General features: G+C 42.3%; 5 protein-coding genes, 1 non-coding gene and 2 pseudogenes across 13 annotated transcripts; 2 read left to right on the top strand and 6 right to left on the bottom strand.

Moving 5' to 3' along the window:
• The first annotated feature begins 49998 nt into the window (after positions 1 to 49998).
• Positions 49999 to 50695, top strand: LOC134381863 (THAP domain-containing protein 2-like; annotated as a pseudogene).
• A 32932-nt stretch (positions 50696 to 83627) lies between these two features.
• On the top strand, positions 83628 to 141110 carry LOC134381979 (core histone macro-H2A.2). Its single transcript, XM_063101965.1, has 9 exons — positions 83628 to 83749; positions 104735 to 104964; positions 115887 to 115993; positions 117234 to 117431; positions 118689 to 118799; positions 120273 to 120372; positions 125603 to 125692; positions 138989 to 139163; positions 140806 to 141110. Exons 2-9 carry the CDS (start codon positions 104793 to 104795, stop codon positions 140969 to 140971), a joined length of 1119 nt encoding a protein of 372 aa, XP_062958035.1. The 5' UTR covers positions 83628 to 83749; positions 104735 to 104792; the 3' UTR covers positions 140972 to 141110.
• AIFM2 (apoptosis inducing factor mitochondria associated 2) lies at positions 138251 to 159530 on the bottom strand. 7 transcript variants are annotated; one of them, XR_010024038.1, is made up of 10 exons: positions 159244 to 159530; positions 152434 to 152627; positions 151933 to 152048; positions 149876 to 149995; positions 149303 to 149395; positions 146305 to 146413; positions 145145 to 145297; positions 143779 to 143982; positions 143242 to 143467; positions 138251 to 141224 (listed from the first exon to the last, which is right to left on the bottom strand). XR_010024038.1 is itself a non-coding variant. In XM_063101958.1 (9 exons), exons 2-9 carry the CDS (start codon positions 152609 to 152611, stop codon positions 143316 to 143318), a joined length of 1125 nt encoding a protein of 374 aa, XP_062958028.1. In that variant the 5' UTR covers positions 152612 to 152627; positions 159244 to 159530; the 3' UTR covers positions 143124 to 143315. The 7 variants fall into 7 exon arrangements, 6 of the variants coding, with proteins under 6 accessions (XP_062958028.1, XP_062958031.1, XP_062958033.1 ...); XM_063101958.1 differs by lacking the exon at positions 138251 to 141224 and having other exon boundaries at positions 143124 to 143467; XM_063101961.1 differs by lacking the exon at positions 138251 to 141224 and having other exon boundaries at positions 143124 to 143467; positions 152434 to 152624.
• Positions 159531 to 166706: 7176 nt separating this feature from the next.
• On the bottom strand, positions 166707 to 175092 carry TYSND1 (trypsin like peroxisomal matrix peptidase 1). Of its 2 annotated transcripts, XM_063102795.1 has the most exons (4): positions 173863 to 175092; positions 171642 to 171772; positions 170390 to 170575; positions 166707 to 167609 (listed from the first exon to the last, which is right to left on the bottom strand). In XM_063102795.1, the coding sequence occupies exons 1-4, from the start codon at positions 175026 to 175028 to the stop codon at positions 167392 to 167394; spliced, it is 1701 nt and encodes a 566-aa protein (XP_062958865.1). In that variant the 5' UTR covers positions 175029 to 175092; the 3' UTR covers positions 166707 to 167391. The 2 variants fall into 2 exon arrangements, 1 of the variants encoding a protein (XP_062958865.1); XR_010024070.1 differs by lacking the exon at positions 166707 to 167609 and having other exon boundaries at positions 170487 to 170575; positions 171642 to 171732.
• Positions 175093 to 177510: 2418 nt separating this feature from the next.
• Positions 177511 to 191715, bottom strand: SAR1A (secretion associated Ras related GTPase 1A). Its single transcript, XM_063103221.1, has 7 exons — positions 191621 to 191715; positions 188138 to 188211; positions 187892 to 188011; positions 187398 to 187463; positions 184384 to 184487; positions 181401 to 181532; positions 177511 to 179961 (listed from the first exon to the last, which is right to left on the bottom strand). Exons 2-7 carry the CDS (start codon positions 188193 to 188195, stop codon positions 179845 to 179847), a joined length of 597 nt encoding a protein of 198 aa, XP_062959291.1. The 5' UTR covers positions 188196 to 188211; positions 191621 to 191715; the 3' UTR covers positions 177511 to 179844.
• Positions 191716 to 191896: 181 nt separating this feature from the next.
• Positions 191897 to 202790, bottom strand: LOC134381697 (non-histone chromosomal protein HMG-17-like; annotated as a pseudogene).
• Positions 199141 to 199214, bottom strand: TRNAI-GAU (transfer RNA isoleucine (anticodon GAU)). Its single transcript has one exon. It is a non-coding gene; the product is annotated as a tRNA-Ile (tRNA).
• Positions 202791 to 219211: 16421 nt separating the features above from the next.
• Positions 219212 to 220157, bottom strand: LOC134382628 (histone-lysine N-methyltransferase SUV39H2-like). Its single transcript, XM_063103339.1, is given in 2 exon segments — positions 219212 to 219593; positions 219595 to 220157. Coding segments are annotated over 2 exon segments (942 nt in total). The 5' UTR covers positions 220155 to 220157.
• Between the last annotated feature and the right edge of the window lie 9370 nt (positions 220158 to 229527).

The raw sequence follows: 229527 nt of genomic DNA, 5'->3' as shown, positions 1-229527 counted from the left end.
TGTCAAATGCAGGGCAGGGAGAGTAGAAGTAAGGAGGCAAGTGGTCAGGAAGTTTGCAGAGTAGCTGGGCATCAGTGCTAACTCCCAACAGACCAGGGGAACAAGGTGAGATGGCCTGATCAGTGCTGGAACGGGAGATGCAGGTGTGTTGCAGGGGGGACCAGGGAAAGGCCTCGCTGAGGGGTGGGGGCTGCAGAGGGCTTGTGGGGTTGACGATGCTCACTCCGTTCTTGGGGACTTACAGCTCCTGGTAGGAACAGCTTGCCCAGGTGGGAGCCAGCAGTGCACCCAGCCCTTCCCCACTGGGCATACCACTGTCATGTTGTTGAAGATTTTTTGTAAACTGCAAGACTCTGGGTCTTGAGGCCCAGGGCCTGTTGCTCTGTGCTCTCGCCCCAGAGAAATGCATGCTGCCCATGGAGACATGCAGATATCTAGCTCAATAAAGACTGACCCAATGCCCCCCAGGAGACATGTGATAGGCTCATCTGGGCCCGAGCAGTGACTCTCCCCAGCGTTGGTGACTTTCACAGCTGTAGTCCTGTAGGCCATAGGAAGCCAGCCTTGCTAAAGGAAGAGCTGGCCCCTCCACACATGCCCACACACTCCTCTCAGCCCCACCATGTGCTTGCATCCCTGCAGCCCTTGCTGGCCTCCCTTCCTGGTGCCCCAACCTCACCTGGCAGGCGTGATGCCATAGGGGTGAGGTTAGGGTTATCACATAAGAGGAGTAGGACATGGAGTAGTAGCAAGTACAAAGAATCTACCGTTAACTAGCTGTCTGGCCTTGTGCAACTTACTCCACGTCTCAGTTTCTCCAAATGTCAAATGAGGAATTTATATTTTGGGGACTGCCATGGGTCCCTGAAATCCTCTGATTCCACTGACAAGTCAGCTCCTGGGAGGACAGTGGAGTCCAGAGCATTCCATGCCACCACCAGCTGGCGTTACTTGGCTGTGATAGCATTGTGCATGAGGTTGACAATGCAAACCTGTGTGTGGCATGTGTGTGCTCTATAACCCTAAATAAAAAAACTCCAAGTGGGCCTGTGCATGGGGGGTCAGGGTGAGTGGGCTCAGCTTTCCTTAGGGCAGGGAGGGCTGTAGAGGTTGCTTCTCACCTGGGTCTCTATGCTGAGAATTTATCAGACAGTAAACAACACAGCTGTAACCACCTGACACGCAGGGGGTCCCCAAAGCCCCCACAAGCATTCAGGAACACAGCTGATGTGGCAAGATCTGCCCACCTCCCTCCTCTCAGGCCCTCTGTGCCCTCCCACCCTCACCCTCCTGCACCACCTCACACACTCCCGCAGCCTAGTCTCTCGCCCTAGACTTTGACACATTTTCAAGCAACTTGAGATGTCAAGCAGCCAAGACCCCACAACATTTAAAGAGAAGGGCAAGCTACTGGGGAGTGATTCAGAAAAGAGGAGACCCACTCCAGGACGGAGGGAAGGAAGGAAAGCTGGGGAGGTACTGGGGATCACCTGCCAGGGGAGCAGAATTCTCCAGGAGCAGCTCCTCACAACGTGGAGGAAGGAGCAAGAGGGCACAGGCAGGGCAGCTATATCTTAGACACTCAGGCAAAGTGAACCTCGGGTTCCTAGGAAAGCCCTATCCCTGAGACACAGCCAAGCACCTGTGGAGGAAGGCTCAGCTGGAGGGAAAGCTGAGCTGGCGACAAAGCCCTCAGCACCCAGGGGACTTTTCCCAATGGGCCCAACCTTCCATTGCAGGGTCTACTCACCAGGCCCTTCCACGCCTGCTGCCCCCCACCGCCTCCCAGCATACCTGCCCATGCTGGGTCCTTTGCTGAGAAGGCCATTCTTTCTCATCTGTAAACAGTCTACCCTCCTGTCAAGACCCAGCCCAGATACCATGGCCTTAAGAGGATGTTTCTCGGTTCTTCAGTTGGATGAGTCTCTCCCTCCTTGCAACTACCTGGCATGCAGGGTTCTTTTATTCCTTCACCTTCTATTAGAGGGGGGAAGGGGTCTTCCATATCAGATGGTGAACTCTTAGAAGGCAAGGACTTTCTTATTCATTAAGCTCCCGAGGGACCTAGCTCAGTGTCTCCCCCTTGGTGGGGTCTCACACATATCTATGACCTCCCACCTCCCGAGTCATCAACCAGCTTTACTAAGCACCTGCCATGTGCAGGCACCGTGCTTCCCGCCAGACGGTGGGAAGGGGTGCAGAAGGCCCACTACAGATGGTAAGGCACAACCCCGGCCTCCAGGAGCTAACAATGCAAGGACGTGCATGCTGATGCTAAATGAGGGACACGGCCAGCCGGGGCAGGGGTTCTGAGGACAGACGATGCTGTGGTGGTCAGCATGGCCAGAGTGAACGGAGGAGTGAGTGGACTGGAAGGGATTACAAAGCAGAGAGGGAGGAGCTGGCTGCTGCACGGGGCAGCCCCTCCCTCGGCTCGTACTCCTTTCCCTGATAGAATCTTCCAGTGAGCAGGGACCTGGGTCATGCTCGCTTCTCAGATCGGGGAAGGACAAATGAGATTGTGTGGAAGAAAGGGGTAGAGAGGGCAGGTCCAAACTGTAAGGGAGCTGGGAGTCTGGCAAGGTGGCGGCGAGGTCTGTGGGGTCTCCTGGCCCTGGGAGGTGCCCGTCATATGTCAATCACCATGAGACCCCTTCTCAAATGCCCCCTTCTCTGTACCTCCTCAAGGGCCAGAGTCCTTGGTTAATCGCCAAGAAGTGAAGCCAGCCAGCCCAGAGCCTTAGGGAAAGTGCCTCACCTTGGAGGAGGAAGAAGTGGAGGAGCTGGCCCTGGACAGAGGGTCGTGGGCTGAACCCTTCCCAGGGCCGGTTTGAGGGACAATCAGAGTGTGACCACGGGACAGCGTGGGCCTCTGCCCTTTCCAAGGGCTCGAGCTCAGCTAGAAGAGTGTGGCCCGCCCACACCTGCTCTCCTCCTGCTCCGGGCCTGCTGAGATCTCTGCTGCTGCCTGCAGCCAGGGCCCTGTGCTGTGGCTGCAATTCGAGGGCTCTCAGACTCATCTTTCTCCTGGAGAATTGTGGTTCTTTGAGCAACCTCTCTGCAGAAGGGGCTGTCAGCATTGTCCTGCTCTGATCTGGGAACACCTCCCCAGGAGGCTGTGGCCAGAGTCTGTCACCATTCCCAGCGCCTTCTCAAAAGGATTACTTTAACTTCTTTTGGTGCTGCCACCATTAACCCTTTTCCTTCCTGGGTTCTTTCAAATGTCACAAGCTGACGAACGTACCAAGCTGGAAACACAGAGAGCATTTGTCTTACAAAGGAGAGAAGCCAGCAAGCAAGACTGGGCTGGCCCTCAGAGCCACGAGCCTCAGTCTGGTGCCATGATGTACCAGTGCCCCAGCTGGCACTGAACCAATGTGGATGGATAGGGCAGCAATCTATGGAATCTCAAGAGGGTCTGGAAAAAGCCCTCTTCCTTTATCAAAACTGTTGAAGGGACAGTGCCTGGAAATGAGCCACCTAACTGTCCCATGATACTCAATCACCTTGCTGCTACTGCTTCTTGAATGAGTAGAGAGACCATACTCTAGTGCTCAATCCAGGACACTTGCAAGTGAAGGAGGGCACTGGCCGTAATTATGCTGTGACAACAGACATCAACCTGGCAAACCAGAGTGGAGGTCACACTAACAATGACCCAACCCCCGAGTCATCCTCCAGCTCTTCCAGCACACGCTCTGGCAACAACTCAACACCTCCCGTGACCTTAGAGCTGCAGCCATTTCCTGGTGGCCCCAGGCGTCCATGGAGCCAGGTGGGCGCTGTGTGGAGAACAAAGGTGAGCAGTCCCTGATCTCACCTCTACTCACCTCTGCAGGGAGATGAGATCAGAACGCAAAGGACAACTGCTTAGAAGGGAGGCAGAAGCACAGGGCAGTGGGTGTTCACATTGAAGAAAGATCTTCTTGAATAAACTGTCATCTTGAAGGAGCTTCTCCCCAAGACTATGTCAGGATGGAGAGGCTGGGTCACCAAGGCACTCTGGTGATTTGACTTTAAATTCTGGGATTCCAACGTTAAATCCATAACAACACCATTTCTCAGATTCTGGCTTTAAATCTACAACATTTCTCAGCCCTGGCAGTTCATGTATTAGAACAAGTTTAGTTTCTCCCCCGTTCATAGTGTCTGACCCACAAAGCTCGTCAAAGTACAAGCTGATCTTCATTTGATAACATCATCTCTCTCCTTCCTCTGGATGCTTCTCGTATGGTAGGAACAGCGGCCTCTTTACGTGAGCAGTCGTATGTCCAGGGCTGCAGACAAATTGTGTGGGTCCATCTCAGCCCCCTTTGGAGTCAAGAGCACATGTCACAAATGGATGAGGCAAAAGTCATAGCTAATGGACCCAGAAAGCCATCCAGACGTGGTGTGGGGCTCAGTGGGTCCTGCGGGGGTTTTCGCAGCCAGGTTAACACGAAGCCCAACCCTCCTGCCACCCCCGGGGAATGGGAGAATTTAAAAGCATCCCTATAAAACAACACACAAGAGAATGGGTTTGAGGACTTTGGGTGACTCACAGTATCCTGGACATTTGCATGTGGTCAAATGGTCTTTTATCACCTTCCAGCAAACCATCCCGCTCTAAACCAATAAAAGCCAAGGAAGACAACCCATCGCAGCCACCTTTTGAGACAGAAACAGCCAGTCCCAGGGCTCACTGCAGGAAACTGCTAAGAGACATTTTTCTTGCACTCCACTCATTCCAAAGACAAAGTTATTTTATTACAAAGTCTGCCAAAATAAATGTGCCTGCAGCTCCCCCGGCCAGTGGGCAAGCGCTCTGGCCTGGGAGTAAGGAAGTCTGCGTGGCTTGCCCTGACTGCAGCTTGTAGCCAGGTGACCTTGGGCAAGTGCCCCCACCCTCTGAGCCTCCATTTCCTCATTTGTACCACGGCGTGGGTACTGACTACCTCCCAGGTGATGTGAGGACTATCTCTGTTAAAGCACTCAGAACACAGTAAAGAGATGTACAAAGGCTAGACAATATAATCGTTAGTGTTCACTGTTCAGAAAAAAAATCTTGCTTTTCATAGACAAACCTCAATTAACAGGAATCACGTGAGAAATGGTTCATTAAAATTCTGGCAAAATTAAGTTCAAACAGGCCCTCCTGGTACTCATGCAGAGGGCCTGATTGATAAACATCATGCAGGCTGAACAACAGAGATGCAGAAATGGTGGCCAGCTTAGGGTGGGACATGAGGCCAGATCTGGGCCGACCCTGGGAAGTTGCTTTTTAAAACTAAATTCCATAAATGTTTACAGGGTTTTTTTGGTTTTGTTTTTCCTAAATGAAAAGTTAGCAACTTAAAAAAAAAATCCTCTTGCTTTAAATTCCAGTTACCCATATTCCCAGTTAAATGAGGTTTTTCCCTTTTTTTTGGCTCCAGCCTAAAATATTTGATGGATACGGGCCCTGCCTCCGCCTCCCCAGCAGCCTCCTTGCCTCTTCCTGCTGCCCACCCGGGTCCCCATAGACACTTTGGGCAGACTTCCCACATGGTCAGCCTGACGTCTTAAGTTTAAAAATCATTACCCCAGGATTTCAGTAGACATAGGACTATTCTCTATAGAACACAATTTCATTGTGTCTTGCAGTAAACCTGTGTGGTCAATTGAGGGTTGAATGTATTTTTTAAAGTCAGCTGGAACCTAATTTTCAGAATTGCATAATGAAGATCAACAGCTTATCTGGCTGACTGCGTAGACGAGGTAGTGAGGAAAACAGGTTTCCAGAGTAATCCCGAGATGACGGAAGTGGTAATTAATTACACTTCCTTGTGGTAATTGTTTTTGGTAAGGACCCATCCATACTGCAGGCAGTGAGTCTTTTATATGGAAGAAGAAAACATTTACTTCCATATATTTGCTGATGGTTTACGTTTTTCCATAATTTCTGATTTGAGGTTAAGGCAAGATGTCTTCTTTTCACTAAGTGTTGTATTTTTCCTATGACTTTTAAAAAGCTGTCTCCCCTGGACTCTCCTTTGAGCCAAAAGTGCCTCCTCTGAGGCCATCTGGTGCTAAGGCCCCTAGCATGAGGCATCCCCTTCCTCGCCTAAGGCTTCCCAGCCACACCCACGGCTGTCCTGGCCCACCCCTGCCAGGACTCCTAGCACACTCTGGTGCCTTTTACCAGAAGAGGTCGCTTGCCAACACCCAGGACCTCTCCTGGGCTGACTGGTTAGTCGTTAGTCCCACAGTGCACCATTTTTACATCGCTGTGGCCTGCACGTTTTTTGGTTTTGGTGGCTGGCCTGTGCGGGGAACTGAACCCTTGATCTTGGTGTTGCAAGGCTGCACTGTAACTTAGCATCCCTGCTGCTCACTTCCCCTCGTGGATCAAGCAGATGGCGAGAGAAGTTGGAGGGTTTCTGTCTTCCTGCTGCCTTTTGGCACTTGACCAAATGGTTTCCAGAGCCCCTTAGCAGTCTCCCACCCCTCCCTCCGAGAAGCATGGCCCCCAGCCCATCGCGGCAGAGGGTGCTTTCGCCACCGCTCTGCCTAGCCCTGCCCCGTCTCATTCTGGCATCCCCTCCCGATTTCTCACCTCTGCTCCTCCATACGCCCCTGTTCTCTGTTCCCTTTCTTGCCCAATTCTCTCTTCATTAGCTTCTCCCCCCCTCCCCCCCCCGCTCCCTCCTGTCCCCTGTCCCCATCTCTTTTCGTCTCCATCCCACCCTCTTGCTCATCCCTCTGTCCCCACCAGCTCCCAACACTTCAGTCTGCTGAGCACCCTTACCACTCACCTCTGCAAAACGATTCCCCTGGCAAGAAAAAACCTACAGCCTTGTCGATATGTGTGACAATTCCGTTTTCCTGCCAAACACTCCCCATGCCTATCACTTAAATATCCTTTAATGCATATAATTTAAATACTCTTTAATGACAGATGTATTTTAACTATATTCCGAATAAGAGAAAAAAAATGTGCACTTTTATTTTATTTTTAGTTTCCATTCTAAGTCGGACAAAACGTTGTTATTAGGTTCTACTGGTAAAGAAATGCTTTGTTTTCTTCATTTTTTGGCTTCATGGTCATAAGCAAAGTCTCTAGGGTCTCCTACTGGTTTTAAGTTTAATATGTCACAGCAAACGTCTTAGCATAGGCCTGCGACATGCTACATCTCAGTAGAAGGCAGCAGGCTATAGGGCAGAGGGTTTCTTCGTTAAAACAAAAGGGTGAAATTAGATGTAATATTTTGTGATTCTGTAATTCAGTAACTTTTCTGCTGATTTCAGTAAGTTAAACGTACCCTTCCTGTGCCTATCAGGTTTTGTTGTTTTTAACTACATAAGCATCTGTTTTCTAATTTTAAGAGGTATTCTGGCTCAGGCCTGGGTTGATACCTGGCCCCTTCCCACCAAACCTGGATAAAAGGCCGGACGAAACAATGAAGGGCTAAAACTAAAACTTCCTGTGCTGGAAAAGAGCAGCAAAATGCTTCAAGAAGTGTTTTGTTCTGTTCTGTTCTGTTCTGTTTTGTTTTGTTTTGTTTTGTTTTCCTTTTCCTTTTCCTTTGGGAATCTACTTGGTTTCCCTTTGGTGCGTGGGTTGTTGAAATCTGGGGTTAGGTCCCTAATGCATGATGAGACATTCAGAGAAACAAAGTGCCTGGTATTTGCGGCAGAAAATAGAACAAATCTTTTCCTCAAAACCAACTCCTTGGTTTACGGCTTAGCCAAAAGTAAGCAAGCCAGTTCCACAGCCCTCCAAGACCCTCATGAAAGACCCCCAGTATTGCTCATGAATGATCAGGGGTCTGCAGTGGTCCCGTCACCATAGCCATTAAAGTTCAGTGTGCATGCTCTAGGGTGATCCGTGTGAAAATGTAAATCTCTAAGTGGTTCTGTCGCCAAAGGGTTTATAAAAACTGTGTTAGAGAAAATTAGCACCTGTGTTTTATGTGGTCCTGGAAGGTGTTCGCACAGTTCATGCAGGACGGACCGATGTCTCTGGGAATGTGACTATGCAGGAACCATGTGGAAACCTGTGCCCTGTGAGCCCTCGCCCAGCAGGGGCGACATTCTGCTACACTCATTGGCCCAGAACTATGCTGTCACCTGGCACACAAACTCGGAAGAACTGGCTGGCTCTGTGCTGAGGCACAGCATCCAGTCCCCCTGCCCAAACATCAACTTAATCATAAAACCAAAGATGTCGCCTCTTGGAAAGGGGCCCTGGAGGAAGCCTGGTTTCTCCAGTTGTTTTTTCTCCGAAATAGCCACGTGTGTGGGTGGGAGGCACTCACGTGGTGTTCTCCAGAGTGCATGTGGTGCCCAAGGTCAGTGTTCACAGCTCTCAGCCTGCTGGCCGTGGAGGAAGATGCCCTCTGGGGAGCCCGGTGGCCTCAGAGAGGCTTTTCACCAGATGGTGGCAACCCCAGAGCACGAAGGCCTCTGTGGGGCCCCCATGGCCCTGCCTCACATTCAGCTACTCAGTACCGGCCAAGGGGACCCCTTCTGGGCAGAATCGCTGTGCCTCAGACCATGGTTTTCTCCAGCAACCCACAGCTCCTTTAGTCTGTTAGGCCAGACTGCACCGAACACAAAGCCGGCCCATGGCCTCTTTGGTTATGATCTTTAAAAGGGCTCCAAAGAATTTCAGTTATTCTATAAGTTTGAAAGCTTTCATTACAAGATAAATTAGAGAATTTCCTATCATATTTCAGTGATTTAGTAAAAATACCATTTTACCGGGAAAAAACACTAAGGGAAGGTGCCTGGTTCCCGTAATCCCAGCACATCCTTTCTGCCCAGCTGGACACTGCAGGTTTCCAGAGCGCCCTGGGCTGATCCTACCAGCCTGTTTACTCGGGCAATTGGATTTTATGCATTTGTTACCTTAACTTTTCCACTTAAAGGTTTTTCCTTGTTATTTGGTGCATTTGGTGTACAGTACTTAAAGGTACAGTATTTTATTTCCATGATGAGCTTCATTATGGAACAAAGTTTCTCTTGCTTCTCGCAGCCTTCAGATAATTTCAGAAACGTTTAAACTTTCACACCCATTTTATCTATGTAGTGCTGTTGCTAAGTTTATATATGTAAATAACTTTTGACATATCTTGATGTTTTAAGTTCTGTCTCTTTTTTTATTGTGACCATTATCACGATGATTCTATTATTCTTAATTTTCTATATTTTTTCTGGTGCACTCTATTTTTTTAATTACCTTGGATGTTTTGAAAGTATGATGGTTATTTCTGTAAGCAGACATACGAAAGTGCTTTGCTTAAGCCGTAAGCTCTTTGATAGATAGATATTGACCTTAAAAGATTGGTCCTATTAAATGCTACCTATGTGGTTTTCTTCCTGTTATCAGGTGCTATTTCAACAAAACTTGTTTCTTTGCTGGATTATTCTGTCCTTTCCATTTCTGAATTTGATTTTTAATTGCCGGCGATTCAGTTTGCCAATGCCTGAATATACCAGATCAAAGGTAGATATTTCCCTTGACCATAGCATCTTTTCTCCGTTTCAATGACTTCCAGGCTAAAAGTAAATGGCAAGAAAAACACCCCAAGTGGCTAGGGGTTGCTTAAGAACCTCCTGACCAGATGGCTTCACAAGTGACTCCTCAAGTGTTATGGGAGTAGGGGACAGATCCCCCAGTTAACTCATAACCTCACCATTTGAAACTTCTTGATTCCCACTTCCCCACCTCTAGATAGGCTTCAACTAGAACTCTATAAATATGTGGTGACACCAGGCCCTGTCACCAATGAGGCAGCACACACAGAGAGGGGCAATGAGGTCTCGGTTCAGAAAAGACCTTCCTCCATGACCTGAGCAACTCCATCCCAGGCAGTGTGACACCAGGGGAAAGACCCTACATGGAGAGACAGAAGAGCCAGGATCTACTTCCAATTCTGCCACTAGTACACTAAATGACAGCTTTTCTGAGCCTCAGTTCTATAAAGTGTAGGGCCGGACATTCATTGCAGCTCGAATATTCTGTATGGAAAGACTCGGCTGAGCAAACCAGTCTGTTCCTTAAAATGTAGCTTTGCTACTGCCCAGGTGTGGAGGATTTTAGCAAACGAGTACAACTGCTCTTTTAACTAAGAGGTCCTACCTCTGGAAACCCATAGGGCCAATGACTTGAACCACAATGATGTAACAGGTATCCTAAAGATCAAAGGTGAACCTAAGAAAGCGATGTGGGAAGATCAATTACTAACTACACTAAACAAAGACTCTTCTGGGGAGGCCGTCAAACTAAAAAGATGAAACATGAAACAGTAACTGGCTAAATTAGCAAAATGGTTAGACAACAATTAGCCTTATGCACTTCAACTTATAAGGAAAAAAAAATAGCCAGAAAATTCCCTGCTGAAATTGTGTCCTTGCTGCCTGTGTTGTCCTAGATTTTATATGTGATTTTGTACCTAATCTCTATGATGTAAATACTTTCCATTGTAAAAAATGTAAATATTAATTATATATTTTGTTTCATCTTTTCTAAAAAGGAAGTTGATCCAAGCAATAAATTACAAATTATTTACATCTTGTTCTTTTCTTTTTTCTTTTTCTTTTCTTTTCTTTTTATTTTTTTTTTTTACTAATTATATACCTTGGGCTGGCCAGTTAGTTCAGTTGGTTAGAGCGTGGCCAGGGTTCAATACCTGTACCAGCCACCAGCTGCCAAAAACAAAAAAAAAGTAGAAATTATATACCTTTACTTTAATATCCTTCATCAGGGAAAGAGTTCCATGATTAAAGAGAGACTTTATTCCTAACTAATGAAAGTAAGATGGGGACATATAAAGAGGAAAAGATTAGGGGTCAGGAGAGCAGGTTATAGTTCTGACTCTGTCATTAACAGATGTGGGACCCTGACTAAGTCCCTTAACCTTTGGAGCTTCATCTAAAAGTGAAAACAGCTGCCAGTTGTTTTAAAACTCAATAAGGTAATAGATGCAAAATACTTTGAAAGTAAAAAGTTGTACTCAAAGGCATGGAATTACCAAGTCTTAACAGTCAATGTGTCCATTGGTTGGGGGATGGACATTTTATATATAGGATATTTCCATTTAGGATTTTATTTTATTTGAATTCTATTTGGGTACAAAACCAAAAAGAAATTGAGTGTAAAGTTAACTTCTGTTAGTACGTATAAAGATCCATGATTAATCACCATAATTACTTTATGAGCTTTAAAAACATTTGCAGAAGAAATAAGTTTCAACAATTTTTATCAAAACACCGAAGGGTGAATATGATCTTCGTTTGACCAAAATTTCTTCAGCGGTGTCTAACATCCTGTATTGAAGGCTTTTTTCAAGGCAGAAATATAATCAAATGACCGGGAATTGACTATCCAGTGGGCAGGAATCCCAAGGAAAGTAGGCAAGCTCTACTTTAGGGCCAAGGAAATCCTGAATATAACTACACGAAACTGACATGTGCCTTTTATCCTTTGTGAATGACCAAAGAGAAGCAATACAATTCTAAAGGAAGCCATGATGATTGGCAGGTTGCTTCCCACTTTAACAGACCAAAAGACATGACCTTGTATTCTTGCCTTGTCAAAGTAGAGAGAAGAAATTGAGAACTTATGTGACTCACCCAAGGTCATTCAACATTATGTCCCTTCCAGCTCATGAGAAAAACAACTAGGGATAATGGGACTGTCCAGGCTCTTCCCTGGAGCTGTGTCCAGGGGGTCCCACCCCCCCTGGCTGCAGCTCAAGCTGAGGGACATGAGGGGCAGGTGGCAGGAAACTTGCTGCATTTGTCTTTCAGTCACCTACAGGTACTCCATCTTCTTCTTAGACCACCAGAAATACAGTCACTGCATTGTACAATTTGGGGGTCGGTGGGGGAGGGGGCAGGGGTCCCCTGAAAGTAAAGGCCTCCACCTCTCCTCTTTTTCCAGAAAGTAGGGTGGAGCTGGGACCCTGGAGATGTGTGTTCCAGGTCTGGCTCTGCCATTAAATGTGACCATAGGCCCTTCCCGCTCTGAAATGCTAGTACTGGGGTGAAGAATATACAAGGGTACTTCAAAAAGTGTGTGGAAAAATAGAATTAAAGCATAATACTAATTTTTCCATGAACTTTTTGACATACCCTTGTAAATGCACCTTCTCCATTTTCTCTTTCCTGACTTTTCCTTTCCCACTGCTGGCTCTGAACTTCTATCAGATCCTAAATGCAAAATTGGTAAAACAGGTAGGTACTTTAGATACACAGCCTTGTGATTTCCAATCAATGAACCCAACAATTCAGAAAATAGTATTTAAAGAAAAAGATTTAAGCTGTGTTTTGTTTAAAATGACTGATGTTTAAAAGTTCTAGTTAAAAAGTCTCCAGAACGTTGATCTGTGTAACCAAATCTCAGAAAGACGAGGGAAGAAAGAGTGGCTGAATATTCCACAAGCAATCAGGCAACAGAAGGATTTTGTGTTAAAACATAATGTTCAGAAAAAGGTAAAATCATATTTTCATACAGATATAAAAACAGACACGTTAAAGATTTTATTTGTCTTATATGATTAGGGAACCAGACAGATGTTTTTACCAGTTCAGAAGAAAAGTAAAAAAAACACAAATTCATATGGAGTAAAGGAACGTTGAGATGAATTGCAAATGGAAACAAGAGTCAATTATCTCTATAAGATGGAACAGAATTTACATACCTGTCAGTTACCTATAAGTCACAAAGGGCTGCAAAATAGCTGAAAGACAATTAACAGGTCTAGAACCTGATAACCCAGAGGATATTCTATAATCAAGGCACAATCTTCCATTGAAACACAAAATATTTTTCCTACAATTGTAAAGCAATGCTCTACTTTATTAATTACCCAGACGTATTTCACAGACATTAAAACATACCATCATTTCCAACTCATACATTATGCTGGTAAATGTGCAATCAGAAAAACCCTTGTGCAGATATTGATGGAGCCCTGTATTTGAGTGTTAACCTTCTGACCTCTGAATTCTCTGAGCTCTTGCCCTCTTTCTAGTCATTGTCTGCAGCCCACTCCCCATCCCCATTTGGCTTGGGGCTAAGAACTCTTGACATAAATAACCAACTCTGTGGAGCTGATCAAAAGCAGATGTAGTAAAGGATGCCGACCCTGGATCTCATAGCACTCATCACTGGGTGAGCAATAAATCTCTAAGTTTACATGGCTAGAGTCCTTCCTCTGAATTAAAAGCCCCTAACCCTTCACATCTGTGGCTGTTAACTGAGAAGAAACTCTCTGCTCCTGGCCCCTTTATTCAATGTGCTGACAGTCAAGATGCTCTTAGAATAATGAATTGCAGTCTCTCTTTTTTGACATCATGTCCCATTCAATGATACCTCATGCATATCATCCACCTTGTCTTTTTAATTGGGCTGGCAGAATCTCAGCATCTTAGTCCTGGAGACATGAACTATATCTCCCACATCCCTTTTTCCAGGATTAATTTAACTAATGTGGCCACTGTATTCTTGCCATTGCCAAACAGTGGCTTCCTTAGCATTGCTAAGGAATGATCCTTAGCATTGGATCATTTCATGTTTAAATAATAAATCAGAATATTCATTCAAGATGTGGCTATGGCACTAACAAGTTATGTGGCCTTCACCAACCCTTTATCTCCCAGGGCTTCTACTTCATAAAGGTGAAGACACTGAACTCCAAATCTCTTCAGATACTGTTGTGGTATATGGTGATAGCTTGTGATAGCTTGTGCTATCTTGTGGCCATTGACATTTTTAGTATGATGTGACCACGTTGCTGTTGACAGCTGTAAGTGTAGCTAAAAAAAGGCAGTGTACAACCTCTCAGAGATAAGATTTGTGAGGTGGGGATGGGGGAGAGATTGGTTTGGATAGCCGCAACCGCGTAGAGAGCTCTTTCCTAGTTCATGCATCATTTGAGAAAGCAGTGAATTCCTCAAAATGAGTTGTTCCATGGCATTGCCAGGGACTTGAGTTTAAACAGGCCTTGAGGAGTTTGGGTGTTGGATATTCCAAAAGCATATTTTTTTTTTATTGAAACATAATTGATTATACATATTTGTGGGGTACAGGGTTGAATATCAATACCTGTGTACAATATGTGATCATCAAATCAGGATAATTAATATATTCATCATTACAAAATGTAATCATTTTTGTGATCCTTTACCAATTTCTCACTAACCCCCTCTCCTCTTGCCCTTTTCCCACCTCTAATAACCATAGCTCTGTTCTCTCCTTTTGAAATTTCAACATATTATTATGATCATTGTATCTTTCTTACTTTTATTTATTTTTTAGCTCCCACTTATAAGTGAGGACATGGGGTATTTCTCTTTCTGTGCCTGGCTTACTTCACTTAACATAATTTTCTCCAAGCTCATCCATGTTGCAAATGGAAGAATTTCATTATTTTTTATGACTGAGTAGTATTCCATTGTGTATACATACCACATTTCTTTATCCAGTCATCCATCTATGGAAATTTATATCGGTTCCATCCCTTGGCTACTGTAAATAGAATGGCAATAAACATGGGAGTACACGTATCCCTTCAACACGATGATTTCCATTCCTTTGGGTATAGATCCAGCAGTGAGATTGCTGGATTGTATGGCAGTTCTATCTGTAGTTGTTTGAGAAATTTCCATACTGTTTTCCATAATGGCTGCACTAATTTACAGTCCCATCAACAGTGTAGGAAGATTCCCCTTTCCCCACATCCTCATCAGCATCTATTATTCTGTTTTTTTTTTTTTATAATAGCCAGTCTAACTGGGGTGAGATAATATATCGATATGGTTTTGATTTCCCTGATCCTTAGTGATGTTGAGCATTTTTCCACATCACTGTCTCTTGGCCATTTGTATGTCTTCCTTTGATAAATATCTATTCAGCTCCTTTGCCCATTTTTTTAATCAGGTTACTTGTTTTTTCATCATTAAGTTGTTTGAGTTCCATGTGTATTCTGGGTATTAATCCCTTGTTGGATGCATAGTTTGCAAATATTTTCTCCCACTCTGTAGCTTGTCTTTTCACTCTGTCGATCGTTTCCTCCAAAAGTAGATTATTTATTTCCTTGGCTTTTGAAGAGTGAGGGTGGGTTATGCTGAGTTAAATACACTCTTGTTCCGTCCCTCTTCCCCCAAATTCTTAATCCAACAAGAATTTGGCAACACTAAATTTAAGAATACAATGTACTGGAGAAAGTACATTCAACAAAAACACTGGCGTATACTCTTCAAAACTATCAGTGTCATGAAAGACAAAGAAAGGCTGAGGAACTGATCCAGACTAACAAAGAGTAAAAATTAAAAAGACATGAAAACTAAATGTATTTTGTGCCAGAAAAAATGCCATAAAGTCTATTATAGGGTAGTTGGCAACATTTAAATATTGTCTAAGGTTACATAAGTGAATATTCTTGCCCTTGGTAAATACACACAGAAGTATTTAGATATAAAGGGAAAGGATGTCTACAGCTTGCTCTCAAATACTTCACGAAAAAAATAGAAATAAAGAGAAAAATAAAATAATAAAACAAATGTGGGAAATAAAACAAATGTGGGTAAATCTGGATAAAGGGTATCAGGAGTTCTTTATACTGTTGTAATTTTCCCTTGTATTGAAATTATCTCAAAAAATATATTAATGTAGAAATAATTTCAAAGTTCTCAGACAAAACAATTTTGAGCCTAAATTCTACATACAATCAAACTATTATTCAAGTGTTAGAACAAAATAAAGACATCCTGTTTGGACTGCAGGACTCTGAGTATTTCTTAGACCGTAAACTCTCACTGAAATTAATACTACAAAAATGTACTACAGCATAAACAAGAAATGGGATACAAGAAACTATTATTTATGAGCATAGACATTAGTAATACATAGATTTAAGCTTAAATAACTGTCATTGTTTTATTGATAGACTCTAGAGCAACAGCAGCAAAAAAAATCCCAAATGGCCTCAGCAGAGAAAGTGGTAGAGATCTGGGAAAGGAGAAAATAAAATCATGCCCAGTTTATTCCTTAATCTGAAAAAAGAGGAAGATAAAAATACTGATTAACTGAGGGTATACATAGTAAATGCTGTGTGCGAAAAATTGAAAGGTATCCAGGGTAACATCAACATGAATGGTGACATAGGGAGCTCTGAACATTCTCTCCCCATAAAATCAGCTAGAACAATGGCAAAAATAGGATTGACATATTCAGAACTCTGGAAATTAATGAAAGGCCTACAGCAATCCAAGGAGGATTTATTCAAGAATACTGGCTGAAACTTGGTAAGAACAGAGAGCTTGCGGAGGCTTTAACTTGCCCTATTTCCATCCCCCTCAGCTCAGCAGTAACCTTGAAAATGAGAAAACCAGCAGCTGACAGCCTCTGTGCATGGGAATGGGGGTGAGAATGTGAGAGGCAGAACCATGTTGGAGCTTGTTCAAGGCCACGTATCCAGAGAATTGTGATTACTTAACTTGTCTGGTCATTCCCAGAAAGACCCTATTCATAAGGCTATTTTTATTTGACCTGTCTCAGAGTTAGGCCAGTGCAAATAGCCTCTTTTCCAGGAGAATTTGTCAGAAACAATCAGCAGTGGCTGTTTGATATTGTGGCTGCCTGGATGGTGGGTAACAGTTGAGACAAATGATAGCCTAACCAAAAACTTAAAAGGGAAAGATCTAGGGAATGAGATATCCTGGTATTCTGGAAGGCAACATGCATGCACAAGGCTGTACACATGCTCAGGAAAGACCTGAGAAGGCCCTACACTAGGCAGCCTGGTCTTCCTGTCAACTGCCTGACTGAGTGTTAAAGCCATGTCCCAACAGGCACACAGAGACCCTTAGCAAAGAATGGAAGGCTTATGGGTTGTAGCCATTTGAAAATTTCTGTCTAATCATTAGCTGATATCTAAGTTAACTGAGCAGATACTTCAGTGGCTCACATGAAAAAGAATACAGACTTTATAGAATTATTCCAGAAAATCACTTAAAAAAAAAAAAAAAACAGTAACAACAGCAACAACAAATCAGGAGGAGAGGGGGGATTTGATTTCCAGAGAAGACACTTAATATTATTTAATGTTGTTTCAATAAAAATATAAAGATATGCAAAAATAAAAAAAGAAAGATCACCAACAGGAAAAAAGCAGGCAATAGAAACTATCCCTGCAGAAGCCCAGATGTTGGACTTACTAGACAAAGGCATTAAAACCCCTATTTTAGGTATGTTCAAAGAGCTAAAGCAAACCATTGCTAAACAACTAAAGGAAAATATAAAAACAATATCTCATCATACAGAGAATATGAATAAAATGATAAAAAAAGTATAAAATAACAATAGTAATTCTGGCGTTAAAAAAACGCAACTGAAATGAGAAATTCACTAACAGAGTTCAATGGCAGATATGTGCATACAAAAGAAATAATCAGCAAACTAGAAGATAGGTCAATTGAGAATATCCATTCTGAGGAACAAAAAGAAAGAAAACGATGAGTAAAAGTAAATAAGCCTCAGGGACATGTGGGAAACCATCACATTTACCAACATATGCAAAATGAGAATCCAAGAGGAGAAAGAGAAAGGATATATAAAGAAATAACACCAAAAGGGAGATGTAAATAGTGTCTTATCAATCATTTCATTAAGTGAAAATGAATTAAACATGCCAATTAAAACACAGAGATTGTCAAAATGGAAAAAAAAAAACTAAATATATGTTGTCTCCAAGGGATGCATTTTCAATTCAAAGACATAAATAGATTGAAAGTAAAAGGATGGGGAAAGATATACCATCCAAACAGTAATCAAAAGGGAACTGGAGTGGGTATACTAATATTAGACAAAAAAACCTTTAAGACACAAATTGTTACTAAAGACAAAGAAGGGCATTTAAAAATGATAAAAGAGTTAATCCATCAAGAAGATATGACAAGTAAAAACATATATATCCCTAAAAACAGATCTCCAAATACATAAGTTAAAATCTGACAGATTGAAGAAAAAAACAGACTATTAAAAAATAATGGTCGGAAACTTCAATATCTCACTTTTGATAATGCGTAAAAAAACAAAGCAGAAGTTCAACAAGGTAATAGAATATTTGAGCAACATGATAAACAAAGTAGACCTTACAGTCATCTATGAAACACTCCATCTAACAATAACAGAATACACACTTTTCTCAAGTACACATGGAACATTCTCAAGGATAGACCATATGATAGGCCACAAAATAAATATCAATAAATTTTAAAAGATCAAAATGATACAGAATATGTTCTCTCACTACAATTAAATTTAATTAGAAATCAATAACAAAAGGAAATTTGGAAAATTCACAAATATTTGGAAATTAAACAGCATGCTTCTAAATAATCAATGGGTCAAAGAGAAGTTACAAGAAAAATAGAAAATACTTTGAGATGAATGAAAACTAAAACACAACATACCAAAACTTATGGGATGCAGCTAAAGCAGTGCTTAGAGGGAAATTTATAGACGCAAATGTTTAGACTAAAAACGGAGAAAAATCTCAATTCAAAAACTTAAATTCTTACCTTAAGAAAATATAAAAAGGACTAACTAAATCCAAAGAAAACAGAAAGAGATAAATAATAAAGAGAAGGTAAGAAATTAATAAAACAGAGGGTAGAAAAATAAGAGAAAAGCATTGAAAACAAACATTGGTTGTTTTAAAATATCAACAAAATTGATAAACCTTTAGCTAGACTGACAAAGAAAAAAGAGAAAATACTCAGTTACTAAAATCAGAGAGAAAGAGGGACATTATCACCAATCTTACAGAAATAAAAAGGAGCATAAGGGAATACGAGTTATTTATGCCAAGAAATTAGATAACCTAAATTAAATGGACAAATCTAGAAACACAAACTATCAAAACTGACTCAAGAAGAAATACAATAAGGACATTAAATTAGCAATTTTAAAACTTCTCACAAGGAAAAACCCAGAAACAGATGGCTTTATTGGTGAATTCATTTAAAGAAATATGAATATTAATACCAATCCTTCACAGACTCTTCCAAAAAAAAAAAAGAAAGAACACTTTCCAGCTCATTTTATGAGGTCAGTATTACCCTGATACCAAAACCAAAGACATTACTGAAGAAGAAAACTATAGACCATATCCTTATGAATATGGATGCAAAAATCATGAACATGATACTAGCAAATTGAATCCAGCAACATATAAAAAGGACTATACAATCTGACCAAGTGGGATTTATCCCAGAAATGTAAGGTTGATTCAATATATAAAAATCAATTACATTTACAATAGCCTCAAAAAGAATGAAATACTTAGGAATAAATTTAACAGAAGAAGGGCAAGACTTGTACATGACAACTAAAAAACATCACTGAAAGAAACTAATGAAGACCTAAATAAACAGAAAGGTACCCCATGTCCATAGATTAGATTTAATATTGTTATGATAACAATACTCCCCAAACTTGATTTGTATATTCAGTGCAATCCTTGTCAACATTCCAGCTGCTTCTTTTTGAGAAAATGGACAAGGTGACCCTAAAATTCAAATGGAAATACATGGGACACGCAACACTCAAAACAATCTTGAAAAAGAATTAAAGAACTCGTCTAAAAAGATGAAAAATTGAATTTAAAAATTGGTAAATAATTTTAATAGATACTTCTCTAAAGACAATATACAAATGGCCAGTAAGCACATGAAAAGATGACCAACATCATTAACCATTATGCAAACGCAAATTAAAACCACAATGCAATACCACTCCACACTCACTGGATGGCTATAATAAAAAAAGATGAAAAAATAGGATAGAAAAAAAAAGATGGAAAAACTAGGATGTGGAAAATCTGGAACCCTAATAACCTACCGATGGAAATGTATAATGGGCCGTTACTTTGGAAAACAGTTTAACAGCTCCTTAAAAAGGTAAGCATATAGTTACCATATGACCCGGAAATCCCACTCCTATATATATACTGCACAGAATTGAAAACACATGTTACACAAAAACTTGTACACTAATGTTCACAGCAACATAATTCATAATAGTCAAAAAGTATAAACAACCCAAATGTCTATCAACTAACGAATGGATAAACAAAATATGGTATATCCATACAACAGAATATTAGTCACCCCCCCCAAAAAATATAATTATAATAATAAAGTCCCGATCCATGCTACAGCATGGATGAATCTTGAAAACATAATGTTCAATGAAAGAAGCCAGATGCAAAAGGTCACTGATGGAGTTTGGATGTGTTGTCCCCTCCAAAACTCATGTGGAAATTTGATTTCCAATGTGGCAGTGTTGGAAACTGATTGAGTCATGGGGGCAGATCCCTCGTGAATGGATTAATGCTCTCCCTGGGGGAGGAGGGGTAGTGAGTGAGTTCTCGCTCTATTAGTTCCCGTGAGACCTGATTGTTTAAAGGACCCTGGCACCTCCTCTCTCTCTGTCTTGCTTCCTCTTGTCATGTGATCTGCTTGTACCCGCTGGCTGCCTGCCACTTTCCACCATGAGTACAAGCAGCCTGAGGCCGGTGCCAGATGCAGCTGTCCCAGAATCGTAAGCCAAATAAACCTCTCTTCTTTATAAATCTCCCAGTCCAGTGTACTTTGGTATAAGCAACACAAAACAGACTAAAACAGTCACATATTGTACAACTTAATTTATATGAAATATCTAGAATAGGAAAAGCCATAGAGACAGAAGGTAGATCAATGGTTGCTAGGAGCTGAGTGTCTTGGAGGGGGAGCTGGGGAGTGACTGCTAATCGGTACAGGGTTCCTTTTGGGGTAGATAAAAATATTCTGGAATTACTGGTAATGGTTGCACAGCTTTGTTGATATATTTTAAAACCCATCAATTTTAAACTTTAAAGGGGCAAGTTTTACATGTGAATTATATATCAATAAAAGTGATAAATAAATAATTGAAAGGTAGCCTCCTGAAAAAAAAGAAATCATTCAAAACTTGCAAATAATTAGAAGAAAAAAGTAAAACAAGAAAACTAATTAATCAAGAAAAATCAGGAAAGAATAAAGGAAACTTCAAAATATAAAATTAAAAGGTAAAAATATGTTCAAATATCTAGGTAATCACTATAAAAAGTGAATGTGTTAAATATTCCTGGCTAGATACTGTTAAAACGAAACAAAACAGACCCCCGAAATGAAAGGATATGGAAAGATTAAGAATAAATGCTGAAAAAAGATATACCAGAGGGAAAGTAACAGAAAGAAACCCAGTGAAACAAAATTAATATAGGATGAAATAAAAATCAAAATAAAATGTATTAAAAAGAATATAGAAACATTTCTTATTAATAAAAAGTAAAATTCAACCAAGAAGATATAATTGTCATAAATCTTTTTGCCCAAGCATGAATTCATACATGTAAAAGAAGAAATTTTTAAAATCCAAAATAACAATTAGATATTTTTAATCTACTTCTTTCAGACTAAGTAAGCAAATAAAAAGAGATATGAATATAGATTAAAATTTCATCAACAAGTTTTCTCAATTAGTTATAGGCATCATTCTGCCAAAACGGAATATGACTTTCTCTTAAAATCTTATGGAAGATGTGGCGGCAGAGCGGGCTGTCACGTAGCAGCGGGAACATTTGGCCTGTGGAAATGATCGCCAAGACCACAAAGTGCACCTGGGCCTTGGGCTCCCAGAGAAAAAGGTGGTGGTCAAAGAGCCAGAGGCTCAGTGCTCAAGTTTAAACAGCGACGATTATTTCACTGATGCTTGTCCTAGAACCACCACGTCCCCCTCTAAGACTGTAGTCCAAGTGGAGGCACGTGACTCTGAGAGACCACGCCGTGTGTCAGACGGACACGGAAGTCGCCCAGCCCCGGGAAGCAAGTCCTCGGTCACTCAGAGTACCTGGTTATCTCCAGCCACGTCCCATGGCTCGGCTGAAGACCTCCCCAGACTCCAGACAGGGGGAGGAAGTGGCCAGAGTAGGCAAGAAGCTCAAAAACCCAAGAAGAAGAAAGGGCCCCGGGACACCGCAGCCTTCCCAGTCCGGACCCTGATGCTCAGTACCTGCTGAGTGGGGAAGGAGGGCGACGAGCAGGCAGCCCCGGGGGACGCCGTGTGGAGACGGAGAAGAAAAACCCACAGGAGGGAGACGTCCTCCCGGGCCCCTCCAAGCTGTCCAGTCCGTGGACGGCAGCCCGAGGGAAGGAAGTGAACAGAAGCCCGTCAGAGCCGAGGCGCCGGGTTCATCCCAACTGAAGATGGCCCTAAGGCCCCAGGAAGAAAGGGAAGCCCAGGGTTGAGAGCCGGCTCTAAGAAGGAAGAGCAGGAAGGACGAACGGGGTGGCGGGAGACACTCGGAAGGAGGAGCCACACACAGACTTGGAGGCGGCTCTGGCAACGGGAGGCAACATGGCCGCGGCCGCACAGCCCGGGTGAGGCCTTCGCCAGGCGGACACACCGGAGGCTGCTGCGGGCGGGGCGAGGACGGGAACCCGGTTCGGCCGGTGGGATACGGCTGGCTTTCAAAACTGAAATTGAAATTTCTCACACTTAGAGACTGCCTTAAAAGTCTCTCCTCTCCGTTCAGCCTCTCCCCGCGCTCGTCTGGACGCCCAGGGCCCTCAGCAAGGAGGGGGCCGCCACCCTGCGCACGGCCTGCCCCGGCTTCTCCACCGCCCCGGACAAACTCTACGTATCGACAGGAACGCATGCAAGTCAGTCAGGTTAGAGGATGAAACTAGTGTCCTGTCCCCACACCAGCCCTAATTGCTTTTAGCGTTCAGTTTTGTCAGTGACAGCCCTCTGACAGTTGTCGCGAATCAAACACCTATGAAGATGAAAATTATAGAGAAGGCAACTGTGGTTCAGGGACAAAGTAATAAAATCGCCTGGGGTCACCCAAATGAACAAATCGGATGAAAGATGAGCAAAATTTTACCCTATTTTAGACCAAAAGAAAATTCAACCGATTATCAAACACACATAATTGCTATGTTACATCAACTACAAAAGAATATAGAAACAAATGGAAAGTTTTTGAACTTATACTATGAAGTTAACATAACCCTATACCACAACTAAACAAGAACAGCCCAAAAATTAGGCTGTAGATTCATCTTATTTATGAATATAGAATCAAAAATTCTTAATATTGTTAAATCAAATTCAACAAAGCATTTTATGGTTAATACATGAAGATCAAGTACAGTTTATGCCAGGAATACAAGGACTATATTAATAGATTAAAGAGAAAAAAAAATGAAAATTGAAATAGATGGAGGAAAAGAATTTGATACATTTCAGTATCCACTAATGTTTCAAAAGAAATATAACCTCTTTTTTATTTTAAAATTTAATTAAAATTTAATATTTATGGGGAACAGAGTGTGGTTTCAATACATGCATATATACATATATATATATGTACAATGATTCACTTAAGGTAAGTAGCATATCCATCCCTTAAACATTTATCTTTTCTTTGTGGTAATTACAGTCAAGATCCTCTTTCAAAAGAAATATAATCTTAACAATAACAAGAAGAAAAAAATTTAACTCAAAAACAACTATCTAAAAGAATTCTACACAAACATTTTTCTTAATGGTAAAGTATTGGAGGCAACATTGCATTAGAAGTCCTGGCCAATGGAATAACAAAAAATTGCAGGTACAAATTCTGGAAAGAACAAGGCAAACATCATTAGTTGTAAATGTTATGAAAGTCTGTCTAGAAAAATTGTAAGAGTGTAGATTGATGAATCATTAGAATTAATAAGAGTTTAATCAATACAGTGGCCAGGTAGAATATTATGAACAAAAATAATACTTTTTACATACCAGCGAAAACCATTGGAGAAACACTGTATGGGAAAAATCCCCTTCAGGAGATCACCAAACCTAGAAAAGGCCTAGCAATTAACCAAATAAGAAATATGGAATAGCCTCTGCTTCTGATAATGACCAAGTAAGCTCCTAATGGACCAACCCGTCCAGAGGTAACAGCAATGAACTTTGGACAAAATACAAAAAAATGAATACCAAAAGCAGGTCAGTTTCACAGAGAAATTGACACTTGAAATATGTGAATGAACCTGGGTGAGTTGCACATTTTTGTGGCTTCTATCCTAAGGGCAAGTCTCAGCCTGTGCCATTGAGTGTGACTAAAACTGATGTAAAACTTGCAGCCTTTCTGACTTCAAAAACCAGAAGACAGAGTTCAGGGCAACTATAGCCACTGTAAAGTGATAAAGTAATTCCAGAAAATAGAGAGTCATAGAGGTGGATCCCTAACTTCTGTAAATAATCTCTAAATCTCTGGCTAGGCTGGCCAGTTAGCTCAGTTGGTTACAGTGCAGTGTTATAACACCAAGGTCAAGCGTTCAAGATCCCCTACTGGCCAGCCACCAAAAAAAATCTCTGGTTAACCCCTGGACCACATATATGTTGGCAGACTTCAAGCAGCTAGCTAAGGCTAAAAGAACCAAACTGAAATATAAACTGATACCAAAGATACAAGGACACAGCATTTGCAGTTTGAGTCAAGCCAAATGTGTTGCATACTGAAACAATAACATCAACATTCTTCATAGTATTATAACAAAATCCAGACTCTAACATAGCATTCATAATGTCCAGTAGATCTTAGAAAATTACTCATTACTGAAATAAACAGAAAAATGTGGTTCATTCTTTAAAAAGTCAACAAATGCAAAGCAACCCTAAGATAACCCAGATGTTGAAATTAGCAGACATGGACTTTAAAGAATCTATTATAACTATGCTCAGGGTGTAAAGGAAAGTATGCTCATAATGAATTAAAAGATATGAAATCTCAGCAGAGAAATAAAAACTACAAAATAGAACCAAATGGAAATACTAACTCTAAAAAATACAACATCTGAAAAAAAATCACAGCAATGGAAAATGATTTTAAAAAAGAGCAATAAGTTTAAAAATAGATCAATAGAAATTATGCAATCTGAATAGCATAGAGAAAAACACTTTTTCGCAGAGACAGTGATATGTAGAATGATATCCAAAGGTTTAAAATTCATGTAATTAGAGCTCTGCAAGAGGAAGGGAGAATGGAGCAGAAAAATATTTGAGGAAATTATGACCAAATATTCTCGAATATGATAAAAGAAGTAAATCTATACATTCAAGCTCAGTGCCTCTCAAGCAGAATATATACGAAGAAACCCACAACTAGGAAAGTCACAGGCAACCTTCTGCAACTTAAAAATAAAGAGAAAATCTTTAAAGTGGCCAGATAAAAATGACATATATCCAAGAAACAATTATTTGAATGACTGCTGATTTCTTATTGTGAATAATGAAGGCCAAAGACAATGCAACAACATAAAGTGTTGCAGAAAAACCTGTCAACCAAGAATTCTGTATTCAGCATGTCAAGAATGAAAGTGAAGAAACAGGTATTTTCAGATAGAAGAAAACTAGGACCCAACAGAATTGCATCACAAGAAATACTAAAGGAAGGGAATTATTCCAATGAAAATTCAGATCTTCACGAATGAGTGATGAGCATTGGAAATAGCAAATATCTGGGTAAGTATAAAATAATATTTTTTATTTTATTTTCTCCAAATACAAAGGACTACTTAAAGCAAAAATTATAATGTGATATTCATAACAGATGCAATATATATGACAACTATATAGCTTAATGGATGGGAAGGCATAATTGGATCTATATGATTGCAGGATTTCTAGAGTTTACATAAAGTAAACATTAACTCCAATTGAACCATGAAGGTCTGAGGGTATTGTAAGTGCTACAGGAATTAATAAAAAAGTAAAACAAAGATTAATATAAAAAGTAATATAAAAATGTACAGCTAAAAAACTAATAGATAAAATAGAAGACTAAACAGTTATAATATAATCCAAAAGAAGACAGGAAAAGAAAAACAGAAGAACACAGAGGGGACAAACAGAAGGGAATGTAAGCTGTCTATGAAAAAGAACTCTAACTCCACTGAAGGACATAAAAGAAGACCTAAATAAATGGAATGACATTGTGTTTCTGAATGGAAGGAGTCAATACTGTAAAGCTGTCAAAACTCCCACAAATTAATTTATAAATTTAATATAATCCAAAGCAAATTTCCAGCAGAAATTTTTTTTTATGAAATTTGACAAGCTAATTTGGAATAATTTCCCGGCAGAGAAAATATGTAAGACAAATAAATATTTTTAAAGAAATAGTGCCCTGCAAGGTATAAAGGAATACTATAGAGATATAGAATTTAAAATAGTGTGTTATACCAGAGAAATCTGAATATAGATAGGACCTTAAATAACATTAAGGAGCTGCTGTTCATTTTTTAGAGGTAATAATGATAATGTAGTCATATAGGCAAATGCCATTATTTTTTATTTTAGAGATGATGATGGAAGTATTCAGGGGTGAAATGGCTCTCTTTTATTTTAAAGCACATCTCAGATATTATTATATTTTCAGCAACTAGAAAGAGAGAGAAGGGGTAGAGTAAGCAATTGTGGGGAAAAGTTAATAGTTGCCAAAACTGAGGGAGAGTTTATTTATTATACTACTTTCTCTACTTTTGTGTATGTTTAAAATCTTTTGTAACAAAAAAATGTAAATAACAGGCTATTAATAGTTCAATATAAGATAATAGAGGAATAGACTAGGAGAGATATTTCAGAAACTGATCCATGCATAAATAGGGTCTTTACTATATAAAATGTTGGCATTTCAAATCAGCAAAGAAATGATGAACTATTCAATAAGTAGTGCAATGTGATGTTTGGCTACATTTATACAGTGTGGAATGGTCATATCAAGGTATTTAGCACATTCATAACCTCAAACATTATTACTTTTTTGTGTTGGGAATATTCAAAATCCTTTCAACTAGCTTCTTGAAGTTATATAGCAATTTTTATTGACTGTAGTCTTCCTGTAAGATTAGTGTACAGGTTTTTGTGTGAACATAATTTTCATTTCTCTAGGGTAAATACCAAGGAATGGGATTGCTCTAATTTATTTTTGTTTTGTTTTGGTTTTTTGCGGCTGGCTGGTGGGAGGATCCAAACCCTTGACCTTGATGTTAGAACACTGTGCTCTGACCAGCTAAGCTAACTGTCCAGCCCTACTTTATTTTATAAGAACCTGCCAGGCTATTTTCCAGACTGGTTGAATGTACCATTTTGCAGCCCTGCCAGCAACGTGTGAGGGTTCCAGTTGCTCCACATCTCTTCCAGTACTTGGTATTGTCAATTTCTTAATTTTAGCCATGTTAATAGTTGTGTAGTGGTATCTCATCATGGTTTTAATTTGCATTTCCCTAATGGCTAACAATGTTGAATGACATTTCATATGCTTATTAAGCATCCATATATCTTTTTTGTTCAAGTCATTTATCCACTTTTAAATTGGGTTGTTTGTTTTCTTAGTGCTAACTTCTGAGAGTTCTTTGTGCATTCTGTATACACATCCTTTTGTCAGATTTGTGATATGCAAATACTGTCTCCCAATCTGTAGCTTGTCTTTTCATTTCTTTAACAGTGTCTTTTGCAGAGCAAAGCATTAAATTTTCAAGAAGCCCCCCCCCCAAAAAAAGGGAGTGCAATAGATAAATAAATACCCATTTGGAAAAGTAAAAAAAAATTAATCCCTATCTCATATTTTCACCAAAATGAACTCCAAAGAGATGAGGAACATTTTCTGAATAAAAGTACTGGGAGAGTGGGAAAGAGACGATAATCCTACAGTAGAATAGTTTTCTCAAAGAACATATAAAACCTAGATGCCATAAAGTAAAAGATTTACAGAACTGGCTTCACTAAAATTTAAAATTTCATTTTCCATAGGCCTCCAAGGGCATTTCTTTTACTGTTGGACAACATACCATGAAGATCAAACATTCATTGTGGTTAACTAATAATGCCTAGATTTGATAAGTTAATATCACTAACTAATTAAGAAGTACCAGTCTTTCTTCCAACACTATATTTGGAAAAATTGGGAAAGACAAAAACAATAAGACACAGTTCTTGCCCCCAGAGAAGCTCAATACCTACCTACAGGAGAAAAAGCACAATATACACAAAACATTCAGAGACATAATGTGTAAGGAAGTCTGGAATAAGCAAAAAGGATTAGTTGGTGTCTCCAGTGGAAGACTACGCATTTTTAGTGCATGCTCTTCCAGGTAATCTGAATCTTGCCCCATCATTGGCTTTGAGCTATTTTATAGCTCTTTAAGTTGTAGATAACTTATATTAACGCAAAATAATGCTTATATAAACATGAAAAGAAATTCTGTCCAGTGAAGGCTCAATCGACTTCCCTCTTCCATTGTGGCAAGAAGCCAATTTTTCCCTCCATTTGCACATTCATTTCAATATTTCTGATCTATAAACGTGTCTGGATAATCTTTCCAGCTGCTTGTAGTATCCCACCATTTCCCTCATTAAAAATGAGTCAACTACAACCTTTAACACATGATCACTTAAAAATCTTTTAAATTGTTGTTTCTTAAGAGCCAGTAAAGTTAAAAACAAAAAATATTTGCAATATTTTTAACAATGAAGAAATTTCCAGAATATATGAAGAATATCCATTGGAATAATTAAAAAAAGATTAATAAGCAAATGGTTTAAACAAGTAAATCATAAAAGAAAAGTATAAATGTCCAATACATTTGAAAAGATGCATGTATTATTAAGTATACATGGTAAGCTGCTATAAGAAAGATATCCCAAGACAAAAAGACTCAATAAAAATAGGTATTTAATTCTTTCTCATATAAAAGATGGATTCTGATCCACAAAATAGTCAGTTGGGCTGGTGGAAAAGCTCTTCCTTTCTTACTATATGGCTATATGGCCTTCAAAAGTGCTCTGGTCAGCACCTCTTCCAGCTGTTGGAAACAGAAAAAGAGGAATACCAACACAAAGCCATAGATCACTTTTGCTTACATTTCATTGCCGTGAGCTAAGTCACATGACCACGCCAAGCTGCAAAGGTGGCTGGAAAATGTAGTCTTTAACTATTTATAGGGTGAAGGTGGATACCATGAAGCAAAGAAATATAAATTGAAACAATAAAAAATCATTCCCAATGAGATTGTCAAAAATTTTTGCTTTATAGTATGAAAATTGGCAAGAATAAAAGGAAACAGATACTTCAATATACTACACGAGAGGGGATTAACTCAAGAAAACTTGACCATATCTCTCAAACTTAACATATCTACTATGTGAACTTGAAATTCTACTTAAAGGAACTTACCATATAGTAATTCTTACACTTACTTTAAAAATGAATGCACATGAGTATTCACTATAGCATTGTGTATTCTAAGGGGAAAAAATAAGCAAACTTAAATGTACACCAATAGGAGAAATATTTCTAAATTCTGACATAATCCATTTTACAGAATACTAAATGGCTGTGAAAGAGAATAATGTAGTACTAACATGAAACTAGCTCTAAGATATACTGTAAATTGCAAAAGCAAGATGCAGGATATAGAAATGATCCTATTTGTAAAAAGACATGAAGTACCTGTATATGCACTTATATGTATGCAGCCACATGGAAATAAAATTGCTATCATGGTCACCAAAGAGTTAACAGTAATTTATCTCTAGAGGGGGAGATGAGTGTGCTAGAAGGAAGGAGAACTTTATTTTTTACTCTCCACCTAATCATTATTTTATTTTTTTATGTTAAGAATGTATTCATGCATCCTTCAGTATTTTTTAAAACAAAACACAAGGAAAGAAAAGAAACCAAATTAGGGGAAGGGGTGTACTAATACAAAAAACAAAAGTGGAAGGAAATAATCCAGTGGTAGTTCAAAGATGGAATGAAGGCTGATTTTTCTTTTTCTTTTTTCTCTCCAAATTTTCTGTAACATGATTGATTTGCTTTTGATATAAAAAACTTTTTTTTTTTAATTTGGCTCTGAATTGGATGGTAAACTCACTGAGCACCTGGTGTTTCTCTAAATTATAAACTGAAAAGTAGCCTTGCTCTTCTTTCTTTTTTCTTTTTTTTTTTTTAAGTTTTATTTTGTCGATATACATTGTGGCTGATTATTGCTCCCCATCACCAAAACCTCCCTCCCAGCCTTGCTCTTCTTAATAGAGACCAAAAGACCTGTGCATCTTTGGGGAAAAGGGGTTAGGACATTTCTATTGTATTTTAGGATGGTTTCCACAAAGCAGTTAAGTAAATTTGCACTGCATCTTTTCAGAGTATCATTTATACATAAAACCATATGGTGAAGGTAAAGATGACAATGATAAACTTTGTAGCTACAGGGTAAATATTCTTGACAGTTTTAAGGAGAATTATTTTTAAAAGCAGAAAACAAGTTTGCAGACTCTACATATGGACAAAATTAGCAAATGTAACTAAAAAAAAGTAACTCACAAATGTTTCTGAAGTAGAATGATGGGATTATGAATGATTTTTTCGTCAATGCTTCTTTTAAGATTATTCTAAGAATAGATAAAACTCAAAAGGTAGAGGAGAAAACAGGCAGAAAAAAAAGGAAACAACTTCCCAAAAATATAGAGATATTGTCTATTACAACAAAAACAGAAAAATTCTGATCTATGGTTCCAGAAATTGCCTTTTGCACAACTTTAAAATATTTTTTGACCTAATTATATGCACACACACATCGTGACATCTCTTTTCTATTAAAAATGTGGAATTGGGGAAGCACTTTCTTGTAATTAAATTCGAAGGCATGAGATCTAAAAGGGCTCTGTAGGTTACCAAGATAGTGAAATTGGCAATCCTGGCATCACTCCCCCTTCATAACCAATCAACTTGCAACTATTAAAACACAAAAACTGCCATTCTGTAATCACTGGAACTTGGGGGAAGAGGAAGAGAGACCCGGTGAGTCCTGGAAGTCATGGAAAGCCATGGTGAGTGAAAGGAGGAATTACCTTGATCAGACCAGCTCCAGCCACTCACAGAGCAGCTACCAGCACATGGAACAGGTACCTAAAGAAAGCAAAGCTGCACCAGCACCTTTTGCATGAAGCTACTTGGAGACTGCAGGGGAGAAGGGTGCAATGACCACTGGCAAAAGAAAAAAATCACTTTTGAGTGTACCATCCCATTTCCCAGGCCAGCAAAGCTGCTCCCAAGCTTCTCCTATCCCCAAATAGGAGGGTGGGGTGTGACTGATGGAGGAAGGAATCACCCAGAGAGTGGTGAGTCTTTGCAGGGTACTCATGCAGGGCCTGCCCCACAAGAAACATTCACAGTACCAGGGCGGGGAGGCTGATCCACCAGGAGTGCATCAGGGAGCAGTGTAGGCAGCTGATCTATGTTCCAATTGGAAAAGGCTCCACATAGTGGAGACCAGCCAGTTCACCAGAACTGCAGGAGACACAGTTTGTGGGAAAGACTCAGACCCAGCCAGAATTTCCACACAGCCCAGTGGTGCTTGTTGTGACCCCACGTGACCCAGAAGTGACTAAAAGGCTGACAACTAAAATACAGTTTGGATAAAAATTTTTCCCAGTCTGAAAAACAACAGTAAAGCCACAATTTCGCTCAGACTCAGAGTTCAAGTTCCAGTCCCCAAAAGAATAGTCCCTTAATCCAGGAATTTACCACAGGACATCAAATTAATTCCAGTGCAGTTTTTAAGAGGTGGTGGTTGCTATTGATCCACCACAGGATGGAAAAAAACAAAAACAAAAAACACAGACCAGAGACAAAGTTCTAACATTGAGCTGTAAGGGTCTAACATCATCAGAGAGCACCTGTAAAACCTGGAAGATGTAGCCATCTCCTAAAATGCCCAGGCAGCAACATAAAGACACAATGACTGAGGAACAATAGAGAAATACAACACCACCAAAGGAAACCAACAAAGCACCAGAAATGGATGCAAAAGAACAGCTAATTTATGAAATGTCTGCCAAACAATTCGGAATAATCTTAAAGATATTCAGGGAGTCAGAAGAAGATATAGATAGAAAATTAAATGATATTTAGAAAACAATCCATGAGCAGAACAAGAAACTTGACACAGAAATAGAAACCATTTTTAAAAAAATAGAAATTCTGGGCCTAGCCCGTGGCGCACTCGGGAGAGTGCGGCACTGGGAGCACTGCAACGCTCCTGCCCGCGGGTTCGGATCCTATATAGGAATGGCCGGTGCACTCACTGGCTGAGTGCCAGTCACGAAAAAGACAAAAAAAAAAAATAGAAATTCTGGAAGTAAGGAATATGTTACATGAACTGAAAAATTTGAAATTTCCAACAGCAAACTTGATCAAACAGAGGAAAGAATCAATGAGCTTGAAGACAGAACATACAAAAGTATCCAATCAGAGTATCAAAAAGAAAAAAAAGAAAAAAGAACAAGAAAAAATGTAATGGAATTGCAGCAATTATGGGATTCCTTCAAGCAAATAACCTCTGCATAATTGGCATACTCATGGAGAAAGAAAAAAGAAGAGACCTATGAAGCATATTCAAGGAAATAATGGCTGAAATTCTCCCAAGTATGGAGAAAGATGGCAGCAACCAGGTACAGGAAGCTCAGAGGTCACCAAGCAAATTCAGTCAGAAGAGGAACACCCCAAGGCACATTGTAATCAAATTATCAAAAACCAAAGACAAAGAAAGAACACTGAAAGCAGCAGGAGAACAAAAACACATAACAGGGAACAGAGTCCCAACAAGGCTCTCAGCAGATTTCTCAGTAGAAACCCTACAGGCCAAAGAGAGTGGTAGGGTATATCAAAGTGCTGAAGGAAAAAGACTGTCAGCCAATAATCTAGCAAAACTAATCTTCAAATGTAATGGAGAAATAAAGTCTTTCCCCAACAAACAAAAGCTATGGGAATTCATCAAAACTAGGCCTGCCTAATGAGAAATGATAAAAGGAACTCATCAAGCTGAAAGAAAATGATGCTAAAGTGTAACAAGAAAACATCTGAAGGTATAAAACTCACTAATAAAGTAAGTATACATACAATCTCAGAAGACTCCAATGTTGTAAGGGTTGTGAATAAACCACTTGCATCCTTACTATGAAGATTAAAGGACAAACCCAACAAGATAATAGCAAACTCAACAACTATATGAGAGATAGGCAATATTAAAAGATGTAACTTGAAAGAACAAAAAGGTGTGGGGGGGCAGGGAATGACATCAAAGCATAGAGTTGGCTTTGGTTTTTTTTTTTTTCTTAGTGATCAAATTTAAGTTATTATTAATTTAAAATAATCTGTTATAACTATAACATGTTGTTTGTAAGCCTGTGTAACCATAACATGAAAACCCACAATAGACAAACAAAAAAATAAATAGCAAGATATCAAAATATACTACAAGAGAAAACCACTTAATCACAAACAAAGCCAGTAACTAGGAAAAAAAAGAAAAAGTACGTACAAATCAATTGGAAAAAAAAAGTAACAAAATGGCAGTAATATGTCCCTATATATCAATAAGAGCTCCAAATGCTAATGGATTAAATTCCCCAATTAAAAGACAAACAGCAGCTGAACATATTATAAAACAAGAACCAATATGCTGCCTATAAGAAACTCACTTCACCTATAAGGACACATATCAACTGAAAGTGAAGAGATGGAAAAAGATATTTCATGAAAATGGAAATCAAAAAACAGCAGAAATAGCCATACTTATATCAGATAAAATAGACTTTAAGCCAAGGAAAGTAAAAACAGACAAGGAAGGTCAGTATATAAAGATAAAGGGATCAATTCAACAAGAGGATATAACAACTCTAAATACATACACACCCAACATCAGAGCACCCAGATACGTAAAGCAAATACTACCAGACCTAATGGGAGAAATAGACTCCAACACAATAATATTTGGGGACTTTAACACCCCACTTTTAGCAAAGGACATATCTTCCTGACAGAAAATTAATCAAGAAACATCAGAGTTAATCTCCACTCTGGACCAATTAGACATTTATAGAAATTTCATCCAGCAGCTGCAGAATAAATTTTTCTCAGCAGCACATAAAATATTCTATAGAATAAACCATATGTTAGGTCACAAAACAAGTCTTAAATTTTAAAACACTTAAATCATACCAACTATCCTGTCTGATCACAATGGAACAAAACTAGAAACAAATAACAAAAAGGATTTTGGAAACTGTATGAAAACATGGAAATTAAACACATGCTCCTCAAAAACAAAGGATCAGAGAAGAAATTAAAAATTCCTGAAGATGAACAAAAAATGAAAACACAACATACCAGAACCTATGGGATACAGCAAAAGCAGTTCTAAGAGGAAAGTTTACAGTAATAAATACCTACATCAAAAAAGTAGAAAGACTTTAAATAAGCAGCTTAACATTATACCTCAAGGAACTAGAAAATCAAGAATAAACCAAACCAAAAATAAACAGGAGAGAAACAAGAAAGGTCAGAACAGAAATAAATGACTTAGAGATTTTAAAACAGTAGAAGATCAATGAAACAAAGTTGTTCAAAAAGATAAAGAAAATCAGAAATGGAAAAGGAGATATTATAGGTGATACCACAGAAATGCAAAGGATCATAGTGACTGTTATGAACAACTATACAGTAACAATTAGAAAACCTGGAAGAAATGGATAAATTCCTGGACACATATAACTCATCAAGGTTGAATCATGAAAAATTAGAAAACCTAAACAAACCAATAACAAGAAATGATATTGAAGCAGTAATAAAAAGTTTCCCAAAAAAGAAAATGCCAGGACCAGATGGCTTCACTGCTGAATTCTACCTAACACTTAAAGAAGAACTAATACCAATTCTTCTCAAACTCTTCCAAAAAATTGAAAACAAAGGAATATATTAAAATTAATTCTATGAGGATGCATTACCCTCATACCAAAAAATGGAAGAAGATACCACAAAAAAAGAGAACTACAGACTAATATCCCTAATGAACATAGATGTGAAAATCCTCAACAAAATACTAACAAACAGAATCCAACAACACATTTAAATGATCATTCATCATGATGAAGTAGGATTCATCCCAGGGATGCAAGGATGTAGGATCTTCAAGAGTGATGGTTGGCTGCTTTCTCGTGTTATCTATGATGCCAAAGTCTTGTCTGGTTTCTGTTCCCTGATGCAATCTTTGAGTTCCAGATGGCTCCATCTTATTTTCCGCTGAGTGGGATGGACATGATTCTGATTGCAATATAATCTTCCTTAATCATTAAAGGATTAACTACAAAGGAAAAATAAATTTGTTCTATAGTGTATACATGGGGGGGGGTTCTACATTTACAAGTATGTATCCAAAGGAAATGAAACAAATATTTCAAATAGATACCTTTACTCCCATGTTCATTGCAACACTATTCACAATGGCCAAGAGATGGATTTAAGCTAAATACCTATTAATGAATGAATGGATTAAAAAATTGTGGTATATATATGTAATGGAATACTATTCAGCTTACAAAAAATGAAATATTGTCATTTGCAGCAACATAGATGAAACTGCAGATCATCACGTTAAGTGAAGTAATACAGAAAGGACGAATACCACATGATCTCACTCACATGTGGGATCAAAAAAAAGAAAGCAGTTCTCATATAAGTAGAGAGTAGAGTAATGGTTATCAGAGACTGGGGGGAGGGGGGATAGAGAGAAGGGAAGTGGTGGATTAATGGGTACAAAGCTATGCTGTTTACCCTAAGTGAATCAATGTATACTATATGCATTGAAACAACGCACCATATCCCACAAATATGTACAAATAAACATCAAAAAAGTCAAAAATAAAATAAAACAAAAAGGCTTTGCAATCTCTCTCCTATAATATACTCAGAATAACTGGATAATTGCATTCCCAAAGGAAGTCTGTCAAACATTTCCATTTTGGGGGGAAATTAAAAACAGAATGCAGTCCATTCCTGAATAACAAAATTGAGTTGTTTTAAACCATTGAAGAAAAATCAATACAACAGATGACCAATGTCAGAAGATATTCAAAAAAACAGATGGAATAATTTACATAAAATAAACCACAAGGATTTGGAATGCAGACAATCCTATTTTATAGGAAAAACTTTCTGAATCTCTGTAACACTTAAAGTAGGAAAACATCAACTACCACAGAGAGAATTAATTCTTATGGAGCAACTCTTCGGTCCATGCTGGTTGCCACAGCTAAACATAAAACATCCATTTCCATAAAGCACTGTCCATTCCTACCACTTTGTTGAGAAGTCAGCTCTCTCAGCACCTCAAGATTTTCAAGGACAGAATTTCTTTTTCTACAAATACACTGCTCAGAAACTCCTGAAATCCTAAGACAGTTTCCTTAAGAACTATAAATTCCGGCCATTATTTTCAGACTCTACAACCTCTGTTAAACTTCTCAGCCAACTACTAAATAATAGCATTTGCAACTTAGTCTTTTAAGCAGATTGAAAATCATGTGACTGTTTCTAATTTCAAACCATCTTCAGTTTTACTAGTAAATTTTCAAAACAGTTTGAAATGTGTTGCTAACATTTAAACATATAACATCTACTGCCTCTCCTCTAATTTAAAGAACTATAAAAATAAGCTGCAAAATGTTGCCCAATATAACTTTTTTCCTGATAAACCCTCTCTGCTTAAAACTTACAGCTTCATTATTTTACTGGTCTTTAGCCAGTTCTCTCCATTTCCTTAACATTCATTCAAAAACATCATTGTTAGTTTTACATATCAGGTTTCAATGGCTACTCTGTTCCCACATCAAACCAATCACAAGTGGGCCAGGAGTAGAACTTGGGGGTGGCCCCAAGAGTGTGTAATGCAAGAATCACATCCCAAGACAGATAAAAGCTGGGAAAGAAGAATAAACCGGCATACATAAGGTGGAAAGCCTTGAGCCTAAGCCAGGGAGAACAGTTGCAAAGCCAATCCCTTTGGGAATAAAAATTGAGAGGTTGATCCAAAGAGTAAGGCCAACTAAAACTAAATTATTAAAGCTCCAACAATTCCAGAAATAGTGAACAGACACTAGAACCACCTTAATAGGTGCCTTGGAATTACATTTATGGGCCAACTGGTGTGTGGTGTATGACTTAAAAGCACACAATTTAAGAGAGGAACAGGTCTGATCTTTAGTACGAATTATATCTTCTACAATTGATAAGGCGTGCTTCTCAAATTGTCTCTCTCTCCCTTTTCAAAATTCATTATGCAAACAACCACCTGTCCAATTAGAATTAGTCCAAGATATCCCGCTTGAGATATTCTCTCTCTACCCCCTCCACCTCCACTACCTATTGGAGCCCTGAAAGCTTACTCAAGTGCTTCAGTCCTCTTTCTCATGGCAAGCTGAGAAAAGGCTGATGCAGCTCCTGTAGCACTCGCAAGGCCACAGGGAAATGGACAGTCTCATACATTGATATGGAAAGTTTGGAATTCTACAACATTTTTCACAAGTTATCCAGCAACAGCTACTGACATTCAAAATACACATACATTTGACACAACAGTCCTACTTACAGGACTCTACCTTACAAAAACTAAAATAATCAGCCCCTGAGAACATATGTACAAGAATATTTCTTCCAGTGTTATTTGTAATGGCAAAGATAGGGAGAGTGTTAAATAAATGTACTATAGCAACACTATCGTATATTATACAACTTTAAAAAATTATTAGCTGACCTAGAGAAACAGATCTAAAGCATGAAAAAAAAATCCCCTGAGCCAAAAATGAAAAGGAATGCAAATTAGAAGGGTAAGAAGGAAGACAAATTATGAGCACTGTTTTAGCCCATTTTCTGTTGCTTATAACAGAATACCTAAAACTGGGTAATTCATAAAGAAATGAAAGTTATTTCTTACAGTTTCAGGGGCTGGGAAGTCCGGAGTTCAGGCAACACATCTGGTGGGGGCCTTCTTCTTGGTGGTGACTCTCCATAGCCGTGCAGGGTGTCACATGGTGAGGATGGGCTGAGCAAGAGAGCTGATCTTCTCACTTGCTCTCCTCACAAAGCCATCAGAACCATGCTCATTGCTCCATGAATGGATCAATCCATTCACTATGGCAGGATCCTCACCATCTAATCACCTCTCAAAGGCCCCAACTTTCAAATAATATAGTTGGATTTCCCACCCTTCTAACACTGTTACAATGGAAACTAAGTTTCCAATATGTGAACTTTTGGGGGACACATTTAACCCACAGCACAGTTAACACATTTAATGCTTAAGGGAATATTTGATTTAAGACATAAGAGCTTGAAGTTGAAGTTTTAATACCTACCAAAGGCAGGAATAGTAAATCAGAGGCACTTCAGCCATGACCCACTCCCTGTTTCCCCCCAACATCTCCACATAATGGAAGTTCCACTCTGGATAAGTGTGGCCTTGAAGACTGGGCTCCCTCTCTCCCCAGCTCCCAGTTGAGGGCTACAGTATATGCAGAGAAGAGGCAGGTTCACAATGTTTCTCATCTCCCCAGCTCCATGTAGCAAGGGCTAAATTCCAGGCAAATGCAGCTGAGAGGCTGGAGGTTCCGTTCCTCCACCCAGACCCTGTATAGAGAGCAGAGGTTCTACACCAGGAACACAGGCCAAGAATACTGGGCCCCTTATCACTCACATTCCAGATCATCCATAGGGCAGGGGTTCTATGCCAGGAAAGGCAAGCCAAGAAAACCAGAAGCTACCACCGCCCTGGCTTAGTGCCCTACTCTTAATCTAAGGTGTCACTTCAAGAGAAATGGGCTACTGTCCCTGCCTCCAGCTGCAAAATAGTGGTCCAGAGATTTTTTCCCAGGGAAAAGGCAAATCATAAGAACAGAGAGCTCCAAAACACTCCCCAGAGGAACTAAATTTTGGGAGGGGGAAATGTAGGGAAATTCAGCCTAAGGGCACTCTCAGAAACAGTGGAGATTCTGTTATTAAGCAATTAAGAAAAGACTGGAAGCTCCATGAGAGCAACAACCTAGGTCATAGGCCAGCTAGCTAACCAGAGAGCACCATGAAAAGAGACAGCTAAAAGTCATCCTGGGATCAGGACAAATCTCAAAGATTGGCCTCAAAAACTACTCCTGCAAAGGGGTTTGAATTTAATTGGATAGAATTGTGGAATAATTTATGGCTCAGGGCATTGTCAACCCCTAAATAGAGGAATCTGCTGACAATTAGTGAAGTCCAACCAACAGAGGCAGACAGCTTAACAGAGATCAGTGAAATAGATAGAGATGACCTTGCTAAAACTACTCTTATTTCAAGGTGACTATGTGTATGACTAAGCCTGTGCCCTCTGAGTAGCAACATTAGAGGCTTTATACTGTGGAGGAAACAGACTTCATTAAAGTAGTTCAGCCAAACTGGTAATAAATAAACAAGAAAAATACAAGAATGAACCTAAGGAGGGAGGATCTGTGTGCAGAGTTGCTATAATATAGTATCTAAAATATCCAGCTTTCAAAAAGAAATTATAATATAGACAAAGAAACTAGAAAGTATAACCCATACATGGCGGGGGTGGCGAGAGAGGAATCAAGCAATAGAAACTGACTGTGAGAGGGCCCAGATGTCATACTTAACACACAAAGATTTCAATGCAGCTGTTATAAATAGGTTCAAAGAACTAAAGGAAACCTTACAGAAGTAAAGAAAGATATGACAATGCCTTCTCAAATAGAGAATATCAATGAAGAGATATAAAGTATGAAAAATACAATAGCTGAAATCAAAAATTACAAGAGAGGAATAACAGTAAATTTAAGCTGGCAAAATAAATAATCAAAGAACATTAAGCAGATTGACAGGGCTTCTGCAATCTCAAGAAAAGAGAAAAATAATTAAGAAAAATGAACAAAGCCCCAGAGAGTATGAGACACCATTAATTGCATCAACATATGAGAAATGGGATTACTGAGAGAGGAGCGAGAAAATGACACCAAAAATCTTCTAAAAAAAACTTCCCAAATTCAGTGAAAAACATTATTAATACATATATCCAAGAAGTTCAAAGAACTCCAAGTAGGATAAACACAAAGAGACCAGCACCCAGACAAACCATAGAAAGCATGTTGAAAGACAAACACAAAGATTAAATCCTTAAAGCAGCAACAGAAAAACAACTCATCACATACAAAAGAACTCCAATAAGATTAACAGCTAACTTCTCATCGGAAGTAATAGAGGCCAGAGAGAGGCCCGAGAGCTGCTGGGCCCATGTGCTCTGAGGCACCTGTGCTGGAGTGGAGCAGGTAGGAGCCACCGCAAGACTCCCAGCCCAGGCCAGTGCACACTGCCCAGAGAGGCCCTAAAGCCACCAGGCCCACAGGGCCCCAAGCCACCCACATCAGAACAAGTAGGCACCACTGCTGGTCTCCCAGCCCAGTCCACTGCCTGCAGCCCAGAGAGGCCCAAGCCTCCCACCCACAGGCACCAAGGCAACCATGCCAAATTGGCAGTCCCTACAGGATCCTAGCCAGATATTAGGGTTGAACAAGTGAACCATGAAATCCCCTCCCACAATGACTAAACTGACTAAATACCAAAAGAAAGATACCAGAAATATGAAAAATGAAGGAAGTACACCACCACCAAAGGGTAATAATAACTCTCAAGCTCTAGAGCCTATAGAACAGGAAGTCCTTGAAATGACTGACAAGGAATTTTTTTTTTTTTTTTGTCTTTTTTTCGTGACCGGCACTCAGCCAGTGAGTGCACCAGCCATTCCTATATAGGATCCGAACCCGCGGCAGGAGCGTCGCCACGCTCCCAGCGCCACACTCTCCTGAGTGCGCCATGGGCTCGGCCAGTGACAAGGAATTTTGAGCAACAATTCTAAGGAAACTAAATGAGATACAAGAAACTCAGTTAGACAACACAATCAATTGAGAAAAAGTATACAGGACCTGAAAGAAGAAACATACAAAAAAATAGTGCCTAGAAAAAGAATATAGCAGAGCTTGTGGAGCTGAAGAATTCATTCAATGAAATAAAAACACAACAGAGAGTCTAACCAGCAGGCTAGAACAAGCAGAAGAGAGAATTTCTGACCCAGAAGATGGGCTGTTTGAAATAACACAGGCAGACAAAAAAAAAGAAAAAAGAATCAAAAACATTGAAGAAAATCTAAGAGAGGTAACAGACAACCTTAAGCGCTCAAATATCTGAATCATGGCTATTCGAGAAGGGGGAAAAAAGGGAAATGGCATTGAAAATATATTCAACGAAATAATAGCAGAAAACTTCCCAGGTATAGGGGAAAGACACAGATCTTCAGATTCAGGAGGCACAAAGATCCCCAACATATTCAACCCAAAAAGGTCTTCTCCAAGACATGTGATAGTCAAACTGGCAAAACTCAAAGACAAAGAGAGAATCTTAAAAGCTGCAAGAGAGAAGCATCAAATCACCTATAAGGGAGCCCAAATCAGACTAGCATCAGACTTTTCATCAGAAACCCTAAAAGCCAGAAAAGAATGGGATGATATATTAAAAATACTAAAAGACAAAGATTGCCAGCCAAGAATACTTTACCCAGAAAGGCTATCCTTCTGAAATGGAGGACAAATAGTGTATTTGAAAGACAAACAAAAACTGCAGGAGTTCACTACCACACGACCAGCCTTACAGGAAATTCTCAAGGAAGTACTGGGTTTGGTACCCGAAAAACAACCACCACTGCCATAAATACTCAAGAAAAAACAAAACCCACTAGTAAATAATTAAAATGCTAATGATAAAGAGAAAAAAAGTTTATCTACCACCCCAAGAAAACAACAAATACAGAAGACAAACAGTAAATCAGAAAGAAAGGAACAAAAGATACTTAAGACTTCCAAACAAAAATCAATAAAATGCTAGCAGTAAATCAACACCTTTCAATAACAACTCTTAATGTAAAAGGATTAAATCCCCCACTCAAAGAACACAGACTGATTGACTAGATATAAAAGGTGGACCCAACTATATGCTGCCTTCAAGAGACTCACCTCACCTGTAAAGACACACATAGACTAAGAGTGAAAGGATGGAAAAAGATTTACCATGCAAATAGAGATGAAAAACAAGCTGGAGTAGCTATTCTTATATCTGATAAAATCGACTTTAAACCAAAAGCCATAAAAAGAGATAAAGAAGGCCACTATATAATGATAAAAGGATTTATCCATCAAGAAGACATAACAATCATAAATATATATGCACCCAATGTCATAGCAGCCAGATTTATAAAGCAAACACTATCAGACCTAAAGAATGAGATAGACACTAATACCATAATAACAGGGGACATGACCATCCCACTGTCAATACTGGAAAGATCATCTAGGCAAAGAATCAGCAGAGAAACACAAGATCTAAACAACACTTTGGACCAATTGGACTTGGCAGATATCTACAGAACATTTCATCCAACAACCTCAGAATATTCATTCTTCTCATCAGCACATGGAACATTTTCCAGGATAGATCACATGTTAGGTCACAAATCAAGTCTCAACAAATTCAAAAAAACTGGAATTATCCCATGTACTTTTTCAGACCACAATGGACTAAAATTAGAAATCAATAACAAACAAAACTCTGGAAACTATACAAACACATGGAAATTAAACAGCATTCTACTTAATGACATGTGGGTCCAAGAAGAAATTAAACAGGAAATCAAAAAATTTATTGAAACTAATGAAAATAATGACACATCATACCAAAATCTGTGGGATACTACAAAAGCAGTGCTAAGGGGGAAATTTATCTCATTAAATGCTTACTTCAGAAGAATGGAAAGATGGCAAGTAAACAACCTAACACTTCACCTTAAAGAAATAGAAAAACAAGAACAACTCAAACTCAAAGTTAGCAGACAGAAAGAAATGATTAAGATAAGAGCAGAACTTAATGAAATAGAAACCCAAAAAACAATAGAAAACCTCAATGAATCAAAAAGTTGGTTTTTTGAAAAGATAAATAAAATTGACAAACCATTAGCAAGACTAACTTAGAAAATAAAAGAGAAGACCCAAATAACAAAAATTAGAAATGAAAAAGAACTGACAGCTCAGAAATACAAGAAATCATGAGAGACTACTATAAACAACTATATGCCAACAAATTTGAACATCTGGAGGAAATGGATAAATTTCTGGACACACACAAACTACCAAAACTAAGCCAAGAAGATGTAGAAAATCTGAACAGACCAATAACAATAAAAGAGATTGAAGCTGTCATCAGAAGGTTCCCAACAAAGAAAAGCCCAGGACCGGATGGGTTCACTGCAGAATTCTACCAAACCTTCAAAGAGGAATTGATACCAATTCTCTACAAACTATTCCAAAAGATTGAAACAGAGGCCATTCTCCCAAACTCTTTCTATGAAGCAAACATCACCCTGATACCAAAACCAGACAAAGATACAACAAAAAAAGAAAACTACAGGCCAATATCCTTGATGAATATAGACACAAAAATCCTCTCTAAAATACTAGCTAATAGAATACAGCAACACATACACAAAAGTGTACACCATGATCAAGTGCAATTCATCCCAGGGATGCAAGGTTGGTTCAACATATGCAAATCAATAAATGTGATACACCACATCAATAAAATCAAAGACAAAGACCATGTGATCATCTCTATAGATGCTGAAAAAGCATTTGACAAAATTCAACATTCATTCATAATAAAAACTCTCTACAAGTTAGGTACAGATGGTAAGTATCTCAACATAATTAAAGCCATATATGATTAGCCCACTGCCAATATCATCCTGAATGGGAAAGTTTGTAGTGTATGCATAAAGCAACTGTACTTCACAGGGCCTGCTTTTCCAAAGCCCTGCTGTTTCAAATATTGACCTTACAAAAAACAGGAAATTTTCCCCAGGCTATTTAGTTTCTGTTGTAAGTTAAGAATTGTAACACAACAAGGCTGCTCGTTCAAAGATAGACAAGCTACTGATTGATATGTAAAGTTACTAGGAAGCTGCTGGAGAGAGAAGGAATATTTGCTAGAATCAAGCTTTTATTAATGGATAGACTTAATTGCATGTTACCAGTTCTATTGTTAAACTTGTTAAACTGTACTTAGCAAAAACCCCACCTATGTCTCTTCCTGTAACTTTCTGGTCTGGAAAATAAATGCAGGAAGAGAACCCCAATTTGTTGTTAATTTCCCAAATGGAAGGATGCCTTGCTCTTGAGGGTGCTGGGGCATTAACTCCTTTTTGAGGCTTCTCACTGCTCAGAAGAGTTGGGCTTTGAATAATCTTTGGTGGCTCCATCCCCCAGGGGAAAAGGGGTGACAAATCTGTGGGAGGCAAAGCAATAAAAGTTGAAAGCTTTTCCCTTAAGAACAGGAACTAGACAAGGATGCCCACTCTCACCACTCCTATTCAACATAGTATTGGAAGTACTAGCCAGAGCAATCAGAGAAGAGAAGAAAATAAAGGGCATCCAGATTGGAAAAGATGAAGTCAAACTGTCCCTGTTTGCAGATGACATGATCCTAGATATCAAACAGCCTAAAGCCTCTACAAAAAAAAATTTAGAGTTGATAAATGATTTGAGCGAAGTTGCAGGATACAAAATCAACACAAAAAGATCAGTAGCATTTCTATATTCCAACAGTGAACATTCAGAAAAAGAAATCACGAAAGCTAGCCCATGTACAATAGCCACCAAAAAATTTTTAAAAGTTAACCAAGGATGTGAAAAATCTCTACAATGAGAACTACAAAACACTGTTGAGAGAAATTAAAGAGGACATAAGAAGATATAAAGATATCCCATGCTCTTGGATTGGAAGAATTAACATTGGGAAAATGTCCATACTACCCAAAGTGATAGACAAATTCAATGCAATCCCCATCAAAATTCCAATGACATTTTTCTCTGAAATGGAAAAAACTATCCAGACATTTATATGGAATAACAAAAGGCCATGAATAGCCAAAGCAATTCTGAGCAAAAAATAAAAAATAAAGCTGGAGGCATAACACTACCTGACTTTAAACTATACTGCAAAGCTATAATAATCAAAACAGCATGGTACTGGCATAAAAACACACACACTGATCAATGGAATAGAATAAAGAATCCAGAAATCAACCCACACACCTACAGCCATCCGATCTTTGACAAAGACACCAAGCCTATACACTGGGAAAGAGACTGCCTCTTCAGCAAATAGCACTGGGAAAACTGGATATCCATATGCAGGAGAATGAAACTACACCCATACCTCTCACCATACACCAAAATCAACTCAAAATGGATTAAAGAATTAAATATACACCCTGAAACAATAAAACTCCTTAAAGAAAACATAGTTGAAACACTCCAGGAAGTGGGAGTGGGTACGGACTTCATGAATACAACCCCAAAAGCACAGGCAACCAAAGGAAAAATAAACAAATGGGATTATATCAAACTAAAAAGCTTCTTTTTAAAAAAATTTTTTTAAAAGATGGCTGGTAAGGGGATCTCAGTCCTTGGCTTGGTGTTGTCAGCACCACGCTCACCCAGTGAGCCAACCAGCCATTCCTGTATAGGATCCAAACCCATGGCCTTGGTTTTATCAGCACTGCACTTTTCCAAGTGAACCACGGGCCAGCCCAAAACTAAAAAGCTTCTGCACAGCAAAAGAAACAATTAACAGAGTGAAAAGACAACCAACAGAGCGGGAGAAAATATTTGCAAAATATACATCTGAAAAAGGATTAATATCCAGAATATACAAGGAACCCAAACAACTTTACAGCAAAAAAAACAAGTAACCCAATTAAAAAATGGGCAAGGGAGCTGAATAGGCATTTCTCAAAGGAAGATGTACAAATGGCCAACAGACACGTGAAAAAATGCTCAACATCACTCAGCATTTGGGAAATGCAAATCAAAACCACACTAAGATATCATCTCACTCCAGTTAGACTGAGAATGATAAATGCTGGTGAGGTTGAGGAGAAAAAGGAACCCTCCTACGCTGTTGGCAGGACTGCAAAATGGTGCAGCCTTTATGGAAAATGGTTTGAAGGTTCCTCAACCAATACAGGTAGATCTACCATATGACCCAGCTATTCCACTGCTGGGAATATACCCACAGAAATGGAAATCATCATGTCGAAGGGATACCTATACTCCAGTGTTTATTGCCATACTATTCACAATAGCCAAGAGTTGGAACCAGCCCAAATGTCCATCATCAGATGAGTGGATATGGAAAATGTGGTATATCTACACAATGGAATACTAGCGCAATTCTACTATAAAAAAAGAATGAAATACCACCATTTGCAGCAACATGGGTGGACTTAGAAAAAAATCATATTCAGTGAAATAAGTCAGACACAGAAAGAGAAATACCACATGTTCTCACTTATTTGTGGGAGCTAAAATAAATTAATAAATACCCAAACAAATGGCAGGGTGGGGAAGAAGACACAACAATAACAATTACTTGAACTTGTTAAGACAAGTGAACAGATATGATGTTGATGGGTGGGAGGGGGGAGAGAGAGGGGGGTGGGAGGAATCAGTAAAGGGACATGAAAACCAACTACATTCTATATTGATAAAATAAAATAAAATAAATAATAGAGGCCAGAAGGCAATGGGATGACATATTCACTGTGCTGAAAGAAAAGAGTGTCAAGCAAGAATCTAATATCCAGGAAAATTATCTTTCAAAAATTAAAGCAACTTAAAATTTACTTTTTTGTGACCCCAGACACAAAAAAGTACACAGATAAAGATAATTATATAATTATAAAAGACAGTATTCATGTATATTCTTTCTTCTTTTAACTGATCTAAAAATCAGTTGTATAAAATAAAATGTATGTAATTGTACTGTCAGACCTGTAACATGTAAAAATGTAATATATTTGACAACACTACAACGTAGGTGAGTGGAGCCAAAACTATACTGAATAAGAAAATAACATCATTGTGATTAAGATTAATATTCAAAATATATAGAAACTCAAACAACTCAATAGCAAGAAAACAAATAACCTGATTTAAAAATAAGCAAAGAACATGAACAGACATTTCTCAAAAGAAGACATACAATTGGCCAACAGGTGCATAAAAGAGTGCTCCGCATCACTAATCATTAGGGAAATGCAAATTAAAACTACAATGAGATATCACATCACACCAGTTAGAATAACTTTTATCAAAAAGATGAAAGATAACAAATGTTGATGAGGATGCAGAGAAAAGGGAACTCTTGTACATTGTTGGTGGGAATGTAAATTAGTACAGCCATTATGGAAAATGGCATGGAGGTTCTTCAAAAAACTAAAAATAAAATTATCATATGATCCAGCAATCCCACCTCTGGGCATACATCTAAAGGAAATGAAATCAGTGCATCAAAGGGATATCTGCAGTCCCATGTTCACTGAAGTATTATTCATAGTAGCCAAGATAAAAAATCAACCTAAGTGTCCATCAATGGATGAATGGATAAAGAAAATGTATTGTATAATATACACAACGGAATACTATTTGGCCTTTAAAAAGAAGGAAATCTGGTCCTCTGTGACAATAAAGATGAACCTGGAGAACATTATGCTAAGTGAAATAAGCCAGGCACAGACAGGCAAACACTACATGATCTCACTTCTATGCAGAATCCAAAAAAGTTGAACTCACAAAAGTAGAGTAGAATTATGGTTATCAGAGGCTGGGAAGGTGATAAGAGAGAGAATGGGAAGTTGTTGATGAAAGGGTACAAAGTGTCAGATAGGAGAAATGAGTTTTGAGATCTATTGCAGAGCAGGATCTATAGACTATAGTCAATAATAATGTACATATCAAAATAACTAAAAAGAGTAAATTTTAAATGTCTCACCATAAAAAATGACAGGTAAGCAAGGCTATAGATATATTAATTAGCATTATTTTATCATCCATTGTGTACATATATCAAAACCTCACACTGTACCCCATAAACATATACAATTACGATTTGTCAATTTAAAATAATATTTAAAAATAAATAAATAAATATCGCACAATTAAACCAAAAATAAATACATAAATATCCCTCTGTGAGAAATGTCCTCACCCATATAATGCCAAAGGATGGATACGCAGACATGCGGTATGGCAAAGCAAGACTTTAATGGTTGTCTTGCAAGATCAGGTGTCCGATGAACCAAGCAGGCACACCAGAAATGGTTACATTGAGCAATTCATTCCCTAGTGCGCAAGTCCCTCCCCCAGTTCCTCACTGGCTGAGTACTATGGTTGCACAATCTTCCTGAACATCACCTAAGTTTTATTACTTCCTTATAAGGCATTTATTGTCCCCTTCCTTCATGTGGAAAGGGGAGGACTCAGGACAAGCCTGCAAAGAAGGCCTGCCAGAAGTCCTGAGGAGGAAGAAGAACCAGGCAGTAAAAAGAACAAGGTGACCAGCCACCATCTTACAAAGTCACCCTAGGGAAAGTGTACTGTCAGGGGTTATCACACTACAAGTTAATCAAGCAACCCTTGTTAAGCTATTCTTGAAAATGAATCACTTAGGCTATTTTCCCACACCTCTCTATATATCTATTTTTAAAAAATGACGTGAGATGGTGACTTGAATCCACAAAGAAAAAAAATAAAAACTGGTAAAGTTAATAATACAACTTCTATAAATATAGAATGTTCACCTCTCAGCTTAATGAAGTAAAATCATATAAGGTGATAACTATAACAATGTGTTGTATCATTGGAAACATATAGAGATGTAATATGTATAACAATAATATCACAAAAAGAGGAAAGGTGGAATAGAGCTTTATAAAAGTAACATTTCTATATCCTACTGGAATTAAATTAGTATAAATGTGAAGTCAATTCTGATAAGTTAAAATATTTATGTTAAGCCCTAGAGCACTTGGTAATAAAATGACTCAAAAAATAGTGGAAAAGTTTTTAAAGAAATTAAAAATTCACATTAGAAAATATGCATTTGATGCAAAAGGAAAGCAGAAAGAGAGGAGCAAAGCAGCAATTGAAATAGGGTGACCCCCACTTTCATAACATACGAAATTCATTTCTGTAAAACTGCTTGCTGTGTAACAAGGCAGATTAAGTGTAAATAGTGTTTGAATAGCTTTAAAAATGTTGTTGTTTGAAAATCCTCCTCAGCTCTTCAGCCCCCTTAATAGAGGTTAAAAGCTAAATATTAGCCTACACTTAGAAAAGTCTAAATTTTGCCTGCTGTTCCCCACCCAAGCTGCCCCTGAGCGATTAACTAGCTTGTTTCAGCTTCTGTTATCAGCTTGTGCTAGACCTCCCCAAACCCCCTCCCCATGCCAGGAGGGTATGTGTGTATGTGTGTGACTATATGATAACTATAAGTGTATGACTATTTGATAATTTTAACTGTGTGACTAATGTAAAAATGTGCCTTTTAAAAAACCTTCTAAACTTCAAGTCAGGGCTGCTCTCTTCTGAGACTTTCTTGGAAAGACAGTCGCCAGCAGGCCAATGAAGACCCCCTTTTATATTCTCAATTGGGTATTCTGGTTCCTTTTCCGTGTGGCAGCCTCACAACACAATGTGCAGGGACAGCCAGGTGTGGAGGGGGGTGGGCAGACCTGCTCTTAGCTGTAGCCTGGAGAGAGCTTCATAGTAGAGCATCTCCGGAGGGGGAACACCTCTGCCTTTTAACTGCTCCAGGGACTGCTGCCGAAGAGATGCAGTAGACTTACACTCTTTTGAAGGTGGGGGAAAGGATGGCTTGTGTCCACCATGTTGGAGTCCCAGGACGGTGGGACTGGCTCAAGTCCGCTATATTAATAAAGAGGATGGGAAGGTTGACCCTCCCTCATCTTCCCCCAGCCCTCCACGTACGCACCCCCTTTTCACCACACAGTTTTCAGGACTAAGCTCGGTGGGCCTCTCGCCTGCCTCGATTGTCCAGCCTTTGCCCAAGGGAAGCTTAGCAGCCAGCGCCTCAGAAAAGACTTATGATAGCACTGAATGGTGAAGGCAGAATGCCAACCTACTGTGCCAGGGTGGGCTGTGGTGGCACCTACAACCAGCACATTAGTTTCAGCTGCCACAGGTTTCCTTTGGATCCTAAAAGAAGAAAATTGTGGGTTCACCTGGTTAAGTGAAAAAGCTTTTTGCCAGGAAAACATACTTTTCTTTGTCCAAAGCGCTTTAAAGACTTCTGTTTTGATCTAACAGGACACACTCAATGACTTAAAATAGATGCTTTTCCAACCATTTTTTACTTTTGTGCCCATATAAAGTCTATGAAACTCAAGTCAGGGAATCTTTTGAAGAAAAACAATGGTTGTACTCCAGGTGGACCATCTAATTTTAAATCAAACATTAGTAGTAAGCAAGTACCACTTGAACATAGTTATGCCTTTAGGAGCCCTATGGAGGCCAAAAAGAAAATAGTTAAACTAGAAAAAGAAATAGCAAGCTTAAGAAGAAAGATGAAAACTTGCCTACGAAAAGAACACAGAGCAACTTGAAGAGGGATTAAAGCCACGTGCTGAGTGAAGAATTTAGAAGCAAATGATGCATTACCTAAGGGCACATCAGAACATATTTTACCACCTGCCTTAAGTAAGTAATCTTCCTGTGGAAGATTTCAGGATTCTTGAACAAGATCAACAAGGTAAAATATTACCAATTCTCTAACTAAAGCAGACGAAGACTACCTTTACTGAAATTTAGCTTGCACAGAACTTGATGTTCATCCTTCACTCTTTTCAGAGATAAAGATATATACGGCAATTATGCTAAAATTGAGTATTTAATAAAGTTTGACTTAAAGTAACATTATTACTGTGTAACTTAGGAAGACTTGATTACAAAAAAATTAGAAAACTTCTTATGAAACTTTTATTTGAAAATGAATGGAAGTGCCTTACATGAGAATTCAGTACTTAAAATTTTGCTAGGAAATTGTATGTTTGCAAGGTGTTTTTGTTTTTGTCTTAATAGTAAGCTACTATTAAGAATAGCCTATGACAAGTAATATATTTAATTTATATTAGAAAAAAATTTTTTACTGCACCAAAGTGAGGATATTACATTCTAAACAAGATGGTAATAAGTAGGAGTTAACCAACATTAAATGTGACTTTAAAACTGCTGGGTTTTGTATTAATTATAATTGACACTGTGATATGAAAACTTTATAGGAAAAAACCTGAGGTCCAGGGCATGTTCTTTTGTTTAAACTTTCTGTATTTTTCTTTTACCAGTAAAAGTGAGCTTATCATGGCCTCCCTCATAAGAATATTGGATTTTAAAATAGGTTGTAAAATGTTCTGAAAATAATATTCTTGAATGTGAAGTACCCTTGAGTTATCCAAACTAGGTAAGGCCTCAAGTACCTCAGACTAGTAAAAACTGATGATATTCACCTTCTAAAAAAAAAAGTGCTGTGAAATAATGCAAAGTTCTAGCCTTGGTTCTCATAACAAAAATATTAAATTTTCAACTTCAAAAAAAAAAAATCTTCAACAAAATACCAGAAAATCAAATCAAGGAACATATAAAAAGGATTATACACCATGACCAAGTGGGATTTCTCCCAGAAGTGCAAGGTTGGCTCAACATATGAAAATCAATTAATGTAATTCACCATGTAAATAGAATAAAAAACAAAAACACATGATCACTTTAAGAGATGCAGAAAGAATTTGATAGAACCTAACACTCCTTCATAATTAAAAAATATATATTGTCTTAATCCATTTGTGCTGCTACAACAAATTACCATAGACCAAGTAATTTATAAAGAGCAGAGGTTTATTTTCACAGTTCTGGAGGCTGGGAAGTTCAAGATGAAGGCACTGGCAGGTTCAGTGTCTGGTGAAAGTCCATTCCTCATAGATGGCACTTTCCAGATGACCACACATGGCAGAGGAGAGGAAGAGCCAAAGAACAAAAGGGCCTATGTTAGTTCCCTCCAAGCCTTTTCCTTTCAAGGCACTAATCCATTCAAGAGGGTTCTGCCCTCATGGCTTATTCACTTCCCAATAGGCCCCACCTTTTAATATAACCTCAATGGAAATTAAGTTTTGACATGAATTTTGAAAGGGACACATTCAAACCATAGCATATATACTCAGCAAACCAGGAATACGGAGAACATCCTCAGTCTGAAAGGAACATCAATAAAAAACCTTAATGGTTTACTTAATGGTGAAAATTGAATGCTTTCTCTCCAAGAACAGAGAAAAGACAAGGATGTCCATTCTCATCACTTTTTTTAATATTGTACCGGTGGTTCTAGCCAGGGTAATGGAGGTGGAGGGAGGAGAAATAAACATTCAGATTGGAAAAGGAAAAGTAAAACTGTCTCTGTTCAAAGATGGAACTATCTTATATAGAGAAAATCCTAAATAATCCACTAGAAACTATTAAAACTAACATACAAGTTCAGCAAGGTTACAGGATACAAGATCAAGATACAAAAATACAAAAATACAGAAATTGTATTTGTATTCACTAGCAATTAACAATGTGAATATGAAATTAAGAAAACAATTCCATTTATAACAGCATCAAAAAATAAAACACTTAGGAATAAGTTTAACAAAATAAATGCAAAACTTAAACTGGTAAATCTATGAGACATTACTGGAAGAAATTAAAGAAGATCTAAATAAATGAAAGACATCCCATGTTCATGGATCAGAAGACTCAATATTGTTAGGATGACAATATTTCTTAAATTGTTCTACAGATTCAATGCAATTCCTGTCAAAATTCCAACTTATTTTTCAGAAATTGACAGCTCATGCTAAAATTCAAATGCACACTCAAAGGAGCCAGAACAGCCAACGTAATCAAGAAGGAGAAAAACAAAGTTGGAACACTTGCACTTCCCAATTTCAAAACCTGCTACAGTAGTCAAGATAGTGTAGTACTGGCATAAGAATAGCACAGAGATCAATGGAATAGAATCAGGAGTTCAGCAATAAAACCTCACATCGCTTGATTTTCAGCAAAGATGCCAAGACAGTACAATGGGGAGGGAATAGTCCTCAACAAATGATGCTGCGACAACTGCATATCCACGTACAAAAGAATGAATTTGGAATCCCACATGCCATACACACACACACACACAAAAACATGCAAGGCAGATCATGAAACTAAATCATAAGATTTTAAGGCTATAAAATCTTATAAAAAAAAAAGAGAAAAGTGTTCATTTAGGCAATGCCTTCTTAGGTAAAACATCAAAAGCACAAGCAACAGAAGAAAAATAAATTGGACTTTATCAAAATTTAAAACATTTGTGCTTCAAAGGATACCAGACTTTATGTCAAAGATAAGTCAAAGCCCCAAGACCATCAAGAAAGTGGAAAAGACAAACCAGAGAGTGGGAGAAAATATTTGTAAATTGTATAGCTAGTAAGAGACTTTTTCTAGAATATATGAAGAACTCTTACAACTCAATAATAAAGAGAACAAATAACCCAATTATAAAGTGGGCAAAGGATCTCAATAGACATTTTTCCAAAAAAGATATACAATGTCAATAGACACATGAAAAGATGCTCAACATTATTAGTAAAATGCAAATTAAAACCACAATGAAATTCTACTTCATACCACAAAATGACTATAATCACAAAGAAGTTTTAGTTACAAGAAATTAGAACCCTCATACATTGCTGATTGGAATGTAAAATGGTGCAACCACTTTGGAAAACAGTCTCACGGTTCCTCAAAAGGATAAACATAAAGTTACCCAGCAATTCCACACCTAGATATATACCCAAGAGAAATGAAAACATACATCCACAAAACAAATTTCTACATGAATGTTCATAGCAGCATTATTTAGAATAGCCAAAAAGTGGAGAGAAGGGAACAGGAAACAAATGTCCTACAACTGATGAATGGAAAACTGAAATACAGTACACGCATACAATGAAATTTTATTTAGCCAGATAAAGGAATAGAGAACTGATTCATGCTACAACATGGATGAGCTTTGAAAACATTATGTTATTGAAAGAAGCTAGACACAGAAGGCCACATATTATGTGATTCCATTTACATGAAATGTCCAGCATAGGCAAATCCATGGAGACAGAAAGCAAATCAGTGGTTGCCAGGGGCTAGGGAGTAATACTGACTTGTAATGGGTATGGAATTTCTTTTGCGGATTATAGAAATGTTCTGGAATTAAATAGCTGTGATGATTGCACTAATTTACAAATATACTAAAAATCCACTGAATTGTACATTTTTGAACGGTTAAGATAGTGAATTTTGTTAAGTAAATTTATGCCTATTTTTTAAAAAACTATGAACAATATTTACCTCAAAACTAGATGACGGTGAATGCATACATTGTCAACATGCACTCAATATAACACTTAAGAACCATGTACTTTATTGCTCGTAAATTATACTTCAATTGGAAAAAAAACTGGGTACTAAGTTACCCCCACAAACATCAAAATACACTTGAGGACAAAATCCTAATGGCCCCAAGACCTGCATCAGCATCGGTACAAGAGAAAGCAGATGAAAGCAATGGGATATATGATAAGCCTGAGAAAGAGACCCCAAATACACAATAGGTATCAGCTGGAAAGCATAATGGGGACAATTTTAATTTAGTAGCTGAAAGACAGTGCTTTCAGCATTCCAATAGCTAGTGAGTACAAAGGAGTCTTAGTGAGGTATGAAGGACCAGGAGGAGTACACCCCTTATGAAGTCTCAAACTTGACCTGTCTGGCCTCCCTTTAAGGGCAGGGCCCCATCTTGCAGGGCAAGAGAGATGAAGAAAAGAGAATGTCCAGTAAGATCGGGGAGATGAACGGAGCTATTCTCAGCCAGCTCTCCACCATATTTTTCAGTATTTCATGAAACAACAGAAGAGGGAGCTCTAGCAAGCCAGGAAAACTACTCTGAATCACGCCTCCTTCCAAGAGTTCAGAAAAACTAATTTCACATGAAAATAAATCAAAGTATGTGTGTCAAAGACCATACAAAGTTATTGTAAGAAAAAAGAAAATAAGGATCAAAATAACATCCTTATAGGCAATGAAAATACACAATAAAATAGGCTCCAGAATTAATCAAAATTGTAACCTTCTATTTCAAAATGAGCTCAATGGAATTTTTAAATGGTACAAGACATGAAATAACAATATAAGATCTAGAACAACTCAGAAATTAGGTGACAAGCAGCTCATCGTTAAAAACCACACAGCAGCAAGCGCTTGGACCGTTGTTTGGCTGAGTCTGCAGCAAAGGCGTGTGGTCTGAAAGGCAGCGGGGAGTTTATCCACGCTTTCCTTTTCTTCATTCCCGAGCCAATCCGGGTTGCTGGGACAGAGGGACCTGAGCTAAGCAGCAAGTATCAGTCTTGACACACTGCTGGGGCAGGGTTCAAGGTGAGGGTGGGTTACAGGGCTGATCATAGTCCCAAAGCAACCTGGGAAGCCTCCAAAAAAGGATACGATGTATGGCTTTTTGTTGCTGTTGTTTTTAAAAAAAGGAAACAAAAGGAAATCTTCCTAGATTCCATTATGCCAAGGAAAGAGAAGGGGACATTTCAAGTTTCTCAAGTGCTCTTTAGGGTCACTAACCAGTCGTCTACCTGTAGGAGTTGCCTGCCATTGGGTTGGTTCCAAAGAAGACCCGGCTCAGAGAATGTGCTTTAAGCAGGAGGGCCAAGATATGCCCCATGCAGCGTGTCACTGTGGGTGTGTCACAGCTGCTTGGGCTCTGGGTTCTAAGCCGTGTGTCTAGTGTAGAGCATAGGGAAAGGAGTGTCTGGGGAGCTGCTGAAATAACTTCTCGTTGCTCTTTACTATTTCACGGAAGTGAGAGAATAGCTTCCTAGCAAACAGTGCCATGTTTGTGCCTAACAAGGAGTTCACAGGTGTCACCTGGGAAGGGGCAGTTTTATTGAAAGATACTTTACTGCTTAATCTACAGCTTTCAAGTATAGCTTTCTTGCCTCCATCCTCAGACCTTCTTACCAGCCTTTTTTCTACGTCTTCATCCCCCATCTCTAACCTTCAGCCCCTTCTCAAAGGGCTGATGGAGTTCCCCAGCACTCACCTGCCCCTCGTCACTCATTCGCTTTCCCTTCCCTTCCCCCTGCAAGTGTCTGGCCACGGTTCCTGTGATGACTTTTCTCTGCTCCCCACCCAGCCTCCATTGCCAAGCTGTCCCTGGACGAGTCTGGGTCTGCTGAAGCCACACACATTCATCTCTGTCTGTACACTTAAAAAATACAGACAGGGCCGAGCCCGTGGCGCACTCGGGAGGGTGCGGCGCTGGGAGCGCGGCGACGCTCCCGCCGCGGGTTCGGATCCTATATAGGAATGGCTGGTGTACTCACTGGCTGAGTGCCGGTCACGAAAACGACAAAAAAAAAAAAAAAAAAAAAAAAAAGAAATACAGACAGATCCACTCACACTTAATTCCAGGGCACATTATTTGTCAAAAGAAAAAAAAAAGTTTCTTATTTTGAGAATCAACAGAACAGTCCTGGACGCTGTTACAAACTCAAGACATAACCTTCAGGGGAACCTGCCATCAAAATGACAGTACTTCCTGTTTGATAAAAAATAGAAACAAAAAAGTGAAAAAGAAAAGAAAAGAAAAGAGATGAGAGAATTCAGTAAGGAATTAAAAATAAAAGAAAAATTATTTCAGGAATAAACCTTAAACTAGAAGGATCACAAGAGCAAGTAAACACAATACATAATGCCTTAAGAGAAAATGAGGGAAGTTTTTGAAATAAAAAGAAATTTGTCCAGTCTGGCATGTAAGGAGTTTGGAAATCATCACTCTGTCCTTTCAAGTAAAAAGCTGAACAACTGAAAACCAACAACTCTTCTTAGATCTGTCAGAGAATTAAAGTCACAGGGCAAGCGAGTGCCCGCACAGACAGGAGGATACAGCGAATCAGAACACGGGGGCAGAAGCCCATCAACAGAAATCTCTGTGGGAGCGATGATCGGCGTAGAAAAACCCGAACTGTGGGTGATGAACTGCTGGAGCCTCCGTGTGAACAAGCCTGAGAGTTAAAAACTCCAGAAGGACCCACTTTTGGGGTGGGGGAGTGCTCACATTTTTGTGAGTTTTCCCTCCAGGAGCTCTACCAAGGGGCAGTGTTAGTTGCATAGTGTTGAGCAAAGCTGCCTTCCAGGAGCTCTCCCAAGTTCTCACAGGGAAAATCAAAGAAAAGACCCCTTGACTTCCAGCAGGGGAAGGGAAAAAGTAATGAGAAGAGGGAAGAGAAAGATAAAGTAATGGTGTAATTTTGAAATACATCAGGACATTCTGCTCTTCTTAACAAGGCCTGCCTTCAAAAGAAGCTGTTTTACCAGATCCTAACCTACTGTGGTTTTATCAGAGCCTAACAAACCTGGGGAAGGTAGATGCCCAACTTCAGCCACCTGTAGCCATCCTTTCCTAACTAAAGGGGTTTAAAAAAAAATAACTGAGATGTACTTGTGACGGAAGGCAGATGAATGCCAGGGAACTCCATCAGCCCTTTGAGAAGGGGCTGAAGGTTAAGGACTTGGGGGGCGAAAAAGAAGAAGAAAAAAAGACAAGCTAGCAAAAAGTAAGGTGGAAGCAAAGGCACAGGATCACTAAAAGACTGAGACCTAATCACAGGACAATACAATACTTCTCGTCCCTCCAGGCCTTACCATCACATCGCTAAAGGCTTATTTACCACAGGTCCTTTTATCTAGTACATTATATCTGGCCATCAACAAAAATGTTACAAAGTATACTAAAAGACAAAAACACACTTTGAAGAGAAAGAGTAAGCAACCAGAACCAGATGCAGGTATGTCCAGTATGTTGGAATTATCAGACCATGTATTTAAAATAACTATTATTAATATGCTAAAGGAACTAATGGCAAAAGCAGACAACATGCAAGAACAGATGGGTAATGTAAAAGGAGAAATAGAAATTATAAAAAATAATAAAAAAGAAATGCTAGAGATAAAAAAACACTGTAACAGAAATGAAGAACACCTTTGATGGGTTCATTCACTGAGTGAACACAGCTGAGGAAAGAATCTCTGAGCTTATGGATATATTAATAGAAACTTCCAAAACTGAAGAGCAAAGAGATAAAAGATTGAGGGGGAAAATGGAAGAGAATCTGCAAGAACTGTTACAACTACAAAAGATGTAACTTGTGGAATTGGAATACCAGGAGGAGAAGAAAATGAGAAAGTAACAGAAGAAATATTTGAAGCAATAATGACTGAGAACTTCACTAAATTGATGTCAGACACCAAATCACAGATCCAGAAAATTCAGAGAACGCCAAGCAGAATAAATGCCCAAAATAATTACACCTAGACATATTATATTCAAACTGTAGAAAGAAGCCCTAAGGAGGAGGGAAAACACCTTACCTATAAGGGAGTGAGCAAAGATAAGAATTACATCCATTCACTCCTCAAAAATCATGCAAACGAAAAGAGAGTGGAGAGAAAAAGAGGTTGAGAGAAAAAGCCCAACAACCTATAATTCTGTATTCTGTGAAATTATCTTTCAAAAGTGAGGGAGAAATAAATACTTTCTCAGACAAACCAAAATTGGGGGAATATGTTGCCAGTAGACCTGCCTTGCAAGAAATGGTAAAAGAAGCTCTTCAGAGAGAAGGAAAATGTTATAGGTGAGAAGCTTGGATATATACAAAGAAAGGAAGAGTATTAGAGAATGGATCCATGAAGCTAAATTAAAAACTCATATTTCTTATTCTTACTTGATCTAACAGTTTGTTTAATGTAAGAGTGACAATGCATTAAATAATTATAGTTTATGTATAAGTGAAATGAGTGAACTGTCCCAGCTTCAGATTGTCAAAGTGACAGGCAACACGGTGTCCAAGCTCACCCAGATACGAGATGTCTACAAATTCATCACCCATTTTTCTATAGTTATTAGCCAGACTTAGAAAGAAAACCTCAGCAATTTCTACAAGAGCAAAAAGTACAAGCCCCTGGATCTGCAGCCCAAGAAAATGCATGCCATGCATCACCAGCTCAACAAGCACAAGGAGAACCTAACAACAAATAGGCAAAGTGGCTTACCCACTGAAGAGTACACAGTCAAGGCCTGAGCATCACAGCATCAATAAAACACAAAAGTGGCTGGGAAAAAAAAAAGTAAAGACAGAATTCTAAAAGCTGCAAGAGAAAAGTGTCAAGTCACATATAAGGGAATTTCCATTAGACAATGAGCAGATTTCTCATCAGAAACCTGGCAGGCCAGGAGAGAATGGGATGATATATATTCGATATACTGGGGGGAAAAACTGTCAGCCAAGAATACTTTATCCAGCAAAGCTGTACTTCAGAAATGAGGGAGAAATAACGACCTTCCCAGACAAGCAAAACCTGAGGGAATTCATCACTACTAGGCCAGCTTTACAAGAAATGCTTAAGGGAGTGCTACAACTGGAAATGAAAGATGATAATTACTATTATGAAAACATAAAAAAGTACAAAACTCATCAGTAGAGGTAAATTCATAATTCAAACTCAGAATACCCCAGTGAAGTAATGGTGCCACGTAAACCTTCAATCCTGTAGTATGAAAGTTTAAAGTCAAAATGGCCAAAAAACAACAAGAGCTACAATTAATGGCTAAGGAACATACAATAGGTACAAAGGTAAATTAAGGCCACTAAAATATAAACTGTGTGTGTGTTGGGGTGGGGGTGGGGGGAGTCTAGAGTATTTTCATGCAACCAAAGTTCCTATCAGCTTAAAATAACTTAACTCTTTATGTTAACCCCATGTTAACCCCCCCCAAAAAAAAAGAAAGAAAGAAATTATACCAGGTACACAAATGAGAAAGAGAAAGAAAACAAAGCTTAACCCCACAGAAAACCACCAATCCATAGAGGTAAGTAACAAGAGAACAAGAAACTAAGGATCTACAAAAAAAACAGAAAATGAGCAAGATGGCAGGAATAAGTTATCACATATTCGTAAAAACCTTGAACATATCTGATTAAACTCTCCAATTAAAAGACATACAGGGGCTAAATGGATTTCTTTTAAAAAAAGACCCAATGATATGCTGCCTAACTAATAAAAGACTCACCTAACTATTAAAGACAAACATAGACTGATAGTAAAAGGATAGGAAAAGATACTCCATGCAAGTAGAAACCAAAAGCATTGTAGTAGCAATAATTATATCAGATAAATAGACTTTAAACCAAAAATAGTAAAAAAGAGACAAAGAAGGTTATTATAAGGAGTCAATTCAACAATAGGATATAACAATTGTCAGTGCATATGCAGCCAACTCTGGAGCACCCAGATATATAAAGCAAACATCATTAGGAGAGAGAGAGCTTGCAATTCAACAGTAGTAGAGGACTTCAACACCAGCTTTCAACAATGGACAGATAATCTAGGCAGAAAATAAACAAAAAAAAATCTGACTTAAACTCCATCTGACTTAAGCCCAAAAGGACCTTACAGACATTAATAGAACATTCCATCCAATGGCTGCTGAATACACATTTTTCTCAACTGTACATGAAACATTCTCCAGGATAGATCATATATTAGGCCACAAAAGAAGTCTACACAAATTTAAAAAGATAGAGCTCATATCAACTATCTTTTCCGACCACGAAGGTATAAAACTAGAAATTAACAAGAAAAACTTTGGAAGCTTACAAATATGTGGAAATTAAGCAACATGCTCCTACACAATCAATGAGTTAATGAAGAAATTACAGGGGAAGTTTTTAAATTCCTTGAGACAAATGAGAATGGAAACACATCATACAAAAACCTACGGGACATGGCAAAAGCAGCTCTCAGAGGAAAGTGTACAGTGATAAATGCCTATATTAAAAAAGAAGAATGTTTTTAATAAACAACCTAAAAATGCACCTAAAGCAACTAGAAAACAATAAACTAAACCCAAAATTGGCAGAAGGAAAGAAATAATAAATCTCAGAGCAGAAATAAATGAAATAGAAGCTATAAAAAAAAAACCCAATTGACAAGATTCGTGAAGTGAAGAGTTGTTTTTTTTTTTAAAGATAAACAAAATTGACAAAATTTAGATGGACTAACCAAGAAAACAGAGAGAAGACTCAAATACAATCAGAAATGAAAAAGGAGATATGACAACTGAAATGAGAGAAATACAAAGGATCATAAGAAACTATTATGAACAACTATATACCAACAAATTTGATAACATAGAAGAAATGGATAAATTCCTGGACAAATACAACCTACCAAGATTAAATTATGAAGAAATAGAAAACCTGAACAGACCAATAACAAGTGAGGAAATTGAATCAGTAATACAAAGTCTTCCTTTAAAGAAAAGCCCAGGACCTGACAGCTTCACTGCTGAATTCGACCAAATATTTAAATAAAAACTAATACCAATTTTCTTTAGAAAATTTCCAACAAAAAAAAAAAAAAAATGAGGAGGAAGGAATACTTCCAAACTCATTTTTGAGGCCAGCATTACTCTGATTCCAAAACCAGACAAGGACACAACAACAACAACAAAAAGGAAATTACAGGCCAATATCCCTAATGAACATAGACGCAAAAATTCTCAAGATGCTAGCAAACCAAATTGAACTGCACATTAATAAGATCATTCACTATGATCAAGCGGGATCTATCCCAGGGAGGCAAGGATGGCTTAATATACATAAATCTCCCACTGCTGGGAATATACCCAGAGGAATGGAAATCATCAAGTCGAAGGTATACCTGTTCCCCAATGTTCATTGCAGCACTCTTTACAATAGCCAGGAGTTGAAACCAGCCCAAATGTCCATCATCGGATGAGTGGATATGGAAAATGTGGTACATCTACACAATGGAATACTACTCAGCTATAAAAACGAATGAAATACTGCCATTTGCAACAACATGGATGGACCTTGAGAGAATTGTATTAAGTGAAACGAGTCAGGCACAGAAAGAAAAATACATGTTCTCACTTATTGATGGGAGCTAAAAATAAATAAATAAATTCACACACACACACACACACACACACACACACACAAAAAAAAAAAAAAAAAAAAAACCAGGGGGGGGAAGAAGATATAACAACCACAATTACTTGAAGTTGATACGACAAGCAAACAGAAAAGACATTGTTGGGGGGGAGGGAGGAGAGGGAGGAGGGAGGGAGGTTTTGGTAAGGGGCAAGAATAATCAACCACAATGTATATCGACAAAATAAAAGTTTAAAAAAATATTTTAAAAAAATAGATAGGTAGACAGAATAAATAAATAAATAAATAAAGTCTGTCACTGAAAAAAAAATATATATATATACATAAATCAATAAATATGATACACCACATTAACAGGAAGACAAAAACCATATGATCATTTCATTTGATGCAGAGAAAGCATTTGACAAAATTCAACATTCTTTCATGATAAAAACTCTTAACAAACTAGGTATAGAAGATATGCACCTCAAAACAATAAAGGCCATATATGATAAACCTACAGCTAACATTATGCTGAATGGGAAAAAGCTGAACACTTTCATTCTTAGAGCAGGAACAAGACAAGGATGACCACATTCTCCACTTCTATTCAACATAGTACTGAAGTCCTAGCCAGAGCAAATAGACAAGAGAAAAAAATAAAACATATCCACATTGGAAAGGAAGAAGTCAAACTGTCCCTGTATGCAGACAACATGATCATATATGTAGAAAACCCTAAAGACTCCACCAAAAAACTGTTAGAACTAATAAATGAATTCAGTAAAGTTGCAGGATACAAAATCAACATACAAAAGTCAGCAGTATTTCTATATACCAATAGCTAATTACCTGAAAAAGAAATCAAGAAAACAATTCATTTTACAATAACTACAAAAAATAAGATAACTCAGAATAAATTTAACCAAGGAGATGAAAGACCTCTACAATGAAAACTATCCAACTTTGAAAAAATTAAAGAGGTCATAAATAAATGAATGATACCTCTTGTTCAAGGACTAGAAGAATTAATATTTTTAAAATGGTCATTCTATCCAAAGAAATCTACAGATTTAATGCAATCCCTATCAAAATACCAATGACATTCTTCACTGAAATAGACAAAATAATCCAAAAATTCACATGAAACTAAAAAAGACCCTGAATAGTCAAAGCAATCCTGAGAAAAGTGAACAAAGCTGGAGGCATCACACCACCTGGCTTCAAATTATACTATGAAGCTATAGTAACCAAAACTGCATGGTGCTGGCATAAAAACAGACACATAGATCAATTAAACAGAATAGAGAGCAGAAATAAATTACACACCTATAGCCAACTAATCTTTGATAAAGGTGCCAAGAATACATATTAGGGAAAAGACAGTCTGTTCAATAAACTGTAGTGGGGAGGCTTCCAGTGAAGATGGTGGAATAGATGGTCCCCAGCATCACTCTTTCCCACAAATCAACCAATTTACAACTATAAAAAAGCAACGACAACCAAGCTGGGGCTGCTACAGCTCAGGGGAAGAGGAGAAGAGACCTATGGTATGCATGAAGGTGGAAGAGGCCATGATGAGAGAAAGAAAAAATCACTCTGACCACTTCAAGCCCCGGCCATGTCCAGGCTGGAGCTGCTGAGCACACAGAGCAGGAGCTGGCAAAAGCCACAGCTGTGCCCTTCAGATGCAGTTGCTTGGAGGCTGCAAGGGAGAAGAAGGCCATGGGGCCTCCAGGCCAGTAGGACCACACATAGGAGGGAGGAGCCACAACTGAAAAAAAGGAGCCACTCAGAGGCTGGTGAATCATCACAAGGGACCAGTGTATGGCCCGTGCATGGGAAGTGTTTGCAACATGGGTGGTGGGGGAGGGGAGCCCACTGGGAAAACACTGGGGCACAGCAAGGACAGCTGACCTGCCCCCCAATCAGCATAGGACCACTCAGAGGAGACTGGTCAGGAATATAGAATTGCATGGGGTGCAGTTTGATGGAAAGACTTAGGCCCAGACCAGAGTTTCTACACAACCCAGGTGCACTGGATCTCTCAAGACCCAGAAGTACCTATAAAGTCAACCATTAAAATCTGAGCTGCACAAAAAGCCTTCCCTAGGGAATCAGCAGCAAAGCAGCAATTTAGTTCAACCACAGAGTTCAAGTACTGGTCCCCACACAAAGTCCCCCTATTTTAGAAGTAAGCAAGGACAACAAATTAGTTCCAGTGCAGAGTTTAAATGGTGGGAACAGCAAATAATCCAACAGAGAAATGAAAGAAAAAACAAAATACCCACAGACCAGAGACAAAGTTTCATATTAACTAGTAAAGGTCTCATTTTACCAAAGAACACCTATAACACCTAGAAGGACTGGAAATTCCCTGGACTACCAAGCCAGAATGGGGGCGAGGCCGGGGTCCTCAACCATGCTCCCTGACACCCACAACCAGCCCAATGATGACCCCCAAGCCACCGCAAGAAGGACCCCCAAGAAAGGCTCCTGAGCTAGGGTGGGGGGGGGGCAAGGGCTTCAGCCACACCCCCCTGACATCTGCATCCATCCCAGCAATGACCAAGACACCACTGGAAGCCCCCTGGTCTCCCCTGCAGGAATGAGGGGGGTGCCATGGCCTCAACCCTGCCCCTTCTCCTTCCTCCTTCTCCCACCCTATTTCCTCCCCCTACCCCTCTCCCCCTCCCACCCAACTGCTCTGCAGCAATGTCATAGAATGTGAAAAAATATATATTAAAAAATAAACTTTAAAAATAAATAAATAAATAAAAAGAGAAGAAAATAACAAGTGTTGGTGAGGATGTGAGAAATTGGAACCTGTGTGGACTGTTGGTGGAAATGTAAATGTAAAAGGTGAACCTGTTGAAGAAAACAGTGTGGACGTTTCTCAGAAAATTAAAAATAGAATTACCATATGATCCGGCAATTCCATTTCTGGGTATATACACAAAAGAACTAACAGCAGAGTCTCAAAGAGTTATTTGTACACCTGTATTCATAGCAGTATTATTCACAATAGCTAAAATATAGGGCCGACCGTGTGGCGCACTCGGGAGAGTGCGGCGCTGGGAGCGCAGTGGCGCTCCAGCTGTGCAGGTTCGGATCCTACATAGGGATGGCTGATGGGCTCACTGGCTGAGCGCGGTCACAAAAAGGACAAAAACAAACAAACAAAAAAAAACACAATAGCTAAAATGTAGAAGCAGCCCAAGTGTTCACAATGTATGAATAAATGAGAAAAACACTGTATATACATACAATGGAACATTATTTAGCCTTAAAAAAAGGGGGAAATTGTAACATAGGCCACGAAATGAATGAACCTTGAGGACATTAGGCTAAGTTAAACAAACCAGTAACAAAAAGACAAATACTGTGTAACACCACTTATACCGGGTACCTAGAGTAGTCAAATTCACAAAAACAGAAAGTAGAATGATGGTTGCCAGGGGATGGGGGGAGGAGAAATCGACAATTATTGTTTAATGGATGTAGAGTTTCAGTTTTACAATACGGATAAGTTCTCAAGACGGGTGGTGCTGACGGCTGCACAACAATATGAATGTAGTTAATACCACTGAACTGTACACTTAAAAATGGCTGAGATGGTAAATTTCATGTTATGTGTATTTTAACACAATTTAAAAACTGGAAAAAAACCTCAACAATAAGAAATCAAACAACCTGATTAAAAAGTGAGCAAAAGATCGGAACAGGCACCTCACCAAAGAAGATATATGGATGTCAGATAAGCACGTGAAAACATGTTCCACATCTGTTATTAGAGAATTGCAAGTTAAAACAACAAGGAGATACCATTACATACATACTAGAATGACAAAAACCCACAACACTGATAACACCAAAGGTTTGCGAGAATGCAGAGCTGCAGGAGCGCTTATTCATTGCTGTTTAGATGTGAAATAGTACAGCCGCTTTGGAAGACAGCTTGGCAGTTTCTTACAAAACAGAACATATTCTTACCATGCAATACAGTAATCACACTCCTTGATATTTACCCAAGTAAGTTTAAAATGTATGTGTTACTGAAACCCCCAAGGTCCGCTTGCTCGCCGCTCAATAGCCAATAACTGAGAGACAAGCGTTGGTGTAAGGAAAGGGAGCCTTTAATCAGGAAGCCGGCAGCCTGGGGAAATGGTGGACTCATGTCTCAAAGACCATCTCCACTTTTCCCAGACTTCACAAAGGGTTTTATAGGGACAGGGGAGAGGGGGCTGGTTCATGGTGGCCTAAGCAGGGATGTGCAGGTAAGATCATAAAATTGCAGATAAACATCAAAGAACTTCTCGGGTGGGAGCTGACTCATGGTGACCGTCCTCCATGAAGTCAAGTCACCGATTCAGTTCCTGTTAACCTCAAAAAGGTCTAGTTAGTAAGCGAGTGAAGAATGGCCACCTGGGTTAATAATTTCTTCTGTAATTATTCTGTGTACAGTGTGAGTGAAAGTCATTATGCTCTAGCAAACGTGAACAAGAATCATTGTATTCTAATGTCCAGCTGCAAGCTATGCAGTTTGGGTTATGACAAAGCTTTTTAACTTAGAAGTTTAACAAAATGGAGTCACTTCTGTTCAGCCTGTTACATATGTCCACACAAAAACCTGCACACAGATGTTGATAACAGTTTTATTCATAATTGCTAAAACTGGGAAGCAACCAATGGAAAATTATTCAGTGCTAAAAATAAATAACTATCAAGCTATGAAAACACATGAAGGAAATTTAAATGCATATTATTAAGTGAAAGAAGCCAATTCAAGAAGGCTACATACTATATAACTCCAACTATACGACATTCTGGAAGAGGCAAAAGTACAGATACAGTAAAATGACAAGTGGTTACCAGGAATCAGGAGGCAGGGAGGACCGAATAGGCATAGCACAGAGGATTTTTAGGGCAGTGAAACTATTCTATATGATTGTGGATACATGTCCCTTATACATTGATCAAAACCCATAGGATGGAAAATACCAGGAGTGAACCCTAATATAAACTATGGACTATGAGTGATAAAGTGTCAATATAGCTTCATTGATTGTAACAAATGTACCACTCTGGTGCTGGATTTCTATAGTGAGGGAAGCTTCCTGTGGCAGAGGGGAGGCGGGCATGCGGGAACTCTGTATTTTCCCCTCAATTTTTCTGTGAACCTAAAACTGAACTAAAAAAAAAAAAGGTCTATTAAAAAATTTAAAGTGATGAAAATTATTATTCAGAAATTAATAAACACTGAAGATAGACAGAGAAGATTTGATATATGGGTAACTAGAGTCTCCAAAGAAGAAAACTAAAACAAGGAAACAGAACAAATGCCCAAAACTGTACTTTAAGGAAGTTTCCTTGAAATTAACAAAAAGGTTCTGAAACTACATTTTAAAAGAACACACCACGTACCTGAGAATTCTGACCTAGTTTGACCCATATCACAAAATATTCTCATAAAATTATTAGACTTTAGAGAAAAAAAGGAAAAATCCTTTGGGCATCTAGTCAAAAGTAAATGAGTTATAAAAGAAAGAAAATTAGATTATCATGAAACATTTCTACACCAATATTTTTCCAGAAGCAAATGGAGAACATATGTAAGATACTTAAAGAAAGAAAATCTGAGCCAAAGTTTTCAGCAGCAGCAAAACTGACATTCAAGAGGGCATGAACTATTATCAACATGCAAAAAATGTAGGGAATATTGGTCCCAACAGCTTTTTTTGAGAAATATACTAAAGAATGAGCTTCAGCAAAAAGACTAAAGACATTTAACATAAGGACTGGTGATAAATAATAAACATGTAGTTACTATACAACTAATAAATACTCAATGAGGGCTAAAATGGAGAGACTATACTAGGCAGTGGTAAATGTTCAAACAATGTAGATAAGTTAATTATTTTTAAATGTGGTTAAAATGAAGAGACAATATGCAAAAATGTGTTTAACTGCTCTCAATAATAACATTGGTGGTAATAGTATTACTATTACTATTATAAGGGTATTTTGTGTGAATATAGGATGAAGTAAACAACTTTGTTTGAAATACCATTTTCCACTAAACGAAACCAGGGCCTGTTGGGGAAATTGCTAATTTCTGTTTTGGGTAAAGAAATGTAGAAGATGGGCCTGGAACATCTTGTCATCCTAGGTAAGAGGAAGTTATCAAGCTCCTAGAGTGTCCAAAGAACCCAGAGCCAACTTGAAGAGGCTCCTACCAGAGATAGGACAACTTAAGCTTCAAAAAAGATAATAATTGCAATTGATTAAAACCTATCAATCAATGAGTTAATAATGATATTAAAAATTATCTTTTAAAAACTAATGGGTAATCTTGAGAGAATGATAGAAGACTAATTCATTATCTTAAATGAAGCATTTATTCTGTCTTCTCATATAAATTGTACTATGGGAAATCAAATAGTAATGAGGACATGTGTCTCCTTATAAAGGTACTCCATCTACTAGATGAAAAAGAAATTAAAGAACTAGAATATCACCATTTTGCAATCCCCAATGAATTAATAAATTTAGGCATTTTGCATTAATGACTGCTAATAACTCAAAAAGAAAGACAATCAGACATCATCTGCCTCCTGGTGAAAAAGCACAGCAGCACTGTAGTCTTGCCAAAGGTATTGAACCCAAGTCGCTAAAACCTCTGGATCTAGCTGCCCACTTGCAGGAAATAGAAAAGACTAGAACAATGTGTTGAACTGCACCACAAACATGCATCAGCGAAATCCAGACTGTGGGAAACCGCAGGTCAAACTACAGATCTTCAATAGATAAATTGAAAGAGAAAGAAAGGGATGGAGAAGGATTCTGTACATTAAAAGAGAATTTAAAGATGTATAATGAATTTTTGATGAACAAGACAAAACCATAGTGTCCAGAGATGTACAATTGGGTGATATAAAACTACAAAGTAACACAAGGAAGTGGTCATTGTAAAAGTCAGGATAAAGACCTCAGCTTCTGATCAAGATGGAGTAACAGGAACCAGATTTACCCTCCTGCCTCAAATAATCAAAATACTTGAACAAAAAATCAACAACCCTGTTTTCGGACTTTGGATATCTGGTTTCGAAGAATAGTGATCCCTGAGAAAGGGGTAACAATGAGGTGAACTTTAAAATTGCCCCAGCAGACTGCTCAGAAAGACTGTCTAGGACAGAACACCCAGCAGTCTCCCTGAGTCAAGGTGACAAAGCTGGGCATTCAAGGAAGCCAGGCGGCTAGCATCCTCAAAGCAAAGTACCGAAGAGGAGAGGGTGGCCAGAGAGAGCTCCAGAGATATGCAGAGGGCACTCCTTGAGTACTCACAGCACGCACGTGTAAGGAAACTACCCAATGCTTGGGGGGGAACCACTCAAAACAAGCAAGGTGTACATTTTCTGGAGCTCACAGAGAACCAGGAAAATTCCATGGTCTCACCCACCAGAATGGAAAACCTCATAATCCATGAGGCATTGAGTAGTGAGGCAAAATTAGTACTAGAACAAAAGCTGCTTGATGCCACCTAGCAAAGCTTCAAAACAAGCCCCAAAATGATCAAACCATTTCCAAATAACTTAACTGCATCTCAGAAATAAATTCAAGAATGTTTGCAAGAATGCAAAATATCCAGTACCTCACGTGGTAAAATTCACACTGTCTGCATCTAGTAAAAAAAATTACCACACATGAAAAGGAACAGTAAAATATGACCCATAATGAGGAGATGCAGAAATGACACAAATGATAGACTTAGTAGACAAGGATGTAAAACAGTTTTTTTAAATTATAACCCATCTATTCAATAAAGGAAAAGATTGAGCGCGTAAAATAGAGGCATAAAAGATATATTTTTTAAAGACCCAAATGAATTTCTAGCAACAAAAACTATAACATAAAAGATTTTTAAAACATACGGGGCTAAATAAATTAGACACTGTAGAACAAAAGATTTAATAAAATTGAAGATATAGCAATGCAAATTATCCAAAATAAAACACAAGAGAGAAAAAACATTGGGGGTGGGAAAAAAGGGGGAGGAGGAGGTAGGGCCAAACCAAAAAACAAACCATTTGAAGGGATAATTGCTGAAATTTTTCCATATTCGGTCACAGATACAAGAAGCTCAATAAGCCCAAAGTACAAGAAAGAAGAAGAAAACTCTACCAAAGCATATGACAATCAAATTGCATAAAACCTGTGGTAAAGATAAAATCTTATAAACAGCCAGAAGGATAACACAACTGACTTCTTGATGCGAGTCAGAAGACAATGGAGCAACATTTTTAAAGTACTGAACCAAAAAAATTTTAAAAACTATTATCCTATAATTTTATACCTAACAAAAGTATCCTAGAAAAACAAAAGTGAAACAAAGACTTTTTCAGGCATAGAAAAACTAAAAGAATTTATTACCTGCAGACCTGTACTTCAGGAAATGCTAACGGAAGTTCTGCAGGCAGAAGGAAAATTACAACAGACCAAAATCTGGATTAATACAAAGGAATAAAAAGCACCAGAAATGGTAAAATGTGGGTAAATATATGTGTGTTTTTTTTTCCATTAAATATCTTTCAAAGATAATTGACAGTTTAAAGCAAAAATAGTAACAATGTATTATGGAGCTTATAACGTGTAGAGTTATAAATGATAAAAGCCAGAATAGTGATTACTTGTATGGGAAGCAAGGTGGTTGAGATGATATTGAGCCGGATTGAGGAACTTCTGCTGAGGTTAGCAAAGTTCTATTTCTTTATTCTGGTATTGACTTCAGGGGTGTTCAATTTGTGATGACTCATGTTAAGCCATACATTTATGTCATTTTCTATATAAACGTTTTATTTTATAACATAAAAGCTTCAAAAGCAATGATAAAGTGCATCATTCCATTTTTTTGAACTATGCAGATATGTGTGGAAAAAATACAGGAAGGATAAGAATTAATAGTGGTTATTTTATGGGTTTTAAGATTAAGGATGATGAATTCTTTTCTATTTTTTTCCAAAATGCCTACAATGAATATTATTACTTTTGTAATAAGGAAAAATAAGTAAAAACAAATATATTGAATGCAAATACTTTATCCACAAATTTTATATATGTTCCTTAGGTACAAAATTCATACATTTTTACTCATTTCACTGTCTTTGCATCTTTACTTTGATTACACTGGTCCTGCCCATTTCTAACTGAATTGCTTGGTAATACGTGCCAATAACCAGAATCTAGTAAATAGTAGGCATTCAAAAAAATTTATATACAGAACTGAATTAAAGGCAGGAAAATTTTAATTTTTAAAGAGCTTCTTGTTCTAATTAATTATAATATTTCAGTAAGAGATGGGAGGTAAGGAACAGTTATCCTGACACCAGAGTTGGCAATCCACTAGCCTGGGGATTTCTTTGGGAGACTCTGGCATGGTTCAAAGGATCTTGTGGCTGTTTTGTAAGCAGGGAGACTGAGGTGTTGCATTTACAAATGTTGTAAAAAGACCCTTGTGTTTCTGATATTCTAAACAGAAATATAGAATATCTCTAAATTTCATCTGACAGAAACCTTATATCTGCATTAGCTGTACCCAAAAAAGAACAAGCCTAAATGAAGACTGCTAGAAACCTTTAACATCACCAAAAGACTGTACCTTGGGAAGGAAAATCAGCACAAGGAAAATGCCAGATTTGTCTAGAAATATGAGAACCTGATAAAGACACAGCCTACTGCAAAATTAATTGCTCACAGAGCAAGCAGGAAAGTGAAAAATATACCATGAACATCTGTTGTTTGTGAATGACTAGGGTTTGGGTCAAGGAAGATTAGCCACATAGAATATCAGCCCTATTATATTTCCCAAGAAAACACCTCATACATTCTAAGGATTAGCAAAGGGACTACAGTGCACTTTTAAAAAAAGAAATGCCTTAATGATTACCAATTAAAATCATTAAATCATAATAACTAAAAAAAAAATGAATGCCTAGTTTGGTTATTGATTCTTTAAAATGTATAAATGTAAAAAGGAGTGCAGTAGGTACACGGGATGATAGGCGCTCTCACTAAAGATCATGCAGGGTTTGTTTCATGATAACAGAATTCAAAAATTGGGATTTTTATCTAACCTTTAGCAATATAAGAAAATTTTAAATAGTTCCAAAAGAGGCACTGGGGGCTATTAATTCAATTGAATCATCAATACCCATAACCATTTTGAGGAGCTAAAGGTTTGTGAGCTAAAGGTTATCTGGACTCTCATTCTGCTTGGAAAATAGAAACATGTACACATGAGTTACTCTGCAGAGTTCTTCTTTAAAAAAAAAAAAAAATTGAAAGAATCAGATGGGTGAACATTTGCTTCTTTGGATAATGTGCTGTAATGTCCCCAACATAATTTACATTACAAATGACTATATGGGTTACCGAAGCAAATACATGCATCACTGCAACAGTTTGTAGTAGCATATGCAGTCCTTTAAGCTAACTCAAAGATGTCTAATGTAGAACTGGAATTATTTCCTAGCCAGAGGACCACTAGCAATAACTTTTAATAGCTCAGGCCCCCCAGGGGCACATTTAAAGCAGGAGGATTCCTCGAGGCTGCGTTTCAGCAGCCACTGTGGAATGCAATAAACACTTTGGAGTGGAGCAGGAAGTTCTGCTGTTCAGCACTGGCTGGTTCGGAGCCGATGGCGCCTAATCTCAATGAGCAGCAGCTGTCATAGCCTCTCTGCAGGAACATCTTTCTGAAAGTTCTTAAAGATCTTAATTGTGACCATCCACTCTGGCTCTAAGTAATATTCTTCTTGCTCACTTGCCTTGTAATTTAGGAGCATTCAATGTCATGATCATCAACACAGAACAAAATGGAGAAAACCCTCATCTAATGAGCTGGAAGAAAGGAACAAGCAGAGAGAAAGGCAGTGTGGTAACTGAAAGAGAACCAGGCCCCCTGACAAAACCAGACTCAAAGGACAGGCTGCTGCGACCTTGTGCAGACAGGGTAACTTATCAGTAAAATAGTCGAGCCGTCATAAATCTATGAATAAACTCTAGGATTCAAGGTAGATCTACTTAATATGCCTTTGAAGGGTATTGTCTTAGTCCATTTGGGCTGCTATAAGAAAATACCTTAAACTGGATACGTTATAAACAACAAAGATGTATTGCTCACAATTTTGGAGGCTGGGAAGTCTAAGATCAAGGTGCCAGCAGATTTAGTGTCTGGTGAGGGCCCGCTCCTCAGAGACAGCACCTTCTTGCTACTTCCTCACTGGTGGAAGAGAAGGCAAGCTCCATCCAGCCTCTTTTATAACTTCACTAATCCCATTCATGAGGGCTCCACCATGACCTAATCACCTCCTAAAGACCCCACCTCTTAATACTATTGCATTGGGGGTTAGGTTTCAACATATGAATAACGCAGGACACAAACTCAGACCACAGCACTTGTCTGTTCATGAAAATAAATATGTATAAATAAAGAGATTGGGCCATATTAGCTTCTCCACATAAAACACAATTGCAAAAATTCTTATATTGAATCATTTTGGAGTCTATTCTATTCTTTGATGTAATATGATACATATTATAAATTATATCTCATATATACACACATATATATATATACACACACACATATATATATATAAACAATGGTAAGTGAGATTAACTGGGGCAGTGAGATGGAACAAAGAAATCCTTGGAATCTCTATCAGAAAGCCCCAGCTCTGATGCCTGCTGGGCTGCTAACTGACTATGAGATTTTAGGCTCACGTGACAAGTTTAGGAGACAGGTTCTCTCTGAGGCTGTGAAGTAAGTGTGCCTCTTGCCAGAGATATTCTTAGAGAGAGCTGGAAGAGAGAAGAAAAATAGTGCCCCAGTTACTTTCCAATGATTGAAATGTAAATGTGAAAGACTACTGTCTTTCATCTTCTCTCATTCAAAATGCTGGTTTTAATGTACAGCCTTAGTTTTAAAAATGTAATAAGCCAGGACTGGCCCGTGGCTCACTCGGGCGAGTGTGGTGCTGATAACACCAAGGCCACAGGTTTGGATCCCACATAGGGATGGCCGGTTAGCTCACTTGGGAGAGTGTGGTGCTGACAACACCAAGTCAAGGGTTAAGATCCCCTTACCGGTCATCTTTAAAAAAAAAAAAAATGTAATAAGCTGCCCTATTATTCAGTAAGGAAAATAAAAATGCTACTGTATAAAAAGGAAAGAGATTATGTTGATGAGAGGAGCCAACGGGCACCTGCTCCAGCAGATTGGGAAGGACCGGTCCCTCTGCTCCAGGGTCTCCCCACCAAGCCAGTAACTGTGCATGCACAGTTGTCAGAGGAATCTCCCCAAAGCACAGCTCTCTGACTGTCCACTCCCTGTTCATAAAAAGCTCCAAGATCTCAGTGTTTACCACTGTTAGTATCAACCCCTCACCCTTGGGTCAAGACTCCCCGTATTAGGGACTCAACCTGTCATTCTAAAGATACCTTCCAATGGAACTGCCCTCTGAGCACCCAGTGACCCACCAGGCTGGACACTGGCCACACCCCCAGCAGGCCCATTTCCAGCCTCTGCCTCTAACTCTGCCTTCTCTAGTCTCCACCTACTGAAACCCCACACTGCCTTCCACATTCAGCTCAAATGCCCTCTTCTTCTCGCAATGCTCTATCGGATGGGTTGAGGAAGGGGGAAGGAGAGGGCTGAGAGCCAGAGAGAGATTTGCTGCCGCTCAATGGCTTTAGCTTTGCCAAGGCAGCAAGTGACACAGAGGCTTGAGCCTGAAAACCAACACCGTTGAAATTCTCCAGTAGTGGTGCAGGCACTTCTAAAGCAGTGAAAGCTCAGCTAGTGAGGGATTAAAACAGATGATCACCTGTCCAGGGCACAGAAGGAATTCCCACGTGGGTGTGAATCATCAGCTGCCCCCCACCCCCACTATTCCCTAAGCCCACACCCCTAGAGTGCGTTGGTTGCAGCAGCCTCCTGCCCACGCAGCCCCCAGGGCAGTGCTACACCCTGGCCCATTACCCTCAGATCTTCCAAGGGTTGAGCTGAGGACCAGACCCCAGATGGGAAAGTTGGCAGCCCAAACTGGAGAGCAGCAGCCCCAGGTAAAAGTGACCTTGCCTATGGAGCCCAGGCTGTGGAGGTTCCAGGGAGACATGACTTTGGGTATGATCCCAGTCAGCAACTGCCTCATTGTTTCTGATGCCCTTTGCAGTGAGGAACTTGGGGACCAACAGATTCAGTATAACTATCCCAAGAGACTTATCTATATAACGGGATCCTGGGCAGTGCCCCTTCATCTCTGACACCACTATTGGGAGGCATTTGTGAGAAATAAAGAAGGACACCTGCATTTACAAGGATGTATCAAGAGGAAAGGGAAGGGCCTCCTATCTCCAGAGCTGTAAACCTGAGAGACGAAATATATTTCAGTGCCAGCTGTGTCCCTAAGTTACCCTTCACGTGAACTTTGACTTACTCCTCAGGGCCTTTCTCTTTGTAGCCCAGGCAGAAGATCCTGCATTGATACCTTCACCAAAGTCTCTCTCAGCCTCTGTGTCAACCCTTCTTCCTGGGACCTCACAGAGGGGAGGTAAATATGCTTAGAACCTGTCCCCTGAGGAATTTGAATATTAAGACTTCCCCAGACTCCCCCAAGGAAGACAAATAAGACCTTGTGCACAGACAGAAACATGGGGAAAAAATATGTGCTCAGAAGGACTCAGAAGAAGCTGTGAACTTTGGTTACTTTGAAGAGGGTGACCAGCTGCCTGGAGACACAAGGAAAGAACCCCTTGTACTATCTCCCTTTGTACATTTTGATTTTCGTACCATATTCAAATATTATGTTTTAAGTGCTTGAAAAGCAAAAATAAATTACAAGCAAACAAAATGAAACATTTAAGGAAAAAACTTGGTTTAGTTCATGTTAAGAATGCTTCAGAAAACCAAAAGGTAAAAATCAGTGTTAGCTTAAGAAACATGTTCAGTGAAGATAACCACTGACTCTAGTTACTATTTTTTATTGACAACTTCAAGATGATTTCTGTACCTATCACCATGCCGTGAGTTATCAAATAGATTGCAAACTTCCTGAGAGAGAGCATGACTTTTTGTACCTCTCCTGTGACCTAGCCCAGTTTTTGAAGAAAGTAGGTGGTTAAAAAAAATTAGATTCCATTTATAAATAAATAAATAAATAAATAAATAAATAAATAAATAAATAAATAAATAAATAAATATTCAATATGATCAGCTGATCTTTGGCCAGGGCACCAAGAATACACAGTGAGGAAAAGACAGTCTCTTCAATAAACAGTGTTAAAACAACTGGATATCCACATGCAAAAGAATGAAATTGGGCCCCTACCTTACATGATTCACAAAACTAACTTGAAATGGATTAAAGATTAAACGTAAGACCTAAAACCGTAAAGCTCTTAGAAGAAAACATAGGGGAAAACTCCTTTGCATTGGCCGGCGCGATGATTTTTTGAATGTAACACCAAAAGTACAGGCAACAAAAGCAAAAATAAACAAGCAGGACTACATCAAGCTAAAAATCTTCTGCACAGCAAAGGAAACAATTAACAAAATGAAAAGGCAACATATGGAATGGGAGAAAATATTTGCAAATCGTGTATCTGATTAGGGGTTAATGTACAAAATATATCAGGAATTCATACAATTCAATAGTAAAAAACCAGAAACAAAAGCATGTATAGTCGTGCACCAAGTAAAGTTTCAGTCAATAACAAACCACATATACGACAGTGGTCAGAGCTACTCCACAGTGTCTAGGTGTGTAGTAGGCTATACCATCTAGGTTTGTGTAGGTACACTCTGTGACATCCACACAATGATAAAATCACCTAACAATGCATTTATCAGAATGCATCCACATCATTAAGCAACGCATGACTGTAATCTGATTAAAAAATGGGCAAATGACCTGAATAAACTTTTTCCAAACACACAAATGGCCGATAGGTACATGAAAGGTGCTCAGCATCACTAATCATCAGGGAAATGCAAATCAAAGCCACAATGAGATATCACCTCATACCTGTTAGAATGGCTCTTATCAAAAAGACAAAAGATAAAAAGTATTGGCAAGTATGTGGAGGAAAGGACCCTTGTAGACCATTTGTGAGAATGTAATTTGGTACAGCCATTATGGAACACAGTATGGAAGTTCCTCAAAATATTAAATATTAATATTAATATCATCACCATATGATCCAGCAATCCCACTTCTCGGTCTATGTCTGAAGGAAATAAAATCAGTAGCTTGAAGAGATGTCTGCACTCTCATGTTCATTGCAGCATTATTCACAATAGCCGAGACATAGAAACAATGTAAGTAACGTTGATGAATGAATGGATAAAAAAAATGCATACATACGTGTGCACGTGTGTGCACACACACACAGAGTGGAATATTACTCAGCCATAAAAAGGGAAATCCTGCCATTTGTGACATGGATGAATCTTGAGAGCACTGTGCTAAGAGGAGTAAGTCAGGCACAGAAAGACAAATACTGCCTGATCTCACTTACATGTGAAATTTTTAAAAGTCAAACTCATAGAGTAGAATGGTGGTTGCCAGGGGTTGGTATTGGGGAAAATGGGGAAATGTTGGTCAAAGAGTACAAAATTTCAGTTAAAAAACGAACAAATTCTGGGGATCTAATGTATAGTATGATGACTATAGTTAATAATACCGTTTTGTACACTTGAAATTTGCTAAGAGAGTAGATCTTAAGTGTTCTTACCACATGCACAAGAATAGTAACAATGCAAGATGATGGATGTGTTAATCACCCACTGCACAATATATACATATATCAAAGCATCATGTCATATACTTTAAATATATAGAATTTTATCTTTCAATTATATCTCAATAAAGCTGGCGGTGGGGGGGGAGAGTAAATAAATCCAGGAAAAAATAAATACATATGAGGGTACTTCAAAAAGTTCGTGGAAAAAGATTGGAAAGATAGTACAAAACTTTCCATGAACTTTTGGAAGTACCTCGTACATACGTACATACAGAAAATATTCACTCTAGTGTCTCTTATGTGTGGAGAGAAGGGAGGAATTGGATATAGGGCAGAGAGCCTCACTTCTTTCCCATTTCTATTTCTCCCAGACTAGAGTCCTCTCTTTTTAAATATTAATGGTAAGATCTAATTTTAAATAAGGGCCATCAGTGGTGCCTAGAGATGAGGTAGTCAGGGTCATTCAAGAGTGATTTGTCCTCTTGTCCACCAGAAAATAATCAAGGGCTTGAGATGAACCCCATGGTCCTATCCCCACCCAAGCAGACCTGTGAATTTTCATTGGGCCACAGCTCTATGAATGCTTTTATTTGGATTTATTTTTTTCCAGAATGAACATGTTTCTCATGCAGCAATCTTCACAAATGCAACTGGGCTCCATTTCTTGGCTTTGAGGTAATGAAAAATTAATTACCATACTTTACAAGTAATAGTTTCCACTCACAGCACTCCCTTAGAAGTAAATATATCATAAATAGTTACTATTATACCAATGGCTGGTGGATTGGGCAGCCTGTCGTCCATAAATCCTTTTTCAACAGACATGTTATTTCTTCTGGGGAACAAACAGATTTGTTTTAGATCAGAGAGTCAACTGACAGATGGCCTTTGTAAAAACACACCATTTTTGTATAAATAAATTATAGTTTCACTATGGTATTCCGCATTTGTGGATTTGGAAAATCAATGCCCCCATTCTCTAGAATGGGCCTAAACTGTAAGAGCAATTTTGTTTAGGTGTGAGGTCACATTGTACAGATCTGCAACTCCAGATGCTAAAGTCCAAATTCTTGATGCTTGCTGCCACTTCCCATCACAATTGTCACAAGGAGCTGCCTGGAGGTAACGGGGTGATCTCCTGGAGCAAGATAACAACTGGCACACTCTGCTTAGCTCCCAGTTCTGTTTCCATTAAATTTAATGACACCATGTGTCTTATTTTCCCAACACAACTTTGCATAATTGGGGTTGACAATGTATTTGTATTAAAAATCTGAAATGTTTTATTTTCCTTTACAAAATAGTTTGTCAGTTAAACACTAAACATTTGGTAGGTTCCTTTAAAATCCAAACCAGACTTAACTCTGAGCCTACTGGAATCTCTGTCACTATCCATGTAACATACTCATCAAATATTTATGCATTCACATATAGATGTGTATACATAGGTATGCATCTATACACACACACACCCATTGTGCAAATCCCCTTTCCCAGAACCATAAGGTCAGGACTTAGTATCAAAAGGATATATTTTATGATTGTTTTTAAGAACCAGGACTAGTAAAATGTTTCTTTTGTTAGGAGACCAAGATGTTCATTTAAGCCACTGATACTAAGGATGGGCTTTGCTGGCATAATGATTACCTGTGTGTCCTTTCTTAAGGGACACTATTCCCTTCCATAAATGATTAAGATCCTAAAGCCATCACTTCTGATCAAGGAAATAAAAGTTTGACACTAATTATGTTCACTATTCAAAATATAACAACAGGAAAGACTTTTTATGTTTCTAGCCAAAATACAAAATATTTTAAGTCAGAATTCCTAATATTTTCTTAGCTAAGAGGTACTTTTGGAACTGTATTTATTCTTTAGAACGATGGGATACTTTTTAGCTTGGTACTTTGTCCACATTTATAAACTCAGGTCCCCAAGTTGATATTTAGAATTGTGCCAGTTGGTGCCTTAATGGAATTAACATGGGGTGTAGAGCTGCCTAACTTACATCCAAAGAAGAGCTTAAACCAATGATTTCCATCTGTTTCTATGACCCTCCCAGGTAATCTCAGTTTACTTCAAAGGAGATCAGAAATTCTCAAATAAAATTAATCGGCATATACAAATCTTACACACATATATTTACATATTCCAGATATAAATATATACCTACATGCACACAGTCTTTCTGGAAGAGAAAAAGTCAGGAAATTAATAAGGTAATTGTATACCAAGATCCTGGAAGGGTAAAACAATCACAAATTATAGTACATATCAAAAACTGGATTAAAACTAATCAAGGAAAATAAAAGTCCATTCAATTCACACAACATCATAAATTTAGATCTTAAGAAAGAAAAGTACATTTGGGAGAGCAAAATCTATGAAGCTATTTTTAAAATAGATGATTTTGGGGGTGAATTACTAGTAGAACCAACAGGAAATGAATTTGGTTGCATGGCTGATTCATTTGATCCATTTTTGTTCATCCGTAAGTCATGATACCTCCTGTCTCTAAATAGAGAAGTAGTTCATCTGCATCTCAATAAAATTAATCAACATCCTTGTCAACGGAGTCAACTCACAATCAATACATGTATTCATACTATTGTGCACACATACAGGTCAAGGGTTAAGTAAATGTTTTCAGTACAATCGTAATCAACCAAGCCTTCTGTAATTAGGCTGTTTGCTGACTTGTTGAGAATATGTACTGGGAGGGGTCCAAGGGCTTTGGATCATGTGGCCTAGTGCAAAATTCCTTTGCACTCACCAACCCTCATATTAAGGCAGTGATTAACAGCATGAATCTGCACCTCTTAATTCTGCAACTGTGGGCAAGTTTCTCATCCACTCTCTGCCTCAGTTTCACCATCTGTAAAAAAGGAAAAAATAGTGCTTACCCCATAGAATTGTTGTGAGGATTAAATGTGTTAATAAGAGTATATTAGTACATTTCTGTTGCATATAACAGAATACCTGGGTAATTTATAAAGAAAAGAGGTTTATTTCTTACAGTTTTAGAGGTTGGGAAGTCCAAAGTCCAGGGAACACATCTGGTTGAGGGCCTTCTTAATAGGAACTCTCTACAGGGTCCCATGGAGAACAGGATGTCACATGGAGAGAATGGGCTGAACAAGAGAGAGCTAACCTCCTTGCTCTCTTTCTAAAGCCATCGGAACCACACCCATTACTCCATGAGTGGATCAAACCGTTCACAAGGGTATAGTTCTTACAAGCTAATCACCTCTTAAAGGCCCCACATGTCAAATACTATAATTGGATTTCCTACCTTCTTTACACTGTAACAAGATTAAGTTTCCAATACATGAACTTTTGGGGGACACATTTAACCCATAGCAAAGGGTAAAATGCTTCATACAGTGCACATAGTAAGCATTCAATAAGTGTAAGCTCTTATCATTATTTGTTATTCAACTGGCCAGAGGTTCCCTCAGCTAGAGGCCACTGCAGAACTCAAGATTACTGATGAACTTATATTCATGTTGACTATTTTAAATGTACTTTAATTATACAATATTATCTGTCCTACATTTTTATTTATGTGTTAAATGTCATCATTAAACATACATAATTTAACTAGATCTAAATATTAAGTTGCATATCTGTCCCCTACACATCCTGGAAAGCTGGAAAGCTTGGAATTGGTGGAAACTGCATTGGCTAGGATCTAGAAATGCATTGGAGGCTCTACCACTAATTACTCGTGTGGCTTTGGCTGAGTCACTTCACCCTCCCAAGTACCAGATTTCTTCCTATAACACAAGGGGTCTGACCAAGCGAACTCTGTGATTCCTTCTATCCTAAGAACCAAAATATTATGAAGCTGACGATGCCCTGATTCTCCGGGTTGTGACTACATCGTCTATTTGAAGAAACCAACCAATATGAAATGGGGGAATCTTGACTAGCAAATTTCCTGGACTCAGCTTTTGTCAGGATAGCACATAATAAAATGCTAGGAAGAAAGAAGTTACGTAAAGTTCACATAAAAATGACCTCGTATACCATTTTTATTGGGAAATTACAGGGAGAATGTGAATCTAATATTTACTGATGAATTATTCAACTATATTTCAGTCAGCTTGGCTGATTGGGTAATAGAGTAGGAGTATTTTTCAAGCACTCCTAGAAGGCTCCTGAATGCTCTTGAATGCTGGCCTGAAGGTTATTTCAGGTAACGAATGGGCACCAGAACTCTATGGAAGAAGGAACATAAGCACTTCCTTTAGGAATGGGAAAAAACACCATTGTGAGGTGCCCCGAGGGATCATTCGAGACCCTTTAAATATGTCTTGGGAAAAGAGAACTTTATACTGATTGGATTTCTGACCTGAGAAAGTACCTTCCAAGACAAAGAACAGTGAGGTCATACATAGAGAGTGTAAAAGGCTTAGGAAGAAGTGCGATGGAAGTCCCAGTAAACTAAGACTATTGGGTCCAGGAGACTTTGAGAAGCCATATGAGATTTAAGCAGAGAGGTTTACTTATTCCTTTATGGTACATGCGTGATTTGGGGGGAAGTCAGAGAGGTACATGTCTGGTTTCTCAGCAAATAACACTTGTTTAAAATGCACATGTTCTAAATCTAAAGCACTATCTATAAATGCCAGCAATCACCATGGCATTGCTAGTATAGATCCAGAGGATAGTAGGCATTTGGGTCCTTCTCATTCAGGGAATCGGAGGCTTTCAGGCACACCAAAGCCCCCCATTGCCTATATAGTTCATAGCAGCCAACATACACAATATTATCAAATGGTAACAGTTTTGAAAAACATCCATTTGGCCAGTGCTAGAGAATTCTGTTTTCGCGTGGGCTTCTCTTTTTTGAATGTTGCTTCTCACAATTCTTCGACTCATCAAGGAGAAATCAGAGGGAACATGGATGTTCCGTCCAAGTTAGCATTTCCCACTGAAATCAATCCCTTTGACTCGCCCTCCAGCCATGGAGCCCTTGCCAACACCTCACAATACAAAGGAGAGAACTGGCTTCCAGCAAGAACGGAGCAACCACTAATCCCTATTACCACACCTGAGATTGTCCGCCACACCCGCATAAAAATACATTTTCAAGAAACTAATAAGAATTAGTCCGTAAGACAATAGACTCGTGCTCATCTTAATACCCATTGGGATATTACTAATTAACACACTGTAAAGCAACCCAGTTAAAAATGATGTCCATGCACACGGTCTTACCCACCAAATCATACATCTGCTACTCCACATATTACCCAACGCTGGATTCTAAATCGGTCTTAATTTATAAAAAGCCGACAGGCATGGATATAAATTCTCAATTCTCGTGGCTGTGGCCGCCCTATTCTCTCTTCCCAGTGGCGGACACAAACGTGAATGTATTTGTTGTTCTTTAAGGACACGAGGACATCGGAGGTGGCATTTTTCGCTTTTATCTTCTAAGGCTCTCTCCAGAACTGCCAGATGAACGCCCACGCCGCCTTCTCCCACCAGAGGTGGACCCGGCTAGCAGGAGACCCTGGCTGGGGACCGTGGCGCCTCTGCGCCCAGCTCTGAGGAAAGCCTCATCTTAGCAAGTGGCCCTCGGCGCATCCGGCAGGTCCGCCAACGACGCGGAGGCCGCGCGGCTTCATCCTTAATGCTCCTGGAGGACAATAGCTCATCAAGCCCCAGCGACAGCCCCGGACCCGTCATGGAGCCTGGGCTGGCGGGGGATCAGGCTGAGCGACTCCTCCTAGAGGTGGTTATGTGCAGAAGGAGCCGTCCCTTCTCCCTCCTCCTCCTCCCCCCGCTACTATCCGCGGCCCAGAGAACTGCCGCTTGCCGCCATTGACACGCACAGACAGAACCCAAAGAAAGGCAAAGAGTCCTGCCCGGCACCGGCGCCGCGCGGGCCGAACCTGCGCCCGGGGAGGGGCGCGCAGAGGGCACGGGGCGCCCGGAGCAGGCGGCGCAGCACCAGGTGAGCCCGCCATGGCGAGGGCATTGTTGTTTAGGGGGCTCCGGGGTCTGGAGACAAAACGCGCCGCCGGGGCAGTGCAGGGGCGGGAGAGAGCCACCCCTGTGTGTCTCCCCAGCCGCTGCCGGCGCACCCCCGGTAACCGATCCCCCTGCCAAAAAAAAAAAAAAAAGGTTAATAAATCAAGCCTCCCAACTTGCTTCCTTGGGAGATAAAGGGGGCTTGTTAAAGAAGCGGTAAAATCCCTGCTGCCGGCGAGGGGCCGGGGGCATCCTGGGCAATGGGGAGGGAGGGAGGATGCGGGGTCCCGCAGCGGGCCACAGGCGAGGCTGCGGCCGCAGGGAGCGGGGGACTCCTGGGATGCGGAGTTTGGGGCGCAGAAGCGGGAGGGGGGGTACCCGGGCGCGGAGGGGGACGGGGCGGGGGCCCGTGCAGGGGCCCGGGGAGCGCGCCGAGGGTGGCCGGGGTGGGACGCCGGCCGCTCCGGGCTGACAATGGAGGGGGTGCGGAGGCGCGGGTCGGAGGGAAGGGACCCGGGTCCGGGGGCGGGCCGCGCCGGGGAAGGTCAGGCCGGGGACGCCGGGCAGCGGGGGCGAGGGCCAGGGGCTGCTGCGCTGCCACACGGGGACCGCGGGCGGGCGTGCGCCCCGAGGCCGGCGCGAAGGAAGGCGCGGGGCCGGGCACTCCCCTCCGGTTCCCTTTCCGGGGCGCCCGGTGCCGACACGCGCTGCGCTTTCACCGGGAAATGGCGGCCCCTCCGCGGCTCGCCCGGGCAGTCCCGGCTTCCCGCTTTGCGCGGGAAAGACAATAATAATAATATTAATAAGGAAAAGGGGGGATAAAAGTAAAGTGGCTGCGGCGTCGCAAAGGGCTGCGCCGGCCGCCGGTCGCGGTGCGAGTCGCGCGCGGGGCGCGGCGGGTGGGGACCAGCGCTGCCTCCCCAGGCTTCCAGCCCGCAGTCCCGGCGCGCCCTGGTCCCAGCCTCGCCGGCCTCCAGAAGCGCGCCCGTGGGTGTCTTTCCCCGCCTTTCCTCGTGGGGGCGCCCTCATCTCCTGCCCTCTTTGTTCCTCACAACAATGGCCAAAGGGGCATTGGTCTCCCAAGGGCCAAAGAGCCTCCTTCTCCGGGAGTTTCCCGTCTCTGATTGTTCCTGGGCTTGAAATGGGCCACCGTGGGTCTGATTTAGGCCTGGTCATTGCCGGGGTGGGAGCGGGGTGGCAACTGCCCTGGGTGGGTGAAGCGATGAAAGGGGAGAGAAGAAATGGCTGAAAAACCAAAGCGGGGGTCCCTGTGTGTTTGAGGTGGCGCGATGGGCACCACGGCTCCGAAGTCTCGATTGTGAGGGCGGTGGCTCCATTACAGCGGCGCTGGTGACTGTGGTGTCAGGCCAGCTATCCTGCTCTGGGCATTTCAAAACTAGCGCCCAGTTCTAAGCCCCGCAGACCCCAGGAGCCCCTGGTGGCAAATGGTTTCCTTGCTGTCTCACTTGTGTGTGTGGCGACATCGTCGTACCCTCACTGGGCTGCATGCTGAAACGGTTCGATGGGTGAGAGAAAAAGAAAACATTATTAAGAGCGAGAATGTGTCTTCGTTTGTGTTGTTTTGAAACAAACTAAGCTACAAATAATTCACAAAACGTACATATTTAAGTGAAAGTTATCTCTTAACCTTTTGCAAAACTCTTCTTTTCAAACTAAATGTTCAGAGCTCCAAGATTTGGAACGGTGCTGGTGATTTTTAGAATTGCTTTAGCCAGAGATTATCATATAAATAAATATAGTGTAGGCACCGCCTGGTGGGAAAGTTTATCTTCAATCACATAATTCACATCTTTAAACCCCTCTTTCCTGTATCCGAATTTCCTCTTAAAATATGCCCAGTTCTCCGCTCCTCTGATTCTTCCTACCCTAACTCAAGCCTGCCTCATCTGAATCCATTCATTGCCAGGCTTAAGACATTATTTACGTTTCCTCTGTGTACCTCCTTGGATCCAAAATGTCCCAAAGATTCTGACCCTACTCCCTCCCATTCCACTTTCTGTCTAGTTCCCAGGGTTTCGGAGGCGCCTTTGGTCTGCTGTTTCCCAGTAGGGGGGACACCCTGCTAGCTATTGTCTAAGACAACCGTGTCTGTTTTCACTGCCTCCTCCTGCCAGCCGAGCAGGAGGCAAATCGTGTCTTAGACAACTTTAAATGAAAGATATGTGTAACTTGTTCAGGAGAAGGAATGTGCAAAAATTCAACCAACTTTCCTAAGAATGTTTTTCATTCTTAAGAAATAACCTCGAAGTTAGATGCAGTTTTGGTAGATGCTTTTGAAAAGTGCGTACTGCACAGAAATGGCCAAAGAACTTACGGTTAGAGATCATTCAACAAATGTTTATTGAGCACCGATCCTTAAACACCTCTGGACGGGGGAAGGAATGCAAATAGGAGGAAATTAAGGGCCCTACTCTTACAGTGCTTGCAACCCCAAGCCTAAGAGATAAAATATAAATGCAGGTAAAGCAAGGCAAAAAGTGATATTAGCAAGCTAATGGGAAAACAGGTACATACTTTCATACACTGCTGACATGTGTGTAAATTGATATAAAGGGCAATTTGGAAGGCAGTTTGGCACTATTAAATTAATAGTGTGTACCTCCTGTGACCCAGCGTTTCATTCTTGGTATGTATCCTAAAGAAGCAGTCACATGTGTGCTTAGAATGTATAAGGATGTTCATTGCAGACTTTTGGTACTTCTGAAATTGAAAACAACCTAAGAGCCATCAATAGGAAAGGGCTAAAAAAAACCTCTGATACATCTACCTTCTGAAATATTAGGCAGCAGTTAAAAAGAATGAAGCAAATCTATACATACTGAGATGGAGAAAGGTCACCAAGACATACTTTTAATGAAAAAAGCAAACTGCAAAACAGTACATACTGTATGGTACTAATGGTGTAAAAGTGAAATAAAACTATACTTTTTTTTAAGTAAAAATGTATGCAAAAATGGACAGAAGAAGATACCCACTAAAAAAGACAAGAACTGGAGGACTTGTCAAGAAGGGCTCTACGCATATCATGACTCATACCTATCGGTAATCATTGCTATAATATTTGAAATTTTACTATTTGAATTAATTTATATATTTCTTAATAATTGTAAAGTGAGTGATAATGTGTAATGAAAGTCACAAATTAAATGCTTCTATAATTTTTAAAGAGAGAAGAGAATTTTAGACTGGAAGGGAACAGAGAGTGTAGCAGGAATTGGATGGAAGTGGGACAAGGGGACACGGTAGGTAGGATGATGACACTGAGCTAGCTCCTCCTCTTTCCTCAACACAATTATGGAAATTCGCTTTCGAGGCTGCAGCCCTGCCCTGTCCTGCCAAGGTTCAGGCTGAAGGGGAACTAAACGCTCACAATTTCTTTCATCACTCTATGATTCTGTGAATATCTTAAATTAGAAAAGTAGCTAATTTTTTTAAATTTTATTTATTTATTATTATTATTATTATTTTACATTCTAAGATGTTGTGGAGCAGTTGGGGGAGGGGCCTAGGGTGGGAGGAGGAGGAAGGAGGAGGGGTGTGATCAAGTATTAGAAATTTAGAAGGAAAAAAATGAGCCAGTAGAAAAGAATATGAATTCTAATAATGATATTGGAAGGTGGTATTTTAAAAAGGAAGTAGTGAAAGCTTGAGGATAGGGAGGACAGGGAGGTTTTTTTTCCTCCTGGGTACAACCTGGGATGTGTGTTGGGAATTAGCCTTGGGGAAAAGATAAGTGATTGAGAAGATAACTCTTTAAACACACACACACACACACGCACACACACACACACACACACACACACACAAAATGAACCTGGAAATGCTTTTGAAACAAAATATTTAAGTCTGGTTTTATTTATTTGCTCATTTATGGAATATTTATTGAATGTCGACTGTGTACCTAGCATTATGCTAAGTGCCGTGGGAGATGAAACATGCAACAGAGTTTAGGAAAAACAGCCCAGACCATGGTTCCAGAAATTGGGGTCAGGGGGCTGGTTCTAGGTCTAGTCTCACACAGACTATGTGGCCACAGACAAGTCAGTCACTGACGACCACTGCTCCTTACAAGTCACACCTTTCACTGTGGCTAAAATTGGGCGGAAGGGCACCAAATGATTGATGACTCAAGTCCTTTTCAGTCTTAGATTATGATTTTGTGAAATCCTGTGATTCCAGCATTGCAATGATTGTGAATTCCCAGGCAGATGGAATTTGGAGAATACGGCATTACAGTAGGAGGGGTCCAACTGTGCCCAGCTTTGGGAAAAATCAAAGTGTTTGCTGTCATGAGGGTTCTTAGTAGAATATGGGGCTCTCAGAGTTTTTCTAGGGTTTAAATGTCATTACCACCCCTCTATACCAGCTCCTAAGATCAATGAGAGAAATAGGAGATGTTGCTGAGCTCTAAGCCTCACGTTATTACACACACACTTCAAGCGCTGTAGCATTATAGTAGTCGATATTGAAATGGAGGGACAAATAGAAATATGCTCAAGAAAATGTTCCCTGGACTATATTCTATGCAAATTGTTCTCTTATGACTGGTTTCCTTTGTCAAAATAAATCATAGTAGTTCGTGTTTATTAAATGCCTACTACCTGCCAGGTACTATTCCCAGCATTTTTTATATTTGTTATTTAACTGTGACAGTAGCCCTATGGGTAGGTACTGTTATTATACCCATCTTACAGAAAGGAAGAGAGATTACAAATGTGCCCCAAGTCACCACACGGGGACCCCAACGCAGGCAGCCTGAGCCCACAGCCCTCCAGCCTATGTCCCTGTGGTAAGAACTAGGGACTACTGGCCTTCTGATGATTCTCAGACTATGTTTATTTTAATATTAGTGTATGCAGATTTTTATTTTAAAAACTCCTCATTTGCAACACTCTTTTACCCAACTATGACAAATGAAAGATAAAAAAAGTACCAAGTTGAACCACCTAATACTGTACTTTAAACTGTCTTGTCACAAAGTATTAAATAAGATAAATTTAGTGGTTTCTCTGAAGCCCTTACTCTTCATTGACCCATCTCACCATCCATCATACCTTGCCCGATTCATTTGACTGGCATTGCAATTTGGACTTGGAACGAAGTGAGTAATTCAAGTCAAAATTCTCATGCTTTGACAGAAATGGGTGTGGAGATATGCACAGACCACCAGCTTATGGACCCTGACTTCAGTTGATTCGGTGATATCAGAAGAGTTAGCTACAGTGACCATATTTTTTAACCCAAAATTACAACACATGGTCTGACCAAAGATTTGGGGATTGTTTCTAGATAGAGAGGCAGTCCTGATGATATACGTAGTTTAGGTGCCTGAATTTGGAATATTTCCATGTTAACAGGGGACAAAAACATAATAAGATAAAATCATGCTTATCCTGGAACCCAGGCCCTGTGTTTCCTGGGCTGGCATTACTAATGGTGTATTACTAATGGTGTACAGAATTATGTGACTTGTATTTTGAGCTGCCTTCACTGCTCTATAAGACCATTAAAATTAAATAGTGGTGGTAGACTACAAAGAGGTAAATTCCAATAGCTTATACAATATACATCATAAACTTTTAGGTCAGATGATAATTCACTGGCTTCCCCATCAGAGCGGTAAACTTCCAAGTTGATCAGTCTTGCAGTATTTCAGTGAAGTTGAAATCAACTCAAGTATCACCCCTCACCTCCACTAAACTGAATTCTCACCTCAGCTGTTCTGTAATAAACAATGTTGATCATTGTCTTGTGGTGGAGAAAAAGTGGCCCTAGAAACAAAATTAAGCAGATTTTTCAGGTGCAGTTTTTCTTTTCTATGACTATTGTGGGTGATGAAATAGTGACTTCAAAAGAAAGCACCCCTGGATGGATGTGACTTGTTTTACCCGGGGTTGCCTCATCCCTGTGAATGTACGTAACAGATGGGGCTCAGGAGTCACTTTCTGAGCATCTTTGTGGAATAGCAGCAACTTCACAGACTAGAAAGGGCCTTCGGGGTCAGCTGATGCAACAGTTGTCAGGGGGAGCTCCATAGAGCCCAGGGTTGCTGAGGGATCCAAGGCAGGAAAAGTTGGCACTGAGCTATCGAGGTTCCCGGGCACCTCCCCACTCCAGCCAGTTCAGCTCCCCTTCCATCTGTTTCATATGTGAGAGCTCTATAATTTTTGTTCAGGCAAAAGGGGAGTTCTGAACAAACTGGCTTGCCTAGGAGCCATAGCTGGTCAGTGCAGAACTGGAGGCCCCCTCCCCTCCAAGCACTGCACCTTCCATTCTACCACCATGATGCCCCTTGAGGGTTTGCAGGTTTCACCCACAGACGGAAAGGCACCCTATGGCCAGTGGTAGCATTTAGCTGGTGCAGCTGATACAACATGCCAGGGCCTAGGGACCACGGGGGACCCACACATGCATACTCAGAACACTGCCTGTCAACAGCACAGAACACTACAGCTGGAGGAAAAGCCCCCAGCCTCTTGTTGCCATATTGCAGCCACTGCCTGAGGACTGACAGTAAGGAACACAGGGTAGGAAGGTGCAGGCAGGGGAATGGATGGAGGAAGAGGGGTTCCAGAGCAGCTGCCTCAGCTTAGAGCACAGTCTGTTGTTCTGTATTGAGAGCAGATATCTGGCCCCACCAATGTACTCAGTTGCCCAGCAGACATGGATGTCTCTGGAAACCCCTTGTGGATCAGGGAGCAGCGGGGCTATAGCCAACTTGCTGTCTGGAACTGGTACACTCACCCCAACCCCCAAAGGGAGCTCCTGCATCCCCCCACTCCCACCTGAGCAGCTCATTTTGGCTCAGACAAAGCAGAGGGACCATTGCTGTTAACGATAAACTGCAGAACTTATTTGAAACTAGGAGATTTTGAGGAAACAGGACAGTTTGCCCTCTGTTCCTATTTGTCAATTCTCAAAAAGTGAGAAGTCAGGAAGAGACCAGGCTGGACCCAGTGAGGGTTTTGTTTTTGTTTTTGTTTGTTTTCCATGAATAAATAGATTCAGGAAGGCAAACTGAAACCAAATAAATTCAGTTGATTTTCTTGTTGACTTTCTTCTGGGGTGCATTACTCACTCAGATTCAAAGAAAACTAAAATTATTTTTATTCATTTCTCATCTAACTAGTACTTGTTGGCCAAACATATTTATATTAGAAAATAGCATCAGACTAATTATGAAGAAATACACTACGAACCAACAACTTCTGCTTTTCTTTTAAAAAAACATAGCTCAGGATCAACAAAGACAACAAAGTATGTTAAAAGGTCACCGTGTACTGCAGCAGCAGCAGATATCCTAAATCCACCCTGGATATGCCCCCAGCCCTTCTCCCAGCTCCTCTGTAATAACCACACACACTCGGCCTCTGAATTTCAAAGAATGTGTTGGTGGTTGAGTTTTCCACTCCACAAAGTGATTTGAAATACTATTTTAAAAGGGAATGATTTGTTATCCAATAGTGTAATTTAAATAAATTGGATTAATGCTTGGTTCTAACGTCCATGGTTGGTTAATTTGGTTAATTTGATCTGCGTGTCATTTTGATGAAATTGCATTTGATGTAGCTCTTTACATTATAAATTGTTAATGTGCTTTAACATATATGACGATAAAATTATTGACTATTCTCAGTCACATAAAGGTGGCCTCAAAAGAAAATGGTTTGGAAAGTATTGCCTGTGCAGTAATGCTTTGCCCTTGGAGTTCATAAATGGAAGTGTAATAGAGCAAGTGATTTAGCTAGTATTACTGAAAATGGTTTTTACACCTACAAAATAGATGCTAACAAACTATTATTTTAATACAGTACTTAGGGTAGCACACCAAAATATATTAGAATTCTATTAGGTGTGAGGCTGTCTAACAGATTTTTTTCATATCCTTTAAAATATATTTCTACACATAGTTAATATATTGTTATTGAATTCCCTTATTTCCTACCTAGTTTTATTTCATCTTATTTTATTCTCCCAAAGGATAGTTTTGAACTGACAGAGTAAAGATGCTTCATTGCAGTGTCTACTTCGTTTTTCATAAATATTTATAATATAAAGTATTCTGAAGCACAGTTCTACAGATTAGGGAAATATCATAGGGACTACAGATGAATAAATGGAATGAAGTTCAGCAATTTTAAAACAGTACACGGATCCATTAGGGAATGACACCATGAATTTCAAGTTCATGAACGTTTCAGAAAACAGTATTTAAAGTTTTTATTTTTAAAATACATTTCCATTATTAAAAAGTTATGAGATCTCTTATTTTTAAGTTTCAAATAATATATATATGAAAGAATTTTGATGTATACTTCTGAAGAGAATGATCTCAAAATAGTAGTTTAAAATAAGCCAGCTTGTAATTCCAGACCCTTTGTCAAGGTGATTCACCAGTGCAACCAAACCTCACCTGTGACATGCTGGCCTATAATTATTGCTCCCAATCCTCAAATTACTGACTACTCCCTCTTTTTAAATGCCTTTTTGCAGAAGCTTAACTGTAGAAAAAAAGGATCACTTAAATCAGGATGCTGGAGGCTTCTAATAGACATCTTGCTGATTGAGAGTTTGTCATGGTCCTCATCAGCTTACAAAAAATAAAAAATAGCAAGAAGTTCAGGCATAAAAAATGGTTCCCTCTCTATCAGCTCTTTACCCTTGAAAAAGAACTTATTTGAATTAAGAGAAAATATTGGCCTAAAGAAACCAGACTATTTTTTCTCTCTATGAAGGCAATCAGTGTGTTAAAGTTTGCAGTTTTTCACCAAAAGCAATTCATTCAATAAAGACAAATGCTTAGGATTCTTTCCTTTCCTCTCCTCCCTTCTGGGATTACAGTATAATTTTAAATATTGTTTATGAGAATCCCATATGCCACAGTTGTGCAAACACAGACACACTGAGTTGGATTCTATTACATTAATGTGTCTTATACAAGCTCTTGATGTGAAATTTTATATTCTTCAATTATCTCAAGACCAATTAGTTTTTACCAACTCACCTGGTGATGAAAGTGATCTTAATTTTTTATCATGACATTATTACTCAATTATAAAGCAGTTGAGCTATTTCTCCTTACCAGCATACCCATTTCCAGGCTAATCCACAAATGAGATTTGTTAAGGTGTTAAACTAAAATGATATCTTTCGTTTCAGTTCAAAGTGATGGACTGAACAGATGTGCTTTTCTTCAACCTCCTCCTTCTCTGGAGCCCATAGAAATAATGGTTAAAAAGTACAAAGAAAATAAACACTTAATAACGAAGGGGCAGGGGCTGGTTTTGGCCATCAGCAGATGGGAGATTACAAGAAACCTGTGGAAGGCGGAAAGTATATAGGAACATGTGGACAGTGTCACAGGGGAAGCCACAACTAAGAATATAAGCAAGAGAGAGCTGCAGTGAAAGTAGGCAGTGGGGGGAGAGGGGACCCACTGAAGGTCTGTGTCCAGGACAGCCAGGTGAACTGGCCTCTCTCCCTCCCTTCATTCCCAGAAATGGGAATCCAGTGTTCATCCCTCAAGTTAACAATCTGAGGTTCCTCTGTAATGAAATCAAACAGCTACAGGGCACATGCAGAATTTCTAGGATGGATATGAGGCCACAAAATAAAGCTCCCTCATTCTGGCATTTGGGGGATCTCAGTTCCTAAATGCCAATCCCAAGGCAATGCCTGCTGATTGGCACGCCCTGCACACACCTGGGGGTCCTAAACAGGAAGCATTGCCTACCAAACAATAGTTAAGGAAAGCTCTTCTGTCTGCCTGTAATAATCAACCTTGTCCTTCGTTCTTAAACAGGAATGCTCTTAAAACCAAAGATCACCAGACATTTAAGGAAAGTCAACATGAAAGGGAAAGATGAAAATAAATAAATAGAACAAACAACTGCCAGGGTAAAACAATTCAGAGAACAGAAGATAATTTTAATACATTCCAAATAGTTGCAGGGAGATTTGAAGACATGGTGCTTTCATAAAAGAACAAGATGCTATTAAAAAGAAACAATCTGAGAACAAGACTGAGCTCTTGTAAATTCAAAACACAATTACCAAAATTAGAGATTGAAAAGACTAAAAAAAATAAGCAAAAAGATAAAAGGCTTGGAAATGCAATTCAGGAGATCCAGCGCCTGGTTACCAGACATGCCAGTAAGAGACAAGTAGAGGACGATGTGGGAGAAATAAAGGGATGGAAGAAAAACAATCAATTACAAGTACATAACAGAAAAAAAAAAATCCTCGAATTGTGAAAGACAGGAGTTTTCATATTGAACCAGCTTACTGCCAAGTGTTGGGCAGAATAAATGAGGTGGGGGTGAAGGAAGCAGGCATCGGTGACTTCAGAATGTTGAAGCAAAATATATCCCACTAAATGATAATCCAAAGATCATTCAATTAAAACAATTCCATTTGTGTAAGAAAATGTTTACTTCCCTGAAGAATGACATGAGGCAGATACCAGCAAAACAAAGGAGAAAACCAGGAAAAAGAAGCCATGGGATCAAGGATAAGCAGGGAGGACAGGTCCCAGGATGCCTGGTGGCTAAAACAACCTCCATTCTAGACTGGAGCTGGAGGTCAGATCACTGCAGGAACAGTGTCTCTGGGAAGAACCTGGCCTCTGCAAAGAACATGATGATTGACAAGCTAGGTGATTTTGAGCATATGGTAAGGGCACATTTTTCTTTTTTCAACAAGAACAAATAAAACTACAGTCCATCTTTATATTCGTGGATTCCATATTTGCAAATTTGTCTACTTGCTAAAATTTATTTGTAACCCCAAAATCAATACTTGAGGCACTTGTGTGGTCATTCAAGGACATGTGCATGCACAGACAGCAAAAAATGTCAGACACAAAGCTGGCCGGTTAGCTCAGTAGGCTAGAGCATAGCCTTGGAACACCAAGGTTATGGGGTCCCTGTACGGGCAAGCGGCCAAAAAAAAAAATGTTAGTCACCACAAGTGCACCTTCCCAGCTGAGGTTGAGCCAGGCGACAATTCGCTTTCTTATTTCAGCTCTCACACTGTAAACAAGTGTCCTTTCCATGGTCTGTTTCGTGACACATTTTTCACATTTCTGTGCTTTCTGTTGGTGATTTTGCTGTGTGAGATGGCCCCCTAGCATAGTCCTGAAGTGCTGTCTAGTGTTTCCAAGCACAAGAAGACTGTGATGTGCCATTTGGAGAAAATACGTGTGTTAGATAAGCTTCGTTCAGGCCTAAGTTAAAGTGCTATTGGCCATGAGTTCAATACTAATTAATCAATAGTATCTATTAAATAAGGTATCTTTAAACAGAAACACCCATAAAACAAGGTTAAGTAGTAATCACTTAATGATTTGCTGTGACCAGAGGCTTGCAGGAACCTAACCCTGTATTTCCCATAGGAGCACTGGTTCTATATTTGCTAATTATTTGTTCCAGGCTGCTTTATAGAACATAACTACCACACATAATGAGAATCAACTGTAGTTAGTAACTTCATGGTTTGGAGGGGAAGCTGTACAGTAAAGACATGGCCCAAATGTGAAACCCAGTAAAATGTGGAATGGTTTTGAACAACAGGTTTTCAGAACAAAGAAAATCCATTCTTCTTGATGCTAAGACACAAGAATCCTAATGCTGGACCATGGAAAAGGAAATATGGTTCTAAGCACCCCACTCAGTTCTGCAGAGAACAATAATTATGAAGTCTTAATCATGTAAATACTGCCTTTTGGCATTTAACTTTCAAAATAAACCTAGAGACTAAATGTGGAAGATTTTGCTGTGATAATAGAACAAAATATACACTAGTCCCCTGCTTATCCAAGGGGGATATATTCCAAGATCCCCAGTGAATGCCTGAAACCTTGGATAGTACTGAACCTACGTGCACTATGTTTTTTCTTATACATACACACCTATGATCATTTAATTTATAAATTAGGCGCAGTGAGAGATTAGCAACAATAACTGAAAATAAAGTAGAGCAATTATAACAATATGCCAGCATCACTACTCTTGCACTTTGGGGCCGTTATTAAGTAAAATAAAGGTTACTGGACACAAGCGCTGCGATACCATCGCTGTTGCTCTGATAACCATGACAGCTACTAAGGACTCCTAGGTGGGTACCATCTGTGGTGTGAGTACACAGGACATAGGGCTGACTCAGGTCCCAGCATGGGATTTCATCACACTACTCAGAACAGCGCCTGATTTAAAACACGTGAATTGTTTATTTCTGTAATTTGCCATTTAGTATTTTGGTATTTAGTATAGGTCCGCAGTTGTCAGCAGTAACTGAAAAACTGAACTAGAACAACGGAAAATACAGAAGATGGAGGTAGAAATGGGGGCGGGGGTGAAATCAGGAGGACAGGACCAGGGAAAGATGAAGTGCTCACAACCTCATCACATCTGGTGATGACAGGACAGGCAATGCCTCAAGTTGATGGAGTCAGAAACAGATTGAAGTGTGTTATTCAAAGTTTCCAAGGCAATCAGCAGAGGAAATAAAAATGAAAATATAACTGTCAACAGTTGGAAAAGGGGGGAGAAAGATGAGTTAAATTCTCGTTCTTAGGCACAGACAGAGACTGTATAAAAGTGAAAATAGATGGAGAAGTAGAGGTATGAACATTAGAGTTTTGGAGAACTCAGAACTAAAATTAAAAATTGTTACATGTAGTTGCCTCCGGCAGCAAGACTAGGGGTAGAAAAAGTGGAGCGGGAGACTGTTGCTTTTCATTTTATGCATTTTTCTTTATGTACCTTCTTGCTTTTCTTTATTATTATGTGCAAGTATTAGTCAGATTTAAACATGAACTCAAATTTTTAAAATAACTTCTTTAACTTTCTCATCTTCCTTGCTTCAAGGTGACCTTGAACAAGACATAAGGATATATTTGAGCTTTTTGGTGGTGGACCCTAACAGAAATTCCTAGACTTTCTCAGTCCACAGAGTCCTTAGTGTCTCAGTCATGTGTTCTCAGTGCCACTAGGCCAGAAGAAATGCCTGTCAGGTCCATTTATTAAGTGGTTAGGTCCTTAATAAGTGTTAATGTCCTAACAATGTACTAGCTGTTTGAAAAAATAATACACATAAATTAAAAGAAAAAAGAATGTTTTTATTCCATTCTTAAATAACCACAGTGAGTTACAGATAGAATGTGTGTACCTGTGGGGTACCACACAGGTCTTCTAACCTTGGAATCAGATTGGACACTGTCACCCTCATTTTCTGTTCCATATTGATTTTTACCCAGCACTTGCTTTTAATTACAGCAACAGCCAAAAACCCAGGTTTGCAAAGATATGGCATCATCAAAAGAAACATTGTGCAATCTACTACTGAAACTGTGAGCCGTCGTGAGTTGGGGCAGGGAGGAGGGTGTGTCAAGCAGAGGTCAAGTATGGCTATATTTACCTTGAAAGCTTAAACTCTCCTGCAGTGTTCCTGCGGGTTCACTCATGTGCCCCAGGGTGCCTTGGTGCACAGTTTGGGAACCATGGTGCTAGCATCTATTTGAAACTTTATTATTGTCTTTCACGCAACTTCATTGGAAGATATTTGAGGACAAGGGTCATGTATATCTCACAACATCTAATGCAGTTTCTTGTTCAATAATAAATACTCCATAAATACTATCTTTCATTGAATCTATGATGTCATTGATTGCAAGATGCACACTGAGTTCTAGAGATAGTAAAATGTTTTTTTTTTTTTAAAGTGCATCACAAAATCAATGAAATACAGTAGTTATTTGAATAGGCTAGTGTGAGTTTATTGCCCTTGTCTGAGTCAGTGCTGCAATTTAATATTTACCACATGTTGTCTATAAAACTGAACTTGTTGGTGTCCTTATGGGCTTGAAACCCAACTCTAGAAATAAATCCTAAAACAGCAGAGTCCAAATATGCCTTCTGTACCCACACAGGCAAAGCCAGTGATGTTCTTCTGCCTACTGAGCCCCCGTGGTGAAGGGGTGAGCTGTGGGACTGCGTTCCCCTCTTCCCTCAGTTTGCAGTTTTATTTTCCTGTCCCCCGTGGTCAACACTCCTATTCACTCTGCGAGTAATTGTGAGGCTTTATACCTTGATATTTCAGTTGTGAAAGGACAGGTACATTGCAGATCTAAGGTTTTATTTGGTGCCTTAATCCCCCACCTGCAGCCCTGAAGATGGGGCCACCTGAACCTAGGCACATGGCCTGCTGGGGGTGCCCGCATGGTGTGTCTTTGGAGGAAGCACTTTGACCGGCCACATTCTTTGTTCAAACCTGTAAATAATCAATGTGGTGTAGACCTTAAGCTTTGCCTAATCAGAGCAAAACTGTTTTAGAGCAGGAGGTAAATAGATGTAAACATTTAAGTATTGGCCTGATGGAAACACATTTTAACTGCAGTGGTTCTTTTCTTTTTAGAGGAGTAGACCCACACGAGACTCAAATTCACAGGATGTGGATAAACCTCTTCAGGTTTCTAACTCCTGACTTCCTAAGATGGAACAGAGTTAGAGGAAAGGGTAGCCTGGAAAAGAAGGAAGTTAGGGGTTATAACTTCTCAAAACTCCAGGCAGATTCCATCACAGGCTTGGGGGAGGGGGTAGTCTTCTCTGGAGTGGTCCAAGAGGCGCAGGTTCTGGTAGTTGTAACATGTCAGCTCCCGTCAGCCCTCCCTGCTTGCCTTAGGGATTCCTGGATGTGGTCTGATTCTTACTAAGAGTGTACAGGGGCCTCACAGCCCTGGTTCCTCATGAGGGCCCAGGATTTAGGTGCCTTGCTATTCAAAAAGTCGGCACAATGTCCTAAAATATGGGCTCCCCAGACACAAAGAACTCTTCAGTCCTATTGAAAGCACATATGTAAGTCTGTCAGTCTCACGCTTAGACTTCAGATTGAGCTGCATCCCCCAGCTCTGTCTAAGGTCCTAACCTAGGGGTAAGTCTGGAAGCCACAGAAAGAAAATCTTGTTATAAAGTATATTATCTATGGCTTATAACAGAATACCCGAAACTGGATAATTTATAAAGAAATGAAATTTATTTCTTGCAGTTTTGTCAGCACCACACTCTCCCAAGTGCGCTAACTGGCCATCCCTATATAGGGATCTGAACCCGTGGCCTTGGTGTTATCAGCACCACACTCTCCCAAGTGAGCCACGGGCCATTTCTTGCAGTTTTGGAGTCTGGGAAGTCCAAAGTCCAGGGAACACATCTGGTGAGGGTCTTCTACAGCTATTCAGGGTGTCCCATAGCAAGAATGGCCTGAACAAGAGAGAGCTGACCTTCTCACTTGCTCTCCTTCTAAAGCCATCAGAACCACACCTATTACTCCATGAATGGATCAATCCATTCATAAAGGTACAGTCCTCCCAATCTAATCACCTCTTAAAGGCACCACCTTTCAAATATCGTAATTGGATTTCCCACCTTCTTAGCACTGTTACTAAAGGGGTCAAGTTTGCAATACATGAACTTTGGGGGGACACGTTTAATCCATAGAACACTACCCCTGGCCCCCAAAGTTCATGCCTTCTCACAGGTCAATACATTCATTCCATCCCCAAAGTCTTAACTTGTTTCAACTGAAAAGTCCAAAGTTTATCTATGAAATCAAACAAGTTATCTACTTCGAAGATACAATGGTGGGACAAACATACGGTACATATTCCTGTTCAAAAAGGGAGAAATAAGACTAAAGAAAGAGGTAACAGGTCCTAAGCAATTCCAAAACCCAGCAGGGCGAGCATCAGATCTCAAAGCTGATGAATAACCTACCTTGCTCCCACATGCAGCATCCTCTGCACACCGGTGCAGGGGTCGGACCTGCAAGTCCTCAGAAGTCCCACTGCTATGACTTTCCTGGGCTCAGCCTACACTTTGGCTTTCTCAGGATGGTGTTCCACTCTGGTAGCTCTACAGTTCTGCCATCTCCATGGCGGTCCCACTCCCACAGCTCCACTGGGCATGGCCCTGATGGGGTTTGTCTGCTGCAACTCCAACCCCACATGTCCACTCAGCATTGCTCTAGTGGAGGCTCCCTGTTGTCACTCTGCCCCTGTGACAGATCTGTTTCTGGGTCCCCAGGCTCTTCCATACCTCCTGTGCAATTGAGATGGAGACTCCCAAGCCTCCACAGTTCTTGCATTCTGAGAGCCTGCACATCTAACACCACGTGGATGCTGCCAAGGCTTCTGGCTTATATCTTCCAAAGCAGCGGGTCCAGTAGCACCTGGGGCCAATTTAGCCATGGCTGGAGAAGCTGCAGAAGCCAGGGTTCAGGGAGCAACTTCCCGAGGTGGTCCTGGACAGTGAGCCCATGAAGGATGCCTCAGGCTTGTTCCTCAAAACCATTTGTCTCTCTAGGCCTCTGAGCTTGTGAGGGGAGAGACAACCTTGAAGATTTGTGAAATGCCTCTAGGGTCGTTCTTCCATTCTCTTGATGATTTCTTCTTTCTATCTTGACCTCCTTAGCAAGCAGTCACTGGGCTACACCCTTAGTTTCCTCTCCCAAAGATACTTTTCACTCTTTATGTGGCCAAGATGAGAGTTTTCCACTTTTTACCTCTTGTTTCCTTTTTAATTATAAATTCTAGCTCTATATCATGACTTTGCTGCCATAACTGAGCATAGACTATTACAAGTACCAGCACAGCTGCTTGAATGTTTTGCTGCTTAGAAATGTCTTCCACCAAATATCCTAATATTTAACTTTTAATTTCCACATATCATAAAGCCCTTGGGTATGAATAGAATGCAGCAAAGTTCTTTGCAACTCTATAGCCAGGGTGACATTTTCCTCCAGTTTCCAATAAGCTCTTCCTCATTTCAATCTGAGACCTCCTTAGAATGGCCTTTTCTGTCCATATTTCTATCAGCATTCTGATCACTGCTGCTTAACTAGTCTCTAAGAAGTTCCAAACTTTCCCTGATCTTCTTGTCTTGTAAACCCTCACTGGAATTTAGGATTTTTCTAGGATGCTCCTCCAAATTCATCTAGCCTCTGCCCATCACCCAGTTCCAAAGCCACTTTCACATTTTCAGATGTTCATTATAAGCAACATCCCACTCCTGGCATCCATTTTCTATATTAGTTCATTTCTGTTGCTTATAACAGAATACCTAAAACTGGGTGATTTATAAAGAAATGAAGTTTACTTCTTACAGTCAGGAGGCTAGGAAGTCCAAAGTCCAAGGAACACATCCGGTGAGGGCCTTCGTGGTGGTGTGACTCTCTACAGCAACTCAGGGTATCAATGGCAAGAATGAGCTGGGCAAGAGAGAGCTAAACTGCTCTCTCTCTCTCCTTATAAAACCATCAGAACCACTCCCATTATTCTGATGGATCAATCCATTCAAAGGACACATTCCTCACAATCTAATCACCTCTGAAAGGCCCCACCCTTCAAATACCATAATTGTATTTCTCACCCTCTTAGCACTGTTACAAAGGAGGTCAAGTTTCCAATACATGACCTTTTGGGGGGACACATTTAACCCATAGCATAAGTACTATGTTTGGGATGACCCCTTCATTTAGGTACCTTTTACAATTTGCAACCGGTATGTTTCTCTACTTGATCTCACTGTGGTTTTCCTTTCTTGGCTATTTTATCTTCATGAGTGTTTTAGGCATCAGTCTCCTAAATGTACTTACTTTTCTTCCACAACTGCCCATAATTTCCAATTTTTAGGGCAATTTGTGACTCTTCTTGGCTAATATTGGGAAAGTTCCTAGGTGGCTTTATCCTGCACACCTAGTCATTCTCTAGCTGTTTTGTTTGAAAAAAAAAATTTGTGTGCGTTTATGTGTACAGGGGGTATTCCTGCCCTTGTGGCATTTGTACTCGGTGCCTCATTCTCTGGTGGGAGGATAGTGTGGAGAGATTATGACCACCCAGCACATACTGTATCCACAGGGCATGTCCCCCGTGTAAGGGCTTTTCAGATGGTTTCCTTGGGAACCAGACTTACTAATTCTCCCCCAATCCTCCTTACCAGTAGCTTAAAAAAGCACATAATTGCTTAGCAGAGTCACTAATACATCTTTATGAACCTGCATATGCTCTTAACTCTTTAGAACTGACTTCTTAAAGAGACTAAGCTTCTTTTCCAAAATCATTAGAAAGTGCATTTCAGAAAAATCAATTTTAAGTCCAGAACAACTTTAAGGATCAATTAGCTACCTCCCCTTTTTCACAGTTGAGGCCACTGAGGCCCAAACAAATGACATATGAAGTTGACATGAGTAGTTATGTAGAAGTGGGACCATGCCCAGTGCTTCCTGCTCCTGAACCTGGGCTCTTTCCACTGTACCAAGAGCCACCTTCATTTTGAGCACCACCACCTGGCTAGCAAACGTGCTGTGTGGGGACAGGGACGATTTAACATTGATGTTTGTGCCCCTGTCCCTGGGACAGTGCTAGCCAACAGCATGTACTCTATATGTTTACTGACACCTTATCTAAGTTTATGTTGAAGACTATGTTTGTCATATGCAGATGCTTCCCCAAAGAGAGAACATTTATAAGTGGATTTATGAGTGAGCAGCCTCAGACAGCAAAAGTGCAGAAAGTGAAAGCTCTAAACATGGCGATGTCGTTTTATTCCTGTGCTTTACTGTCAGAGAGATCATATTCCAAGGCTTATTTGCTCATCTTTGCTTGTGCTTTACTGATGAATACTGTTTAAGTCCGTTGCTTATAACAGAATACCTAAAACTGGATAATTTATAAAGAAATAGAATTTATTTCTTATTGTCTGGAGGCTGGGAAGTCCAAGGTCCAGAAAACACATCTGGTGAGGGCCTTGTGTGTGTGTGTGGCTGGCCAGTGCAGGGATCCCAACCTTTCCCCTTGGTGTTACCAACACCATACTAAGGGCCTTCTTGGTAGAAACTCTACAAGTCCCGTGGTGACACAGGACTGGGTGATGATGAGACTGGGCTGAGCAAGAGAGAGCTAATCTTCTCACTTGCTTTCCTTCTAAAGCCATCAGAATCACGTCCATTACTCCATGAATTGATCAAACCATTCACAGGGCACAGTCCTTACAATCTAATCACCTCTTAAAGACCCCACCTTTCAAATACCATAATTAGATTTCCCACCCTCAACACTGTTACTGTGGAGATGAAGAATCCAATACATGAACCTTTGAGGAACACATTTAACCCATAGCACATACCTACATCCTTTGATGGCAAAACAACATATAGAATAGAGAATATTAAGTATATATGAGCATTTTTAAATAATGTATGTGAAGTACGTAATAAAATGCTCCAGACTCACATAATTCACCTTGGGGATAGGTGGGTGTGGAGTGTGTGGTTTGTTGCTAATTCCATCATTTTTATATAAAACTCTTTGGTCATAAAGGAACTAGTTTAAAAAATATAGTTTAGAAAATTGGGGTAATTTGTTAAAAATAGTTTAAATAGTTTAGAAAATTGAACTCTATGTTCACTCTTTCATCTTGAGTAAATAAATCCCAGTGTTGTCTCTATTTCATATTAGCCATGCATTCATGTAGCACTTTCTTCCGTCACATTTTTAGCCATGTCCTCAGGCCTTTTCATTGCTGTCTTGGCTGTTGGTAACATAGCTAAAATTTGAAATGGCTGCCTGAACAGATAGAACCAATTTCAACTTATTTTGACTTTCTTATTTTTCATCCCCAAAGGAATGCCACTGCCCTTGTGGCAGAGAACTTTGCTTCATTAACACATTTCCTAGAAAATTTCCATTTCCTTTTCTGTGGTCCTGCTTGTTTGTCCTTTGTAATTTGCTTTTACTTGTTCTGGATTGTATCCCATTTGCTGCTCACAATACTCCCTCAACCAATCGCTCAGCCCCACCCAAGCGCTTGCGATTCTCTGTATCATTTTTAGCCTTACAAAGACTTTGTCCAGGAGTGTGTCGTTATTTTATCTTCGCACAAAAGATAGCTTCCCTAAGTAACAGTGAGATATATGTATATATCTGTGCATTGTACCGAAGTCACCTCTTTGTGCTGACTGAAGTTTTCCCCCAAAATCAGTCTGGACTCTCCATTCCAGGGAGCAGAATCTTGAGTTGCATTATGGCTTTTCGTTTGCTATGTTTGGTTACTCTGTGTTAGCATATTGAATAAAACTGCCTCTTCTGTTTTTAAGAATGCTACATTATTGGAGAATTTAGAAATGTGCTTACCTCTAAGAAATGCACGTCAGCTCTGCATTATGCTGGTCAAATCTAACCACTGTAATGAGCCTGAGCATAGGGCAAGGAAGGGACTGCATTAGTTTCTTGTTGCTGCTGTAACAAATTACCCCAAATTTAGTGGCTTAAAACAATTCGAGCTTATTCTCCTACAGTACTAGGGTCAGAAGTCTGAAATCAGTCTCTCTGGATGAAAATGAAGGTATCAGCCAGTCCGGTTCCTTCTGGAGGCTCTGCGGGGAGAATCCGTTTCCTTCTGCCCTCACCTCTCTTACCACTCACTCTGATCTCCTCCTCCTTCTTACGAGGACCCTGGCAATTACATTAGGCCCACCCAGATAACCCAGGATAGTCTCCCCATCTCAAGATCCCTAACTTAATCACATCTGCAGAGTCCCTTTTTCCATACAAAGTAACCTATCCTCTCATTCTGGGGATGAGGAACGGGTCATCTTTGGGAGTCATTATTCAGCTGACCACGGGACCATGACCTCTCTCCAGTGGCAGTTTTCTCTGGCCTCTCCTCTTAAGTCAGACTGGCTTGATAGGGAGAGGGGATATTTGTGGGTGGGCCTACCAATGCTCTGTGAAGACCCTGTGCCCAGCCCCCTGCCTGCAGCACCCAGCAGTGGCAGCCAGGTCTCAGCTTCCTCCACAGGGCAGTCAGGTGTGTCACAATGCTACCTGAAGGCCATGACACTGTACTCAAGATGTTTGCCAACCATCCTTCCTCACCCTGCCTTCTTTCCTTTTCAGCGTTGTGTTAAGTGTCAGGGGGCCACTGTCAGCAAGCTGACAGGGAAACTGAGGCAAGATGTCGGGCCGGAGCGGGAAGAAGAAAATGTCCAAGCTGTCCCGTTCAGCCAGGGCCGGTGTCATCTTCCCAGTGGGGAGGCTGATGCGGTACCTAAAGAAAGGGACATTCAAGTACCGGATCAGCGTGGGCGCTCCCGTCTACATGGCGGCAGTCATCGAGTACCTGGCAGGTAAGGCAAACACACAGAGGAGATCACCCACCCCCAAACCCCTCTCACAGGCTGGGGAGGGAGGCTCTGAATGACCTGGTGGCTGGCTTCAGGCTCCTGCGAGTGGTGACAAGGTCTCAACTGGCCTGCTTGGCTCAGATCAATTTCTACAGGTTTTAGGGGAAAGGAGAAAGCATGGGAAGGACCAATGGCCAGCATGGAAGGCAGAGAACTCACAACGAAGTCACTGTTTAGACGAGCCTGGGAAAAAGTGTGTCCTGCCTTAAGCAAATGCAATATGTAAATATCTAGTCTCCTAAAGAGGAGAAACTGCAGGGAGGACAGAGGAGTTGCTATTCATTTTGTAAAAGGGGGTCTTCACTTTACACCAAATTCCTCATTAAACATCAGTTTCCCTGGTATATTTAAACTAGGACTCAATGTCCATAAATAACATTTATCTGAACATCACGAGCACCTTCAGGTGCTTTCATGATGCTGATGCAATGTCCTAATTTTGCTCTCCTTTACTGAGGAGGTTCTCTATCTACTAAACATGCATAGTAAATAGTTTCCCATATTTGTTGTTAAAATTGCTTTTTACTATAAGATGAGATTTTTGATGTGTGTGTTCTTTATATATTTGAGTGACATTCCGTTTAGCTTGTTTGTTGTTGTTCTCTTATGACATAGTTGAACAGAAACCAAACTTCACAATATTAGGGATGCTTTTTTAAAAATATGTAAAATACATTGTGTAATGTTCAATATACTTATTATCCTGATTTGAGCATCACATATTGCACGCAGATATTGATATTCAATGTGGTACCTCACAGATAGGTACGATAAGTTATGTTTCAATAAAATAAATAAATAATATATAAACAAAATATATAAAAAGAAAAAAGTATATAAATAAGTGTGATTAGTTCCATGTAAAGTCATTTTAGCCATAAGCAACAATGTCTGTAACATTGCCCAATGTTAATAAATTCCCCAGACACCAAAGTTAAGTCCCTTGGGAAGTCCACTGGGTTAAAAGGCAAACCTCCCCAAACTGTCTGTCTGGGAAGCCAAGCCCCCGGCATCTGTAGCATGAAAACTTCCATGCATGTGGCAAGGCTGGTCCCAGCTTCTGTTCCCAGGTTCCTCTTCCCTCCAGTTTCTCCCTGAAAAGCAATCCCTCCCCTTTCTTCAGATGCTCAGTCCTGTTCTGCCTAGTTAGTCCCCAATCAACATCTACTGATAAAACATTCTCCCTCTGGAGCTCCATCAGGCAGACCTTGGCATCTCGAGCCCTTCTCTTACTGTGAAAGGAAAAGCTTTTTCATAGGCTAAAAGCCTTTCCGGATCCTTTAAGAGGTTGGAAAGAGGGCTGGAGGGCTCTGAAACCTAGTCCACTCAAGTGATGGAGAACAGTGCGGTTCAAAACGGGGATCACCCCCAGATTTTGTGGACAATGTCTGGGACCTAAGACTGTGCGTGTCCTAACGTGCTGTCAGGTGATGCTGACGCTGCTGGTCCAAGGACCACACTTTGAGTAGCAAGATTGTAGCTTTCTTGTTTAGAAAGCAGGTTCATGGCTGTACCCCTAGGAGGTCTATAAACTGGGTTTGGAGGGGGGACCCAGGAATCTGATGGGAAAATCTCCCAGCTCAGGGAAGGAGAGGAGGGACTTTGAGAAAAGTATATGAAGATTTAAGACAACATATTAGGTCTGTATCACTAAGACTTCCACTGAGACTGGAAGACATTGAAAGATCCCATAGCTCCCAACTGGGGAGTTGAGATTCCCTGAGGGTCTTCGACCCCAGCTGTGTACTTGTTGCTACACCGCACTGCCCTAAGGTTTGTACAATGAAAATAATAGTACTTCCTGGGTCTCCATTTGGCGAAAGTCTGAACTTTGGTGCATATGTAAAATTTGACCTTTTGAATCACCGGTTTCTCTTTATTCTTTGGTTCACATGTGTTAGAAGAAAACAGCTTATGTTTTCCTATTCACTCATTCATTCAACAAAGATTTGTTGAGCATCTACATGTCAGTGCACACAATAAGTCCTTAGACAGTGAGTCCTCGTAATAGAATTGGGCCAAATGGATGGGTTACATGATGGGTTGGACATGAAAGGTGAGAGACGAGAGCGTGAGCACCCAGAAGGAGGCCCTTGCCAGTAACACTCCTTCCCCCGGTGCCAGTCCCAACATCTAGCACCTGCCTGGGCCACGTGGAGGAGAAGATGCAGGCCTGTCCTCTCTGTGCTCTTTCTTTCCCTTCTTTGTGTTTTTCTCCCTTCCAAACTCAGGCCATAGTTGAGAGAGTCCAGGCTTAGGGGTCAGTTCAAATCCAGATTAATCAGTTTACCAGCTCTGTTACTCTACCCTCTCTGAGCTCTCGGTGTTTCCAGAGCTAGCTCATTTCACCTAATTAAATGAGCTAAGGTATGTAAAATACCTGCTATGTAGGATGCACTCAATGAACGGTCATCCTCCTCTGCCCTCTACTAAGAGCTGATCAGATCAATCAGGGCAAAGTACAAATGATGAATGCCCTTAAGGTGGTATATTCTCAGGCTGAATTTGCATTTTAATGAGACAAGGAGTTTTAATCCAAAGGAATGAATCCTGTTAGTGGAATTGCAGGCCACAGTTGAGTAAGTGAAATGGGGGGTGTTTGTTTTTGTTTGTTGGTTTGATTGTTTGTTTGTTGAAGGGGCATCAACTGATTTTGTTTGAGAAAGGGGGTTCATGGTGTGGAAGCCTCCTGTCACCCTTGAAATGACCTTCTACATTCATGAATCAAATCTTAACTGTATGCCTCCTTTGGATCAGGCCTTGAAAATACAGCAGAAAAGAGGCACCCTGGGTCCTGCCTTTGCTGGGCTTACAGTCGATCAGGGAGGGCAAGCGTTAAACACATCATCGTAAGATGAGGTACATGTCGGGTGGGGAAGATAGAGGAACTTTGGGAAGTGGGGGGAAGGGGAGGGGCTGCCTAATACAAAGTAAGGGTTGTTGAGACCTAAATCAGGTTCTCACCTCTGGTTTTTCTCAAATCGATCAATTTCAAATCCTGATACCTGGGTCCCACCCTCAGAGGTTTGGGGATATGTTCTGGGCATTGGGATTTTAAAACCTCCCCCAAGTGATACTGATGGGCAGCCAGGGTAGGGAATTATAGTAGTTAGCTAAATTCAGATGGAGGGGGTGGGGTTGAACTAGGAGGAGATTGTCAGGGAGGCAGGGAATAAGGTGAAGACCAAGATTAGAGTTAGTGTGTGACCTTTCCAGGAAGTTCAGCATGCCTGGGGCAGAGCTGGGGAAGGGAAAGGCGTGAGGGATGAGATGGGGTGGGGTGGCTCTGCAAGGCTAGATTACAAAGGTCCTTGAAGGCCACGTTGATTCGTGCATGTTTCAGTCATACACACACACGCACACACATGCACACACACATGCGCACACACACAGAAGAGGAGGCGTCGAAGGGAGGAGGTGGTGTTTTAGGGGCCTCATTCAGACTTTAGGTGGAGAGCAGTTGGTGGGGAGCAAGATCAGAGCCAGGAGACCAGTGGGGGCCATTTTAGTGTCACTTTTGAGAACTGACAGTGGCCAGGACTAGGGGTATGCAGTGGGGATGGTGAGAAGAAATGAAAAATTGGGAAGATGTCTGGAGGGTAGGGGTCAACTCTGCTCGGGAATGGGTCAGGTCAGTAGGGAGGGGTGTCAAGGATAACACAGATCTCCCAGGCTCAGACTTTCTTCCAGGCCAAGCTGCCATGGACTGAGGAGTGGAGGTGTGGACTCGGAGACAAGAGGGTTGAGAAAGGATATGAGGAGTTTGGCCAAGAGGAAGGAGAAAAGAGAGGAAAGTAGCTAGAGGGCGGAGAATGGGGCCTGTAGCTGAAGTGGGGGACAGTAAAGGGGAAACAGGATGCAGGACAGAGCTCAGCTCGGTATCTGTTGAGTTTTGGTGTCCATAAGATGTCCAGAGGGCAGAGTGGGAAGGAACACAGGACTCAGCCAGCCGAAGCCTGGATTCTGGCTCTGCCACTCTCAGCTACGAACCTTTGAGCACATCACTTTACTGCTCAGAATGTTATTGCAAGGATCACATAAAATAACACATGCTTAGCACTTCCCGGCACATGTTAGCACCTCTGTACATGCGGTGTTGCTATTATTGAGTGAAAAGCTACTATAGGCGTGTCTGGAGTCCAGGAGGGTGCCGTGGGCTGGAGACGCAGATGCGGGCATTGAGGACGTGGGAGTGAGTGAGGTCACCCAGAGAGAGCCCAGCGACAAGCCTGGAGGGTCCAGGACCCAGCCCAAGCGACATTAGTGTGCCCAGGTTTTGGGCAAATAGATGGGGAAAGGGTGGCAAAGAAAGCTGAGAAAGGCAGCCAGCGGTTAAAGAGGAAAGGCACGAGCATGCAGTGCCCTAATACCAAGAGAAGGGAGTGGGAGGCAGTACCCCTAAGAGTCACACTGATAAAAACCAGACAGGGACAGTTCATTGAACCACCTCCAGGTCATGGTGACCTTGGCGAGGACCATGTGGGTGGTCAAAGCCAAACTGCGGTGGGTTGGAGTATAGGTGTGGACTGGGAGACAAAGGGGGTGGGGAGCTCTTCGAAATCACACTAGTTATTGAGTTGCCATTAGATCTTGTTATTTAATGTGTTAATAAAGAAGCACACAGACTACTATATCCCTGGTATTCTTACTATTTCAAAACTGTATTTTCATGTAATTGGTTTTCTTTGTCATCCTGTGTGTTTTATTTTATGTATTTAAGACCTTACCCTGAAACCCATTAAGATGGTTATTATAAAATTTTTTAAAACCCGCAAATACAGAAAACGACAAGTGTGGGTGAGGATGTGGAGAAATTGGAACCCTGTGCATTGCTGGTGGGAAAGTAAAACGGTGCAGCCCTGTTTATAACAGTGTGGTGGTTCTTCAAAAAGTTAAATACAGAGTTACCAGATGCCCCTGCAATTCCACGCATAGCTGCATACCCAAAAGAATCAAAAGCAGGGACTTAAACAGATACTTGTCCCTGAATGTTCATAGCACCAGTATTCACAGTAGCCAAAAGGTGGAAACAACTTAACTGTCCATCAACAAATGAATAGATAAACAAAATGTGTCGTGTGCATATATGCATATATGGACTGTTATTATATTATTATTATATATAATGGATTATTATTCAGCCATACTGTTTTAAAAAGAAATGAAATTCTGATACGTGCTAGAATATGGATAAACTTTGAAAACATCATGCTAATAGAAGATGCCACAATAGGGCAATACTATATGATTCCATTTATATGAGGTACCTAGAATAGTTGGATTCACAGAGACAAAAAGTAGAACAGAGGTTACCAGGAGCTGAGGGAGGGGGAGTTATTGTTTAATGGGTACAGAGTTTCCATTTGGGATGATGAAAATGTTCTGGAAATAGATAGCAGTTATGGTTGCACAACATTGTGAATATACTTAATGTCACTGAATTATATACTTAAAATTGATGAAAATGGTAAATTTTATGTTATATATACTTAAAAAAATTTTTTTTTTTTTAATCAGACGCCTTTTTCTGAGAAGAGGTCGTTGGGACTCACCAGTGTAGCAAAGGGATTCCAGGCACCAACCAAGCTGCAGCAGGGAGAGAAGCTAGAGATGCCAGAGACAGGGAGCATGTCGGGGAAACTGGGCCCCTGGGGACACCAGAGCTGGCTGGAGTGCTGGCCTGAGATGAGGAGGCACCTCCTCTAGCTTCCAGAAGGGGAGGGACGGCTGGGAACAGATGCATGCACCACAGTGTCCCCCATGGGTGTGCAGACACCCTCGTCTTACACGCAGGCACAGCCTCTCGTAAGTGGCAGGTTCAGGTGTTCTCTCCTGCCTAAGTCTCAGTGGCAGACATTGTCCCTCATTCCCGCATGAACTGGGATTCTCCTGCTGACATCCTGGGAGCCAGCCGGGCCACAATTGGTGGACTTCCTCTGGCCAGTTTACCTCTACCCTTGGATTCATGTCTGCGGTTTCTGAAGGGCCTCTCTCCCACTTACTGCCTCTGGAAGGAAAGCTGGGGCCACAGGAATGGTTAGTGAGAGAAGGCTGGGGGTGACACAGGCAAGAAAGGAGTTGCACAGACTTTCAGCAACACTGGGCAAGAGGTAGCGTTCTGCCTTGCCTGATTCCCTGGACTGGCTGCCTGCCTAGCCCCAGGGTCACACATCATCATGATGTCAGAGCCATGCTGTGTTTCTAGTCCCAACTTGTTGAGGGAGGGTGCATGAGCCTGCGGAAAAAGCACGCTCAACTGCTTATCTACGATGTCCCATGGACCCAAGACGTGCTCATGCCTCCCAGAATGGTTATCACATTCATCCTTCCGTTTCTTAATCTGTAGAATTGTGATCATGTTGGTCCAGTTCACATCTCCAATGGAGGTGAGGGAAAATGAACTAAAAAATAAGCACCAAATTCTGGAAAAATATTTTGTATTTATTGATAATAGATATAAAGTAAATGTAAGATAGAGAATGAATTGTTTACGAGCCGACCTGTGGCTCACTCAGGAGAGTGTGGTGCTGATAACACCAAGGCCACGGGTTCGGATCCCATATAGGGATGGCCGGTTGCTCACTGGGTGAGCGTGGTGCTGACAACACCAAGTCAAGGGTTAAGATCCCCTTACCAGTCATCTTTTTAAAAAAAAAGAGAGAGAGAGAATGAATTGTTTATAATCATTTTTTATGGAAAGAAAAATGTTCTGCAATATATTTTTAATTAGTAGGTCTTAAAACAGGGTTGAATTTCAGGGCATCTCATGAAGTCATTGTGTAACATAGAAACCCATTGTTTATACACCATTTCCAAATAATTGGGTCTCTCCACTTAACACCAAGCATTTTCTTATCTAATGGTTTTCAATTATTACATTTGTGGCTTGAAAAGATGACTTTGGCAGCCAGGGCTACATGTACAGTTGTGGAGGTTGTACACTGCACAAGAACACACATTTAAGGAACTATTCACATTATAGACCATAAAGATTTGTGTATTTATTATGAGAATTTCCAGCAGATGGCAGTAAAGGGTCTTGCACTAACAAAATCAGAGAAGCATCTTGAGAAAGGGGTGTCTTCTAATTTGCATGAAGGTAACCATGGAACAGGAGTGGCCTCATTTGCATGGATCTGGAGGAGGACAAAGCTAGGAGCGGGGAAACCATTTAGACAGCCATTACAATCACCTGGCTAGAAGAGACACAAAGCTTAACTCAGGGCATGGCAAAAAGAGGGGCAAAGGTATGTAAGGATGGGGGGGTCTGTTCGGCCCCACATCCATCTACTGGATTGGGATGAGGTGGGGAAAGGGAGAAGAGTGGGCAGGGAATGACTCCCAGGTCTCTGACCGGAGCCTTGTGAGGATGGACCTGCCAGTCCCAAGGGCAGTGGGAGGAGCGGGTTTGGGAAATGACTTTGATTTGGGGATGCAGTAAGTTTGATTTACCGGTGGGACCCCTACGTAAGACTGTCCAGGTGGCACCACGGCAGGACTGGGGATGGAGATTTGGTTACAGGGGCAGGTGAGTGGAAGCCTGAGCCATGAACTGGAAAGGATTTCCCCAGAAGACTGCATAGCCCGAGCAGAGCAGAGGCACAGAAAGGGCCCCAGGGGCACCGCCACTTAGTGGGCAAGTGGACAAGGACAAAGGGGCCAGAGAAGGAGACAGAGTCCTGAAAGAGCAGCAACTCCATGTCCTCTGTCCCAACTCTCCATTTAATGTGGTATTTCCCATCTTCTGTGAATATTCAGTGTTGGTTTAAATTGTGTCCAAAATGAAAGGGCACTGATGCTTCCAAAATAATGTGCATGAGCTTTATAACATCCTTTTTGGCTAAAGAAATGATTCTTTTTACTACCAGATACTCAGCTGTTTTCCAGATGGTTACTATTGCTGGAAGTGTGACTTCCAAGAAGAAAAACAGAAAAATGATCTTCCCCCAAAATCTGCAGTAAAATAAATATATCCTGTATAAATCCAGTTTTCCTGTTGATTGCCAATATATGATTCTTTTGTCCCCAGAACCGATAAAATCACTCAAGATTGTAGCAGACTTTTTAGAGTTCATGTGAATATATTTGTCATCACAACATTTGAGACTATTAATGATGATTAATGTTATTTCAAACATTTAAATGGTGAAGTCCCTGTCCCAAGGCTGTCCAGACTAAACACCCAAAAGAGATAAGAACTACTGGATCTAAGTTTTCTACCATGTATTATTAAGAAGTTTTTCTCTTTAAAGAAAAAAAGTTCTACCTCTGCTTTTGCACTAGAGCATACGATCGAGGTTCTCTTTCTTGTGAATTATTTGGAGGGGTTAGTTCAAGGTCCCGTCCCACATCCGCCAAGCTGAGCCTGCATGCCCTGAACTGGGCTGTGTGCTGAGGTGCTGCCTTTAGTCTCTTCCTGCGCTGCATTTGATTCTGGCAGATTTTCCATCTGTGAATCTAATGTCTGTACATCTGTCTGTCAAGTTGAAAACAACCTGACCTTCTTCAGGGGCTTCCTGAAGGCTCCAAGCCTGTAAGGCTTCTCGTTAGTGCTGCCTTTCATGCTTACAGTTAATTTGAAGGACTTGGGGAGGACGCTTAACTTCTCCCTCTACATGCAGGTAACAGAAGGCAGAACAATGGTGGTGCAAGACACTAAGTTTATTTTCTTTTTTCTTTTTTTTGGCAACTGGCCAGTACGGGGATCCAAACCCTTACCATTGCTGTTAGCGGCAACATGCTCTCCCAAGTAAGCCAACCAGCCAGCCCCAAGATGCTAAACTTAATGCAATTGCCCAAGGAGTCTTCTGATCCCCCTGCCCACCAGACAAAGGGCTGAGCAGAGCACTCCTTCCTGCAGGTGTGGGCCCCAGAGATGGCAGTCAACTTCTGACGAATGAGCAGGTGCAGTAAACTCCCCTTTATGGAGAGCAGTGGGGACTGTACATTTTAACTTGGAGTCATAAAGCAAGTCTATTTGTGAAGGCTTTATAACTCCATTTCTTTGTGATGAGTATTCTTATTAAGAGAAAGAAAGGGTTGGGCAACAACCTGAATGCAGCAAACCGGATTGCTCAATATGGCATTAACTTCAAATACTCTATCCCACTGTCCCAACAAGTATGCTCACACTTTGCAAACCACGGTGCCCCAATCTTGGATTCAGAAAACATAGTTACTATATGAATGTCTTGTTGGTAAACACAATATTCATTGCTTAATAATCTGGAAAAGATGTGAGAATGAATTTGCAGTGGTTTAGCACTTTTCATTAAGGAAATGCCATAAAAATGTTTAACTCTAATGTTTATTTTATTCTGATTTTTTGTTAATCACATTTGCTTAGTTAATATGGAGTACTGGTGCCCAGTTTTTATCATTGCCATAGATTTTATGAATGATGGCAATTGCACGTACTGTTTTATTTGAAATTAGGTTGATTGTAAAGATTCACACAGAATTGCCTGTTAATTTTAGTGCTTAGTATTTATGCCATTGTATCAGCAGATCCCCCCCAACACACACACAAACACACACACACACGCCTGCACACACATATACACACAACATATTCATGCACATATGCAAACACTTTTTTTCCTTCATTATCAGTGAGATAACTCTTTTGCACATTGCTTCTAGCTTTCTAAGGGAAGGAATTTTTTTTAAAGGCTTGTTCATTCTTTTGAAGCCAGACAAATTTGATTCACCAGAACATCTTTCTAAAATTGAGGAAGAAAGACAAATATCAAAATAAGACAGAGGAGGAAGGGAGAAAGCATACAGATGCTATAAACCAATTCTATAGATTTTTATTATTTTGACCTCAAAATGTTAATAGCTTATGAAATAACTTTAGGAAAATTCCTTTTTATCAACTTTTCCACATTTACCAAATGACATGTTTGTTAGAGTCAGAGCCATGCTTAAGCCCTGAGGGATATCTGGGAGACCCCTGAGCCCCAACATGCCTCCTACCTGGGTCTCATGGGCACCTGCTTTCAGAATTCACTCTTCATGTTAAGAATTTCTTCATCGCACAGTGTAAGTCAGTTCTTCCCACCCACTTTCCTCTAAGACAGGAGGGACCTGGACCATCAAGCAAAGGGGAGAAGAAGTACTTAACAGGACCCCAATGGGTACTAAAGACAGACTTTACCTACGTCACATTCTCTTCAGAAATGGCCTGCTCTCTGCAGACTGAAAGAAATTCGGGTTCTATATCAGGGATTCTCTATTGTCAGGATTAGCTTTCTGCTGACAGTGGCTTAAACAAGAGAGTTTATATCACTCTCATACGAAACAAGTCTAGAAAAGACTGTCCAGATGTGTGAGGAGAATCAGTTCCCTTCTGTCTTGTTGCTCTGTCATCCACAACGTCTTCTTGGTCAAAAATGGCTGCTCAAATTCCAGCCATCACATCCTCAGTCCATCAATAGAAAGAGGAAAAGGACGCAGCCCCTTCATTGATGGACATGTCCCAGAAATACCATAACACACAACTGCTTGACTACATTTATCAGCTAGGAAGGGTGGGAAACATAGTCTTCATTCCTGTAGTTATGGGCTCAGCAAAAAATCAGAGGTCCACATATTGAGGAAAAAGAGGGAGGATTGATGTTAAGGGACAATATTTGGAACATGTGGAAGACTTTGCCATAGGATCATGTATCAGATCCCGCTAACATATCTTATTTGTCTGTGACCCAAGTTCTTTTCAGCTTTCTGGATTTCTTTCCAGGCCCGGGCATAAAAATCAGAAAGGAATAAATGTGATCAAACTTGAAGGCCATTTCTAAAGAAAAGCTTTAGACAGCTCAGACCCCATTCTGTGGTTGCCTGTTAACACCCCCTTGTAATTTCAGCGGAAATCCTAGAATTGGCTGGGAATGCTGCCAGGGACAACAAGAAGGCCCGGATAGCCCCGAGACACATCCTGCTGGCAGTTGCCAATGACGAGGAGCTGAACCAGGTACATCTGAATCATTGAGACAAGGCAGGGAATGGGCTTGCCCAACGCCTGCTGTGTGTGGTGGACCTGGCTGGCCACAGGTCATTCCTGCTACAGTTCCCAATCACATTTATACAAAAAAATTCATACCACGTGAGAGAAGAACAAATTCTCATAGCCGTATTATTCAGATTCAAAATAAAATGGCCTCTGGAATAGATCCCCTTATATTTTCTGGGTCTTGCCAGACCTTTCTTTCCTCTTTAAAAACAAGTGCTGTAGGTTGCTGAAAAGGTGCAGCACAGGTGTTATTCTCATCCCAGTCTCTTTGCCCAAACTTTGTTGATGATTTATTTTTATGTGGGCAGGAGAATCCTTCTTTATATGTTAGAATTGACCCTTTATATTTTGCAATTGACTCTAAAGTCAAGTGAATGCCTACCCCCGCCCACCATCCCAGGATATGCCAGGTGGTAGGTAAATAGCATAAGAATTTTTATTTATATTCGTTTTCTAAACCTGTTCTTCTCCAACTGTAGTGAAGAGTCAATTCTTACTGCCAATTCATTATGGATGATAATTTCCCAAAATGTAATGAAAATTAATTACTAGAAAAATAAAAAAACAAAGACACACAAACTACAAGCTACAATATTTTGTTATCAGATTCAATAGATATGCAATAACTCTATCGGTTTACTATAAACTGATTGCAACTTCTGTACTTCTCTTGCTACCGATGGGTAACTAACAGTTCATGTACAAGCCGTGGTCACAGTCAACACTTGGAATAGGACTGCTTTAGGATGTGCAGAATATATTAGCCCAGTAGTACATGTTGATTATTTACAAATAAATATATATCGATTGGGAGGCACATGATCCAACATATTTTGCTGATGGAATGTATGTTCAGGAGTGTGAAGATCACTGTCTGTTGTGAATTTGGTGTAGTCCTTGTGTTGACTTTTAAACCCAATTTTGTCAAGCTGTGCTCCCTACACGTGACTCTCTTTATCCTCTGCCGTGTCTGGAATTCCAGATCCTTGTGCAACATCCCTAGTTTCAACTTCTATAACCCTTTTATTTTGCTCTGCTTGGCTTGGCTTTCTGTACAAGATCACAGGATACCTTGATACCTACAGAGAAATGCTCTACACATGAACGAGGGGCCAAGCCGATTCAATTGTGTATTGTACCATGTCTTTAGGATAGCAAAGACCAGATTTAAGACTTGTTTTGCCAACATTTCTCTCTTCAGCTGCTGAAAGGAGTGACCATCGCCAGCGGAGGCGTTCTGCCCAGAATTCACCCCGAACTGCTGGCCAAAAAGCGAGGGACCAAAGGCAAGTCGGAAACGATCCTCTCCCCACCCCCAGAGAAAAGAGGAAGGAAGGCCACGACAGGCAAGAAGGGGGGCAAGAAATCCAAGGCTGCCAAACCACGGACATCCAAAAAGGTGAGCCAAGGTCGCTTGTCATGAGCCAGGCCCACTGCTGTAGTCTGAATGATTCTGTGCCCCCTCCCCACATTCATTTGCTGAAACCACACCTCCAAGGTGATGGTTTTAAGAAGTTGGGCCTTTGTCAGGGTGGAGCTCTCTGAATGGGATTAGTACTCTTATAAGAGAGACCTGAGGGTGCTTGTTTGCCCCTGTGAGGGCACAGTTAAAGGAATAGACCCTCTCCAGACAGGGAATCTGCCAGTGCCTTGATTTTGGACTTCCCAGCCTCCAGAATGGTGAGAAATAAATGTCTGTGGTTTATAAGCCACCCACTCTGTGGCACTTTGTTATAGCAGCCTGAACAAACTAAGAAACCCACAGAATGAGAAGTTTAAAGATGAAACTGTGGGGCCTAGCCAGCATCTCCTAAGGAGTGGGACTCTGCAGCTTGGCACAGGGAGAAAATGACAAGGATGCGTATGTAGAAGAACAAAGGGCCTTTGAGATTAGAGCTCAAATTGTCAAACGGGTTCCCCTAGAGATCTCCAGACCCAAAGCATGAGTAGTTTTCAGATCCCTTTTACTGTTCCCACCCCAGATCTCAAGTGAGAGGTGATAGCTTGGAACCCTGCTTTTCATTTTTCCATAGAGCTCCATGCTACATACTAAACAATCTCTTGTCTCCCACAGATAGTCCACAGTAACTGCCAGTCACCTGTGGCTATTTAAATTTGAATTAAAGTAAAATCAGTTGAAAAATTCAGCTCAATTGCACTAGCCACATTTCAAGTGCTCAATGGCACTGAAGATCACAGACAGAACGTTTCCATGATCACAGAAAGTTCCGCTGGGCAGCGCTGCTTTAGAGGTTGTGAAATTTTCATTCTGTAGACGTCCATGATAATGTGAAAGATCATGTAAGAGTCCACTCCGCTGCCACTGTGCCCAGAGAAGGGGGGTTGAGCAGTGCACTATGAATGGCCCCACTTGGCTCTGATGCTTGTCATCAGAAGCTGCAGGCACCGAAAAAAGCAAGAACAGTGTCCCTGTGTCCAGATTTGGGTGAGGACTGCCCCTTTAACACACTTTGTTTTCTGCAGTACCCTTTTCTTTTTCTTATATTGCTTTCCTTCATCAATAAACAGCAGAACATAATGCCTAACTGCTTCCTTTCATATCCAAATTGGTGGCAGTCATGGGAAAAGCTTAATAAAGCCACACTGGGCTTTTTCTGGGTTGTTTCTCATCTGTCCTTCTGATGTCTATCAACAGTCCAAACCAAAGGACAGCGATAAAGAAGGAACTTCAAATTCCACCTCTGAAGATGGGCCAGGGGATGGATTCACTATCCTGTCTTCTAAGAGCCTTGTTCTAGGGCAGAAGGTAATAAAGAGAATTGTAATGTGCTATGGTAAAACACTACTACATTTTTAAAACGTACTGTTTACAAGCAATGACACCTCCTTCATTCCCTGCTCCCGATAGGACTTTCACTCTAGTCTTGAATTATTCATTCTTAAATGAAAGAGCTCTGGCCATTTCTGCATTGTGAGAGCAAACAAGCTCTTTAGTGCTGAGAATTGTTAATGCTGACATCAGTCAGCCAAAGGTAAGCATAGAGAATCCTTCTGGTCAGTAGGTAGGCTGGCATTACTGGTTTTACTGAGGATTCCCCACAGCCCAGTTACTTCTGTGCCCAGCAAAAAAAATCCACAGTTAACTTTCTCAAATCGCCTCTGAGTGGCCTATCTCATGTGATTCGATGTAATTTATCAAAGAAAATAGAAAAATATATTTCCTGAATATCCCTGCTGTTAGAAATGAATTATTTGCCAATAATTCAGTCCGCTTGCCTTCCAACGCTGCAGAAAGAAAACAAACAGGACTATACATTTGAACAGTCTTCAGCAACACAACAGCAGCCCAGCCAGATGTGCAAATAATTCATTCCCACAAGTGTGAAGTTTACCAAGCAGACAATCTATCTACCAAGTCAACTGGGGCTGAAATAAGATACACAAGGAAATAGTCAGTTAATCATATCTCTGGTAGCTGAAGGTTTGCAGCCTGACCATAGAGTGAACCTCCATTCGAGCAACTGGGGAGAGAGTGTTCTAAGAAGAGCATAAATGTGGCGGGTTCCTAATTCATCACTGATGAAAGCAGGGAAGAAAAGAGGTGGGATTTATGTCCCCTCCAAGGGCTATCCACGGTGACATGATGATTAGCTTTGTGTCACTTATCTTAGGGGAACAAAAAGCTCCTGCTCACATGGGGAAATGATGGAGAATGCCCCTCCATTCCACTCCTCTAGGAACAGCTTTTCCTAGGGGTAGCCCCAAGAATATGGTCCCCAAAGGGCAAGGTAGCCAGACATAGGCAGGTCAGAATCCCAGAGCCCTTTACTTTTCTCCAGCAAGATCTCTGGCTTCAGAGCCCTGCCCTAAAGACTCTGTTCTGCTCTAGGGAGAATGCAGGGTACTGAGGGGGAAGAGAGCAGGGCCTGAGCTTCCCTTTCAGAAGCTACTCAGAGGATGAGTCGCTGAAAACCAAGGCCACCAGGGTTGGGAATCAAAGGCATAAGCTATAAGGGAAAGAAAGAAGAGGGGAGGTCCTATTCCTGTTTCTGGAAGAGGAGACAGATTTGTTGCATGCTGCTAGCCTCAGAGTGAAAATCAAGTCAACTGAGCTCAAAAGAGCCTATTGAAAAACCAGACACTTTTGCTCTAGATGCAGTCCTTACGTTGCCCTTCGGTATGAATAATTAAAGAGAATTAATGGATATAAGGTAAAATGTGAAGATTTTCAATAGGAGTTGATCTTTCCCACATTCTCCATCTTTTCTTCCTAATGCAGCTGTCCTTGACCCAGAGTGACATCAGCCATATTGGCTCCATGAGAGTAGAGGGCATCGTCCACCCAACCACAGCCGAAATCGACCTCAAGGAAGATATAGGTAAGGTCCTGAGACTTTGGTACAGGTGCTACATAGAACGGCCCACTGAGCAGGCAAGTTCTTGTGAAGTCGGTCATTGTCGACTCGACATCCCACTGTCTGGGGTCCCGTGTCAAACTCGGTCTTTGTTTCAAATTGAACAGTGTCACTAGAGAGTAACTAGCTTTGTTTTAATTCTGCACATATTTTTTAAAATTTTGTTGGAGTATTATATGAAAAGCGGGTCATTAGTGTACAGCTTGATGAATTGTTCTCAAAGTGACCACCACTGTGCGACCAGCACCAAATTATGAAGCAGACCTTACCAGCACCCCAGAAGTCCCCTCAATCCCCTCTCCTGGTCACTATGCCCTCCAAGGGTAACCACTATCCTGTCTTCTAACAGCATAGATGGGTTTCGTCCGCTAATTTTATATAAATGAAATCACGTACTCTTCTGTGTCTGGCTCCTTTTGCTCAGCTTACTGTTTCTGAAATCCACCCACATCACTGAGTGTGATGTGTTCATTCATTTTCTCCATTGTGCAGTATCACACTGCAGGAATATACTGCCCTTTGTTGACGCAGTCTACCCCTGGTGGCATTTGGGTAGTTTCTGGTTTGGGCTATAATGAGTAGCACTGCTACAAATATCGCCATGCATGTTGTGGATAAAACTTCACATACACTTTTTGGTTAGAGCTCGGTGTTGATAACACCAACGTCAAGGGTTTGGATCCCCATACCGGCCAGCTGCCAAAACAAAAAAATTTCACATATATTTTAAGCTTAAACATTGCAAAGGCTACTGGTAAAGAGGAAATGGACATCTAGAAAAGCCTAGGTTGTCCATGAAGCTATGAGAATTGAGTTATTTTACCAGTGGTTTGCCACGCGTCCCACAAGCGGTGTGGGGAGCTGTAACCAGGCGAGGTGGAGGAGCTTGGGGGGTAAGCTGTCGAGGGCACTGGAAATAACTGCATGTGAAATGGACACCATCTCGTCCATTTTTATAAGACAGACTGCTTTTAACCCTCCATTGAAAGGGTAAAGTGGCAAAGAAAGGGCTCTGTCCCTGGGGTACAGGGCTTGCCTCTGAGGTAGGTGATTTGAGGCAGGTGCTAGTAGTTCAGTCCTGGAGGTAGCACCAGGCTCCAGACTGTTGGGTCCACTCCTGGTTCCCGCCGGGCATTGGAGGCCACTTGCTGTGCTGAAAAGGAGCTAGGACAGCACTGGGGGAAACCAGCATTACAGAGAAACAGGACTTCCCTTGCTCACTAAGAGGTGGTGAAATTCCCTCTCTACTCTTCACACCCGGCCCAGCCCCATCAGTGGCCGCTAGCTCTCCCTTCTCCCCTCCGGCCCCTGAAAACCTGTGAAATGCCTCCCCCTAGGGGCCAGGTCTCCTGCTCTGTTTTAATAGCGGTCCTAGCTTCTCACAAACGAAACAAGTTGCTATATTCCTACTTTATATACTTGTATAGTATTTGCATTTTTATACCAGAAAAATAATAAAGATGCTTCTTTTTCTTTACGTGGCAGGGTGGTAGGATAGAAAGAGCACTGGTATTGGAGCAAAACCTCAAGCTCAGATCCCAGCAGGGGATTGACCTCGGGAGTCAGGAGAAATGGGCTGAAAGGGGGCCAGATGGTTAAGACAGCAGGTCTGGGTGTGCCTGGTCTGTGTCCTGGCTTTTACAAATCACTTCCTCACTGTGTAAACTTGGGCAGCTTTCTTAACCTCCCTGAACCATACTGATCATCTTGTTTACTGTTGCTGTGTTGCTAGAAGTTTCTCTCCCCTATGATTCCATTCACCACCGTCACCCAAACTGATCATACCAGGCAGCTGAGGCCCTGATTTATTCCTTTTAAAACATTGTGTCATTACAGAAAAGTTTGAGCATACACAAAAATAGCAGAAAAGTAGAATGAAACCCTACACAGCAGATGGAATAATCACCACCCGTGACCAAATCTGTTCCAGCTTTCCCCGCCTCATTCTTCCAGACATCATATCATTTTACCTGTGAATATTTCACCGTGATCTCTAAAAGATAAGGGCTATGTTTAACAATAGAAGCATAATACCACTACCACACCTAAGAAAATTAACTTAATATCAGCAAGTTACCAGTGTTCACATTTCAATTGCATCACAAATAACAATTTTTAAAACATTGTTTATTTGATTTAGGATTCAGCAGAGTCCGCACTGCAGTTGGTTGATAAGTCTCTTATAACCTGTAGGTTCCCTCTTCACATCTCTCTCTCTTTTATTTCTTTGCAAATTCTTTTTTGAAAAAGCCGGGCTATTTGTCCTGTAGTTAAAACCTACCGTCTGGATTTTGTTGATTGCATCCTCCTGGTGTTAAACATGTGTTTCTTCTCTGTTTTTGTTTTTGTTTTTTTTTAAACTGGTAGTTGGATCTGGAGGTTTAATGAGATTCAATTCAGGTGCAAAAGCTTTGGGCAAGACTTTCTGGTCTGTGATGTAGCATTCTGGCATCAGGAGGCACATGCCTGGCTGTCTCTCTCGGTGTGATGTTAGGAGCCAGTGATACCCCCTCTCTAGATTTGACCATTCGTTAGAGGTTGCGAAGCGGCAATAGTCTAATTCCAGCATTCCTTCATCTCTTCACGGGGATGCTTCCATAGAAAGAAACTACCTCAGCAACTCTCTAGGCTGCTTTCTTCTGAAAAGTCTTCAGTGGAGAGCATGCATCCACCTTGCCTTCTACACGTCCCCATTTGGCCCCTGACCTGAGTGCAGAGTGCGGTGGTTTAGTCCTATTTCCCTGTTTCAACCAACTTTGGTTGCCTGCCCTTCCATGACCCAGCAGATCAACACCGGCTGAGAATCTGAGAGCCAGAAAGGAGACTCAGAGGTCCTTGGCATAGTCCACAATCACCATTCCCAAACTGTATCATTGAAACCCAAGCACGTTAATCTCCCTATGGAGAATAGACATTTGTCCTAAATGATCTGCACGATGAATTGTGGCTCTCCAGGTATACTTGAGTGCCTGAGTGTGGTTAGGGAAGCTCCATCACCGAGGCCCAGGGAAGCCTCTGAACTCAATAATTATAATAATGACTAATAAACAGAGAGAGCGAGACTGACCCCAGACATCCAGATCACCAAATTTGTAAGAAGATAAAAACACCTGAGGGGAAATACCTCATCTCCCACCTGAGAACAGCAGTATCCTAGACTAGACAAAAGACCCATGTCATCTCAGAGACAGGGGGCTGAATCCCCTGGTGCACACAGAGGGGGTTCCTGCTGGGCCAGAGGTGGAGTCCTGCTATCTCCTGGGGATTCCACATGGCCTCTGTAGAAGCAAGACCCTGAGATATTGAGTAGGAAATTGCCCTAAGTCCAAGACTCAGGGGATCTCCTAGCAGGGAAGTCCGTAGAGTTTAGCCTCTCAAATCTCTGCATTTTTCCTTTGAAAATTGAGGCCCAGGTTGGAGGAACAACATACCAGGCTGCCCTGGGCCTGTATCTGTCCTTTGTTCCCCAGGACTTACAGCACGTTGGTGGTGCTGAGATGGGAACAGGACTTCAGGGCTCTCAGCATGGGTACTGAACCCACAAAACAGAACAGTGGAATCTCAGTTTTTTTGTTTGTTTGTTTGTTTGTTTTGTCTTTTTCGTGACCGGCACTCAGCCAGTGAGTGCACCGGCCATTCCCATATAGGATCCGAACCCGCAGCAGGAGTGTCTCCGCACTCCCAGAGCCACACTCTCCCGAGTGCGCCACGGGCTCGGCCCGGAATCTCAGTTTTAAAAAAAAAATCTTTAGGGCTCATGTTCTGAGACTGCTTTATGGCCAAATCGCCCCTAAAAATCTCCTTTTAAAAAGCTTGCTAATTGATCTAAATCTGCTTGAGTATATAGGAATAAAAACAAGCCAAAGAGTTTTTCCTATACCCTTACTCAGCAACTATCAACACGGAAGACCTCTGTGACCAAATGTCTGAGAGTTTCTTTCCACACACCAAGCAGCAAGCAATCAGTTCTGCAGCCGACGCTAACTGGGTGTCCACCAGTTCAATTCCAACACTATCTACCTGGAGATAACGCCAGATCCCACAAGTTGAGAGCTTAGTCCCCAAGACGCCCCCCCCCTCGCAACTTTCAGGTACCAATTGCAAGCCCCAGGTTGAGATAACCAGTGCTTCTGACCAATCGACTATAAATCAGGATTCCCACGACCCTCTCCTTAAGTTCAATTAACCTGCTAGAGCAGCTCACAGTATCAGGAAAACATACTTACATTTACCAGTTTATTTTAAAGAATATTATAAAGGATGCAGATGAAGAGACTCAAAGGGTGAGGAAGGGGGAAGGAGCACGGAGCTTCCATGCCTCCCCGGGAGCACCACCCTCCACGTGTTCAGTTATCCAGAAGCTCCCTGAACCCTGTGCTCTTGGGTTTTTATGGCAGCTTATCATGTAGGCATGACTGAAGCATGGACAACCACGTAGAAATGTGATTGGACAAAAGGGTCTGATCTAACACTAAGACTGGATAGGGAAACCCAGCGAGGCCTGTTTGTTCAGGATCTTCTCAGCCTTCCTGTGCAACAGTCCCTCCTCCCAGGCACGGAGCAGGGTTTCTCCTGAAATGGGGGTTTTATGACCTGCAATCTGGCCAGATAGATCAGAGAATTTCTTTACAGCCAAGTAAAACAAGAGATTAGAGTCTTGCCTTGGGGAGCCAGGAACCACGGATGAAACATATTAGGGGTCTTCAAAATGTTCATGGAAAGACTCATATTATCTTTTTTTTTTTTTTTTCCTACATAAAGATGACCAGTAAGGGGATCTCAATCCTTGGCTTGGTGTTGTCAGCACCACGCTCAGCCAGTGAGCTAACCGGCCATCCCTATGTAGGATCCGAACCCGTGTCCTTGGTGTTATCAGCACCGCACTCTCCCGAGTGAGCCACAGGCCGGCCCTCATATTATCTTTTAAGTTTATTTTTCCACAAACTTTTTGAAGTTCCCTTGCACACACATGCACGTACACACACACACACACGTGTTTGAATATGATAATATCACACTTCTAGACAGAGGCTCAGAGACCCCTGCCACCAGTGACCACTGGCAAACCAGGGTAACAATTGAGCAGTGTAATTTCTAGTTTCTAAGGTGTTTTTCCCCCTGGCCTGCTAAGAATCTGTCAAACAGTGTAATTATATTGAAAGAACAAGCACGATGGATCTGTTCTCCTTTGCAGGTAAGGCCTTGGAAAAGGCTGGGGGGAAAGAGTTCTTGGAAACAGTAAAGGAGCTTCGCAAATCCCAAGGTCCTTTGGAAGTTGCTGAAGGTAAGTGAGGAATCAGGCCCCTATTCCCAGCACAGCCTCACACCTTCCTCTCCAGGGCCTCCTGCCTCATGCATATTCAGTTTATGGAACAAAATATGCCATAACTAATCAGAAAGCTATTTTAGCATCTGTCAGATCATTTGAGCAGGACCGTGTAGATCATTTCATATGCTTTGAGGGCTGTAAAGTGTCTGGATAGTTCAAGTCGATTTGCATCAGATACCCCCAAAATGGTCTGGAGACGCTGCGTTAACTTCGTGTGTATGTGATAAAATACACATAACATAAAATCTACCAATGTAACCAGTTTAAAGTGTATACTTCAGTGGCATTAAGTACTTTCACAAGTTGTGCAGCCATCACCACTGTCTGGTTCCAGAGCTTTTTCATCACCTCCAACGGAAACCCCATACCCAAAAGCAGTTGCGCCCCTCCCCCAGCCCTGGCAACCACTAATCTACTTTCTGTCTCTATGGATTTGCCTATTCTGGACGTTTCATATAAATGGATTCATACAATATGTGACCTTTTGTGGCTGGCTTCTTTCACTTAACATAGTTTTGGGGTTTTTTGAAGTCCACCCATGTTGTGGCAAGTAACAGTCCTTTGCTCCTCTTTATGGCTGAGTAATATTCCATTTCATTCATCCATTCACGTGCTGATGGACACTTGGGCCATTTCCACCTTTGGCCATTGTGAATAGAGCTGCTATGAACATTTGTGCACAAGGTTTTGTTTGAACACCTGTTGTCAAGGCTATCAGGTAACTCTTTGACAGATGGATCGAAGTTCAGATCCATGTTCCCACCCACACGATCCCCAATCAGCTCACTCGTACATCCGGTCAGCACCAAGTACCGCTGTAATGTTAGGGCTTCAGAGAGAAATAAACCCCACTGCTGTCCTCAGACACATAAATGAGGCACAGAGGGGGAGCCCTCACCTCCACCTGGGGGAGCTGGGGAGGACTCCAGTGAGGATGACACTCCGTGGGGGTGGGACAGCAAGGGCAGTAGGAGCATGAGTGTGAGAAGATGCGGGTCGTGGTCGAGCAGGGAGTATTGGGTCAGCAGGTGGAAGGAGAGAAACAGCAACCAGAGCTGAGACTGGGCCCGTGGGCTGTACCGAGGGATCTGAATCTGACCCTATGTAGACAAAAAGGGCCACCTTGCAAGGTCAAGCAGGGGACTGTCATCATTAGATCTGATGTTAGAAAAGTAAAAGGGCTTTCAGTGACGAAGGAACATGAGTCCACACTTTAAAGTCTGCCCACACCACTCCCCCATACATACAGCAGTGGTGGATACATTTTTTTAAAAATTTTAAGACAGAGCTATGCTCAAATAAGATAAGCATCTGTGTGGCCAGAGATAGAAGAGCTGCATGCAGCAGCAGTGTGTCGGGGGGCTCCAGATCTAGTAATATGCAGGGCTACACCGAAGTCAGTTTCGTCATGGTACTGGGACCAGAGCTGGGCTCAAGGCTCAAAGAAGGGGCTAGATAAAACTCCTGCAGCCTTTACAGGAAGCCAAAGCTCTGGCCACCACCCAAGGCTATGGCTTGTATAAAATCTGTCTTTCTAGGGTGCAGAAGGGAGCAGAGAGCCCCTCACCCAGGCCCGGGGCCATGCTGCCCACTCACTCGATGTCTGGCTCTTCCCCATCCTCTGTATAACCATGAGGCAGAGCCCTGACTCAGCCATAAGAGACGACGGCAACTGGACTGGGGGTCTGGGACCTGGGGGAGCTCCCAGCAAACTGCCCAACAGGGTGAGGAGAGAAAAGTAGCTGTTCTGCGTAGGAGGAGAGGCACCACACACTTCTAAACAGAGTTCCAGAGGCTGAAAAATAGACGGTAGAAAAGCAGTACTGGAAAAGATCACAGCTGAGAATTTTCCAGAACTAAATGAGTCTTCAAGTTGGAAATATTGAGCATAACAAATGAAAATAAATCCAAAACCTGGCGCATCATGATGAGGCTTCAGAAGTTCAAAAACCAAGAGATACCTTCAAAGCAACCCGAGAAGAGAAGCAGATCATTTGTCAAGAAAAGAAACGACAGTTCTAATGACAGCGGGCTTCTCATCAGCCACGAAAGATGCTTGGAAACAGGAAAGAAGTATCTTCAAAGCACTGAGGGGAAAAAACTGTCAGCCAAGAGTTTCTTATGCTGTTGTGTTACTCAAGAATGAGGGCAAGGGTCAGCCAGTTAGTTCAGTTGATAGAGCACGGTGCTCGTAACACCAAGGTCAAGGGTTCAGATCCCCATACCAGCCACCAAAAAAAAAAAAAAGGAATGAGGGCAAAAGATGCAGTTTCAGACATGCAAAAGTTGAGAGGCAGCAGTCCAGGCCCCTGCCTGCTGGGAGGACCACAAAAGGCTGCACTGAGGAAACAAGGAGAGTGCTGTGGGAAGAGTCACGAGCTAAGAAATTGGCACAAATATGTGAGGGCTGAGTATTCGTGGTCTGGGGCCAATCAGGGATGCACCCTGGGAAGAAGGGAAAAGGGGAGACGGTTCATAAAGCTCTAACATTGTATTTTATTTCATTGAAAAACATCATCAGCTGTAAGATATGTCCTTATTCTATGAACCACTAAGAAAGATTAAATTTCCGGGGGGGTTTCAAGATGGCGGCGGCTGCGCCGGCTGGCGCGGAGTAGCTGAGGTGGAAAAGGTGGCCACTGGGCCTCAGGCAGCCGGGAAACTTGTGGACCTTCCTCTGGCCATCTCTTAAGGGAGGACTACTGCTGCTGGCCGGTCGTGGGGGCTCAACGCCACTTTGCCCCCGGCAGGAGAGGCTGCCTCATTTACAGGCAACAGCTTTGAAGTGTGGAGCAGGAAAAGAACTGATTCTTAGCTGCAAAAGCGAGTCTTGAAACAGGGAACACGGCGCCAGGGCTGCTGTGGATGCAGCCAGGATCCCGGAGGCTGGGGCCGCACTGAAGGCGGCCAGCTGCCCTATTCAGGATTCGAGGTTTCAGGCCAGCATTAAAGAAGATTCCTGGGAGCGCCCGAGCGGCGCCGCGACTGAACAGCCCGAGGCGGCGGCGCCGCGACTGAACAGCCCGAGGCGGCAGCGCCGAGAACACGGAAGGCAACAAACCAGAGACAGAGCGAGCGCCCGACCTGGCACAGCACTGTGAGTGATCCCTGGCCCACGCGGCTCCCGCCTGCACCACCAGGCCACTCACTGCCCCGGTGCTGCCTCCATTTTCCCAGGTGCGGGCAGCTCCGCCCTGCTCGGCCATCACTGAGCCCATTTGCTTGGCCTGGCGCGGGGCTTTCCGGACCCTGCGGGCCGCCTCCTCTCCCACTCCCTCCACGGTTCTCTGGCGGGGCTGGGGGTGTGGGGCGTCCCGACCAGTGTTGGGAGGGCTAGAAAGTATGGGCGGGCCGACTGTCACTCCACCACACCCTGGACTCCGGCCCCGGTAAACTTCCTGTTACTGGGAGGCAGATAACATCTCTGCGACCACCAGTTTGGAAAAAAGCCTAACGAATTTCTGGTTGGGAATAGTGTGGTAGGAGAGTTCCCAGGTCCGCTTGAACCTGCCGGAGAGCAGGCTGCAGGCAGGCACTAGACTCGGTTTATACCGGGGGGATACAAAGGTGAACAAGACCCGAGAAAGATCTACACAGTGCTACAAAGGCACCCAGAGAGACCGGTTGTCTGTGCCTAGCAGAAACCTGATAGACTTCCTGGGCGAGGCGGTGCTGAGCAGGGTCTTGAAGGCCCAGCTGATAGACGAGGGGTGCAGAAGACACGCCCCAGCCCAGCACAGTGTGCACAGAGGGGGGAGACTCGACAGAAACCACACACCCGGTGGGGTCGCCACTGCACGATCTAACAGCCTGGGCCAGAGCACACGGAACGGGGAGAAGTCCTGTACAGAAAGTGAAAGCTCAACAGAGATCACACACCCTGTGGTACGTGATCCACCAGCCCAGCAGAGTACAAGCTGACCAGAAAGGTGGATCCCCGGAGAAGCCCAAGACCCGAGGCAACCACACACACAAGACACTAGAGGCCAACTGAGCAGTCACGGCGGGAGCCATACCAAATTAGCAACCACAGCAACATCCTAGTTAGTCATTAGTCTCAAACCGGTGGACTGTGAAACCCCCTGCCACAATGAATAAACACCAAAAAAAAGACACCAGAAATACAAAAAATCAAGAAAGTACACCACCAAAAGTTAATAAATCTCATACTCTAGATCCTATAGAACAAGAAGCCCTTGAAATAACTGACAAGGAATTTCGAGTGATAATTCTAAGGAAACTGAATGAGATACAAGAAAACTCAGCTAGACATCATGATGAAATGAGGAAAAGTATACAGGATCTGAAAGAGGAAATATACAAGGAAATCAATGTCCTGAAAAAAAATGTAGCAGAACTTGCTGAACTGAAGAAATTATTCAGCGAAATAAAAAACACAACGGAGAGTTTAACCAGCAGGCTTGTCGAAGTTGAAGAGAGAACCTCTGAACTTGAAGATGGGCTGTTTGAAATAACACAAGCAGACAAAAAGAAAGAAAAAAGAATCAAGGACATGGAAGAAAATCTGAGAGAGATATCAGACAACCTCAAGCGCTCAAATATCCGAGTCATGGGTATTCCAGAAGGGGAGGAAAATGGAGATTCCATTGAAAACATATTCAACAAAATAGTGGCAGAAAACTTCCCAGGTATAGGAAAAATCACAAATCTTCAGATCCAGGAAGCTCAACGATCTCCAAACGTATTCAACCCAAAAAGGCCTTCTCCAAGACATGTCATAGTCAAATTGGCAAAACTCAGAGACAAAGAGAGAATCTTAAAAGCTGCAAGAGAGAAGCGTCAAATCACCTATAAGGGAGCCCCAATCAGGTTAACATCAGACTTCTCATCACAAACCCTAAAAGCTAGAAAGGAATGGGATGATATTTTCAAAATACTAAAAGACAAAGATTGCCAGCCAAGAATACTCTACCCTGCAAGGCTATCCTTCCAAAATGAGGGGCAAATAGTATATTTCTCAGACAAACAAAAACTGCGGGAGTTCACTACCACAAGACCACCCTTACAAGAAATCCTCAAGGGAGTACTGGGTTTGGTTCCCGAAAAATAACTACCACTGCCATAAAAACCTAAGAAAAATCTAAACCCGCTAGTACAATAAAAATGGCATTCATGAAGAGAAAACAAGCTAACAAAAACACTATCTACAACCTAAGGAACCAACAAACAAAGAAACCAAACAGTAAATCAGAAAGCAAGGAACAAAAGACACCTAAGACAACCAAACAACCAATAAAATGCTAGGAATAAATCAACACCTTTCAATAACAACTCTTAATGTTAAAGGCTTAAATTCCCCAATTAAAAGACACAGACTGGCTGACTGGATCAAAAAGCAGGACCCAACTATATGCTGCCTACAAGAGACCCACCTCACCCATAAAGATTCACACAGACTAAGAGTGAAAGGATGGAAAAAGATTTACCATGCAAACAGAAAAGAAAAACGAGCAGGAGTGGCTATTCTTATATCTGACAAAATAGACTTTAAACTAAAAACCATAAAAAGAGACAATGAGGGACACTACTTAATGATAAAAGGACTGATCCATCAAGAAGACATAACAATCATAAATATGTACGCACCCAATGTTGGAGCAGCCAGATTTATAAAACAAACTCTATTAGACCTAAAGAAGGAAATAGACACTAATACCATAATAGCAGGGGACCTGAACACTCCACTGTCAATATTAGACAGATCATCTAGGCAAAGAATCAGTAGAGAAACACAAGATCTAAACAAGACTCTAGACCAATTGGAATTGGCAGATATCTACAGAACATTCCACCCAACAACCTCAGAATATTCATTCTTCTCATCAGCACATGGATCATTCTCCAGGATAGATCACATATTAGGTCACAAATCAAGTCTCAATAAATTCAAAAAAATTGGAATTATCCCATGTATCTTCTCAGACCACAATGGATTAAAACTAGAAATTAATAACAAACAAAACTCTGGAAACTATGCAAACACATGGAAATTAAACAGCATTCTACTTAATGACATATGGGTCCAAGAAGAAATCAAGCAGGAAATCAAAAAGTTTATTGAAACTAATGAAAACAATGATACATCATACCAAAACCTGTGGGATACTGCAAAAGCAGTATTGAGGGGAAAATTTATTGCATTAAATGCTCACTTCAGAAGAATGGAAAGATGGCAAGTGAACAACCTAACACTTCACCTTAAAGAACTAGAAAAACAAGAACAATCCAATCCTAAAGTTAGCAGACGGAAAGAAATCATTAAGATCAGAGCAGAACTGAATGAAATTGAAAACCAAAAAACAATTCAAAAGATCAACGAATCAAAAAGTTGGTTTTTTGAAAAGATAAATAAAATTGACAAACCATTAGCATGGCTAACAAAAAAAAGAAGAGAGAAGACTCAAATAACAAAAATTAGAAATGAAAAAGGCGATATTACAACTGATTCATCTGAAATACAAGGAATCATTCGAGACTACTATAAACAACTATATGCCAACAAATTTGAAAATCTGGAGGAAATGGATAAATTTCTGGACACACACAAGCTCCCAAAACTGAACCGTGAAGACGTAGAAAATTTGAACAGACCAATAACAATAAAGGAGATTGAAGCTGTTATCAGAAGGCTCCCAACAAAGAAAAGCCCAGGACCAGATGGATTCACAGCAGAATTTTACCAAACATTCAAAGAGGAATTGACACCGATTCTTTACAAACTATTCCAAAAGATTGAAACGGACGCAAATCTCCCAAACTCATTCTATGAAGCAAACATCATCCTGATACCAAAACCAGGTAAAGATATAACCAAAAAAGAAAACTACAGGCCGATATCCTTGATGAATATAGATGCAAAAATCCTCACTAAAATACTAGCAAACAGAATACAGCAACACATACGAAAAATTATTCATCATGATCAAGTGGGATTCATCCCAGGGATGCAAGGTTGGTTCAACATATGCAAATCAATAAATGTGATACACCATATTAATAAACTCAAACACCAGGACCATATGATCATCTCTATAGATGCTGAAAAAGCATTTGATAAAGTTCAGCACTCATTCATGACAAAGACCCTCTATAAGTTAGGTATAGAGGGAAAGTATCTCAACATAATTAAAGCCATATATGACAAACCCACTGCCAATATCATCCTGAATGGGGAAAAGCTGAAAGCTTTTCCTTTAAGAACAGGCACTAGACAAGGATGCCCACTCTCACCACTCCTATTCAACATAGTGTTGGAAGTACTAGCCAGAGCAATCAGAGAAGAGAAGGAAATAAAGGGCATCCAGATTGGAAAAGATGAAGTCAAACTGTCCCTGTTTGCAGATGACATGATCCTATATATCGAACAGCCTAAAACCTCTACAAAAAAACTGTTGGAATTGATAAATGATTTCAGCACAGTAGCAGGATACAAAATCAACACACAAAAATCAGTAGCATTTCTTTTCTCCAATAGTGAACATGCAGAAGGAGAAATCAAGAAAGCCTGCCCATTTACAATAGCCACCAAAAAATTAAAATACTTAGGAATTGAGTTAACCAAGGAGGTGAAAAATCTCTATAATGAGAACTACAAACCACTGCTGAGAGAAATTAGAGAGGATACAAGAAGATGGAAAGATATTCCATGCTCTTGGATTGGAAGAATCAACATAGTGAAAATGTCCATACTACCCAAAGTGATATACAAATTCAATGCAATCCCCATCAAAATTCCAAAGACATTTTTCTCAGAAATGGAAAAAACTATTCAGACATTTATATGGAACAATAAAAGACCACGAATAGCCAAAGCAATGCTCAGCAAAAAAAATAAAGCTGGAGGCATAACACTACCTGACTTTAAGCTATACTACAAAGCTATAATAACCAAAACAGTATGGTACTGGCATAAAAACAGACACACTGACCAATGGAATAGAATAGAGAATCCAGAAATCAACCCACACACTTACTGCCATCTGATCTTTGACAAAGGCACCAAGCCTATTCACTGGGGAAGGGACTGCCTCTTCAGCAAGTGGTGTTGGGATAACTGGATATCGATATGCAGGAGAATGAAACTAGATCCATACCTCTCACCGTATACTAAAATCAACTCAAAATGGATTAAGGATTTAAATATACACCCTGAGACAATAAAACTTCTTAAAGAAAACATAGGGGAAACACTTCAGGAAATAGGACTGGGCACAGACTTCATGAATACGACCCCAAAAGCACGGGCAACCAAAGGAAAAATAAACAAATGGGATTATATCAAACTAAAAAGCTTCTGCACAGCAAAAGAAACAATTAAAAGAGTTAAAAGACAACCAACAGAGTGGGAGAAAATATTTGCAAAATATACATCTGACAAAGGATTAATATCCAGAATATATAAGGAACTCAAACAACTTTACAAGAAGAAAACAAGCAACCCAATTAAAAAATGGGCAAAAGAGCTAAGTAGGCATTTCTCGAAGGAAGATATCCAAATGGCCAACAGACATATGAAAAAATGCTCAACATCACTCAGCATCCGGGAAATGCAAATCAAAACCACATTGAGATACCATCTAACCCCAGTTAGGATGGCTAAAATCCAAAAGACTATGAACGATAAATGCTGGCGAGGCTGCGGAGAAAAAGGAACTCTCATACATTGTTGGTGGGACTGCAAAATGGTGCAGCCTCTATGGAAAATGGTATGGAGGTTCCTTAAACAATTGCAAATAGATCTACCATACGACCCAGCCATCCCACTGTTGGGAATATACCCAGAGGAATGGAAATCATCAAGTCGAAGGTATACCTGTTCCCCAATGTTCATCGCAGCACTCTTTACAATAGCCAAGAGTTGGAACCAGCCCAAATGCCCATCATCAGATGAGTGGATACGGAAAATGTGGTACATCTACACAATGGAATACTACTCAGCTATAAAAACGAATGAAATACTGCCATTTGCAACAACATGGATGGACCTTGAGAGAATTATATTAAGTGAAACAAGTCAGGCACAGAAAGAGAAATACCACATGTTCTCACTTATTGGAGGGAGCTAAACATTAATATATAAATTCACACACACACATACACACACACACACACAAATCGGGGGGGGGAGGGAAGAAGATATAACAACCACAATTACTTGAAGTTGATACAACAAGCAAACAGAAAGGACATTGTTGGGGGGGAGGGGGGGGAGGGAGAAGGGAGGGAGGTTTTGGTGATGGGGAGCATTAATCAGCTACAATGTATATCGACAAAATAAAATTTAAAAAAAAAAAAAAAAAAAGAAAGATTAAATTTCCAAAAGGGGGTATCTAATAGACCACACATAAAGCTGACACATGTTCGGTTTAAGAGCAGGCAAGACATGAAGCCAAGTGCAGAAAAGGGCAGTATGTACATGTCTTGACCTTGGCATTGGGAGGACAGAGGGGGAAAAAGCCTCACTAGAGAATTTGAACCACAAGCCAGTACTCCTGCAGATTTGCAGTCGAATCCAGCGCAGCTCAAAACCTCAGTCTGGTGACCTCAGTTTGATAGCATTCCCAGGTGACACAGAAAGATATGCATCTTCTTTCTGGAAGAACTCAGATTCAATCCAGGCTGACAGTGATTGTAAAACACAACCTGATTTCTTTTTAAAAGATTGTTTGTTAAGTGCATCTTAGCATACATAGGTAAAGCAGTGCAGCCTTCCTGAGGCAGGAGGATGGGGGTGGTGTGGATCAAGAAAATATTTCCAGAGCAGAGCCAGTGAGAGGTACTGATGGCTGCATCATCAGGATGCCAGAAAGAGAAGCTGAGGGTGGGTGCGCTGTTTCCAGGCTGAGCACGCAGGTGGAAAGTCAGACCTTCCATTCATTCAGTGGCAGTATTTGAGCACCTGCCCTGCCAGTCACTGCACTGGGAGCTGGGGAAGCGGCAGGGAATGCCTAACCCTTCAATGAAGATGTCGGCTGGGTCAAAGCCAGTCCTTGTTGAGCATCTGCAATGTGCACTGTGGGGTGGAGGCATCAGGATATGTGATGAAGCCCCTGAACGTTCCTGAACCTGACAACCAAGTGGGGAGTCCAGGGTAGCACAGTACATCAGTTACACAACTGACTGCCGAACTGCACAGTGGAGGCTCAGACGGGATGGACAAAGGAGCCAGGGAGAGAGGACAGCCAAGCACGCGGAACAGGCGTAGCCAAGCCTGATGTGTGCAGGGGACAGGGCCGACTGCTGGAGGATGACTGGGCTTCCAGAAGGAACAGGAAATGGAAGGATTCCAATGGGAGGGGGCCGGAGCAGGAAGGGCCGGCCAGGTTGGAAATCAGGAGCAGCTGCAGATTCTGGGTTTGAACGTGTAAAGACCCCCAACTCGAGACTATGGAGGATGCGTGGCAGCAGGAGGGCTGTGGCGGGGAGACCATCTGGAAAGCTGGATTGGACAGGGTGGGGGAGGGGTGGAAATGAAGCAGATGGGCCTGAAATGAGACAGGTCAGAAGAAACTGACTGGGTGGCTGTGGTTGCAAAGATGGGAAAAGGGGAATGGAGTTTCGAGAGTGGATAATGATTTTTCTGGGTAAGTGTTGGACCTGAGACACCTAAAAAGTCACCGAGGTTCAGGTCACTGTTGAAAGCTGAGGGGAAAAATGGCTCACAGATGGTTGCTTAGGAACCAGGGCTGAGCACCTCCTGCAGCGGAGAAGAACACTGGGCCTGGACAGGCAGAAAGAAGAGAGGCTGTTGTGAGAAACTGAGGCATGGTTAGAAGGAAACCATGGTGTCATGGAGACCAGGGATTAGCAATAGCAGCTTCCCAGTGAAACAAGGGGCAACTCTGGAGTCCCCTTTTGCTTTGGTGACTCTGAGAACACGTTTGGCTTTCCACACTGTGATGGTCGCCTGAAGGATGGTTCTGGAAGCTCCTAGCAGCAGCACTGCCATCCTCAGAAGGCAGGTCTTCACCAGGTGCAGGTGGTCCACCACGTAACATCACATCAGATATGACAATGTTTTGAGTCATTCTGTGAGTGGGTGCTTATACCAAACATCAGTGTCACAATCCTTGCGATAACTTGACCCTTGTCCTTGGCACCTCTAGAGAACATAACAAATCACTACAGCCATAGCTGTGTTTTCCATTTCCAGTTGCCATGGAAATACTTTGTTTGGGGCTGGAGTGTTATCGTGAGCTACCTTCCAAATCATTTTCTCTCCATTGAATGTTTGACACTGCCAATAGGAGCATATTCCTCTTATTAAAAAACAACTTCACAATAAAAAGAATACCATTCAGCTGGTAACATGACTGTAGTTTAAATATATATACATAAAATAAATTAGCCATAGTTGTGAAGAGTCTAACTCTCCAGCAAGGATAGCAGTAAGGGCCTTAGGAAAATCGCCCCAAGCAGGTGGGACCAATCCCCAGCGTCCTGGAATTTCTAAGAACAGCCCTGAACTCTGGGGCATCATTGTGCAGGCCATAGAGGGACATCCTGCTTCTGATGCACAAATATACATGGTCATAGAGTCAGCCACATGGCTGTGTGATGCCCGCTGCCTCACTAGTACTTTGTTGACTGATCCTGGCACTTAATCGCTCATGTTTGATTGTATTCAGCACTCGGCTAGGCATGGGAAGGCAAGGAGCTTACAGCCTTACCTGACTAAGGGGTTCCTTGGATTTACTCTCCAACCACCCTTCTGATCATGTGCAGTCATAGCTGCTCTAACACTGTGAACATTGCTAGGAAACACTTCCCATAAAATAAGTGGGCATCATATAAATCTTTCAAACCAACCCCCCACACAGCTCCATAACAGGGCAGACACATTTATTTTACAAACAGTGCCCCTTAGTGGCCATGGTCTGGCCACTCCGGGAGGGCCAGAGATCCCAACTACACCAGTTCCTGGAGTGGCACAGCCAGCCAGCTCCGCCAGGCAGGTGGCTTAGGGGCAAGCAGCCTGTGGCTGCAGCTGCCGCTGCCCCAAGGGGCCTAAGCCTGGCCAGGGCATCAGACAGAACTGTTCCTCTGGGGATCAATGGCCGCAGGGACTTCTCTCAAGCTTCTCAGCAGCCATAGTGTTTATCACAGTGCTGCCACTGATGGGAACTGTTTGGGGCAGTAAAAAGTAAAATAAAGGAAGATGACTGAAATTGTGAGACGAGGCTGGCATAATCCAATTTCATAACCTGTTTTTGAACCCCTGCAATGCAGGGTATGTAAAGATGATCAAAATACAATCCCAGTCCAAGGAAGTGTACAATCATGTTCGGCAGTTCTCACCTCATGGGGGTCCTAAGATCACATAAGCACAGGCCCTGCACCAGGCCTACCATGTCAGGATCTCTGGGCGGGGTCCAGACATGTCCATTCTTAAAAAGCCATTGTATTAAAAAAAAAAAAAAAAAAAAAAAAAGCCATTGTATTCATTTCCTATTCCTGCCATAACAAATTACCACAAACTTAGTGGCTTCAAACAACACAAATTTATTCTCTTATAGTTCTGGCAGTCAGAAGTCCACAGTGGGTTTGAAGGAGCTAAAATGAAAGTGCCGGCAGGGCTGATTCCTTCTGGAGGCTCGGGGCAGAATCCCTTCCCTGCCTTTTCCAGCTTCCGGGCTGCGACATCCCCTGGTTCCTGGCCGCATCACTCCAATCTCTGCTCCCATCGTCACTTTGCCTTCTCCTGCCTCTGACCTTCTTGTCTCCTAAGAACTTATGTGATCACATTTAGGTCTCACCTAGATAATCCATGACAATCTCCCATCTCAAGATCCTTAAATTAATCATATCTGCATCCCTTTTGCCATATGAGGTAACACCCACAGATTTCAGAGTATTTGGGGGAGGCTGTTACTCAGCCTATCATAGCTGCCAGAGATGATTTCCATGTGTTCCTTTGACTAGGAACCATCACGAATAGGCAGCCTAATCCAGGGACTAGTCAGTAGACCATGTGAAAAATACATCCTGTCAAATCAGCATTAAACGCTTTTATCCGGACCTTGGGCTGACTACCCAAAGCCATTTTGACACCGCCCCTGCTCTCTGGCAAACGTGGTCCTCATGGGAAGCACGAACGTTTGCATCCATCTTCTCTGTCACTTGCTTGTGCCCCTCGGATTTAACAGGTAGATCCATGAGGTTCGGCCTGACCCCCGGCTTAAGGGGAAGACTCAGGAAATAACCTGCAGCATTTCTTTCTCCCATTCCCAGCCGCCGTCAGCCAATCCAGTGGACTTGCAGCCAAATTTGTCATCCACTGTCACATCCCTCAGTGGGGCTCCGACAAATGTGAAGAACAGCTTGAAGAGACCATCAAAAACTGCCTGTCGGCGGCAGAGGACAAAAAGCTCAAATCTGTCGCGTTCCCTCCTTTCCCCAGTGGCAGGTAAGATGCAGTTCTCCTGAGCTGATTCTTCCAGCCTTTTCCCTGGGAACCAGCTGCTCCCCACTGATCCCCATCTGATCTGGCCATTCCAGAAGACACAGCCAAGGGCTGCCAGCACAGCCTAGAATGTTTACCAAGTGATAGAGCAATGAACCCAGTTTCCAGCCTTTGCAACACACAGATAAATGGGCCCACGGGCTCACAGGGCATCAGGTCTCCCATGTGTGGGGCCAGCTCCCCTGCTTCTTTGATGTAAAGCCAGAGAGAAAGGCAGCTTCAGGGGAGGAGGGGGAGGCAGAGGCAAGGTGGCATGTTATTGGGAGCCTGCCCTGTTCAAAGCCCACATTCCCACCAGCTATCCGTGTCCAGAACACATGATCAGAAAAGCCCATACTCCAAGTGCAGTCCATGGATCCATAGCAGTGACATCCCTGCTGGCATGCAGAATCTCAGGCCCTACCCCAGACCTCCTGTTCAGAATCCCTAGGGAGATTCCTGTGCTGTGCTGGGAGACAGCAGAGCCAGGTTGAGGCTTTGACCAGTACACCCAGAGAAGTGAAAGGCTCTCGTCACGGGCCCCCTTAAAAGGGAGCTAGGAGAAATGACTGTGTTCATTGTCACATGCCCCAGAGGGCATCAGTTCAGGTAAGCAAGGAGGATGTCTGCTCTGGCATGCAGCACTTCTTCTCCCCGCATGCTCCTGGCCAAGCAACTTACTGCTTTACTTTTGAATACCTTCTCATCTTCAGAGCTGCTCCTCTATAACACAGATATGATTTGTAGCTGTGTCATGGGAAGGCTAAGGGGGAAATAATGAGGCCTGGGTCCCTGCTATGATCATATCTCAACCTAAGTACATGGTGCTGGGCCTCCACAGTCCAGGCCAATGCCTGGCAGGATGAATTCTTCTATTGGCGGGACCATGGGCAGTGCTATGTTGTGCTAGAACACTACATACATGTGAGTCAGAATTCATATTAGGCAGGCCCAGCCTGGACCTTCCTCAGGGATCTTGACCCCAAATGACCACTGTAGCTATGTCCCCAGAGGCTGGTGCCATGGCCCAACTGGCAGCCAGCACTATCAGTGACTCCCTAGTACTTCAGGCCTTTAGCAATCTTTCACCAACCCGGTCCTGCCTAGAGTCACAGCTGCCAAAATCACATTGGCATGTCTATATGAGATAATGAGAGCAATATTAAGTGCATGAAAAAGTAATTACGAAGGCGAGCTTTTGAGCATACATTTTTGCCCCCGAATAAACAATCTGATTAGCATGTAGCCAGTTTTGAGGGAGCTAATAAAACCTATATTTGCTTTTTGGAAGACCAGGTATTTTTAATGCTAAATTGCTAGCGTTTTTTAAAGCCAAGCTCAACTTGAGTCAGGCGACATAGAGTCAAATACATGGCATTCCTCACCTGCCAGCCCTGTGACCCTGGCTGAAGTCATTGTCCCTCTCTGAGTCAGGTTGGTACCTATAAAGTGCCTCCTCCCCAGCTATCCCTTTTGACTAGGGACCAGCCCTGTGTGTGGTAAGCTATAAGAAGGGACCACATCGTCCTCCCAGGCTGCTGGGAGAGTTACTCCAGTGGGTCCCGGAGACCGAAATGATGTTGGCTCTTCTCTTGCTTTGGCACAGAAACTGCTTTCCCAAACAGACGGCAGCCCAGGTGACCCTCAAAGCAATCTCGTCCCACTTCGACGACTCGAGTGCATCCTCGCTGAAGAACGTGTACTTCCTGCTCTTTGACAGCGAGAGCATCGGCATCTACGTGCAGGAGATGGCCAAGCTCGACACCAAGTAGCTGCTGCGCTTCCCAGCAGGGACCACCGGAGGATTAGAGTCACCAGAGTGGGGTTTTATTTTTTAAAAGGAGAGAGGAAGGGTGCGGCAGGGGAGTTGCAAGGGCTGGAAGGGCAGCAGGCGGTGGAGGCAGCGGGAGCGGGTGCTGCCTGGAAGGAGCCCTCTGCGTTTGCTCCTCGGAAAGAGCCTCAGTCGTAATTAACCAGGTCTCCACGCAGGGGTTCTTTCCATGTTTCCTTCCTGTTGTTTTAGAACTTTTTAAAAAAAAAAAACAGACCTCGTTTTAGATTTATAGCATTGACTTTTACACACACTCACAAAAAAATCCTTTCAAAATCCTTAAATCTTCTGTTCCTCCTTTTTCCAAGGGAAGAGGACATAAAAGTGACTCGGGCTTTGTTGGTTTTCTGCATTCCATGGAGAGAAGAAAATGGGAAAGACATTTCACTGGTGCTTTTCTCTTTTGTTTAGTGCCCCCCACCCCCACCCCCATAATATCTGTAACTACTCCTAAAGAGTTTTTGCTTCAGGCTTTTTTTTTGTTTCATTTTGTTTTTTAAAGAAAAAAAAAAATGAAAGGAAAAAATAAAAGATCCAGTGTCTTTCTTATAACATTCTTTTATTGCAATATTTCCTCAGTTTAGAGAACTGTATCCCCACGGGTGGATACTTCTAGATTGTTACCGGAGTAAATAGAACAAGGCCTGTCACTAACTGGCTGAGATTCCCACCATGCTAGGCCCCAGGTCAGACAGCAGCAGGGCCCACTTCTGGAAAGGGTGAGCTTGCTGGCCACGGTCCACAAGAATACCTTGGATGAAGCCACAGGTGGGGAGCCGTCCTCTGGGAGGGAGGCACATGTCTCACTTGGGCCTGGGCTACAAGATGGAACAGACCCAGGGCCACAGTCCAAACGGGCTGTGCTGAGAACCCCAATGAGGCTGGTGTCCCAGAGACTCTGTCCGAGTACCCAGAGGCCACCATCAAAAGTGAGCAGAGGAGGAGCACAGCAAGGAGAGTCAGGGCCTGAATATATCCAGATGATCTCATCAGCCACTTCTGCCATGGAGACTTCACTTAGTGGTCCAAAATGGACTCCTCCCTATTAGAAGATCTCTCCTAAGGCCGGCCCGTGGCTCACTCGGTAGAGTGCGGTGCTGATAACACCAAGGCCACGGGTTCGGATCCTATATAGGGATGGCCAGTTTGCTCACTGGATGAGCGTGGTGCTGACAACACCAAGCCAAGGGTTGAGATCCCCTTACCGGTCATCTTTTAAAAAAAAAAAAAAAAAAGAAGATCTCTCCTAAATAGAGGAGTCATTTATGTACCTTAACATAGTCAGTGGCTGATATCATTGCCACATGCCTGGGCCTCCTGACAAGTGACACAGGGTGGCCAGGAAACCAGAAGCACAAACCCACAAAGTCCCTCAGGGTCCCCCTCCCCACCCCCAGCATCAGCTGGAGTTTTGTCACTTACAAATTTGCCCATAACGGTAACCTAGTAATACACTGGGGTCACCTGCTGAACGCCCCTCTGTTCCCTGAAGGTTACCACATGGCACCCACCAAAGGGTCACATCATCTCTTCTGCATTTCCTGAAACTCCTCCATGGCTGGCAGATGAGGCTTGGCCATAACCCCTGCTAGCTTTGTAAAAACTCACTCTGAGTTAACCTGGATGGAAATTTTGTCTCTTTCTTCTTAAATATAACCTGTGGTCTATAGTCAGGATCTAAAAATGGAAATATGAAAAGGTTCACGAAGATTAAGTTAGGGAACTTAGACTTCTAACAACCTGGTTGTTGCAGGATGTATGGGTTTTCCCACCCCTGATGTGATGGGAGAGGTTTGGGGTACAGGTCATCATGCCCTGCCAGCTCCCCTTCCTTAGCAGGTCTCTCTCTGTGCAGGCTCTCTTTCCTGCCCTCACAGACAGGATGCTGGCCAGCAGGAGCCCAGCTCTGCCCTCTTCTGAGAGATCTGAATGCCACACACACACACCCACACACACGTGTGCACAGCCAAGAGGAGCCTGGGGCACAGAATGCTGGCTGTGCCTGCCCCAAGGAATTCCAGCCAGCACAAGTGGGCCATTTGGCAAGTACAGCTACAAGCAGACCTTTGAAACCCAGAAAGAATCCTCTAGGGAGTATCTTGTTTTTTAATGCCTCTCCCTCTCCCATTTCTAGTTTTACACATGTGTTTCCCGTCAGTATATCATTGGCATCTCACTCCAGAAAAAGAGCTTTTGCCCTTCAGTACTTGCCAGGTGGGCATCCTTTGTCAAGCGGTCTATTCTCCTGGCTGCAGCGGTGCCTCGTATCCCACCTGGCCTCCCCATCAGGGTGGGGACTGCCCCATGGTTTTCCAGCTTTTAGAGACGAACAGGTGCCGGCTCTTGACCAGCCGAACCATGAGCCGACCCACATAGTAGCCACTGATCTGGCCCACGCCATCATTTCTCCCCATGGACAGGAGGAACGTCAGTGCACCTGTGGAGCAAAGACACGCGCGCAAACCAGAGTCCTGCTTAACGATCGTGCGCCTACACCTCCCAGAGTGCAAACCCTTGCTGGACACAGAGCAGGGAAATGTGTGAGAATTTTAGGAAGGTGGGTGAATTTTTTTTTTCTTTTTTTAATATGTTATTTGTCCTGATTTATTTTTAAAGAGCTCTAGAGAGATGTTTCTTTCACCCGCTTTGAAACTTTGTTCAAGTGGTCGGTCATCTGATAGCCCAAAAAGGCCTCCCCCATGTCTAACCCCAATTCTCTTGAAACTGAAATACACAGGCTTCCCCTACCTGGCTTGTAGGCCTTGAGGGGCCTCTGTTTCACAGAGTTGACAATGTTGGCCACAGCTACATTGGCATGGAGGCCGGCATGATAGGCCATCTTGGGCTCCTTCACATTGGCACAGTCTCCGATGGCGTAAACATTGCTGTAACCCTCCACCTGGAGGTGCTCATTCACCCTCAGAGCACCATTGCTGGCCAGTCTGCTCTCTGCTGGGCAAACAACACCAAAACCAAGACACTGAGCTGCCATGCTAGGCAGCCACCAACACGGTGAGAGCAATGTCTAGCTGCCACGTCAAGTCATCTCCAAAGGCTCGTGCTTAAGGGGCGGTCCTTCCCCCCTATTTTATTCCTGCCCAAAGTCCCCACCTCTGACCTCTTCCTGCAAAGGCAAGGTTACTGATCCCAGGGTGGAATCAGGTCAGAACACCAGCAAGCCTCTTTTTATAAAATGCATATAACTCTTTAAAAATTATAATGATTAGCCAAGTCTTAAATTTCCTTTTGAATGCCATCATTGATCTGATTTTTAAAATAAATGCCAGGCATTAATAAATGTTAAACTGCTTTTGTTAAGGGACTTAGAACTTATTTTTGAAAATACAACATGAGGACAATTAGGAGTTGAAATCTGGGATCTCTGTCCATTATAAGCCCTCAGTCCACCCCCTGCATGGCCTGACTGACTTCTTCTGAGATTGGATAATGACCTCCTTTTGGACACAAGGCATGAGGTCTGTGTTGGGGAAGGTACTCGGGAATAAATGACGGAGACCTGGGGACAGAAAGCAACCACAGAGCCTGGCCACTGAGTCTCCTGCTCACACATAGAGACTTAAACACATGTCAGTCCACCTCCCCCTCCTCCAGTTAGTTAAATAAATGTTGAGCTTTAAGAAATGAGGCCATATTATCGTCCCCACTCCCCAAATGGTTGTTCCAAGTTCAAGTGGCCAAATGTTTGGATCTGGGTTTGGGGAGAGCAGTGCACCTGTGCATAGAGAAAGGCCTGGCCCCAGGCTTCCTCTGCGTCCATGTGAGAAGGAAAGAAACAAAATGGATCTTTCTCCTCTCCCTGAAACCTGTTCCCACATCTTACCCATAGGAGCAGCCCTAATTTCAGAAGATTCTGGTCACCATGGCCACCTTGAGCTAAGCCATCCTTGCAGCTGAGGAAGGCACAGCAAGAGTTTAAACCTGAATTTAAAGTTCAATGCCACAATTCAGAAGTAAGCAAGTGCGCTGCCGGGATGAAGCAGGAAGGCAGGGAGCTGTTGACTCCTGGGAGCGGGTACTGCAGGACGGTCTCAGGGAGCGCTGGAAAGTGAGGAGGTAGCCTGGGGAGGCGGCCATGGCTCGGCCACCTGCTTACCAAATGCACCGCGGTAGGCAGAGCTGTTGATCTTGACACCGTTGCAGAGAATCACCAGGTTGGCGGCCACCTCCGTGCCTTTGTCAGTCAGCACTTTGATGTACTCTCGATACTCACTGAGAGGCAGCTCCTCCAGGTTGCTCACCCGCTCACCTGCCAAGAGGGTTCCATGACCAGGAGGTTGGCAGAGGGTGGCTACCTCACTGAGGCTGGGACCAAAGCCACAGCCGACCCTGCGGAAGGCCCGGACTGCTGTGGCCCAGCGAGGCAATTATTCCACTGCAGACGTACCCCTCTCAGTCCACTCTACTGCTCCGAGAAGCACAGTGTGGACATCTGGCCCCAAGGGATCCAACTGGAGGAAAGTTCCAAGAAGCCACTGAAGGGAAGGGGAGCTGAGTTTCCCAAGAAGTTCTGGGAAAAGCTATTCAAAGCTATTCAACAGAAGACCTCAAACACGCCTCTGAATGCCAGCTATACCCTCTTAACTAGGCAGGAGACTGGGTACTCCTCTGACAAAGGACAAAGCCAGAGAAGACAGAGAAGCCAGCTCACCATCCTCACGGCCCAAAGCAGAGGTGGTAAGAGTCCTCCCCACCCAGCTACCAAATGGAGGCTGTGATAGCCATGAGAGAAGCTCCCAGAGCAGACACTTCACTCCCTCCCTGCAAAAATGGGGGGTTGAAGCCCAGAATAGTCAAGTGTGGGGGTCACACCACTGGGATTAGAGCCCCACTCTCTAACATACTGGGTGGTTCCCTTCCGTCCTGCTCAGCACAAAAGCCACACTCCTCACTACTTTCAAAATGCACCAAAAACCTATGCCCTCTACCACAGAGATACCATAATGCAGGGCAAATCCTTTAGTGCACTTTTTAAAAAATGTATTCTGCAAATAGGCACCCCACCATCCGCACTGTGCCCAAAGCAGCAGCAGGACATGGCTGCCTCCGTGGCATGGAAATCCTGTCAGCACTGGGTCCTGCCCGGGGACAGAAACGACCTCTGGCTGGACAGCAAGACTGCTTCCAGGAGCTTCATGCTCAACCCAGGACACAGTGGGAGAGACAGCCCGGGGTGGGCCACGGCACCTTCCTGCTGGAGGCAGTGACACCTCTCACCAGGCCAGGGAGGGGCGGGGGAGGGGACGTCCCACATACTCAGCAGCAGCTGCACACCCTTCCGCAGGAGGATGTCCTTCACTTCCTGCCGGACGCAAGGCAGGAGCTCCTTGTCGGCCAGGGGCACTTGGGAGTGAATGAGAGTGACCTGGGGACAAAAAGACCACAGAGACTGAGAAGGAACCCCTACATCTCCAACTCACAGGAATGCCCAGCTCCTCCCCTACCTCCAGTGAACAGATGAGGAAACTGAGGCCCCAGAGCAGTAATTTGCCCAAAGCCAGAACCAGTAAGTGGCGAGCTGGGCTTGAGCCCACACCTCCTGGTGGACTCTTTTAGCACCAGCCTGCCACCCTGGGCCAGAGGACTGGCAGTACACCAAAGCTCCATGGCCCATGCCTCCCCTAGGGCCACCTTGAGCACTTATAATTATACAATCTGTATAGGAGCCATTGACATTCCAGGTATGAATCAGGCTGTCAGCGTTAAAGCTGGCTCTAAAATTCACACCTCCAGGCAGGTCTACCTGCTGTTGGGGTCATCAGGCGGAAGCGGGAGGCAGCTACAATCGTGTTCAAAGCCTGGGCTGTGAAATCAGACTCCCTGGGCTGAAATCCCATCTCCGACACTCAATCAGACACCTCCCGAAGACTCACTAAGATGGGCATGAGTTCCACTTGCAGGAATGTTGTGATGATGGATGAGAAAATATGTATAAAGTACGTAACTCAGCACAAATTAAGTCCTTAATAAAGGGTGGCTGCTCTTGTTTGTCTAATTGTAAACATATGGTAGTACACTGAGTTATTTGATCTTATTTACTACCTGATAGAGTTTGGACATGTTATCCCTGCCAAAACTCACGTGGAAATCTGATCCCCAATGTAGCAGTGTCAGGAGCTGTTTGAGTCACGGGGATGGATCCCTCATGAATGGATTAATGGTCTCCCTGGGTGCAGGGAGCCTGAGTGACATCTCACTCTATTAGTTCCCGTGAGAGCTGGTTGTTTAAAAGGCCTGGCACCTTCCCCCTCTCTCTCTCTCTTGCTTCCTCTTGCCATGTGATCTGCTTGTACCCGCCAGCTGCCTGCCGCTTTCCACCATGAGTAGAAGCAGCCTGAGGCCCGTGCCAGATGCAGCTGTCCCAGAATCATAAGCCAAATAAACCTCTTTTCCTTATAAATTACCCAGTCTCAGGTATTTCTGTTATAGCAACACAAAATGGACTAATACACTACCTCCAACTGGTCTTTACCCCCGGTGAAATAAGGAGAAATATAAACACTGGTCTCTGCCCCCAGTTTCTTCCACAGAGCTCTTAAAGCCCTTATAAATAGGGGTGCTAGGAAAATCATTTATTCTATTTGGTCTTTTCCCCCAGTTCCTGACACAGTGCTCCTAAGAACTTTGTAACTTCATGAGTGATAGGAGCGTGTGACCCAGAGCTCCTAAATCCCCTGGAATTTCCTGGATAAGAGCATCTTTTTTTCTTAGGAGGTGACTCTTGGTGGGTTCCAGGATGGGGGCTGGTCACGAGAAACACCAGGCCATGATTAGAAGTTGGAACTTTCAGCTCAACACCATCCTCCAGGGATGGGAGAGGGGATGGAGACTGAGTTATATATCATGCCTACGTGAGGAAGCCTCCATAAAAATCCCTCAAGTACAGGGTTCAGAGAGCTTCCAGGTCGGTGAACATGTCCATATGCCACGAGGGTCACGCACCCACCTCCACAGGGACAGGCCTTCCAGACCTCACCCAGGGTACCTCTTCATCTGGCTCTTCATTTGCATCTTTTAAAATATCCTTCGTAATACATCAGTAATAGTAAGTAAACTATTTTCCTAGGTTCTGTGAGTTGCTCCGGCAAATTTTCAAACCCAAAGAAGGGGTCATGGGAACTTCTAATTGGTAGCCAAGTCAGACAGAAGTTTCAACTGGTGTCTGAAGTAAAGACAGTCTCATAGGACTAGGCCCTTAATCTGTGGGGTCTGCGCTAACTCTGGTTAGTGTCAGAATTAAATTGAATTATAGGACACCCAGCTGGTGTTGGAGAACTGACCAGTGTGGGGAAAAACCCACACATCTGGTCACAGAAGTGTTGACTGAGTGTTCAGAAAAAAGTTTGGTTTTTCCCTATATGGCCCTCATAAATCAAAATGAATAAATTACATCTATCATTCATAATAATTTCCAACAATTTGTCAGAGAATAGCCATATGAATATAAATTAACTCATATTGATTATTCTTTTCAAAACCAACCTGCCTATCCTTAGGGAAAAAAGAACCATCCACAGGCTTGTGGGGCTCTCAGAAGCTGAGCTAGCATGGGCCTTAAGCACGCTCTTGCCTAGAGGCCCTGTAATTACAAGCATCACTCAGGCCTGGCCAGCGTGCCAAGGTGTTCTCTTTCTCTCCAGGCACCAGACAAGTTCTCGATCTCTCCAGCATTAGAAGGGAACAGGGCAGGCTGATGCCACCCTCCCATGGGCAGAGGCCAGTGCTGGCCAGTTACTCCCCAGCGTGGGTAGTCAAGGGCCACACCGCAGGCTCCCCCACTGCCACAGGGCATGGACCACAGTGTGGCTGTTCCAGGGTAAGGACTACTGTAGCAGGCAAAGGGACCAAAAAGCCAACTGAAGTGTCTTTGTCCAAGCTGGCTGTCAACAAGAAAAGATTATCAAAGTCTGTATTTATATCACAAAGACCTGAATTCTGAAGGGGACACGGGAGTTCAACTTTTGTAAGGTATCTCCCCTGGGCATGATGCTGCTGGTTAGACCAGAGGGCAGGACCTCTTGCTGAATGAGGACACACCCAGAGCAGCTCCATAATGTCAGGTGCTGTGGGATCCTAGCTGTCTGGGGAAAATTCCCTGCAGAATCGCACTTTAGCACAAGATGAGAAACACACACTCCTGGTTTATGTGAGTGGAGCTGCAGCCTTCCAGGCCCTGAGCAAATTCCTGATGTTCCTTAGACAATGCAGAAAGAAGCTGACTGCTTAGAGTCCAAAGCTAAGGCAGCCTGCCCACCTCTTTCTCGGGATATTCTGTTTTAATCTCTGCAGCCATCTCCACTCCCGCGGAGCCTCCTCCCACCACCACGATGAACTGCGAGCGCTGGACCTGGAAGAGGAAACGAAACACACACGTCCACAACCACCCCTGCCTGGTCTTCAGCCTACCGGGAGGGTGCCTCAGCCAAAGATGGGCTGAGAACCCTCCCCAAATCAGGTTCAAATGTGCTTCCTCCTACCTGCCTCGCAGGATGGCTGTGAAAACTGACTGAGATCACAGATCTAAGCCTGCTCTACACACTGGGAAGCGCTGCACCAAAGGGAGGGGATGTGAGCATGCAAAGCCCCACAGAGCCTAATCGGGGGCACACCAAGTGCAACATGGGCAGGTCTAGGGTGCTCAGGCACAGGCTCCAGAGACAGGCCCAAGCTCTTCTCCCTAATAACTCTTCCTAATAACTCTCCAACTCTACAGCTGCGTGACAGCAGCTCTGAAGCCCTCCCTGGCCTCCCTGATGCAGCCCCAGGCGTCAGCACAGCTGTCCTCAGGTCTGCCTCACCGCCTGGCACCTGCCAGCAGACAGCTCACCTGCTGCACCATGTCCTCATAGGCCTGGATGGCGGCCTGCTGGCTGGAAACCTCATTAAATTTGCCCGGGAAGGGTCCGGTGCTGCCTGTGGCCAGGATAAGATGTGAGAAGGGCAAGGCCTGTGAGGAACAAGAAAAAGAAAGATGAGGGCAGGACAGGGCGGCAGAGGACTGGGCTTCTGCATCCAACACCAGGCGCTCACCGGCCAAGGAGCACCAGGCAGAGGAGGCCCTCTGGACACACCGAGGCAGCCCTCAGTTGAGGGGAGCAAAATCGCCAAACTGGCTGGGCCAAGGGATAGCACTAGAAGCGGGGGGAGCATCTCAGGAAGCAGATTTCACCAGCACCATCCAGCTTGGAAACAGGAGAGCTGAGCTCCCGCAGCAGGAGGCAGGTCAGCAAGAAACAGAGGCTCACGGGGAAGAAGAGCATTCTAGCTTCCAACGCGGAGTTAGGTGACAGGCCCCACTCCTACCCTCACCAAAGAAAAAAAGAAAGAAAGAAAGGAAAGGAAATCATGTTTGTAGCCTAAATATATAAAGTTGACAAAAACAACCTGCTCCAATGGGAGGGTCAGCCCCCAGGTCCCCCTTAGAGCCCCTAGATGCCCTTATGGACACTTCCAGGGCTCTGAAAAGCATGGCCCAAAACCTCAGGACTAGGAGACATTCGGTAATCTTTCCAGCCAGGAGATTCTGCAGCCCTAAAAGTAACTTACAGACAATTGATTCACACTAAATCACATACTCATTGAGCAGAGGAATTGTCTCCTTTTTTAATCCCCCCTTAGCATCAAGTACTGAGTCGGGGGCTGTGCTGGAGGGGACCCTCCATCCAGTGCGTGGGCTGGTGGCAGCTCATTGATGGAGCTCAAGTTATTGCAGGTATATACCAGGCACCGAGCTACATACACCAGGGTAAGGAGTACCAAGACAAGGGAAGGGAAGCCTCTGCCCTCAGTGACTTCCCAATCCAGGGGATGTGGGATCATGTTTGTGCCTAACTGTTGATTCTAGACAGTGAGGAAGGCCCCCTCTGGGCCAGCCAGACCTGGGATTCATTTGGGACACTGGCATTCAGAGCATAGGCTCTGGGGTGACATTGCCTGGGTTCAAATCCTGGCTTTGTCGCTTGCCAGCTGTGGGATCTCAGGCAAGCCACTCTGTAAAACCTACCTCATAGAGTCACGGTGATCATTATATGAGATTTATGTAAAGGCTTGGGACAGTGTCTGGCATACAGGAAAGACTCAAGAAATATGTATCACCATGTTCTTGTGGTTGCTATGGTTGTTGGAGTGAGCAAGACTGAAGCCATGTTAGGACCTAAAACCACATGGGTTCTAAAAGATGTTAAAAGGACACAGTTTTTTCCTTGGCATGCATTTCTTTGAGTGCCCTGTTTTCCCATGTTTATTTGCTATTTTGAACTTTGGGTATGGGGCAAGATGACATTATTTACATGAATGTAACATTGTTTTCCAGCCAGCCTGGAGTTGCAGACTTACGCGTACTATCCAGACCCTGGGAAACCAAGGAAGACATCAGTAAAGCTATGCTGATCCCACCCCTCCAGCAGGACCCTGAGATAAGAGCACGAACAGGAGCAGAAACCAGACAAAGTCTTGGCAAGACCTTTCACCTGGCTCCTTGCATGGAGACCCCGTGACTCATCTCCCTCTCCCCCCTGCTTTTCACTTCCCAGGTTCCATTCCCTCAGCCCCCTCTTAAAAAACCCCTGAGTAAATCTGAGTCTTGGAGACGGCTTCAGCCTGGCCAGTCTCCTCCAGGTTTACAGGAGGCATGGGTTAGCCTAACATCTCTCCGCAGGTCACTGGTGTTCCTAAATAGAAGCTGACTTCCATTTTCACCATTTGACTTTTGAGTGGTTTGCTTTTGAAAGGGGGCAGGCCCAATAACATGGTCAAGCCTTTGTTTATGAAGAATCTGCTATCCGCCCAGCACCAAATGGGGTTTAGGGGTCCCAGACCCCGCCCAGGTCCCCCAGGGGGCCCCTTGAAGCCAGCTGATGGTCAGGTCAGCCCCACCACGCTCACCTCGCCATCCTGCAGCAGCACTGTCTGGTTCTTCAGGTCTATCCCGACCACCAGGCCCTGCCGGAAGTTGTCCTTGAAGGTCACCGAGTAGGAAATGAATGTCTTCTTGGCAAACCCTGGGGAACAGACACAGAAGAGGTCACAGTGTGGATCTGGGCTGTCCACAGGAAGCCAGAGTAACTCAGAACCTTTTCCTGAGCTGCATACCAACAGGGGCACCCTCCGCCAAAAAGCCGAGCCAGTGAGCATACCTGGGGTACCCACTACCCCCTAAAGGCCAATCTGGGCTTCAGGTCCTGAGAAAAGCTCAGCTCTTACTTCTGGGGCCCCATTACGTAGCTGCTCAACACCAGTGACCTTGAGATTCTCTGGGACTTGTCTAATGGAGGAATTTAGGCACCTTGCCCTGAGTGGAGAAAACCAGCCTTAGCCCTGAAATCATGCCCCACAGTGGTGACAAAACCACTCTCACAAAGACAGCCCCGAAAAGAAGCACATTACCACTCTCCACGGAGGCCCGGAGAGCTGCCACGTTGTGGTGGAAGGAGTCCTTCATGTCCACCAGCACAAAGGGGACATTCAGCGCCTGCAGCTGGCTGGCGGCTGCAATCCCGCCGAAGCCACCACCCACGATCACCACGTGCAGAGCTCCTGTGTCCACTGATACCTGGGACCCCATCTCAAACCAGGCACTACTGGGATGGGAGAGAAAACCACATCAGAGGCAGGAGGCCGGGAGGGTAGGAGTGGGCCCACGGCAGGAGAGGCCTTGAATGCCGTCAACTGACCTTTTTTAAGTGAAGTAAATCTCTGCCTAATGAAATTCCAATTTTGTAAACTTTGAATTAAATTCAGAAGGAACAAGGTATATCCTGCTTACACCCCAGGCCCCAACTACCCACTTCCCTTCTCCAGAGGCATCCACTGCAACAAAGTTTATATCAATCCTTCCAGAAATATTCTACGCACCTAGAATCATGATTATTTTCTGCACACATTAAACATTCTGCACCTCTTTAAAAACTCAATATATTTCATCAAAGACTTCTGAAGAGGGGAGTAATGTTCACTCAACAACATATATGTATTGACCTCCTACTCTGTGACATGCTTTGCACTGTGGATCCTGTGATTAGACAGACAGATATGGCCCCTGCCTTTATAAAGGCAGAGCTTACAAAGTCAAAGGACCAGGTAGATAACGTGAGAAAGCTGGGCAGGGGTACAACAACAAGAAATGATGGGCACACCTGTGAGGAGCTGACACCACAGGCCACAACTAAAGGAACAAAAAAAATTTCTTAAACACTGCCACCAGATTCTGCTCAGCTCACAGGTCACCAACCCGAGTCCCATGTCTAAGGAGGCCAATTAACAGGTTATGGCAAGCACCCTGCAAAATAGGATGTTGCTGTGGTTTGAATGCATCCCCCAAAAGCATGTATTACAAATTGAATCTCCAATGCAACAGTGCTGGGAGGTGGAACCTAACGGGAGGGGTTTGGGTCATGAAGGCTCCACCCTCATGAATGGATTAGTGCTGTTATAAAAGGGCTTGAGGCTGGGAGTTCCATCTCTTGCTCTCACACCCTCTCTTTTGCTGTCCACCAGGGGATGACGGGCAACAAGGCCCAAACCAGATGCCACCCCTTGATCTTGGACTGCTCAGCCTCCAGAATGATTAGCCAATAAATTTCTGTTCGTCACAAATTGTCCCGTCTGGCATTCTGTTATAGCAGTACTAAATGAACTGAGACAGATATGGTGTGAACTAAGGCCGTGACAGTAGGTGGAGGGGGATCTGTGGTAGGCAGGTCATTCCATTAAAAGGGCCTGGGACACTGGGGTACCTTCCTCAAGAGATGGGGGCAGCAAGAAAGGTCTCTTGATGAGGAAGAGGGTCCGGAGAAATGCTACCGTGCAGACTCCAGTGAGAAGTGAGTGCAGGGCCTCCCAGGGACAGGGGAGCAGTCATCCGAGGAGGGCGTCTGCAGAGGCTGGAAGGCCCGGTCTGCAGGCCAAGCTCATCCCAGGCTCATGCTCACCCATGGACCAGAGCAGCCTGACCAGCTCCCAGCAAACTGATAACAAACCTTGAGTTTGAGTCTCTGAGGAGCTAAAGTTCAAGAACCCTTGGCCCAGAGCTGGAAGCTGAGGATATCAGAGCAAAGGAAAGCACTGGACTGGACGCTGAACTGCTGAGCACAGAGGTGAAATGGGAGAGTAGCAAAGTTGCCTGGGCTCCCCCAGCCAACCTGGGAGGCTGAGAGACAGGGTCACCTGGTGCATCCCAGAGGACAAAGGCTGGCCTGGGAGTGCAGCCTTGTCTCCAGCCCAGCTGAACCCCAGAGAAGTTCGCTTACGATATGTGCCACACTGCCCACCCAAGGAGCAACCTTGACTGCATCTGAGACCTTGAGAGGAGTGGAGAGGTTGGGGGATGCTGGCTCAGGGCTACAGGCAATCATACCACCCCTGGCCTGTGCCAAGCCCTAAGGAGAGGCAGTAACAGACCAGCTGCCAGGGGAGATGCTAAGGAAAGAAGCAAAGTTCACCCTGCACAGAAAGCAGCGAGAGATGCCTGACAGACAGCTGCTGTGGGCTTCAGGGAGAGGGTGGTTAACAGTGGGGGGATGTGTCAGGGTGTCAAGGAAGGAGGAAGTGGACTCAGGTCAACCTTGAAGGACAGCAAGCTGCTGGACGGCTTGGGGCGCAAGTGTGTTCTAGCCCATCTGGAACCATCTTGGGCAGCACTGAAGGCAGCTGGAAGGTCACCTCTCTGTCCTGATTGTCTGTGTGGCCTGGGGCACAACCCCTTCCCTCTCTTCCCTATGATGATAGGAGACTATTAGGCCCAACCAGCTCTGACACCCTGAGATGTCCTTGTCTGCACAGGTTTCTAAGACCTGGTAGCCCCCAAGATGGTCCCCAAATCTTCCCACACAGGCAAAGACAAAATTACTCCAGGACCCCAATTACTGTACTCATTAGTGCTCAAATGCCCACTGCCTATCTTCTCCCCTGGGGGAGAGAGGTACAGAGGGAGAGAGGGTAGATCTGGCACAGGGGATTGGAGGGGATTTAAAGTTGTTTTTCATTGGCCAAATGGTCCCCAACGCATTAAGGCTTAAATATTCTACCCATTTCACAGACGAGGAAACTGAGCCCTGGGCCCCTCATGGGGTCTTCTTCCCAGGAAAAGAGAAAGCCCAGCCACTCCAGGGCAGGCCTGATGGGCAGTGAATTGGCCAAGGAGTTGGGCCCTTGATCCTCCAGCCCGCAGGATCATCAACCTGTTTTCCCAAAGGGCAATCCCTTGCCTCGCCCAACTAGGCACATCCCACGTGAGGCCAAATTGCTTCTTTGGAACTTTCAGTGGGGTCTGGGGCCTGAGCGCACAGCCTGGCCCAGCAGGGGCATGAGGGAGGGGAGGCACTTCCACACTCGGGCTGCCTGACATCCCTCCTGGAATTTGCTCTTTTCATTCCTCTCTCCTCTACTGACCTCTGCCACCCTCACTTGGGGAATGTGGAGGCCAGTGACTCTCCAACAGATCAACCCTTCCTCCTTGGCAGCCCTTTGCCCAATACTCTTGGACATGCTGACTTTCCTTGGCTCTTCCAGTGTTAGTTCTTGCTTGGCCCCTGAGGACAGCCAGACTCCCCTCTGCTTTGCCATGTACAGACACCTAAACTGAGGGCTTGAGCCAGGGAGCTGCATTTCTAGCCACATACCATATAGGTGCTCAAAATGCATGTGTAGAATTAATAGGTATTCAATTAAGTGTTCTAACATAGCAGGAGTGCCAGGCAAGAAACCTCAATCGATGGGAGAATCCATCAATCAACAAAAACCAGCACCAGTGGGAGAACACAGGATAAACTATGATACACCCATACAATGGAATATTCTGTAGCCATTTGCCTTGGGCTGAATGTTCCCCCAAAACTTAATCCACACTGTAACTGTTGAGTGTGGGAAATTCTATTATGGTAACTAAAAGGTGGGGCATTGAAGAGGTTATTAGATTGTGGGATCATGCAGTCGTGAATGGATTAAAAATGGTGGTCATCGGCATAGTTAAGAGGGCTTTAAAAGGAGAATGAATGAGGAGGTTAGTGTCTCTCTCTGCTTCCACCATCTTGCAATGTGAGGGTTCACTGTCACCACCACCAGATATGTTCCTTGGACTTTGGAAACTGTAAGCAACGAATTTCATTTTCTTTATAAATCACCCAGCTCCATGTGTTTTGTTATAAGCAACAGAAACGGACTAATACACCATTCATTTTTTAAAGGGTGAATGTTTTTATGTGAAAAATCTGTCTATGAAAAAGACAGGCGAGGATGGCCAGTTAGCTCAGTTGGTTAGAGCGTGGTGTTGTAACACCAAAGTCAAGGGTTCGGATCCCCATATTGGCCAGCCACCAAACAAAAAAAAGTCAGGCAATAGAACCGCATGCAGAGCCTAACCCCATGTATGTGCAGCAAGATACATGCACCTAGGTACGTATACACACATCCCTGTAGTGATTATAACAGTCAGCAGAATTGCACCTTTACCCATATCTTCAAATTTATGAGGTTTGAGTTTTTCCTGTCTGTCTTGGAAAAAAGTTCAGTAACTTGCCCAAGTTCAATCCTCAACAGACCCAACCTGCTCTCTGAATCAAAATGCTAATAGTGGTCGCAGATGATGTTTTTATTTTCTTCTTTGAGCCTTTTTGTGTTGTTTGAATTTTTTATGTATGTGTCATTTTTACAGAAATAATAAAACTTCAAAAATGTGACAGGACTGTCACCAGCTAGCTTTTTTTTTTTTTTTTTTTTTAAAGATGACCGGTAAAGGGATCTTAACCCTTGACTTGGTGTTGTCAGCACCACAATCTCCCAAGTGAGCCATGGGCTGGCCCTTAGCTTTTTTTTAAATTGAAGTATAATTGACATATAAAATTCTCCTTTTGAAGTGTAAGTTTAGTGGTTTTTAGTACATTCACTAGTTTGAGCAACCATTACAACAATCTAATTCCAGTATATTTGTATCACCCCCAAAATAAGCCCTGTACATATTTGCAGTTATTCTCCATCCCCCCAACCTCAGACCCTGGCAACTAATCTTTCTGTCTCTATAGATTTGCCTATGCTAGATAGTATATGTACATGGAGTTATACAATATGTAGCTTTTGTGTCTGGCTTCTTTCACTTAGCATGTTTTCAAGGTTCGTCCAAGTTGTAGCACATAATATCAGTATTTCATTCCTTTTTATGGATGAATAACAGTCCACTGTATGAATATACCACATTTTGTTGATCCATTCCTCAGTTGATGGACATCTGGGTTGTTTCTACTTTTTGGCTATTGTGAATAACGAATATTTGTTTACAGTACAAGTTTTTGTGTGGACATGTTTTCACTTCTCTTTAGTATATATTGGTGTGGAATTGCTGGGCCATATGGTAACTCTAGGTTTAACTTTTTGAGGAACTGCCAAATCCACCATCTGATTTTGAATTGAACATTGAAGCCGAGGGAGGAAGCACAAAGAATCTTAACTAAATCGGCCTAGATTCAGGAAAGTCAGCCTGAGAGAAGGCCTGAGAAAACAGAACACACCCTAATTGTCCAGCAACTCCTAAGTAATTTCACCTTTGCTCCCTCCAACACACACACACTATCTGGTTTATACTCGAATTTGCTCAGTCAATCCTGTTTTCTCTGTCAAGGAAACCCAGTCTGATCCCAGGGGAAATCTACTGAAAATGATAAAGTTACATTTATGCCAAAGTTGTTGAGAGGCCATGCTTGAGAAGACACACAGCAGGAACCATGTGGGCTCTGATCAAAGCAAGAATGTCACCCCATATTGCTTCATAAAGATTACAAATAAACCATGCTGCTCTTTGAGTCATTACGGCTTACGCCGAGGGTAGATTTCAACACCAGCCCTTTGGATGGAAATGTTTTCAGAGTGGCCATCCTGAATAAAAGGGCCACTAAAGTGTGTCTCAAAGCACCATGAACATCCCTCTCCATCTGGGGCATGGAGAAGGGCAGGTGGCCACCCTCCCTGGACACTAAGGACCGGGCTGAGTGGACATTCCATGGCCTATCCCCCAGGGAACACATGCTGAATGTAATCCAAAAAATCATTTTCTAAAATGGACTCGAAGTCTGAAGAGGGGGCCGCTCTGGGGCAGACGGGTTCTATTGGGTGTCACATACCCTACTGTGCCAAAAACCTAGGTCAAGCAACATGTCCATCCTCCTCAGAGCCAGTTACTTTGTGGTCCCCTTAACACCCCCATGGTCTGCCCACCCCCTGCACCTGGACACTGGCTTTATTTCACTACCAGACAATGACCAGGCTGGCCCTGGAGTATGTCAGCCTGCCCCAGCTCCATCTCCTATGGGTTGGGTAGTCCTGAGCAAGACCCGGCCCTGGCTTGGTGGTTACACGCGGTGCTCCTTGGAGAACTCCTCTCTGGGTGCTGGGGTGAGGGCAGGTGGGATCTGAGAGCTTGGGGTGCTCTCACAGCCTTGCACGCACACACGCTAGAACCTGATACAGGCCTTCGAACATAATTGCAGAGCCTGTAAGGCCCTTCCCAAATTACGTCTGACCTTCTGCCCTGTGCCCTTCCTCGGGCAGGATCATGAACTCCCAAGTGACCTTACCTGCCCACTCTCACCGTAAGTCCCTGGGTCAAAGAGACCCTTGCCAGAGGGAAAGGCCAGCTGTGTTGAGAGGGTGGTGTTGGAAGAGAAGCGCCGACATCACCCACTAAAGCAGTCCCAGGTCGATTGAAGGCGTCCCATTAGTTTAGCCACCGCTGGTCTTTGTCCCCGAGGAACCCCGGGTTTCGGGGAGGGGTCCCGGGGCTAGGGGCATTCAGATGGCCCCAGACACTTTCCTCTTAGAGACAGGTTGTCCCCCTGCCTTCTGATACCAGCAGTCCAGGACCGCTCGGCAGCTTCCACTCAGCGGCGACCTCGGAGCCGCCCAGGATCCCCGCCCCGCGTCCCCTTCTCCCCCAGGTCTCCCCCGGGGACACGTAGCAGGGATTCAGGGGCCGGGCGGGGAGCGTGGAGAGTTTCCTGTGCCCTCCGCCGGGAGTCGGCCTCCCTCCTGTTCCGGGGAGCCGGGTGGCGCAGGCCCGGGCCGTGGATCCTACGCGACGACCATCTCCTCCCACAGCCACCGCTGCCGCGCCCCGACCTCCCGACGCCGCCGCGGCGTGCGACAGGCCCCTGACCCGCGCGCCCCCGTGCCGGTGGCGGCGCGAGAGCCCGCCCGGCGCCGCGACCTCACCTGCCGGCCGCCTCCCGCCGCCGCCGCCGGCCCCAGTCCCTCGCGGGCAGGGAGTGACTCAGCGCCCGCGTCGCCCTCCCGCCCGCGGCGACGCCCCGCCCGCGCGCCCGTCCCGCCTGGGACTCGTCCTTGGCCTGGAGCGAACAGCCTTGAACTTCGAAACAAATGCCCCTGACGCCGATGTCGCCTCCCCGCCCGCCAGCGCCTCCTCCCTGAGCCGTGAGGACTCTGCTCAGTTTCCGCCCGACTTTCTGGAATTCGCCCTGAAAGCCACCGGGACCCGAGACTAGGTGGCCGCGCGACCGAGGGCGCATTACCAAGCTCCTCCTTCGCGCACGTACACTGTAATTCCGCAGTCCCGGCTGAGCGCCTGCTGTATGCCGGCCGCCTTCGTGCAGGTGGCAGTCTGGGGAAAGACAGATGTTAAGCGACACCGAAAAACAAAAAACAAAACAGAACAAAAAACCACCTCAACTCTGGGCGGAGTATGAGGGAAGTGGGCTCTGGACGTGCAAAGACCTCGAGGCAGGACAAAGATGCGGAAGGCAGTGGGTTGCAAGCCACGACCTGGAGGTAGAGTCAAGCGGCTTTGACCAAGCGGTGAAATAAGCCGTCCTCATTTACTTAATGCAAATGTTAGCATTCACCTTAAGAGCTGTGGGAAAGGGGGCTGGTGGGGTAGCTCAGTTAGTTGGAGCAAGGTTTCGTGACACCGAGGTCAAAGGTTCAGATCCCCTTACCAGCCACCCGCCAGGAAAAAAAAAAAAAGGAGAGAGGATAGTTGTGGAAAAGGCGCTGGCCGGTTAGCTCATTTGGTTAGAGCGTGGAACTGATCGAGGGTTCAGAATCATGGCACTAGCCAGCCGGCAAGAAAAAACACAGTTGTGGAAAACATTCAATGAGATCATTTATATGAAGTGTTTTAGCATGCTGCCAGGCTCACAGCAGCGACGAATACACAGTATATAGATATTACAGATTGCAGGCTAGTTTGCCCAAGGCCATGCAGTTCATTGACAGCTTCCCGGCTCCCGGACCAACTCTCTCTCTCTTTTTAAAAAAAGTTATTTATTTATTTATTATTATTATTATTGTTATTGTTATTATTATTATTTTACATTCTAAGATGTTGTTATGGAGCAGTGTGGGAGAGGAGGACAGGGGAAGGGAAGGAGGATAGAGTGGGAGGAGGAGGAAAGGGGGCACATGCTTGAGGCCCATGGCACCCCCTCATTCAGGCAGGGGAGCCCAGAGGGCTTCTGACACTTGCTCCTGCAGGCTGGGCTGGATGCAGACTTAGGGGTGGGTGGTGTGGCTGAGGCCCCCACTGCCCAGGCTAGGGAGCTCAGGATACTCCCAACTCTCTTTTAAATACTGCCCTTCACCTGCCCAGTTTTCATGGACTTGCACATAAGAAGTAGCCATTTCTGTACCTTTTCCAAAAGCTGTGGTAAAAGGCCTTTGCATCCAGTCTCCCTGCTGTAGGGTGCATTGTGATGAATTCCATCTAGAAGATGCTGGTGCCTGGAATCACACTTAGCTGGGAGGGAAGGTGATGTCCTCCCACGGGCACCTCTCTCTCCTTAGCCCACACAGCCCAGGCTGCATCTTCCAGTTCTCTGGAATCCTTGCCTCTCTTCCTTTACCTCGGGCATCCTGCCCCAAACATGTGGGCCAAAGAAAGGATCACAGTCAGAGGTGTAGGAGTCTCTACCTTCTTCTCTAAGCCCCTGGAGAAACCAGTGCCAAAGTGTGGGTGCAGAGAACCCATAGATCCTGCCTGTCCTAATTCTGTCTGGCGGGGAACTATCAGGTAGCCACTGGCTAGACATGAGGTTCCACTAGGTGCATCGAGCCTTGCATTTGTCTTGGGACTTGCAAATTTCCAAATAGCTTTTATTTCCTTTTTTTTCCTTCTAAAACCCTGAAAAAAAAAAATAGTGCAAGGTATAAACTCTGACACAAAGAAGGCAAGAATCACCAGTTCTTTGGGGCAGAGAGCTCGCTTTGCTAGATTTTGGGTCCCCAGGGTCTGGCACTGACCCAGCACCTGGTTCCCTAGGAATTCACTAATGTTTGCTAAATAAATGACTTTTTAAAATTAAGATATAATTCACATACCATAAAATTTACCCTTTTAAAGTGTACAATTCAGTGGTGTTAAGGTTGTGCAACCACTACCACTATTTAATTCGGAACATTTTCATTACCCACAAAAGAAACCTCATACCCATTAGCAGTCACTCCCCAGTCCTCACTCCCAGCTCCTGGCAACTGGAATGATTCATTTCTGGTGAAACAATCTTACCAGTACTCTTAGAAAAATAATAGCTAACTTTTTAAAACACAAACTAAGAGCTTTAGATACCTTCTCTAGTTTATTTTTCACACGGGTCCTGCAAGGTAAATTTTGTTAATCTCCATTTTGTAGATGAGGAGATTGAGGCTCCCATAGGCTGAGGAATTTAGGCAAAGTCACTCAACTAGTCAAGCAGAGGAGCTGGGCCTTGAACAGAAGTCCGAACTATGACTCTAAAGCCAGGAATTCCCTCAACAGGGCATCATCCGTAAGGGAGCCGGAGGTCCTGAGCAGGCAAAGCAGAGAGTCTTGACTGTGGTGTCAAGCAAGCATGGGAAATTTACTGGGCACATGCACAGGAATATGTGACACAGAGAGATGAATTGAAACACGACAGCCTACCGGGGGCAGGGAGACAGCCTGGGGCTTGGGAAGATCAAGGAAGGCTTCATGGAGGAGCAGGTCCCGGATAGACAAAGAGGATTCCAATCGGCAGAATGCAAGGGAAGAACTCCCAAGAGTGCAGCACAAAGATAACACTGGAGAGAAGAGAGAGGTGTGAGCTGGCCCAACACTGGGCTCGGGCGTGGCATGTCAGGGCTGGTGTGGCCCATCTTTAAGGACCTGTCTCAAACTATGAAAATCAAGGAAGCTTTCTGATTATCACTTAACACCTTCTTGGCAACCAGAAAACACCTTGATCCAGGAGAGGGGACAGGGTCTCAGATGACCCCTCTTGTGCCCTTTCCCTGGCAGCTCACTGTACATCAATCCTCTCTTCCCACCCAGCAGTGCCCATAGCTTTGGAACTGAAAATCAGGGCTCACTGCCTAACAAAGGACTTTTGTCTTTGAGTTTCCAGGTGCCAGAGGTAGTAGGAAGGCACAATGGTTTGGGTGCCGGGCCAGCCCGTGGCTCACTCGGGAGAGTGCGGTGCTGATAACACCAAGGCCCCGGGTTTAGATCCCATATAGGGATGGCCGGTTAGCTCACTGGGTGAGCGTCGTGCTGACAACCCCAAGTCAAAGGTTAAGATCCCCTTACCGGTCATCTTTAAAAAAAAAAAAAAAGGACTGACAATGGTTTGGATGCCGAGACATCAGCAATCCCATTCCATGGAACTTCGATGATTAGTGGGGATAGCAGGCAGATTGTCTAACATCACAGAATCTAAGAGGAGGAAGAGTTGCTGGCTCTCAGCCATCATCTGCTCAGTCAGGCCTGAGGACATTCTCTGACAGACAGGAGGTGGTTTTACCACTGGCTCTCAGGCCTGAGGGAGCTCCAAAGTACTGGGGTCAACTCAGGAGCCCAGAGTTAGAGGCAGTATCCCCAATTGAGGAAGAGGCAACCCTCAACTCTGAAGAGACTGGTAAATGTTCTCCTTTTCCATATGCAGTTCCAGCTAAATTTGTAAGCCTCAAAGGACAGAAGGATATCCCCTCGTTTCCTCTTTTCTCCTCCAATACGTGGTTTGGTATAGTGCTCCCAGCTAGAGAAAGACTGTCCTAGCAAGGGTAGATTCTGCTATTGTGACAAACAGACCCTAAACGTAATGGCTCAGATGCAACAGAAGTGCATTTCTTGCTTGGGTATCAGTTCCAGGCCAGTGGACTGTTTAATGAGGCTGTCTCCTTCCACATAGTCATCCAGGGACCAGGCTAACAGAGGTTCTGCCATTTTTAACACGTCTTCCAAGGTCTCTTTTAGGGGTTGCCTCCATTTCCACCAGGGGGAGGTGGCAATTGCTCAGAGAAGGTCATGTAGAAGGTTCTTATAGGCCAGGCCTGGAAGTGGTTCACCTCCCTTCTGCTCTATTCTGTGAGCTGGGGTGGCCACAAAACGCAGTGGTTCACCTCCCTTCTACTCTATACACATGTGTAAGGTTGGCCACAAAATGCAGTCTAGGGTATGCCCAAGAAGAGAAGAAAACAGATTATGGTGAGGGGCTAGCTAGTGACTGCCTCCGTGATCAAGGTCTTAAGCCTCCCTGGTTTTCTTCCTGTGCCTCTGCTTGTCACTTCTCAGCCCCCTTGAAGACTCCCACTCTGCCTTGTCCCTTAAACACTGGTGGCCCTGGCCCTTCACTGCACCTGCCCCCACAGCTTCAGCTGGTAGCACTCAGCTTCACTGCAGTCCCGACCTCAGTGTGGATCCTCTCCTAGCCTAAGTGGATCCCCCTGTCCCTGCTCCTCTGAAGGGGAGTGGGCCCATGTAGAGATTTGCTCTCTTGGGCATTTAGACAGGAAATCTGATCATGGGCCATGTGATCATGACAGCTAGAGATAAAAGGTCTGGAGATGGCCAAATGTCAACTGCAGTTGTGGGGAAGGAGGGACTGAGTGAGCAGAGGAGGTAGAAGAGACGGGACAAAGCAGACAGGGTGTTGAGTCAACACTAATGCCTAGGGGCCACCAGAGCTTTCCCAGGTCAAGGAGCTTTCTGGCATCTGTCCAGAAGGCTCTGAACACTAAACCCTACCTTAGCTGGGTAATGTGAGTGAGTCTGTTCCCTGCTAGCCAAAAAGCAGCACTAAAACAAGGCCCAACTGTGCAGAGCCAGCCAGCTGTCCACCGGAGATGAGTCTCCCCTTCTGTGGTGTAGGGGTGTTGCTCGGAAGCACCTGCCCACCCAGGGACTGCTTGTCCCCCTCCCCGCCTGCTCTGGGTGCAGCCAACTTCTCACCAAAGGAATGTAATCAGGAATGATATGTTACTTCTAGGCCAAAGCAGTTAGGAAGTGAGGGTGGCTTCCTTCCCTCTTCCTAATGAAGTAAAAAAAAAACACTGGGCAGGCTTGGGTGGGGCAGCAATGGTGGCCCGGGCAGGAACAGCATCACCATCACAGCAGGATGCTGGCAGCCCAGGGAGGCCAGGAGACTGGCTACGTGTGGCAGATGGAGCAAACAGGTAATGACCCGTGCTTCTCTCTGGAAGGAGGGAGGTGTAAACATGGAAAGGGGGAAAGCTGCTGTGATACTGAACCTGAACTGAACTATTGGTGAACTCAGGGCCTACAAATATATAGAGAGAGGTGGAAATAAATATAGATGTAAAGGCCTGTTCACTGAGAGGGCCTAGGAGCAGCAACAATCCAGTATAGTAAGCACATCTAATGCCTAGACCTTGGCTTCTAAATACCATTCTCCACTAAGAACCCTGGAGAAATGGCTGATTCCAGAAAAAAGGCAAGTTGCCTAGACCATTTTGTTGTGAAGGAAGTGCTCAGAGAATAATGGGGAGATGTCAAGACACAGAAGTCACATTGATAGGGGCTCTCATGGCCAGGTATAGAGCAATTTGAATATCAAAATAAATAATAATGGATTGTAACCGACTGGATAAAATATGAATCCATGAGTCCACACACACATAAATAGAAAGAAGGGGAAGCTCTTAAATAGAATGCCACCTTGTAAATGTAGGAGCAATGATGAAAATAGGAAATTGCCATTTCAAGGGCATGGAACTCAAGGAGAGACTGAGGAGCTTTTCCAAGTTAAGGGAGAACAGAACATGGTAAGTGGGGTGCTATTCCTGATCCCAAATTACATCTTTTTGTTACAAAGAACATCACTGGGGCTCTTGGTGAAACTGGATGGGGTCTCTGGGTGAAGGGTGTATGGGGATCCTTGCAACTTTTCTGTGAGTTTGAAATTGTTTCAAAACATTGTTTAAAAAAGAAGCAGGGATGGGCCAAGCCCGTGGCGCACTCGGGAGAGTGTGGCGCTGGGAATGCGGCAACGCTCCCGCCACGGGTTCGGATCCTATATAGGAATGGCCGGTGCACTCACTGGCTGAGTGCCGGTCATGAAAAAGACAAAAAATATATATATATACATAAAGAGAAAAAAAGAAAAGAAGCAGGGATACCTTCTCCTCTATCTCTTCCCCCATCCACCAGCCACATACAGAGGACCTGGCAGAGGACTCTGAGGCCCCAGGCCCGATGACAAAGCCACAGGAGGAAGAGAGCCTGGGCCGTTCAATCACTATTGCACAAGAGCCAACCTTCCCTTCCTGGTCAGACACTATTTTGGACTTTACATGAGCAATAAATAAACTTCTATGGTAAGGCCACCGAGATGGAGAAGGAGAATCTTTTTCTTCATCATTCTAACTCATCCCCTTATTCAACAGCCTGCTATACCTCTTTACTTGAGGTCCCAGACACCTCACGGAAACACTGTGCCCCTAAACCCATCAGCAACCCCATTACTATCCCAACTAGAAATGCAGACACCATTAGACTTTCTCTCTGCCTTGGCCCCACATCTAGTCAGTTCCACCTCCTCTGTTATCACTTGACCTTCCCATGCCCACCAGTCCTGCCTTAGCCATTTTCTCTCTCACCAAGGTCATTATGACTGGTCCCCAGGCCTGTCTTGCTCCTTTCCAATTTTTTCTCTACTCAGCACTCCCAGAACAGGCAGATGGTTTCACACTGCCTTGTCCCAGCTCTGGCTGCTGTCAACTTGAAACACCCTCCCCATTTTCAGTCCACTTGGTAAACCTTAAACTCTTCTTTCACAATTCAGCACTTGAGTCACCCTGGTGAAGCCTTACCTGATCCCCCATCTCTGGGCTCCTAATATTCTTTCATGAACAGAGTCGCCCTGCTCATTGCATTAATGGGCTGATACAAGTGTCTCCCCACAATAGCCTATGAGCACACATTAGAAACAAAGTACTCCCAAGTACTCTCCCTGCTTAGAATTATCCCCCCAGCTATCTCCCAAATGGCATTCAACCTGCCCATGACAATCATTTCTCGATGGCCTGCATATGCAGGACCCTGGGTACACAGTGCACATTCCTGACTCACATAGTTTCGCTCCTGGGTGTTGCCCTGGCCTCATTCACCTTTGAACTCCCCAACTCCCACACACCCTGGGGCACAGCACAGACCTCTGCACGTCCCAGGCATTCCATAAGCACATGCTGCAAGGACCAGACCACCACCTTCTGGGATTTCTAAGTTCCACCCGGCACGTACTGGCACCATGGCCAGCTACTAGGGCCAGCCTGGCAGAACAGTATCCCATGAGATTAAATCTGCTGAGAAAGTGGCAGAGAAGGGGTGTATTTCTTTGCTTGATGCTTGCCTATTCCCGATTCAACTCTTGAAGAAAAGAGAAAAAAAGAATCTTGTAGGGGTTCTCCAGTAGATAGTGTTTATTCCCAAGCCCCAACCAGACACGTCTACCCCCAAGATCCCTGAGATCCAGATTGTGGGCTGAAAAATGAAGGCACTGTGTCAGAGTGCCCCTGTTGGTATATGAAGACTTTCAGGAACCCCGCCTGCCTGTAAGTCTGTCAGAGCAGGGAGACACTCCTTTTTCCTCTCCTCTGTCTCCAGTCTTCGGAGTAGGGCCTCTCTGCTCAGGAAGTCTGAGTCCTCTGTCATCCTTGACTCAGACTGAGAGGCAGACAGGCACCAAGGCCCAGTGAAGCAGCTACTCCAGGTGGCCAGTGGCCATCAGGAGAACAGACGCAAAACCAGAGCTGGGCCTGCCTTCCAGCCCATATCTGCCTGTCAGATCCAGGGCTTCTGTGCAGTTGGACTGGGCTCCCCAGAAGGGAAAGCAACATAGCTGAGGCTAGTGCCAGGGGACAGAGAGGTGAGGGCTCAAGAAAGCACCCAAAATAGGCTGAGGACCCAAGGGGCTGAAGGGAAGTTTGTTTCAGGGCCCAGAGCCCAGACATGGTCAGCCGGTGCAGATGGGAAGGTGGCCCGGCAGGATGTGCCCTGTCACGAGCTGGGCCCTGCATCTCGAGGTCATCATCACTTCAACATCACTTCCTATGGTATAAAATAGTTGCTTTTCTCCCCAGAGGGGTGGTGCAGCCTCAGAGCTTGCTCTGCGGGGCCTTGGTCAGGGGCCGCTGAAGCCGCCACACCACCCTGACTGGCACAGAGGCGCGGTCCAGCTCTCGGAGGCCACCCAGGTCACCGGTCTGACTGTACTGCTCCAGGGCCGGCTGGAGCACCGTGATGGGAACGCTGAAGTTCAGGTGGGGATAGGTGGCCCCCGTGTTATTGTCCCGGGTGTTGCTGGTGACAATGCCTGTTGAGAAGTCAGAGCGCAAAAGAGGATATAAGCCAGGGGACGGACAGATGGACGGGGCAGGGAGAAGGACCATCTCCATCCTGGAGCCCTCACAGCCTGTTTGGGGGCTTGAAACCCCCCTCAAAGTGATGGCGGCTGAGATTCCTGTCGTGACACCTGCTCCCCACACCCTATCCTTTTCCCAGCTTTACTTTCTCCTTAACACTATCAGTATCTAACACACTGTATCTTTCACTTATTTTACCATCTTTCTCTCCAACTAGCGTCAGCCCCAAGAGGGCAGGACTTTCATGTTTTGCGCATGCAGCCTCCCCAATACCTAAAACAGTGCCTGGCACAGAGCAGACTCTCAACAAATACTAGTTGAGTGAATGAATAAATGAATCAGACCCAAAGACACATTTTCTTTGGCCTGCTCAGCTCCTGTATGTGTGTGTCTATTCCTTCTAGATGATTTAAGACATACAGACAGCTTCGGTATACCTTTCATCCAGCTTTCCCTTATGTTAATATCTTATTCACTACAAAGCATTTATCAAAACCAAGAAATTAACGTACACTTCTATTAACTAAAGTGCAGAACTCATTTGGATTTTGTTAGTTTTTCTACTAACGTCCTTTTTCTGTTCCAGAATCCAACCCAGGATCCCACATTGTGCATTTAGTTATTACGTCCCTGAGTCTCCTCCAATCTGGGTTGGTTCCTCAGTCTTTCCTTGTCTTTCATGGCCTTCACACTTTGAGAAGTACTGGTCAGTTATTTTGTAGAATGACCCTCAAGTTGAGTTTACCTAATGTTTTCTCATGATTAGATTGACGTTATGAGTCCTATCAGGAGGTGTCCGACGTCTGTACTAGGACGTGTGATGTTACCTTGACCACTGGGCTCAGGTGGTATCTGTCAGGCCTCTCCACTGCAGAAGTTACTATTTTTCCCTTTGTCAGTACTAAATATTTTAGAGTAAATATTCTGAGGTTACACAAATATCCTGTTTCTACTTAAACTTTTGCCCACTAATTTTAGTATCCATCGGTGGATCCTGTCTGCAGCAATTCCTACTTTGGTGTCCTAATAGCAATTTTCTGTTTCCCTCACTTCTACATTAATTGGAACTCTTCTGTAAGGAAGAGCTGTCACTTGTTTCCATCTTAAAATTTATTTGGTCATTTTTTTATGTCTGTGTGGACCCATTCTTTTCTTCTGGTTATAATCCAACATTGCTGTTTATTTTGTTTTCGAGTTGTTCCAATGGGGGTGCCTTCAGGTAGGTCCTGTCCACACTTGACATGCTCCCATCATTTTTGTTATTAGTACTTCCTTTCTGGTACCACAAGATACACTTGGCTAATCTTGGACATTCACTGCCCCAGCCCTGGAATCAGCCAGTTCCTAGTTTTTTAAATTAGAGAATGATATTTAGGAACCAAGATCTGAGCTCTAGGTATGCTCACTGCCACTGGGTTGTCACTGCTTCTAGCCCCTCAGTGGACAGAGCTAGGAGACAGAGATTGTGTGTGAGTATGCATGTGTGTGTGTACTAACTTACATGCACACACATCTATATTTATTTCTGTATCCACTTATGTATATATGTAATTTTAAAAGTCAGCCTGGATACAGGGGGAAATTTTTTAAAAAGGATATAGGAAAAACTGACAAATAACTCTAACTGTATAAGAAATAAATAACATAACCAAACTAAAAGGAAAAAAAGGAGCTGACCTGAATAACTTTGGAAAACAGTGTTTTGACGGGACACTCAAGGCTACAGACAAAAAAAATTGTACGCAAACACTGTACTCTAGTTGGTAAATTTGTTGCTCGTAGGGGTGTGGGTTAGGAAGTCTGAAACTACTTTATTTGTATGCTAGAGCTGAACAAATAAGTAAATATACTGTAGGCAGCATGGGTACGGTTTCTCACCAGAAGTTAAAAAGAAGGAAAGTTAGAAATAATTAAGGCTAGCACAAACCTTGTGGTGCTACATTGGAGTTGGAGGTTTCTGTATGGACTCGTGGTTTGCTTTTAAATTTTTTTAAAAGCTAAGCAGACTCTATTTTTTAAAAAACCTAAAGTAGTTACCAAAATTTAAAAACAGAAACATTTAGGGCCGAGCCTGTGGTGCACTTGGTAGAGTGCGGCGCTGGGAGCGCTGCGACGCTCCCGCCGTGGGTTCGGATCCTATATAGGACTGGCCGGTGCACTCACTGGCTGAGTGCCGGTCACGAAAAGGACAAAAAAAAAAAAAAAACAAACATTTAACCTCCTATTTTAAAAAAAAGTTTCACAGCTTCACGTGAAATATTAGAAAATCGGTCAAAATTAGGCCTACGTTCCTTCATACGGCCACTACCTGCTGTAGCTAAGTAGTGTTCTCCCTGGTTTATCCCTGACCCCTCCCCTCCTCTCCGTGTCTTCACTCATTCACTTACTTTACCTGCCCAACCTCTGTAGGCTTTTGAGTTTTTGACCCTGAACCTAATCCAACTCCTGATTTTCACGGATCAAATGAGATTAAGTGATTTACCTAAGGTCACACAGTGGATTAGTGGCAGAGAAGGAACCAGAGCTTGTGTCTCTTCCCTCCCAGCTTAGCATCCCTCCCTTTCCACCCTCAGGAGCAGAAGAGCCTGCAAACTTTGGCTAACTAGCTGGGCATAAGGCCCACCATCTTCCCAGGCAGAGGGTGCTCTGAGGGCTAGACATGGAGCATTCACTGGGCGGGACTGAGGCTCTGGCAAGGAGAAGGTTGGGAGAGGGCCAAGGAGCTGATTACCCAGGAGGTCCCCTGAGCGGGTGGAGAAGAGCGGTCCCCCACTGGAGCCACCGTTCACAGCACACGTGGTCTGCAGCATCACTGGTGTGTCATCCACCTGCACCACAGCCGAAAGGATGCCCGAAGTCACCGAGGGCCCACAAGCCTGGCCGAAGACGCCGAAGCCTACAACGCTGACTGCCTCGCCTGCCAGGAAAGGAAGTGGAGTGAAGCTGGGTACTCCTCTGTTCTGGCAGAACTCATACTCCCCCACTCCCATTACTATCCTCTGCAAAGGTCCAAACCCAATCTACCCTTTGAGTTTCTGCTTAGATACTCATGCCTCCAGAGAGCCCTCCCCAGATCCCCCACAGGAAGAGGCCAGGAACTCCACTGAGCTTCTAGTGCTGCATCTGCTCAGCCGCTTCTCCTGAGCATCAGGCTGTTCCCCAGTCCTTGTTCCCTTGATAGACTGGGCAGCTGTCTCTGGGGTTCCTAGCACCTAGTGAGGTGCTCAGTAAATGTTTATGAAACTGACATCCATCTCCTCCCGGGACTAAGAAGTCTCTTGATGAAAGGAAATGATGATGGCTATAAAGCAGCCACCACTTTCCTCTCTCAAGTGTTTCAAATGTTCAGGGTGGGGCATGCGACTAAGTGCTTTACAGGCAACATCTCACCCAGGCCTCACAATGCCCAGGAGTAAGGCGCATTAGTCCCATTTTACAGATGTAGGAACTGAGGCAGAGAACAGTTAAGTAGTCTGTCCAAGGACACAGGGCTAAAAAGTGGCAGAAGAGAGAAGCCAATTCAGAATGTCTGTACTTTTCATCACCATATCACACTGCCTCCATGAAGTGGAACATCCAGTACTTATGTGGCAGCATCAAAAGCCCTTTATCCTAATCACACCACTGGGACCTCAAAAAATGCCACAGACTTCTCTGACCAGCCCGAAGTGTTAGGAGTCCCCAAGGCCCAGCATCCCCATACTATATTGCTGCAGGCCTTTGGGAAAGGGGTGTGCCCCATCCTTGACAGGGTATTCCACCTGCCCCCCAGCACCTCAGGCATGCTGGCACAAGCAGGGAGTCCTCCAAGAACCCCAGCTAATACCACCTTGGCTCACTAAGTCAGAGGTGGGGAAGGGAGCTGGCCTAGGGAACCGCCCCCCTGGTCTGGCATGGTTAGAGTGCCCAACACTGACTCTCCTTCCTGAGGTCCATCCTAGCCCACAGGGGCCCTCCTTCAGGCTGGGTTCTTTGTCCTTTACCTTCATGGAAGTGCTCGGCAGGCACAGGCAAAGGGGCACCATCCAAGTCCTCCTCCAGGCTCACGACTGCTATGTCATAGGGAGATGTCTCCTGGGTGGCAAACACCACATGTCCCCAGGTCACCACATTCCTGGGACAAAGGTAAACAAATGACAGCCTACCTTTCTGACCCTTTAACACTTGGGGGAAATCAAGGAGCTGAATGACAGTAAAAGTCATGGACTTGGAGTCAGAAGCTCTGGGTGTCAACCCTGAAACCTACTAGCCAGGCAACTCTGGGCACGTCACTTAACCATTCTGTGGTATTTCCAAACATGCTTTACAAACTAGAGTACTTCTATGTAAAGCTTCCTGTACCTCGCCACGATAATAAACACCTGACACTTAGTACTGTGAGCCAGGCCTGGAGTTAATGCTCTGTGGACATTGTTTCACTTGGTCCTCACAACCCTATGAACTAGGTACTGGTATTATCTCCAGTTTAGATGGTGCAGCTGAAGCTTAGAGAGGTTGAGGAACTTCACTGAGGTCACAGAACAAGTGGGGGAGACAGGGCAAACATATCAACACTTTTCATCATTGCATCAGTGTTAGCCCCAGCAATCCTGCCAGCTGGTGGGGCAGGCATGATGTGCTTTCACTGCTCCAGGTCCCTGTATACATACATGCTAGCATGTCTGTAGCACACTAGGTGCCAGGCTCTGCTCCTAGATTGTACATATAGTCAGTTCATGGGGTGGGGGGACAGCATAAACAAAGTGACTTGCCCAAGACCACACAGCGGCCTCCTCCTACACACTCCGCAGGGATAGTTTCCAACAGACCTGGTGGTTTCCTTAGGAGCAAGGGGAAGAGGGAGGAGGAATCTGGGGGCCACACCGCAGGGAAATCCTCATTGTCAGTCTTCCCTATAAAATCATGTCCTTTAGGCCACCAGGGGATCTCTATGGCAAAGCTGGGCTAGGTTAAAACTGGGCTAACCTCGGGGACTCACAAAAGGGATGTGGAAATGTCTGTGCAGAAAGGCTGGGTTGAGCCGGGTACAAGGGACGTTCAGGCATTAACACCAACATGTGGTACTGCTCTGCTTTGGCCTGAGCTAAGTTAGCACCTGCAACTACAAAGGAAACAAAAAGAACATGTGCTAGAAAACCAAGCCAGGAAGCCAAGACAGCTGTCTCCACTGTCGGAGCAAATGGAAGCAAAGGGGGACAAGGGTGCTTTTCATGGAGAAAGAAAGCAAATGGCTGCCTAAAGCCCCAAGCCAGCTGCCCACCAGGATCACCCAAAGATTTTGCAGAACATACAGATACTCAACTTACAATGGAGTTACATCTTATGAACCCAGCAAAGCTGAAAATATCTTAAGTGGAAAATACATTTAATACACCTAACCTACTGAACACCGTAGCTTAGCTAGCCTACCTTAATCGTGCTCAGAATACTTAACGTTAGCCTGCAGTTGGGCAAAATCATCTAACACAAAGCCTATTTTATAATACGGTGTCGACTACCTCATGTAATTTATTGAATACTGTACTGAAAGTGAACAACAGAATGGTTGTATGGGTACTGGGAGTACGGTTTCTACTGAATGGTATTGATTTCACACCATTGTAAAATCGAAAAATCCTAAATTAAATCATCCTAAATCAGGCACGTCTGTATCTATCTGCCTGTACCCCAGCCATACATTCTAATTAGGTGGAACCGCACATCTGTCATTTTCATCCAGAAGGGACGCTCTGGCTAAACTCTGATACATTGAATAAGATTAACAGGCCCATCTCATTTCTCCAGGAGTTATACTGGGCTGTTGGGATTTCACCACCTCTTTCAAGGGAGAAGTGGACAGGGTTTCGGAATTTCTGTTCAAAGCGCCTAATGGAGTGTGAGGTGCAGGGCTATGAGACAGAGAAGCTGCCCTGTGGGAATTCAGACTGTGAGAGGGAGCTCAAAGATGCCGGGGCTGGATGCAGGGAGCCCCACCGTTCCCAAATACAGAATTGCTTGGAGTTTGGCATTTGGCCCAAGTTCCATTCAGCCCTGCCAGAAGGCTCAGATGCCCCTCACTGGGGTTCTGGGTGTCAAAGGATGAGGGGAGGATCCCAGGTCTCTACCCACAATACAAGCCCAAAGCAGCGTGACGCCAGAAGAAAGGCCTCTATCCACACCCGCGACTTGGTAACGGGTATAGGGGAGCAGCCCTGAGAGCCTTACTTGGGGATGGCGGAGCGCACCAGGACTCTGGCCGCCTCCCGAGGGGCCACATGCCGGCAGGTCACCACGAGGCGGGGCGCCACGGCCACTCCGGAGCCCCATACGGTGCCGCACTCCACCAGCACGGCCGCGGCTGCCCACGGGGGCCCGGAGTCTCGAAGGAGAAGGCCCCGCGGGGCTCCCACCTCGGGCGGCAGGAGGGAGGCCAGGGCAGCAGCGTCGGAGCCCAGGCGGCCGATCGCTGCGCGGGCGACGCGGAGGAGCGGGGCGGCGGCGCAGAGCAGCGTGAGGCCCACCCACTCGCGGGCCTTCCAGCAGAGCGGCGCCGCCACCAGCGCCACCAGCGCCCCCGCAGGCCGCGCCGCGAACACGCCGCCGCCCTCGGTGCCCGGCAGGCAGCGCGCGTCTGTGAGCAGCAGCGGGCCGGCCGCGTTGCTGAGCACGCCGCGACTCAGCGTGTTGAGAAAGATGTCCGGGCAGAAGGCCCCGAACGGGGAGCCGCAGGCCAGCAGCTGAGCGCCCTTGGGCACAGCCCAGAGAGGCGCCACGGCCACGGCCGGCCCGCGCTCCTCCGCGGCCTCTTCCAAGGCGGGCCGCACGCGCAGCAGCGCGAACCAGCCCAGCGCTCTCAGCTGATCCTCCTCCTCGTCCTCCGACACCTCATCGTCTAACGCCGCGCTGGCGAAGCGCCACTGCTCGGCCGCCTCGCCCCCGAACAGGCGCGCGAAGTGGGCCCGGAAGGCCGGGCAGGTGAGTAGCAGCAGCAGCTCGGCGGGGCGTGGGGACTGCAGGGGCCGCCCGCGGAGCCGGGAGGGCGGGCCGGGCTCGAGGCCGGCGCACTGGGGTGTGCACAGCCCCTGGTGGCTCCGCTCCGCGCCGCCCGCGGGACTTTCGGCCGTTGGGCCCCACTGCACGTGCAGACGCAAGTCGTCGCCGCAACTGTCGCCGGTCAGAAAAGAGGTGCCGGCCGCCGTCAGGGCCCCGCTGCCGGCCCGCAGGAAGGGGGTGAAGATGCCTCCGTGGCACAGCACCAGGCCCGGGCTGCGGCTCAGGATCACCCCGCTGCAGCTCCACGAGCCCGCCTCGGGCTGCCCGGCCCGGGAGGCGCTCACCACGCAGCCCGCCTGCTCGGCCACCCTCATGGCGGGCCCCCACTGCCGCCCCATGGCCTCCGTGACCGGGCACCCGGGACTCCCACGCCAGCGAGCGAGCTCCCGAGCCTCACGGAATGCTCGCGGCACCAGCCACAGCAAGAAGCTAGAAGCGCAAGCACCGACTCTGGTCTTCCGCGTCGAGCCTGATTGGCTAAGCCCCAACTCACCCGACCTGATTGGCTGAGCTCGGGCCGAGCTCTGATTGGCTACTGATGCTGATCCCGCCCTGCCCCGGCCTCTGGCTCATCCAACCTGTTGGACGTAGAGTAGCAGCTCTCCCCCAGGACGAGCCCCAGGAGACGGACAGGCATGCGGAGCCACCGGGAGGTGGGAAGAGAAGGGCGGGTCCCCTCCGAGCCTAGTCTTCTCTGTTCTGTTCTCTAGAAATGAGCACTGACGTGGCTAGACCTGTCAGCATCTGCCTAGGTCTAGACCACCTTCAGCCTCTGACCCCTGGGATAGATAATAGCAGCCAAGAAAATCCTTGGCCGATTCAGTATTTTGAAATTTTGAAAGTAAACCCTACAGCAATCCACTAGGGGGTATGGGGCTCACAAGATTATTTCTAGCATCTTTTGCTGCCAAAGCTCCAATACGATAAATCTGGATTTGCTCTCATTTAAATAACCTTTTAAAGGTCAAGGGTTCGGATCCCCGTACTGGCCAGCCACTAGATAAATAAATAGCACTGTAAGTGGACTATGATGAACTGTAGCTGAAGTCAAATATTTTAATCACACAACCCTATATTTTACAGTATGCACATTTCACATGGCATTTATAACCACCACATAGGATTTATTTAGGCCAAGGGCCAAACTTTTTTCCTATGAAAGGCCAGAATGGAAATAGTTCAAAGTTTTGCGGGCTACACAATCTCTTGTCTCAAATACCCAACTCTGCAGTTGTACCACACAAGAGCTAAAGGAATGATGGTGGCTGTGTTCCAATAACTTTATAGACAAGGAAATTTAAATTTCATATAATTTTCATGTATCACAAAATAGCATTCTTCTTTTAATTTTTTCTTCAACCATTTAAAAGTGAAAAAACCTTTCTTAGTTCATAGGCCATACAAACTCAGGCAGCAGGCCAGATTCAGCCCACAAGCCATAGTTCGCCATCTCTATGTAGGCTAACATATAACTTCCCTACTTTTCCAAAGTATCCTTGAGCACAGAGAATCATGAACAAGCATGTTTGGGGAGCTTTGTGATACCTGTAGACCAGTCACCACAGCTAGGCATTTTACAAAGGCCTGCTTGATTACTATCACTAAAATACACATTAATTTTTAATAAGATTACTATAGTACATATCTATGTCAGTATTCATGAAAAAATGTTCAATTTCTACTTCAATTACATAACCTGTCTGAATTGTTTGAATAAAATTAACTCTGCTTGGTTAATTTTTATCCCAGCACAACACAATGCTGCTCCCAATCCTCCCAGTGCCACAAACCTGTTTCAAAGGGAAATGATTGTCCACGATAATATGAGGCAGGACTGAAATTAAGCAGTCTTCCCATAGCAGGTACTGTCTTCTTTTGGTTCTGTGACACAGAAGATGGCTTGATCATAGCAAAATCTCTTAAGTATTCCAACTTCCTAGCAATTAAGAATTTCCCTCTCTGGAGTCCAGTGATTCTCCCTTAATGACGCTCATTTCTCCAGCATGAACTGTTATGCATCAGGTTTTTCTGTGTTTACAGCAGACTGCAGTACAGAGAAGTCCCAAGTCACACCCAACAGCAGTCATGGTGAGACCCCTTAAGTGCTAGGCTCTTGACTCAGCCTTTTTAATATTCATGTTCCACTCTGCTTCAAACCCATTTACCCACAGACCCCATGGCACCCTTTCATTTAATAGGGACAACAGGACACCTCCATTAACTTAATACTTGGCTTATAAGAACCTGTTGCATCAGTTGGTGAGATCACAGTGTTATAACACCAAGGTCAAGGGTTCGGATCCCCATTCCAGCCAGCCACCAAAAAAACAAAGCCATTGCATTTTGTTTCCCATTCTATTTGTCCCCAAACTTCTGAATCCAATGTGGGGTCTTCTAAAAGCAAGGCTTCCTACAAGCTTAGTAAATGCACAAGCATAGATTCCCTCCCTTATCTTGCCAAATGTAGCATTCAATTGATTTCCTCCAATTTTGTGTAAAATGATGAGTAAAACACACCTAAACTGGACCCAGTCCTTGTGAGCACATAAACAAGATTTTGCTCAAACATCTGCCATCCCCATGCTGTTGCAGAGATGACCAAAACCCTGGATCCATAGCATGTTCCAGGGGTTCTCAAATGGTATTAAATTTATTACCTCTAGTAGCCCAGCCTCCCCCCACCCCCCACAGCAAAATTAATGTCTCTCACATCCACCCTAAACACTTTGTCTTATATGTAGGGAAGAACTTTTGTCTCCCCTCAACCCAAACAAACGACATTGTATATTCAAACTCAGAATAAACCAATAAAAAAAGAAATAACAAGTTTAACTTTTTATTAAAATGCTTAGGATACAGACTTTTTTTTGTAAATGACTTTTACTTTTCCTGAAATAGGACATATGTGCACTCTGACAAGACAGAATGAAAAGTCTCAATTCATGGGAGTTCCTGTACAAGGCTCTGATCCTCTGTTTGGAGCTGAGCTCCTCACAGCAGCTTCTTTCAACTATCTTATTATAGGAATGGTGTTCTGTGGGGCAAGAAATAGACTGGTGCTACTTGACTTTTCAATTCCCTCTTTCTCCAGTGGCCAAAATAAACCACTTTCACAAAGAGCTGCCCTATGTAGAACCCACAGTTTTCTAGCTTGCTACAAAGTGATTAGGGACAAATAGGAAAAAAACAAAAACAAGAAAACTAACACTGAAATAATCATACTCCTCATGTCTCTGGATAGAGAAGTATGGGTAACCTTTAGCCCAAGGAAATAAGAACTATGCAAGTTAACTACTTAGTTCATTCACCGCTAGCTAGATTTGTTCACTTAAGGCTTTAACCCCTTTCCAAACCAACAATTTTGTCTTAATCCAGCTATGCTTGCTAATAAATGAAATGCACGTACTTCCTAGACTTACACTTCACACAGCCTCTGCATTTGGTACCTGGCAGTGAAAAAAGTATATTTTCCCAACAGGTCAGTACTAAACTAAGAATGAGAAATCCAACTAAAGAACAATACTCTCACACCCCAGGAATATGTTATCCACACTTTTCCTACCCTCACACTAGAAGGAATCCACTTGATTTAGTTCAATCCTCTGCAAAAAAGCATCATTATCATCACATTTTTCAATTTTGAGGAAACTACCTCTAATCTTTAATTAAAGGAAAAATGAATAAACATATCCTCCTGTCTTAAAACCATCTCCTTTCATCTTTTCATCTTTTACTACAAGGGTAAAATATAGGTTAAGATCATGAAAATCCAATTTCACACGTGGCACTAAGAAAATGGAATGCTGTAAAAATAATCATCATCACACAAGTGGGGATGCGGATGCTTTTATACTGGGTGTTTACTGACAATAAGTGATGCTTCCTCCAAAGGAACAGCTCTACGGAAAGTTCTTGGGTTAGTGTTTTCCCCAGCTTATTATTTCTGGAATGGAGAAAGGCAATTTCATAACAAAAAAAATCTGGAAAAGTTATAGATGTTAACCTTTACTTACACACCAACAAAATAGATAACCCATAAGGAGAAAAGATGTAAGAAAAAGAACTCATCAACAGCCCAACAAAGAGACCAAATTCTGCAAGTGGAAATTTTATAGCTCACTGATTAAATCTTTCCTAGATTCAAAGAAGTCCTATAATACCAGGTTTTTAAGTCCTCAACTCACAGAATTAAGAGCCTTTAAGCTGTTAACTTTGTCTTCTGTCCTCCTATTCAGAAAATTTTCCCCCTTGAATCTGTGCAAAAGTAACTGAGACACACCTGTAGCATGTGACAACATGAGATGCAAAAGTTACTTTTTGTAACTGAAAATGAAAAAGGAAGGTGTTATAGAGAGAACTGCAATTTCACATCAGTATAAAAGCAAAGACTGGCTGAAATTTGTAACTTTACAAGTAAAAAAAATAACAATAACCCACTCTATAATGAACTCCTCCACAGTGAACAGTCTGCTCCACATTCCATGAGGAGGAATGACCCTAGCTTACCACAGTAGAAACCTGCTGCAACTGTGAGGCCAGGGTTCTGCCCCTTTTCTAGTTCTCTGTGCACAAGGTGATGCCACTTACTATAGAGACAAGGGAGCTCAGGGGAGCTTCTCTCACCAACCTGCTAACCCAGCAGGAATAAATTCACCCAGCTGAGCTCTGGCCTCCCATGTTTATCTGTTCATAATTTTAGGAAGTATCTAAATGCCATTTACTAGTTTTTAAAAAAAAAATAGAAAACTCTGGACCAAGTAAATTGTGAACTCAAAAGGTTAGGATGGATACCAATTATGTTAACAATACTTTCTTTAAAAAATAGAATCACTTTCTTTTGAAATCAACCACAGTGGTGAGACGTGTTTTTCTTTTCAGGTAGCCCATGATGGCACACAGCTTTTCCAGGCAAATCCTGCCAGCTTCCAAGTTCCGGGATACTGACCTGCACCAGCACGTGGGGCAGCATTACCTCCCAACAGTGTGAAGAGCACATGTCACCACTGGGCGATGAGAGAGTTGACAGAGACTCTTGGCTTCTCAATGCCAGACACGGTTGGAGAGCTTTCCTTGTTCTATTAGAAAAGTTCATGAGGAAGCTGTGAATAGGATCAGTCCAGAGAAGTAAAACTCTTTATTTTCACTGTCCAAACATCAGTCAATATACTGGGAGAGCCAGCGGAAGCCCTCACCATAGCCTTGCCTCTTGAGCACACTGCACATGAACACTTCCATGGGGCGGGCATTCAGCTCCTTCAGGGTCACATTCCCCTAAGTGAGGCAAAACCAGAAAAGGCCTGTTAGCAACTCCATGGTGGAAAAGCTTGAAAGGGTGATCACTGAAATTAGTTTCTCCATTCCTTAAGAGCAAACCTATGTATGCATTACAGAAATGATATCAAAGCCATAAGATGCCTTTCTCAGGGATTCTTCCTTTAAGGATAAGGATAGAATAGTCAGCACAGTTCTATTCCCAGCTTCCTCCCTCCCCACCAAGAGCATTTGCTTTGAACACACAACATTCATCTGGAAAGTTACTGGCAGCAAATCAACAAAGCGCCCCTGGGACCCATGGAACCAACATGCCCTTTGACAGACAAAAGAGGTATGGGACTGTTTAGAAGTAAGGATTTTCTCATTAACATATGCATTCAGAAATAAACACTGATAACAGGTTGTATCAAGAAAATTAAAAATTCGTGTGTACAGAACTCATGCAGAAGAGAGGAAACTAGGGCCAGCCCGTGGCTCACTTGGGAAAGTGTGGTGCTGATAACACCAAGGCCATGGGTTCGGATCCTATATAGGGATGGCCAGTTCGCTCACTTGGGAGAGCCTGGGGCTGACAACACCAAGTAAAGGGTTAAGATCCCCTTACCGGTCATCTTTAAAAAAAAAAAAAAAAAAAAAAAGAAGAGACAAAACTAAATGAACTGAAGAAAGGATTTCTAGAAACACATAACCAAGAAGAGGCAAGACTAAGGAAATATGTTTAAAAAAAAAAAAAAAAAGTTATCACAGATCACAGAAAAGGAAGATTTGAAAAAAATAAAATACACCAAAACCCTCAAGCTGAAGAGATCAGGACTCCTGTCTAATTATATCTGATCTAGATTTTCTCTTTCACAAGCCTACTTTCCCACAACAGAATCCTCATTCCAACTGGAGACAGTATAACCTACTGATCTGGAAGACTCTAGTTTTATTTCTGGTTTTATCAACTGACTTGCTGTGTGGATCTGAAGAAATCACTCTTTCTGTTTCCTCATCTGCAAAATGAGGATAACAGTCCTACCTCTCTCAGCAAAGAACACTGAGGATAGTCAAAAGCTTTGATTTCAATACTGGCAAAGTGATATAAATGATTACTCTTCATAACCTGAAATCTCCAGTCAAAAAAACCTGATTTCTGACTAAGAAAGACTCTTTCAAAAGACATTTTTCAGAATCAGATTTGAAAGATAATCAGAAAAATTTTAAAAGAGCAAGTTTCTCTTTTCCACTATTTCCTCCTTCCTCAAATACCTGAGGAACGTATCCTATTAGAAAATGGTTAAGGAAAGAACATGCTCCTGCTTTCAGAAAGCTGACAAAATACCCATCATAAAACAAATCCTAAGACTATTTAAACTTTTGAAAGAAAAGCAAAGCATCAATGCTTTAAAAGTTGTGAATGTTCTTTATATGTCCCCTGAAGATTTTTGTCATACCTTTCCTGTGGTCTGTCCATAAAGCCCAAATATCTCACGAAGTTTTTCTTCACTGATTGCATCTGTTCTGTCAATTTTGTTACCCAAGATAAGGATTGGCACATTGGATATTGTTTCATCAGTCATTAAAGCCTAAAGATGAGATTAAAAAAAAAAAATGCTAAGTGAGGAATTCATGAAAGCCCAAGAAATAATGAAAACTTTCACTTCACTGGTCTTGTAAGGCATTAAATATAAAGTGAAAATATGATCTTCTTTATATCTGAGTGATTTAAAGGTTCATCTTGACATTATATAACACCCTTGACATTAGGTAAAAATCCACTAACTGCCTCAAAACAATTGTATCTTAAGGCTGTCTATTTACAAGGCAGCAGAACTGCCCCAACTTTAACTCTGAGCTACTTCACTCAACCACAAACCATCCTCCCGAGGATATCTACTCAGCACATTCCTAGATGAATGAATGCTCTGGCTAGAGAGCCTCAAAGATGGCTAGAGCAACTCACTAAGTATTCTCTGAGTGCCCAATGTGTGTAAAGCACTATGTCAGGCACTGAGAGGCACACAAAAGAAAGGGTGGAACACATCCCTGTCCTCAAGAAATCTTCACTATTTGTTCATATATATGTTAACAAAGGTAAGAACAAAAAGAAGTGACTGATTGAGTGTCACAATGAATGGAGACAGAACATTAATACTAAAACAAGTTCAGGAAAATAAAATGGCAATTCTGGCTTTGAGGAGAATCTTAAGAAAAATATGACACCTATACTGAGCTCAAAAGGAAGGGCAGGATTTGGATAGATGGAAAGTTGAAGGAAGAATACAAGCAATGCCTCTGCAGTAAGATAAGATTTCAAGAAGCCACATGGAGTACTACTTGGTTGGATTAAAGCATTAATACTGACATGCAGTGACAGAGTAAATGGGATGGGAAGGGATGACCCACAATACGGTGCCACTCTAACAAGTTAGCTGCAATAGATTCTAAAGACCACAAATCTGGAAGTTAGTGAATAAAATCTGTACTTTCAGTACAAAAACTTCACAAATAGTATCTAACTGTGGTGCTCATGTAAGAGGTGATGATCTTGTAGCAGTATATAATGAACAGTCCAGGAGGCATTTTGGAGAAAGTACTGAAGAGACCAATGTCTACATGATAAAACAGACAAAAGAGGAGGCAAAGCTGTAACAGATTACAAGTCTGGACATCTAGTTCTCATCAAAAGAAAAGCAGAGTGGAAGGAATAAAGGGGAACATGCTTTGGCCATCTTGAATTCCAGGAAATGTTAGATAAAATTAGAGTGAGGATGTCATTCATTCATTAAGCACTGACGAAATGCCTCAACGTGTCTGATGCTTTGCTAGGTGCAGGGATTTCACAAAGAAATAAGACAAGGTCCCTACCATATAAGTTTATAGTCTGGTGGGAGAGGCCTATAAGAGTATCAGTAAAGACAAAAGACAATGGTAAGGTGGGAAGGGTAATACAGTCTGAGAGGTCAGGGAGAGCTTCCCAGAAGTGGTTATATCTGAGATCTACATTTAAAAATTTACCAGCAAAAAGGTGGGGGGGTGAGGGTGGCTTACAGGTGAGGAAGTCAGGCAGGGATAGCTACTTGTGCATATACAAGGAAGGACAAGATGTTCTCTATTTTTGGAATGTAGTTCAATGTAGGCAGTAGGAAGAAAGGAAGCTAGAGAAGTAAACAGAGGGAGGATCATGAAAGATCTATGTGCTATGTAAAAGATCTGTGGATTTTACCCTGAAAGTGATAGAGAGCTATTAAAGGATATTAAGTAGGACAATGACAAATCTGAGAAAGTTCTTTCTGGTATTACAGTGCATGGCAGGGTGGTGGTAGAATCTACAGTAATTCACAGGTTTCCAGACTGGATGTCCAGGTAGGTGGTAGAGGAAGATGAACAGTTCCATTCTAGAAAAAAAGAATCAGTAGGTGTAGTTGTCTAACGGGTAGTATTATGTATAAGGCTGGAGCTCAGGAGACGTCTAGACAAGACAAATCCATTTGGGAGTCATTGACATATGAGTGGCAGATGAAGGAATGGGAGTAGAAGAGACCAGCCTGGGAGAAGGTACAGACCCTGGGAAACACCAACATTTAAGGGCTAAGCAGGGGAACAAGTGCTTGTGAAAGAGACTGAGAAGTATCAGGCAGAGAGACAGCACCAAAATCAAGAGAGTAAAGGGGAATTTAAAGAGAGAACAAGTCAGTGCCAAGAGGTCAAGTTAGGTAAGGACTGATCTTTAGGCAATTCTACATGACACCAGAGCTATAGATTTGAGAAACATACCTATGAATAAACTTGAGACAGGTTTGAATTGCCAGGAACAAAAATTCAGGGAGACAGTTATAAGTCAAAGAGAAAAAAGAGATACAGGGTGATGAAGGAGGAATAACAAAGACAGTATTATAGAAACCATCAAGCCAAGAAAATACAATGCTGACAAAGGAGAAAACTTGAAGTAAGTTTTTGATAGTACCAAAGGATGCATGTGACCAAAATTGAAGACTGAGAAGAGACTGTTAAGTCTGCCAAGTCATTCAGTGGTAGGGTGGGTAGGTAAAACCTGAGAACACAGATTCAAAAATGTAAAGAACTCTAATATATCTTTCATGGTTTCACTATGCCAACACTACACAGAGTGACCATACATGAAACATGAAAGGGAACACTATTAATTACGCAAAGATAATAGCCATAAACTGAGAAGTGTCCTGAGCAGACTAGGCCATACAGTCACACTATAATATAAACAACTAAGTTAATTTATTCAAATTCAAGCTGAGTTCCCTCAGGACATTGAAAAGCAATGTCTTAGATTTTAAAACATTTTCTTCCTGCAACTAGGATTTTTACCAAATGTTAACTGAAATGATTAAGTATTGGCACTACTGAGCTGTATTCCTTAAAAGAAATAGAGGTCAAGAAAGGAAAAAAATATAAACATACATTAAGTTCAACTTTGGATTCCATGAGACGAGGATGATCTGCACAGTCCACCAGAAAGACAATCCCATTAATTGCTGGGAGATAATTTTTCCAAACTCGACGTGCTAAAAGACAAAGTTTGTAGCTGCATCAATAAAAAATGCATATTTTGAAAATGAATAACCTAATGGTCTATATACTGGGCAAATCTTGACCAGGTCTCAATAACATTAGACTCCCTATGGATTCTGCAAGTCCTGGCCAGTATTAAGTCAGTCAGAAAAGAGGATGCAAACTCATGGTCCATGAGCTGAACCTGAATTTAAAAATTTGAAACTCAGTTTCTGCTTTCTTTGAAAACCTGTGACATTTGGCAGTCTCATGACTACCAACCCACATGCCAATAATCAGCTGGAACTGAATGGTGGCTGCCCCTTTAGATGATGTCTAAGCTCTTCGGTTTGCCAAAATTTCCATTATTACTATCTTTCACCCAGTCAATTTTACTCAATTAAATAAACTGACTCAGGGCCGGCCCGTGGCTCATTTGGGAGAGTGTGGTGCTGATAACAGCAAAGCCATGGGTTTGGATCCCTATATGGGGATGGCTAGTTAGCTCACTTCGGGGAGCGTGGTGCTGACAACAACAAGTCAAGGGTTAAGATCCCCTTACCAGTCATCTTTTTAAAATAAATAAATAAATAAACTGCCTCACCCCTGGAGCCAGTTTAGTTTGCAATCTCTTTAAGTTAAAACATCAGGATATAAATTACTTGTCCATACAACTTTAGTCTCAGCTAGTGTGTGTGTGTGCTGACACACTCATCACTCAGCCCTCAGGGGGACTAGGCCTGACAGGCAGTTGAAGCCCCCAGGCCAGTTACCTCAGCCTCCCATACTTAACCCAACATGCCCTATAAATGCTATTTTTTTTTCTTTTTTTTAAAAGATGACCGGCCATCCCTATATGGGATCCAAACCCGTGGCCTTGGTGTTATCAGCACCACACTCTCCCAAGTGAGCCATGGGCCGGCCCCTAAATGCTATTTTTTAATTGTCACATGAAGTGATAAAGGGTGGGAAGTAGTGCTTTGACTATATTATAACTTCTATGCCACTCATTTCTAGTCCTTGCAGTGGGATAAATAAGGACACATCTCTATATCAGTTAATAATGGATACTTCTGAAGAGGGGGACTGGGAAGGAGAGGCTGGGAGAACTTTCACTTTGACTTTCCATATATCCATACTGAATGAGTTTGTTACATTGAGCCTGTACTGCTTTTTAAGTTAAAATTTAAAAGTTATACAAATAAAAAAGGAAACCTTCAGATGTACAACACTTTGGTAAAATGGTGGCTAGGATATTATGAAAAAGTGTTTCTGTTAAGTAAATTTTCCTTAAACAAACAAAACTAAGCTATATACATCCACACATTTCCCTTCTGACCTTAACAAAACCTGAAAGCTAAATTTATCCTACCAAATAATCTACAATTCCCAGTTCAGGTATCTAAAACCATCTGGTGTCTACTCCTCCTGCATTCTCCAGATGGTCTTGGTTCAGTGTTATCTTGTTCTGAATTTAAATTTGTAACCATGTACAAATCCTTTTGGAAGAAACATAGAAGACACTATACACCCATTCCTACCCAAATGAAAATATAAGCTCATTACAGAAAAAAAGAAAACAAGATAATTTATAATTCCTCCATCAAAACACACCCCCGTGTTAATGTTTTGCTATATTTTCTTCTAATCTTTTTTCTGTACAGGTATTTTATATTATTGTGATCATACTACATATATGATCACATTTTTTCAGGATATAAATATTAAATGAATAAAATAAATGTAATTATATGTTAATAAAATCACCAACTATAAAATTAGGCTGAACAATGAGAAATTAACAATATTCTGGTTTTTAAACTACATTTAAAAAAACTATATCAGATTCAACCTAATAAAATGTTCCAAAAGGAGACTTCTCAACTCAATTTAATAACAAATGAGTAAATCTGACAGAATCAATACTTTCTTTTCCCTACCTTCCCAAAATATTTATTCCCACATCTTAAATGTTTTACTCCTACACCTAAAGTTTTTCCAAATGTAAAATGAATGCCCATCAGATAAAGATGAACATTCTGTATATCTCTAAGACACATGCAAGACAAAGAATCTGGGAACTAAACAGACATAGCCTGAGTAAGGCAAAAAGCACTTATGAGAAGAGCAAAAAGGTATTACGTGTCCCAAATTGGTAGAGTATACAAAATAATAATTTAGATCAAAGTGGTCACTGTATTATTTTTGCAACTTTTGACAAGTTTGAAATTATTTACAAATAATAAGTTAATTTCCTACATACTTACACTCCACTGAATAAAGAATACAAAAGAGGGCTGGCTGGCTAGCTCAGTTGGTTAGAGCATGGTGCTAATAACACCAAGGTCCAGGGTTTGATCCCTATTACCAGCCAGCCACCAAAAAAAAAGAATATAAAACAGACTTGATAACTAAATATACTATGTGATATTGTACTGAAGCTGTTCAAGAGGAAAAAATGCTATACAGGGGATTACTGGGACAACCGACCAAAAAAAAGAATATATACTATAGAGCAGATCAAAATAAAACTTCCTGGTTTCATAACTATTATGATTATATAAGGGAATATTCTTATTCTAGGAAACAGGCACTAGAGTATTAAAGAGTAAAGAAGCATGATGTACTTCCACATTGTTCAGAAAAAATAAATATTCACATGTATTATAGAGAGGAGACTAATAAATCTAGGCAAAAGGTATAGGTAAATGGAGCTCTCTGTATTACGTATGCAACTTTTGACATGTTTGAAATTACTTGAAAACGATCAGTGAATAAAACAACTTCATTAAAGTAGTAAGACCCCAATCCTAAATGCAAATAATTTAAAAGGTAAAAATGATAATGCTTTAAAAGGGGGGGGGGGGCGTGTGCACAAAATGAACTATAAGTCAATACCATGCTTCCAGTGAATCATCTCTTACCTTGCTCATGCCCACCAAGATCAAAAGTTGTGAAAGTCATGCCAGCAATTGTCAGTTCTTCTGACGCTGAAAAATTGTCAAAAAAGAGGAAAGAAATAAACTTCTCCATCCAGCAAAGACCAAGTACTAGTGCTATAAGCTAACACCAATGCAAATTTAACGAAGCTTTCATCTTGTAAAGAAAAGGATGCAAGGGTGAAAATGCTCTTAAACTATTCTAAAAGCCAAAAGTTTCTCCAAAGTATCTTCTGCTGCTTAGAAGTAAATAGGAAATGTATCCTATTACAGAACCAGTAAGAACAAATAGTGACAAAAGTTCCAGAGAGTTAGATCTACCAGTATGTGACCCGAGTGTGTCCTACAGGGAACTTTTTCAAGTGAGCTGGCTTTTGGGACTTCAGTTAATAAAAGAACTGCATCAATTGGGGATTCATCCTTCAAGCCTGACATTGACCTTCAAAGATCAAAAGGTCACCTGGTATTTTCAAACCTACTCGGATGTAGTGTTGGAACATGTTGGCCCAATCTGTCATCTTTGAGCATGTGAAGAAGAGTGGTTTTGCCTGCGTTGTCCAAACCCAGAAATACAAGTTTTCCAGATTTCTTGTAGAGCCCTAAAAGAGAAAAAAGTTTTTCACATAAATTTGCTCTCTACATTCCAAAGGCTGCTTATATTTAAATTGTTGGAAAAAATGCACAAAGTTTGAAACCTATGATATATTTCAAGGAAATGGCTTTACCTAGAAACTGGAGCACACTGCTGAAGCCATTGTAGATCCATTCAAAGATGAAAGACATTATTAATGCTTACTACCTGTATAAAATATGAAAGTAGCAAACATTAGCTTTCTGAATGCCAGTACAGTTCTGGAGAAGTTAACTCTTATTCTCTTGCCCTGATGCATGTTTACAGTCTCATGTTTTTAGGCATAAGAGAATAAAGTAAAGAAAATAAACTAATCTCTTTCCCTCTGAAGACATATGGCTTTTGTACCCTGGAGGAAAGCCTATAGGATCCTCACATCTGCACCAATTCCTGGTTTCCTAATAGTCTTCAATCTATGATACTCGGACTATGAGTTAAATACTTTCCTCTTCTACTGTGTGACTCACTCCTCCAAGCAGCTGTTCATTCACATTTCCTAGATGTACCACTGCTGTCTACCAGTTAGTAACATCTCCAGAAAATCATTCTCATCAATAATCTGGATCAAAATGCCACATAGATGCATTAAGTAGAAAATAAGAACAAAAACATATTAACCTGAATGAAAAGCATATTAACCTTGTAAACAGCTCTAAAAAACAGTCATCCAAAATCCTACTGTAAGGCACAAATTGTCCTGCTCCATTTACCAATGCTATCTCTTCTTAAACAATATTTGTTTAATCCCTTTTGCAGATGAGTCTCAACTTATAAAGAGATGACATCACGAAGGGATAAGAAAAGAATCCTTTCATAATGTGATCAATTCCTGACCCATCCTACAAAGAAACAAACAAACAAAAAACTTATTTTCTTAAAATAAGAATACTCATTTAGGATATAGCAGTAGGTTCCTAAACAAGCACATATCTTAGTACTAATATTGACATCACTTTTCCTATTGTTTTCCACAGGTCAAGACAAAACAAATGATGACCCAAGGCTACTAAAAGGTCTACTACATACCTTGGTAATAAGCAAGAGGACCTCTGAGTGATTTAAGAGGGGAAGATCTAGAGACTTTAAGGTTTCTCAGAGTCAGCATTTGCTGGTCACACTGAATTTTTACCGCAATATCTCAGATTTGGCAAAGAAAAAATAAATATCCCCACTTTTACTCCTCTCCATCAGCAGTGCATCTGAACACAAGGCTTTATACTAGATGTGACCAACTGCAATCAAACAAAACTTTCATGCACAGTAACTGGTAAAAGAGTTTACCCACAAAAACCCACCGATATTCTTCACTCAAAGAATGCTAGATGAAGAGGAAACTGCCAGATTTTTATCAGGCCCGTGGCCTGACCTATAAACTTTAGGTCCTGCTTAATATTTACTTTTCATGGCTCTAAAAATGGACAGCCAAATAAAGATTGGGGATTTGGGTGGAAGTGGAAACTAAGCTTTATAAAAAGATACTAAATGAAGTTTTTTTTTTTACCTTTTTAGTAACATTCAAATATATTTTAGCAGAAAGACAGACCACATTTAGCATATTAAATAATAGTTTTGTCTGGAAACTTAGTCTGTACTTTAAGAAGTCCAATAACTTAAATACATTTACAAAGTTCCTATGCTTAAGTTCGTATTTATTATAGGTAAGTAAAAGAACAATGTGCCTTTCCTCTGCAATTCCCCCAAACCAGACATCCTATCTTACTTTTCTCAGTCTACCCCTTGGAGAGGCACTGCTCACCTCCCCTCATTAAGGTCACTCCCACTCAATATTCATTTGTACTACACTGATTTGCAGTTAATACTTTACAGACTCTGTTTAAAATTTTACAACACTTTAGCAATATTCCCAACTAAATGAATTATGGGAAGGTGACAAGTGGAAAATTCCACACTTTAAAGAATTTTTCATGGTAATTGAACTACTTCGCTTTTCCAATTTATTTTCCCTTGACATCTCTGCTTTAAAAGCCCTATAATTCTTCCCTCCAAGATGATGTATAGAAAGTGACTGATAATACTCTTCGGGTGAGTTAAAAAATAATAAAAATCCTTACTGGACCCAAAAAGTTTGGTAGTACCACTACCCAAAGTTAAGGAAATGACTCTGATGGCTTCTCTGTCCTTGAGATCTTAGTATGTGTTCCAAACTCATCAGGAGTTTTACAGTTTATACAGTACCTGCACGTACATCTCTTTTCATCCTATCAACCCTACCAGGAGGGGATCATCAGCTTCATTTAACAAGATGATGCTGACATTCCTAGGTTATCTAATTTGTCCAACATTGCTCAGCTGAAAAAGTTAACACTGCCAGGATGTAAACCCTTGTCTTTTAACACCAAAGCCAAAGCTCTTCCTATTAGCACATAAAATACAAATCCACATTACAAAATTGCTTTTTAAAAAAAAACCACAAAACTTCTTTAACCCACCAACTACATAGATGATAATCTTCAGTTTTCTTTCTTATATCTCATCACATCTTTTGGGTGGTATTTTAACTAAATTCTATTTATTTTTTATTCTTCATCCACTCTACCACCTTATAGCAAGTTAGAGTACTCTAAAATTTAAGGGCTCTAATGTACCAACAAAAACACTGCTGACATACCCAAAACGGAAACTTGCTTCAGGACTAACTGATTCAAACAAATAGAAAGGAGAAGCACGAAACTGACCATCGGCCAGTAAAAAAGTTCCGCATTACTTTTTATACATACTCAGACCAACTTTGTGACACCATTCCAGACAGATCTGGGGTAGTAGGTAGCTGGCTTTTAGCTAAGAAACTACTTAGCTGCAGTTTAAATGTCAAAGGTCAGCCCATGGCAAGTCTCCTTAAGGCCCCCGTCTCAATCTAAGCAGATGGCCTCAGGGTAAAGGAGAAAAGAGTAAAGAAGAATACTAACAGAAACAATTTAGGCCTGACCCTCGCAAGTGTGCTCCTGACCCCTCAGCTAGAATCGTGAAGAAAACACTAACCTGTGCCAAATGCACAAGAGGGAATTTTTCCGCGCTCCGAAGAGAGAGGGAAAAAGGAGGAAGTGGAAAGCGAAAACACGGGGTTCGACCCAGGACATGAGATGATAACAGAGAGCTGATGTGGGGGGAGACCTCGACTAGGAGCCTGTACACTTGATTTGAGAGGTCACACTTGCTAACCGCGGGGGGCCTGGAAAGCCTCAGTCCTTAAGTCTGTAAAACAAGGCTCCCGCGGGTTTCACGGAGGGCTGTGAAGCTCATCCGAAACAGGGGACGCGAAGCCGTTTCGTTAACGGGGGTGCACAGTACATCCGAGATAACTGTTATGTGGCCCAGAAACTGCAAGACCCCCGAACGGAATGCAGGTGGGCTCCATACCCCAGAGACAGGCAGGGGACGGAGGTGACACGGCCGAGTCGGCTGGTCCCCGCCCAGAACCGGCCTCGCAGCCCCACAGAACCGCCTGCGTGTCACTTCCCCCACCCCCAGCACAACCGGGGCCGGCCTCCGCCCCGACCCTCCCCACCACCCATCCCAGCCCCCGGCTCCCTCCCGCTGCCGCGGCCCCCAGACTCACGGCCCTAGGGGCTCCACCGGAGGCGGAGAGGGGCTCTAAACCTCCCTCAGAGAACACCGACCAGCAACACCAGAGACCGCCAGCTACTCGCCGGATGTACGTCACACCCCCTCCCCCGGACTTCCGGGCGCGTGCTTGCCCCGCCCCTTCGTTAGCGCCACGCCACTCTGTCCCGGTGCCACCCAACCAGCGACTCAGGAAGCAGGGAGGCGGGCCTAAGGCGTGACGAAAGCGCTAGGGGGCGGACCCGAGTTGGCCCCGCCCACTCCCGTACGACTAGCAGGCCGCGCGAGACGTGGCAGCGCCGGGGCCCTGCGGGCGGGGCGGAATCCTGAATCCTCACGGCTTCATTGGACGTCCGGGGTCGGGGCTTCGAATCCCTCTGCGTTCCCAGACGCACCGGGAAAATCAGATGTGGCGATCTACGGTTAGGTAGGTTCTAGGGAAGAAGAGTTGACCCTGGGGCCATCCATCTAAGGTGGATCCCACCAGTCACATTTTCTCTGCCCTGAGATACCCTGTTTTGTTTTGTTTTTTTAAGAAGAACAGCTAACAGTTGTTGAGCATTTATGTTCCAGGCAATGCACTGGGTACTTTGCACGCTTCTTGTCATTTAACCCTCATTACAGTCCTAAGAAGCAGACATTGTTATTATCTCCATTGTACAAATGAGAGAACAGAAGTTAAAAATAGTCTAATAACCAAACCCGAGTTCATACAGCTAAGAAGGGATAAAGCAACACATTGGACCCACTGTACTGTAACTTCACATTCGTTTTCTCATTTAATGCTGAGGACAGCACTCTGAGATTGGCATTATTATTACTCCCATTTTACAGATAAGAAAACAGAAAAGATGAATGATGTTTTTGGATAGGAAAACTCAATATAATGAAGATCTTAATTCTCCTTAAGTAAAATTATAAATTTCACATAATCCCAGTAATAGTATTAATAGGATTAATAGGTCGTGTGTGTTTTTTAAACTAGCCTATTTGTTTCTAAAATTCATATGAAAAAATAAACATGACTAGTCCAGGAACAAATAGGCTCTGAGAAAGAAGAACACGGAGGGAGGAAATAGCACTGTCACATGCTAAAACATATTATAGAGCCTCAGTAATTAAAACTGGTGCACAAAAAGCCAAACAAAGCAATGGGATAGAACAAACTATGGAAATATACCCAGGCACATGCAGAAATAGAATTAAAGTGGCACCTAGCACTCCAGCAATACTCTGAGGGGGGCTGGATTGAGCTCACCACCTTCTCCCCTCCTTTCACCCTGTGGGTTTGGGGCATTGAGTTTGAATCCTACCTAGACCCAGAAAGGGGTCGGGCGATTATTCTGAGGCTCCTTCTAAGCTTTGGCTTGGAACCCCACTATGTGCATCCTGGAGGCACAGAGCTGCCCCAGTGCAAGCTAACACATTGGATCACTTGGCTGTAGTAGGAACCTGGCTGCAAGAGGTGTGTGTGTTGGGGAAGGGGGAATCCAAACCACAAGGACAGCTTGCGGGACTCGAGAGGAAGGAGGGAGCGCACAGCCAGATTCTCAGGAAAGCTGCAAACTCTAGTTCCAAACTGGCAGCCTTGAGGAAAGCCTCTAATATGAGAGATAGAGACAAACAGAAAAGAAAAAAATTAGAACAATTTGGAGAAAATAATCGCAAGCCAGGAAAAGAAATATATTTTAAAAATAGAAAAGCAGTTATTTGATGTCTCCCTAGAAATAAAATATTGTAACCATGAAATAAGAACAGAATATTTTTTTTAAAAAACAGAATTAAGTTAAGAGCTCCTAGAAAATAAATAATAGCAGAAATAAAAACTAAATAGCAGTGTTGGATGATAAAGTTGAGAAAAATCCCTTAGAAAGAATGTTTAAAGAACTGTAACTCAACAACAACAGAAAATAATTACTAAAAAATGGGCAAAGGGTTTGAAAAGATATTTCTCCAAAGAAGATACACAAATGGCCAGCAAACATGAAAAGATACTCAATATCATTAGTCACCAGAGAAATGCAAATTAAAACCACAATGAGATACCACCTAACACCCATTAGGATAGCATCTATCAAAAAATAAATAAATAAATAACCAGTGTTGGCAAGGAGGTAGAGAAATTGCAACCCTTGTGTACTGTTGGTGGGAATGTCAAATGGTGCAGTCATATGGAAAACAGTATGGGGGTTGTTCAAAAAACTGAAAATAAAATAACCATACGATCCAGTGATTCCACTTCTGGTTACATATCCAAAAGAAATGAAAGCAGGGTTTCAAAGAGATATTTGTACACTCATGTTCATATCAGTATTATTCACAGTAGCCAAGAGGTGGAAGCAACCCAAGTGTCCATTGGCAGATGAATGGATAAACAAAATGTGGTACATACATACAGTAGAATATTTTTCAGCTTTAAAAAGGAAGGAAATCCTGTTACATGCTGCAACATAGACAAACCTTAGGAACATTATGCTGAGTGAAATAATAAGCCAGTCACAAAAAGACAAATACTGTATGATTTTACTTATGTAAGTTCCTAGATTAGTCAAATTCCTAACGTCAGAAACTGGAATGGTGGTTACCAGGGGCTGGGGGGGAGAGGACGGATGGGGAGTTATTGTTTAATGGGTACAGACTTTCACTTTTGCATGATGAAAGAGTTCTGTACAATAATGTGAATGTGCTTAATGCTACTTAACTATACACTTAAAAATGATTAAGATGGTAAATTTTAGGTTACGTGTATTTCTACCACAGTGAAAATTTTTAAGGCGCACACTTCTCTCGGCTTCTCCAGCACCTTCAGCTTTCTGTGCCTGGTCTGTTTTGGCATCTCCATTTTTTGCAGGGTTATTCCCATCCTTGCCAGTGTAAAAGTTTTCCCTTTTTACTCTTTGGGTTCCTTCTCTCCCTTCTTTGCAGGGGTCTGGGCTTGAGCTCTGCTTTTGGAGGAGCAGTTTTAGCAGATGACCTTGCAGCTCTCTGTGGTTTGTCCTTCACCTTGGCCTTATCTCCTTTAGCAATCCCCTTCAGCCTTTCTTCTGGGCTTGGTGGCAGTGGAGGTGGGATGCAGGTGCTGCTTGTGGGGATGCAGCCATATCCGGCTTTGGTCAATCCAGGGGTTGCTCTCGCTTCTTCTTGCTGCTATGCTTTTTAATGTGTGTGTTAGATGCATTAATTTGGTAAATGTAAACATTTAAAAATATTTAAATGTAGACCTTTGAAATATTTTAAGTGTTCTATGACTTTTGTGACCCTGTTTTGACATGTCTTCGATTTGACAAGTACTTGGCATCTTAAGAAATTCAAGTATCCCAGTCCTTTCTAACTTCACAAAGTATTAGCCTGAGAAAACCAAGGATGCTGGACTCTCTCCTGGGCCGTGCAACTGTCTCCACATACTCTCACATCGGGACCAAAGACCAGCAAAGGGGTCTTTAATTTTCTCATGGCCCAGACATATCACTGCTTTCTGGAATTCCTCACCCACCTCCCCCTGGAGACAGGGCATCTGAATAGAACCTTAAGAGTATTCAGGTCGGGCCGGCCCATGGCTCACTTGGGAGAGTGTGGTGCTGATAACACCAAGGCCATGGGTTTGGATTCCATATAGGGATGGCCGGTTAGCTCACTGGGTGAGCATGGTGCTGACAACACCAAGTCAAGGGTTAAGATCCCCTTACCGGTCATCTTTAAAAATAATAATAATAATAATAATAATTTTTTAAAAAGATTATTTGGGCCAAAGTCTCATGGACAGTAAGCTGCCACCCTGGAAGGGAAATGGACTTGCCCAAAGTTACACAGTGTTACGTTCTAGAGCCAGAACTCTGATCCAGATTACTTCATCCAAGCTGCCTTTCCTGTTCCCTTACTGTACCCCCACCACCTCTGGAAAGCCCCCTTCTCTCTGGCCACTGAGCAGGAAGCAGGGGAGGAGCTCCTTTGCATGCTCTCCTTGGATTATCCTTGGGCAAGGAGCATAGCATTATCTCACAGAATTTAGGTGTTATATTAGATCATGTTTGTGAAGTGCTTAATATAGTGCCTGACCCGTAGGAACTCAGTATGCCTCCCTTTCCTTTATATTGGGAGGTCCTTCCTTCTTATGTAACTCATGTGTCTTCCCATCCTCACAGATCACAGCAGCAATTGGGGTTTAATTCACAGAAGGGTTTTTCCAGAAATATTTTCTGTTTTAATTGATTGAGACCAAGCTGGTCTCTAGGGTACCAGGTAGGGTGACCAACTCATCTCGGTTTTCCCAGGACAACTGGTTTTCACACTGAAAGTCCTGTATCATGGGAACCACTCAGTCTCTACTCCTGGGTAAACTGGACTGCAGAAATCTTCCTGCCTAAGCACACCAGGTGACCCCATCTGGTCTTCTTAAAGCAGGACAAAGGTCACAGAGGCTAACCTATGCTACTTCTGCCTGGTGTCCAGGGGGAAAAGAACTTGTGATAGTAATGAAATGCCATTGTACTAGCAGAGTTGGGGGAGATAGGATATGATCTCTTTTGGTGCTAGGGTCATGGATGATTTGTATTTGCAACAGGATGCATACATGTATTAAAAGTTTAGTCATTGGACATTTACAGATGGTTAAGATGGTTAAAAAAGGAAGTCTAGTCATTGAAGACATTACAGCTAAAAGTACAGCTGGTGCAAAGATGCATGTGTTCACGTTACAGGGTTAATCCAATACCTAGAACATACTACATTGATAGTAATTGGAATAAATTAATAATAATTCCCAATTAAAAAGTATTGGCCAACTCAAGAAGCACTGACGATGCAACAATAATAAATCTGTCTTTCCTCATGTTGCAGAAATTCCAACTACCTCCATGCATGCAAAAAAGGAAAAGAAAAAAAAGCCCCTCAGAATGGAGTTCAATCCCTATTCCAGCCAGCCACCCCAAAATAAATAAATAAATAAATAAATAAAACAATGGTGAATACATGACATGATGCATTTGTCAAAATCCATACACCAGTACAACACAAAGAATGAACTTTAATATATGAAAAATCTTTTATTTTTTTTATTTTATTTTTTTTATTTATTATTATTTTTTTTTTTTTGTCGTTTTTTCGTGACCGGCACTCAGCCAGTGAGTGCACCGGCCATTCCTATATAGGATCCGAACCCGCGGCGGGAGCGTCGCTGCGCTCCCAGCGCAGCACTCTACCGAGTGCGCCACGGGCTCGGCCCATATGAAAAATTTTTTTTTTTAAATACCATTTAGTGATCAGGGGATCCTAGGATGAATGCAGAATGTGACAAAATAATATAACTATATTACAAATGTGTGAACACCCTTACTGAAGAAAGTAGATAGAAAGCATGCTGAACTAAGTAACTTTGGAAATGAGTGGAGTCTGTAAGACTAAAGGCAAAAGGAACTTTACAGAAGCCCTGTACTATCGTTGATCAAGTTGTTTCCCACAGGGGTAAAGGTCAACAATTTGGAAACCACTATACATGTTACTGGAATTTAGCAATTAAGCAAATAGATGCTGTATGGTGGTAGAGGTTTCTCACTGTTCGAGTAGGAGGTTGTAGATAAGCAAGGGGACAAAGCTAGAATGATCCATGTGGTAATGGATTAGCATTAGAGACATCAGTATGAACTCATGTTTAGTTTAATGTAGACAGAGATGCTTACACATGGCTTTATAGATACGTGTATATACATATATTAGTATACACATATGTATTTCCTTGCCAAGTCAGCTGAAAGACCCTAGAAGCAACAACTCAGCAGCAATGAGTACCCCTAGCACCCAGATCTTGGTTTCTAATACCATTCTCCAATAAAAGGAACTAAGGCTTCTTGGAGAAATGGCTGATTCTAGGGCTAGGTCAGGCAACTTCAAGATGAGCTTGGAGCATCTTGTGCCAGAAAGTAAGTAGGTTCCCCGCTGCACCCAAAATCCACACAGAGTGAGGGGGTATGTCAAAGGGACAAGCATCTGAAAGAGCTCCAATGGCCAAAGCTGGAATAATTTAAGCAACAAAATAAATAATGTAGTTTTGGATTATAACCCAAAGTATGAAATAAATATTCATGAGTACCTACAAGCATAGATAAATGACTGAATAAATAAGGGGGGGACAATAGACATATCTTCCACGTAGAAGATGTGTCTATTAATAATGTTTATTAAATATTGTAATTAATGTAGATACTCCCCCCTCAAATATGACTGTATATAGTGACTTCCTACCAAAGAGTACATACAGTATGGAGGGGGCGGAATATCTTTACAGCACAGAAACATGACAAACACTATCACAACCAGGTGATAAAGCTTAACATCTACAGGGATAAGTCATGTTGATAGTATGTGCCTTCATGTGATATGATGAGAATGTCACTTTATTGCTATGATCTTCCTCCCCAAAACACATAACTCCAGTCTAATCATGAGAAAAACATCAGACAAATCCCAACTGAGAGACAATCTACAAAACACCTGACTAGTACTCCTCAAAACTGTCAAGGTCATCAAAACCAAGGAAAGTCTAAGAAATTATCACAAGTAAGAGGAGCCTAAGGAGACAAGGCAACTAAACATAATGTGGTATCCTAGATGGGTTCCTGACACAGGAAAAGACATTAGGTGAAAACTAAGGAAATCTGAACAAAGATGGGCCTAATTTAATAATAATGTGTCAATATTGACTCATTAATTGTAATCAATGTATCATAGTAATATAAGATGCAATGCAAGTAATAGGAAAATGGGATGTGGGATATGTGGGAACTTTCTGTACTATTTTTGAAATTTTTCTTTAAACCTAAAAATGTTTTAAGAGTAAAATTTTACAAATAAATAAAATTACTTCAGTCCCACCCTTCCCCCACAAAGAATCTGTGTTCAGAGGGTGGGGACTGTCAAGGGGCAAGGACAGAGGCAGAGGAGCATAGGCAAGCAAAAAAAAAAAAAAAAAAAACAGATTGAAAGAGAGAATGAGAGAAACAGAAATGTGATGGTGTTTACGCATTTATGTTAAATTATGACTATGACGATGTATGTGATTATACCATTTTTTGGAAAATGGATTCTGAAGTCAGACAGCCTGGGTTTGTCAGCACCACGCTCAGCCAGTGAGCTAACCGGCCATCCCTATATGGGATCCGAACCCGTGGCCTTAGTGTTATCAGCACCGCACTCACCCGAGTGAGCCACGGCCCGGCCCTGAGACAGCCTGGGTTTGAATCCCAGTTCTCCCACTTACTATCTCTGTAACTTTGGGTGATTTATTTAATCTTCTTTGCATAAAATTGATAATAACAATGTCTCCTTCATTACAGTGTCTCCAGTGGCCAGTACAGTTCCAAGCAGATAGTAGGTGCCAAATGAAGTTCAATCAATAATTGACTATGTGAATAAATAAATGAACACATGATTTTTATGGAGATTAAATAAGATTATATAATCTTAGTTTCCTAGTGCATACATTCAATAAATGAGCTTTTTTGTTTTTTTCTTTCTGGCAGCTGGCCAGTACGGGGATCGAACCCTGGACCTTGGTGTTATCAGCACCGTGCTCTCACCAGCTGAGCTAACCGGCCAGCCCGAGTAAAAGTTGAGTATTATCATCAACATCCTTTGGAATTCCTTCCTGCCTCTACAGCTTTGCCCAGACCGTCTTCTCTGATGGCCCGTCTACTTCTCCACCTTGTTGCTCAAGACTCGGGTCACGCAAAACCTCTATCGTCAAATATAACCTTGATCTAATCATGATGAAACACATCAGGGAGACCTAAGTTCAGAGACGTTCTATAAAATCCCTCATCAGTGTCCTCAAAACTGTCAGAATTATCACAAACAAGAAAAATCTGAGACACTACCAGTACAGAAAAGCCTAAGAAAACATGAAAACTAACTCTAATGTTATACCCTGGATGCATTCCAAGAACAGAAAAGGGACATTAGGTAAAAACTAAGAAAGTTAAAATAAAGTACGGTCTGTAGATAATAATAATGTATCAATACTGGTTGTGACAAATGTACCATTATAATGGTAACAATAGGAAAACCTGGGCATAAGGTATATGGGAAATCTCAGTAATATTCTTGCAATTTTTCTGTAAATGTAAAATAATTCTAAAATAAAAAGCTTATTTAATGGCTAAAGTCCTGCCTGCTTTCTACAAAAAAATTCTAGAAAATTTCCGTGCATTTGTTTGCTTCCATACCTTTAGATCTTTCTATAATCTCTCCTTATGTTTCAGACTCTGGTTTCTCTCTCTCTCTCTTTTTAATCAAACTACTATTTCGTTTCTTCCATCCCTTGATTTCAATCCTTTGCATGTGAACGGTCTGAAAATCTCCACCACTTCCCGGAACCTCAAGCATGATAGGACGGTAACAAATCAATAACCTCAGCTCAGGGAATGAGGCTGTTACAGTTTGTTGCTCACAGAATGGCTCTCATGCTTTTCTACAGACATTACTTCATTACAATCATCTTGCTAATTGTAATCCAAGACATTTGCTCTCTCTCTATCTCTCTAAAGATAATTCAAGCTGATGATAGTAATCAGGACTCTGAAGAGTGCTGGATTCACTCATTAAAATATACATTACGATATGAATGGGGGAACTCTTGGTATAAAATCAAAACATTCTTTTACTCTATTTCACTTTAAGCCTCTCTACCTAGAGAAGTCATACAATTATTCAATCAAATAAGTTCCCTTAAGCAACTAAAATGAGATTTGCATTGAAGGGATACAGAAAGTTGTACAAGCTAGTTATGGTCTCTGCCTTCATGGAGGTCAGTTAGAAGGCCATACTAAAAACGTTTCATAAAAGAGTAAACAATGCAAGACAGTGTGCAAATGAGTCAGAATTTGAGTGACAGTCCATACAAATTCATTATGTGCTTTTGTTTGTTTGTTTGTTGAGAGACAGAGTAAAGTCCCACTGCCACCCTGATCGACTGAGGGCTGGAGTTTATATAGGTAAATGTATTGGGGAAACAGGATGTCTTCAAGTGTGATGGACAGCTGCTTCCTCCTGAGATTCCCTGTGGCTGGCATTGAAGAGGTCTACAGTCTTGCCATGGCTCCAGGGTGAGCTTAGAGACTGAGCTGATGACCACACCCAGAGGCTGCCTGGCAGGATTGGAGAGTGGGCATTTCAGGGATTCATTTCAGTAAACCTCTGGTGTTGATGTGGACCTGCAGGCTTGTGAAGGTTGGGTTCCTTTCAGAGTAGGTTTGATGTCAGCTCCTCTGGAGCCAGGTTCCTTCCTGACTGGATTCCAGTGGAGTTGGGGCTTCCTGGGGCTGGTATCTAATTTAGGGATGATCTTCTTGAGAGCATGCCCAGGGTTCTAGGCAGGAGCCGAGGGCAGCCTCCTCTGCCCAGAAGCAGGCAAGAAACAGAGCTCATTATGTGTTTCAAAGTCAGGGGAGGCTACGTAAAAAAAAATATAATATCAACTGTAAATAAAAATGGTACTTCTAGATAAGGGGAGTAGAATGAATATAAGTAGAACATGAAATGAATCAGGGTGTTTGTGAGATATCAAGGCTGTTCTGAGGCAACAGATTTTTCTTTAAAAACATTAAGAGATAAAGTTGGTGTCACTAGGTAGGTAGGACTTGGATGTCGATAAAATTTGTACTTTGAAAGCCATGCATAGTAGTTTAGTTTTAATGAAACTTAACTCATTTTTTTTCTTCCAGCTTTTCTACGGTATAATTGATATGCAAAAGAAAACTGCACATATTTAATGAATACAATTTAATAAGTTTGGAAATATGCATATACATGGGATTCCATCTCCACTCTCGGGTAATAACCATATCTACTACCTCCAAAAGATTCTTTGTGTCGTTTTGCTTTTGTTGTGTGTGTGCGTGTGTAGGTGTGTGTGTACTAACAACTCTTAACCTAAGATCTACCCCCTTAAATATTTAAGTGCACAACACTGTAATGTTAATTGCAGGCACTATGTTGTAGAGCAGATCTCCAGAACTTATTCATCTTGTAGGACTGTAACTCTACACTCGCTGAACAGCAACTCCTCATTTCCCACTCACCCCATCCCACTTCTACTTTCTGCTCCTATAAGTCTGACTGTTTTTGATATCTCATATAAGTGGAATCATGCAGTATTTGTTCTTTTGTCACTTATTTTACTTAGCATGTCATCCAGAACCACACATATCGTCTCAAATCATAGTAGGATTTTCTTCTTTTTCAAAGGTGCATAATATTAAAACATATGTATATACTGCATTTTCTTAATATTCAAATGATGGACATTAGGGTTGTTTCTGTATCTTCGCTATTGAGAATAATTCTGCAATGGACATAGGAGTGCAGATATTTCTTTACTTGTGTATAAATACCGAGGAGTGGAATTGCTGGATCATTGGGTCATTTATTTCAGAAAAATACTAAGTTCTTACTATGTGTCAAACAATAAGCGAGGTGTTGTGAGAGACACAAAAATGAATTAGACACAGGCCCTATTATCAAGGTGTTTACTCTGCAAAGTAGAAAACAGATATTATTTTGTTTTTCTACTGGTTTCTAGTCTTATCTCCATTGTTTCCTCCTTGGTGCCTCAGTTTACTTTCTCCTACCTTATTACTCTATTTTTGACTGTGTTACTTAATGAGTATTGAGTCTCCAAAATTATTTTTTGATGGAACCATGGTAAAAAAGTATGAACGTAACTAATTATTTGCATATTATATTCTAGGTATGAAATCAACATCTGAAACCACATCAAGAAAACCGTCTGTGTCTATGCGAGAGGTTGGGGACAGCTCCATGTCATAGAAAGTAAAGAAATACAACTTTTCTTGAAGCTGTATGGAAGACATGGGTGCGCAGATAAACACCCTGCCTTTGGCACAGCATGAAGCATCAGGGATACCTGAGCGTGGTGGGGACACAGGCTGGGGGGCACTTGGGGGGAAGGCCTACTGCAGCTGAGGGTCTGGGAAGGCAAGGAAGAGTCTCTACAGAACACTTGCTCCTTTCCTTGACTCTGCTCATAGGATCCTGCCAATCCCAGAGGCCCAGCAGGAACCTCTGAGGACAGAGGGCAATCCTGACTCTACTTCCCACACCTGGTCAGTTGCTGAGCCTTTGTTTTCACAGGGTGTGCCCAGGCGGCTGGCCATGGCTCGGCTTCCCCAACCCTCTCCTGAAAGCTGGATTCAGACAATGAGACTGAGACCCCAAGACACATAAAAGTGAATGATGCAGGGAGACAGCGGTTGGGGGACGAGCAGGTCATCCTCCCCTTACAGGGTCATGACATTCTGTAGGGTGGTGGGCACCAGCACTGTCTGCTGGCTTCTCTGCTTCTACATCCAGAGCAGCCCCTACATGGCCGAAACCCTTAACCTGGCTGCAGCTGGTATCCTCCACCTCCCCCGCATAGCTGGGATACTGCTGGAGAGCCTCCCCTGCTGCAGGTAGAGGTGACATTGCTTTTCTGACATGGTGGTATCTGTCTGACCATCCTCTTCCCACCTGGTGCTGCTGCCCAGAGCACACAGCTCTGCATGGTGAACACCCTGAGCTGGGCCTGGCCCTTTCTTTCCACGTGGTAAATGAGGTCTGTGACTGCTGGGAGAAGGGCTTGGTGTGGGACCCGCTTCCTGAAGGCTTTGAGATGTTCCACATGCTCATCAGCTTGGAGATGTGCTTGTCCACCCTGACCCTGACTGTCTGGGGCCTATGCTGCCCCCAGCAGTGTTCACTCACCAGAATCTACTGCACCATCAGCATCATGGCCATCGCCTACCTCCTTTGGGGCCTGCCCTTGGTTGTTACTGTGGGCCTGCCAGAACAAAAGCATCTGACTCTTGCCTTTGACCTCCTGTTGCTACTGTGCAGCATGGCCAGTGTTGCTCACCCTGCTGGCTACTACTTAGCTGGCTACCCCCAGAGGAAGAGGAACAGGGAGTTTCTAAAGATTGTTCTCCAGAGAGCTCTGATGACTGAGGTGGAAGCATGGAGGGAAGGAGGGGCGCTGGACATTCAATTCCAGGGAGACTCCAGCCTCGGAGCGGGGGACAACAGTGGCTTCCTCGGCAGCTCCACTGCTCTGCAAAATGCATGGACTGCTCACAGCACAGGCTGTGAAGCTTCAGGGAGACCATGTCAGGAAAACATGCTGGATCTTCTAAAGTGCAGGGTACACATGCTCTTCTGATGCATGCATCGTCACCTGTGTGATCTCTGAGTAACCAAATTGCTGTCTGGGTGGGCTATTTAGAAAATGTCTATTATCTATTACAAATGATCTGTTTAGAAAATAGATCATTCCCAACAATCAACACTTCACCCCTCAGTGGATCAACGCTGTAGTCTGTGCCGTGCTGGAGAGGGATTAGCAGGTGGTCAGCACTGACCTGCTCCCCCGAGTGAAGATGTTCCCAGGAGGAACCATCACACCCTGTTAGCTGCCTGTGCCACTAAGGGGTGCTGTAGTCAGTGATGAGCCTACGCATCTGAAGTGAGATGAATGGCCTTAACAACAATAATAATAGCAAATGTTTATGGATTATTTCCTATGTGTCAATGCTGCTGTAATCACATTGTGAGTATTAAGCCGAGTAATTTCAACAACTCTATGAAGTAGGTTGCATTATTACCCTGCTTCAGCCTCAGCCAAAAGGCCACTTGGCCAACTTAGCTCAGGTTATCCAATGGTCCTAGCACATTTATAACAAATATGGTCCCTCCCCATTGCTCTGCACTTTGGTTATAAATCATCTTTGGACTTGTGTGGGTCTGTCTCTGAGCTTACTGTTCAGTTCCTTCATCTATTAGTTTACCCTTGGACAACACCACACTCAATGTAGTTACTGCACCTTTATAAATACATGTCTAGGCCCAGTAAACTGAGTCCTCCTACAACCAGCCAGCAATGAACATTACACACACATGTACACAGAGAAACAAAGATAAGGATGAAGTAGATTTCTTGTTGGGAAGATGCATGTTGTATGGCAGTGGAGAAAATTTATTACAGTCTTGGGGGAAAAAAGTCCATTTAGAATTTTTTACACAGTCAAAATATTTTCCAATAAGAAGGCCAAATGAAAAGGTTTTCAGATATCCAAAAGAAGAAAGAAAACATCACCAAAAGGATGATGAAATGGGATGAGAAATGTTACAGAATGTTTTTCAAACAGGAGAATAATAATACCAGATGAAAATCTGGTTCTACACCAAAAACTGAAGGCCTTTGCACTGCTGGACTCTCCAGTATGATGCTGAATAGAAAAGGTGAGAGCCAACATTTTTGCCTTGTTTCTCATCTGGCATGAAGGCACTGAATCTTTCACCACTAAGTATAATATTCACTAAATACTGACTATAGGTTTTTTGTAGTTTTATCAGTTTGAAGAAAATTCTTTTTATTCCTAGTTGGCTGGAATTTTGTATAAGGTTGTTGAATTTTGTCTAATGCTTTTTTAAAATCTACTGAAATAAGGATGTGTTTTTGTCTTTTAATAAACTTGGCTTTAAAATTTTTTTTTCATTTTATTTTATTTCATTTCATTTTGTTTTTTTACAAGACAATATGATCAAGAAGATGTTGGCTCATTTTAAATATTACCCTTAAACAAGTCTTGCATTCCTGGGATACATTTCACCTGGTCAGGATGTGCATATATTTATATCTGTGTTGTCCAAGGATGCATGCCCATGGGCACATGTTTCTGAGTGATCCAATGAATGCAGTGACCTAGAATAGTCAAAATAGCTCTGAAAAAGAATAATCAAGTGAGAGGGCTTACAATAGCTACATCAAGACATATTATAAAACCCCAGAAATCAAAGCATTGTGGTATTGGTGAAAACAGACTCATAGATAAATAGAACAGGATAGAGGATCTAGAAATAAACCCTCACATGTGTGTTCAATTGATTTTCACAAAGTGATAAAGTCAATATAAGATAGCAAAGACAATCTTAGCAACAAATGGTACTGGAACAATTAAAAATGCAAATGAGGAAACACTTCAATCCGTATGCGGCATCATATGCAAACATTCAAAATTTATCGTAAACCAAAATGTTTATGACAAGACCAAAAACTGTAAAATTTGTAAGAGAAAAGAAAGGAGCACATCAGTGTGAATTTAGATTAGACAAAGATTTCTCAGATAAACATCGAAAACAATACAAAAAAATGAAAAAAACACTGATAAGTTGGACTTTATCAAGATGAAGAACTTGTGCACTTTGAAAGACCTTATGGAGAGAATGAAAAAACAAGCCACAGGCTGGAAGAAATACTTGCAAATCTCAGTGAAAGACTTGTAAACAGGATCTATAGGGAGCTCGTAGGCCTCAGCTTCTCACGGGCCACAGGGGTAACATGAGTGCTATGCTCTGAGAAGAAAAAGGAGATGCCTCCCACACGTCATTCCTGTCACCTGGGCAGAACTGCACAAAGTCAACTGCAAATGCTCCCTCCTAGAAACTATCTCCTCCCCTCATCTGCACCCTTGGGATCCTTTTTGAATATGGCCCCTGCTTCAGGGCACCTGGGAAGAACAGTGGGATATCAGACTTTGGGTGCCCAGCGAGAGAAAAGAAACACATAATATTCATTGGAGCCTCAATACATCTTTTAGCAAATTTCCCAGTACAGGCCAGAAGAGAATGGGATGATATATTCAGAGTGCTGGAGGAAAAAGATTGTCAGCCTGAGCTCTCTATCCAGTGAAACTAACCTTCAAATATGAAGGAGAAATAAAGTTTTTCCTAGACAAACAAAAGCTGAGGGAGTTCGCCAACACTAGACCTGCCTCACAAGAAATGCTAGAGGGAGTTCTTCAGTCTGGAAGAAGATGATGCTAAGGAGCAGCAAGAAAACACTTGAAGGTCCATAACTCATGAGTGAAGTACGTTCACACACAACCTCAGGATACTCCAATGTTGCGGGCGGGGGAGGTGAATAAACCACTTACATCCTTAGTATGAAGACTAAAGGACAAATCTAACAAGACAACAGCAAATATAACGACCGTATAAAGAGGGGCAATATTAAAAGATGTAACTTGAACAACAAAATGTCAGAAAGTGAGGGGGAATGACACCAAAGTGTAGAGTTGTCTTTGATTCTTTCTTTTTTCTTAGATATGAAAGTTACATTGTTATTAGTCTAAAATAATCTGTTTTAGGAACTAGACAAAGATGCCCACTCTCACCACTCCTATTCAACATAGTGTTGGAAGTACTAGCCAGAGCAATCAGAGCAGAGAAGGAAATAAAGGGCATCCAGATTGGAAAAGAGGAAGTCAAACTGTCCCTGTTTGCAGATGACATGATCCTATATATTGAACAGCCTAAAACCTCTACAAAAAAACTGCTGGAATTGATAAATGATTTCAGCACAGTAGCAGGATACAAAATCAACACACAAAAATCAGTAGCATTTCTTTTCTCCAATAGTGAACATGCAGAATGAGAAATCAAGAAAGCCTGCCCATTTACAATAGCCACCAAAAAAATAAAATACTTAGGAATTTAGTTAACCAAGGAGGTGAAAAATCTCTATAATGAGAACTACAAACCACTGCTGAGAGAAATTAGAGAGGATACAAGAAGATGGAAAGATATCCCATGCTCTTGGATTGGAAGAATCAACATAGTGAAAATGTCCATACTACCCAAAGTGATATACAAATTCAATGCAATCCCCATCAAAATTCCAAAAACATTTTTCTCAGAAATGGAAAAAACTATCCAGTCATTTATATGGAACAATAAAAGACCACGCATAGCCTAAGCAATGCTGAGCAAAAAAAATAAAGCTGGAGGCATAACACTACCTGACTTTAAGCTATACTACAAAGCTATAATAACCAAAACAGTATGGTACTGGCATAAAAAGAGACACACTGACCAATGGAATAGAATAGAGAATCCAGAAATCAACCCACACACTTACTGCCATCTGATCTTTGACAAAGGCACCAAGCCTATTCACTGGGGAAGGGACTGCCTCTTCAGCAAATGGTGCTGGGATAACTGGATATCCATATGCAGGAGAATGAAACTAGATCCATACCTCTCACCGTATACTAAAATCAACTCAAAATGGATTAAGGATTTAAATATACACCCTGAAACAATAAAACTTCTTAAAGAAAACATAGGAGAAACACTTCAGGAAATAGGACTGGACACAGACTTCATGAATACGACCCCAAAAGCATGGGCAACCAAAGGAAAAATAAACAAATGGGATTATATCAAACTAAAAAGCTTCTGCACAGCAAAAGAAACAATTAAAAGAGTTAAAAGACAACCAACAGAGTGGGAGAAAATATTTGCAAAATATACATCTGACAAAGGATTAATATCAAGAATATATAAGGAACTCAAACAACTTTACAAGAAGAAAACAAGCAACCCAATTAAAAAATGGGCAAAAGAGCTAAGTAGGCATTTCTCTAAGGAAGATATACAAATGGCCAACAGAATATAAAAAAATGCTCAACATCACTCAGCATCCGGGAAATGCAAATCAAAACCACACTGAGATACCATCTAACCCCAGTTAGGATGGCTAAAATCCAAAAGACTCTGAATGATAAATGCTGGCGAGGTTGCAGAAAAAAAGGAACTCTCATACATTGTTGGTGGGACTGCAAAATGGTGCAGCCTCTATGGAAAATGGTATGGAGGTTCCTCAAACAATTGCAGATAGATCTACCACACGACCTAGCTATTCCACTGTTGGGAATATACCCAGAGGAATGGAAATCATCAAGTCGAAGGTATACCTGTTCCCCAATGTTCATCGCAGCACTCTTTACAATAGCCAAGAGTTGGAACCAGCCCAAATGTCCATCATCAGATGAGTGGATACGGAAAATGTGGTACATCTACACAATGGAATACTACTCAGCTATAAAAACGAATGAAATACTGCCATTTGCAACAACATGGACAGACCTCGAGAGAATTATATTAAGTGAAACAAGTCAGGCACAGAAAGAGAAATACCACATGTTCTCACTTATTGGTGGGAGCTAAAAATTAATATATAAATTCACACACACACACACACACACACACACACAGACACACACACAAAACCGGTGGGGGGGAAGAAGATATAACAACCACAATTACTTGAAGTTGATACGACAAGCAAACAGAAAGGACATTGTTGGGGGGGAGTGGGGGAGGGAGAAGGGAGGGAGGTTTTTGTGATGGGGAGCAATAATCAGCCACAATGTATATCGACAAAATTAAAAAAATAAATAAAATAAATAAATAAATAAAATAATCTGTTTTAACTATTGTTGCACTCTCTTTGTCACCTCTCCTCCCCTGGGTGATGGAGACGCAAAGGATTACTCAAAGCCCATTTCTTCTGAGCAGTGAGAAACCCCGAAGGGGTTAATTTCCTGGAACCCTCAAGAGAGAGGCATTCCTCCTTTGGGAAATTAACCCTGAACTGGGGTTCTGTGTCAGTATTTATTCTCCAGGCCAGAAACTTACAGAAAAGGAACATAGGTGGAGTTATGGCTAAGTATGGTTTAACAATAGAGGCTGGTAACATCAGTGAAATAACAAAGTGACATTCCATAATGCAATTTGCAAAAGGTTAAGTTGATCCACCAACAAAAGCTTGTTCTTAGCAAATACTGTCTTTTCCTACAGCAGTTTCCTCAGTATGTTTACATAACTAAAAAGCAGCATTAGATTAACCTGCTCCAAAGGCATCTGTCCTTGAGCCAACAATTTTGCTGTGTTACAATTCTTTATCTACATCAGAGACTTTAGCCTGGGGAAATTTTACTGTCTTTTGCAAGCTTAACATTTCTATATGTAATTTTAAAAAGTTAGGTTATACCTGAAACTACAGGGCTTTGGAAACTAGGCCCAGTGAAATACATTTGCTTTATAAATGTTAGTATACTCCACAAACTATAACATGTTTTTGTACACCTCATGGTAATTACAACACAAAAACTTAGAGACATAGTAAAAATAACTAGTGAGAAATCAAAATACACTGCTAGAGAAATCCACTCAATCAGAAAAGAAGACAACAAGATCAGGAAAAAAGGATCATCCAAAACAACCAGAAAAAAAGGAACAAAGTGGCAGTAACAAGTCCCCATATATCACTAATAACTCTAAATGTAAATGGGTTAAATGCCCCAATTAAAAGACAGAATGGCTGAATGGATTATAAAGCAAGAACCAACAATATCCTGCTTACAAGAAACTGACTGAAAGTGAAGGGGTGAGAAAAGATATTTCATAAAAATGGAAACCAGAAAAGAGCAGGAGTAGCTATATTTATATCAGATAAAACAGACTTCAAGCCAAGGAGAATAAAACAAGATAGTATAAATGCTGCCAAAGTAAGCATAGAAGAGTAAAAAAAAGATAAAGGAAAGTCATTATATAATGATAAAGGGCTCAATTCAACAAGAGGATATAACAGTTCTAAATATAAACACACCTAATTCTGGAGTACCCAGTTATATAAAGCAATTACCATTAGATGTAATGGGAGAAGTAAACTCCAACACAATAATAGCTGGGGACATTAACATCCCTCTTTCAGCAAAGCACAGATCATCAAGACAGAAAATTAACCTGGAAACATCAGAATTAATCTCTACTCTAGACCAATTGGTACTAAAAGACATATATAGAACGTTTCATCCAATAGCTGCAGAATACTCATTCTTCTCAGCAGTACATGAAACATTTTCTATAATAGCCCATATGTTAGGTCACAAAACAAGCCTCACCAAATTTTTAAAAATTGAAATCCTATCAACTACCTTGTCTGACCACAGTGGAACAAAATTATAAACCAGCAACAAAAGGAATACTAGAAACTGTATAAACACATGGAAATTAAACAACATGCTCCTAAACAATAAATGAGTCAAAGAAGAAATCAAAAAAGAAATTAAAACATTTCTGGAGAAAAATGAAAATGAAAACACCAGAACCTATGGCATGCCAGGACCTATGGCATACAGCAAAGCAGTTCTAAGAGGGAAGTTTACAGCAATAAATACCTACCTCAGAAAAAGAGAAAGACTTTAAATAAACAACCTAACATTACACCTTAAGGAACTAGAAACACAAGAACAAACCAAACCCAAATCAGTAGAAGGACAAAAATAACAAAGATCGGGGCCACCTGTGGCTCACTCAGGAGAATGTGGTGCTGATAACACCAAGGCCATGGGTTCGGATCCCATATAGGGATGACCAGTTAGCTCACTGGGTGAGCATGGTGCTGACAACACCAAGTCAAGGGTTAAGATCCCCTTACCGGTCATCTTTAAATGAATGAATGAATGAATGAATGAATGAATAAATAAATAATTAATAAAATAATAAATAAATAAATAAATAAATAAAATAAATAAAGATCAGATCAGAAACAAATGAATTAGAAATTTAAAAAACAATACAAAAGGTTGATGAAATAAAGAGTTGGCTTTTTGAAAAGATAAACAAAATTAATAAATGTTTAGGTAGACTAAGGAAGGAAAAGAGAGAGAAGACTCAAATAAATAAAATCAGAAATGAAAAAGGAGACATTACAACTGATACCACAGAAATGCAAAGGATCATAAGAGAATACTATGAAAAACTGTGTGAATATAAACTGCAAAACCTAGAAGAAATGGATAATTCCTGGGCACATACAACTTCCCAAGGTTGAATGCTGAAGAACTAGAAAAGCTAAACACACCAATAATGAGTAATAAAGTTGAAGCAGTAATAAAAATTCTTGCAACAAAGAAAACCCCAGGACCAGATGGCTTTACTGACAAACTCTACCAAACATTTAAAGAACTCATATCAGTTCTTCTCAAACTCTTCCAAAAAACTGAAGAGGAGGGAATACTTCCAAACTCATTCTATGAGGCCAACATTAACTTATGCCAAAACTGGAAACAGATTCAAAAACAACAAAAAAGAAAACTAAAGACCAATATACCTAATGAACACAGATGCAAAGATCCTCAGCAAAATACTAGCAAACAGAATCCAACAACACATTAAAAAGATCATTCACCATCACCAAGTTGGATTCATCCCAAGGATTCAAGATGGTTCAACACAGGTAAATCAATAAACATGATACATCACATCAACAGAATGGAGCATAAAAACACTCAACAAATTAGGTATAGAAGGAATGTACCTCAACACAATCAAGGCCCTATATGACAAACCCACAGCTAATATCATACTGAATGGACAAAATTTGGAGACTTTTCCTCTAAGATCTGGAACAACACAAGGATGCCCACTTTCCCCACTCTTATTCAACATAGTACTGGAAGTTCTAGCCAGAACAATAAGGCAGGAGAAAGAAATAAAGTGCATCCAAATTGGAAAGGAGGATGTCAAAGTATCCCTATTTGCAGATGACACAATCATATACGTAGAAAACCCTAAAGTCTTCACCAAAAAATTACTAGAACTAATAAATCAAGTCAGAATAGTGGCAGGATATAAAATCAACACACACAAATCAATACCCTTCCTGTAAACCAGGGACAAAATAGCTGAAGAAAAAATCAAGAAAGTAATTTCATTCAAATAGCTACCAAAAAAATGTAACCAAGGAAGTAAAAGACCTCTACAATAAAAACTATAGAACACTGGTGAAAAAAATTGTAGAGGACACAAATAAATGGAAAGATATCCCATGTTCATGGGTTGGAAAAATTAACATCATCAAAATGCACAGGCAACTAAATAAAAAATACACAAATGGGACTACATCAAACAAAAAGCTGCACAACAAGGGATGCTATCAACAAAGTAAAGACATGGCCTACAGAATGGGAGAAAGGGTTTGCAAACTACACATCCAACAAGGGGTTAATATCCAGACTATGTGAGGAACTCAAACTAATGGGGAAAGGCAAAGGACCTGAATGAACATTTCTCCAAAGGTGACATACAAATGGCCAAAAAGCACATGAAAAAATGCTCAAAATCACTAATCATCAGGGAAATGCAAATTAAACCACAATGAGGTATCATCTCACCCCAGTGAGAGTGGCTGTTACCAACAAGACAAAATATAACAAATGCTGGCGAGGATGTGGAAAAAAGGGAACGCTCCTGTGTTGATGGTGGAATATAATTGGTATAGCCTTTGTGGAAAACAGTTTGGAGATCCCTCAGAGAATTAAAATACTTACTATATGCAGCTATCCCACTACTGGGTATATATCCAAAGGCAATGAAATCAGTATATCCAAAAGACAGCTGCACTCCGATTTTCATCACAAGGCTATTCACAATAGCCAAGAGATGGAATCAACCTAAATGCTCATCAATGGATTAATAGATCTTTAAAAAAGTGGTATATATACACAATAAAGTACCATTCAGCTGTAAAAAGAAATGATATCTTACCATTTGCAGCATCATGATTGGAACTGGAAAACTGGAAGCCATCATGTTAAGTGAAGTGAGTCAGGCACAGAAAGACAAATACTTCATGGTCTCACTCATATGTGCAGTCTTAAAAAAAAAGTCATTGTTGTAAAAGTAGAGAGCAGAGTAATGGTTACCAGAGGCTGGGAGGGGAAAACAAGGAGGGAGGATAAGGGGTGAACTAACGGGGACAACACTATGCTGTCTACCCTAAGGTGAATCATTGTGCAGTATATTCATGTATTGAAACAACACACGGTACCCCACAAAAATAAATATAAATCAAATTGAATTTTTAAAAAAGCCATGACAAAATACTCAACACTGTTTGTCAAAAGGATTAGAAATTGAAACCACAAAAAAATCCCACTGAAACCCTATTAAAATGTCTAAATAAAAATGAAAGAAAATTCCAAGTGCTGACAAGAATGTGGAACAACAGAAACTCTAACCTATCACTGGTGGGAAAGTGCAATGCCACAGCCACACCGCAGAGTATTGGACAGTTTCTTGTAAAGTTCAACATACGCTTACCACGGGACTAAGTGATCACACCCACGGTGTTTACCCTGAAAAAGCAAAAGCTTATGTCCGCACAGACAGCTAGACATAAATGCTTCTACAGGCCTCAGTCATAATAGGCAAAACCTGAAAGCAACCTAAATATGTTTTAAGAAATGAACAGATAAAATACCACAGTACATCATATAATGAAACACTACTCAAGTAAAACTATACTTTATACATACACACAAAAGTACATGCACACTCACACACAAATGCACATATGTATATCCTACTGTTAGTCCTATATATGTCCTACTGTCAGTAGATATGTTTAAGTGTACAGTTCAGCATTGTTAACTACAGGCATGATGTTGAGCAGCAGATCTCTAGAACTTATTCATCTACTGTAATTAAGATGTCATACCTTTTCAACAGCAGCTCCCTATTTACCCCTTCCCCATCCCTAACGCCACCATTCTAGTCACTGCTGTGATGAGTCTGACTAGGTTAGGCACTTCATATCAGCAGAATCATACGGTATTTGTCATTTTATGACTGGCTTATTTTACCTTGCACGATGTCCTCATTTGTTTCAAATGGCTGGTTTTCCTTCTTTTTGAAGGTTGAACCATGTTCCATGGTATACATAAAACCTGTTTTCTCTATCTATTTATCCCTCAATAAAAATGTAGGTTGTTGTTGCGTAGTTGGGTGGGAGCTATGGGGGATCGTGTCCCCCAGAAGGTCCCATTTGGATGGGGCAGCTGATGGTGCATCCTGAGAAGGGGCAGGACTCAGTGGACGTGTGGCTGATGAACTCTCCAGGCCACCATGGCGCCCTTGCCCAAGTGAGGTTAGAGGTTAAAGGAATGAGAGCAGGAAGAGGCAAGAAGGGGTGGTCCGTGGGGCACAGGAGGACTTCTGAGGGGAAAGGGGTTACAGGAATAAGTGACCTCATTTCCTTCCAGTTTCATTGTCGGGGCCACAGCAGATTTTATAGCTGGAGATGACAGATGGAAGAGCCCACCTGACACATGAGAGACAGACGCTGACGTCTAAGGGTGAATCCACCCGCCTCTCTCCTGGGCTTACCCCAGCCCCTTGCCCAGTCAGCAGAGGACAAGGTCAGTGGGGTCTGCTCAGCTGGCCGCCATGTGGTCGAGGCTGGGGGTGTGACTCTGAAGCCTCGTTGCCCCCATTTGTGGGGGGACTAGTCACAGCATCCCCTGAGAAATGGATTACTGACTTGCCAGACAGAGCTAATAACATCTCCCCACAGACCTGGACTTTGGGGGCCCATGGTTCCCCCATACAACTTTGAGCAGGAGTGCTGGGTCCCTGTCACTTCCGCATCAGCCATGGCCACCCTCAGGACCACAGAACAGGCCCAGTCCTCTGCAGCCCCATGAAAGCCCCATCACCAGGCCCTGCCTGGCCCACTGAAGGCTCACAGCCAAGGCCCAAGTCACCCCCACGGGCACAGTGGTCTCTGCTTTCAACCTCCCTCTGAAGGCAGGGAAACACACAGCCCGAACAGCTCCTCGATGGACTAAATTCACTGTCACTGGGGAGGCTGGACCCTTGTGGGCCACTGGAGAGGAGGGAGAGCATGGTGTTCTCCCAGCCCTAGCCAGCTGACAGTGTGCCCTGCATGCTCACCCTGGTTGACCTGAGTGATGGAGTCCCCCTTAGAGGGCATAAGTATCTATCCCAGAAGGGCCCAGCCAGGCCACAGCCTGAGACCTGGGAGAAGAGGGGCACAAGGAGTACCACAGGCCCCCAGCAGCCAGGATGACAACAGAGGGGACCGAGCCCCCTGTGGCCCCAGCCATTGCTAGAAATTGGGCCAAGGCAGGGCAAACCTTGCAAGAGCACTGTGTGCCTACCTGGCACCTGCTTATGCCCTGCAAGGCCAAGCCAGTGTCAATAGGGGGTTGGAGGAGCAACTGCCTCCTGCGGAGAGGGCACAGCAGGAGAAGGCTTTTCAGCCAGCAGCCTCCATCACACAGGAGGCTGGGAAGGCCAGGCATCAGGGCCCTGGGTGGCCACCTGGGCACTGATGGGGCAGAGGCCTGAGGCCAAGCCCAGGGAACTGGGCTCCTGCTTCCAAATTTCGAGAACTCATTCTCCAGGAAATTCTGCAGGCCTGGGCCCAGGGGTCCCGGCCCCTAGGTCTGCCTTCTTGGGCAGCTGCTTCCTGGGCAGCCCCAAAACTCAGGAATTGCTTCCCCACACAGAGCTGGAAGGCTGCCAGGTGGGGACCAGAGCCCCAAGTCAGGCTTCAGTGTTGCCTAGGACAGACTCTCTTTTGGGACAAGAGAAACCCTTTGGACTTGAGCCCACCTCTCCTTGTTGGTTACTACAAAATAAATTGTTAGTGGTTTCAACGTGCCTGTTTCTGTGGCTCCCAGAGCTCTCCAGGAAGCACAGGACACTCTGGGGCAGGAGATAGGACAGGGTAATGCAGCCCAGGCTGCAGACCAGCTTTTCCCAGCCTCCTCCTTGCAATGGCCTCAGCAGGCCAATGGCCCAGAGCCCAGGTTCCCACATACCTCATTAGAGGCCACAGGCTCACAACCTCCCACCCTCAGCTAAACACCAGGATCAAGGCCATCCAATGACTTATTGTGATTCAGCCTTCGCCTGGCAAGGGCCCAGAGAGGATTATGAGGCTGGTGAGGAGCGGGGCGCCAGTGGAGTTACGGACAGCCGGTGACAGTCTGTGCAAAGCGTCCCTGGGATGCTCTACAGTCACCTCTGTTTCTGGGCTGACCAGGCTCTGAAGGACCTTCCTTCCCTCTTTTCCTCGTCCTCTCGATTCCAGCTCCCGGCATCTGGCACCCTCACATGCTGAGCCCATGCATTTTTTTGTTGCTGTTTTTTGTGTATCTATTATTCCTCAGTAAAGCCGAAAGGAAAAAAATCAGTTAAGTTTCATTAAAACTAAACAACTGCACATGGCTTTCAAAGTACAAAGTAATTTTATCAACATCAAAGTCCTACCTACCTAATGACACTAAGATTATCTCTTATTATTTTTCAAGAAAAATACATTATTCGCCTCAGAACAGCCTTGATACCTCCCAGACACCCTGCTTCTTTTCTTCTACTTATATTCATTCTATTCCTGTTATCTGGAAGCACCATTTTTATTTATAGTTGATATTAGGTTTTTTCACGTAGCCATCCTGACTTTGAAAGCACATGACGAACGCTTGTATGGACTGTCACTCAATTTCTGACTCGTTTGCACACTGTCTTGCATTGTTTACTCTTTTATGAAATGTTTTAGTGCGGCCGTCTAACCGACCTCCATGAAGGCGGAGACCATAACTGGTTCATACAACTTTCCATATCCCTTCAATACAGATCTCATTTTAGTTGCTTAAGAGAAATTATTTGATTGAGTAATTGTATAATTTCTGTAGGCAGGGAGGCTTAAAGTGAATAATCAGAGTAAAAGAATGATTTGATTTTATACAAGAGTTCCCCCACTCATATTGTAATGTATATTTTAATGAATGAATCCAGCACTCTTCAGAGTCCTGATTACTATCATCAGCTTGAATTATCTTTAGAGAGATAGAGAGAGAGCAAATGTCTTGGATTACAATTAGCAAGATGATTGTAATGAAGTAATGTCTGTAGAAAAGCATGAGAGCCATTCTGTGAGCAACAAACTGTAACAGCCTCATTCCCTGAGCTGAGGTTATTGATTTGTTACCGTCCTATCATGCTTGAGGTTCTGAGAAGTGGTGGAGATTTTCAGACTGTTCACATGCAAAGGATTGAAATCAAGGGATGGAAGAAACGAAATAGTAGTTTGATTAAAAAGAGAAAGAGAGAGAAAAACCAGAGTCTGAAACATAAGGAGAGATTATAGAAAGATCTAAAGGTATGGAAGCAAACAAATGCACGGAAATTTTCTAGAATTTTTTTGTAGAAAGCAGGCAGGACTTTGGCCATTAAATAAGCTTTTTATTTTAGAACTATTTTACATTTACAGAAAAATTGCAAGAATATTACTGAGATTTCCCATATACCTTACGCCCAGGTCTTCCTATTGTTATCGTTATAATGGTACCTTTGTCACAACCAGTATTGATACATTATTATTATCTACAGACCGTACTTTATTTTAATTTTCTTAGTTTTTAATGTCCCTTTTCTGTTCTTAGAATGCATCCACGGTACAATATTAGAGATCGTTTTCATGTTTCCTTAGGCTTTTCTATACTGGCACAGTGTCTCAGATTTTTCTTGTTTTTACAATTTTGACAGTTTTGAGGACACTGGTGAGGTGTTTTGTAGAACGTCCCTCAATTTAGGTCTCCCTGATGTGTTTCATCATGACTAGATCAGAGTTATATTTTTTGAGATAAATATCACATAAGCAAAGTGCCATTCTCCTCACATCACGTCAAGGGTCACTAGGTGCAGCCCACACCTAAGTGGTGAGTGATCGTGCTCCACTTACTCGAGAGAAGAGTGTCTACGTTAATTATTTGGAATTCTTCTGTGTTGGAGATTTGTTCCTTCTCCCCTATCTGTGTTAGGTCCCTAACTTTTAGAAAGCCCTTGTCCTTCAGTTTTGTTTCTCTAAGTTTCGGTTTCCTTAAGTGTCTTCCCATGAGCAGGCTGAGGAGGCTGTACCCAGAGAGAAACACTGTAACCATTTCCCTCAGTCAGGTCCGATGTTCAACTTGACCCTGTAAAAGAAGACACCTCTCGGCCTGACGCCACGTTTCGTCCCAGCCCGGCAGGTCTGCTTGCCACTTGCTAATAAAAGCTCTTTCCGTCCTTTGCCCAGCCAGCGCCTCTTTCCTTGGTGACCTTACAATTTGTTTGTTTATTCCCATATTTAAATCAGTGTGGACACATGGATCTTTATTTTATGTTTTGGTTTATGTACCAACACTAGTGTTCTTTTGTTTTTGTTTGTGATTTTTTTGTTCAACTTATTCCATTATCGACCATTGGAAGCCCTTCTATTTGGCTTCTGTGCCCCTTGGACACACTCCTATCATTTTTTTTTTTTTTTTAATTTTTCACATTTAATTTTATGCCTTAAATATCTACATTAATGCCAATGTTTTAATGAAAAAGTAGAAAATAGAGTATAAAATTCAGTATCACCGATTTGTCTCAAACACAAGTACAGTGAGTATTAAACAAAAATAACAATATAGTAACAAAAATAGAACTTGTATATTTGCCCAAATTGAATTATTTCTCCAAATTCAAGGTGTATGGCAAGTTGAATGTTTGATTCCAGCAACTGTTACGTTACCAGTTTAACACTTTTCAAACACTGAAGGAGGCATTTCTCTATTCACATAGATTTCTTAAGTATGCATATGCTGATAGGTAATTAGCTCACCTTCCATGTTTGGTGTCTGACCACTAAATACACATACTCACATCAGTCTACGTGACCCTGTGTCTCTCTTCAGAAGCATCAGTAATGCATTTGGCAAATGTCTTGAAGCATGAACTGGAAATTAACTTAGGTATACTCTTGATAATACAAAAATTAGTCCCAAATACTTATTTTTAAAAAAATTTTAACAATTAGAAAAAACCAAAACTACAATTATCATCAGCTCTATTTTCCAAAAATTCAGTTGAGGTAACCTCTGCAAGTCACAGTTCCACATTTGCATACAGTTCTCACCCTCTTTTTGTTTGGACTATGGTCAATAGAATCTGAAGATATATCTCCAGAACCTTTCATTTGATAATCAAAAGTCAGCTCTTCTCCAGGATTTATGGTTCTTGTGGAAAATAACGCTATTCTGGGAAGACGAGTATCGAGGTTATCAATGAAAACATTGAACACCTGAAGATTTGGGTCACAACTGTGATTCACAAAATGAGACACATTTCCAAATCGAGCTGCATCCACTGTGAATTCATCAGATTCATAGTCCAGATCAAAGAGATATGTGATGCCTTTGTTGTCATATAACTGCCCTCGTCTTTCAGCTTCTTCACTTGTGATTACCTTTTTGTACAATCCTATTGGGACAATCAGGTCCACACTGACACCTTGAGTTGCATTCATAGATGGGGGTACCAGGTGGGATTTTAATTTGCTGGTTTTTATTATAAGCCAAAAGAACTCCAGCTTCAGCAGGACAACATTTCTCAAAGAAGCAATCTGTGCAGGAACAACCAAAGGTAGCTTCATTTACTAAGCTGATTCCAGGAGCTGGTCTGTATTCATTAATGTAGAAGAAGTCTGAAGGTGGGCCCTCTAAGTCAACAGTATTTTCAACAAATATCATTCCTTTATGATTCTTTCTTCTGTTGAGTTCATCTTGCCATCTCTGTAGAGCTATCCTTTGTTTAGCTTTCTTTACAATGTACTCAGCAAGGGCAGGTTTCAAAGCTTTGTTATTATTTTTTGGAGTTACTGCTTTGCCTTTCTTTACCTGAGATAAATAATTATGCTTGTCATTAGAGAATTGCTGAAGCAATAATGGGCACTTGAGATTTTGCAAAGGTTCCCAAGTATTTGTAGAATCTGGCCATCCTTTCCATTTTACAAGATAATATTCCATATCCTCCTCGCTCCTCGGCCGCCGCCATCTTGAGGAGCTTTCTTATCATTTTGTTTTAATGTGGCCTTGTGGTCTTGCACTAAAAGGGCCCCAGAGGGCCCCTCCCCACATTGTCCCTCTGCCTCCTTTCTACTATTATATCAAAATACTTCGAACTGAGTAATCTATAAAGAAAAGGAAATTTATTGTTCAGCTTCTGCGGCTGGGAAGTCCAAAGTCCATCTAGTATAGTAGTAGGGATAGGGGTCTCACATGGCGAGATGTTGGAAGCAGAGAGTAATTGTATAATTACCCTTCTTTTAAAGCCCTCAGAACCACGCCCCTGACGACCATTTTTAAGCCACTCACTATGGCATGTTTCCACAATCTGATCATCTCTTCAGGGCTCCACCTATCAATTACCATACTAGGATTTCCCACCCTCTTAATAGTGACAGTGGGGACCAAGTTTCTAATACATAAAACCTCGGCGTCACAAAATTCAAGCTTCAGGGAGTTGGCGGGGACATAATTCAATCCCCTACAACTGGGTAATGGCTTTATTGAGATATAATTCACATTCCATAAAATTCACCCATTTTTTAAAAAATTTTTTTATGGAAACATTGATTGTACATATTTATGGGGTGCAGAGTTATATCACAGACCATGTATACAAAGTGTGTTGATCTATTCAGGGTAATTAGCAAATTCATCATTACAAAACTTAATTTCTTTGTGATATGAATATTCGATCTTCTCTCTTCTAGTTGTTTGGTTGCATGTAGTAAATCATTACTAATTATACATTTCTGGGTTGACTGTACACCAATAGGGCTTGTTTTTCCTATCTAGCTGTAATTTTGTGTCCATTAACCTGCCTCTCTCTGTCCCTCCTCCCCCCTCCCCTTTCCTGCCTCTGATAACCAGTTTTTCTCTCTCCTTTCGAAGGTTTAACTTATTATTATTATTATTTGTATGTGCTTTGTTTTGTTTTGTTTTGTTTTCACTCCCACATATGCGTGAGAACATGCAGCATTTCTCCTTCTGTGCCTGGTTTATTCCACTTAACATAAAAATTCACCCATTTAAAGTGCACAATCAGTGGTTTTTAGTACAATCACAGAGTTGTGCAACCACCACCACAATCAATTTCAAATATTTTTACCACCCCAAAAAGAAAACCCATTAGGAGTCACTCCATATTCTCTCTTCTCACCCCAGCCTCTGGCAACCATTAATCTACTTTCTATCTCTATGGATTTGCCTATTATAGACTTTCATGTAATAGAATCATACACTATCCGTCCTTTCGTGTTTGGTATCTTTCAGTTAGCGTAATATTTTCACAGTTCATTCATGTTGTAGCATGTATCAGTACTTCACTCCATTTTAAGGCTGAATAATATTCCATTGCATGTATATACCACATTTTGTTTGTCCATTCATCAGTTGAATATTTGGGGTGCTTATAAATTTTGGCTATTATGAATGATGCTGCTATGAACATTTGTGTAGAAGTTTTTGTGTGAACATATGTTCTCTTGGGTATATACCCAGGAGCGGAATTGCTGGGTCATATAGTAACTCTTTATTTCACTTTTTGAGGCACTGCCTAACTGTTTTCCAAAGTGGCTGCATCATGTTACATTGCAGTGTCCAATTTCTTCACATCAACAGTAAGTTTTTACTTTGAGTATCTCCTCACTACTAAATTCCTTGAAGGCATAAAGTGTGAAACTGTGGTATTCAGCCACCCCAGGTCTTAGCCTAGTGCCAGCATAGGGTCAACTTGCAACACATGCATATTAAACATCAGAAAGCCTATCAAGTCCACTGTCTGCTGCTGATGCTGGGTTAGTAGGAAGCAATATTCAGAGTACAGAGTAGGACAGATCAGTTAGCAGAATTCACAGTACAGAGTAAGGTGGATTCCATAGGAAAAGTTTAGTCTTCATCACGACTTGAGAAAGTCTCTCTGTGGCATAATGCTCTCCAAGTACAGTCTGCAGACCAGCTCCACCTGGGAGCATACCCTCACGTTCTGCACCATATCTATGAAATCAAAATCACTGGGGGTGGGATCCAGCAATTGGTTTTAACAAGCTGTCCAGGTAATTCTAGTGCATACCTAAGTTTGAGAAGCACAGGCTTAGAGTATTCTTTTGAAGTTTAATTAGGCATTAGGAAGAGGGGGGAAATGTACATTTAATAAGCTAAGAGATTTTTTTTTAAATTTTGTTAATAACCCTGAGATGTGGGGCACACATAAACAGCTAGCAAAAAACCAAACAGGTAAGACCTTTCTGAAGGGCGGCTTAGCACATGTAAAAATCTTTGTAAATGTGCCTACTCACTGACCCTGCAGTTCCACTTCGAGGAATTTATCCTCAAGGGAAAAAAAAAATCAGATTCAGATTTCCTGAGATTTATAAAGATGTTCATTCAGTGGAGCATTATTTAAAATCAGAATAAATTGGAAATAAACCAAAAGGCAAATCATAAGAGATTGGTTAAGTGAACTGTTACATGTCTTCACCAGATTGTCTGAGTCATTTTACGTAGTATTGAATATTTTTATAAATGAAGAAAAGTTCACAAGTTCAAATAGGTTACAAACATGTCAATCAGTTTCCCAATTTGTTTTATAAATACACACACACACACACACACACACACACACAACATGTGAATGTGTGTAGTCAGTTCTCATTATTTGCAGTAGTTACATTCTACAAAGTCACGCCAAGCCCTTGCTTCTCTCTGTTGTTCCCCTGGAAAGGGAATTTGTTCAAAAAGAAGGGAGCTCAATGCTCCTGTTATGCCTATCTGCTCGAATCCTTGCTGTAGATTCCTTTGTGGTCCTACTTGCACACCTTGCAATGGAGGGTAAAGCCTGAGCACTAGACTGGGACTCTGAGTGCCCTCCTTGAGCCTGAGGGCTCATTCTACTTCCTGTAACTTCCAACCACAACCTTTAACTTTCTGTCACTGCAAACTATCCCCTTGGCAGGAAGTGGGGAGGCAAGGCCATAGCAGGCCACTGCACTGCGTCTTAATGAGGTCCCACCTTGCTGAGCCACATCCTCCGAGAGAAACAACGATCTTACCTTGACACAGCAAAGGGTCATGACCAGTCTCTGTGGTCTGCAATTTCAGAATCATCCAAATGTGAGTTGAAGCTAAATATCAGTCTCCCAATCACCCACCTTGTCCCCTTCAGTTGCAGAGAGGGTTTGTTTTCCCCACCGCATCCTTTTCCACTGGACTATATCAATATCACAGAGACGTGACATCTTCCATGTTAAAATACATGTTCAAGGTGGGAGCCAAAATGCAGAAACTGAAGTCCAGAGAGGTGAAAATGTTGGAGTAAGCAGGACTGAAGCCATGTTGAGACCTAAAACTTCATGAGCTTTAGTAAAAAAAAGCGGGGGAGGCGACACAGTCTTTTTCTTAGCATGCATTTCTCTCTTTTCCCATGGTTATCAGATATTTTGAACCTTGGTTATGGGGCGGAATGACATTATTTACAGAAATTTAAAGTTGTTTTCCAGTCAGCCTGGAGCTGCAAACTTGCCACAAAACATGTACTGTCCAGACCCTGAGAACTCAACGAAGACATCAATAAAGCTGTGCTGATTCCACCCTGAAGAAAATCAAAAATCCTGCAGGACCCCAAGGTAACGTCAAGGGTGAGAACAGAAGCCAGATGGAGCCTTGAGGAGAATTTGCTCCTGGCTCCTTACACATCCCCCTCCCTCCTGCTTTTCATCTCCTCTTTAAAAACCTCTCAGTAAATCTGAGTCTTTGAGATGGTTATAGTCTGGCCATCTCCTCAGCTGAAAAAGACTGCCTTCCTATTCCACCAACAGTTTGACTTTTGATCATTTAGGTTTTTTTCATTTGGGCATTTTTTCACTTTTTCAGCTGGACTTGGGTTTGTGTAACAAAAAGATCTTGGGTTCAGGTAGCACATGGAGCCAGAGCCAGCACACAGGTCTCAGGACCCCCAGCACAAAGTTCTTCCCCACAGTGCTCTCAACTTTGACTCCAGGGGTCTGCTGGCACAGCCAAAAGACGGCAGCCAAAAGCAGCAACTTGCCCTGAAATAGCACATTTCCCCTTCAAACTTCATGGACAACTGGTATTCAAAACCGTGATGTATCTGAAACTTGTAACCCATGAAGAACGTTGTAATTATTCACTCTCCCATAAAACTGAATCCCAAGGCTTTGCAGGGTGTCTGTTCCGTGGCTTTAGTACCCTTAAGCACAGGCTGGGACCCCTCGGGGTATAGGAACCCCAGCATGGAAAGCCACACATCCCTCCACATTGATGCCCATGCAGAACCTCTGTGTGGATCAGGCAATCACCAGGCTGCTGGCTCTGTCAACTTGACATCAGCACAGAGCTGGCTGGTTAGCTCACTTGGTTGGAGCCTGGTGCTAGTAACACCAAGGTCAAGGGTTCGCATCCCCTTACCAGCCAGCCACCAAAATACAAAAACAAAAAACAAACAAAACTTGAGCAGCACAACAAGGCAGTCCTGTTTGAAAAGCCGTTCAAGATGGAATCAGAAGGTATTAATTGAACTCCTTTCATGGACTCTGTACAGTGTTGGACAACAGGGGTAGAAATGTGACCATGGCATGGTCCATGCATGTGAGGAGCTGTAGTCATGATCCAGTTTATTGAGCTGGAAGGAGAGACAGAGATTCTAGGAAATTGACTTTAAGCAGGAATGAGGGACAGCAATCCTGCCTATTCCAACAGGGAAGTACAGGAGGACAGGCCAGGAAAGGATGGTGCTCAAGTGCTCGAGTGTGGCAGCAAAGAGCCACATGTCACATTGCAACATCCACTCTACACAGAGAGAGATGAGGCTGTGTCAATCCAGAGGCATAAGATGTTGGAGCTGGAAGAGGCCTTTCAGGGCACCCAGGTCAAGCCCCTGGTCTTGCAAATGTGAAGTTGTGTACTGAAGGTGACCCAGATGCTTAATCTCTTGAGATGACTTCTGTAGGGAAAGTGAAGGTAAATGGTCAGGGCCCCTCAGATGTTCAGAATCTTGCCAAGCGTTTGATGTAAGTATGCATGTGCACCCAGGTGTTCCTGGGATGTCTGACTCCACCCAGGTGTTCCTGGGTTGTTGGACTTGAGTATAAAGGACTGATGGCTCTGATCCACAGTGCCCCACCCCACCACTTCCTGGGATGCCCTGGGAGTGCCACAGGGAGGCTCCAACTGCTGCTGGAGGCTGTTGCTGCTAGGGCCCCCAGGATGGCCCAGGAGGCCACCTCTGCTGCTGCTGAGGAAGCTGAGGACTGAGCTCACATCAGTAACCCTGCCAACAGCTCCCAGGATCTTTCCCAATTACCTGGCTCACGACCTGTGTGTGAGGGTCTGGTGACCCAGCTGGGCATGTGAGGGGTCTGTGACCCAGTCTGTACAATGGGCTTGAAGGGTCTGAGCCCTAGCCCGGAAACTTCACTAACTTAAAGCAGCATCATGTGGTTTGTATTTCCAGCTGCTAGTCCAGCACCAGGCCCAAATGAGGTGCTCAGAGACCTCAGCAGGTCACTTAGCCTTCCTGGAGGGTCACGTTCCTCATATAATACTTGGCTCAGTGTTGCAAGTGAATTAAACAAGAGGGAACATGTAAAGTCTATAGCACAGAGCCTGGCATTAGGAAGTGCTCCTAAGTGGGAGCTGCTGTTGCTGTTGCTGTGGTAGATGTTTGCTGGATTATCTCACACTGGTTATGTTAAGACCTGCTGAGAAATTTTTGCTGATCTCTGGCATTTATGACTACAGCAGTGGTTTCAAACATCAGGGTGTGTTAGAATCACCTGGGGGAACTGGTTAAGAATTAGATTCTGGGGCCAGCCCCTCCCAGTTCTGAGTTAGTAGGTCTAATTTTTTTTTAAACAAATATCTCAGGTGGTTCAGGGACCCCTGGTAGAGAGGCTGTCGTGAGCTGAGAGCCCTTCTGTCACTGGCTCTGGTGAGTACCATTCATTAGTATTCTCCTACTTCACTAATTTTCGTTTAAAAAGATTTAAAATAAGGCATACGTCCTTTTAGAAAAAGTAATTCAGAGCACAGAAGCTTATGAAGTAGAAAACTCTCTGACCCCCTCCTCCTTGTTTAACTTCCCCTTCCCACTCCCCAGAGGTAATCATCATTAACTGTGGTTTTGGGTTTTTTCAACCAGAAATTGTCTATGCTTATGCAAGCATATCCACTGATATATCTCTTTCCCCCAATGCTCCCTTTGTAAAAAAAAAACACAAATAGGATCATAGGATAGTACAGGACTTGCAAATGTTTTCTGTAAAGGGTTAGATAGTAAATATTTTCAGCTTTTCGGACCATAAGGTCTCCCTCCCAACGACTGAACACTCCCCCCTGTAGCACAAAGGGCAGCCACAGACAATTGGAAATGAATGGCTGTGGCTGTGATCCAACACTTTACTTACAAAACAGGCCACAGGCTGGATTTGCCTCACAGGCCATAGTTTGCTGCTATAGAGTACTCTAACTTTCTCTTTTCCCTTTATACTTTGAACATCTTTTCCATATCAGCCCAGACAGTGCCCTCACTAACTGCTGCATGGTGTGGATAATATATTCAGGCATTCCTCTGTGGGCATTTAGATATTTTTCCAGATTTTGCTATTATAAACAAAGCTGCCATATACTATGTGCTTGGCTGGCTGTTCTGTGGAATCAATTCTTTGAGTAGAATTGCAGGGTCAAAGGGTAAGCATAAATGTAAATTTCTGACAGATACTGCCAAATTGCTCTCAGGCTTCTTTTTAAATTTAGATTGCTGCATAACCTTGTGATTCTCATTGCTTAATCTTACTCCTGGTGAATATTTTCTATTAATTTAAAGGTTTCGTAATGACTAAGGGAAAGATCCCAAAGACTGACAGAGACAGCAATGAATTATGTGGCCATTGATTCAAATCCATAACTTAAAATACTTTCCCACCATGAAGCAATTTGCACAGCTTTTTTTTTTTTTTTTCTTTTTAACAGCTGGCTAGTACAGAGAGCACAGCATTCTTGTCAATGTAAAAGCAAATTCCTTTCTGTCCAGAGACTCCCAGAAAAGTAGGAGCAGCTTTTTCTAAACCTTAGGTAAAGAACATTATGTGCAAAAGCACAGGTTAGGCTCTCGTAGGGCAAATGTGCTCATCACATTGGACATATTGCTATTAGAGCGGCACCACATGCAGACCTGGGCTCAGAGATGAAGAGAGAGGATTCTGAATCTCCAATCTGAGTTCGCACTCAGAACCTTTACACAACCAGGCCAATGCTTCAGGTTCCCTTATTTAAAGAAATGCATTGATCATACTGTGTTGTTGAGATTACAGCTATGAACAAGCAGCCTTCATTGAACACCCACTATGACACTGGCAGGGGGCGAGTTCCTTCACGTACATTCCCTCCAGCCCTGGGATGATGGTGTCATCACAACTTTGCAGACAGGAAAACTAAAGCTCAGATAGGTTAAGTCTTCATTGACTGTGAAGACAGACAATGTAAAGCAGTGGGAAAACCCCTGGTCTCATAGTCAGATGACCTGGGCATGAGTCCTGCCTCTGTCACTTACCACTTAAGTTACTTAGGTTCTCTGCATCTTTTTTCTCATTTTTATATATAGAAATACTTCTCTGTGTATTAAATGAGATGTGCCAAAGTACCTGGCTTTCTCACCAACTGTCATTTCCTTTATTCCGTGGTAGGACCGCTCTGCCCCACTACCTTGAGGTCAGGCATGGCCATGAGGCCTGCATTAGCCAAGAGAGGAGAACACACAGCTGAACACTATCAACAGGATCTAATTGACATAAACAGAATACTCCACCCAACAATAGCAAAACAAAAAAATTTTTTTTAAACACCGATGGAACATTCTCTAAAACAGACCATAAAACAACTTCAACAAATTTAAGAATCAAAATCATACAATGTTTTATCTGACCATAATAGAACCAAACTAGAAATTAGTAACAGAAGCACATTAGGAGAGTCTCTGAACACATGACTAAAATTGACCTGCAGGTTTACTGCAATGCCTATTAAAATCCCAGTAAGACCTTTTTATAGGCAGAAACAAGACATAGCCAAAATTTATGCTAAAATTTATATGAAAAGGCACAGGCCCTTGAATAGTTGAATAATCTTGACAAAGAAGAATAAAGTGGGAGGAATTTCTCTTTTTGATATTAAGGTTTACCTTATAACTATAGTAATCAAGAGAATGTGGTATTGGTAGAGGAACAGACATATAGATCAGCGGAACAGAATAGAGGACCCAGAAATGGACCCACACTAACATGCTCAACTGATATGTGACAAAGTACAACCCAATACAATGCAAGAAGAATAACCTTTCAAAAAATGGTGCAGGGGCACTTGGACATCTTGGGTCGAGATTCATTTTTTTTCCTAAGTGTAAACCTTATACAAAAAAGTGAGTCATAGACTTGAATGTAAAAATTTTAACTACAGAACTTTTGGAAAAAAACACAGGTGAAAATCTTCGGGATTTAGGGCTGGGCAAAGAGTTCTTAGACTTGATACCAAAAAGCATGATCCATAAAAGGAAAATTTGGTAAGTTGAACCTTGTCAAAATTCAAAGCTTTAGCTTTGTGAAAACTCATGGGAAGAGAATAAAAAAAGTTACAGACTGGGAGAAAAAATTTGCAAAACACATATCTGACAAAGGAATCTCAAAACTTAAGAGTAAAACAATTTAAAAATGGGTAAAAGACAAGAACAGACATTTTGCCAAAGAGGATATAGAGACGGCAAATAAGCACATGAAAGGTGTTTCATGTTATTAGCCCTTAGAGAAATGCAACTTAAAAGTATAATGAGATATCACTACACACCTAACAGAATGGCTAAAATAAAAAATAGTGAGAAACCAAATGCTGGCAAGGATGTGGGGAGAAACTGAACCACTGATAAATTGCTGTTGAAAATGTAAAATGATACTCTGGAAAATGGTTGGGCAGGTTCTTATAAAACTAAACATGCATTTATCATATTACCCAGCAATTACACTGCTGGAGATTTAACCCAGAAAAATGAAATGTTGACCCAAAAACATGTACATAAATGTTCACAGCAGCATTATTTGTAATAGCCAAAACCTGAAATCAGCCTAGATTTCCTTCAACAGGTAAAACACATTATGGTACATACATACCATGGGGTAGTACTCAGCAATAAAAAGGAATGAATAAAAAGAATAAACTACTGGTACATGCAACAACTTGGATGAACTCATGAAAATTACACTAAGTGGAAAAAAGCCAATCCTGTATGATTCTGTTCATGTAACTGTGTGATTGTTTATATAATTCTTAG

Source organism: Cynocephalus volans, chromosome 7, assembly GCF_027409185.1.
Source record: "Cynocephalus volans isolate mCynVol1 chromosome 7, mCynVol1.pri, whole genome shotgun sequence".
NCBI classification, from domain to species: Eukaryota; Metazoa; Chordata; class Mammalia; order Dermoptera; family Cynocephalidae; genus Cynocephalus; species Cynocephalus volans.
Note: the sequence above shows the minus strand (reverse complement) of the source record. Positions and strands in the feature narration are given on the sequence as shown.

What these genes read in the sequence shown, in the direction of transcription:
- LOC134381979 (XM_063101965.1), top strand. Translation starts at nt 104,793, where the DNA reads ATGTCGGGCCGGAGCGGGAAGAAGAAAATGTCCAAGCTGTCCCGTTCA. An exon ending in AGTCATCGAGTACCTGGCAG is followed by an intron (nt 104,965 to 115,886) that starts GTAAGGCAAACA and finishes TTGTAATTTCAG; the next exon opens with CGGAAATCCTAGAATTGGCT. An exon ending in TCCTTTGGAAGTTGCTGAAG is followed by an intron (nt 125,693 to 138,988) that starts GTAAGTGAGGAA and finishes TCCCATTCCCAG; the next exon opens with CCGCCGTCAGCCAATCCAGT.
- AIFM2 (XM_063101958.1), bottom strand. Translation starts at nt 152,611, where the DNA reads ATGGGGTCCCAGGTATCAGTGGACACAGGAGCTCTGCACGTGGTGATC. An exon ending in TGCTGCTGCAGGATGGCGAG is followed by an intron (nt 149,996 to 151,932) that starts GTGAGCGTGGTG and finishes TGTTCCTCACAG; the next exon opens with GCCTTGCCCTTCTCACATCT. An exon ending in TGCCTACCGCGGTGCATTTG is followed by an intron (nt 143,983 to 145,144) that starts GTAAGCAGGTGG and finishes TTGTTTGCCCAG; the next exon opens with CAGAGAGCAGACTGGCCAGC.
- TYSND1 (XM_063102795.1), bottom strand. Translation starts at nt 175,028, where the DNA reads ATGGGGCGGCAGTGGGGGCCCGCCATGAGGGTGGCCGAGCAGGCGGGC. An exon ending in GTGCGCTCCGCCATCCCCAA is followed by an intron (nt 171,773 to 173,862) that starts GTAAGGCTCTCA and finishes CCTTTGTCCCAG; the next exon opens with GAATGTGGTGACCTGGGGAC. An exon ending in CCGCTCAGGGGACCTCCTGG is followed by an intron (nt 167,610 to 170,389) that starts GTAATCAGCTCC and finishes ACTTCTCAACAG; the next exon opens with GCATTGTCACCAGCAACACC.
- SAR1A (XM_063103221.1), bottom strand. Translation starts at nt 188,195, where the DNA reads ATGTCTTTCATCTTTGAATGGATCTACAATGGCTTCAGCAGTGTGCTC. An exon ending in CAGTGTGCTCCAGTTTCTAG is followed by an intron (nt 188,012 to 188,137) that starts GTAAAGCCATTT and finishes TTTCTCTTTTAG; the next exon opens with GGCTCTACAAGAAATCTGGA. An exon ending in TCTTGGTGGGCATGAGCAAG is followed by an intron (nt 184,488 to 187,397) that starts GTAAGAGATGAT and finishes TTTGTCTTTTAG; the next exon opens with CACGTCGAGTTTGGAAAAAT.